This window comes from Panthera leo, chromosome A3, assembly GCF_018350215.1.
Source record: "Panthera leo isolate Ple1 chromosome A3, P.leo_Ple1_pat1.1, whole genome shotgun sequence".
NCBI lineage: Eukaryota > Metazoa > Chordata > Mammalia > Carnivora > Felidae > Panthera > Panthera leo.
This window is the reverse complement of record NC_056681.1, coordinates 28,376,847-28,591,042: the sequence shown is the minus strand read 5'-3', so window position 1 is coordinate 28,591,042 and position 214,196 is coordinate 28,376,847. Positions and strand designations below refer to the sequence as shown.

The following is a 214,196-nucleotide window of genomic DNA, read 5'->3' as shown; positions in this document are numbered from 1 at the left end:
TCCTTTCTCAGTTGGGATCAGTTTCTAACATTCCATCCCTTGCACTTCCAATGCTGTGATATCTTTACAATATTAATGTGAATATATGCTGGTGTCACTCCCTCCGGGACATTCCCTGTCCCTGTCCCCGTCCCCACCCCCAGCCCCACCTCCTCAGGCACGTGGTAAGTTTATCTTCACTCTGCTCCTCTGGGTGCATATCTAGACTCGGGCAACGGTATTCCCGGCAGCATTCCCATGAAGGCCGCCATGGCTTCATGAACCCCTCTCACATTCAGTTTGAACTTGACCTCTAACCTCATCTTTTCTCCTTTCTCCTGTGCACTTTCAGCTTTGTGCCCATTCCCTTTTGCCATTTCTTCACTTTTGTACAATGTCACGCAGGTTTATCGCGGGAAACCAGGAGACTACATAACCACCTGCTTTGCTATTGTGGCAAACACACATCCCAACCCAATGATCTTGGCACCCTGATCTCAGACTTCCAGCCTCCTTAACAGTGAGAAATAAGTTCCTGTTGTTCAAGGCATCTAGTTTACAGTGTTTTCTTCTAGTAGCCCAAGTCAAGTAAAATCTAGAAAAATTATGGACTTCGCTTAATAATAATGTACCAATATTGGTTCATTAAGTTATAACAGATATACCAGATTACTGTAAGACATTAATAAGAGGGGAAACTGTGTGAAGCTGTATATTGAAACTCTGTATGATTGTTCCAAGTTTTTTCTAAATGTAAAACTGTTTCACAAAATTGAGTCCAATAAAAAAAACTTTAACATCTTGTCCTCAGCTCTCTATCTTCCTTTTGCACCCCTTTGGGGGACACTGCAAGGAAATGAGTGGTGGGGGGATTTTGTGTTTATATCCAGGTTTTATCTCCCTTCAGGTCTGAGGTTTCTTCTCCTCCTTCCTCTGTCCTCTGCCACAGCTCACTCCAGAGCCAGGCACTCAGAGATCCCAGAAGGAGCTACTTCTCAGTCCCCCATGACGTTCATCCTAAACTTTTCCAAGTGGTAAAGCCCAGTTCATCCAGGTGTGCTCAGAGACCTCTAGGCCCCTGGATGAGTGGGGTAGTTCTAAGGACCTCAGTGGGGGCAGGGTAGGGGGGTTTATCCATGTGCTGAGGTCAAGGAACAGAGTTGGAAGGGGCTCTGCAGAGCAAGGTGGATGCTGTGACGCACCAGGTCTCAGGAGGTGGCCCTGGGCTGTGACCCTCTTTGAGATGGCCTCAGCTGAGGAGAGCCACCTTGCCCCAGGTCATGCCTGGTAACCTGCCACATCCAGTGGCTCCTCAACATGGGATATAGAGGCCCAGCCCGCTCACCCCAGCTCAGGATAACTCTGAAATCACATCCTAGCACCAGATCACATAGGAGATTGGCTGAATCTTCATTGGGACCTCACGGCAGCTCAACTTCTTTTACACATTCCTACTCCCTTCTCCTCCCTTCCACACGTTCGGTCCTGAAAGTACTCCCTGAAAAGACCCGCCTGTTAATATTCATCTTAGTAACTGTTTCCCGTGTGGAACAAAGAGGTGGTCGTTGATACCAGTAAAGGTGGGAAGACTTTTGACTCTAGGGGCCAAGGCAGTCATGGAAGGATGGACCACATATCATATACCATACACTACAAGGTGTAGTCCATATACCATATACCTCATGCCATATACAATATACCATATGCTATACACCATTACCATTTACAAAATACCAAGCACTCTGACTATACAAGAGCAATGAGAAACCACAAAACTCCTTATGCAGGAAAGGGGTATAATCAGATCTGTGTCGTAGAAGACCACCTTGGATGAAGGAGAAGGCAGAGCTGACACCGGGCAAAACAAGATGGGGGTGGCCATTTAGGAAGTAATAGTTTTCATTCGGGCAAGAGATGATGGTGATGGAGAAACAGATTCCACAGGTGTTTAGGAGGTAAAACCAGCAGGGCCTCGAGCAGGCAGACAAGAGTGGACAAGTGAGGGTGTAGAGCATGGGTCCCTTCTTGGTTTGACCAAATGGGTAGAGGATGTGCCACATACTGAACATGGTGGAAGGGGAGAAGAGAATGTCTGAGAGCAGACTATGAACTCAGTTTGGGATGTTTGAGCCATACAAATGAAAATTTCAAAGTCAAAGGATGTATAGCTCAATCACCAAGAAGTGGATTGAGGATTGGGAGCTTGACTGCATCTGGCTGCAAAGCCAGTGCTCTTGACCATCAAGGCACTAAAAATCCCAGTCTCTGAAGGGTTTAGAGTCTGATGGAAGGTGTGAAGTCTCCTGGACGTGGGGGGAAGGGAGAGATGCTGGCGACTGGGGGAAAGATTCTGTCCAACTCTCAGCAGGGGCATGGATAGCTACACAGCATGGAATTCGTCCTTCCAGAAAAATGTGATACAATGGTGACATCACTGGTGGAGGGGAGTCTTGGCATCTCCTATAGGCAGTTTGGGCCTGCCTGGCATTCGCCTCTTCCTCCACCACCCCTCCTGGCCTTGACATCCTGTATATCCCTAAGAGGAGGCAGGGCTCACAAGGAAGCAGTAGCAAAATAGCCCTAGCCGTCAGTGCATGACTATGGGCTCATGGACATTAAAGGGTCACCAGCTGAGTGTGGACTTAGAAGAGTCCCCAAACACAACCTTGGTGCTTGGGTATAGCTCATTCCAGAGGTGAGAGAGACGGAGGCCAGCATGCTGGTTCCTTTCTCTTTCTGAGAGCATTTCTTGAATCCCTCTACTCCCTTCCTTCCGAGCTGGCCCAGGACCCAGAACAGACAGCAAAGGCAGCCCTCACCTTCCTGGGTGTGTTTCTAGGTATGTTGCTTTCCCTCTTGGAGAGTGTTCCCTGAGCCCCACCTTCTTGCGGTCTCTCCTCTAAAGCACAAACCATTGCCATGTCCAAAACTCTAACCTCTTCCCCACACCTTGTCTCTGAAGCCTCTAAAATTGGCAGGGCTGTGGGTTGGCGAGAACCTCAGATGGGACAAGGCTCAGAATGAGGCCAAGCCTGTGGGTGTCATGATCTTAACTCTGGAAACCCCAAACATTTCCAGTAGCAATTGCTCAGCTTGTAACCACCTTGTCTGCTCAACTGATAATCTCGAAGAAAAAGTGTTACAGTCCCATGGTCTTTCCTCTCATCACAATCCCCTTCCTCTGACATCACAGAAGCAGGGAGTGTCTTCTCTTCTCGAAGCACAGAGTCCCAGGCCTCTCCAGGACAACACTCAGACAGAGAAGGCTCCAAGGTCCACCATGATGTCTGTCCCTTCTTCCCTATGCTGCCCTTCTCTGCCATCCCTGCTGCTGACTCTGCTGCGGGATTCATAGGTGAGTGGGGTCTCAGGTATATTTGGTGGGGGTTCTTCCATGCCTCTTTACTGTTCTCCTTACTTGTTTCCCTAGAATTTCTTGGGGGAGGGTTTTCTCTTTCCCAGCCAGAAATTACAGAACTAAGTTGGAATGGTCCTCAGCTCACAAAATCTCCCAGTGGTCACATCTGTTCCAGACCTTTTTGTTCAGATAATGGACACACCTCCCATGGTTACAGGGCTCAACACAGCACACCTGAGAGCTCTCATCCCTTAACCCCTAGGATACAATACCAAGAGTGAACCATATTGGAAGTGTAAAACCTGAGTTTTACACTTATTACCACTACACAGATGCCACCTCTCAATGGAGAAAAACATGTTGGAAAACATGAAATTATGAAGCAAGGAAAGGATCCACAAATGCTTCACCCGAAGAGAATCACTGTTACAAATTGGCAGAGGTCTGTGTGCTCAGGGAACGTTAGCTGGAAGTGGTCACTAGGTCTCACCAGGTAAGTGACGGGAGCTGAACCCCGCAGGTTCTGAGTAGTTCTCACTGAGAGTTCTGCTAAGTTCTCACTGAGTAGTTCTCACTGAGTAGTTCTGCCTTTGCTTGCTAAGCAAGCATGTGAAGTCTCTTCCCTAAGGCCATTGATCTATCTGGGCAGAGGACTTGAGTTCTGATAGAGCAGATGGCTGCAGGGGGTTAGATCAGATGAAAGAGGAAACCAAGACCATTATCTTAGTAGAAGGAAGGAGGAATAAAGTTTGGATGTTTTAGGAATGAGTAATATATCTGAGACACTCAGGCCCAGTTAGCAAACTTTTAAAAATGAATTAATACCAATTTTATACAGTCGTCTCCAGAAAACAGAGGAGGAAACATTTCCGTACTCATTTGATGAGGCCATTATTATTTCAATAGCAAAACCTCATAGACTGTACATAAAGAAAGAAAACTACCAACCAATATCTCCCATGATTCTAAATGCAAGAATTCTCAACCGAGTGTCGGCAAACAGAATTTCACAAAGTGTAAAGCTATGTATATGTGACTAAGTAGGATTTATCCTGGGCATACAAAGCTGTTCCAACATTTGAAAATCAATCATTCTAACCCATCACAACAACAGGCTGAAGAAGAAAAATTGCATGATGATAACAATTGATGCAGACAAAGTATTTGACAAATCCAACACCCATTAGTGATGAAAACTCTCAGCAAACTAGAAATAGGAGGGAATTTCCTCAACTTGATTAAAAGCATCTGCAAAAAACCCTACAGCCCTCAGAAGTGCCTAGGTGGCTCAGTTGGTTAAATTTTACACTCTTGATCTCAAATCTGGTCTTGACCTCAGGGTTGTGAGTTCAAGCCCTGAACTGGGCTCTGTGCTGGGGATGAAGCCAACATTAAAAACAAAACAAAACAAAACAAAACAAAACAAAACAAAACAAAACACCTCACTCTAAGCAACAAAAAAAGAACTAAATAAGCAAAGACACATGCCATGTTCATGGATAGAAAGACCCATATTGTTAGAATGCAAGTTCTTCACGATTTCATCTATGAATTAACTGTAATCCAGATAAAAATACCAGAAAACTATCTTATGAGTATTGACAAACGTATTCTAAAGTTTATATGGAGGCATTAAAGATCCGGAATAGCCACACAATGCTAGAGAAGAGCAAAGTCAGAAGTCTGACACCACTTGATTACAAGACTTACTAGAAATCTCCAGTTATTGAAACACTGCATTGGTGAGATAATAGTCACACAGATCCATGTAATAGAATGGAAAGCCCAGAAATAACACTCACATAAATACAGCAAAATGATCATTGGGGAAGGAGCAAAAGTAGCCGTTTCAACAGATGTTGCTGGGACAGTTGGACATCTGGACGTCCATATGCAAAAAAACTGAATCTAGACACAGATGTAACAGCCTTTATAAATATAATGGAAAACACAAAATTATAAAATACTTAGAAGCTATCATAGAAGAAAATCTAGATGATCTTTGATATGGAAATGACTTTTACTTATAAATAGATACCATATTTTAAAGCAGTTTTAGGTTCACACCAGAATGGAGCAGAAGGTACAGCTGATTTCTCATACTGCTCCCTGACCCCACACATCACAGCCTCTCCTATTATCAATATCCTTCACCAGAGTGGTACATATATTACAAACAATGAACCTGCACTGATATTTCATTAACATCCAAAGTCCATAGTTTTCAATACGGTTCACTCTTGGTATTGTATAGTCTATAAGTTTGGACTAATGTATAGCGATATCCTCCTTTATATATTATAGAGTATACAGTATTATATCTTGATGCCCTAGAAATCCTCTGTGTTCTATTTCTCTCTTCCCACCCTAACCCCTGACAATCACTGATGTATTTACTTACTGTGTCCATAGTTTTGCCTTTTCCAAAATGTCATATACTTGGCATCACGTAGTGTGCAGGCTTTATCCTTTCAATTAATAATGAGCATTTAAGGTTCTTCCATATCTTTTCAGAGCTTGACAGCTCATTTCTTCTAGCACTGGATAAGATCCCACTGTCTGAATGTACCACAATTTCCTTATCCATTCAACTACTGAAGGTCATCCTGGTTGCTTTCAAGCTTGGCAATTATAAATAAAGTTGCTACAAACTGTATTAAGGACAGTCTGTTCCGGGCCTCTTTCCTAGCCTCTCATAGCCTCAGATGGTCCTCAGACTTGTACATGCCATTCTCCCTGTGACTCACATCAACTTCCCTCTGTGCACGATAGAGCTGTGTCTGAAATCCTGGTTCACACGAACTATGAAAGAGTATGTGTTTTCTTAGATCATTAAGTTTGTGGCCATTTGTTATTCGGCAAGTTCCCTTGTTTATTACAGTGTCTGCCATGCTGCAGCCCATCCTCATATTAGGATGCAGAAGAAAGATACCCACCCCGTTCTGTACACTGGTCCTCTTCCCCTCATCCTGTATGGCAACCCAATTTGTAATTGTCATCCTTCTGTGCCAGTACATGTCGCTAAAAGAGTATGTAATGAGACCCCCACCTTGAGCTAGAACCAGTCCCTCAGAACATCTTGGACCAAGACAAAGAACATGAGAAATGCTGCAAAGTTTCTTTCCAGGAAATTTCAGGTAAAGAGTTCCAGATGAACCAGGCTGAAGAGTTCATTGTCAGTCAGAGCTGGAGACATCGTTACCCTGGCCTGCAACGTGTCTGCTCACTTCCCAGCAGGGCCTGTCTTGTGGTCCAGGGAGAACGGGCCTACAGTTTCAATGGAAGTCACTTCCCCTAGTAAACCAAGTGGAAACACAGAGGTCAACCAAACAGACTATTCCATCTGCATCAGTGATTGTTGCCCAAGAATATGGGCACCTATTACTGTGTGAAGTTGATAAGAGGGCATCCTGATGTGGGGTATACGTCTAGTTCAGGCATCTATGTGTCTGTGAATGGTGAGTACAGTCTGACAACCTCTATCCTTTTGGTTTATAAAACTAAATTTTTCAAAATCTGAAACATGTACCAAATCATCATAACACACTGGATACTGTGCCCCTTCATCCACAAACAACCCTGTAGGCTGGGATTCTATACATGGCTCTTCTGTCAGTCTGGGCCCTGTGCCCACTCTTGAATGAAGCCATGTGACAGACCATGCCCTTTATGATGACCCAACTACCAACATGAACACAGGGCCAGAAAAACTCCAAACTCAAAAGATACTCAAGTAGGTTAAATGCAACTACATGTGTGCACGGAATGATCCAAAAAGTTGTTAAACTGAGCCTACAAGTCTGTCTGGCCTTTCTGAGGTTTAGGGACAAACCTGAACTCAAGAATATGCATTGTATCTATTTTGGCCCGCTTCCTGACTCCAGACATAAGCCATAGACACTCCATATAATCCTCTGGATTTGGATGGAATCTCAACACGGGTAACCTCTCCAAATCCTAGTTCCTTCCTATGTAAAATCTCAGTATCTTGGAGTCATAAAGATGTAGAGTCTGTGAATCTTAAAATGTTAGAATTATCAAGTCATGGAGTGAGTCAACTGACTTGTAGGTTCTTAAATGGCATTTAATGTTCATCTTTGCATCTTTCATGGCCAAAGTGGAAAAAAAAGAGAGAGAGAGAGAGAGAGCGCAAGTTTTGGAGGCTTTCATCAAGCCCATTCATTCTTTCATCCATGCATTCCTCCATCCGACCATGCATCAAGCATGCATTCACTCAAAGCACACTCTCATTCAGCCATGCATTTACCTACGCAGGAATCTGTTCACAAGTACCTGGATCCTCCTCTGGGGCAGACCCTGGGCAGATGACCCATCGTCAAAGAATTCCCAGGCTCCCACAGTGGCCTTCCTATAGTGATTGTCTGCTTTCTCTGGGCTGTGTCAGTTCCCCCTACAGTGACAGTGTCCCAGTCTTCACCCTCCTCGGACTTGGTGGTTGTCACCTGCCTCGTGCAGAGATTCTATCCACAGTGTGCATCTCACCTGGACGGAGAACTGCCATACGATCGAGGGAGCTGAGCAACTCACATCCAAGCAGAATAGCGATGGGACCTACACCCTGGAAAGCTTGCATTTGGTGAACGTGTCAGGGCCGGGGTCCGAGCAGGTGCTCACCTGTAAGGTGCAGCACGAGACCCAACCTCCCATCCAGGCCAGCCTCATACTGTCTGCAGAAGCACACGGCACATACAAGCCCATCGGAAGCTCAGGTAAGCCCACCTCCACTGCTCTGAGCAACTAGGTCACCTTTGTCTCCTGAGTGGAGTGAGGTATTTAAACTCACAGTGTCCCCTTTGCTGTGTCCTTCTGCCCATTGGTACTTAGGTCCCGAGATGCCTGCCTCATCTTTGTGGCATTCCTTCTGGGCTTCAAGGTGCTGCTGGCGATGAGTTTCATAGTCACCTACATCTGCAGGTGGCGGAGCCGGTAACAGGTGAGTTGGGGGCAGGTCTTAGTACATAAGAAGAGAGGTCATGGTCACCATCGTGGGCTGGCAAGAGGAGTCCAGGGTAAGGCCACTGTTTCACACTGTGCCTCCCAGGGGGATCTAGTCTCAAGAAAAGGCTGGAAATACTCTTGTTTTCTCCAAAGGTCTGTTGGAAATTTCAGAGGCTTCCAGCTCTCACCCATCCAGCAGTGCCCTGGGTTTGGAGGCTTTTAAATGAAGTCCCTTGGAATCCTGGGTGAGGGTCTGAGGTGGGGAGTTGGGATTAAAGTCAAAGTTTTGAGCCCCAAACTCCAAAGAGTGCCCCCATATACTATTATATAGGTCAGTTTTCATGGGACTGATTTTTGGAATGAATAAAGAAAGTATTGCTAAAATCTACTAATGGAGCCCATCGAGGGACTGGGAGGCTCTAGCTACTGGCAAAGATGAATGTGGGTGGGGTGGAGTTCAGAACCTCAGACAGAGGAGGTGGAGTGTAAGAGTAGGCACATCTGGTTTCTGATGTGCACCATGGATGTAGGCCTGTAGAGGGCCTGCCTCATAGAAGGTGCTCGATAAGTATTTGGGGAATTAATACAAGAATGAATAAATGAATGAATGAATGAATGAATATTTCCCTACAGTTCCTGCATGAACTGCAATACATTGCCTCCCATCCTGTGCAAGAGGCTCACATAGGGGAGAACCTGCCCCCCACCCCCCGCCTTCCATCCTGGACATGCCCCCTTCCCCACACCCTCCTGATGTTTCTTCTCTCGGAGCGGAGTCCTGATGTTCCGCTCTCTTCAGAGCAGTGTCAAGGATGGACCCTGGTCTCAGGGACCCAGAGACCCTGATGCACTGAGCTTCACACTGGCCCTGCCTCTGCCCCAAAGACAATCAAGAGGGTCAAGAAAAGAAGGTTCCCATTGTGTCTGTGATGAGGAACAGCCCTTCATTTTCAGAGCACATTTTACTTTTCTTTTTTAAATGTTAATTCCAGTATAGTTAACATACAGTGTTATTATAGTTTCAGGTGTACAAAAATAGTATTCAGCAATTCTATACATTACTCAGTGTTCAAAATGTAAGTGAACTCCTAATCCCCTTGGTCTGCTTAACCCATCCCCCCACTTCCCCACTTACCTCCCCTCTGGTAACTATCAGTTTGTTCTCTATAGCTACGAGCCTGTTTTTTGGTTTGACTCTTTTTTTTTTTTTTACTTTTTTTTTGTCTATGCTTCTTTGATTCCACATATGACTGAAAGAAAGCATGTGATGTTTGTCTTTCTCTGACTGACATTTATTTTAGTGATAGACTCCCTAACTCTAGCCGTGCTGTTGCATATGGCAAGATTTCACTCTTTTTAACGGCTGAATAATATTCCATTGTATATATTGACCACCTTTTCTTTATTCGCTCATCTGTTGATGGACATTTGCTCTGCTTCCAATAATTTGGACAAGCACATTTTACTTTTATGCAGCGCTTTCTGCAAGGATGATGTGATTTTAACACCTATATATTTTGAAATCACTACATGGAATAAGCATATTTTGGTTCTGAAATTTATAAGAAATATACAAGAAATCCTTGGTCCTACTACATTATCTTTGCAAAAATTAACATTTCGCTGTTATGGCCTTCTGTTGCTTTTAAAAACACTTACCTGAATTTGGTGTTTATCATTCTCAAATTTACTTTTATAATTTTACAGCATGTTATAAATCCTTAAGTGATATACAATGTAACTTTGCATATTTAAAATTCTATAAAGATGCTGTTGTACTATATACAGCACTCCAGAACTTTTCTTTTTTATGCTCAACACAGTGTGTGAGGTTTCTTCAAGAAGCTCCATTTTAGTAATTTTCCATGGCTCTATGGTTATGTATTATAGTAATATGCTACAACTTATGGATTCTTCTCAGGATTGTATCAAAGCTCTATCTGCTGTTTGGGTAATACAGCTTTGCAACAAGGGATTTTTTGTTTCCTCTATTTCCTTGGGCACACAATGGGAGAGTGCCTCTAGTTCCTCTGTTGTGGTCCACACAGCAGTAGTATTCTTACCATTTGCAAGCTTTAGTAATACAAAATAAAAGCTTTTAATTTTTGGTGAAGTTGTGCTCTTTCCATTTATACCTTTTATCCAACTTTACTTTTCTGAGCAATATGTGTGTGTGTCTGTGTGTGTTATGAATGAATGGTATGGATCTCATATGTTTTTTATTTTTAGGATAAATGATAGAGAACTTAATCAGCACAGCCATTTTGCCACATAACAAACACTCCATAAAGGTGTGATTCTTTTTATGAGGTATTATTGCCATTGGGCTACATGTCTATCTCTACATGTCCCTGCATTACCAACAATAGCCAAGCTATGGAGAAAGCCCAAATGCCCACCAACTGGTGAATGCATAAAGAAGATGTGGTATAAGCTTTCAACAAGTACAAAAAGATCGAGGTCATACCATGTATATTTCCAGAATACAATGCTTTGAAACTTGTAATCAAGTTCAAGAAAAAAATTGGAAAGACCACAAATACATGGAGGTTATACAACATCCTATTAAAGAATGAATGGGTTAACCAAGAAATTAAAGAGGAAGTTGAAAAGTACAAGGAAACCAAAGAAAATGAAAACAAGACAGGTCAAGACCTTTGGGACGTAGCAGAGGTGGTCATAAGAGGAAAGCATATTGCAATCCAGGCCATCCTAAAGAAGGAAGAAATGTCTCAAATACACAACCTAACCTTACACTCAAAAGAGCTGGAAAAAGAACAGCAAATAACATCCAAAAACATCAGAAAAGGGAAATAATAAAGATTAGAGCAGAAATCAATGATACCGAATTTTTTTTAAAAAATGGTAGAACAGATCAACACAATGAGAAGCCGGTTCTTTGAAACAATTAACTAAACTGATAAACTCCTAGCCAGACTTATCAAGAAGGAATAGGAAAGGATCCCAATAAATAAAATCATGAATGAAAGAAGAGATCACCATCAACACCACACAAATATAATTATAATAAAATATTATGAGCAATTATATGTCAACAAATTGGGTGATCTGAAAGAAATGGATAAATTCCTAGTAACATGTAAAATGACCACAACTGAAACAGGAAGAAATAGAAAATTTGAACACACCCATAACCAGTAAAGAAATTGAATCAGTAATCAAAAACCTTTCAACAAACAAGAGAACTGGGACAGATGGTTTCCCAGAGGAATTCTACCAGACATTTAAAAAAGATTTAATATCTATTCTTCTCAAACTGTTGCGAAAAAATAGAAATGGAAGAACTTCCACTCATTCTATGAGGCCAGCATTACCTTGTTTCCACAACCAGACAAAGACCCCACTAAAAAGGAGAATTACATCCAATGTTTCTGATGAAGATGGATGCAAAAATTCTCAACAAGATACCAGCAAATTAAATCCAACAATACATCAAAGAATTATTTCCCTGATCAAGTGGGAATGATTCCTGAAATGCAGGGCTGGTTTAATATCTGCAAATCAATCAACATGGTACACCACATTAATAAAAGAAAGGATAAGAACCACATGATCCTCTCAGTAGATGCAGAAAAAGCATTTGACAAAATACAGCATCCTTTCCTGATTAAAAAAAAAAAAAAAAAACCTCTGGAAAGTAGAGATAGAAGGAACATAACTCAACATCAATACGGCCATATATGAAAGACCTATAGCTAATATCATCCCCAGCTGGGAAAACCTGACAGCTTTCCCCCTAAGGTCAGGAACACGACAGGGATGTCCACTCTCACCACTGTGCTCAACACAATACTGGAAGTCCTAGCCTCACCAATCCGACAACAAAAAGAAATAAAAGGCGATAAACTGGCAAGGAAGAAGTCAAACTTTCACTCTTCACAGATGCCATCATAATCTACATGGAAAACCAAAAACACACCACCCAAAATTTGCTAGAACTGATACATAAATTCAGCAAAGTCACAGGATATAAACTCAACATACAGAAATCAGTTGCATTTCTATACACCAACAATGAAGCAGCAGAAAGAGAAATCAAGGAATCAATCCCGTTTACAATTGCATCAAAAATCATAAGATACCTAAGAAAAAGCTAACCAAAGAGGTAAAGGATCTATATGCCGAAAATTATAGAATACTTATGAAAGAAATTGAAGAAGACATAAAGAAATGGAAAAACATTCCATTCTCATGGATTGGAAAAACAAATATTGTTAAAATGACTATACTCCTCAAAGCAGTCTACACATCCAATATAGTCCCTATCAAATAACACCAGCATTCTTCTCAGAGCTAGACCAAACAATTCTAAAATCTGTATGGAACCACAAAAGACCCCAAATAGACAAAGTAGTGTTGAAAAAGAAAACCAAAGCTGGAGGCAACACAATTCCAGACTTCAAGGTATCACAATGCTGTAGTCATCAAGACAGTATGGTACTGGCCCGAAACAGACACATAGATCAATGGAACAGAATAGACAACCCAGAAATGGACCCACGAATATATAGCCAACTAATCTCTGACAAAGCAGAAAAGAATACTCAGTGGAAAAAAGACAGTCTCTTCAGCAAGTGGTGCTGGGAAAACTGAAAAGCGACATGCAGAAGAATGAACCTGGACCACTTTCTTACACCATGCACAAAAATAAACTCAAAATGGATGAAAGACCTAAGTGTAAGACAGAAAACCATCAAACTCCTATAGGAGAAAACATGCAGCAGTCTCTTTGGACTTGGCCACAGCAACTTCTTACTTGACATGTCTCTGGGGCAAAGAAAACAAAAGCAAAAATGAACTATTGGGACCTTGTCAAGATAAAATGTTTCTGCACAGCAAAAAAAAAAAAAAAAAAAAAAAAAAAAAAAAAAAGTCAACCAAACTAAAAGGCAACTGATGCAATAGGAGTAGATATTTGCAAGTGACATATCAGATAAAGGGTTAGTATTCAAAATCTATAAAGAACTCACCAAACTCCACACCCAAAAAAACAAATAATCCAGTGAAGAAATGGGAAGAAATATGAATAGACACTTTTCCAAAGAACACATCCAGATGACTAACAGACACATGAAAAGATGCTCAACATCGCTCATCATCAGGGAAATACCAATCAAACCACAGTGAGACACCATCTCACATCTGTCAGAATAGCTAAAATTAACCAGTCAGGAAACAACAGATGTTGGCGAGGATGCAGAGAAAGAGGATCTCTTTTGTTTGCATTGTTGGTGGGAATGCAAGCTGGTGCAGCCACTCCAGAAAACAGTATGAAGTTTCCTCAAAAAGTTAAAAATAGAACTACCCTGCGACCCAGAAATTGCACTACTAGGTATTTATCCAAAGGATATAAAAATGCTGATTTGAAGGGGCACATGCACCCCATTGTCTATAGCAGTGCTATCAATAATAGCCAAATTATGGAAATAACCCAAAGGTCCATCAACTTATGCATGGGTAAAGAAGATGTGGTATATATATACGATGGAAAATTACTTGGAAGCCAATAGAAGGAAATCTTGCCATTTGCAACAATGTAGATGGTAGAGTGTATTATGCTAAGCAAAATAAGTCAGTCAGAGAAACATAGGTGGAATTTTAAAAACACAACATAACATGGGGAAGGGAAGGAAAAATAAACTAAGTTGAAAACATAAAGGCAAACCATAAGAGATTCTTAAATATAGAGAACAAACTGAGGCTTGCTGGAGGGGATATGGGTGGGGGGTGGGCTAAATGGGCAATGGGCATTAAGGAGGGCACTCATTGGGATGAGCAATGGGTGTTGCATATAAGTGATGAATCGTTGAATTCTACTCCTGAACCCGATACTGCACTATGTGTTAACTAACTTGAACTTGAGTTAAAACAAAGAAAAATGTTTAAATTTACAGTTTAGTTTAGCTGTTAGTTTCCTAGCTCACCACAAACAGAATCAGTAGATTTATAAATGTTATTCAACATGGTTCTGCACTGTGAGGTTAGGTAACTCTTCAGCGTGGTCAGAGGCCTCCAATTCATAAACTGATTTTTTTTGTTTGCTTTAAATAAGAATAAATACATTCCTACTCAGGTTACCACGTATTCCTATATAGTACAGGTCTAGGGACAATATATGAAAAGTTCCAAACTCAATGATGATAACTTTTCTCACGCTTCTCTGGTTTTAAGGTGCTTATGAAATAGTTGAATTTTTTTACAGAACAGTTTTAAATAAAATGAAACAAATACTAGTCAAACCTACCAGGAGTCAGATATGGAGCTAGTTACTATGATGTAAATAAACTTACGTGGTTCTTAGAGTTGTCTTTCTAGGTGGCTACATAAATTTCAGTGATCATTTAGTCCTGAGGGGCCCACAGATAGGATTGAACAAGATTCTTAATTGTGATATACTGTGATTAAACACAGGGTTTTAATCACGTTACTTAGGGAATAAATACAGAGCAAGGAACTTGCTGTCAGCACAATGATAACTATCTGATTTGAGCCAAACACACGACTGAATCTATTTGTTTAGCTCTCTCAGATGTGTAAGTGCCACTTCTCCAGGGGTAATGTGGTTGCCTGCAACTGTCAAAGAGCCAATAGAGAAATATAGTGGTATAGCTTGGAAATTTCTCATCTGGCTGTGATGCTTTTGGGGAATAGAACTGTTCTTTGATTCATCTCTGTATCTGTTAATCTAGCATACAGTCTAGGTATAGAAGGAGTTCAGTAACTGCTTTTGAGTAATAAACTATTCAAGAATATTTATAATAACTATACAAAATATGAAAAGAATTTCTCCTCTATTCCTTCAACCTCTATTATTTCTGGGATTGCTAAACTGGTAAGGAGCCTGTATTTGTGTTAAATCCTTCAAAATTTTAACAGGAACCCATGGGGGAGGGGAAGGAAAGGAAAAAAAAAAAAAAAAGAAAAGAGGTTAGAGCGGAAGAGAGCCAAAGCATAAGAGACTCTTAAAAACTGAGAACAGGGGCGCCTGGGTGGCTCAGTCAGTTAAGCGGCCGACTTTGGCTCAGGTCACGATCTTGCGGTCCGTGAGTTCGAACCCCACGTCGGGCTCTGTGCTGACAGCTCGGAGCCTGGAGCCTGTTTCGGATTCTGTGTCTCCCTCTCTCTGACCCTCCCCTGTTCATGCTCTGTCTCTCCCTGTCTCAAAAATAAATAAAACATTAAAAAAAAAAAAAAAAAAAACTGAGAACAAACTGAGGGCTGATGGGGGGTGGGAGGGTGGGGAGGGTGGGTGGTGGGTATTGAGGAGGGCACCTGTTGGGATGAGCACTGGGTGTTGTATGGAAACCAATTTGACAATAAATTTCATATATTGAAAAAAAAATAAAATAAATCCTTCAAAATCAATTTCAAAATACTTGATATAATAAATGAAAAATACAAGCATAAAAGATGCAGCATATATATGCCACACATATGTACGTCCATACACAAAGGAATATTACTCAGTCATCAAAAAGGATGAAATCTTGCCATTTACAATGACATGGCTGGAGCTAGGTATATTACGCTAGGCAAAAGAAGTCAGTCGGAGAAAGACAAATATCACATGATTTCACTCATATGTGAAATTTAAAAAACAAAACTGATGAACATATATGGGAGGAGAGAACAAAGAAAAAGAGAGAGGATGAAGCCATGAGAAACTCCTAATGACAGAGAACAAACTCAGGGTTGATGAAGGAAGGTAGGTTGGGGTGAGCTAGATGGGTTTTGGGTATTAAGGAAGACACTTGTTCTGATGAGCACTGGGGGTTAAATGTAATTAATGAATCACTGAATTCTACTCCTGAAACCAATCTTGCACTGTATGTTAACTAACAAAAATTTAAATAAAACTTTGGAAAAAAAAAACTACCCTGCCCTATAAGTCACAGGGATGAACATATAGCACAGGGAAATACAGTCAACAGTATTGGAATAACATTGTATGGTGACAGATGGTGACCACATTTACCATGGTGAGTGTTGCAAGATGCACAGAATTGTCAAATTAATTACTATGTTGTGCACCTAAAACTAATAGAGCACTGTATGTCAGTTTAATAATACTTTGTTTAAATATTAAAAAATAAAATTTTCCCTGGCATGAAAAACAAAAGAATTGGACCCATAAATAATACATTTTTGGCCAAGTGAGTTTTGTCAAAAGTGCCAAAGCAATTCAATGTGGAAAGGATAGTCTTTTCAACAAATGGTGTTGAAACAATATTCATGTTAAAAGAAGAGGAAGGAAAGAAGAGGAAGAAAAAGGAGGAGGAGGAGGAGGAGAAGAAGGAGGGGGAGGAGGAGGGGGAGGAGGACAAGGACAAGGACGAGGATGAGGAGGACGAGGAGGACAAGGAAAAAAAATGAGAAGAAGAAGGAGCAGGAGAAGAAGGGGAAGAACACGGAAGAGGAGGTGGAGAAGGAGAATCAAGACCGTCTCCTTATAACATACACAAAATTTGGTATTATCTAAAAATATATTAACTTATACAAACATTACTGTAGAATATACACAAAAATACTAAGACAAATTAATATGATCGGGTGGATCATAGACATACATTTAAAGCCTAAGACTATAAAAATTCTATAAGAAACTGTAGGAAAAAACCCAAACCTAAATGTTAATGATCTTGGATTAGAACAGGCATTTTAAAGGGCTCCTGGGTGGCTCAGTCAGTTAAACATCCGACTTTGGCTCAGGTCGGGATGTCTGTAGTTCGCGAGTTTGAGCCCCGCGTCGGGCTCCGTGCTGACAGCTCAGAGCCTGAAGCCTGCTTCAGATTCTGTCTCCCTCTCTCGCTGCTCCTCCCCTGCTCCCACTCTCTCTCTCTCAAAAATAAATAAACATTAAAATTTTTTTTTAAAAAAAAGAGGCATTTTGGGGCGCCTGGGTGGCTCAGTCGGTTGAGCGTCCGACTTCAGCTCAGGTCATGATCTCACAGTTTGTGAGTTCGAGCCCCGTGTCGGGCTCTGTGCTGACAGCTCAGAGCCTGGAGCCTGCTTTGGATTCTGTGTCTCCCTCTCTCTCTGCTCCTCCCCCACTTGCGATCTGTCTCTGTCTCAAAAATAAAAACATTAAAAAAATTTTTTTAAAAAGAGGCATTTTAAGATAAGATGTGAAAAGCACAATTTATAAAAGAAAACATTGCTCCATTTGACTTCAGTAATCTTTACACCCAATTTGGGGCCTCAAGATGAGGGGAGGGCCCACTGGAGGGGGGGGGCAGAGGCCCCATGCAGAAGGGAAGCATTATTTCTACTGGGCTTCTCCACTCTCTCTGAAAAAGAGAAGAGGACCCCTCACCAAGTGAGGCCTTTTCTGCCTGACTTCTATTTCACAATCTAGAAGCAGATTGCTGCCTCACAGCCACGTCACCCCATCATAGGCACTTCCTCTTAATCATGGAAGGAGGCAGGGTTTCCTTTCTACAGAACAGAGGCCAATTCTCCCCAGCACACACATTTGCACACTGCAGAGTCCCCAGGCCTCCACAATGCCGGACCCTGCCTCCCGGCCCCACTCTCCTCCTTACCTGCTGCTGGCTCTGCTGTTGGGAGTTACAGGTAAGCATTGCCTTGGGTACAATCCCCTTTCCCTACCCCTTCAACCTCACCCATGTCCCTGGACATGAAGGGCCTCCAGGTAAGCACAGGTGTGCTACCCAGGGCTGCCACAGAAGACCAAGGACTGGGTGTCATCTGAGAGCAGGAAGTCGGGGATCTGAGCATTTCCTCTATGCATCCATCACCTACAGCTTGTTACCAGAGGCATCCAGACAGTGGAGGCTTCAATCTGTCACAAGGACAAGTTTCTAGGTATTAAATGATCTAATTCTCACAACACCCCTGCCTGATAGCTAGGACTGTACTCCCGATTGGCAGATGGAGAAACTCAGGCAGAGAGAGTTAATGGCCCAATGTCAGCTACCTAAGTCAGTACAGCTGCCGGGATTCACGTCCAGGCCATCCCGCTCCACAGTTCATTCTTTTCACCGTGTTATGCTGCTCGGCTTCTCGGTGGAGGCTAACTAAACAAACATCAGAAAATACAGAGAGGGAAACAGAAGAAGAGGCATCACTTAGCACACTCCGAGGTCTCCAGAGTTCCAGTTCTGCTGTGTGTCCTCCCAAACTTTGGTTAACGATGTGTTGGGTGATTCCTATGCGCCAAATCTTTTACTCGGCTTTTAACATGTATGACAATTTCATGGAATCCTCAAAGTGATCTGTATGCTAGCATGCTGGGCCACACTTCATGTATACTTGGGAATGCACTTGTGTGTGTGTGTGTGTACATGTTTGGGCATGAGGAAGGGTGCACACGTGGGTATGGGATATCTGAAAACGCTTTCTTATCGATTTCCTCACGCCACGTCCACTCTACGTGAAATGTACAGTGAACAGATGTTTGGTTCCCTCTCAGCTCCTCACCCACTTTTTCTACTTCTCTAAAGTACTGCTCACCATCCACCAAGCTCTTAAGACAAGCAAACTTCTCTCTGGGTAGAAGGAGTAGAACTTTGTGCATTACTACCTTGGAAGTCATCCATGCTGGACCGGAATGGGGAGGAAAAGAGGGGGTCCAAGATACAGAGGATCCTGCCTGTATGATCTGCACCTGTAATTATATCCTGATCCCAACCATCTAGTGTCAGCTGATGCCTCCAGGCCTCAGGAAATCTCATGAGTAATCACTTTCCAATTTCCTGAGCACTCACCATGTTCCACACACACTTAGAAACGCTTATGTCTGTTATGTCCTGTGAACTTTGCACGCAAGGTAAACGTTTTCGTCCCCCTGGCTTACAGATAAGAAAAAGGAAGCACAGAAAATCCAAGGTCACTCAGTAGTGAATGGTAGGGCTACAATTGTTTTCTTTTTTAATTTTTAAATTTACATCCAAGTTAGTTAGCATATAGTGCAACAATGATTTCAGGAGTAGATTCCTTAATGTCCCCTTACCCATTTAGCCCATCCGCCATCCCACAATCCCTCCAGCACCCTTATGTTTGTTCTCTATTTATGAGTCTCTTATGTTTTGTCCTCCTCCCTGTTTTTATATTGTTTTTGCTTCCCTTCCCTTATGTTCATCCGTTTTGTATCTTAAATTCCTCATGAGTGAAGTCTTTCTCTAACTAGTTTCGCTTAGCATTGTACTCTCTAGTTCTATCCACATAGCTGCATATGGCAAGATTTCATTCTTTTTGATTGCCGAGTAATACTCTATTGTATGTATGTATATGTAATATGATATCTTCTTTATCCATTCATCTGCTGATGGACATTTGGGCTCTTTCCATACTTTGGCTATTGTTGATAGTGCTGTTATAAAATTGGGGTGCATGTATCCCTTCGAAACAGCACACCTGTATCCCGTGGATAAATGCCTAGTAGTGCAATTGCTGGGTCGTAGGGTTGTTCTATTTTTAGTTTTTTGAGGAACCTCCATACTGTTTTCCAGAGTGGCTGCACCAGTTTGCATTCCCACCAGCAGTGCAAAAGAGATCCTCTTTCTCTGCATCCTCGCCAACATCTGTCGTTGCCTGAGTTGTTAATGTTAGCCATTCTGACAGGTGTAAGGTGGTATCTCATTGTGGTTTTGATTTGTATTTCCCTGATGAGGAGTGATGTGGAGGATTTTTTCATGTGTCTGTTTGCCATCTGGATGTCTTCTTTGGAGAAGTGTCTATTCATGTCTTTTGCCCATTTCTTCACTGGATTATTTGGTTTTTTTTTTTTTGGGTGTTGAGTTTGATAAGTTCTTTATAGATTTTGGATACTAACCCTTTACTTGATATGTCATTTGCAAATATCTTCTCCCATTCCGTCGGTTTCCTTTTAGTTTTGCTGATTGTTTCCTTCACTGTGCAGAAACTTTTTATTTTGATGAGGTCCCATAGTTCATTTTTGCTTTTGTTTCCCTTGCCTCTGGAGATGTATTGAGTAAGAAGTTGCTGTGGACGAGGTCAAAGAGGTTTTTGCTTGTTTTCTCCTCTGGGATTTTGAGGGCTTCCTGTCTTACATTCAGGTCTTTCATCCACTTTGAGTTAATTTTTGTGAATGGTTGTAAGAAAGTGGTCCAGGTTCATTTTTCTGCATGTTGCCGTCCAGTTTTCCCAGCACCATTTGCTGAAGTGACTGTATTCCATTGCATATTCTTTCCTGCTTTATCAAAGATTAGCTGGTCATACGTTTGTGGGTCCATTTCTGGGTTCTCTATTCTGTTCCATTGGTCTGTCTGTTTTTGTGCCAGTACCATACTGTCTTGATGATTACAGCTTTGTAATACATCTTGAAATCTGAGGTTGTGATGCCTCCAGCTTTGGTTTTCTTTTTCAGGATTGCTTTGGCTATTTGGGGTCATTCCTGGTTCCATCCAAATTTTAGGATTGTTTGTTCTAGCTCTGTGAAGACTGCTGGTGTTATTTTGATAGGGATTGCGGTAGGGCTATGGTTTGAACTCAGGCAGTCTGATTCTAGATCTCATGGGTCTAACCATTGCTCTTCTCAAACCCTATGGCCCCACATCAATCCCATGAGATTTCTGCAGATCTGCCAGTGGGTGTAGGGAAGGCGGGGCAGGGGGGGCGGGGGGTTGCAGTGTAAGGAAGAGCGTTTGTAGTTTGCTTCTCTCAGGCTCCTCTTCTTACTGGGCATATGCAAGTGACTGTTTCCCCCATGTCATCTTCGTTAGAAACTCAGTTTCTCATAATTTCCTGAGAAATTCTCCACTGAAAATGGACTTCATGTCTCAGACAGGGGTCGCACTGAGAAACTTGCACATTGAACAAATATTTACTAGACAACTACTTACTAGGTGTCAGAAGCTGCTATGAATTTAAGGCATACTGGTTATTAAAAGAAAAGTAGCTGCCCTCGACGCAGTTATATTGTAGCGGAAGAAAGGACAGGAAACAATAGACATACCAAATAAGTAAATAACAGTATATTAGAAAGTGGTGAGTGTGAGGAAAAAAACATGATAGTGCAGCTGGCTAAGATAATGAGAGACTCTTTAGGGTGGGATGTATTTAAAGAGGCAGCCTGGGTGGGCATCACTGAGAAGGGAGATTTGAGCAAGATTATGAGAAGGTGGGGGTATGGGCCATGTGATCTTCTGGAAGAAAAGCCTTCTTGAACAGCATGGGAACAGCATGTGCACATGCCCTGACCCTCCCGCTCTGTTCAAGGATTTGGGCTTTTACTCTGAGTGAAACGGTTGCCATTGCAAAGTTTTGAAGACACAAGTGGCATGATGCGACATGAGTTTTAACTTATTCTAGGATTTGGTTGAGATTAGACTACCACAGGGCATACATAGAAGGAACTAGAGCATTCAAGAGCTTCCTGCATTCGTACAAACAAGGACATATTGTGTGCACCAGGACTGCAGCCAGGACAGAAAGGGGAAAGAAGTCAGATTGTGGGTGCATGCAGAAGGAGAGGCCACAGGATCTCCTGATACACAGGATTTGGGATGGAAAGAGAGGCTCCCGAGGGTTTGGACCTGAGCATCTGGGAGAATAAAGGTGCCTCAGCTGAGATGTACAAGGACGTGTTGGAAACTGAGTTCAGTTTGGGACGAGTTAACTGTGAGAAGTTTACCTCTATCGAAGTAAAGTGGTGAGTGGCTGGTCAGACATACAAATCCAGAGTTCAAGGGCAAGGCCTGGGCCAGACATGGAAATATGAGGATTACACATACACAGATGGCAGAGTTTACACCTCTCCCTGGCTCCTCTTGACCCTCTAATCCCTCTCACCTCCTCCCTCCCCTGTTCCTTCCATTTCCTTCCCCAAGATGCATGCCTATTTCTTCCCATTTGTCTTAGCAGTTCGGCTTCCTGACCCCAACTTTCCTCTCCAGACTTACAGATCAAACCACCTGATGCTCTTGGCACACCCAAGACTTGCCTGTGATAGCATGCACCCTCCTTAGGAGGCATGGTTGGTTTCAAATTGTGCTAAGTGCAGGCTTTTACCAGCTCACACTCTGTACGAGCGAACCACAACTTTTCTCCCTGAGTAGCTAAGAAATAGAAAAGAACACAGGATGTATGTATGTGTGGTTTCCAGTAGCCCTCTCCTCTGATTTATATGCCTGCCTAGTTTTTAGGACACTTCAAAAGGAAGGAAATATTTTGTATTTCTCTATGTCTCGAGAGATTGGCTAGTCACTTAGGCAGTGAAATCCAACTGTAAAGTCTTGCACTTGAAGTGAAATGAATGCCCCCAAAATGACTGTGTCCCTTCAATGTATAACTCAATGTCCCGACATAGGCCACCTCCCACAACTCTTTTCAGAACACGGAAAAATTTGCAGACTACTATTTCTTTTGTTTAGGTGTTCCCATGGTGCTATGTCCTCCTTCAAGGACATGTTTCTCAAATCTACCAGTCCCTGGAACAATTTTCTTTGTCCTCGGGCCATTTAGTCCAACTCAAAGGCTCTACATGGCGCGATCACCTTCTTTGAAGCCATATTTCTAATTATGCTAAACTACACATCACATAAAATCTACCCTCTCACCATTTTTAAGGGTACAAGCCAGCGGCCTCACATACATTCACAAAGTTGGGAAGTCAGCACCACTGTGCGTTTCAGGAACTTTTTCAACAACCGAAGCAGACACTTTGCATCCATTAAACAAGAATTCTCCATTCCGTCTTCCCCCACAGCCACTGGTAACCTCTGTTCTTATACTTATAGATACTTTTTTGTATCTATGAATCTGTCTCTTCTAGGTGCTTCATGTAAGTGGAATCATTTATGTGTCCTTTTGTATGTGGCATATATCACGTAGAATGACATTTAAGTTCATCCATATCATAGTACATATCAGACTATTAAGACTGAATATAATTCCATTGTATATACCTATCAACATTTTGTGTATGCACTCATCTATGGATAGAAATGAGTTCTTTTTCTGGGGCACCAGAGTGGCTCAGTCAGTTAAGTGTCTGACTCTTGGTTTCGGCTCAGGTCATGATCTCATGGTTTTGTAGGTTCGAGGTCCATGACAGGCACTGTGCTGACAGTGTGGATTAGGATTCTGTTTTAGGATTCTGTGTGTGTCTCTCTCTCTGCCCCCCACCCCACTGGTGATTTCTCTGTCTTTCTCAAAATAAATAAACTTAAAAAAAAATGAGTTTTTTCTCCTTCCTTTCAGTTATTATGAATAATGCTATTATGAACATGGATGTACAAATGTCTGATTACATACCTGTAATTTGGTGGGTATTTACCCAAGATTGGAATATTTGGATCATATGGTAATTCTATATTTAAATTTTCATGAAAAAAACCACTGTTTCCACAGTGGCTGCACCATTTTATATTCCTACCAACCATGTACAAGAGTTTCAATTTCTACAGCTTACTCAATCCTTATTTTCTGATTTTTATTTTCTTGTATTTTGGTTTTGCTTTGTTGTGCTTGATAAAAGCCATTCTCAGGGATGAAGGGGTATCTCATTGTGGTTTGGATTTTCATTTTTCTAATGACTAGTGATGTTCAACATCTTTTCATGTGCTTACTCACCATTTGAATATCTTCTTTGAAGAAATGCCTATTCTAGTCCTAAGTCCTTTTTTTAATTGGGCTGTTCATTATTTAGTTGTTGAATTATAGTTCTTTATATATGCTGGCTATTAATCCTTTCTGAGACACATGCTTTGCAAATATTTTCTCCCATTCTGAGTTCTGTTTCACTTTTGATATTGTCCTTTGCTGCACAAAAGTTTTTTTTTTTTTTTAAGTTTAAGTATTTATTTTAAGAGAGAGAGCATAGGAGCAGGGGAGGGACAGAGAGAGAGGGACAGAAAGACAATCTCAAGCAGGCTCCACATAGCCAGCACAGAACCCTATGTGGGGCTTGAATTCATGAATCATGGGATCATTTCCTGAGTTAGAATCAGACACATAACTGATTAGCTACCCAAGAGCCCCCACACAAAAGTTTTTAATTTTGACGAAGTCCAAGTCATATATATTTTTATTTTGTTATGTGCGCTTTTGGTTTCTATCCAAGAAATCATTGTCATATTGCCTACGTGGCTCAGTCGGTTAAGCATCTGACTTCAGCTCAGGTCATGACCTCGTGGTCTGTGAGTTCGAGCCCTGTCAGGTTCTGTGCTGACAGCTCAGAGACTGGAGCCTGCTTCAGATTCTGTGTCTCCCTCGCTCTCTGCCCCTCCCCTGCTCAGGCTCTGGCTCTCTCTCTCTCTTTCTCAAAAATAAATAAACATTAAAAAAATTAAATTAAAAAATTAAAGAAATCATTTCCAAACCCAACATCATAAATTCTGCCTACAGTTTTGTCTCTGAATTTTATTGATTTAGCTCTTATATTTAGGTCCCTTTACCCAATTTGAGCTTGTTTATCTATATAGAGTAAGGTGAGGGTTCAACTCCTTTGTTTGCATGTGGATATCCAGTTTTCCCAGTGTCTCATGTTGGAAAGATTACTCTTTCCCCCATTGAATGGTCTTGGCACTCTTGTTGAAAATCTTTTGACCATATATCTGAGGGTTTATTTCTAGGCTTTCTATTCTATTTCATTGCTCTATCCCTCTATTCTTTTCAGTACTATAGTACTCTAATTAATATACTACGTAGTAGGTTTTCAAATCAAGAAATGTGAGGTTTCCAACTACACTCTTTTCCAGGATTGTTTGGTGATCTTGGGTCCCTTGAGATTGCATATGAGTTCTAGAATGGGCTTTTCCATTTCTGCAAAAAAAAAAAAAAAAAAAAAAAAAACGCCACGGGGGTTTTGATAACAATTGTATTGAATCTGTGGATCGCTTTAGGTAGTATTGACATCTTAACAATATGAAGTCTTCCAATGCACGAACAGAGGAAGTTTTTCCATTTATTTATGTCTTCCTTCATTTCTTTCAGCAAAAACATTTTACACGTTTTGGTGTACAAGTCTTTCATCCCCATGTGAGACTTTACTCCGAAGCATTTTATACTATTTGATGTTAGTGTAAGTGGAATTATTCTCTAATCCCTTTTGAATTGGTCACCACTCGCTTATAGAAATGCACTTGATTTTTTAGTGTTGATGGGTTTTTTTTTCCAAGATTTTCTTTAAATTCAAGTTAGTGAACATCTAGTGCAGTCTTGGCTTCAGGAGGAGAACCCAGGGATTCATCTCTTACATATGACACCCAATGCTCATCCCAAAAAGTTACCTCCTTACTGTCCATCACTCATTGAGCCCATCTCGCCAACCACCTCCCCTACAGCCACCCTCGGTTTGTTCTCTGTATTTAAGAGTGTCTTGTGGTTTGCCTCCCTGTTTTTATCTCATTTTTCCTTTCCTTCCCCTATGTTCATCTGTTGAGTTTCTCAAATTCCACATATGAGTGCGCTCATTTGGTATCTGTCTTTGTCTGACTTATTCAGCTTGGCATTTTATCCTCTAGTTCCATCCACGTTGTTCCAAATGGCAAGATTTCTTGCTTTTTCTGGCTGCATAGTATTCCATTGTATATACATACTACATCTTCTTTATCCATTCCTCAGTTGATGGACATTTGGGCTCTTTCCATAATTTGGCTATTGTTGATAGCGCTGCTATAAACATTGGAGTTCATGTGCCCCTTCAAATCAGCATTTTTGTATCCTTTGGACAAATATATAGTAGTGCAACTGCTGGCTCATAGGGTAGTTCTATGTTTAATTTTTTTTTTATTTTTAATGTTTGTTTTCGAGAGAGAGAGTGAGCTTGAGCCAGGGGAGGGGCAGAGAGAGGGAGACACAGAATCTGAAGCAGGCTCCAGGCTCTGAGCTGTCAGCGCAGAGCCCAACACGGGGCTCGAACTCACGAGCTGTGAGGTCATGACCTGAGCCGAAGTTGGACACTCAACCAACTGAGCTGCCCAGGCGCCTCTCTATGTTTAATTTTTTGAGGAACCTCCATACTGTTTGCCATGACGGCTGCACCAGTTTGCATTCCCACAAACAGTCCAAGTGTTCCTCTGTGTTGTTTTCCTATTTGTATTTTATTTATCTCTACACTAGTGTTTTTTATTTCCTTCATTCTGCTACCTTCAGGTTTATTTTTCCTCTTCTTTTTCTGATTTCTCAAGGTCCATAGTTGTTAACTGAATTGTGATCTTTCCTCTCTTTAAATGTAGGCATTACAGCCATAAATTTCCCTTTAGAGCTGCTTTCACTGCAGTTTGTAGGTTTTGGCAAGTTGTGTTTCCATTTTCATTCATCTCAAGGTGTTCTCTAAATTCCCTTGTGATTCCTTTTTGCTTAATTTTTGCTTTTTTTAAGAATGAGTTCTTTTATTGCTATAAATTTGAGAATATACTATTTCTTGTTCTGTTGTTGATTTCTAGTTTTATTTCACAAACTGTTTCACCAGTTCACTGCTTGAAAACTCCTTCTTCCAGAGTCCAGTAAATTGCCTGCTTTTCAGCCTGTGTAGCAATGGCTCATACAAAAGTTTTTTTACAGTAACTGGTTTCTGTAATAGTCTGGGGATACATATGTGGTAGACAGAACAATGTCCCCCACAAAGAAGCCCGTTTTATAACACCTAGACCTGTGAATAGTTTTATATGCCAAAAAAGATTTTGCAGAAGTGATTAACTGGAGACTATTAAATGGGGAGATTATCCGAGATTATCAAAGTGGCCCAAATATATTCACAAGAGTCCTTATAAGAATGAGGTAGGGAAGTCAAAATTAAAGAAGGACAGGTGACAAGACAGGCAAGAATTTGGAGTGACTGGAAGATGTGAAACCATGAGAAAAGGATTGTGGGCAGCTTCTAGAATTTGGAAAGACAAAAACCCTAACTCCAGAAGAAATGCAGCTCAGCTGACCCTTGATTTTAACTCAGCAACACCAATTCTGGACTTCTGACCTCAAGAATTGTAAGATAATAAACTTCTGTAGGTTTTGCCATTAAGTTTTAAATAATTCGTTATGGAGCACATTGGTGGTTCAGTAGGTTAAACATCCAACTTCGGCTCAGGTCATGATTTCACGGTTTGTGAGTTTGAGCCCCACGTTGGACTCTGTGCTGACAGCTCAGAGCCTGAAGCCTGCTTCAGATTCTGTGTCTCCCTCGCTCTCTGCCCCTCCCCTGCTTTCACTCTGTCTCTCTCTCAAAAATAAACATTAAAAACCTAAAAAAATAATTTGTTGTAATAGCATTCAGAAACTAAAATAATATGATTATGATTCAGCAAAGTCACAGGGTACAAAATCAATGTACAGAAATTGGCTGCATTTTTATACACCAATAATGAAGCAACAGAAAGAGAAATACAGAAACTGATCCCATTTACAATTTCACCAAGAACCATAAAACACCTAGGAATAAACCTAACCAAAGATGTAAAAGATCTGTATGCTGAAAACTGTAGAAATCTTATGAAGGAAATTGAAGAAGACACAAAGTAATGGAAAAGCATTTTGTGCTCATGGATTGGAAGAATAAATATTGTTAAAATGTTAATACTACCCAAAGCAATCTACACATTCAATGCAATCCCAATCAAAATTGCACTGGCATTCTTCTCTAAGCTAGAACAAACAATCCTACAATTTGTATCGAACTGCAAAAGACCCCAAATAGCAAAAGTAATATTGAAGAAGAAAACCAAAGCGGGAGGCAACACACTCCCAGACTTTAGCCTCTACTACAAAGCTGTAATCATCAAGACAGTACGGTATTGGCACAAAAACAGACACATAGACAAATGGAATAGAATAGAGAACCCAGAACTGGACCACAAATGTACGCCCAACTAATCTTTGACAAAGCAGGAAAGAGCATCCAATGAAGAAAGACAGTCTCTTTAACAAATGGTGTTGGGAGAACTGGACAGCAACATGCAGAAGAAGGAAACTAGACCACTTTGTTACACCATGCACAAAAATAAACTCAAAATGGATGAAAGCCCTGAATGTGAGACAGGAAACCATCAAAACCCTAGAGGAGAAAGCAGGCAACAACCTCTTTGACCTCAGCCGCAGCAATTTCTTATTCAACACATCTCCAAAGGCAAGGGAGTTTAAAGCAAAAATGAACTATTGGGACCTCATCAAGATAAAAAGCTTCTGCACTGCAAAGGAAACAATCATAAAACTAAAAGCAACCGACAGAATGGGAGAAGATATTTGCAAATGACATATTAGATAAAGGGCTAGTATCCAAAATGTATAAAGAACTCAACAAACTCCACACCCAAAAAACAAATAATCCAGTGAAGAAATGGGCAGAAGACATGAATAGACACTTTTCCAAAGAAGACATCCAGATGGCCAAAAGATACATAAAAGATGCTCAACGTCACTCATCATCAGGGAAATACAAATCAAAGCCACACTGAGATACCACCCCACACCAGTCAGAGTGGCTAAAATGAACAAATCAGGAAACTACAGATGCTGGCGAGGATGTGAAGAAATGGGAACCCTCTTGCACTGTTGGTGGGAATGCAAACTGGTGCAGCCGCTCTGGAAAACAGTATGAAGTTTCCTCAAAAAATTAAAAATAGAACTACCCTATGACCCAGCATACAGGGATTGTATTTACCCAAGGGATACAGGAGTGCTGATGCATAGGAGCACAGGTACCCCAATGTTTATAGCAGCATTTTCAACAATAGCCAAAGTATGGAAAGAGCCTAAATGTCCATCAACTGATGAATGGATAAAGAAGATGTGGCTTCTACATACAATGTAATACTACTTGGCAATGAGAAAATGAAATCTGGCCATTTGCAGCAACGTGGATAGAATTGGAAGGTATTATGCTGAGTGAAATAAGTCAGTCAGAGAAGGACAGATATCACATATTTTCACTCATATGTGGATCTTGAGAAACTTAACAGAAGACCATGGGGGAAGGGAGGGGGGAAAAATAGTTATAAACAGAGAGGGAGGGAGACAACTCATAAGAGACTCTTAACTACAGAGAACAAATTGAGGGGGGATGGGGGGATGGGGGAGAGGGGAAAGTGGGGGATGGGCATTGAGGAGGGCACTTGTTGGGATGAGCACTGGGTGTTGTATTAAGCCCAACTGGAACAAACTATATTAAAAAAAATAAAATAATATGATTATGATATAAGAAAAAAACCCACAGATTTTTGAAAGAATATTTTACTTCTCATTTAACTTCATGTTTGTGTGTGTTGAAAGCTCTGCCCATCACTGCCACTCAGTTATCCAGGCTGCTAGAACAGACCCCAGCATGTGCACGTGCTAGTGAAGGAGGGAAGTTGATCCATAGAGGTTCCAGAAGTTAAACACACAGCCCAGAAACTACATCCATCACTTCCGCTCACACACAATGGTCTAAAGAAGTCTCATGGCCCCACCTAATGCAAGAGACCAGAAAGCGTAACACTCCAAGGGGCCAGAACACAGACAAGCAGGATCATTTGGCGAAGCACGACGCTTTCAGAGAGGGCTGGGGCCGTCCGCCTGCCGTGTGCCACATCACTGAATCTCTCTGTGTTTTGCTTTCCTCGTCTGTAACAGGGTCTCGTGTGACAGGCTCGTTGCGAGGGCTACATGCCATGTACACGCAGCGGGCTGGGCTCACGGTGTGCACTCAGTGAAAGCTGTTGTGGATAAATACTTGAGCGGACGGACAGGATCACACAAGGATCATAAGTAGCTGTCTTTGAAGAAATCAGGAGACTATAGATGCTGGAGAGGATGTGGAGAAACAGGAACCCTCTTGCACTGTTGGTGGGAATGCAAATTGGTGCAGCCGCTCTGGAAAGCAGTGTGGAGGTTCCTCAGAAAATTAAAAATAGACCTACCCTATGACCCAGCAATAGCACTGCTAGGAATTTATCCAAGGGATACAGGAGTACTGATGCATAGGGGCACCTGTACCCCAATGTTTATAGCGGCACTCTCAACAATAGCCAAATTATGGAAAGAGCCTAAGTGTCCATCAACTGATGAATGGATAAAGAAATTGTGGTTTATATACACAATGGAATACTACGTGGCAATGAGAAAAAATGAAATATGGCCTTTTGTAGCAACATGGATGGAACTGGAGAGTGTGATGCTAAGTGAAATAAGCCATACAGAGAAAGACAGATACCATATGGTTTCACTCTTATGTGGATCCTGAGAAACATAACAGAAACCCATGGGGGAGGGGAAGGGAAAAAAAAAAAAAAAAAAAGAGGTTAGAGTGGGAGAGAGCCAAAGCATAAGAGACTGTTAAAAACTGAGAACAAACTGAGGGTTGATGGGGGGTGGGAGGGAGGGCAGGGTGGGTGATGGGTATTGAGGAGGGAACCTTTTGGGATGAGCACTGGGTGTTGTATGGAAACCAATTTGACAGTAAATTTCATATATTAAAAAAAAAAAAAATAAGTAGCTGTCTTGTTCTCCCTCCAGGTGTGGCACATGAGATGGAACTGCAGGTGATCCAGCCCGAGAAGTCGGTGTCTGTGGCCGCCGGAGAGACAGCCACTCTGAGCTGCACCCTGACCTCCCTGCTCCCCATTGGGAAGGTCGAGTGGTTCAGGGGCACAGGGTCAGGCCGGGAGTTAATCTTCAGTTCTGTTGGATACCGCCACTCCCCCCGAGTAACAACTGTTACAGACATCACAAAGCGAAGCAACCTGGACTTTTCCATCCGCATCAGTAACATCACCCCAGCAGACACGGGAACCTACTACTGTGTGAAGTTCAGGAAACGGGCTCCGGATGTGGAGTTTAGGTCTGGACCAGGCACCCAGGTCATCGTGAGCGGTGAGTATCGCTCCTTCCCCTGGTTGTGACAACAAGTCAATAAGAATGCCCTCCATCGCTTGGGCAACAGATAAGGATCAGGTGCTTTGGCAGGTGCCCCTGAATGAGCCCCTTCCACGGATCAGGGACGTTGAGGCCCGGAGACGTTGTGCTATTTGCTGAAGACACCATGGCTGATAAACGGTGGGAAAATCTGGAACCTCAGTCTGCAGGCTCCCACCTCTTCCCTTTTCCAATCCTGACCAGCCTTCTGGTTCCAGCGATGAGGGACTAAAAGTCTGGGTGACTTTCCCAGTCACAAGGCCTCACTTCACCCCTGCCTCTGGAGAGACCTCCGCTTAATGTGGCCAGAGTTCTCCTTACTCAGCACTTACTGAGCACCTGGTGTGTGCATTCTGGGCTCTGGGTGCTGTGGACGTAGCAGAGAACAGAACAGCCGAGGACTTTTCTCTCATGAAGCTTACGTTCCCCTCCCTTCCAATGCGGGTAAATGCACCGAGGGCAGAGAGGCGGGGAATGTGCTTCGTTATAACCGTTCAGAAATATCACAGGGAGAAGAGGCACAGCAGCACTGTTGACTCTGCTACCCCTGCTTGGAAGAGATGCCCGATGTAGGTCATTCGCTGGGGGTCTTTTCGAAAAATGCTCCCGTGATACAGGGACTGACTCTTAACGGTAGCAACCGAGTCTCCCTATACCCTCAGACATAGGGAGGAAACAGGGCTTTACCCTGATTGTGAGGGTGTCACGAAAGTTCCCAGTGGGTATGTCCCTTGCCTGGTCACCGCAGCCAGTACCAGTGCCTGGGCTCCCAAACAGGTCTGCCGTCCTGGCTCTGGGACCTCTGAAGACTCATCCCCACATTGGGCTCGGTGTCGTCGTGTGTCTATGACAACACAGCCCCACAGCACCGCTGCAGGGACTGAGTGAGCGAATGCATGTAAGTTGCTTACGACAGGACCTGGCACGCGGTGGCTGTCCCATGAATGCTGGGGACATACCACGGACCCCATCACAAGGCAGGCACGGGCCTGAAGGAGCTGAGGGTCAGGGAGTCAGCCTAGCATCAGGGGCCCGAGACACTCTCAATACAACCAATCACAGCGCTTTGTCCCTCTAGGGGGGTCAGGGCTGCTGGTGTTTTCATGACTTGACTTACTCATGTGACACCTCCTACCTATGTCCTCAGAATGTTTGCTGAGTTTTAGAAAGGAAGTTGAACATTCACAAATACACATATCTGCAATATGTGCCCTCTGACGACTGTTCTAGAAGGTGTTTGGTAACAAGGGACAATTTGGAGACCCCCTATAGGACCTTCTGAAATGCCCTCCCTCTCGCGTCACTGATGTGTGTGTTCCCAGGACACAAAAGGGCTTCTGCCTGCTCCATAGACCGGTGTCTCTGTCCTTGAAATTGATTCACGATTGAAAAATTAACCATCTTTGGCTTTCTCAGCACTCCGTGATCTTGGTGTTCAACCCAACACCGACCCAAGAGAAGAACGCAGATTCAGAAAAACAACCCCTCGTTCCCTCCCTCTCAGACTCAGGGATTGGAGATGAGACCCTACGGAATGTTTGTGGAAAGAGTGAAAACTAGAGTAAATTCACAAATACCTGAAGGGAGAGCTCCAGGTGTAAGTTAAGTTTGGGATAAAGACAGATCCGAGTTTGGTCCTGGAGAAGCATTTTCAGTGTTAAATTCAAAGCAAAACTGCCTGTATTTGCCTCACGTGCCCCTCACTCCCACCCGAGTAGGAGAAAGGACTGCAGTCCCCTCTCACCGGGGGCGCTGGGCTTGGCCACATCCAGGACTGCAGGCGGCTGGCCACCTGGTTCCGGCTCTCCTCGGGGGCCCCCTCCACCCCTGCAGGGCTGGAAAATAATCCGTGAGGGTTCTGCACAGTGTCACTTACCTGTCGTTGCTGAGGATGACCAGAGTCATGCTTACTGCTCGTAAATGCTCCTCTTGTAGCCAAACCCTCTCCCCCCGTGGTGTCGGGCCCCACGGCCAGGGCCACACCTGAGCAGACTGTGAGCTTCACCTGCGAGTCCCACGGCTTCTCCCCCAGAAACGTCACCCTGAAATGGTTCAAAAACGGGAATGAGCTGGCAGCCTCCCAGACCACCGTGGACCCAGAGGGAGACAGCGCTTCCTACAGCATCTTCAGCACAACCACGCTGCCGCTGGCCCCGGGGGACGTTCGCTCCCAGGTCATCTGCGAGGTGGCCCACGTGACCCTGCAGGGGGGCCCTCCTCTTCGTGGGGCTGCCAACTTGTCCGAGACCCTCCGAGGTAGATGCCCGTCACCCCCGGCCCAAGCCCAGCTCCGGCCCCCAAGCCTCCCAGCCTGCCCCTCCCCCACTCCGTGCTCCCAGCCTTCCATCCCCTGGAACCTGCCTCCTGACAGACCCTCCCAACCACTGGGCACCCAGGGGTACCGTCACCTCCTCCTGTTTTGACGGCAGTTCCGGGTGAACACCTACCGTGCTAGGTAGTTCGATTTACTTTCCCAGAGCCACTCCAATTATTGAGCACCTACTGTAATCCAGCCACTGTGTGCTCGGTGATTTCATGGATTTTGCTAGTTATTCGATTCCAAATGCATGCTGGGGGCTCGATTTCACTCATCATTACCCTAATAGGAGCTACCAGTAGGTACCTTGAGCACCTACTGTGTACTGGGCACTGTGCTTAGGGATTTCACTCACATGCAAAGACTACCCTCAGTGTTTGAGCACCAGCTGTATGCCTAGCACTGATCTGGGTGATTCCCTTGCTGCGTGGGGGGAGCTAAGTTCTCGAGCCCCTCCCGGTGACGTGTCTGTTCCATGAGGTCAGAGCTTCTGCTCTGTGCTGTTTCAGTTCCACCCACCTTGGAGGTTGCCCAGCAACCCGTGACAGGGGACCAGGTGAAGGTCATTTGCCAAGTGAAGAAGTTCTACCCCCAGCGCCTACAGCTGACCTGGTTGGAGAACGGACACGTGTCCCGAACAGAAACGGCTTCGACGGCCTCAAACCTCATAGAGAACAAGGATGGGACCTTTAACTGGACGAGCTGGCTCCTGGTGAATTTATCCGTCCACAGGGAAGATGTGGTTTTCACCTGCCAGGTGCAGCAAGACGGGCAGCCCGAGGTCACCAAAACCCATACCCTTGTGGTCTCTGCCCACCAGAAGGACCAGGAAGCCCATACGACCCACGGTGAGTCCGAGATGCCAACTGACCTGGCACTTTAAATTCTATCTTTTCTTTTTTTATGTGAAAAGCAGTCATTCATGCCTATTATAGAATAATCTAGAGGTCTACAGACATAAAGTAGAATTTTGATATGAGCTTCCCTCCCCAAAGCTCGTGCTCCAAGAGTGACCACTGTTAAGATTTTGGTACATAGCTTTTTAGATCTTTTGACATAACCATGCATTAGAGAAGGAAACAACAGAGGGAGGGAGATGATCTTGTCGCTAGCATCTTGCCTCCTGCACCTTCACCTGACAGTAATTATGTCACCACGCCAGGCCAGCCACCTCCTCCTTCTGTTCATTCTCACCTGGGCTTCATATCGATCCTTCTTACACCCTTCTAACCCCTTCTCAGCAAAGGTCTGCACTTGCCACTCTGAAATTCTGGACGGGAACCCTGAGGACAGAGTGTTGAGTCTGGACCAGGCTCCCAGGTGACCATGGGTGCTCACAGCACAAACCACCTTTGTCCCCTGCTTTGGGACAACAGGCCAGCAATAATCATGATTACTCACTGCACATTTACTTGATGCCAATTCCAGTTCATCTCTGATCTGCTACAACCACCCTGGGAGCTTGGAAGTTTACAGAACCGACTCAGAGAGCAATGGGGGACAGATGGAGAAGATGTCCTGCCCTTAGTCCAGGTGATGGGCTAAACCAATCAAGAGAAACCTGAGTCCCTGAGGACAGGGACCACCAGCCTATATGACAAATGTGTTAGAGATAACAGCTGGGCATTGTCCCAAGGACCTATAGGTCCCCTTTCTATGACCAAATTATATCTTATCTCGCTCTTATAATATATGGAGGAGTTTGAGCCATGTTTCCAGGAGTCTTTGTTCCAGAAGACCTTTCAAAGGCCCATTTCCTTCTAACATACCCCATGACACTGTCCTCATTGCTGGGTCAACACTGAGTCACCGAGTGTCCATGACCCTCCCAACTAGGAGAGGAGAGATAGGAAGGGGAGAACAACTTCTCTTAACACTAGAGGTCCTGCCTAACTGTGGCCACTAATGACTCAGTCATGGATGCACATCCAGTTGCAAATGGAGTCCATAATTGTGTGGTCATGTGATTAATGACTTTCGTTTTTCAACAAAACCAATACCATTACACACTTTGTAAAATTAACAGTAACTCCCTACAATCAGTTATAATGGAATGGATAGTTCTCAAAATTTCTTCTGAGACTCTATTTTGTGCACCAAACTTGGTTTTATTTCATCTCTAAATGCTTGGGGGAACTTTCTTGTGAACCACATGGGACTCCACAACTCTTTTATATATATATATATATATATATATATATATATATATATATATATATATACATACATATATGAAGAGAATCTGGATAGATAGGGCTACTCAAATTCTTCATTTCATATTGGATGCTTGTGGCACGTTGTGCTTTGAGGAAGCTGGTCCATTTTCTTGAGTTGTCCAATTTCTACCCATAGAGTTCTCATCATATTACCTTGTTATCGTTTTGCTGTCTGTAGGCTCTGTAGTAATATCCTATTTCTTTCCTGATATTGGAAATATTTATTTTTCCCTTTTTTCATTGTCAGAATTACTAAGAAGTATTTCAATTTTACTAATCTTTTCCACAAACTCTCTTTTGTTTTAGTGATTTTCTCTCTTGCGTATTTTCAATTTCATTAATTTTTCTCCTCTTTTTTTCCCTGTTCTGCTTGATTGGGGTTTATTTTGCTCCCCGTTTTTTGAAATGGGAGCTAGGGTTGCTGACACTAGTCTTTGTTTGAATGCCACACCTGGGTCTCCTGTGCTTGGGGATTCAGTAGCATGGAGCCAGGATACCTGGTGCTGTGTTCTTCCAGACTGCCGGCATCTAGACCATCTGCCTTCGTCTTCCACCTTTCAGAGTCCTCCTATTCTTGGACCGTGTGATTTCCAGGGGTCAGTCTTGACCTGACTTTCCTGAACCAGGAAAGCAGGAAGAGACAAATCAACATCACCTCCTCTGGACTGGCTTGGGTTAGACTTTGGTCTTTGGCCTTGCATTGGGGCTCATACCAGGGCTGTTACTTCTGGTGCTTCCAGTGTGCCTGAACTAGCAAGCTTGCTTGTGTGCTAAGACTGGAAATGGGTATTAGGGTTGTCTGGGTTGGAAGGCTGGATGCCTATGTTGCCGACCCTGCTGTACCAAGATGCACAGCCTCAATCCCTTCCCTCAGGAAGGACCCCCGTTAGCCAGAGAAGGGGTGAGCCAGATGAGGTACTTCAACTCTGAATTCTGCCTTGAGCGTCTCACAGGGAGATTCATTAGCTTCAGAGCATTGATGGGTCCAGGTTCCCTCAGATGGAGTAAGTGGAGGCCCCTGGGAGTGGACTCCTGGATCCCTCTCTGATGCTGCCTCCTGTCCCTTCATTTCCAGATCAAGAACTGTCCACTCCACTCCTGGTGGCTCTCTACCTGGGTCCCAAGCTGTTACTGCTGCTTGTCACTGTCTCAGTCATCTATGTCCACAGGATGTAATGGATTGACTGTGAGTTATGGACAAGGAAGACAGGGCAAGGTCAGTCCAAGAAAGAGCCAGATCAGCAAGAGGGGCAGCCCACAGGTCATACAGGGTCACCGCCCACTTGGAGTAAAGAGCAGGTGAAATAACTCCTTCGATACCCTAAGGGGCCTCAGGAATCCCTCTGGGAGGTTCCAAACTCCCAGGAGGACTCTCAGGTCCTGTAGGAGGTGGGTGGGGTCAAAGGCTGGCAAAGGATGTGCACAGAGGCCTAGGGTTTCTGAGAAGTAAGTGGGCTGACTGAGCAACAGCTGGGTGGAAAACCCTGTGGAGACCATCTCTAGATTATTTGGGCACCAGGTGTCCACATTTAGAGGAATGCTGACAGGTGCCCGCTGGCTGCTCTGAGGACGGCTCCCGCTCTGACCCTCCGTGGGACAGACTGGAGAGGATGGGGAAGGGGGATCAGGACCTAGGGAGGAAGGCTGAGGAGGCACAGTCCATGTCAGGGACCGCCTGTCCTCTCACTACAGGTGACCCAGGAGGAAAATAGCACCGAGGACATAGGAGACACGTGGAGAACATTTCTGGAATGATGAGCAGATAATCAAATGTGAACATGGGTCCACGGCTCCTTCCTTCCTCCCCTGCTACGTGCCATCCTCAGTCTCTGCTGCCTCCTTCCTTCCCTGAGGGGCCCAGCCTAAGATAAGGAACAACTAGAAGCTTCCACAACCCTGCCCCAGATGCCTGCTTCCCCAGAGACCCACCTGCCCACAGTTCCTGCTGCTCCTCTCCCAGTCCGTTGATGCCCCAGAGCTGGTCTTCATACCTGGTCCTGAGCAGGGCAATAGAATGTCTCTGGAGACTGACACATGGATATCCTACTAGAATGTGAGAAACAAGTCACATGTACGCATACCAGGCTCTTATCCTTCTCCTGGGGACGATGGTCATGAAGTACACACTCAAGTCCATGTTCTCACAGGTTATTCCTGCCAACCCTCAGACTTCTAAGCCTTGGTGAGTTCTCCAATGTCTCTCGAATACAAATGAATCCCATCCTGGTTGGAAGAAGAGAAGGGATTCTCCTCCCTCTTTGCCTACATGTCCTTCTACTCAAACCCACAGAGGAATATCTCTTCCTCTCCCTGTGATGGGAACACTACCTCCTCTGTCACCTTCATCCTTCCCGACCTCGTTGCTCATGTACACGTGCTGGCAGTCCAGAAACCTGGACCATTCCCTGATTTCCTTCTTCATATCCCGTGTTCAATTCTGCCTTCATAAAGCTATGTGCAGTGGCAAGATGGTAAATGTTCAACAATCCACGTCTCAGGAGGAAAAAGAAGTCCAATTTGTAGTGCCTGTCCACTTCAGTGGTGTCTACACTCCCAACGTGGCCAATTTCAAGCTGCCAACAGTGGAACAAGTAGCTTGCAAAATTCCTGGAAAGCTCTCAGGAGCGAGGGCAAGCCTCCTCCTGCACACCAGGGAGCTCCACTCAGCACCTGCACACTGCTCGCTCCCGGGCTGCCCCCTGGTCCCGGCCACCAGCATCTCTTCCTGGACCATTGTCGCATCCCTAACAGACTCTCTGGGTTCCGCCACAGTGATCCTATGGAAATGGAGGTCAAATTGTCTCCCTTCTGTGCTTCTTCCCCCTACAGATGTGCATGGCTCGGTCTCTCCCCCTTTCAAGCTCTGCTGATATGTCCCTTTATGAAAAGCACCTTCCAAAAACCACCCCATGTAAAATATCAATTCCACTCTCTCACTCTGCATTCCCACAGCTCATACCTGAATTGAACTACTTCCCTAGAACTTAAGATCAGCCAGCTTGATAAATGGAAACAGTGCTCACTTTGCACAGTGATGCAAGACCAAAACAATGACGGTGCAGCTGAAACCATGAAAAGTGATGCCAGTAATCGGTGGGAAAAGTAATGATTTTTCTGTGATCTTTAGAAACTTTTTTCAACATCTCAGAAACCCTCCAACAGTCAGTTATGAATGTATCAGGACATAAAAAAACAGTAAAACTATTATTCACTTGGTATATGGGCTTTTGAAACATTAGAAACGTTGAAAAGGGAAGAGTTTTATTTGTTTGCAAAGACTTATCAAGAGTAGTTTGCAGAGGGCCTGCCTTCCTCTGATGGCACAGTTTACAACAGAGAGCAAGTGTCTGGATTATCTCCCTCCTTTCTCACTTGGGATCAGCTTCCAACACTCCATCCTTGGCACTTCCGATTCTGTGAAATCTTTACAACATTAATGTGAATATTTGCTGGCATCACTTCCTCCGGGACATTGTCACCCCACCCCACCCCCACTGTCCTCAGTGACGTGGTAAGTTTATCCTCACTCTCCTCCTCTGGCTGCATATCTGGATGCTTGGGAACAGTATCCCGGGCCGCATTCCCATGAAGGTCTCTGTGCCTTCATGAACCCCACTCCCATTGAGTTTGAACTTTACCTCCAGCTTCTTCTCTTCTTGTTTCTCCTGTACCTCTCCAGCTTTATGCCCATTCCCTTCTGCCATTTTTTTCACCTTTGTACGTTATGCAGGTTCATCGGGTGGGGGGGGGGGGCAGACCAGGAGACTACACAACCATCTGCTTTGCTATTGTGGGAAATGCATATCACAACCCTAATTATCCTTGCACCCTGATCTCAGATTTTCATGTCCAGAACTGTGAGAAATTAGTTCCTGTTGTACAAGGCATCCAGTTTATGGTGTTTTCTTATAGTAGCCCAAGCCAAGACAAAATCTAAATAAATTATGGACTTTGCTAAATAATAATGTACCAACATGGGTTCATTAAATTATAGTAAATGTACCATACTACTGTAAGACGTCAATAAGATGGGAAACTGTGTGCAGCTGTATATTGGAACTCTGTATGATTGTCCCAAGTTTTTTCTAAGTGTAAAACTGTTACACAAATTAAGGCCATTAAAAAAAGTCAACATCTTGTCCTCAGCTGGATCTCTGCCTCTCACACCCCTTTGGGGGACATTGCAAGGAAGTGAATAGTGGGGAGATTTTGTTTCGTAACCCAGGTTTTATCTCACTCCAGTTCTTAGGTTCCTTCTCCTCCTTCCTCTGTCCTCTGCCAGAGCTCACTCCAGAGCCAGGCACTCAGAGATCCCAGAAGGAGCTGCTTCTCTGTCCCCATGATAGTCATCCTAAACGTTTCCAAGTGGGAAAGCCCAGGTTAGTCCAGGTGTGCTCAGAGACCTCAGGGCCCCTGGGTGAGTGGGGTAGTTCTAAGGACCTCAATGGGGGGGGGGCACAGTTAATCCATGTGCTGAGGTCAAGGAACAGAGTTGGAAGGGGCTCTGCAGAGCAAGGTGGATGCTGTGATGCACCAGGCCTCAGGAGGTGGCCCTGGGCTGTGACCCTCTTTGAGATGGCCTCAGCTGAGAAGAGCCACCTTGCCCCAGGTCATGCCTGGTAACCTGCCACATCCAGTGGCTCCTCAACATGGGGATATAGAGGCCCAGCCCGCTCACCCCAGCTCAGGACAACTCTGAAATAACATCTTAGTATCAGCACGCACAGGAGATCACCTGAGGTTGTCATTGAGACCTCACTGCAGCTTAGCTTCTTCTAAAAATTCCTACTCCCTTCTCCTCCCTTCCACAGGTTTGATCCTAAAAGTACTCCCTGAAAATGACCTGCTTGTTCATATTCATCTCAACACCTCTTTCCCAGGGAACCCAATGTGGAATAAGAGACTGTGGTCAGTACCAGAAAAGGCAGGGATCCTTTTGTCTCTAGGGGCCAAGCCAGTCATGGAAGGGTGGATTGTTTACACTACCACATACCATATACGATATACCACATAGCACACGATATGTCATACACCATATACTATATACCAAACACTCTGGGTTTGTAGGAGCAATGAGAAACCACAAAACTGTTTATGCAAGAAGGCGTATAATCAGATGTGTGTTGTAGAAGACCACCTTGGAAGAAGGAGAAGGTAGAGCTTACGCTGGGCAAAACAAGATGGGGGTAGCCTATTAGGAAGTAATAGTTTTCATTTGGGCAAGAGATGATGGAGATGGAGAAACAGATTCCACAGGTGTTTAGGAGGTAAAACCAACAGGGCCTCTAGCAGGCAGACAAGAGTGGACAAGTGAGGGTGTAGATAATGGGTCCCTTTTTGGTTTGCCCAAATGTTTGGAGGATGTGCCACATACGGAACAGGATAGAAGGGGTAAGAGAATGTCTGAGTGCAGACTATGAACTCAGTTTGAATATTTGAGCTACACAAATGAAAATTTCAAAGTCAAAGTGTATATAGCCCAATCACCAAAAAGTGTATTCAGGATTGGAACCTTGACTGCATCTATTTGCAAATCCAGTGCTCCTGATTATCAAGGCATTACATACCCCAGTCTCTAAACTCTGAAGAGTTTAGAGTCTGATGGAAGGTGTGAAGTCCCCTGAAGGTTGGAGGAAGGGAGAGATGCTGGAAGCTGGAGGAAAGATGCTCAGTAGGGGCCATGGATGGCTTCCCAGCATGGAATTCGTCATTCCAGGACAATGTGAGAGGATGGTGACATCCCTGGGAGAGGGGAGTCTTGTCATCTCCTATGGGCAGTTTGGGCCTGCTCTGCATGCTCCTCTTGCTCAACCACCCCCCTGAACTTAACATCCTGTAGATCCCTAAGAGGAGACAGGGCTCACAAGGAACCAGTTGCAAAATAGCCCTGGCAGTAAGTGCATGGCAATGGACTCGTGGACATTAAGCGTCATCAGTCTTGTGTGGGCTGAGAGTCTCCGGACACAAGCATTGTGCTTGAGTAGAGCCCGTTCCGGTGTGACATAGAAGCCAACATGCTGGTTCCATCACTTTCTGAAAGCATTTCTTGAGTCTCTCCACTCCCTTCCTCCAGAAGCCCATTCCCCCAATTAAACCAAGTGGAAAACACAGAGATCAACCAAACAGACTATTCCATCCACATCAGTAATGTGTCACCCAAGGATGGGGGCACCTATTACTATGTGAAGTTAACAACAGGGCATCCTGATGTGGCGTAGGTATCTGGTTCAAGCCCCTTGTGTCTGTGAACGGTGAGTACAGCCTGACAACCTCCATCCCTTTGGTTTGTAAAACTAAAATTTTCAAAATCTGAAGCATGTACCAAGTCATCACTGCACACTGGATACTGTGCCCCTTCACCCACAAACAACCCTGTAGGCTGGGATTCTACACATGGGTCTTCTTTTAGTCTGGGTCCTGTGCCCACTCTCGAATGAAGCCATGTGACAGACCATGCCCTTCATGATGACCCAACTACCAAAACATGAACACAGGGCCAGAAAAACTCCAAACTCAAAAGATAGTCAACAGGTTAAACACAACTACATGTGTGCACCGAATGGTCCAAAAAGTTGTTAAACTGAGCCTACAAGTCTGTCTGGCCTTCCTGAGGTTTAGGGACAAACCTGAGCTTAAGAATGTGCAGTGTGTCTTTTTTGGCCTACTTCCTGACTCCAAACATAAATCACAGACACGGTAGCTCCATATAATCCTCTGGATTTGGATGGAATCTCAACATGGAGAAAGGTAGCCCCCAAGCTTAGTATCTCCTGAGACAAAACAAAGGGATCCAAAGGCAGGCAGAACCTCTACAAGCCTGCACAATTCCACTCACTCATTTCTAACTGGAATGTCACTGGGGCCTGGTGATAGCTCCCTGAAGGGTCACCACAACACAGTCAAGACATCGATCCCCACACAGGAAATCCACGCGTGGCTGTGGTCTACTCCTATGGCTTCTGGGGAGCCGAGACACCAGCAGGAAGGTTCTTGTGTGTCACCCGCTCCCAGGTCTCATTTGGATTAGTTGTCCCGGAGGGGTTGAGTCTCTCTCCTAGCACTTGATCTTTCCATGGTCTGCCCTGGTCTACCCTCAGCTCTGCTGTTCTCTGATTCTCTGAGGACAACCAGTGTTTCCTGCTGCTCAATTTGCATTAATTTCGTCAAATACAGTGTCATTAGGGTGTCCATCTGTTCTTCTGGGAAAACTAGCTTTCCTCAGTAATGTTCTCTCCAAGTCCAATCACATTCCATGCCATCCACTGGCCATGGAACATTCACATCTTTCCCTCAAGCTGAAACATGTGGCTTCCCTGCCATTCCCCTGCACTGGGCTGTGGTGTCAGTGTAGGGACCACAACCCAGTCTCCCTGCCTTTGGCTTAGTGTTAGCCTATGTCATACTGTGACTTCCTATGAATTCTACTGAAATATATAACATCTTATAGTATTTAACAATTGTGCCGTTTTTCCTCATTGTTTTTCCTCATTCTACTGCACAGCTGAAAACCCAGTTGCAAAGAGTTCTAGAAGTCGTTAGATCATGATTTCAGAAGCCAGGAATCATAAATGCATAGAGCCTGAAAGTTGGGGTGTCCGACTAGCACGACAGTAAAACACGCTGTGTCTGGTGTGACCCCAGCTTTGCCACTTGTGACCTTGGGCAGATTACTGAACCTCTCCAAATCCTAGTTCCTTCCTATGTAAATTTTACTCAGTCTCTTGGAGTCAAAAAGATGTAGAGTCTGTGATTCTTAAAATGTTAGAATTACCAAATCGTAGAGTGAGTCACCTGACCTGTAGGTTTTTAAATGGTATTTAATGTTCATCTTTGCATCTTACATGGCCAAAGTGGAAAAAAAAGAGAGAGCAAGATTTTGAGGCTTTCATCAATCCCATTCATTCTTTTCTTCATGCATTCCTCCTTCCAACCATGCATCAAGCATGTATTCACTCAAAGCACACTCTCATTCAGCCATGCATTTACCTATGCAGGAATCTGTTAACAAGTACCTGAATCCTCCTCTGGGGCAGACCCTGGGCAGATGACCCATTGTCAAGGAATTCCCAGGGATCCACAGTGGACTTCCTATAGTAATTGTCTGCTTTCTCTGGGCCGTGTGAGTTCCCCCTACAGTGACACTGTACCAGTCGTCACCCTCCTCAGATTTGGTGGCTCTTATCTGCCATGTGCAGAGTTTCTATCCACGAATGTGCATGTCACCCAGATAGAGAACTATCATATGACCAAGGAAGTCAAGCAACTCATACCCAAGAAGAGCAATGAGAACTACACAAGAAAGCTTGCATTTGGTGAGTGTGTTGGGGCAGGGGTCTGAGTAGGTGCTTACCTCTAAGGTGCAACATGAGACACAATCTCCCATCCTGGACAATTTCATACTGTCGGCACAGCACACAGCACTTATAAACCCACTGGAAACTCAGGTAAGCCCACCTCTACTCTCTGAGCGTGTGGGTTACCTTTGACTCCAAAGCAACTGAGGTATTTAAACCAAGGGATGAATGAATAAAGATGCTGTAGTATAAGCCCTCAACCGGTACAAAATGATCAAGATCACACCATGCATATTTCCAGACCACAACGCTTTGAAACTTGTTATCTAGCTCAGGAAAAAATTTGGAAAGACTACAAATGCACAGAGGTTAAAGAACATCCCACTAAGAATGAATGGGTTAACCAAGAAATTAAAGAGGAAATAAAAAGTACAAGGAAGCCCACAAAAATGAAAACATGACAGTCCAAAACCTCTGGCATGTACCAAGGTGGTCGTAAGAGGGAAGTATGCAGCATTCCAGGCCTTCTTAAAGAGGGAAGAAATGTCTCAAATACACAACCTGACCTTACACCTAAAGGACATGGAAAAAGGACAGCAAATAAAGCCCAAACGCAGCAGAAAAAGAGAAATAATAAAGACTAGAGCAGAAATCAATGTTATAAAAAAACAACAGAACAGACTCACAAAACTAGAAGCTGTTTCCTTGAAACAATTAACAAATTGATAGCCCTCTAACCAGACTTACCAAAAAGAAATAAAGAAGGTCTCCAGGAAATAAAATCATGAATTAAAGCGGAGAGATCACAAACACCACCACAGAAATACAAACAATTATAAAAGAATATTATGATCAATTATATTTCAATGAATTGGGCAATCCTGAAGAAATGGATAAATTCCTAGAAACATATAAACTACCACAATTGTGACAGAAGAAACTGAAAATTTGAACAGACCCATAACAGTAAAGAAATTCAATCAGTAATCAAAAATCTCCCAACAAACAAGAGAACTGGGACAGACGGCTTCCCAGGCGAATTCTACCAGACATTAAGAAGAGTTAATACATACTCTTGTCAAACTGTTTCAAAAAATAGAAAGGGAAGGAAAAATTCCAAACTCAAGTATGAGGCCAGCATTACCTTCATTCCAAAGCCAGACAGAGACCTGCTAAAAAGGAGAATTACATCCAATTCCCCTGATGAACACGGACACAAAAATTCTCGACAAGATACTAGCATACCGAATCCAAAAGTACATTAAAAGAATTATTCACCAGAATCTAGCAGGATTTATTCCTGAACGGCAGGGCTGGTTCAATATCTGCAAATCAATCACCATGATACACCACGCTAATAACTGGAAGGATAAAACCACATGATCCTCTCAATAGATGCAGAAAAGGCATGTGACAAAATACAGCTTCCTTTCCTGATTAAAAAAACTCTCAAGAAAGTAGAGATAGACAGAACATACCTCAACATCATAAAAGCCATATATGGAAAACCCACAGCTAATATCATCCTCAATGGGGAAAGCCTAAGAGCTTTCCTACTAAGATCAGGAACACAACAGGGTTGTCCACACTCACCACTGTTTTTCAACAGAGTACTGGAATTCCTACCCTCAGCAATCACGCAAAAGAAAGAAATAATAGGCAGAGTAATTGGGAAGGAAGAAGTCAAACTTTAACTCTTCTCAGAGTGACATGATACTCTACCTGGAAACCAAAAACACTACACCAAAAAATTGCTAGAACTGATGCACAAATTCAGTAAAGCCTCAGGATATAAAATCACCATACGGAAGTTGGTTGCATTTCTTATACACCAATCATGAAGCAGCAGAAAGAGATAGCAAGGAATCAATCCCATTTACAATGCACCAAAAGCCTTAAGAAACCTAGAGATAAACTTAACTGTGCGGAATAAGCTTAGGAATTCCCTGAGCTTGCACCCCATGGGTTAACAAGGCATAAAGATATAGAAAGGCATGGGATGTACACACCCAAGTTTGGGTAAACAAGATTAGGTTCATAAGATTAGGTAAATGGGGCAAAGGCCCCCAGTATAGGACAAAGGTGTAGGAATAGGGAAACTCAGGATGAAAACATCCAGGATGGGGTAAACAAGATTAGATATTCAGGGCAGAAATACCCCCCAACTGAGTACAATTGCAGAAAGCTGCTTTCACAGGAAGAAAGGACCAAATGAGGTAAACCGGTAAATAGGGTATAGACCTTTGCAAGGTGAAGTTCCCCAGAGCAGAGGTAATTAGCAAAAGAAAGGTGCCTTTTGACCCTGAGGTAGCATGCTCTGTCTTTCCTGTCCCCTAGATCAGTTCAGGTAAACGGAGGTGATGCCTCACATCTGCCGTAAACAATCTTCCACCGGGCATCAGGATTCTGTTTTATATTAACCTAAACCCCTAACACCACATATCTTCAAAACCCCCTTTCCCTCATGCCCATGAGTTAATGTTCATGATTTCATTGTCTCTGTGCACGTCCATTACCATGTTTGTAAGCCTTCTGATCCTAATAAAAACGGAGCAAGGACCCTTTCTCGGGGCTCTTGTCTCCTCCTGGACATTAGCCTGTCTCACATTTTTAATCCTGCATCCCATTTCTTGCTGGACAAGAGAAAATTCCAGACCCAGAGTCTACGACACTTAACCAAAGAGGTAAAAGATCTGTACACTGAAAACTATGACAATTTTCACTTACGAAAGAACACTTATCAAAGAAATTGAAGACACAAAGAAATGGAAAACCATTCCACGCTCATGGATTGAAAGAACAAAGATTGTTAAAACGTCTATACTACCCCAAGCAATCTACACGTTCAAGACAACCCCTATCAAAATAACACCAGCATTCTTCTCAGAGGTGCAGCAAACAATTATAAAATTTGTATGGAACCAGAAAAGACCCCGAATAGACAAAGTAATGCTGAAAAAGAAAAGCAAAGCTGGAGGCCTCACAATTACAGACTTCAAGCTGTATTACAAAGCTGTAATCATCAAGGCAGTATGGTGCTGCCATAAGACAGACACCTATCATTGGAACAGAGTAGAAAACCAAGAAATGAACCCACAAATGTATGGCAAACTAATCTTCAAGAAATCAGGAAACAGTATCCAATGGAAAAAAGTCTATTTAGCAAATGATGCTAGGAAAACCGGACAACGACATGCAGAAGAATGAAATCGGGCCACTTTATTACAACATACACAAAAATAAATTCAAAATGGATGAAACACCTAAATGTGAGATAGGAAACCCTCAAAATCCTACAGGAGAAAATAGGCAGCAATATCTTTGACCTTGGCCACAGCAACTTGTGACTATACATGTCTCTGCAGTTAAAGGAAACAAAGGCAAAAAACAAACTATTGGGACCTCAACATCAAAACCCGCACAGTAAAGGAAACACTCAACAAAACTTAAAGGCCACTGATGGAATGAGAGAGGATATTTGCAAGTGACATATCAGATAAAGGGAGAGTATCCAAAATCTATAAAGAACTTACCAAACCCCCAAAAACAAGTAATCCGGTGAGGAAGCGGGCAGAAGATATGAATAGACACTTTTCCAAACAAGACATTCAGATGACTAATAGACCCATGGATAGATGCTCAACATCACTCATCATCAGCGAAATACAAATCAAAACCACAACGGGACACCACCTCACACCTGTAAGAATGGCTCAAATGAACAACTCAGGAAGCAACAGGGGATCACTTCTGCACTGTTGGTGGGAATGCAAACTGCTGCATTCACTCTGGAAAACAGTATGGAGGTATCTCCAAAAGTTAAAAATAGAATTATCCTGTGGTCTTGAAATTGCACGACTAGGTCTGTATCCAAAGGATACAAAAACACTGATTCGAAGGGACACATGCCCCCCAATGTTTATAGCAGTGCTATGAACAATAGCCAGATTATGGAAAGAGCCCAAATGCCCATTGACTGATGAACTGATAAAGAATATTTGGTATATATATATATATATATATACATATATATATATTAGACTAAATGGTTGACAGGCATTAAGGAAGGCACTTGAGATGAGCACTGGGTGTTATATGTAAGTGAGGAATTCTACTCCTGATACCAATACTACACTACATAGTAACTAAATGGAATTTAAATTAAAACAAGAAAAATATTTAAATGTATCATTTAATTCAAGCTCTTAATTTCCCAGCTCACCACGAATAGAATCGGTACATTGGGGGCACGAATGTTATTCAACATGACTCTGCACTGTGAGGTTAGGTAACTCTTCAGTGTGGATAGAGGCCTCCAAGTCATGAACTGCTTTTGGGGGGGGGGGTTCTTTAAATAGGAATTCTTACGTTCCACTACATTCATACATCAATTACCATTGATTCCTATATAATACAGGTCTACCAACAATATATGAGAAGCTCTAAACGAAGATAACACTTTCCTCGCACTTTTATGCTTTTAGGGTGCTTCTGAAATATTTAAACTTTTTACAAACAGTTTTAAATAAAGTGAAACAGATACCAGTCAAACCTACCAGGAGTCAAACATGGAGCTAGTTATGAAATAAATAGACTTACATGGTCTTAGAGTTGTGTTTCCAGTGGCTACACAAATTGCAGCGATCATTTATTGCTGAGGGTACCACAGATAGGATTACACACTTGCACAGAATTCTTCACTACTATATACTGTGTTGTCAGCAGGCACAGAGTTTTAATCCCATTACTCAGGGCACAAATACAGAGCAAGGAGTTTGCCATCGGCACGACGAGAACTCTATCTGAATTGAACCAAACATACGACTGAATCCGTCAGACGTGTAAGTGCCACTTCTCCAGGGATAGTGTGGTTGCTTGCAAAACTGTCAAAGAGCCAATGGAGAAAAACAGTGGTGTATCTTAGAAATTTCTCATCAGGCTGTGATTCTTTTGGGGAAGAGAGCTATTATTCGGTTTCTCTCTGTGTATCTGTTAAACTAGTGTATGGTCTAGGTATAGAAGGAGTTCAGTAATTGTTCTTGAGTAATGAACTATTCAAGAATATTTGTAATAACTACACAATATATGAAAAGAACTGCTCCACTATTCCTTCAACCTCTATCATTTCCTGGATTGATAAACTGGCAAGGAGCCTGTATTTGTGTTAAATCCTTCAAAATCAGTTCCTAAATGCTTGATACAATAAATTACAAATAAAAGCAAAAAAGATATATATGTACAGCAGAATATTACTCAGCCATCAAAGAGAATGAAATCTTGCCGTTTGCAATGATGGGGATAGAGCTAGGTATATTGTGCTAAGCAAAAGAAGTCAGAGAAAGACAAATACCACATGATTTCACTCATATATGGAATTTAAGAAACAAAACAGACGAACATGTGGGAAGGGGAAAAAGGAAGAGAGATGGAATCCAACCATGAGAGACTCTTAATGACAGAGAACACACTGACGGTTGATAGAGGCAGGTCAGGGATGGGCTAGAGGGGTCTTGGGTATTAAGGAAGGCACTTGTTATGATGAGTACTGGGGGCTGAATGTAATTGATGAATCACTGAACTCTACTCCTGAAACCAATATTGTACTGTATGTAAACTAATGAGAATTTAAATAAAACTTTGGAAAAAAAAAATCACTCTGCCCTGTGAGTCATGGGGATAAACGTACAGCACAGGGAAATACAGCCAATGGTTTTGGAATAATGTTGTATGGGGACAGACGGTGACTACACTTACTATAGTGAGCGTTGCACAATGCACAGAATTGTCATAGTGCTATGTTGAGCACCTAAAACTAATATAGCACTGTATGTCAAATTTGATAATGACATTTTTTTTTAACTATTTTAAAAATAAATTTTGCGCTGGAGCAAAAGCAAAAATATTGGATCCATACGTAATACATATTTGGGCATGTGATTTTTGACAAAAATGCCAATGCAATTCAATGTGGAAAAGCTAGCCTTTTCAACAAATGGTGTTGAAATAATTAGATATTCATATGTAAAAAGAAGGAGGAGGAGAAGGAGAAGAGGAGGAAGGACAATCTCGACCATTTCCTTCTAACATACACAAAATCTAATATTGTCTTAAAAATATTACCTTATAGAAATATTACTGTACAATATACACAAAAATACTAAGAACAAATTTATATGATCCGATGGGTCACAGACATAAATTTACATCCTAAAACCATAAAACTTCTAGAAGAAACTGGGGGGAAAAAACCAAAACTAAATCCTAATGATCTTGGGTTGGCAGAGACATTTTTACATAAGACGCAAGAAGTGCAATCGATCAAAGAAACCATCGATCAATTTGACTTCATGAAAATGTCAACTTTTTTTTAATGTTTTTTTTTCCAATATATGAAATTTATTGTCAAATTGGTTTCCATACAACACCCAGTGCTCAGAAAATTTCAACTTTTATTCTTCGAAAGATACCGTTAATGAGAAGAAAAAGAAAGTTACCGAGTAGGAGAAAATGTTTGCCAAGAGAATCTGCTCAAGGACTTGTATCTGGGACAGAGGTGGGCAAGTTACGGCCGGCTGTTGGTGCAAGTCAAGTTTTATTATCTGTGGCTTCTTTCAGACTGAAACGTAAGACAGAAGTGATAGTGGTCCGGACCTGACGGCCCACGAGCATAAAGCATTTACTGTCTGGCCAGTTTGCCGACACCAGAGAGAGAGTATTTAAAGGACTCTAACGATAACATGGCAAAAAGACAAAGAATCCCAATTTTTGAACGCACAGATTTGACCAAGCGTTCCATCAAAGAATATCTACTAGCGGCCACAAGGGTTTCGCTTACACAAAATGTATTTTTTTTTTTTTAAACTGCTCTAATTAGGACGGCTTTAGAACGCGTTTCGATACCTCCTTTTGGGCAAACCTTCCCACCTGGTCCTGTCGCTTGGGACGGCTGCGGCTCTCCTTGGCTCACACGCATTTGGGAATCACGCCGTCAACTTTTATCGCAAACCCTTTTACAAATATGGCTTGATTGCACTGTCTTTATATATTCATTTGGGCAAATTGGCATCTTTCCGATACTGAGCTCTGCAACTCACAGACATGAGATACCTCAATTCCCTCGTTAGGGCTGTCTTTACTACTTTCCAGTTTCTAGTATAGCATCTTTAAAAATTATTTATTTTAAACAATTTAAAACTTATTATTACTGTCTACACTGGGTTTGGGAGGTTGTATAGGATTATAAGTGGCTTTTAACGTCGATAGTCTGTCCAGCAAACTAATCAAACTCGTACTAGTGCTCACAGCATGGACATTCTCTTATGTGAGCTCTTATAACGTCTATCAACTCACCCCAGATTAGCTTTTACCTTCATCAAAGTTACAGACGCACACGGCTTACGAGGTAAATGGTTCTATACACGCTACCTGTGACAACTGGAGCCTCCTACCTTCCACGGTTTTCCACCCCAAAGGCAACCATTTTGCGCCCTTTTCTGATTATTTTTAACTGATTTTTCTAGAAGTTACAGGCAGGTCTCTTATAGCATGCTGACACTGTCACTTCTAGACATCTCCCTCTTAGGCATTATTCACTGATGTCCCACCGTGGATGACGAGGATACAATGGTCTGTTTTCTGGACCCTGTGCCACATACCTTAATTTATTTTTATTTTTAGTGTTTTTATTTATATTTGAAGGAGAGAGAGACATGAGTGGGGGAGGAACAGAGAGAGAGGGAAACACAGAATTCAAAGCAGGCTCCAGGCTCTGAGCTGTTCAGCAGAGCCCGACGTGGGGCTCGAACCCACGAACCGTGAGATCATGACGTGAGCCCAAGTCGGATGCTCAACCGACTGAGCCACCCAGGCACCCCCACATTAATTTTGGCTAATGTCATAGTCATTCAGCAGATTATAATGACAAAGGCCTTGTGTTTTATAGCTCAATCTTGTAACATCCCCAGCTTTTGTTTGTGTCTTTCCGCTCATGTGTATTTGGTGTAAACACCACCACATTCAGGGTACAGAACAACTCCGTGGCCGCAAAGGTTCGCCTTGTGCTACCCTTTCATAATGCCCACCTGCCCCACCACACCAAGCCTCTGGCACATGCCCAGCTGTTCTCTACAACTTCGACAATGTTGTGTAAGTGGATTCCCACAGTACGTGACGTTTTGAGATTGATTTTGTTCACTCAACATAATGCCTTCGGAAACTTACAAGTTGTGCACATGTAAATAATTTATTCCTTCTTAGCGCTGAGAAGTGTTTCCTGGTATGAATCCACTAGTTTGTTCAAGCATTCCCTAATTCCTGGACATTTTGGATGTTTCCCTTTACTTCCTATGCCAAAGAAAGATGCTTTAAATATTCACGCGAGGTTTTTGTGAGGCCATGGTCTTCTCTGCTCAGATAAATGCCTGGGAGTGTGATTTATGGGACATATAACACACTTCCTCTTTCTTTGGTTAGAGGAGAGCACATACAAATTCTTTTCTCTTATCAATTTTTCTAAATAATCTCTACACCCAATTTGGGGCCTCAAGATGTGGGCAGGGGAGACCCACTGGATGGGGACAGAGGCCCCATGTAGGAGGGAAGCATCATTTCTCCTGGGCCTCTCTACTCTCTCTGAAAAAGAAAAGAGGACCCTTCACCAAGTGAGGCCTTCTCTGCCTGACTTCTATTTCACAATCTAGAAGCAGATTGCTGCCTCACAGCCATCACCCCACCATAGGTGCTTCCTCTTAATCACGGAAGGAGGCGGGGTTTTTTCACCACAGAACAGAGGCCCATTCTCCCCAGCACACACATTTGCACAGAGAGAGGGTCCTCAGGCCACCATGATGTTGGTCCCTGCCTCCGGGCCCCACCTGCCTCCTTACCTGCTGCTGGCTCTGCTGTTGGGACTCACAGGTAAGCACTGCCTTGGGGTACAATCCCCTCTTCCTGATCCCACAACACCTCCCATGTCCCTGGACATCAAGGGCTTCCAGGTAACCAGAGGTGTCCTACCCAGGGCTGCCACAGAAGACCAAGGACTGGGTGTCATCTGAGAGCAGGAAGTCGGGGATCTGAGCATTTCCTCTATGCATCCATCACCTACAGCTTGTTACCAGAGGCATCCAGACAGTGGAGGCTTCAATCTGGCACAAGGACAAGTTTGTAGGTATTAAATGATCTAATTCTCACAACACCCCTGCCTGATAGCTAGGACTGTACTCCCGATTGGCAGATGGAGAAACTCAGGCAGAGAGTGGAACTGGCCCAGTGTCACCTACCTAAGTCAGTACAGCTGCCGGGATTCACGTCCAGGCCACCCCGCTCCACGGTTCATTCTTTTCACCGTGTTATGCTGCTCGGCTTCTCGGTGGAGGCTAACTAAACAAACATCAGAAAATACAGAGAGGGAAACAGAAGAAGAGGCATCACTTAGCACACTCCGAGGTCTCCAGAGTTCCAGTTCTGCTGTGTGTCCTCCCAAACTTTGGTTAACGATGTGTTGGATGTTTCCTATGTGCCATATATTTTGCTGAGTTTTTAACCTGTATTACAATTTCATTTGATCCTCAAAATGATCTATATACTAGCTGCTAGGCTACACTTAATACATACCTGGGAATGCACTTGTGTGTGTGTGCGTGTGTGTGTCTGTGTGTGTGTGTGTCTGTGTGTACACATAGGAGTACCTGAGAAAGGGTACACACAAGTGAATATGCATACATATGGGATATTTGACAACACTCTCCTTCTTGTTCTCTTCACATCGCATCCACTCTATGTGCAATGCACACTGAGGGGCGCCTGGGTGGCTCAGTCGGTTAAGCATCCGACTTCGGGTCAGGTCACGATCTCGCATTCCGTGAGTTGGAGCCCCGCGTCGGGCTCTGGGCTGACGGCTCGGAGCCTGGAGCCTGCTTCGGATTCTGTGTCTCCCTCTCTCTCTGTCCCTCCCCCGTTCATGCTCTGTCTCTCTGTCTCAAAAATAAATAAACGTAAAAAAAAATTTAAAAAAAAAAGAAATGCACACTGAACAGGTGTTTGGTTCCCTGTCTCTCAGCTACTCACCCCCTTTTTCTACTTCTCTAAACTAACTGCTCACTCACCACCAGGTATTGGGACAAGCAAACTTCCCTCTAGGTAAAATGAGGAGAAATTTGTGCATTACTACCTTGAAGGTCCTCCTCCATGCTGGACCGGGGTGGGGAGGAAAAAAGGGGGTAGAGTATGTGGGGACTCCTGCCTGTATGATCTGCACCTGCAATTCTATTCATATTCACATCCTGATCCCAATCATCTAGTGTCAGCTGACGCCTACATGCCTCAAGAAATCTCATGTGTAAATAACTTTGCAATTTCCTGAGCACTCACCACGTGCAACACCCACTTGGAAATGCACGCGTCTGTTATGTCCTGTGATCTTTGTATCCAAGGTAGACACTACGTCCCCCCTACCTCGCAGACAAAAAAGGAGGCACAGAAAAGTCCAAGGTCACTCGGTGGTGAATGGCAGGGTGGTGATTTGCACTCAGGCAGTCTGATTCTAGATCTCACAGGCTTAACCATGGCTCTTCTCAAACCCTATGGCCCCACTTCCATCCCCATGAGGTTTCTGCAGATCTGCCAACGGGTGGAGGGAAGGGTAGGATGTGGGGAAGACAGAGCATTTGTGGTTTGCTTCTCTCTGGCACTTTCCCCCAAGTCTTCTTCATGGGAAACCCAGATTCTGATATATTTTTCCGAGAAATTCTCCACTGAAAATAGATGGCAGGGTCTCAGAAAGGGGTTATACTGGGCAATTCACACATGACCCAAATATTTACTGGATAATTCCTAGGTGCCAAGAGCTGTCACATGAGCTTAGGGCATACTGGTTATTAAAAGAGGGAAAGCAGGGGCGCCTGGGTGGCTCAGTCGTTGAGCGTCCGACTTCGGCTCAGGTCACGATCTCGCGGTCTGTGAGTTCGAGCCCCGCGTCGGGCTCTGTGCTGACAGCTCAGAGCCTGGAGCGTGTTTCAGATTCTGTGTCTCCCTCTCTCTCTGACCCTCCCCCGTTCATGCTCTGTCTCTCTCTGTCTCAAAGATAAATAAACGTTAAAAAAAAAATTTAAAAGAGGGAAAGCAGTGGCCCTCACGGAAGTTGTATTGTAGTGGAGAAAAGGAAAAGAAACAACAGACATACCAAATAAGTAAATCACATAGTATACTAGAAAGTGATGAGTGTTAAGGAAAAACATGACAGTACAGCTGGAGAAGACAATGAGAGACTCTTCAGGGTGGGATGTATTTAAAGAGGTAGCCTGGGTGGGCATCACTGAACGGGGAGTTTAGAGCAAAGATTACAAGAAGTTGGGGTGTGAGCCATGTGATCTTCTGGGGGAAGAGCCTTCCCGAACAGCACGGGAACAGCAGGAGAGTAGAATCCTCCTGTTCTGTTCAAGGGTTTGGGCTTTCACTCTGAGTACAATGGTTGCCACTGCAAGGTTCTGAAGACAGAAATGACATGATCCACCATGAGTTTTAACTTATGCTAGCATTTGGTTCAGATTAGACACCATAGGGCACAGACAGAAGCGACTAGAGCATTCAAGAGTTCGTCGTGTTCGTGCAAACAAGGAAAAGCATTTTGCACCCAGACAGCAGCCAGGAGAGGAGGGGGAAAGAGGTCAGATTGTGGGTACAGACAGAAGGGGAGACAACAGGATCTCCTGATGCATAGGATTTGGGGTGGAAAGAGAGGTTGGTTCCCAAGGGCTTGGACCTGAGCATCTCGGAGAATAAGGTGCCTCATCTGAGATGTACAAGGATGTGGGGGAAAACCGAGGAGTTCAGTTGGGGACAGTGTTAACAGTGAGAGGTTTGCTTCCATCTAAGAAAGAAGTTGAGTCTTGGCTGGACATACAAATCCAGAGAGAAGGAGCAAGGCCTGGCCCCATGATGGAAATATGAGAATTATAAACACACAGATGGCAGAGTCGACACGTTCCCTTGGCTCCTCTTGACGCTCTGATCCCTCTCACCTCTGCCCTCCCTTGTTTTCTCCATGTCTCCCTCCCATATGCAGTCCTACTTCTTCCCATTTTTGTTTAGCAGTTCAGCTTCATAGCCTCAATCTCCTTCTCCAGACTCACAAACCAAAGTACCCGATCTTCCTGGCACACCCAAGACTTGCCGGTAATAGCATGGTCTCTCCTTAGGAGACACGTTTAGTTGCAAATACCGCTAACTGCCAGGGTTTTCCCAGCTCACACGCTGCAAGAACGAACCACAAATTTTCTCCCCGAGAGGTAGCTGAGAAATAAACAGAACACAGGATGTAAGTGTGGTGTCGCAGCAACCTGCTGCTCTGATTTATATCCTGCCGAAGTTTTTAGGACATCTCAAGTAAGAAGGAACGATTGTGTATTTCTCTAGGTCTCCAGCCACCGGATTGTCACGGAGGTGGTGAAATCCAGCTGCATAATCTGGCCCCTGAAGTTCAGTGTTGGCCCCAAACGTGACTGGTGTCCCTTCAAGGCATAACTCATTGTCCAGACACAGCCGACCGTCCACAACTCTGTTCAGAACATGAGTTTGAAGCCTGCTGTTGCCCTTGCTTTAGCTACTCCCGTGGTTCTATCTCCCCCTTCAAGGGCAATTTTCTCAAATCTACCAGCCCCTAGAACAACACATTTTCTCTTTCCTTGAGTCATTTAGTCCAATTCAAAGGCACTGCATGGGGTGATCCCCTTATTTCAGTACGTATTTCTTATTGTGCTAAAATATACATAACATAAAATCTGTATCACATCAACCGTTTTTAAGGATACAATTCACTGGTATTCACATAGTTGTGAAGCCAGTAGCACTGTACCTTTCAGGAATTTATTCAACATCCTAAGCAGATACTCTGCACCCATTAAGCAAGAATTCCCCACACCTCCTTCCTCCACAGCCACCAGTAACTTCTATCTTACTTCCTTGTGTCTATGAAGCTGTTTCTTCTAGATACTTCACGTAAGCGGAATCAAGTATTTGTCCTCGTCTCTGGCATATTTCACTTAGAATGATATTTTCAAGGTTCATCCAATTAGGGAACATATCAGGTGGCCATTCTTAATAAGGCTGAATAACATTCCATTGTATGTGTCTACATCAACATTTTGTTTATCCATCCATTTATGCATAGATATGAATTCTTTCTGCTACCTTTCGGTTATCATGTATCATGCTGCTATAAACACGGATGTACAAGTATCTCAGTACGTACTTTTAATTCGGGGGTATTTACCTAAGAGTGGAATTGGTTGATCCTGTGGTAAATTCTACATGAACACGAACACTGTTTCCAGAGTGGCTACACCATTATATATTCCTACCCATGACATACAAGAGTTGCAATTTCTCCATAGCTTACTCAATCTTTATTTTCTGAAGTTTAATTTTCTTGTATTCATTTTGGTGTTTCTTTCTTTTGTTTTGTTTTTGATAAAAGCTATTCAAAGGGATTGTGGTTTTGATTTTCATTTTTCTAATGACAAGTGATGTTGAGCATCTTTTCATGGGTTTATTCACTGTTTGAATATCTTCTTTGGAGTAATAGCTCTTCTAGTCCTTGGGTCATTTTTTAATTGAGCTGTTTGTTATTTTGTTGTTGAGTTGTAGGAGTTCTTTACATATGTTGGTTATTAATCCTGTCTCAGACATAGGCTTTGCAAATACTTTCTCTCCTTCTGTAAGTTCTCCTTTCACTTTTGATATCGTCTATTGACTTTTGCTGTGCAAAGTTTTTAATCTTGATAAAGTCCAAATTGTATATTTTTTTATTTGTTACTTGTGTTTTGGGGGTCATACGAGGACATCATTCCCTAATCCAATATCATGAATTTTGTCTACAGGTTTTTTTCTCTGAATTTTATAGTTTTAGTTCTTACATGTATGCTGGATCAACATAGTGCTGGATCCTTCATCCAATTTCAGTTCATTCATCTATATAGAGAAAGGTGAGGGTTCAACCCCATTCTTTGCATGTAGATATCCAGTTTTCCCAGCAACTTGTGTTGAAGAGTCTGTTCTTTCCCCTGTTGCATGATCTTGGCACTTTTGTCGAAAATCATTTGACCACGTATGTGTGGGTTTATTGCTAGGCTTTCTATTCTATTCCATTGCTCTATATCTCTATGATATTTTCAGTACCACAGGAATCTGACTATAACACTTTGTAGTAAGTTTTGAAATCAAGAAGTGTGAGTTCTCAGAGGAACTAACATGGCAGAGAAGTAGGGAGACCCTGGGCTTTCATAGTTCTCCAAGCACAGCTATATTGAGGTCAGAACACTTGGAACACCCAAGAAACTGATCCGTGCAGTGGCAGAAGGATCTCCTCAGTTGCAGGGAGACAGTGTGGCAGGTGTGAGGTATGTGGGCGTGAAGTGGGTGAGAGAAAAATAGTGTTGCCATGGAGAGGAGGGCAACCCTTTCCACGGAGACAGAAAAGGGAAAGAGAGATGGGTTGAGAAAGTGCAGCATCGAATTTGCACAAGAGGAAAAGCTCTCTGGAGCATGGACTGTGGAGAAGGATGTACTGAGTGTCACAGGGATTTTTTGCAAACAGCATTTGGAGCTCAAACTCTGAGGTTTGGGAAGTGCATGACTTTCTCTGGGTGGAGGTGTGGTGTGAGCTCCTGGGGAGAAAGGATTTGGCCTGGGAGCGTAGGGATCTCCAAGGTGCGTTGGAAAAGAACATTCCCCTTCCTGGAGCACTTTTGGAAGAGGGTATATTGCTTCTCCGAGGACCAAAGACCCTGCATGCATCAGTGAAAGGCCTTTCATTATCAATGGACAAAGATACATCCAAGGGGAATGTAACTTTTGCTGCTTTTTGCTGTGCTGCACCATAGATTTCATGCACTGTGCAGGCAGGGGACTATTTTTGAGGGACAAGGGACTCCAGATACAGTCTGGAGAGGCTCTACCCCTGGAGGACAGGACTGGATCAGCATAGTGCTGGGTCCTTTAAGACTTCAGGTTTTGAATCCCAGTCCCACACCAAAGAAAAAAAGGATTTCTATGGTGCAGGGCAATTTGAGTGCCTTCATTATTCTGTGAGGGTTGCCTGAACAGCGGGAAGTGTGAGATCCCCAGTCCTGGGATGAGATTGGGGTGGCGCCATTCCCTCCCCGCTTCTCCCCATGAGAACACGGTGGGACTTCAGAGAGCAGTGCAGCGGCCCCCAGTGGAAGCGGGACCTACTCACACAAAACCCCATCTGTCCCCACCCCGGCTCTGGGTATGACAAATGCTTATTTACTAGGGCAAGACTGACTCTGACCCAGGCAGCCAGCCTCTCCTTCACAAGACCAGCTTAGCCAGCTCCCTCCAGACACGAATTGTACTAAAGATTAAGTGCTTCAAAATGACACCTACAATTTCCAGTAGTTACTGTGAGTTAAGATGGCAGAGAAGTAGGGGGACCCTGGGCTTTCATAGTTGGCTCAAACACAGCTATATTGAGGTCATGATATTGGATTAGGGAATGATTTCTTGGATATGACACCAAGTATTTCCAGTACTTCTGGAAATAGGATAAGGCTTATATTTTTCCCTTTATTTCTTTCTTCCTTTTTTCTTTTGGAGACAGCCTCATGGTTTCTTGCTTTTTTTTTTTTTTTTTCCATTTACTTTTCTAGCTCTTTCGTTTTTAGATAAGCCTTTTTATTTTTTTTCTTTTCTTTTTTCTTTTTTCCCCCTTTCTTTTCCTTTGGAATCAGTCTTAGTTTTTTGATTCTCCTTCCCCCCTTTTTTTTGTTTCTTTATTTTTGTCTTGTTTTCTTACCATCCCTTTTATTTTCGGAGGAGATCAGCCTTTTTGGTTTGTTTTGGTTTGTTTTCAGGATTTTTTCCCCCCTGACTTTTCCAGGCTTACTTCAACACGCAAACCAAAGCATACCTAGTTAAAGGTCTAAAGAATCCCCACTACAAGCAAGGAGGAGCTCTGCAGAAGACTTAACAGTGGGAAAGAGCAGCCAAAACACAATGTCAGAGTGCACACAGCGTATACCAGAGACATTTCATGAAGTTCTAGGCCCTGGACAGTGTATGACATATTTTGAATATAGCAGTACTCTTAGGTGCTGGACACTTTACAAGCTTTTAAAAGATGCAAAAGACAGAAAATTAGCAAAATGACAACACAGAGGAATATTCCCCAAAGAAAGTTCAAGAAGAAATCACACACAAGGACTTGCTGGAAACAGATATAAGCAATTTCTCTGAATCAGAATTTAGAATAACAGTCATAAGACTACCAGCCGGGCTTGGAAAAAGCATAGAAGACACCAAAGAAAGCCTTGCTGCAGAGATCAGAGACCTAAAATCTAATCAGGCTGAAATAAAAAAATGCTATAACTGAGATGCAAAGCCGACCCGATACAGTCACAATGAGGACTGAAGAAGCAGAAGAGATAATAGGTGAAATAGAAGATAATTTATGGAAAATAATGAAACCAAAAAAGAGAGAAAGGAAAGGAAATCAATAAATCATGAGGGGGAGACTTAGTGAACTTAGTAATTCCATAAAGCAAGGCAATATCCCTACTCCCCAGTAGGAGTCCTAGAAGAAGAAGAAAAGAAAAGGGTTTATTTGAACAAATTATAGCTGAAAACTTCCCTAATCTGGGGGAGGAAACAGGCATTCAAGTCCAAGAGGCACAGAAAACTCACATCAAAATCGACAAAAACAGGTCAACACCTGAACAGCTCATAATGAAACTTGGAAAATGCAAAGAGAAAGAGAGAATTCTCAGAGCAGCTAGGGACCGAGGGTCCTTAACCTACAAGGGTAGACACATAAGGGTAGTAGCACACCTGTCCACTGAAACTTGGCAGGCCAGAAGGGAGTGGCAAGAAATATTCAATGTGCTCAATGGGAAAAATATGCAGCCAACAATTCTTTATACAGCAAGGCTGTCTTTCAGAACAGCAGCAGAGATAAAGACTTCCCAAGACAAACAACAACTGAAGGAGTTTGTGACCACTAAACCAGCCCTGCAAGAAATTTTAATGGGGACTCTCTGAGTGAGGAAAAAATAAAAAAGATCAAAGCAACAAAGACGACAAAGGGCCAGAGAACATCACCAGAAACACCAACTCTACAGGTAGCACAATGGCACCAAATTTATATCTTTCAATAATGACTCTGAATGGACTAAATGCTCCAATCAAATGGATTAAAATGGGTTAAAAAAAAAAAAACAAGTTCCATCTATATGCTGCCTAGAAGAGACTCACTGTAGACCAAAACACACCTGCAGATTTTAAGTGAGGAGGTGGAGAACCATCTGGCATGCTAATGGAGATCAAAAGAAAGCCAGAGTAGACATACTAATATCAGGCAAACTAGATTTTTAAACCAAAGACTGTAACAAGAAATGCAGAAGGGCATTGAATCCTAATTAAGGGATCTATCCATCAAAAAAAAAGTTCTAACAATTTTAAATATTTATGCCCCCAAATTGAGAGCACCCAAATAGGTAAATCAATTAATCACAAACATAAAGAAACTCATTGCTAATAATACCTTAATTGTAGGGGCTTTAATACCTCACTTACAGCAATGGACAGATCATCTAAGCAGAAAATCAAGAAGGAAACAGTAGTTTTGAATGAAACACTGGACCAGATGGACTTAACAGATATATTCAGAATATTTCATCCTAAAATCGCAAGATACACATTTTTCTTGAGAGCACGTGGAATGTTCTCCATACACTGGGTCACAAATCAGCCCTCAACAGGTACAACAAGATCATGATCATACCATGAATATTTTCAAATCATAATGCTATGAAACTTGAAATCAACCACAGAAAAAATCTGGAACGCTCTTAAATAAACTGAGATTAAAGAACATCCTACTAAAGAATGAATGGTTTAACCAGGAAATTACAGAAGAAATAAATACATGAAAGCAAATGAAAATGAAAATACAGCAGTCCAAACCATTTGGAATGAGACAATGCACTGCAATGCAGGCCTATCTCAAGAAGAAAGGTCCGAAATACACAATGTAACCTTACACATAAAGGAGACATAAAAGGAGCAGCAAATCAAACCTAACACCAGCAGAAGAAGGGAAGTAATGGAGATTAGAGCAGAAATGAATGATATAAAAGCAAACAAATAAAAAAGTAGAACAGACAGAGGCTTCTGGGTGGCTCAGACAGTTAAGTGTCTGACTTTGGCTCAGGTCATGATCTCACAGTTCGTGGGTTTGAGCCCCGTATTGGGCTCTGTGCTGACAGCTCAGAGCATGGAGCCTGCTTCACATTCTGTGTCTCCCTCTCTCCCTCTGCCTCTCACCGGCTTGCACTCTGTTTCTCAAAAATGAATAAACATTATAAAAAAACAAATATGCAAAAAAGTAGAACTGATCATTGAAACTAAATCATTCTCTGAATGAATAAACAAAATTGGGGGCGCCTGGGTGGCTCAGTCGGTTAAGCGTCCGACTTCGGCTCAGGTCATGATCTCGCGGTCCATGAGTTCGAGCCCCGCATCGGGCTCTGTGCTGACAGCTCAGAACCTGGAGCCTGCTTCTGATTCTGTGTCTCCCTCTCTCTCTGACCCTCCCCCCATTCATGCTCTGTCTCTCTCTGTCTCAAAAATAAAGAAACGTTAAAAAAAAATTAAAAAAAAAGAATAAACAAAATTGATAAATCCTTAGGTAGATTTATTAAAAAGAAAAAAAAGGGAGGCCGAAACAGATAAAATCACGAATGAAAGAAGACAGATCACAACCAAAAGCATAGAAATACAAACAATAAAAAGAGAATACTATGAAAAATTATATGCCAACAAACTGGGTAATCTGGAAAAAGTGGTTAAATTCCTAGAAGCTCAAACGCTACCAAAATAGAAATAGGAAGAAACAGAAAATTTGAACAGATCCATAACCAGCAAAGAAATTGAATCAGTTATCAAAAATCTCCCAACAAACAAGACTCCTGGGCTAGATGACTTCCCAGGGGAATTCTACCAGACATTTAAAGAAGAGTTAACACCCATTCATCTCAAAATGTTCCAAAACATAGAATGGAAGGAAAGCTTCCAAATTCATTCTACAAAGCCAATAGCTCTTATTCCAGAAACAGGCAAGACCGCACTAAAAAGGACAATGACAGGCCAAATAGCCCTGATGAACCTGGATGCAAAATGTCTCAACAAGGTACAAGGAAACTGAATTCAAAAGTATATTAAAAAAATTATTCACCCTGCTCAAGTGGGAATTATTTTTGGGCTGCATGGCTGGTTCAATACTCACAAATCATTCACCATAATATGCCACATTAATAAAAGAAAAGATGAAAAATATATGATCCTCTCAATGGACGCAGAAAAAGCATTTGACAAAACACACATCCTTTCTTGATAAAAACCCTGAAGAAAGTAGAGAAAGAAACATACTTCAACATCATAATGGCCATATACAAGGACCCACAGCTAGTATTATTGTCAGTAGGGAAAAACTGAGAGCTTTCCCCTAAAGTCAGGAATTCGACAGGGGTGTCCACCCTCACCACTGTTATTCAACATAGTACATAATATTCAACTTCGAGCCTCATCAATAAGACAACAAAAAGAAATAAAAGACGTACAAATTGGCAAGGAAGGAGTCACGCTTTCACTCTTCTCAGAGCAACATGATACTCTAGTTGGAAAATCTGAAATATACCACCAAAACTTTGCTAGAACTGATCATGAATTCAGCAAAGCCACAGAATATAAAATCAATGTACAGAAATCGGTTGCATTTCTATACACCAATAACGAAGCGGCAGAAGAGAAATCAAAGAATAAATCCCATTTACAATTGTATTTTAAAAAAAAAAAAAACATAAGGTGCCTAGGACTGAAGCTAACCAAAGAGATAAAATATCTATTTGCTGAAAACTATAGAAAGCTTATGAAAGAAATTGAAGAAGACACAAAGAAATGAAAAAACATTCCATCTTCACGGACTGGAAGAACAAATACTATCAAAATGTCTATATCGCCCAAAGCAATCTACACATTTAATGCAATTCCTATCAACATAACACTAGCATCCTTCTTAGAGCTAGACCAAACAATTCTAAAATTTGTATGATACCAGAAAAGACCCTGAATAGACAAAGTAATGTTGAAAAAGAAAACCAAAGCTGGAGGCATCACAAGTCCAGACTTCCAGCTCTATTACAAACCTGGAATCATCAAGACACTATGGTACTCCCATTAAACCAACACATGGATCAATGGAACAGAATAGAGAACACAGAAATGGACCCACAAATATATAGCTAAATAATCTTCGACAAAGCAGGATAGAATATCCAATGGAAAAAGGCAGTCCCTTCAGCAAATGTTGCTAGGAAAACTGGAAAGCGATGTGCAAAAAAATGAACCTGGACCTCTTTTAGACCATTCACAAAAATAAATTCAAAATAAATGAATAACCTAAGTGCGAGACAGAAAACCATCAAAATCTTAGAGGAGAAAACAGGCAGCAACCACTTTGATTTCAGTCACAGCAACTTCTTACTACACATGTCTCCAGACGCAAGGGAAATAAAAGCAAAAATGAACTATTGGGACGTCATCAAGATAAAAATCTTCTGCACGGTGAAGGAAATAATCAACAAAACTAAAGGGCAACGGACAGAATGTGAGAAGATATTTCCAAGTGACATATCAGATAATCTATAAAGAACTTATCAAACTCAACACCGGAAAAACAAATAGCCCAGTGAAGAAACGGGCAAAAGACATGAATAGATACTTTTCAAAAAAAAAAAAATCCAGATAGCTAACAAACACATGAAAAGATGCTAACGATCACTCATCATCAGAGAAATACAAATCAAAAACCACAACAAGGTACCAACTCACACCTGGGAAAATGGCTCAAATGCACAACACAGGAAACAACAGATGTTGGATGGATGTGGAGAAAGGGGACCATTTTTGTAGCGTTTGTAGGAATGCAAACTGGTGCAGCCATTATAGAAAACAGTATGTAGGTTCCTCAAGAAATTAAAAATAGAACTGCCCTGTGACCCAGCAATTGCACTACTAGGTATTGATACAAAGGATACAAAAATGCTGATTCAAAGGGACACATGCACCCCAATGTTTATAGCAGCGCTATCAACGATAGCCAAATTATGGAAAGAGACAAAATGTCCATCAACTGATGAATGGATAAAGAAGATGTGGTATATATGTACAATAGAATATTACTGGGTGATCAGATAGAATGACATCTTGCCATTTGCAACAGCGTGGATGGAACTAGGTATATTATGCTAAGTAAAATAAGTCGGGCAGTGAAAGACAAATATCATATGATTTACTCATATGTGGAAATTAAGAAATAAATTCCACATTTATTGAACATAGGGAAGGGAAGGAAAAATAGGATAAAAACAGAAAGGGAGGCAACACTCAAGAGACTCTTAAATGCCGAGAACAAACTGATGATTGCTGGAGGGGTGGTGGGTGGGGAGATGGGCTAAATGGGTGAGGGCCAACAAGGAGGGCACTTGTTGGGATGAGCACTGAATGTTATATGTAAGTGATGAATCCCTGGGTTCTACTCCTGAAAACAACACTACACTGTATATTAACTAACTTGAATTTGAATAAATAAATTTTTTAAAAAAGGATGTGAGTTCTCCAACTATGTTCTGTTTAAGGATTGCTTGATGCTTGCACTCCCTTGAGATCGTATATGAATTTTTAAGGGCTTCTGAAATTTTGCAAAAAAAAAAAAAAAAAAAAGGTGACTGTATTGAATCTGGAGAGCGTTTTAGGTAGTATCGATGAACTCTTCCAATCCACAAACGGTATTTGTTTTTCCATTTATTTATATCACATTTCATTTCTTTCCACAATGTTTTGTACTTTTTGGCATACAGGCCTTTGATCTCCGTGCACAAACCATTCCTATATATTTTATACTTTTTGATGTGTGCATAGTGGAATGGTTTGCAAAATTGTTTACGACTGTTCATCAATAGCATATACAAATGCACCTGATTTTTGACTGTTGGTTTTGTATAGCACACATTAGCTGATTTCATTATTATCTCTAACAGTTTGTTTTTACATGTGAAAACTTTAGGGTTGCAACGCATGAAATCATGTCGTGTGCAAAGAGATAGTTTCACTTATTCCTTTGAAATTTGAATGTTATTTCTTTCTCTTGCCTAATTGCATTCTCTAGGATTCCATTGTGTTCAATGGAAGTGCTGAAAGCAGGCATCCTTGCCTTGTTCAGATTTCCACCATCAAAGGTGATGTCAGCTATAGGTTCTTCACATATGACTTTATATTTTGTGTAAGCTTCCATCTACTCCGAGTTTTTTTTTTATTGTTTTTATCATAAAAAGGTTGACTTTCGCCAAATAATTTTCTACATCAAATGATGACTATGTTATTTTTTCATTCTATCAATGTGGCCTATCACACTGTATAATTTTCATATGTTGAATCCTTCTTACATTCCAGAAAGAAATCCCACTTGGTCATTGTGTATAATTCTTTTAATATGCTGTTGAGTTGTAATTGCTAATGTTTTGTCGAGCATTGTCGCATCAATATCCAGACAAGATACTGGTCTGTAGTTTTGTTGTAGTGCCTTTGTTGGCTTTGGTCTCAGGATAACGCTGCCCTGAGAATGAGTCTCACGATGACCCGAAATAACTTAGGAGTCTTCCTACCGCTTTTATTTTTGGGAATACTTTGAAAAGGATTAGTGTTAAGTTTATCTTTCAGTGTTTGGAAGAATTCGCCAGTGAATCTTCATGATCATGGGCTTTTCTTTGTTGGGAAATTGTTGATTGATTCAAACTCCTTACTAGCAATATTCTATTCATTTTTCTAGTCTTCATTATTCAGTCTTGGTAAATGGTATGTGTCTAGAAATTTGTCCATTTACTCTAGGTTTTCCAATTTATCGGTCTACAATTGTTCGATGTACTCTTTTAGAATCCTGTGCATTTATAGAAAAATACTTAATAATGTCTTTCTCTTATATCTGATTTCAGTTCATGAAATCTTCTCAATCTCTCTCTGTTACTCAATCTAGCTAAAGTTTTGTCAACTATGTTGGTTTCTGAAGAGCTACTCTTGGGTTTACTGATTTTCTCTGTTGTTCATGTATTCACAATTTACTTATCTCTACATTAGTCCTTTTTATTTCCTTCATTCTGCTTGCTTTGTGTTAATTCTTCTTCTTTTTCTGATTTATTAAGCTGTATACTTGTTAATGACTTGTGATCTTTCCTCTCTTTAAATGTCGGCATTACAAATATAAATTTCCCTCCATGGTTGCTTTCAGTGCAGAGTGTAGGTTTTGGCATGTTGTATTTCCATTTCCATTCATCTCAAGGTGTTCTCTAATTTCCCTAAGAGTGTGTTCTTGTATTTCAATACATTGGAGAAGATTCAATTTCACTTCTGTTGTTGATTTCTAGTTTTATTTCACAACTCTCACCAGTTCACTGCTTGAAAAGCCCTTCTTCCAGATTGCAGTATGGTGCCTTCTCAGCCTGTATAATTTGGACTCATACAAAGGGTTTGTTTGTTTGTTTGTTTGTTTTGTTTCGTTTCATTTTTTATGGTAACTGGTTTCTGTAACAATCTGGGGAGACATGTGTGGGAGACAGGACAATGGCTTCTCCAAGATGACCATATCTTAATATACATAAAATGTGAATATTTTTCTTTATTCAGCCAAAGAAATTTTGCCAAAATGATTAGGTTAGACTCTTGACATGAGGAGATTATCCCAGATTATCACCGTGGCCCCATTTTATTCACAAGAGTCCTTATAAGAAGGGGGCAGGAAAGTCAAAGTTAGAGAATGACAAGTAACAATACAAGCAAAAATTTGGAATGATAGAAAATTGGGAAGATGAAAAGAATTGTGGGCAGCTTCTAGAATTTGGATGGCAAGGAACAACATCCAGAAGAAATACAGCTCAGCTGCCCTTTGTGTTGAGCCCAACAACACCAATTTTGGACTCTTAATCTCCAGAATAACAAAATCGTACCTTTATGCAGTTTTCAGGCACTACATTTTTAATCATTTGTTTCACTGCGTTAGGAAATATTTTAATATAATATGATTGCTTTCTAGTAAAAAAAACCTAGGTATTTTAAACACTCCTTTACCTTTCATTTAGCTAGCTACATGTTTATTATGTGTTGGCAGGTCTTCCCATCACTGTCTCTCACATATCCAGATTGATGGATAAGACCCCCACCTGTACATGTGCTTGTGGAAGAGAGAAGTTGATCCAGAGAGGTTCCAGAAGCTAAACCCACAGCCCAGAAACTACATCCATCACTTCCGCTCACACACAATGGTCTAAAGAAGTCTCACGGCCCCACTGAATGCAAGGGACCAGAGAGTGTAACACCCCAAGGGGCCAGAACACAGACAAGCAGGATCATTTGGCGAAGCACGACGCTTTCAGAGAGGGCTGGGGCCATCCGCCTGCGTGTGCCACATCACTGAATCTCTCTCTGTTTTGCTTTCCTCGTATGTAACAGGGTCTCGTGTGACAGGCTCGTCGCGAGGGCTACATGCCATGCACGCACAGCGTGCTGACCTCACGGTGTGCACTCAGTGAAGGCTGTTGTGGATAAACACTTGCGCGGACGGACAGGATCGCACAAGGATGCTAAATAGCTGTTTTGTTCTCCCCCCAGGTGTGGCAGGTGAGGCGGAACTGCAGGTGATCCAGCCCGAGAAGTCGGTGTCTGTGGCGGCCGGACAGACAGCCACTCTGCGCTGCATCCTGACCTCCCTGCAGCCCTCTGGGAAGGTCGAGTGGTTCAGGGGCACAGGGCCAGGCCGGGAGTTAATCTTCAGTTCCAGAGGAGACCCTCACTCCCCTCGAGTAACAAATGTTTCAGACGCCACAAGGAGAAACAACATGGACTTTTCCATCCGCATCAGTAACATCACCCCGGAAGACACGGGAACCTACTACTGTGTGAAGTTCCAGAAAGGGAACCCCGATGTGGAGTTTAAGTCTGGACCAGGCACCCAGGTCACCGTGAGCGGTGAGTATCGCTCCGTCCCCTGGTTGTGACAGCAAGTCAGTAAGAATGCCCTCCACTGTCTGAGCAACAGATAAGGATCAGGTGCTTTGGCGGGTGCCCCTGAATCAGCCCCTTCCACGGATCAGGAAAGTTGAGGCCTGGAGAGCTTGTGCTATTTGCTGAAGGCCCCACAGCTGGTAAACGGTGGGGAAATCTGGAACCGCGGTCTGCAGGTTCCCAGCTCTTCCTTTTTTCAATCCTGACCAGCCCTCTGGTTCCCAGGATGAGAGACTGAAAGTCTGGGAGACATGCTAGTCACAAGGCCCATCCTCACATCTGCCTCCAAATAGCACTCATGTCGATGTGTCCAGAATCCTCCACACTCGGCATTTACTAAGCACCTGCTATGCGCAAGCTCTGTTCTGGGTACTGTAGGAGGAGGAGGTGGAGACCGAGAGTGACACCCACCAGAAATATCCTTCCTGTGCCCAGATTGGTGGGAAGTCCCCTGGCAGACAAGACAAGGGGGACTTTGAACTGAGGCTGGAATTGCACGCGGGCCCTGCCCCTGACTCAGTCTCCGACACCGCCCTCCCAACACTATCAGCAGGGCTAAAACATAACCCATGCGAGGGTTCTGCACAGTGTCACATACCTGTCGTTGCTGAGGATGACCAGAGTCATGCTTACTGCTCGTAAATGCTCCTCTTGCAGCCAAACCCTCTCCCCCCGTGGTGTCGGGCCCCACGGCCAGGGCCACACCTGAGCAGACTGTGAGCTTCACCTGCGAGTCCCACGGCTTCTCCCCCAGAAACGTCACCCTGAAATGGTTCAAAAACGGGAATGAGCTGGCAGCCTCCCAGACCACCGTGGACCCAGAGGGAGACAGCGCTTCCTACAGCATCTTCAGCACAGCCAGGCTGCCGCTGGCCCCGGGGGACGTTCGCTCCCAGGTCATCTGCGAGGTGGCCCACGTGACCCTGCAGGGGGGCCCTCCTCTTCGTGGGACTGCCAACTTGTCCGAGACCCTCCGAGGTAGATGCCCGTCACCCCCGGCCCAAGCCCAGCTCCGGCCCCCAAGCCTCCCAGCCTGCCCCTCCCCCACTCCGTGCTCCCAGCCTTCCATCCCCTGGAACCTGCCTCCTGACAGACCCTCCCAACCACCGGGCACCCAGGGGTACCGTCACCTCCTCCTGTTTTGACGGCAGTTCCGGGTGAACACCTACCGTGCTAGGTAGTTCGATTTACTTTCCCAGAGCCACTCCAATTATTGAGCACCTACTGTAATCCAGCCACTGTGTGCTCGGTGATTTCATGGATTTTGCTAGTTATTCGATTCCAAATGCATGCTGGGGGCTCGATTTCACTCATCATTACCCTAATAGGAGCTACCAGTCCTTGAGCACCTACTGTGTACTGGGCACTGTGCTTAGGGATTTCACTCACATGCAAAGACTACCCTCAGTGTTTGAGCACCAGCTGTATGCCTAGCACTGATCTGGGTGATTCCCTTGCTGCGTGGGGGGAGCTAAGTTCTCGAGCCCCTCCCCGGTGACGTGTCTGTTCCATGAGGTCAGAGCTTCTGCTCTGTGCTGTTTCAGTTCCACCCACCTTGGAGGTTGCCCAGCAACCCGTGACAGGGGACCAGGTGAAGGTCATTTGCCAAGTGAAGAAGTTCTACCCCCAGCGCCTCCAGCTGACCTGGTTGGAGAACGGACACGTGTCCCGAACAGAAATGGCCTCAATGGCCTCGAACCTCATAGAGAACAAGGATGGGACCTTTAACTGGACGAGCTGGCTCCTGGTGAATTTATCCGCCCACAGGGAAGATGTGGTTTTCACCTGCCAGGTGCAGCAAGACGGGCAGCCCGTGGTCACCAAAACCCATACCCTTGTGGTCTCTGCCCACCAGAAGGACCAGGAAGCCCATACGACCCACGGTGAGTCCGAGATGCCAACTGACCTGGCACTTTAAATTCTATCTTTTCTTTTTTTATGTGAAAAGCAGTCATTCATGCCTATTATAGAATAATCTAGAGGTCTACAGACATAAAGTAGAATTTTGATATGAGCTTCCCTCCCCAAAGCTCGTGCTCCAAGAGTGACCACTGTTAAGATTTTGGTACATAGCTTTTTAGATCTTTTGACATAACCATGCATTAGAGAAGGAAACAACAGAGGGAGGGAGATGATCTTGTCGCTAGCATCTTGCCTCCTGCACCTTCACCTGACAGTAATTATGTCACCACGCCAGGCCAGCCACATCCTCCTTCTGTTCCTTCTCACCTGGGCTTCATATCGATCCTTCTTACACCCTTCTAACCCCTTCTCAGCAAAGGTCTGAACTTGCCACTCTGAAATTCTGGACGGGAACCCTGAGGACAGAGTGTTGAGTCTGGACCAGGCTCCCAGGTGACCATGGGTGCTCACAGCACAAACCACCTTTGTCCCCTGCTTTGGGACAACAGGCCAGCAATAATCATGATTACTCACTGCACATTTACTTTATGCCAATTCCAGTTCATTTCTGATCTGCTACAACCACCCTGGGAATTTGGAAGTTTACAGGACCAACTCAGGGAGCAATGGGGGACAGATGGAGAAGATGTCCTGCCCTTAGTCCAGGTGATGGGCTAAACCAATCAAGAGAAACGTGAGTCCCCGAGGACAGGGACCACCAGCCTATAAGACAAGCGTGTTAGAGATAACAGCTGGGCATTGTCCCAAAGACCTACAGGTCCCCTTTCTATGACCAAATTGTATCTTATCTCACTCTTATAATATATGGAGGAGTTTGAGCCATGTTACCAGGAGTCTTTGTTCCAGAAGACCTTTCAAAGGCCCATTCCCTTCTAACATACCCCATGACACTGTCCTCATTGCTGGGTCAACACTGGGTCACCGAGTGTCCATGACCCTGCCTGCCAACTAGGAGAGGAGAGATAGGAAGGGGAGAACAACTTCTCTTAACACTAGAGGTACTGCCTAACTGCGTCCACTAATGACTCAGTCATGGATGCACATCCAGTTGCAAATGGAGTCCATAATTGTGTGGTCATGTGATTAATGACTTTTGTTTTTCAACACAGCCAGTACCATTACATACTTTGTAAAATTAACAGTAATTTCCCACTATCAGCTAAAATGGAACCTATATTCGGATTTTCCAAAATTTCTTCTAAGACTTTATTCTGTGTACCAAATTTGGTTTTATTTCATCTTGAAATGCTTGCAAAAACTTTCCTGTGAAACCACATGGGACTCCACAATTCCTTTTTACATATATATATCCATATATATATATATGGATATATATATAAAGAGAGAGAGTATGAATAGCTAGGGCTACTCAAATTCTTCACTTTATATTGGATGCTTGTGGATGCTTGAGGAAGCTGGTCCATTTTCTTGAGTTGTCCAATTTCTACCCACAGAGTTCTCATCATATTACCTTTGTATCCTTTTGATGTCTGTAGGGTCTGTAGTGATATCATATTTCTTTCCTGATATCGGAACTATTTCCCTTTTATTTCATTGTCAGAATTACTACAAGTTTTTCCATTTTATTGATCTTTTCCACAAACTCTTTTGTTTTGGTGATTTCCTCTATGGTGTATTTTCAATTTCATTGTTTTTTCTCCTCTTTTTTTCCCCCATTCTGCTTGACTGGGGTTTATTTTGCTCCTCCTCATTTTTCGAAATGGGAGCTAGGATGATTGATACTAGTCTGTCTTTGTTTGAATGCCACACCTGGACTTCCTTCTGCACTTGGGGAGTCAGGAGTGTGGAGCCAGGATACCTGGGGCTGTGTTCTTCCAGACTGCAGGCATCTAGACTGCCTGACTTCCTCTTCCACCTTTCAGAGTCCTCCTATTCTTGGACCTCATATGATTTCCAGGGGTCAGTCTTATACGGAACCAGGAAGGCAGGAAGAGGCAAATCAACACCACCTCTTCTGGACTGGCCTGGGTTAGGTTTTTAGTCTTTGGCCTTGCACTAGAACTCATACTAGGGCTGTTAACTTCTGGTGCTTCCAGTGTGCCTGAACTAGCAAACTTGCTTGTGTGCTAAGACCGGAAATGGACATTAGGGTTGTCTGGGCTGGAGAGCTGGATGCCTATGTGACCCTGCTGCACCAGGATGCCACAGCCTCCCCTGGGCATCCCAGGGCTCCAGTCACTGCGATAATTGGCCCAACGGGTTGGAATAAGAATGCACATCTTTCGGTTCACGTTTATGGTATTGAGGTATTTTATAACACTTCTAGTTTAAGAAACCTCTGTTCTCTCAGTATAGCATCACCGGGTATGTTAAAGGGGTTGGTTGGCCGGTTTGGGCATTTGGAGGACAGAGGTTCTGAGTCCTCTGATCTTTCTGTTCTTCTTTCAGGATGCCACGTGTGCCTGTCCCATTTTTCCTTCTTCCCTTCACCACTCAACTTTGAAACAGCACCTCTTGAATCTCGTTTGTCTTTCCCCCAAAATTATGCATTTTAAATCATGCCTGCCCCCTTTATGCACATCTATCTTTTTAAATTTCCCTGACTCCCTGCATCAGGTTCCTATTGCTGCTGTAATCATTAGCACACGCTTAGTGGCTTCAAACAACACAATTTTTTTCTTCCACTTCTAGAGGCAGAAAGTCTACAATGAGTTGGCAGGGCTGCATTCCATCTGGGGGAGCAGGGGGACAGTCTGTGTCCTTGCTGTTCCAGCTCCTAGGGTCCCGTTCCGGACTACCCTCTGCTGCGGTCAATATGCCTCCTGCTCCCACTCTCCTGCCTCCCTCCTTCACTTGTAAAGGTCTCTGTGATTCCGTTGGCTCACTCCGATAGTCCAAGATAATGACCCACTCAAGACCATAGCTGGTTACCACACAGTCTACCTTGCCATGTCAGGGACCACAGACTCTGGGGAATCGGGGCCAACCATCTTAAGTCAGGCATACTTTGAAACTATTTTCTGTGATCTGTGTCCTGATGTGCAGGACACATTTCCAATATTTTCTCATTGAAGTTGGATTTAATATTGGCAGCAGGATTTCTAAAAAACTCTCAGGCATCTTGTATAACTGCCCTTGTCTTCTTCACCTGCCCTTTCCTATGGCTGGTGAGGGTGGGAGGGCAGCAGTGTAAGCTATTGTGCCTTCAGATTGTGTGATATTTCCCTTTTGTCTCCCAGACATTTTGGAGTTTGGCCATTGCTCTTCAAGGACTTCTGAAAGCCAGGTTTCCATAGAATTTTCTGTCCTTTTATTGTTTTTTCTTTGGGTTCAGAAGCTGTATTCAGAGATGAGTAGCTAAGCTGCTGCCTTGTCCTCAGCAGACACAAGTGCCCTGAGGGCTTTGAATGCCTTGGCCCCAAAGTCCCTATCCCACATCAGTACTTGTCTCCCGTATTTCCCCATCACGGCCCTGTTCTAGCAGAGCAGTATACTGAAGCTGAGAATTCAATCCTCTTTGTAGCACCAATATTCTTATAATTATGTTGGACCCAATTATGTCCTCAGCTTTTTCTGCTCTCGGGATCTAATAGGTGGGAGTCTACAATGTTGCCCAAAAGTCCTCTTTCACATATGACCTATCATGAGAGATCAACCAGTCTGAGTTCTGCATTGTCTTTCCCTGAAGGGTTGATGCTCAGCAACACTCATCCACCCAAGAGTTCTTATAATTCCCAACCGATTTCCAGATTACCAGGTTACCCCCGACCTCTACTTACTCCATCCCAGGTCACCACTGTGAGCTTTTAGCAGTGACAATAGCAGGGAAAGCTGGGACCTTCCCCTGTTCTTCTGCCCACAAGACAGGGGACCTCTTGGCCAGCCAGCTGATTGAGACCCAGGTCGGTATCTGCACATTAGAGCTGGTTTCCAGACCCCTCCCAGACAAACTCCACAGGTCAACTGTATTGGGAAGCAAACTCTAACATCATATGAGAAGGGAGAAACCTCACTGTGGTGTGGTGCCCATTCACAGCTATGAGTTAGAGAAGGAGGAAAGACTGGCAAAAGGAGATATTGAACACAATGCAGCACAGAAAAGTCATACTTGCACAGAGAACAGACGAACTGGATGCTATTTTTGCCTTATTTTAAATGGTGCAGAGGGGCAAAACCTCTGTACCCGAACTTCCTCCAGTCCTCTGCTGCACGCTGCCCTCTAGAGCAGGTGCAAACATGGGCAATGCAGCTTTTTCAACTGAGAAAAAATTCCAGAGGGCCACCCAGCTGAGACCTGCCGTCCCCCAACACACCAAGGGTAAAAATGGTGGGTCTTTGCTCCTTCCTCTAAGATTATTCCGTATATTTCGAAAACGTATTTGAATTTCTTGATGTAAATCTAAGAGCAAAATCCAGTCACTGTAAAAAGGCAAAGAATCTGAAGTTATGCATGCAGACCCAATGATCTACGTGCAAAAGAACAATGTCATTACCTGATGTTGGTACTGGGGTCCAGGGGCGCGGGATGGTGTTTGAAGCCCCTCCCAGTTTTAGACCCCATTTCCTTTCCTAACCAGGGTGTTCTCCAGCCAGCAGGTCTTGTGAGGTCAGGCCACCCCGAGGGCTCCCTCAGCACAAGAACATGGGGTCGTCGAGGCTCGCGTGTGGAACAAAGAAGGGCAGACTTGCACCTTGCTCACCTTGACACTGTCCTTCCTCTACTTGAGGCCAGGCTGACATTCGTTCCTATGACCCTGAGAGGTTGGACTGTCCTAGTCCAAACACAAGGTCTCAGATTCATCCTAAGGACAGCAGAGTCCCACTCATCTTGTGACCCTCAGTAAATTATGAGCCTGTTCCTTCCTCAGAAGAGAGTGTCAGACCTGCCCCATTGGGTGTGGGGAACAAGTCAGCAAACCTCACTTACATGTTACTGAGTGCTCATGTCTCCAGCCCTTCCCTCAGGAAGGACACCCAGTAGCCTGAGGAGAGGTGAGCAAGATGAGGTACTTCTTATCCTGAATTCTGCCTCGGGGCTCTCACAGGGGAAATTCATGAGCTTCAGAGCATAGATGGATGCAGGTTCCCTCAGATGGAGTAAGTCGAGGCCCCTGGGAGTGGACTCCTGGATCCCTCTCTGATGCTGCCTCCTGTCCCTTCATTTCCAGATCGAGAACTGTCCACTCCACTCCTGGTGGCTCTCTTCCTGGGCCCCAAGCTGCTGCTGCTCGTCTCTGTCTCTGCCATCTATGGCCACAGGAAGCAATGGATTCACTGGTGAGATATGGACAAGGAGGGCAGGGCCAGGTCAGTCCCAGAAGGAGCCAGGTCAGTGGAAGGGGCAGCCCGCAGGTCACACAGGGTCAGCGCCCACCTGGAATAAAGAGCAGGTGACGCACCTCCCTTCATATCCTCTGGAGCCTCAGGGATCCCTCTGGGAGGTTCCCAACTCCCAGGATGACTATTGGGTCCTGTAAGAGGTGGATGGGGTCAAGGGCTATGAAAGGATGTACAGAGAGACCTACAGCTTCTGGGAAGGGAGTGGGCTAAGTGAGCAACACCTGGGTGGGAAACCCCACAGAAACCATCTCTAGATTATTTGGGCGCAAGGTGTCCACATTTAGAGGAATGCTGACAGGTGCCCGCTGGCTGCTCTGAGGACGGCTCCCGCTCTGACCCTCCGTGGGGCAGACTGGAAAGGATGGGGAAGGGGGATCAGGACCTAGGGAGGAAGGCTGAGGAGGCACAGTCCATGTCAGGGACTTTCTGCCCTCTCACTACAGGTGTCCCGGGAGGAAAACAGCACCGAGGACATAGGAGACACGTGGAGAACATTTCTGGAATGATGAGCAGATAATGAAATGTGAACATGGGTCCACGGCTCCTTCCTTCCTCCCCTGCTACATGCCATCCTCGGTCTCTGCTGCCTCCTTCCTTCCCTGAGGGGCCCAGCCTAAGACAAGGAACAACTAGAAGCTTCCACAACCCTGCCCCACATGCCTGCTTCCCCAGAGACCCAGCTGCCCACAGTTCCTGCTGTTCCTCCTCAAAGACCTCGATGCCCCCAGAGCTGGGTCTTCCCACCTATTCCCGAGCAGGGGCCATGGGAACGTCTGTGGAGACTGACACATGGATATCTTACTAGAATGAGACAAGCAAGTCCTGGTACACACACCAGTCTATCTCGCATCCATCTTCTGGGGACGGTGGTCATGAACTACACATTCAAGTCCATGCTCCAACAGGTTACTCCTGCCAACCCCCCGTCTCCCCAGCCTTGGTAAGGTTCTTCAATCCCTCTTAAATAGAAACGAATCCCATCTTGGTTTGAAGGGGAAAAAAGGATCCTCCTTCCTCTTTGCCTACCTGCCCTATTCCTCAATTCCAGAGAGAAGATTCCCTCCTCTCCCTGTGATGGGAACACTAGCTCTTCTGTCACCTTCATCCTTCCCAATCCCCCTGCTCATGTACACACGCTGGCAGTACAGAAGACAGGAGCCTTCCTTGATTTCCTTCTTTATATCCCATTTCAAATCTGCCTTCCTAATGTATGTCCAGCGACCAGACGGTGTTAAACCATCTACATCTGGACAGAAAAAGAAGCCCAATTTGTAGTGCTTGTCCACTTCTGTGGCGTCTACACTCCCAACGTGGCCAATTTCAAGCTGCCAACAGTGGAACAACTAGCTTGCAAAATTCTTGGAAAGCTCTCAGGAGCGAGCTCTCCTCCCGCCCACCAGGGAGTTCCACCCAGCACCTGCACACTGCTCACTCCCGGGCTGCCCCCTGGTCCCGGCCACCAGCATCCCTTCCTGGACCATTGCCACGTCCCTAACAGACTCTCCAGGTTCAGCCACAGTGATCCTACAGAAACGGAAGTCCGATTGTATCCTTCCTCTGTTTCTTCCCCCTACAGATAAGCATGGCTCCGTTTCTCCCTCTTTCAAGCTCTCCAGTCATGTCACTTTATTAAAAACACCTTCCTTAAACCACCCACATAAAATATCAATTCCTGTCTCTCACTCTTTGTTCCCACAGCTCATACCCAAACTGAATTCTTTTCCTAGAACTTAAGACCAGCCAACATGATAAATGGAGACAGTGCTCACTTGCACAGTGATGCAGGACCAAAACAATGACGGGTGCAGCTGAAACCAGGCGACATGATCTCAATAATCAGAGGGAAAAGCAACAATTTTTCTGTGAACTTTAGAAACTTTTTTCAACACATTGGGAACCCCCAACTGCCAGTTATGAATGTACAGAGACATGAAAAGACAGTAAAACTATTACCCATTTGGTAAACACTCATTTGAAACATTAGAAACGTTGAAAGGTGGGGCGCCTGGGTGACTCAGTCAGTTAGGCGTCCACCTCTTTGATTTTGGCTCAGGTCATGATCTCACAGTTCATGGTTTCGAGCCCTTCATTGGGCTCTGGCTGGAGAGCAGAGAGGCTGCTTGGGATTTCTCTCTCCCCCTCCCTCTGCCTCTCCTGACTTGCTCTCTGTGTCTTAAAAAATAAAACAAAAAACATTAAAATTTTTTTTTAATTAAAAAAAAAGAAACCTTGAAAAGGGAAGTGGTTTATTTTTTTTAAAGACTTACCTAGAGTAGTTTGTGGAGAGTGCTTGCCTTCTTGTAACTAACTGCACAGTTTACAAGAAAACAAGCATCTCAATGATCTTACCTGCTTCTCAATTGGGATTAGATTGCAACGTTGCTGCACTTCCAATGCTGTGAACGCCTGACAACATATTCGTGAACATTTTCTGGTGTCACATCTTCTGGGACATCGTCTCCCCACCCCTACCCCTTTCCTCAGTCACGTGGTAAGTTTGCATTCACTCTCCTCCTCTGGCTGCATATCTAGACTCTGGAAACGGTATCCCTGGCAGCATTCCCATGAAGGTCTCTGTGTCTTGATGAACCCCACTCACATTGAGTTTGAACTTCAGCTGCAGCCTCAGCTCTTCTCATTTCTCCTACACACGTTCAGTTTGGTCCCCATCCCCTTTTTTCATTTTTTACTTTCATACAATGTCACCCGGGTTCATCTCGGGGCAGGGGGACCAGGAGACAACATAACCACCTGCTTTGCAATTGTGGTAAACAAACATCACAACCCCAATATCCTGGCACCCTGATCTTAGACTTCCAGGATTCAGAACGGAAGGAATTGGTTCCTGTTGTGCAAGACATCCAGTTTATGGTGTTTTCTTACAGCAGCACAAGCCAAGACAAAATCTAATAAATTATGAACTTTGCTTAATGAGCAGGTACCAATATTGACTCATTAATGATAACAAATGTACCGTACTACTGTAAGACATTAATAAGAGGGGAAACTGTGTGAAGCTGTATATTGCAACTCTGTATGACTGTGGCAGTTTTTTCTAAATGTAAAACCGTTTCACAAAATTAAGTCTATTAAAAAAAAATTGCAACATCTTGTCTTCAGCTGACTCTCTGCCTTTTGAGCTCCCTTGGGGGAAAATTTAAGGAAACAAATGGTGGGGAGATTTCGTGTTAATATTCAGGTTTTATTTCACTTCGGGTTTGAGGTTCCTTCTCCTCCTTCCTCTGTCCTCTGCCAGAGCTCACTCGAGAGCCAGGCACTCCGAGATCTCAGAAGGAGCTGAATCCCAGTCCCCCATGATACTCATTCTAAATGCTTCCGAGTAGTAAAGCCCAGGTTAGTCCAGGTGTGAACAGAGAACTCTGGTCCCCAGGGTAGTTTTAAGACCTGATGTAGGGGGCAGTTAATCCATATCCTGAACCCAAGGAACAGAGTTGGAAGGGGCTCTGCAGAGCAAGGTGGATGCTGTGATATACCAGGTCTCAGGAGGTGGCCCTCACCTGTCACCCTCTTTACGATGGCCTCAGGTGAGGAGAGCTACCGTGCCCAAGGTCATCCCTGGTAACAACCTAACTCCGGAACACACGGGACATCAGCTCAGGTTGTCATTGAGACCTCACTGCAGCTCAGCTTCTTCTAAACATTCTTGCTCCCTTCTTCTCCCCTCCACAGGTTTGTTCTTAAAAGTACTCCCTGAAAATGACCTGCTTGTTAATATCCATCGCAACATCTGTTGCCCAGGGAAGCCAAGGTGAACAAGAGATTGTGACCAGTACCAGAAAAAGATGGGGATCTTTTGTCTCTAGGGGCCAAGCCACTCCTGGAAGAATGGATTGTTTACACTGCCACATCCCATATACATGTAACACATACCACATCCCATACTCCATATACCATACAAAATATACCGTATATCATATACCAAACACTCTGGGTATATAAAAGCAATGAGAAACCACAAAACTGTTTATGCAAGAAGGGGTATAACCAGATGTGTGTTGTAGAAACCATCTTGGATAAAGGAGAAGGTAGAGCTTACACCGGGCAAAACAAGACGGGGGTAGCCTATTAGGAAGTAATAGTTTTCACTGAGGGAAGCGATGATGATGGAGATGGAGAAATACATATTTAGGAGGTAAAATAGATATTTAGGAGGTAAAACTAACAGGGCCTCTAGCAGGCAGATGAGAGTGGACAAGTCAGGATGCAGAACATGGGTTACTTCTTGGTGTGACCAAATGGATAGAGGATGTGCCACATACTGAACGGGGTGGAAAGAGTAGGAGAATGTCTGAGTGCAGACTATGAGCTCAGGGTTGAATATTTGAATATACACATGAAGATCTCAAAGTCAAAGGATATATAGGTCAGTCACCAAGAAGTGGATTCAGGATTAGAACCTTGATTGCATCTGGTTACAAATCCACTGCCCTTGACCATCAAGGCACAAAATATCCCAGTCCCTGAAGAGGTTAGAGCCTGATGGAAGGTGTGAAGTCTCCTGGAGGTTGGAGGAAGGGAGAGATGCTGGAGGCTGGAGGAAAGATGCTCAGTGGGGACCATGGATGGCTTCCCAGCATGGAATTTGTCATTCCAGGACAATGTGAGAGGATGGTGACATCCCTGGGAGAGGGGAGTCTTGTCATCTCCTATGGGCAGTTTGGGCCTGCTCTGCATGCTCCTCTTGCTCAACCACCCCCCTGAACTTAACATCCTGTAGATCCCTAAGAGGAGACAGGGCTCACAAGGAACCAGTTGCAAAATAGCCCTGGCAGTAAGTGCATGGCAATGGACTCGTGGACATGAAGGGTCATCAGTCTTGTGTGGGCTGAGAGTCTCCAGACACAAGCATTGTGCTTGAGTAGAGCCCGTTCCGGTGTGACATAGAAGCCAACATGCTGGTTCCATTACTTTCTGGGAGCATTTCTAGAATCTCTCCACTCCCTTCCTCCAGAAGCCCGTTCCCCCAAGTAAACCAAGTGGAAAACACAGAGGTCAACCAAACAGACTATTCCATCCACATCAGTGATGTGTCACCCAAGGATGGGGGCACCTATTACTATGTGAAGTTAACAACAGAGCATCCTGATGTGGCGTAGATATCTGGTTCAAGCCCCTTGTGTCTGTGAACAGTGAGTACAGCCTGAGAAACTCCATCTCCTAGGTTTATAAAACTAAATTTTTCAAAATCTGAAGCATGTACGAAATCATCACTATGCACTGGATACCGTGGCCCTTCACCCACAAACAACCCTGTAGGCTGGGATTCTATACATGGGTCTTCTTTCAGTCTGGGCCCTGTGCCCACTCTCGAATGAAGCCATGTGACAGACCATGCCCTTTATGATGACCCAACTACCAAAACATGAACACAGGGCCAGAAAAACTCCAAACTCAAAAGATAGTCAACAGGTTAAACACAACTACATGTGTGCACCAAATGGTCCAAAAAGTTGTTAAACTGAGCCTACAAGTCTGTCTGGCCTTCCTGAGGTTTAGGGACAAACCTGAGCTCAAGAATATGCATTGTATCTTTTTTGGCCTACTTCCTGACTCCAAACATAAATCACAGACACTGTAGCCCCATATAATCCTCTGGATTTGGATGGAATCTCAACATGGAGAAAGGTAGCCCCCAAGCTTAGTATCTCCTGAGACAAAACAAAGGGATCCAAAGGCAGGCAGAACCTCTACAAGCCTGCACAATTCCACTCACTCATTTCTAACTGGAATGTCATCGGGGTCTGGTGACAGCTCCCTGAAGGGTCACCACAACACAGTCAAGACATCGATCCCCACACAGGAAATCCACGCGTGGCTGTGGTCTACTCCTATGGCTTCTGGGGAGCCGAGACACCAGCAGGAAGGTTCTTGTGTGTCACCCACTCCCAGGTGTCATTTGGATTAGTTGTCCCAGAGGGGTTGAGTCTCTCTCCTGGCACTTGATCTTTCCATGGTCTGCCCTGGTCTACCCTCAGCTCTGCTGTTCTCTGATTCTCTGAGGACAACCAGTGTTTCCTGCTGCTCAATTTGCATTAATTTCGTCAAATACAGCGTCATTAGGGTGTCCATCTGTTCTTCTGGGAAAACTAGCTTTCCTCAGTAATGTTCTCTCCAAGTCCAATCACATTCCATGCCATCCACTGGCCATGGAACATTCACATCTTTCCCTCAAGCTGAAACATGTGGCTTCCCTGCCAGTCCCCTGCATTGGGCTGTGGTGTCAGTGTAGGGACCACAACCCAGTCTCCCTGCCTTTGGCTTAGTGTTAGCCTATGTCATACTGTGACTTCCTATGAATTCTACTGAAATATATAACATCTTATAGTATTTAACAATCGTGCCATTTTTCCTCATTGTTTTTCCTCATTCTACTGCACAGCTGAAAACCCAGTTGCAAAGAGTTCTAGAAGTCGTTAGATCATGATTTCAGAAGCCAGGAATCATAAATGCATAGAGCCTGAAAGTTGGGGTGTCCGACTAGCACGACAGTAAAACACGCTGTGTCTGGTGTGACCCCAGCTTTGCCACTTGTGACCTTGGGCAGATTACTGAACCTCTCCAAATCCTAGTTCCTTCCTATGTAAAATCTCAGTCTCTTGGAGTCAAAGAGATGTAGAGTCTGTGAATCTTAAAATGTTAGAATTCCCAAATCGTAGAGTGAGTCACCTGACCTGTAGCTTTTTAAATGGTATTTAATGTTCATCTTTGCATCTTACATGGCCAAAGTGGAAAAAAAAAGAGAGAGCAAGATTTTGAGGCTTTCGTCAATCCCATTCATTCTTTTCTGCATGCATTCCTTGATCCGACCATGCATCAAGCATTCATTCACTCGAAGCACACTCTCATTCAGCCATGCATTTACCTATGCAGGAATCTGTTAACAAGTACCTGAATCCTCCTCTGGGACAGACCCTGGGCAGATGACCCATCTCCAGGAATTTCCAGGCTCCCACAGTGGACTTTCTATAGTAATTGCCTGCTTTCTCTGGGCTGTGTCAGTTCCCCTTACAGGGACAATGTTCCAGCTTCACCCTCCTCGGACTTGGTAGCTATACCTGCCATGTGCAGAGATTCTATCCACATTTGAACCAAGCATATGACTGAATCTATTTGTCTCGCTCTGTCAGACGCGTAAGTGCCACTTCTCCAGGGGTGATGTGTTTTCTTGAAAACTGTCAAAAAGCCAATAGAGAAATATAGTGATATATCTTGGAAGTTTGTCATCTGGTGGTGATTCTTTTGGAGAGTAGAACTATTATTCGATTTCTCTCTGTGTATCTATTAATCTAGTATATGGTCTAGGTATAGAAGGACTTCAGTAACTGTTTTCGAGTAAACTATTCAATATTGTAATAACTATGCAATATATACACATATATGAAAAGAATTTCTCCTCTATTCCTTCAACCGTTATCATTTCTGGGATTAATAAACTGGTAAGGAGCCTGTATTTGTGTTAAATCCTTCAATATCAATTTTTAAACACCTGACACAATTAAGTTGCAAATATAAACCAAAAAGATCACACACACACAGGAATATTATTACTCAGCCATCAAAATAAATGAAATCTTGTCATATGCAATGATGTGGATGGAGCTAGATGTATTATGCTAAGCAAAAGAAAGTCAAAGAAAGACAAACACCATATGATTTCACCCATAGGTGGAATTTAAGAAATAATAGCGATGAACATACATGAGTGGAAGGAAAAACAAAGAGAGGGAATAAAAACATGAGAGAGTCTTAATGATAAAGAACAAACTCAAAGTTGATGAAGGAAGGTGGGTTGGGGGTGGGCTAAATGGCTTTGGGGTATTAAGGAAGGCACTTGTTATGATGAGCACTGGGGGTTGAATATAATTGATGAATCACTGAAATCTACCCCTGAAACCAATCTTGCACTGTATGTTAACTAACTACACTTTAAATAAAACTTAAAAAACAAAAAACTACCTTGCCCTATAAACCCCAGGGATAAGTGAACAGCACAGGGAACTACAGTCAACACTATTGGAATAATGTTACATGATGAGAGATAGTGACTATGCATACCATGGTGAGTGTTGCATAATGCATAGAATCGTCGAATTACTGTGTTGTGCACCTAAGACGAACACAGCACTGTATGTCAACCCTAAAAATAAAAATTTTTTAAATATTTCCAAAATAAAATTTGCCCTGGCATGAAAAAAAAAACAACTGGACCCATACATAATACGTATTTGGTCAAGAGATGTTTGAAAAATGTGCCAACGCAACTCAATGTGGAAAGGATAGTCTTTACAACAAATGGTGTTGAAACAATTACATATTCATATGTAGAAAGATGGAGAAGATTCTTGACTGTTTCCTTATAACATAAACGAAACTTAATATTGTCTAAAAAATATTACTTTATCATAATGTGACTATACAGTAAACACAAAAATACTAAGAACAACTTAATATGATCAATGCATCATAGACGTAAATTGAAAGGCTACCTATAAAACTTCTAGAAGAAACTATAGGAAAAAAACAAAACTGAATTTCATGGCCTTGGTTTAGCATAGACATTTTAGATCAGACACAGGAAGCACAATCTATAAAAGAAAACATTGCTCCATTTGACTTCGGTAATCTCTATACCCAACTTGGGGCCTCAAGAGCGGGGAGAGGCCCCGTGCAGGGAGGAAGCATGATCTCTCCCGGGCCTCTCCACTCTCTCTGAAATGTGACAGGATCCCTCACTCAGCAAGGGAGGCCTTCTCTGCCTGACTTCTATTTCACAATCTAGAAGCAGATTGCTAACTCACAGCCACATCACCCCATCATGGGCACTTCCTCTTAATCATGGGAGGAGGCAGGCTTTTCCTCTCTACAGAACAGAGGGCCTATTCTCCCCAGCACACACATTTGCACAGGGCAGGATCCCCAGACCTCTACAATGTCAGCCCCTGCCTCCGGGCCCCATCCTCCTTCGTACCTGCTGCTGCCTCTGCTGTTGGGACTCACAGGTAAGCATCGCCTTGAGGTATAATCCCTGTTCCCTACCTCCTCAACCTCCCCCTATCCCTGGACCTGAAGGGCCTCCACGTAAGGACAGGTGTGCTGTGCAGGGCTGCCACAGAAGGCCAAGGACCGGGTGTCATCTGAGAGCAGGAAATCAGGGATGGGAGCATTGTGTGTATAGATCCATCACCTGAAGCTGGTTACCAGCGATATCCAAACAGCGGGTGCTTTCATCAGCCACAAGGACAAGTGTATGTATTAAATTATTTAATGCTCACAACCCCCCCGCCTGACAGCTAGGACTGTACTCCCGATTGGCAGATGGAGAAACTCAGGCAGAGAGTGGAACTGGCCCAGTGTCACCTACTTAAGTCAGTACAGCTGCCGGGATTCACGTCCAGGCCACCCAGCTCCACGGTTCATTCTTTTCACCGTGTTATGCTTCTTGGCTTCTCGGCGGAGGCTAACTAAACAAACATCAGAAAATACAGAGAGGGAAACAGAAGAAGAGGCATCACTTAGCACACTCCGAGGTCTCCAGAGTTCCAGTTCTGCTGTGTGTCCTCCCAAACTTTGGTTAACGATGTGTTGGGTGATTCCTATGCGCCAAATCTTTTACTGAGCTTTCAACATGTATGACAATTTCATGAAATCCTCAAAGTGATCTGTATGCTAGCATGCTGGGCCACACTTCATGTATACTTGGGGATGCACTTGTGTGTGTACACGTAGGAGTGGGCATGAGGAAGGGTACACACACGGGCGTGTGCACACACACAGGATATTTGAAAGCGCTTTCCTTACTGTTGCCTTCACATCATGTCCACTCTACATGAAATGTACATTGAACACACGTTTGGTTAGCTGCCTCTCAGCTAGTCACCCTCTTTTTCTACTTCTTTAAACTTACTGCTCACTCTCCACCAAGCTCTTAAGGCAAGTAAACTTCTTTCTGGGTGAAACGATGAGAACTTTGTGTATTACTGCCTTGGTGGTCCTCTTCCATGCTGGATCAGAGTGAAGAGGGGAAAGGGGGATACAAGAAGTGGAGATTCCTGCCTATGGGATCTACACCGGTACTTATATCCTGATCCCAATTATCTAGCATCGGCTGATGCCTCCAGGCCTCAGGAAATCTCGTGCATAATCCCTTTCCAATTTCCTGAGCACTCACCCTGTGCCACACACACTTGGAAATGCACGCGTCTGTTATTTCTTAGGATCTTTGTATCCGAGGTAGACATGTTTGTCCCTTAGCTTACAGATAAGAAAAGTAGGCACAGAAAAGTCCAAGGTCACTCAGTGGTGAAGGCAGGGCTATGGTTTGAACTCAGGCAGTCTGAGTCTAGATCTCCCGGATCTAACCATTGCTCTTCTCAAACCCTGTGGCCCCACATCCATCCCTTGAAGTTTGCAGATCTGCCAGTGGGTGTAGGGAAGGCGAGTGTGGGTGAGAGCATGTGTGGTTTGCTTCTCTGGGGCTCTTCTGCTTCCTGGGTATATGCAAATGATTGTTTTCACCAAGACATCTTCATGGGACACTCGGCTTCTCATAATTTCCTGGGAAATTCTCCACCGAAAATAGACTCCAAGTTCTCAGAAAGGGATTGCCCTATGCAAATTCACACGTTGCATAAATATTGACTGGATAACTACAAGGTGCCAAGAACTGTTACATGAGCTTACGGAGTACTGGTTATTAAAAGAGAGAAAGCAGTGGCCCTCGTGGAAGTTATATCATGATGAACAAAAAGACTGGAAACGATAGATATACCAATTAAGCAAATAACACAACATACCAGAAAGCGATGAGTGTTAGAAGAAACACAATAGTACAGCTGGGTAAGAAAATGAGAGACTCTTTAGGGTAGGATGTATTTAAAGAGGCAGCCTGGGGGCACCTGGGTGGCTCAGTCGGTTAAGCGTCGGTTAAGCTCAGATCATGATCTCACACTCCGTGAGTTCGAGCCCCGCGTCAGGCTCTGTGCTGACAGCTCAGAGCCTGGAGCCCGCTTCGGATTCTGTGTCTCCCTCTCTCTCTGCCCCTCCCCCGATCATGCTCTGTCTCTATCTCAAAAATAAATAAAAACATTAAAAAAAAAACTTTTTTTTTTTTAAATAAAGAGGCAGCCTGGGTGGGCATCACTGAGAAGGGAGATTTGAGCAAGATTATGAGAAGGTGGGGGTGTGGGCCATGTGATCTTCTGGAAGAAAAGCCTTCCTGAACAGCATGTGCACATGCCCTGACCCTCCCGCTCTGTTCAAGGATTTGGGCTTTTACTCTGAGTGAAACGGTTGCCATTGCAAAGTTTTGAAGACACAAGTGGCATGATGCGACATGAGTTTTAACTTATTCTAGGATTTGGTTGAGATTAGACTATCACAGGGCATACATAGAAGGAACTAGAGCATTCAAGAGCTTCCCGCATTTGTGCAAACAAGGACATATGGTGTGCACCAAGACAGCAGCCAGGAGAGGAAGGGGAAAGAGGTCAGATTGTGGGTGCATGCAGAAGGGGATCTCCTGATACATAGGGTTTGGGGTGGAAAGAGAGGCTCCCGAGGGTTTGGACCTGAGCGTCTGGGAGACTAAAGGTGCCTCAGCTGAGATGTACAAGGACGTGTTGGAAACTGAGTTCAGTTTGGGATGAGTTAACTGTGAGAAGTTTACCTCTATCAAAGTAAAGTGGTGAATTCACAAAAATAAACTCAAAATGGATAAAGGACTTGAATGTGAGACAGGAAACCATCAAAACCCTAGAGGAGAAGGCAGGAAAAGACCTCTCTGACCTCAGCCGTAGCAATTTCTTACTTGACACATCTCCAAAGGCAAGGGAATTAAAAGCAAAAATGAACTACTGGGACCTTATGAAGATAAAAAGCTTCTGCACAGCAAAGGAAACAACCAACAAAACTAAAAGGCAACCAATGGAATGGGAAAAGATATTTGCAAATGACATATCGGACAAAGGGTTAGTATCCAAAAATCTATAAAGAGCTCACCAAACTCCACACCCGAAAAACAAATAATCCAGTGAAGAAATGGGCAGAAAACATGAATAGACACTTCTCTAAAGAAGACATCCAGATGGCCAACAGGCACATGAAAAGATGCTCAACATCGCTCCTCATCAGGGAAATACAAATCAACACCACACTCAGATATCACCTCATGCCAGTCAGAGTGGCCAAAATGAACCAATCAGGAGACTATAGATGCTGGCAAGGATGTGGAGAAACAGGAACCCTCTTGCACTGTTGGTGGGAATACAAATTGTTGCAGCCGCTCTGGAAAACAGTGTAGAGGTTCCTCAAAAAATTAAAAATAGACCTACCCTATGACCCAGCAATAGCACTGCTAGGAATTTACCCAAGGAATTAGGAGTACTGATGCATAGGGGCACTTGTACCCCAATGTTTATAGCAGCACTCTCAACAATAGCCAAATTATGGAAAGAGCCTAAATGTCCATCAACTGATGAATGGATAAAGAAATTGTGGTTTATATACACAATGGAGTACTACGTGGCAATGAGAAAGAATGAAATATGGCCCTTTGTAGCAACATGGATGGAACTGGAGAGTGTTACGCTAAGTGAATTAAGCCATACAGAGAAAGACAGATACCATATGGTTTCACTCTTATGTGGATCCTGAGAAACTAACAGAAACCCATGGGGGAGGGGAAGGGAAAAAAAAAAGGTTAGAGTGGGAGAGAGCCAAAGCATAAGAGACTGTTAAAAACTGAGAACAAACTGAGGGTTGATGGGGGGTGGGAGGGAAGGGAGGGTGGGTGATGGGTATTGAGGAGGGCACCTTTTGGGATGAGCACTGGGTGTTGCATGGAAACCAATTTGACAATAAACTTCATATATTGAAAAAAAAAAACAAATAAAAGTTGGTGGATTGGTGAACTATAGAGTTCCAGAATTAAAAAAAAAAAAAAAAAAAAAAAAAAAAGAAGTAAAGTGGTGAGTGGCTGGTCAGACATACAAATCCAGAGTTCAAGGGCAAGGCCTGGGCCAGACAAGGAAATATGAGGATTACAGATACACAGATGGCAGAGTTTACACCTCTCCCTGGCTCCTCTTGACCCTCTAATCCCTCTCACCTCCTCCCTCCCCTGTTCCCTCCATTTCCTTCCCCAAGATGCATGCCTATTTCTTCCCATTTGTCTTAGCAGTTCGGCTTCCTGACCCCAACTTTCCTCTCCAGACTTACAGATCAAACCACCTGATGCTCTTGGCACACCCAAGACTTGCCTGTGATAGCATGCACCCTCCTTAGGAGGCATGGTTGGTTTCAAATTGTGCTAAGTGCAGGCTTTTACCAGCTCACACTCTGTACGAGCGAACCACAACTTTTCTCCCTGAGTAGCTAAGAAATAGAAAAGAACACAGGATGTATGTATGTGTGGTTTCCAGTAGCCCTCTCCTCTGATTTATATGCCTGCCTAGTTTTTAGGACACTTCAAAAGGAAGGAAATATTTTGTATTTCTCTATGTCTCGAGAGACTGGCTAGTCACTTAGGCAGTGAAATCCAACTGTAAAGTCTTGGCACTTGCAGTGAAATGAATGCCCCCAAAATGACTGTGTCCCTTCAATGTATAACTCAATGTCCCGACATAGGCCACCTCCCACAACTCTTTTCAGAACACGGAAAAATTTGCAGACTACTATTTCTTTTGTTTAGGTGTTCCCATGGTGCTATGTCCTCCTTCAAGGACATGTTTCTCAAATCTACCAGTCCCTGGAACAATTTTCTTTGTCCTCGGGCCATTTAGTCCAACTCAAAGGCTCTACATGGCGCGATCACCTTCTTTGAAGCCATATTTCTAATTATGCTAAACTACACATCACATAAAATCTACCCTCTCACCACTTTTAAGGGTACAAGCCAGTGGCCTCACATACTTTCACAAAGTTGGGAAGTCAGCACCACTGTGCGTTTCAGGAACTTTTTCAACAACCGAAGCTGACACTTTGCATCCATTAAACAAGAATTCTCCATTCCGTCTTCCCCCACAGCCACTGATAATCTCTATTCTATTTTTTTGTATCTATGAATCTGTCTCTTGTACATACTTCATGTAAGTAGAACCATATGCCTGTCCTTTTGTATTTGGCATATTTCACTTAAAATGATATTTTTTTTTAGGTTGATCCATTGTATAGTACATATCAGACTCTCACTGCTTATTAAGGTTGAATAGAAGTCCAAGTACATCAACACTTTTTATCCACTCATCTATGGATAGATATGAATTTTTTCTGCTACCTTTTGGTTATCATGAAAAATACAGATGCACAAAGATCTGAGTACATACCTGTAATTTGGGGGGTGTTTGCCTAAGAATGGAACATTCTGATCATATGGTAAATTCTATAGTTCAATTTTAGTGAAAACACCAGTTTCCACAGTGACTGCACCATTTTTTATTCCTACCAACGATGTACGATGGTTTCAATTTATCCACAGCTTACCCAATCCTTTTATCCTGATTTTTTATTTTCTTGTATGTATTTTGGTTTTGCTTTATTTTGTTTTTGGTAAAAGCCATTATCAGGGAAAGTGGCATCTCACTGTGGTTTGGATTTTCATTTTTCTAATGACTAGTGATGTCCAACATCTTTTCATGTGCTTACTCACCACTTGAATATCTTATTTGAGGAAATGTCTGTTGGAGTCCTAGGTCCTTTTTCTCAACGGGGCTGTTCATTATTTCGTTGTTGAATTGTACGAGTTCTTTTTATATGCTGGTTATTAATCCTTTCTGAGACATATGCTTTGCAAATATTTCCCCCCATTCTGTGAGTTCTCTTTCACTTTTGATTTTGTCCTCTGCTGCCTGAAAGTTTTGTTTTTTTTTTTTAATTTACTTATTTATTTTAAGAGAGAGAGCACAGAAGTAGGGGAGGGACAGAAAGAGAGAGAGTGACAGACAATGCTAAGCAGGCTCTGCGCCACCAGCACAGAGCCCAATGGAGGGCTTGAATCCATGAACCATGAGATTATTATCTGAGCCTGAGTTAGGCACATACCAGACTGAACCATCCAGGGACCCCTGCAACAATTTTTTTAAATTTTCATTAAGTCCGTTTTAAATATTTCTTAGTTTGTTATGTTTGCTTTTGGTTTCTTATACAATAAATCATTGCCAAATCCAATATCACAATTTTTCCCTACAGTTTTTTCTCTGAAAATTTGTTTGATTTATTGATTTATTGATTTAGCTCTTGTATTTAGGTCCCTTCATCCAATTTGAGCTCATTGTTCTAGATAGAGTACGGTGAGGGTTCAACTTCCTTATTTGGATGTAGATATTCAGTTTTCCCATGTTTCTTTTCATGTTGAAAAGATCACTCTTTCCCCCACTGAGTGGTCTTGGTACTCTTGTTGAAAATCATTTGACCATATATGTGAGGGTTTATTGTTAGGCTCTCCATTCAATTCCATTGCTCTATATCTCTATTCCTTTTCAGTACTGCAGTACTCTAATTATTATACTATGTAGTAGGTTTTTGAATCAAGGAGTATGAGTTTCCCAACTATTTTCTCTTCCAGGATTGTTTGGTGATCTGAGACCCTTGAAACTGCATATGAATTCTAGAATGGGCTTTTCCATTTCTGCAAAAACAAAAACAAAAAACTGCCATGGGAGTTTTGATAACAATTGTATTGAATCTGTAGATCGCTTTAGGTAGTATTGACATCTTAACAATATCAAGTCTTCCAATGCACGAGCAGAGGAAGTTTTTCCATTTATTTATGTCTTCTCTCATTTCTTTCAGCAAAAATGTTTTACACTTTTTGGTGTACAGCCTTTCATCCCCATGAAAACAATTTACTACTAAGTATGATGTTAGTGCAAGTGGAATTGTTTGCTAATTTCCTTTTTGAATTGGTCACCACTCACTTAGAGAAATGCACTTGAGTCTTGACTGTTGATATTGGTTTTGACTGTTGATATTGGTTTTATTTTTCCTCTAGGATTTTATTTAAACTCAAGTTAGTTAACACCCAATGTAGTCTTGGCTTCAGGAGTAAAACCCAGTGATTCATCTCTAACATATGACACCCAGTGCTCATCTCAAAGAGTGATCTCCTTCATGCCCATCACACATTTAACCCATCCCCCCCATCTCTCTCCCCTCCAGCAACCTTCAGTATGTTCTCTGTATTTAAGAGTCTCTTATGGTTTGCCTCCCTCTCTCTTTTTATCTCATTTTTCCTTCCCTTCCCCTATGTTCATCTGTTGAGTTTCTCAAATTCCACGTGTGAGTGAGCTCATTTGGTATCTGTCTTTGTCTGACTTATTTCACTTAGCATAATACCCTCTAGTTCCATCCATGTCGTCACAAATGGCAAGATTTCATTCTTTTTTTATTTAAATATAATTTATTGTCAAATTGGTTTCCATACAACGCCCAGTGTTCATCCAACAAGTGTCCATATTCATATACATTGTATTATAGTATTTACTATGTATATTGTATGTTACTATATAGTATATATATTAGTGTATTATATGTATATAGTATTATATACATTGCATGTATGTATGTATGTGTGTGTGTGTGTGTGTGTATACACATACCACATCTTCTTTATCCATTCATCAGTTGATGGATACTTTGGCTCTTTCTATAATTTGCCTATTGTTGACAGTGCTGCTATAAACATTGGGATTCATAAGCCCCTTTGATTCAGCATTTTTGTATCCTTTGGATAAATACCTAGTAGTGCAATTTCTGGGTCATAAGGTAGTGCTATGATTAATTTTTTTTAGGTACCTCCATATTGTTTTCTAAGGTGGCCACACCAGTCTGGATTCCCACTGACAGTGCAAAAGGGTTCCCCTCTGTTGTTTTTTTTTTTCACATTGTATTTATATATAGCATAGAGATACTACTCCTTTTTATTTCCTTCATTCTGCTACCTTCTGATTTATTTTTCCTCTTCTTTATCTGATTTCTCAAGGTCCGTAGTTGTTAACTGAATTGTGATCTTTCCTCTCTTTAAATGTAGGCATTACAGCCATAAATTTCCCTCTAGAGTTGCTTTCACTGCAGACTGTAGTTTGGGGAAGTTGTGTTTCCATTTTCATTCATCTCAAGGTGTTCTCTAAATTCCCTTGTGATTCCTTTTGGCTTAAGTTTTTATTTTTTAAGAATGAGTTGTTTTATTTCTATAAATTTGAGAATGTCCAGTTTCTGGTTTTGTTTTTGATTTCTCATTTTATTTCACAAACTATTTCACCAGTTCACTGCTTGAAAAGACTTTCTTCCAGATTCCAGTAAGTTGCCTGCCTCTTAGCCTGTATAACAATGGCTGATACAAAGGTTTTTTATAGTAACTGGTTTCTGTAATAGTCTGGGGATACATATGTGGTAAAAAGAACAACATCCTTCAAAGAAGTCCATATTATAATACCCAGAGCCTGTGAATAGTTTTCTCTTACATGGCAAAAGAGATTTTGCAGAAGTGATTAACTCAAGACTATTAAATGGGGAGATTATCCGAGATTATCAAAGTGGTCCAAATATATTCACAAGAGTCCTTATAAGAATGAGGCATGGAAATCAAAGTTAAAGAAGGACAGGTGACAAGAAAGGCAAGAATCTGGAGTGATTGGAAGATGGGAAACCAAGAGAAAAAGATTGTGGGCAGCTTCTAGAATTTGGAAAGACAAAGACAATAACTCCAGAAGAAACGCAGCTCAGTTGACCCTTGATTTTAACCCAGCAACACCAATTTTGGACTTCTGACCTCAAGAATTGTAAGATAATAAACTTCCGTAGGTTTTGGCATTAAGTTTTTAAAAGTGTTGCAATAGCATTCAGAAACTAAAATGATTACGATATGAGGGGGAAAAAACCACATATTTTTGAATGTTTTACTTCTTATGAAACTACATGCTTATGGTGTGTTTAAAGCTCTGCCCATCACTGTCTCTCAAGCATCCAGGCTGCTGGGACAGACCCCAGCATGTGCACGTGCTTGTGAAGGAGGGAAGTTGATCCATAGAGCTTCCAGAAGTTAAACACACAGCCCAGAAACTACATCCATCACTTCCTCTCACACACAATGGTCTAAAGAAGTCTCACGGCCCCACCTAATGCAAGAGACCAGAAAGTGTAACACCCCAAGGGGCCAGAACACAGACAAGCAGGATCATTTGGCAAAGCACGACGCTTTCAGAGAGGGCTGGGGCCGTCCGCCTGCCGTGTGCCACATCACCGAATCTCTCTGTGTTTTGCTTTCCTCGTCTGTAACAGGGTCCCATGTGACAGGCTCATTGCGAGGGCTACATGCCATGTACACACAGCGTGCTGGGCTCAAGGTGTGCACTCAGTGAAAGCTGTTGTGGATAAACACTTGCGCGGACGGACAGGATCGCACAAGGATGCTAAATAGCTGTTTTGTTCTCCCCCCAGGTGTGGCAGGTGAGGCGGAACTGCAGGTGATCCAGCCCGAGAAGTCGGTGTCTGTGGCGGCCGGACGGACGGCCACTCTTCACTGCACCGTGACCTCCCTGCAGCCCGCTGGGAAGGTCGAGTGGTTCAGGGGCACAGGGCCAGGCCGGGAGTTAATCTTCAGTTTCAGAGGAGACCCTCACTCCCCTCGAGTAACAAATGTTTCAGACGCCACAAGGAGAAACAACCTGGACTTTTCCATCCGCATCAGTAACATCACCCCAGAAGACATGGGAACCTACTACTGTGTGAAGTTCCAGAAAGGGAACCCCGATGTGGAGTTTAAGTCTGGACCAGGCACCCAGGTCACCGTGAGCGGTGAGTATCGCTCCGTCCCCTGGTTGTGACAAGTCAATAAGAATGCCCTCCACTGTCTGAGCAGCAGATAAGGATCAGGTGCTGTTATGGGTGCCCCTGAATCAGCCCCTTCCACAGATCACGAAAGTTGAGGCCTGGAGAGGCCTTGCTATTTGCTGAAGACACCACGGCTGATAAACGGTGGGAAAATCTGGAACCGCGGTCTGCAGGTTCCCAGCTCTTCCTTTTTTCAATCCTGACCAGCCCTCTGGTTCCCAGGATGAGAGACTGAAAGTCTGGGAGACATGCTAGTCACAAGGCCCATCCTCACATCTGCCTCCAAATAGCACTCATGTCGATGTGTCCGGAATCCTCCACACTCGGCATTTACTAAGCACCTGCTATGTGCAAGCTCTGTTCTGGGTACTGTAGGAGGAGGAGGTGGAGACCGAGAGTGACACCCACCAGAAATGTCCTTCCTGTGCCCAGATTGGTGGGAAGTCCCCTGGCAGAGAAGACAAGGGGGACTTTGAACTGAGGCTGGAATTGCACGCGGGCCCTGCCCCTGACTCAGTCTCCGACACCGCCCTCCCAACACTATCAGCAGGGCTAAAACATAACCCATGCGAGGGTTCTGCACAGTGTCACATACCTGTCGTTGCTGAGGATGACCAGAGTCATGCTTACTGCTCGTAAATGCTCCTCTTGTAGCCAAACCCTCTCCCCCCGTGGTGTCGGGCCCCACGGCCAGGGCCACACCTGAGCAGACTGTGAGCTTCACCTGCGAGTCCCACGGCTTCTCCCCCAGAAACGTCACCCTGAAATGGTTCAAAAACGGGAATGAGCTGGCAGCCTCCCAGACCACCGTGGACCCAGAGGGAGACAGCGCTTCCTACAGCATCTTCAGCACAGCCAGGCTGCCGCTGGCCCCGGGGGACGTTCGCTCCCAGGTCATCTGCGAGGTGGCCCACGTGACCCTGCAGGGGGGCCCTCCTCTTCGTGGGGCTGCCAACTTGTCCGAGACCCTCCGAGGTAGATGCCCGTCACCCCCGGCCCAAGCCCAGCTCCGGCCCCCAAGCCTCCCAGCCTGCCCCTCCCCCACTCCATGCTCCCAGCCTTCCATCCCCTGGAACCTGCCTCCTGACAGACCCTCCCAACCACCGGGCACCCAGGGGTACCGTCACCTCCTCCTGTTTTAACGGCAGTTCGGGTGAACACCTACCGTGCTAGGTAGTTCGATTTACTTTCCCAGAGCCACTCCAATTATTGAGCACCTACTGTAATCCAGTCACTGTGTGCTTGGTGATTTCATGGATTTTGCTAGTTATTTGATTCCAACTGCACGCTGGGGGCTGCGTATTTCGATTTCACTCATCATTACCCTAATAGGAGCTACCAGTCCTTGAGCACCTACTGTGTACTGGGCACTGTGCTTAGGGATTTCACTCGCATGCAAAGCCTACCCTCAGTGTTTGAGCACCAGCTGTATGCCTAGCACTGATCTGGGTGATTCCCTTGCTACGTGGGGGGAGCTAAGTTCTCGAGCCCCTCCCCGGTGATGTGTCTGTTCCATGAGGTCAGAGCTTCTGCTCTGTGCTGTTTCAGTTCCACCCACCTTGGAGGTTACCCAGCAACCCGTGACAGGGGACCAGGTGATGGTCATTTGCCAAGTGAAGAAGTTCTACCCCCAGCGCCTCCAGCTGACTTGGTTGGAGAACAACATATCCAAAACAGAAACTACCTTTAGCCTCATAGAGAACAAGGATGGGACCTTCAACTGGACGAGCTTGTTCCTGGTGAATTTATCTACCCACACAGAGGATGTGGTGCTCACCTGCCAGGTGCAGCATCATGGGCAGCAGGCAGTCACCAAAAGGCATATACTCAAGACCTCTGGCTACACCAAGGACCAGTGCACAGATGGAAACTCGAGTGAGCCTTGATGTCAACTAATCTGGCATTTAATTTTATATTTTCTTTTTTCATGGTAAAGTAGTTATTCATGCTCATTATAGAATAATCTAGAAGTCTATAGATACGAAGTAGAAATTTGCTGTGAGGTCCGGGACTTCCCCCAAAGCCCACATTCCAAGAATGACCACTGGTAAGAGTCTGGTACAGATCTCTTTAGATCTTTTGACATAACCACGCATTAGAGAAAGAAACAACAGAGGGAGGGAGATGATCTTGTTGCTAGGGTCTGCCTCCTGCTCCTTCACCTGACAGGGATTAAGTCACCATGCCAGGCCAGCCACCCCCTCCTCCCGATCTTTCTTACCCGCCTATTCTATATTCCTTCAGAACATTCTATTGTCACCCCAGCAAATGTCTGCATCCACCACTCTGAAATTCTGGAAGAAAGTCCAGAGGACCTGGAGTTTCCGGTTTTCTGTTTTTATAAAGAAATCTTTTTTAAGTTTATTGATTTATTTTCAGAGAGAGAGAGAGAGAGAGTCCCTGAGGACAGGGACCACCAGCCTGTAGAACAAACACGTATTAGATATAGCAACTGGTCATTGTCCCAAGGACCTACAGAGTCCCCCTTTTATGACCGAAGTATATCTCATTTCTCTCTCATGTAACATCAGGAGCAGGTGGAGCCAGGATTCAAGGAGTCTTTGCTCCAAAAGACCTTTCAAAGGCCCATGTTCCTTCTATATGCACTATGACATCACTGTCACTGCTGGGTCAACAATGGGTCACTGAGTGTCCATGTCTCCCAACTGGGAGAGTATAGATAGGAACAGGAAAACAAATAACTTCTTTCAAAACTAGAGGTATACAGAAGTTGCAGAATTGTGTCCACTAATGACTTAGTCATGGATGCACATCCAGTTGCAAATAGAGTCCATAATTATGTAGTCATGTGACTAATGACATTGGCTTTTCTACAAAACCAATATACCATTAGACACTTCATAAAATAATTTCCTACTATCATCTAAAATGGGGTCTATATTCGGATTTTCAAAAATTTCTTCTGTAACTTTATTTTGTGCACCTAGCTTGGTTTTAATTCATCTGTAAATGCTTGGAAGAACTTTCCTGTGAAACCACCTAGGCCTCCACAATTCTTTTTTTGACTTGAAAATAATTTGAATGGCTACTCAGATTCATCATTTTATATAGGATGCTTGGGGGCCCGCTGTGCTTTTGAGGAGTTTGGTCCATTTTCTCTGAATTATCAAATTTCTTCCCACAGAGTTGCTCATAATATTACCTTGATAGCCTGTTGATGTCTGTAGGGTCTGTAGTGACATGCTGTTTCATTCTTGATATAATGTGTTATTTTTCATATTTTTCACTGTCAAAATTGCTAGAAGATTTTCAATTTTATTGGTCTTTTCAAAGAACCCACTTTTTAAAAAATTTTTTTATTTTTTAAAATTGACATCCAAGTTAGTTAGCATATAGCACAACACTGATTTCAGGAGTAGATTCCTTAGTGCCCCTTACCCATGTAGTCCATGACCCCTCCCACAACCCCTCCAGTAACCCTTAGTTTGTTCTCCATATTTATGAGTCTCTTCTGTTTTGTTCCTCTCACTGTTTTTACATTATTTTTGTTTCCCTTCCCTTATGTTCATCTGTTCTCTCTTAAAGTCCTCATATGAGTGAAGTCATATGATTTTTGTCTTTCTCTGACTAATTTCACTTAGCATAATACCCTCCAGTTCCATCCATGTAGTTGCAAATGGCAAGATTTCATTCTTTTTGATTGCCGAGTAATTCTCCATTGTATAGATATACCACATCTTCTTTATCCATTCATCCATCGATGGACATTTGGGCTCTTTCCATATTTTGGCTATTGTTGATAGTGCTGCTATAAACATGGGGGTGCATGTTGTCCCTTCGAAACAGCACATCTGTATCCCGTGGATAAATGCCTAGTAGTGCAATTGCTGGGTCGTAGGGTAGTTCTATTTTGAGTTTTTTGAGGAACCTCCATACTGTTTTCCAGAATGGCTGTACCAGTTTGCATTCCCACCAGCAGTGCAAAAGAGATCCTTTTTCTCTGCATCCTCGCCAACATCTGTTGTTGCTTGTGTTGTTAATGTTAGCCATTCTGACAGGTGTGAGGTGGTATCTCATTGTGGTTTTGATTTTATTTCCCTGATGAGGAGTGATGTGGAGGATTTTTTCATGTGTCGGTCAAAGAACCCACTTTTGTTTCAGTGATTTTCTCAATTGTTTCTGTTTGCAATTTCATTGCTTTTTCTCCTCTTTTTTTTTCCTTCACTTTCTTTGAGTTGATTTTGTTCCTCCTCATTTTTTGAAATTTGAACTGAGATTTTTTTTGTCTAATTTAAATTCCAGTTAGTTAACATACAGTGTAATACTGGTTTCAGGAGTAAAATTCAGTGATTCATCACTTACATATAATACCGAGTGCTCAACACTGGTACCCTCCTTGATACACATCACTCTTCCAGCACATTCCCCACCTCCCTCCATCGACCCTTGGGTTATTCTCTACCATTAGGAGTCTCTTGTGGTTTGTTCCCTCTCTCTCTTTTCCCCTCTTCCCGTATGTGCATTTGTTTTGGTTCTTAAATTCCATGCGTGAGTGAAATCATATGGCCTTTGTCCTTCTCTGACTGACTTCTTTCCCTTAGCATAATACACTCCAGCTCCATCCATGTTGTTGCAAATGGCAAGATTTCTTTCTTTTTGATTGCTGAGTACTTTTCCACTGTGTATACATATGTATATATATACACACACACACACATATGTGTATATTTATATACATATATATATACATATATATACATATACATACATATACACATATATACATATATATACATATACATACATATACATATATATATATATATATATATATATATATATATATATATTCCACGACTTTACTCATTCACCAGTCAATGGACATTTGGGCTCTTACCATTGTTTGGCTATTGTTGATAATGTTGCTATAAACATTGGGGTGCATGTATCCCTTTGAATCTGTATCTTAGGGTCCTCTGGGTAAGTACCTAGTAGTGCAATTGCTGGGTCATAGTATAGTTCTATTTTTAACTTTTTGAGGAACCTCCATACTGTTCTCCAGGGTGGCTGCACCAGTCTGCATTCCCACCAACAGTGCAAGAGCGTTCCCCGTTCTCCGAATCCCCGCCAACAACTGTTGTCACTTGTGTTAGCAATTCTGACAGAGTGAGGTAGCTTCTCGTTGGAGTTTTGATTTGTATTTCTCTGATGATGAGTGACGTTGAGCATCTTTTCATGTGTCTGTTAGTCATCTGGATGTCTTGTTTGGAAAAGTGTCTATTAGTGCCTTCTGCCCATTGTTGGTTTGTTTTTAATTCAAGTTAGTTAACATACAATGTAGTCTTGGCTTCAGGAGTAGAACCCAGTGATTCATCTCTTACAGATGACACCCAGTGCTTATCCCCAAAAGTTCTCTCCTTAATGCCCATTACCACTAGCTCATCCCCCCACCCACCTCCCCAACAGCAACCCTCAGTTTGTTCTATGTATTTAAAAGTCTCATTTGGTTCCCCCATTTCTTCACTGGATTGCTTCTTTGGAAACTGAGATTGATGCTAGACTTTTGAGTGTCACACCTTGGCCTGCTTCTGTTTCCAGGGATTCAGGCACGTGAAGCCAGGGTACCTAAGCTGTGTTCTTCCTCCAATCTGCTGACATTTAACTGCCTGCCTTCCTCCTCCACCTTTCAGAGTCCTCCTATGCTTGGACCTCATGCCATTTCCAGGGGTCAGGCATGCACTCAACCAGGAGACAAGTCCACAGCATCTCATCTTGACAAGCCTGGGTTTGGTTTTTAGACTTCTGTCTTACACTGGGGCACACACGAGGGCTGTTACTTCTGGTATTTCTAGCGTGCCTTAACTGGCAAGCTTGTTAGTGTGCTAAGGCTGCAAATAGGATTTTAAGGTTGGCTAAGCTGGCAGGCCAGAGCCAAGTGTAAGATGTTTCTGTGACCCTACGCACCAGGATGCCACTCCATGGACGTCCCAGGGCTCTGGCCACTGCCTTTCCGGGTCCAGTGCGTCTGATGTAAAGATACACATCTTTTGGTCAATGGTATTGAGGTGTTTTATGATAGTCCTAGCTTAATGGACCTCCTTTCTCTCAATATAGCATGACCACGTGTGTTGCTGAGGCCTGGGGTTGGCTGGCTCTGTTTGGACAGAGATTCTGAGTCCTCTGATCTTTCTGGGTCTTCTTCAGGATGCCAAGTTTGCCTGCCCCATTTTTCCATCTTCCTTCACCGCTCAATTATGACACAGCACCTCTTCCTTCTTGTTTGCCTTTCCCTCCTTGAAGTATCCATTTTAAATCATGCCTCTCCCTTTTACTCCCATCTGCCCTTTTGAATGTCCCTGTCTCCTGGGGCGCCTGGGTGGCTCAGTCGGTTAAGCGTCCGACTCTTCATTTCAGCTCAGGTTCATAATCTCACGGCTCATGGGTTCAAGCCCATATCGGCCTCAACGCTGGCAGTGCAGAGCTGGCTTGGGATTCTCTGTCTCCCTACTCTCTGCCCCTCCTCTGCTCGCTCTCTCTCTCTCTGTCTCTCAAAATGAATAAATATTTAAAAATAAATAAAATAAAACGCCCCTGCCTCCTGATCTTAGGTTCCTACTGCTGTTGTGATAACTGGCACATGCTTAGTGACTTAAAACAACCCACATTCATTATCTTCCATTTCTAGTGTGGAATGTCTAAAATGGGTGGCTGGGCTGCGTTCCTTCTGGGGGCTCTCAGGGAGAGTCTGTGTCCTTGCTGTTCTAGCTCCTAGTGGCAGCTCCACTCCTTGGCCAAGGGCCCCGCATCCTCTGACCTCTGCTGTGGTCCTCACATGTCCTGCTCCCAATCTCTGCGTGCCTCCTACGCTTGTAAGGGTTTCGGTAATTAAGTTGGCTCCACTCCAATAGTCCCAGATAATGACCCACTCAAGACGTTAGCTAATTACCACACAGTCGTTCTTGCCACGTAAGGTACCACATATTCACAGACTCTGGAGGTTCAGGGCCAACCCTTTTAAGTCAAGCACACTTTGAAACCCATTCCTAAGATCTGTGTCCTGATGGGCAGGACACATTAAAATATTTTCTGATTTCAGGGCGCCTGGGTGGCTCAGTCGGTTAAGCATCTGACTTCGGCTCAGGTCATGATCTCACCGGCTTGTGGGTTCGAGCCCCACATCGGGCTCTGTGCTGGCAGCTCAGAGCCTGGAGCCTGCTTTGGGTTCTGGGTCTCCCTCTCTCTCTCTCTCCGCCCCTCCCCTGCTCACACTCTGTCTCTCTCAAAAATAAATAAACATTAAAAAAATTTCTAATTTCAGCTGGATTTAATATTGGCTGTGGTATTTCCATAACTCTCAGGCTCCTTGACTCGCTGCCCCTTGCTTCACCTGCCCTTTTCCTGTGGCTGGTGAGGGTAGGAGGACAGCGGTGTAAGTGACTGAGCTTTTGGATTTGGTGAATTTTCTCTTTTCTCTCCCAGAGATTTTGAAGGTTGGGCATTGTCTTCAAGGGCTATTGAGAACCAGATTTCCATAGAATTTACTGTCCTTTTATTCTTTTTCCTTTGGGTTTAGAAGTTCTATTTGGAGATGAGTAACTAAGGTGCTGCCTTGTCCTCAGCAGACACAAGTGCCCTGAGGGCTTTGAATGCCCTGTCTCCAAAGTCCCTATCCCACATCTCAGTATCTGTCTCCCATCGTTCCCCATCACGGCCCTGTTCTGGCAAAGCAGGTGCACTGAAGCTGAGAATCCAATCTTCTCTAGTGCAGATGCTCTTGTGGTGATGGTGGACCCAATTACGTCCTTAGCTTTTTTCTTCCCTCCGGCTCTAGGAGATGTGAGTCTACAATGTTGCCCGGATGTCCTCTTTCACACTTGACCTTTCAGGTGTGATTCACTGGTCTTAGTTTGCATCGTCTTTCTCTGAAAGGCATCAGCCCAGCAACACCCATCCAATCCCATAGTTCCTGTAATTCCCAACTCATTTCCAGATTGCCAGGGTACTCCCATCCTCTGCTCACATCATCCCAGGTCACCACTGTGAGGTTTTAGCAGTGACAATATCAGGGACAGCTGGGCCCTACCCCTGCCCCGCCACCCACCAGGCTGAGGACCTCTTGGCCAGTCAGCTGACTGAGACCCGGGTCTGTCTCTGCACCTTAGAGCTGGGTTTCCAGAACCTTCCCAGACAAACTCCGCAGGTCACCTGCCTTGGGAAGCAGCCTCTAAGATATACGAGAAGGGGGATAGCTCACTGTGGAGCGCTGCCCGATTCACATGCATGTGAGACAGGGAAGGAGGCAAGACTGGCAAAAGGAGATAGTGAACACAAGGCAGCACAGAAGAGTCATACTTGGACGAGCCGGATGCTATTTTTGACTTTTTAAAATGGAGCGGAGGGGCGAAACCTCTGTACCTGCTCTTCCTCCAGGCCTCTGCTGCAGGCTGCCCTCTAGAAGCAGGTGCAAACATGGGCAATGCACCTCTTTCAACTGAGTATAAGTGCAGAAGGCCACCCAGCTGGGACCTGCCATCCCCCAACACACCAAGGGTAAAAATGATGGGTCACCGCTCCTACCTCTAAGATTATTCCATATATTTCAAAAACTCATTTGAATTTTTTTTATTCTTTAATGTTTATTTATTGTTGAGAGAGAGACAGAGACAGAGAGAGAGAAAGAGAGAGCATGCACAAGTGAGGGAGAGGCAGAGAGAGAGGGAGACACAGAATCCGAAGCAGGCTCCAGGCTCTGAGCTGTCAGCACAGAGCCCGACGCAGGGATCAAACCCACAAACCATGAGATCATAACCTGAGCAGAAGTCACATGCTTAACCAACTGAGCTACCCTGGCTCCCCTTAACTTGAATTTCTTGATGCAAATCTAAGAGCAAAACCAGTCATTATAAAAAGGCAAAGAATCTGCAGCTATGCATCCAGATACAATGATCTATGTCCAACAGAAAGATATCCTACCTGATGCTGGCACTGGGGTCCAGGTGGGCTGGATGGTGTTTGAAAGCCCTCCTGAGAGTCTCCTTGCCTCCCTCAGGTGTTGTCCAGCCAGCAGGTCTCGTGAGGTCAGGGCACTCTGAGAGCTCCCTCAGCACGTGAGAACATCGAGGCCTGAGTGTGGAACAAGCTGGGCAGACTTGCACCTCGGTCACCACGACACTGTCCTCACTGTACTCGAGGCTGGGCTGATATTCGTTTCTATGACCCTGAAAGGTTGAACGCGTCCTGGTCCAAAGACAAGGTCGCAGATCCATCCTACGGGACAGCAGTGAATGATTTCCCACTCATCCGATGACCCTCCGTAAACTATGAGCCTGTTCCCTTCTCAGAAAGAGAGCGTCAGACATGCCCCATTGGGTGTGGGGACAAGTCAGTAAAGCCCACTTGCGTGTTGTGGAGTTCTCTTTGTCTCCACCCCTTCCCTCAGGAAGGACACCCGGTAGCCTGAGAGGGGGTGAGCGAGATGAGGTACTTCTTATTCTGAATTCTGCCTCGAGCTTCTCCCAGGGGAAATTCATGAGCTTCAGAGCATTGATGGGACCAGGTCTCCTCAGATGGAGTAAGTGGAGGCCCCTGGGAGTGGACTCCTGGATCCCTCTCTGATGCTGCCTCCTGTCCCTTCATTTCCAGATCGAGAACTGTCCACTCCACTCCTGGTGGCTCTCTTCCTGGGCCCCAAGCTGCTGCTGCTCGTCTCTGTCTCTGCCATCTATGGCCACAGGAAGCAATGGATTCACTGGTGAGATATGGACAAGGAGGGCAGGGCCAGGTCAGTCCCAGAAGGAGCCAGGTCAGTGGAAGGGGCAGCCCACAGGTCACACAGGGTCAGCGCCCACCTGGGATAAAGAGCAGATGATACACCTTTCTCAAAACCCTCAGGAACTTCGGGGATCCCTCTGGGAGGTTCCCAACTCCCAGAAAGTGTGTGGGGTCCTGCAGGAAGTGGGGGAGGGGGTTCAAGGGTTGTCAAAAGATATGCACAGAGTCTTAGGGCTTCTGGTAAGGAAGTGGGCAGAGAGGCTGAATGAGGGCCACCTGGGTGGGATGATCCCTTGGAGAGCATCTCTCGAGTATTTGGGCACTAGGAGTCCACAGGAATGCTGTGGAATGCTGACGGGTGCCCTCTGGCCGCTCTGAGGACAGCTCCCGCTCTGACCCTCCGTGGGACAGACTGGAGAGGATGGGAAAGGGGGATCAGGACCTAGGGAGGAAGGCTGAGGAGGCACAGTCCATGTCAGGGACCGCCTGTCCTCTCACTACAGGTGACCCAGGAGGAAAATAGCACCGAGGACATAGGAGACACGTGGAGAACATTTCTGGAATGATGAGCAGATAATGAAATGTGAACATGGGTCCACGGCTCCTTCCTTCCTCCCCTGCTACATGCCATCCTCAGTCTCTGCTGCCTCCTTCCTTCCCTGAGGGGCCCAGCCTAAGACAAGGAACAACTAGAAGCTTCCACAACCCTGCCCCAGATGCCTGCTTCCCCAGAGACCCACCTGCCCACAGTTCCTGCTGCTCCTCTCCCAGTCCTTGATGCCCCCAGAGCTGGTCTTCATACCTGGTCCTGAGCAGGGACCATGGGAACGTGCTCTGGAAACTGACAGACGGGTATCTTCCTAGAATGTGAGAAACAAGTCACGTGTACGTGTACCAGGCTATCTCTCATCCATTTCCTGGGGACCGTGGCCATTAAGTACACACTCAAGGCCGTGCTCTCATGGGCCATTCCTGCCAACCCCCAGACTCGCCAGCCTCAGTGAGGTTCTCCAATGCCTCCTGAATGCAAACGAATCCCATCCTGGGTGGAAAAGAGAAATGATTCTCCTTCCCCTTTGCCTACATGTCCTTCTACTCAAAGTAGAGAGAAGTTTCCTTCCTCTCCCTGTCACGGGGACACCAGCTCCCCACTCAGCTTCATCTTTCCTGATCGTGTATAGGTGCTGGCAGTCCAGAAACCTGGACCCTTCCCTGGTTTCCTTCTTTATACCCCGTGTTCAATTCTGCCTTCATAATGCTATGTCCAGTGGTGACATGGTAAATGTTCAACAATCCATGCTCAGAAAGAAAAAGAAGCCTGATTTGTAGTGCTTGTCCACTTCTGCGGTGACTACAGTCCCAATGCGGCCAATTTCAAGCTGCCAACAGTGGAACAACTAGCTTGCAAAATTCTTGGAAAGCTCTCAGGAGCGAGGGCAAGCCTCCTCCCGTCCACCAGGGAGCTCCACCCAGCACCTGCACACTGCTCGCTCCCGGGCTGCCCCCTGGTCCCGGCCACCAGCATCCCTTCCTGGACCATTGCCACCTCCCTAACAGACTCTCCGGGTTCCGCCACAGTGATCCTATGGAAATGGAGGTCAAATTGTCTCCCTTCTGTGCACGGCTCAGTCTCTCCCCCTTTCAAGCTCTGCTGATATGTCCCTTTACGAGAAGCACCTTCCAAAAGCCACCCCATGTAAAATACCAATTCCACTCTCACTCTGTGTTTTCACAGCTCATACCCAAACTGAGCTGTTTCCCTAAAACTTACGATCAGCTGACACGATAAACAAGGCAGTGCTCGCTCTGCACGGTGATGCAGGACCCAAGCAATGACGGCACAGCAGAAACCACGCGAAGCGATCTCAATAATCACTGGGAAGCATAACAATTTTCTGTGCCCTTGAAAAACTTTTTTCAACACATCGGAAGCCCACCAACTGTCAGTTAGGAATGTATCGGGACATAAAAAAACAGTGAAACTATTATTCACTTGGTATACGGGCTTTTGAAATATTAGAAATGTTGAAAAGGGAAGAGTTTTATTTGTTTGCAAAGACTTATCAAGAGTAGTTTGCAGAGGGCCTGCCTTCCTCTGACGGCACAGTTTCCCATATAGAGCAAGCGTCTGGATTATCTCCCTTCTTTCTCACTTGGGATCAGCTTCCAACACTCCACCCTTGGCACTTCCGATGCTGTGAAATCTTTACAACATTAATGTGAATATTTGCTGGCATCACTTCGTCCGGGACATTGTCACCCTACCTTCCTCCCCCACTTTCCTCAGCGACGTGGTAAGTTTATCCTCACTCTCCTCCTCTGGCTGCATATCTGGATGCTTGGGAACAGTATCCCGGGCCGCATTCCCATGAGGGTCTCTGTGCCTTCATGAACCCCACTCCCATTGGGTTTGAACTTCCCCTCCAACCCTCTCGTTTCTCCACTGCACTGTCTGCCTTGGGCCCATTCCCTTTTTGCCATCACTCACTTTTGCACAATGTCACCCAGGTTCATCGCCGGGAGACCAGGAGACAACACGACCACCTGCTCTGCTGCTGTGGTAAACCGAGTGACAGAGTCACAGTGATCAACCCCTGTGGGCTTTGAAAGACGTGATGCTGACTTACCGTAATGTGCATCTGTTAGTTACGTAGGGACCTGCGGCTAAAGAAGACCCGGCGAGAAGGTTTATACTTCATGCAATTGTCCGTGGTAAATTCCCTGGGGTAAATAAAACTGGAAGCGTGTGTCGAAGGACTGGCTGACATTTGTGCACATCGACACCATACGAAGCGAGAACTGCCTCCGTGTGTTCGTCTCTTCCGCAAGGAGGACGTCGACTCTGACAGAGAAGGGCCTCTGTGTCCTCAGTTCCCAGAACAACGACCGCCACGTCTTAAGCCATCGCATTACAAAATAAATAAATTAGTGACTACTTCACGGAGGACCTCACTTTCTACTAGATGTCAGATTTTAAAATGAAATTGTTCTTTATTGAATCAGCTGGTGCACGTATCCAAAACCATTCTGTTAAACGCTGCTCTGTCTTCTTTGTGTTTTAATATTATATCATAACATCCTCCAGGAGGCAAGCGAGCGGATTTTCAGGAAACAAAACAGTAAAGCACAGGAACCACCGGGAAGAGCCCCCAGGGGCCAAAGCTGCAAGAGTCTGAGCAAAAAATAAGTAAAGTCGTACCTGGTTCCGGTGTGGCCTGAATGTTGGTGTCCCCATAAAATTCGCGTGTTAGAATCCCTCTGGTCCACATGATGGTGTTAGAAGGGGGGGGGGGGGGGGGGGGGGGGGGGCTCTTGAAAGTGAGTAGGTCATGAGTGTTCCACCCTCATGAATGGGATCAGTCTTATAAAAGAGACCCCCCCCGCCCCGCCCCAGAGCTCCCGAGACCCTTCTTCCCTGTGAGGCCACAATGAGAAATTCTATAGCGGTCCCTCTCCCAATCATGCTGATCTCAGACTCCAGCCTCCACAAGCGTGAGCGAGATGTTTCTTTTGTTCAGCAGCCACCCAGGCTGGGATGTTTTGCTATAGCTGCCTCAATAGACTATGACTGATAAGGCCAATGTAAAATAAATATCAATGAGTCCATATTGATATAAACAAATAACCGCACACACTAATAAATGGAGGGAAAGAAAACATATCCTGGGCAGAAAAGTCCCAGATAATTTACAAAGATACTTCACTCTAGGGTGAGAAAGCCTAACTCCCCATTCCTGAAGTGTGGGCTGTTTGTGGTGACTCCCTTCCAAAGAGGACAGAATGGAAGGAGGAAAAAGGAGTAACTACAGTGGAGACAGTTGACAAAGTTCAGTCAGGTGATCACGATCTCCCCAACAGTCATACACCATTGGTGACACTGTGCACCCTGGATGTAATGTGATGAAAATGGCATTTTTCTTCTGTGACCTTCCTCCCCAAACCCATCACCCCCAGCTGATTATGAGAAAAGTATCGGACAAACGGCAAAGAGGGACATTCCCGAGCGGCGCTCCTAAAAACTGTCAGACCATCATGAACAAGCAAAGTCTAAGAGGCGGTCCCAGCTAAGAGGAGCCTAAAAAGACATGACAAGACAGTGTAATGTGGGATGCTGCATGGATACATGGTTAAAAACTAAGGAAATCTCCTCTGGACTGAATGTCTGTGTGTCTCCAAAGTTCACGTGTTGACATTTAATCCCCAGTGCGATTGGATACGGAGGTGGGTCTTTGAAAAGTTAATTGGGTCCTGAGTGTAGAGTCCTCATGAATGAGATCGGTGCCCTTATGAAAAATACCAGATGGACAGCTCCCCCGGTGCACCCTGTGAGAATACAAGTAGTGGGCACTCTACAAACGGAAAGAGTGTTCTACAAACGTAAAGAGTGTTCTAATCACAGCATAATATCCTAGCACCCTGATCTCAACTTCCAGCCTCCAGAATTGTGAGAAATAATTTCCTGTTATTCAAGGCATCCAGTTTATGGCGTTTTCTTATAGTGGCCCAAGCTAAGGCAAAATCTAAATAAACTATGGACTTTCTTTAATAATAACGTACCAATATTGGGGTTCATTAATTTTAACGTATCCACCACACTACTGTGAGAAGTGAATAAGGGGGAAACGGTGGGCAGCTGTGCCTGGAAACGCTGTATGATTGTCACAAGTTTCTCCAAATTTCAAAACTGAAGTCCATTAAAAAAAAAAATCCCAAGGGGCACCTGGGTGGCTCAGTCGGCTGGGTGTCCGACTTCGGCTCAGGTCACCATCTCACGGTGCGTGAGTTCGAGCCCCACCTGTGCTGACACCTCAGAGCCTGGAGCCTGCTTCGGATTCTGTGTCTCCCTCTGTCTCTGCACCTGGGCCCCCTTGTGCTCTGTCTCTGTCTCTGTCTCTCTCTCTTAAAAATAAATAAACATTTAAAAAAAACATCTCAACATCTTGTCTTCAACTTGATCTCTGCCTCTTGCAGGCCCTTGGGGGACACTGGAAAGATGTAAGGGGTGGGGAGATTTTTCATTCAGGCAAGAGATGATGATGGACATGGAGAAATAGATTCAACAGGTATTTCGGAGGTAAAACAGGGCCTGTAGCAGGCAGACAAGAGTGGACAAGTGAGGGTGTAGAACATGGGTCCCTTTTTGGTTTGACCAAATGGGTAGAGGATGTGCCACGTACCGAACAGGATGGAAGGGGATAAGAGAACACCCGAGTTGGGACTACGAACTCAGTTTTGAATCCTTGAGCTCTACAAATGAAAATTTCAACGTCAAAGGATGTATAGGTTGAGCCACCAAGAAGTGGATTCAGGATTGGGAGCTTGACTGCATCTGGTTGCAAATCCAGGGCTCTTGACCTTCAAGGCACTAAAAATCCCCGTCTCTGAAGAGTTTAGAGTCTGCTGTAAAGTATGAAGTCCACCAGAGGTGAACAAAAGGGTAAGAGGCTGGAGACTGAAGGAAAGATCCCGTTAATCCCTCAGCAGGAACCGTGGATGGCCTCCCAGCATGGAATTCATCTTTCCAGAACAAGGTGACACAATGGTGACATCACAAAGGGAGGGGGAGTCTTGTCATCTCGTACAGGACGTTCAGCCCGCTCTGCATTCTCCTCTTGTTCTAACACCTCTCTTGGCCTTAACATCCTGTTGATCCCGAAGAGGAGGTGGGGCTCCCAAGGAAGCAGTAGTGAAATAGCGCTAGCCGTCAGCATGTGACTACGGATTCCTGGACATTAAAGGGTCAACGGCGGAGCGTGGGCTGAGAGTTCCTGGAGACAACCTGTGTGCTTGGGTAGAGCGCAATCCAGTGGTGAGAGAGAAGGAAGCAAACGTGCTGGGTCCTCTCTTTCTGAGAGTGTTTCTTATGTCCCTCCACTCCTTTCTTCCAGAACCGGCCCAAGACCCAACACAGACAGCAGGACAGCCCTCCGCTGCCCAGGTATGCGTCTAGGTGTGTTGCTTTCCCTCTTGCAGAGTATCGCCCCAGCCCATCTCCCCTGTGACTCCCTCCATCTTCTAAAGCACACATCTTCACAATCTCCAAAACTCTAACCTCTTTCCCACACTGTATCTCTGGGATCTGTAAACTGGCAGGTGGGCAGGTTGGCGAGAACCTCAGATGGGACGAGGCTCAGGAATGAGCACAAGCCTGTGGGTGTCAGGCCCTTAACTCTGGGAACCCCAAGCATTTCCAGCAGCAACTTCTCAGCTTACAGCCACCTTGTCTGTTCAGCTGATCATCTAAAAAGTGTTACAGTCCCATGGTCTTTCCTCTCATCACAATCCCCTTCCTCTGACATCATGGAAGCAGGGAGTGTCTTCTCTCCTCAGAGCACAGAGTCCCGGACCTCTCCAGGACAATACTCAAGACAGAGAAGGCTCCAGGGGCCACGACGATGCCTGTCCTTTCCTCCCTACACTGCCCAACTCTGCCATCCCTGCTGCTGACTCTGCTTCTGGGATTCACAGGTGAGTGGGGCCTCGGGTGTGTTTTGTGGGGGGCTCCCCTATGCCTGTTTACTGTGTTCTCCTCACCTATTACCCTAGAATTTCTTGGGGGAGGGTTTTTCTGTCCCAGCCAGAATTTATAGAACTAGACTGGAATGGCTCCCAGCTCACAACATCTCCCAGTGGTCATGTCTGTTCCACACCCTTTTGTTCAGGTAATGGATACACCCCCCACGGTCACAGGGCTCAGCACAGCACACCTGAGAGTTCTCATCCCTTAGCCCCTAGGATCAGAGAACCTGAGTTTTACACTTATCACCCCTACACAGATGCTACCTCTCAATGGAAAAAAAAAAAAAAAAAAACGTGTTGGAAAACATGAAATTATAAAGCAAGGAAAGAAAGCACGGTGCTTCCATCCAAAGATAATCACCTTTAAAATTTTGCAGAGGTGTGCGTGCTCATAGAATTTAGCCAGAAGTGGTCACTAGAGGTCTGTCTGGGTCACTGATGGAAGCTGAACGTTGCAGCGTCAACAACAGGACTGGCAGGTCTCCTCTGCTTGCTGAAAAAGCCAAGCAAGCATGTGGAGTCTCTTCCCCAAGGCCATTGGTTCATCTTAGCAGAGGTTTCAGTCCCAGTGCCAGAGCACATGGCTTTAGAGGTGCACATCAGATGAAAGAGGAAGCCAAAACCATTATCTGAGTCTAAGGAAGAGGAAGAAAGCTTGGATAGGAAAGAGTAATGTATAGGAGACACCCGGGCCCACTGGAGAATGTCAGCAAACATCTCAAGAGAAATTAACACCAATTTTGTACAACGTCTTCCAGAAAAAAGAAGAGGAGGAAACACTTCCCTACTCATTTGATGAGGTTATTATTATCTTGATAGCAAAACCGGATAGACTTTACATAAAATAGAAAACTACAGACCAATATCCCTCACGAATCTAAAGGCAAGAATCCTCAACAAAGTGTCGGCATATAGAATTTCACAATGTGCAAAGTTATATGCCATGCGTAAGTAGGATTTATTCGAGGCATGCAAAGCTGCTTCAACTTTTGAAAATCAGTCATTGTAATCCATCAGATCAAAGGGTTAAGGGAGAAAAACTGCATAACGGTATCACTTGATGCAGAGGAAGCATTTGACAAATCCAAAATCCGTTCATGATGAAACCTCTCGGCAAGCCATAAATAGCAGGGAACTTCCTCTATGTGATAAAGAACATCTACAAAAAGTCTCACAGTTATCATTATACTTAATGGTGAAAGACACTCTATGTATTTCCTAAGACAAGGACTGAGGCAAGGGTGTCCATTCTCACAACTCTTGTTCAAAATAGTCCTGGAAGCTGTAGCAGAAAGAGGGACAGGAAGAAAGGAAGGGAAGAGAAGGAAGGGAAAGGAAAAGAGTGTAAATTGAAAAGGAAAGAATAAAACCTCCTTGTTTACAGATGACATGATTGTCTACATAGAAAATCCCAAAAGGATCTCCTAAAAAAAAATAAATAAAACAGCAAAAAACTCAGGATAATAAGCAAGTTCAACAAGGAAACGAGATCAACGCACAAAAGTCAGTGTATTTCCATAGACTAAAAACACACGTGACCATTTATATTAGCACCCAAAAAAAGAGAAATACTTAGGTATAAATCTCATATAATATATACAAGATCTAGGGGCGTCTGGGTGACTCAGTCGGTTGGGCATCTGACTTCGGCTCAGGTCATGATCTCACAGCTTATGAGTCCGGGCCCCACCTCAGGCTCTGTGCTGACAGCCCACAGCCTGGAGCCTGCTTCAGACTCTGTGTCTCCCTCTCTCTCTGCCCCTCCCCCGCTCATGCTCTGTCTCTCTCTCCTTCAAAACTAAACACTAAAAAAATTAAAATATATATATATACACACACAAGATCTATATAAAGAAAGCTAGAGAACTGAACAAAGCAATCAAGAAAAAACAGAGATACATTCCATGTTCATGGATAGGAAGACTCAATATTGCCAAGATGTCAGTTCTTCCCAATTTGATCTATGGATAAATGCAATTCCAATCAAAATACCAGCAAAGTACAGATATTGACAAACTGACTCTGAAGTGTATATGGAGAGGTTAAAGATCCAGAATAGCCAACTCAACGTTGGAGAACAAGTCAGAGGACTGACACCATTTGACTACAAGACGTACTAGAAAGTTCCAGTAATAGAAACAGTGGCATTGGTGAGAGAATAGACACACAAATCAATGCAATAGAATAGGAAGTCCAGAAATAAACTCACATAAATACAGCCAACTGATCTTTTGGAAAGGAGCAAAGATAATCTTTTCAACAAATGTTGCTATAACAATTGGAGATCTGCACATCCACGTGCAAAAAAAAAAAAATTCTAGACACAGACCTAACAGGCTTCATAAAAATAATGTAAAACACAAAACTATAAAATTCCTAGAAGATATCCTAGAAGAAAATCTAGATGATCTTTGATATGGAAATGACTTTCATTTATAAACAGAGTTCGTATTTTAAAGCAGTTTTAAGTTCACACCAAAATGGAGAAGAAGGGGCAGAGATTTCCCTTACTATTCCCTGCCCCCACACATCACAGCCTCCCCCATTATCAATATCCTCCACCAGAGTGGTGCGTATATTACAAACAATGAACCTACACTGATGTCATTAACACCCAAAGACCATAGCACACATTATGGTTCACTCTTAGTATTGTATAGTCTATGGGTTTGGACAAATGTATAGTGAGATCCGCCTTTGTAGTATTTTACGGAATAGTTTCGCTACCCTAAAAACCCTCTGTGCTCTGCCTATTTACCTCTTTCCACCCTAACCCCTGACAATCACTGATGTATTTACAGTCTCTATAGTTCGGCCTTTTCCAGAATGTCATACAGATGGAATCGTGTAGTATGCAGGATTTTCCTGCATTAATGATAAGCTTTTAAGGTCCTTTCACATCTTTTCAGGGCTTGCTTGAAAGCTCATTTCTTTTTAGCACTGGATGATATTCCACTGTCTGGATGTACCACAATTTCCTTATCCATTCAACTACCGAAGGTCATCCTGGTTGCTTTCAAGCTTGGCAATTATAAATAAAGCTGCTATAAACTATGAGATGGAATCTGTTCCCGGCCTCACTCCTAACCTCTGGTAGCCTCAGATGGTCCTCAGAGGGTACATGGCATTCTCCCTGTGACTTCACACCATCTTCCCTCTGGGCATGACAGATAAGCTAAGCTGCACTTCAACTCCTGGATCACATAAGCTATGAAACCGTATGTATGTTCTTAAACAGCTAAGTTTGGGTCATTTGCTTTTCAGCAGGTTCCCTTGTTTATTAGAGCCTACTATGCTCCAGCCCATCCTCATATCGTGATGCAGAAAAGAAGGTATCTGCCCCCTTTCTGTGCATTGGTCCCCTTTCCCTCATCCCATATGGCAACCCAATTTGTAATTGTCATACTTTGGTGCCAGCTGAAAGAGTGTGTAATGAGACTCCACCTTGACCTAGAACCAGACACTCAGAACATCTTGGGCCAAGACAAAGAACACGAGAAATGATGCAAAGTTTCTTTCCAGGAACTGCAGGTGAAGAGTTCCAGGTGAACCAGCCTGAGGGTTCAGTGTCAGTCAGAGCTGGAGACATCGTTACACTGGCCTGCAACGTGTCTGCTCACTCCCCAGCAGGGCCTGTCTTGTGGTTCAGGAAGAATGGGCCCGAACAACAATTAATCTACAGTTTCAATGGCAGCCACTTCCCCCGAGTAAACCAAGTGGAAAACACAGAGATCAATCAAACAGACTATTCCATCCGCATCAGTGATGTGTCACCCAAGGACACGGGCACCTATTACTGTGTGAAGTTAACAATAGGGCATCCTGACATGGCGTACGTATCTGGTTCAGGCACCTACGTGTCTGTGAATGGTGAGTACAGGTCTGACGATTTCCATCCCCTTGGTTTGTAAAACTAAATTCTCCAAAATCTGAAACATGTACCAAATCATCACGACACACTGGATACTGTGTCCCTTCATCCACAAACAACCCTGCAGGCCGGGATTCTATACATGGCTCTTCTGTCAGTCTGGGACCCTGAGCCCACTATTGAATCAAGCCTTGTTACAGACCAGGTCCTTCTCTGATGACCCAACCACTAAAACCCGAACACAGAGATACTCCAAAATAAAAAGATGTTCAGTAGGTAAAATGCAACTACATGTGTGTACCTCATGGTCCAAAAACTTGGTAAAATGGGCCTAGAAGTCTGAGTGCCCTTTCTGAGGTTTAGGGACAAACTTGAGCTCAAGAATATGCATTGTGTCTCTTGTGGCCTATATCCTGACTCTAAGCATCAGTCCCAGACAGTTGCAGCCACATATTAGCTTCCGGATTTGGGTGGAATCTCAACCCAGTTGAAGTTTGCCCCAAGCCTAATATCTCCTGAGCCAAAACAAAGGTTCTGCCACAGCCAGGCAGAACCTCTACAAGCCTGCACAATTCCACTTGCCCATTTCTAACTGGAATGTCACTGGGGCCTGGTGGAAGGTTCCTGAGCAACCACCACAATGCAGTCAGGGACTTCATTCCCCATACAGGAAGTCCATGAGTGAGTGTGGTCTCTTACTGTGGCTTCTGGGGAACCTAGGGACCAATAGGAGTGTCCTTGTGTTGTCACCCACTCCCAGGTCTTGTTTGGAAAAGCTGTCCTGGAGGGGTTGACTCACTCTCCTCACACTTGATCCTTCCCTGGTCTGCCCTGGGCTACCCTCAGCTCTGCTGTTCTCTGATTCTCTGAGGACAACCAGTATTTCCTGCTTCTTCCTACGCTCTGAGTTACTTCCATTAAATACAGTGAGATTAGGGTATCCATCTGTTCTGCTGGGAAAACCAGTCTTCCCCAGTCATGTTCTCCTCAAGTCCACCCACGTTCTAGGCCATCCAACTGGCCATGGAACATTTACACATTTCCCTCAAGCTAGAAAATGTGAGTGTAGGCAGCCTACCTGCCATTCTCTCCCAGCCTCCCCAGCCAGGAGTTCCCTTGTCTCTCTAACCTGCACCTCACCCCATCAGTGACGTTGATGGTTTGCCAACCTGAAAGGAGAGATATTACCAGGACCTGACACAGCACGTGGTAGGGATGTTGGTGGCAGTGGGTGTCGGGGGTCAGTCGTGGACCCTTCAAAATTGACAAGGTCCCTTGAGGCTCTACTCTCTTTTGTTGGGAAGAGGAAACTGTCTCTCTTTCCTATCTTGAGAGATAAACAGAGGAACCACACCCTGCCTGCATGCACATATAGTAATCCTAAATGCCCCCCCCCAATTCTTTAGGTTTACTCTCTCTCGACTTCCCCTTTCTCCATACCTGTCAGCACTAATAGCTCCACAAATTCTGTGGCTGCTCACCCTTCAGAAAAGAGATGAAGGTCAATCCCAAACTCACTGTAAGTATGAGGTGGGCAGAGAGTACTTGGACCCATCTCCAAATGTACTGAGTGATCTTTGGCATTTAGATGGGGGAGGGACTAGTCTCTCTCCATGAACCCTAACAATTCATAATCCCAGCCCTCTTCCTCCCTGTCTTCTTACCTTGGTTAGGGGCTGAGACGTGGAACTGGGGAGGTGACACATCTGATCCCCTGCACTGACCCCCCCCCCCTCAGTCGGTGAGGTCAGGAGCTTCCACCACTTGCAGAGGCCCCTCTAAACTCAGCGTGTGCGTGCTCCCATGTGGCATTAAAAGAACTAAGTAATGAATTGAGGTCCGACCATGATCTGGATGCAAGTTCTCTCCCATCCTCTCTAGGTCAGAGCATGGGAAGTAAGAAATGATTTTGAGTTTCTTTGCAGGAGCCTCACATGAGCTATTCCAGGTGCAACAAGCTGAGATGACACAGACTGTATCGACCGGAGACACAGTCACCTTGAGTTGCAGGGTACCAGATTCGTTCCCCAAAGGACCTGTCTTATGGTTCAAGGGAACTGGGCCACACCGGGAATTAATCTACAATTTCAAAGGAGGCATCTTTCCCAGAGTAAAAGAAATCGGACGCACCACCAAAGCTGGCAACACAGACTTTTCCATCCACATCCGTGAAATCTCTCTTGCAGACGCCGGCACCTACTACTGCGTGAAGTTCAAGGAGGGGCAACCTGACCTGGAGTTCCAGTCAGGTCCAGGCACTGAGGTGTTTGTGACTAGTAAGTTTGTCTCTTCCTTCCCCTGTTATGGGCTGCTATCTCAGTTAACCGAGTCCTCTACTCATTGAACAACTAGATTATGCTAAATATTATTGAGCATGACTCCCTACCAGTGATTAACTCAAATATGAGACTGTCTTAAGCCAGTTTGTGTCCCTAAAAGAAAAGAACAGGCTTGCAGAGAAATCTGGGAAACTAATGCAATTCTCTCCCCTGTTGGCTAGGAACAAGCAGTCATATTGCCCCAGGTGCTCCTGAGAGACATCTTATGACCATGAGGGGAACCAAGTTGAGGAAAAATCTGCTCTAGAGAAGTGCAAAGATACAAAGAATGTGGGTTGACGACATTGCACCGCCATATTGTTCCTGGTTCCAACCCCACTTCTGGACCTCCAGTTATGGGAGAGAAAACATCTCTTTGTTAAGCCAGTTTGCTGAAAGTTACCACTGTCCTAAGGGATGCCAGGTGATAAAGTTCCCACATCCACGGAGCACTAAAGTACGATTTCAAATCATGGTTTTTTTCTGTTCCTAAAGCCTTTTTAATTTTATTTTTCTATTTTGTGATAATCTCTGAACTCTGAGTAATACCCAGCCTGAGAAATGATTATATTGGTGATACTACAATACTACTATTTTGGGGGCATCTACTATATACCAAGGATCTACCTTTCCCATACTACTGTCTTCACCTACATAGCAACTTGAGTAGAAGAGGGATTGTCCTTTTTGTACTAATGTGAAAACTGGGGCTCAAGAGGAATCAGGGTACAGAGAGTAGGAGAAAGAGGTGAGGTTGGTCTGGGCTCTCTCTCTTCACTTTACCTATTAGTGAAGAGCCTTTCATTACAAGAAATAAGAACCCAAAATATTGGTTTAAAGTGATCCAGTAGCTGAGAAGGATTCTAGGTTCCTCCCGGCATCCAAGGCAGAGCTTTAGGACTAAGGACTCAGGGCCACCAAGACTCTTATTCTTTTAAATTCTCTCATCTCTATTCATCTCTGCCTGGCTTTGTCTCTCCTGATGTACACAGGCCTTATCTGTATAATGGAAGGGATAAGGGATAAGTATCTGTATAACGGAAGGGATAAGGGATAAATGTTGACATTCATTACATCATCTCAGTGGCCAGGATGGGAAGAGAGCTTCTTCTTCCCAGCTTCCACAAATGAATCCCAGAGAATCATTTGAACTTGCCTTTCCTGTGCCCTTCACTTACCCATTATTACAAAGGAAAGAAGGTGCTAGGTAGGGAATCCATCAACCCAACCCAATGAAATGAATGTCCAACAGACGACATGTGTCCCCACCAAGGTCCAAACCCGTCGTGTAACATATTAAGAAGTTGAGACCCAGAGATTGGGCTTGCCTAAAGTCACAACGGTTAACAGAACTCTGATCTCTTAGTCCCATAATCCTTGGGTTTATGACTTTATCTTCTTCCTAATAAGAAGACTCGAGTTAGAGTGGGGATGTGGATGTGCATAAAGATAATTTACCAAAAAAATACTGTGAATGAGTTCAATCTCCCTGTTAAAAGCCAGAGAGTCAGAAATGTATTAATTTATACCATTTCTACATAATAAATAAAAAGCATATATACATACAGTTTTGAAATACTGAGCTGAGTATAAGTTTGCTGTAGTTGTTATAACTAATTGTCACAAACTTCGGGGTTTAATACAGAAATAGTCCTATGTGAGTGGTATGACAGTGTGAGGAGCTCTGTGCCTCTACTCCCAGAAAAAAAATTTTGGTGAAAAGAAATTGTTTTTAATCATTTAAAGTAGTGACATCAGCAAGATGAGCAGACTAGGAAGTCCCCAAGCCTTCCTCTCCCAAGGAGACAACCAAACAACAACCCTCTATGGACCAGAATACCTTTGTAAGAATGTTAGAAATCAGCTGAGAAGCAGCAGCCCCCAGACCAATGGAAAACCAGGAAGGGATTCCAATGAAAGCTGTAGTAAAGCTTGCGATGTTTTGGATACTCATACCCCACTCCCAACCTGGTATAGGGCACAGTTAAGGAGGAAACCTCCCATACATGTTTCACCCTCAGGATGGAAACAGAACAGATCATACATCAAACACTCTGGATTGTCTGGGGGCTGCCTGAGGGGATGGTTTCTGTCTCATCTGATTCAGTGCACTAAAAGGAACAGCAGTGCAGGTTAGAAGTGCTAGAGACCATCAAAATGGCTTATTAGAGCTACACACGTTATCCAGCTCCACAAGAAGACACCAGGGAGAATAAGAGACTGTGATCTCTCAGGAAGAAAAGGCAAGCTGCTTAGAGAATTTCAGGCAGCTAAAAAACCATACACAAGCCCAGAGAAGTTACATCCCCAGAAAACATTTGAAAGGTCCCAGAACTTCTTGCCAGGCTGACTGAGGAAGTAAGCCAGTCCATAAAACGGTGGTTATCTTAGTCCATTCAGGCTGCTGTAACAAAATACTAGACTGGGTAGCTTATAAATAATAGAAATTTGTTCCCTACAGTTCTGGAGGCTGGAAATCCAAGATTATGGCACTAGCATGGTCAGGTGAGACTCATTGTGGCTTAACATGGTAAAAGGGGCTAGGGACCTCTGTGGGGTCTCTTTTATAAGGCACTAATCTCATTCATAAAGCATCCACTCTCATGACCTAAGCACCTCCTGAAAGCTCCACCTACTAATACCATCACCTTTGGGGAGTAGAATTTCAACATATGAATTTGGGGGAGGATGCAAACATGGTTTTTTCAAATGCCCAAATCCCAAAAAAAGAGCAAAAAGCCACACAAAGAACCAGGAAAACATGGCCCAATGAAATGAAAAACATAAAACTCCAGAAGCCAACCCCTTTAAGAAACTCAGATGGCTGGACTTCCTGCCAAATAACTCAAAACAACTATGTTAAAGGTACTCAATATACTAAAAGAGAACATGGATACCAATGAAATGAAATCAAGAAAACAACATATGAAAAAAAGAAAACAACATATGAACAAAATGAGAATATCAACAACAACAACAACAACAACAACAACAACAACAACAACAAAAACTGTAATAAAGAACCTAACAAATTCTGGACCTGAAAAATACAATAGTGAATTGAATATTTACCAGAGGGGTTAAACAGCAGACTTGATGAGGTAGGAGAAAGAACCAGAGAACCTGAACACAATTCACTTGAAATCACTGAGTCACAGAAGACAAAAGAGTTAAGAAAGTGAAGACAACCTAAAACATTTATGTTACCATCAAACAGACCAATATACACCTTATAGGAATCCCGAGAGAGAGAAAGAAGCAGACAACTTATTTGGGGGGAAAAAATGGCCCCAAAACTTTCTGAATCTGAAGAAATAAATTGACATATAAATTCAATAAATCCAACCAGGATAAATCCAAAAATACCCACAAGGAGAAACATTATAATCAAACAATTGAAAGTCAAAGACAGAGTAACTTGAAAGCATCAAGAGAAAAGCAGCTCATTACATAAAAAGGAGCTTCTGTAAGATCATTAGTGAATTTCTTGGATGAATCCATGCAGCCCAGAAGGCAATGGAATGATATATTCAGATTGCTGAAAGAACAAATCTGTCAACCAAGAATACTATATCTAACAAAACTGTCCCTCAAAAATGAAAGCGATATTAAGACTTCCCCAATTAAACAAATGTAGAAAGCGTTCATTACCTCTAGAGCTTCCCTATAAGAATGCTAAAGGGAACCCTTCAAGTTTAAGTAAAAAGATAATGGACAGCAGGGGCGCCTGGGTGGATCAGTCAGTTGAGCGTCCAACTTCGGCTCCGGTCATGATCTCGTGGTTCATGAGTTTGAGCCCCGCGTCAGGCTCTGTGCTGACAGCTCAGAGCCTGGAGCCTGCTTCAGATACTGTCTCTCCTTCTCTCTCTCTGCCTTTCCCCCACTCATTCTGTCTCTCTGTCTCTCAAAAATAAATAAACATTAAAAATTTTTTTTAAAAAAAGGAAAGCTACTGGACAGCAAAATGAAGCTATACAAAACTATAAAGTTCTCCAGTAAAGGAAAATACATGTACAAACACATTAATCTGTATTATTGTAATTTTGGTGCATAAGTTCACTCTTAATTCTTGTATAGAATTTAAGTGAGAAAAACAAAAAGCTATAAATCTATATTGAGTATACAATATATAAACATGTAATTTGTGATATCAGTAACAAAGCTGGGGTGGTGGAGATGTAAGTGGTGGCATTTCTGTATGCAATTGAAGTTAAGTTGCCATCAGTTTAAAATAGATTGTTGTAGGGGTGCCTGGGTGACTCAGTTGGTTAAGCATCTGACTTCAGTTCAGGTCATGATCTCGCAGTTCATGAGTTCGAGCACTGTGTTGGGCTCTGCTGACAGCTCAGAGCCTGGAGCCCGTTTCGGATTCTGTGTCTCCTTCTCTCTGCTCCTCCTCATCTCACTCTCTCTCTCCTCTCTGTCTCTGTCTCTGTCTCTCTCTCTCTCTCTCTCAAAAATAAATAAACATTAAAAAAAATAAAATAAAATAGATTGTCATAACGTTAAGGTATTTTTGCAATGGTAACCACAAAGAAAAGATCTATAAATACAGACAAAACAAAATGAAAAAGAAATCAAAGGATGCCACTGCAAAATCAATGAAAAACAAAAGAAGGCAGTAAGAGAGGAAAGAAAGGGCAAAAAAGGTACAAGACACGCAGGAAACAATGAACAAAATGACTATAGTTCAGTCCTTCCCTACTAGTAATTACTTTGAATTTAAATGGACTAAACTCCCTGATAAAAAGATATAAATTGGCTAACTGATTTTTTTTTAAATGTGGATCCAGCTATATGCTATCTATAAGAGACTCCCTTTACATCTAAGAACATACAGAGGCTGAAAATGAAAGAAGGGAAAAAGATGTTCCATGCAAATGATAACCAAAAGAGAGCATATGTGGCTATTCTGATACCAGATAAAATAGACTTTAAATAAAACTCTGATACAACAAACAAAAAGGACATTACATAATAATCAAAGGGCTGACTCAACCGAAAGTATATAAAAATATTTATTCACTACACATCAGATCTCTAAATTTTGGTAGCAAATATTGACAGAATTGAAGGGAGAAATACACACAATAAGAAGGAGATTTCAAGACCCCACTTTCAATAATGGATGAATAACCAGAAGGTTAATGAGGAAACAGAAGAGCAGAATAACACTACAGACCAACTAGACTTAACAGACATATACAGAACTTTCCATCCAACAACAGCAGAATATACATTTTCCTCAAAGTACACATGGAACATTCTCCAAGACAGAACATATGTTAGGTCACAGAACAGTCTTAACAAATTTTAACAGGTGGAAAGTATCTTTTCTCATTACAATAGAATGTAATTAGAAATCAAGGAGAAAAACAGGAAAAATTTTAAAATACACAGAAATTAAACAACACAATCTTAAACAACGAAGCGTCAAAAAAGAAATCACAAAGTTAGTTAGAAAATATCTTCTGACAAATAAAAACACAACATACCAAAACTTAAGGGATTCAGTAAAAACAGTTCTAAGAGGGAGTTTATGGTGATAGATGCATACATTAGAAAAAGGTTGATAGGAATATAAACTGGCGAAGCCACTTTGGAAAACAATGTGGAGGTTCCTCAAAAAAATTACAAATAGAATTATCTTAGAACCCAGCAATTGCATTCTTAGGTATTTATCCAAAGAATACAAAAATGCTGATTTGAAGAGGTACATGCACCCCAGTGTTTATACCAGTGTTACCAACAATAGCCAAATTATGGAAAGAGTCCAAATGCCCATCGACTGATGAATGGATAAAGAAAGATTTGGTATATACCAAATGGAATATTACTCGGCAATCAAAAAGAATGAAATCTTGCCATTTGCAACAACATGGATGGAAGCAGAGTGTATGATGCTAAGCAAAGTAAGTCAGGCAGAGAAAGACAAATATCATAGGATTTCACTCATATGTGGAATTTAAGAAACACAACAAATGAACACAGGAGAAGGAAAGGAAAAATAAGCTAAAAACAGACAGGGAAACCAAACTTAAGAGACTCTTACATGCCAAGAACAAACTGATGGTTGTTGAAGAGGAGGTGGGTGGGAGGGTGGGTTAAATGGGTGATAGGCATTAAGGAGGGCAGTTGTTGGGATGAACGCTGGGTGTTATATGTAGGTGATGAATCACTGGGTTCTACTCCTGAAACCAATACTACACTGTATGTTAAGTAACTTGAATTTAAATAAAATTTTTAAAGAGGAACCAGAAAAAAAGAAAAGAAAAGAAGAAAGATCTCAAAGCAAAAGCCTAACTTTTCAACTCAAAAACTAAACACAAAGCAAGCAGGAGGAAGAAAATACAAAGATTAAAGCACAGGTAAACAAAATAGACAATTTTAAAAATTCAACGAAACTAAGAGCTGGTTTTTTTAAAAGACCAATTGACAAACCTTTTGCTAGATTAAAAAAAGAAGACTCAACTAAAATTAGAAATGAAAGAGGGGACAATACAATTGAAGCCACAGAAATAAGAAGGATTATAAGAGAATGCTATGAACAACTATACCTCAATAAATTGGATAACCTAGAATAAATAAAAACCTAGAATAAATTACCAGAAACACACAACTTAACAATATTGAGTCATGAAAAAATAGAAAATCTGAACAGACCAATAACTAGTAAGGAGATTAAATCAGTTATCATAAACTATCCAACAAATAGACCAGAACTAGATAATTTCACTTGAGAAATCTACCAAACATTTGAAGAAGATTGAACATAAATCCTCAAACTCTTTCAAAGAATTGAATGAGAAGAAACACTTCCAAACTTGTTTTATGAGGCCAGCATTACTCTGATACCAAAGCCAAAGACACTACAAGAAAACTACAGACTAGGGGAGCCTGGGTAGCTCAGTCATTTAAGTGCCCGGCTCCTGGTTTGAGCTCAGATCGTGATCTCACGGTTCCTGAGTTCGAGCCCCACAACGGACTCTGCACTGTCAGCCCACCTGGGATCCTCTCACGTGTGCTCTCCCTCACTCTCTGTCCCTCCCCTGCTCACTCGCTCTCTCTCAAAAATTAAAAAAAAAGAAAAAAACTTTTAAAAAAGAAAAAAATTTTAAGAAAACTACAGACCATATATATGGTAAATATTGATCAAAAAATCTTCAATAAAATACTATCAAACCAAATTTAAGATATATTAAAAGGATTATACCCCATGACCTACTGGGATTTATTCCCAGAATGCAAGGATGGTTCAATATATGAAAATCAATCAATGTAATATACCACATTAACAGAATGAAGACCAAAAACACATAATCCTCTCAACTGAGACATAAAAAGCATTTGACAGAAGTCAATATCATTTTATCAGTAAAAAACAGGAATAGAAGCAAACTACCTCAATATAATAAATAGCTTATGTGGAAAGCTCACAGCTACCATCATACTAAATGGTGAAAGGCTAAAAGCTTTTCCTCTAAGATTAGGAACAGACATCACTCTATTCAACATAGTATTGGAAGTCCTAGTCAGGGGGGCGCCTGGGTGGCAGTTGGTTAAGCTTCCAACTTCAGCTCAGGTCATGATCTCATGGTGCATGAGTTTGAGCCCCACTTTGGGCTCTGTGCTGACAGCTTGGAGCCTGGAGCTGCTTCAGACTCTATGTCTCCCTTTCTCTCTCTGCCACTCCCCTGCTCACACTCTGTCTCTCTCTCTCAAAAATAAATAATAAAAATTTAAAAATAAAAAAAAAGAAGTCCTAGTCAGAGAAATTAGGCAAGAGAAGGAAATAAAAGTCATTCACATTGGAAAGGAAGAAGTAAAAGTATCTCTATTCATAGTTGATTTTATATGTAGAAAACACTAAAGATTATGCACACACACACACACACACACACACACACACAAACTGTTATAACTAATAAAATAATTCAGAAAAGTTGCAGGATACAAAATCAGTTTGTTTCCATGGAATGAATAATTTAAAAGGAAATTTTTTTTAATTCCATTTACAATGGCATCAAAAAGAATAAAAAACTTAGGAATAAATCTAACCAAGATGGCGAAAGATGTGTATACGAAGAACTACAAATCAATGCTAAAAGAAATTAAAGAAAACACAAATAAATGGCATGACATCCTATGGTCATGGATTGTAATACTCAATATTGTTAATATGGCAGTACTACCCAAAGCAATCTAGAGATACAATGCAATCTCCATCAATATCCCAATGACAATTTCTTCTGAAATAGAAAAATCCGTCCTAATAGTCATAGCAAATCTCAAGGAACCCCAAAATTTACTGCAAAGAAACAGTAATCAAACAATGCAGTACCAGCATAAAGACAGACGTATGGGCCAATAAAACAAAACAGAGAGCCAGAAATAAACCCTCATGTATTGGCTGAATGATCTTCAACAAGGATGCCAAAAGCACTCAACTGGGAAAGGACAATCTCTTCAAAAAACAGTGTTGGGTCAACTGGATATCCACCTGCAAAAGAATGATATTGAACCTTTATCTTACACCAACCGTATGTAAAATTTAACCAAAACGGGTTAACTAAGCTAAATGTAAGACCCAAAACTGCAAGACTCCTACAAGAAAACATGAGGGAAAATCTTCAAGATGTTGGATATGGAAGTAATTTCTTGGATGACACCAAAAGCAGACAATAAAAGCAAAAATACACAAATAGACCTCTATCAAACTTAAACATTTTCTGTGCACCCAAGGACACAATGAACAGAATAAAAAGGCCACCTGTGGAATGGAAGAAAATATTTGTAAATCGTGTGTCTGATAAGGGTTAATATCTAGAAAATATAAATAATTCCTACAAACCGACAGCAACAAAATAACCTAATTAAAAAGTGGGCAAAGGAATTGAAAAGATGTTTCTCCAAAGATGATAAAGTGACTGGCCAACTATCACATGAAAAAGATGCTCAACTTCACGAATGATCAGAGAAAAGCAATCAACACCACAATGAGTTATCACTTCACATCTATTAGAATTTGTTACTATTAAAAATAATAATAATAAGTGTTGATGAGGATACGGAGAAACTGAAACCCTTGTGCATGTAGGTAGGATTATATAATAGTGCCAGGCTCTATGGACAAGACACTCATCCATATGGTAGTATGGTATGGTATGATATATTCCTTGGTAGGTATTTCCTTGACAGATTAAAAACAGAACTACCATATGTTCCAGCGATCCCACTTTGGGGTATATATCCAAAAGAATTGAAATCCAGGTCTCAAAGAGATAGCTTCACACCCTGTTCATAGCAGCGCAATAGCCAAGAAATGGAAGCAACCCAAATACCCATCAATAGATGAATGATAAACAAAATGTGGCGTATACATACAATGGAATATTATTCAGCCCTAAAAAGGAAGGAAGTCCTACCACGTGCTAAAATGTTGGGTGAATGTTGAGAATATCATACTACATGAAATAAGCCAGTCACAAAACGGCAAATTCTGTACGATTCCACTTATATGAGATATCTACCTACAATAGTAAAACTCATAGAAACAAAGTAGAAAGCTTACCATAGCCTGGAAGAACAGGGAGAAAGAGAGCTATTCTGCGGGTACAGAGTTTCCGTTTTGCAAGATGAGAGTTCTGAATATCTGTTGTATAATTGTGTGAATAACAACACTACCCTGTACACTTGAAACTGGTTAAGATGGTGAATTTTATGTTTTTTGCCACAATAAAAATAAAATAAAATATATTTTTTAAATGCAGAAGATTTTGCAAGCTAGTAGAATTGGTGATGGACTGACAATAAGTTGTCTGGGTTTTTCAAAGAACTCATTTATTCTACAAGTATTAACTTTTACAAAAATATGCATATATAGAATATAGACATAAAAATTACGACCTAGGGGCACCTGGGTGTCTCAGTCATTAAGCGTCCGACTTCAGCTCAGATCATGATCTCACAGTTCGTGAGTTTGAGCCCTAAGTGGGGCTCTGTGCTGACAGCACAAAGCCTGCTTGGGATTCCCTCCCTCTCTCTCTCTCCTTCTCTCTCTCCCTCCCCCTCCCTCTCTCCCTCTGCCCCGCCCCCATTTGTGCACTCCCTTGCTCTCTCAAAATAAATAAACTTAAAAAAAAAGAATTACTACATAAAAAATACAGCAGACACCTTAATATAAGACTTAGTTAAGATATCTTAGCATGGATAATCTGTCAATTCAGAGAAATTTATTTAAAAAGTTGGTTTTCTTTACCCCTGTTTTTTTCATTGGTCAAAAATATCTCGAACAAGCCTAATAATCAGTAGATGCTCAACAACTATCTGCTATTAACAATGACAGAAAAAGCGAAGAAAATACCGTCACATGCTACAACGTGGATGAACCTTGAGGACATTATGCTAAGTGAATGTGCTAATCACATAAAAACAAATTCTGTATGATTATACTGATAGGAGATATCAAGAGTAGTCAAACTCACCAAGACCGAAAACAGAATCATGGTTAATAAGAGCTGGAGGGAGAGGGAAATGGGGGTTGTTGATGGCTACAGAGTTTCAGTTTCGTAAGAAGAAAAAGTTCTGGAGATCTATTTCCAATAATTCCAATGATGGACTGTACTGAACTGTACTCTTAAAAATGGTTAAGATGATTTTAAAAACACACAGTGGAAAAGGACACAGAGGTTCAACTTCATTGAGTCGGCAAAACTGGCTATATGACTGTTTTTATATCTAGTGAGTAATGTTTGTGCGAGTGACATAATTCAGATTATATCTCTCTCTCACTGTAATATGTGACTTGGTAGCAACGTTTTGGGGGAAGAAATCTAGAGGCTTTTCCTATCCCAACTAACCGAGGCTATCATGACCGATCTAAAAGAACCCAATAATTACGCATGACCAAATTGGCCTAGGTTAGTTTGAAACAGTATAGATTTTTTTTTCTGGCAACTTGAAATGTTATTAATCACAGACCAAACAGAAGCAACTATCATCTATCATTATCCTTTCATAACATGACATGTGATGTCATGTAATGACAGTGATAGTAGTGATCAAAAGCTTTAATGCCAAAGACATGTAATAAAGAGCAATCCTTTAAGTGAAATAGGTTTAGGGTTTTTTGCTCGGTTTTACCGAGATATAGTCGACATACAACATCATTTTTATGTGAGGGGTACAATGTAATGATTTGATATATGTATATATTGCAAAATGATTACAGTAAAGTTGAGTGAACATCTGTCACTTCACATAGTCACAAACTTTTTGTCCCCAGAACTTAGTTAACTCATAACTGGAAGTTTGTATCTTTTGACCACCCTCACCTCTTTCCCCCACCCCCAAGGCCTCACCTCTGGCAACCACCTATCTGTTTTCTATATCTGTGAGTTTGTTTTTTTTAGATTCCACATACAAGTGAGATCACAGTATTTGTCTTTGTCTTTGACTTATCTCAGCATAATGACCTCCAGGTCTACCCATGTTGTTGCAAATAGCAGGCTTTCCTTCTTTTTAATGGCTAATTAATATCCCATTATACATTGTGATATCTGTTAACATTTTTGTTATCCATTCATCCATTGATGGACACTTAGGTTGTTTTCTGGTCTTGGCTATTGTAAATAATTCTGCAATGAACATGGGAGTGCAGACACCTCTTCAAGATACTGGTTTCACTTTCTTTGGATATAGGCCCAGAAGTGGAATTGCTGGATTATATGGTAGTATAATATGTGATATATGATAAGATATATATGGTGCTGGACTATATGATAGTCATATTTTTAATTTGTTGAGGACACTCCATACTCTTTTCCACGGTGGCTGCACCAATTTACATTCCCAAAAATGATGGACAAGAAATCTCTTTTCTCCACAACCTCACCAGCACCTGTTAGCTCTTGTCTTCTGACAGCCATTCTAAGATGTGTGAAGTGATATCATTGTGATTCTGATTTGCATTTCCCTGGTTATCAGTGATGTTGAATACCTTTTTATGCACCTGTGGGCCATTTGTATGTCTTCTTTGGAAAAAACAAAAAAAAAGTCCGTTCAGTTCCTCTGCCAATTTTTAAATTGTACTATTGGGTTTTGTTGTTGTTGCTTGGGGCTTTTTTGCTATTTAGTTGTATGAGTTCCTTTTATATTTTGGATATTAACTCTTACCAGATTTGCAAATATTTTCTCCCATTGATAGCTTACCTTTTCATTTTGTTGATGGTTTCCTTTGTTGTACAGAAGCTTTTCCATTTGATTCAGTCCTACTAGTCTATTTTTACTTATGTTGCCATTGCTTTAGTATCAAATCCAACAAAACTTTGCTAAGACTCGTGTCAAGGAGTTTCTTTCCTATGTTTTTGTTCTAGTTTTATGGCTTTAGGTCTTATGTTCAAGCCTTTAATTAATTTTGAGTTGATTTTTGTACACGGTGTAAGAGAATAACTCAGCTTTATTCTTTTGCATGTGGCCATCTATTTTTCTGAACACCATTTAGTGATGAGACTATTCTTTCCCCGCTGTATATTGTCATCTTTGTCAAAACATAATTGACCACATATGCATAAGTTTATGGATGGGCTCTCTATTCCATTCCATTGTCCTAGGTGTCTATTGTTATGCCAGTACCATACTGTTTTGATGACTGTAGCTTTCTAAGACAGTTTGAAATCAGGAAGCATGATGCCTCAAACTTTGTTCTTCTTTTTCAAGCTTGCTTTGGCTATTTGAGGTCTTTTGTGGTTCTATACAAATTTTGGGACTGTTTGCCCTATTCATGAAAAACGCCATTGGAAAATTGACAGGGATAACCTTGAATCTGTGGATTGACTTGGGTAGTATAGGTACCTTAATTATATTAATTCTTCCAATCCATGAGCATGGACTATCTTTATATATGTCTTCTTCCATTTCTTTCATCAATACCTTACAGACTTCAGTATATAGATCTTTCACCTCTTTGGTTAAGTTTATTCCTAGGTATCTTATTATTCTTTATACAATTATAAATGGGATTGTTTTCTTAATTTCTCTGATAGTTGGTTATGCTTACATAAGATATTTTTGCAAATTGATTTAGTACCCGCGACTTTACAAAACTCATTTATTCGCTCTAATACTTTTTTGGTAAAGTCTTTAGGATTTTCTGTATACAATATCGTGTCATCTGTAAATAGTGACAATTTTACATTTTCCTTTCCGATTTGGATGCCTTTTATATCTTTCTTACTCAATTGCTCTCGCTCAGATTTCCAATACTATGTTGAATAAAAGTGATGAGAGTGGACATCCTTGTCTTGTTCCTAATCTTACAGCTTCACTGTTGAGTATGATGTTAGCTGTGGGCTTGTCATCTATGGGCTTCATTATGCTTAGGTACTTTCCCTCTATACCAAATTTATTGAGAGTAAATGATAAATCCTTCTTGTCCAGCATGTGGTTTAGATCCAAAGCTCTTTATAGATTTTTTTCTCAGGATGATAGATCTATTGTTGAAAGTGGCATAATAAACTTCCCCACCATTACTGTATTGCTATCTACTTCTCCCATTAGGTCTGTTAATTTTTGCTTTAAATATTTGAGTACTCCTGTGTTGGGTGCATATTTACAAATGACATATCAGTTCTTGTTGGGTTGACCCTTTATCATTAGATAATGACCTTTGTCTCTTACTAGAGTCAATCTCTGGCTTAAAGTCTATTTTATCTGACATGAGTATAGCTACCCCTGTTTTTTGTTGTTGTTGTTCCATTTACATGGAATTTTTTTTTGTCCTTTCATTTTCAGTCTCTGTGTGTCCTTAAAACTGGAGCAAGTCTCTTGTAGGAAGTATTGAGTTGGTTTTGTTTTATACCCATTCATCCACTCTATGTCTTTTGATTAGAGAATTTAGTGTCTTGAGGTCCCTCAGATCCTCATAAACTGTAAGCTTTTTCACAACCTTTCAACATACAGTTGGGAAAACACATGGATTTAGGAGTATTCTTTTTTTGTTAATTTCCTTCCCAAAAAATACCAATAAGGTGAACTTTTAAATAAGGTGAACTTTTAAAATATTGCCAAATTGGGGCGCCTGGGTGGCGCAGTCGGTTAAGCATCCGACTTCAGCCAGGTCACGATCTCGCGGTCCGTGAGTTCGAGCCCCACGTCAGGCTCTGGGCTGATGGGTCGGAGCCTGGAGCCTGTTTCCGATTCTGTGTCTCCCTCTCTCTCTCTGCCCCTCCCCCGTTCATGCTCTGTCTCTCTCTGTCCCCAAAATAAATAAAAAACGTTGAAAAAAAAAATTAAAAAAAAATATATTGCCAAATTAAGAAATACCCTTTGGCACAAAGGTAAACCTAAAATATTTTTATTTTGTACTAACTCTAGGAAAAAAGGGGGTAAGTCTGAAAGAAGAGTAGTTGAGTAAGTTTAAATATATATATTATATATAAATACTCTCTATATACAGCCATATGTATAATAGAGAGATACTTCCTTAAAATTAGTACAAATAGATCTTGAGTATATCATTCATTGGAGAAATATCACTTCACATGGCAATATGTTTTTATGGGTCATTTCATAGATTGCTCAAATTCACATATTGCTGACTTTTCACTTTGGACTTTTTCTATCTTCACTTTGGGGACAGGGACTGGGAATGGCTCCTTGAAAGGGGAATCGGCTAATAGCCCAAATATTAATAAATATCTTTTCTCATTTATAGGCTGAATTAATATTTTATACATAAATGGTAGAACTTTTGTTTTAAGCTCATCTACTGGTTTTGGAATAACCAATCCCTTAATTTGAAGACATCCATTCAAATACTTTTCATCCCAAATAAGAAATAAAGAAGGAAAATGAACTTCTCAGCTACAATTTCCAAGGAATCACTTCCTTCACACTAAGGAAGTTCATCACCCCTGCCCTAGAAATCCCTCCATGGAGGCTCTCTGACTCAAGCAATGTGAGGGACGAGGGTGTCTAGTGTGTCTGTCATGCCTAAAGTCCGCTTCCATTTGCTGCCTCTGACAGCCAAAATCTTAGCTTCTGGCTGATCCAGAAAAGAGTCTCAGCAGTGATGAGGTTTGTCCCCAGATGCCCTTTATCTCTTCAATGGAAAGGAGGTCATTCTACTGTCTGGAGCCCCAAGCAAAATGAGTCTCTCCAGGCCTACACATACCTCCCATCATGGACTAGAGTGTGACTGGGCTTGCCAACAGGGACCTGAGTGGCCACACAAACCAGTCTGGGACCATATTCCCCACACTGGACGTCAATGAGTGGTTGTGGTCTCCTGTCAGAGCCTTAAGCTGTATTCGGGGGATGCCAGAGCTAAAGGAGAGGTCCTGTTTATCACCCTCCCTTAGATCTTGCTTCTTGGAACCCAGGCAAAGGGAGCTGAGTTCCACGTACAATAACTCCACATTCCCCAGTATTTGGGGAGGTCTGAACTGAGACCACCAAGCCCCACAATGCAGTTCTCTTTGTTCTCTCAGCAAACCTCCCTCGTACCCTCCTTTTCAAATTCACATCAGGAAATCCTGTGAGAATTCAGAAAGCTGAGCTTCCCAAGCATTGTTTCACACCCAGTCACCTTCCTGGCTGTCTACTCCCCCAGGGATATAATTCATGAATCCCGTTAGGGCCAAACAAAAGCAGGCAGGCTGATCATACCACCCTGATTTCAGTTTGGTCAGCTCCCTGCTGCCCCTTTCTTCATGTCTTAATGCCATTTAGCTGTCTGCCAGTTCACAGTTCACCCACTAAGTGTTTATTTAGTGCCTACCATGTTCCAGTTCATCCTCATACCCTGATGCAGAAGGAAAGTGCTATCCTCCTCTCTGAATGCTGGTTTCCTTCCCTTCATCCCATATGGCAACGAGATCTGTAATTTTCATACAGTCGGTGCCAGTACATGTTGCTGAAAGAGTATGTGATGAGACCCCACCTTGACGTAGTACAAGAACCTAAGGCTGCCTTGGGCTAAAATAGGATATGTGGTTCCAAATTTCTTTCCAGGAACTTCAGGTGAAGAGCTCCAGGTGAACCAGACTGAAAAGTTAATGTTGGTCAACACAGGAGATGCTGTCATTCTTGGCTGCAACATGTCTACTCTATCCCCAGCAGGGAATATCTTGTGCTTCAGGGAGAATGGGCAGGAATGACAGTTAATCTATAGTTTCAATGGAAACCACCTCCCCAGACTAACCCAAGTGGAAAACACAATGGTCAACCAAACAGACTACTCCATCTGCATCAGTGATGTGTTGCCTGGATATTCTGGCACCTACTACTGTGTCACATTAAGAAACGGGCATCCTGATGAGCATGTGACGGGTTCAGACACCTATGTGTATTTAAATGGTGATACAGACTGATACACTTCCGGGTTTGTAAATATCAACTTTTAAAAATATACATGCACCAAATCATTGTTCTACACTGGATGCAGTGCCCCTTCATCTACAAACAACCCCATAGGCTAGTAGTATTCTACAGATGGCCCTACTGATCAACCATTCTACAGTCCTGTGCCCAATATTGAATCAAGTCATGTGGACAGGTCCCTGACAACCAACTCCAAAAAAAAAAAAAAAAAAAAAAAACCTGGTGACATTTGGCAAGGGAAACTCCCACGTAGGAAGACATCCGGTAGGCAAAATGCAACTACTGTGTGCACTGCAAGATCCAAAAGTGAGAAAACCAAGAGCTTGATGGATGACTGGCTTTCCTAAGTTTAGGAGATAATCCTGGGAAGACAGCTATCCACTGAGTCTCTTTTAACCTATGCCCCGAGACCCAATTTCCATTCACTGACCCTTGTAGCCACATCTTATCTTCCAGACCCAGGACAAAATCTCAACATAGCAGAGTCTGCGCCCTAAACCCAAAATCACCTGAGTCAAAACGAAGGGATCCACAGGGAGGCAACCTCTACAAGCCTGCACAATTCCACTCTCCCGTTTCTAACTGGAATGTCATTGGGGCCTGGTGGCAGGTCCCTGAAGGATCACCTCAATGCAGTCAAGACATATCCTCCACACAGGAAGTGAGTGAATGAGTGTGGTCTCCTACTATGGCTTCTGGGGAACCATGAGACCAACAGGAAGGTCCTTGTGTGTCACCCACTCCCAGGTCTTGTTTGGAAAAGCTGTCCTGGAGGGGTTGACTCACTCTCCTCACACTTGATCCTTCCCTGGTCTCCTCTCTGCTGTTCTCTGATTCTCTGAGAACAACCAGTGTTTCCTGCTTCTTCCTACTCTCTGAGTTAATTCCATTAAATACAGTGAGATTAGGGTATCCATCTGTTCTGCTGGGAAAACCAGTCTTCCCCAGTCATGTTCTCCTCAAGTCCACCCACGTTCTAGGCCATCCAACTGGCCATGGAACATTTACACATTTCCCTCAAGCTAGAAAATGTGAATGTAGGCAGCCTACCTGCCATTCTCTCCCAGCCTCCCCAGCCACGAGTTCCCTTGTCTCTCTAACCTGCACCTCACCCCATCAGTGACGTTGATGGTTTGCCAACCTGAAAGGAGAGATATTACCAGGACCTGACACAGCATGTGGTAGGGATGTTGGTGGCAGTGGGTGTCGGGGGTCAGTCGTGGACCCTTCAAAATTGACAAGGTCCCTTGAGGCTCTACTCTCTTTTGTTGGGAAGAGGAAACTATCTCTCTTTTCTATCTTGAGAGATAAGCAGAGGAACCATACCCTGCCTTCAAGCACATATAGTAATCCTAAATGCCCCCTGATTTTTTAGGTTTGTTATCTCTTGACTTCGTCTTTCTCCATACCTGTCAGCACTAATATCTCCACAAATTCAGTGGCTTCTCACCCTTCAGAAAAGAGATGTCCTCCTCAATATCTCTCATAAGTCTTCTATAGGTTTTAGAGTACAGATTTTTCACCTCTTTAGTTAGGTTTATTCCTAGGTACCTTATTGTTTTTGGTGCAATTGTAAATGGGATCACTTCCCTGATTTCTTTTTCTGCTGCACTGTTATTGGTGTATAGAAATGCAACAGATTTCTTCACATTGATTTTATATCCTGTAACTTCACTGAATTCATGTATTAGTTCTAGCAAATTTTGGTGGAGTCTCTCCAGTTTCCTATAGAGTATCATGTCTGCAAATAGTGAAAGTTTGACTTCTTCCTTGCTGATTTGTATGGCCTTTATATGTTTTTTGTTGTCTGATTGCTGAGGCTAAGGCTTTCAGTGTTTTGTTAAATAATAATGATGAGAGTGGGCATCCTTGTCTCCTTCCTGACCATAGGGGAAGAGCGCTCAGTTTTTCACCATTGAGGATGATATTAGCTGTACGTCTTCTGTATATGGCCTTTATGATGTTGAGGTATGTTCCATCTATCCCCAATTTGTTGAGGTTTTTATCAAGAATGAATGCTGTATTTTGTCAAATGCTTTTTCTGCATCTATTGACAAGATCATATGGTTCTTATCCTTTCTTTTATTAATATGATGTATCACGTTGATTGATTTGCAAATATTGAACCAGCCCTGCAGCCCAGGAATAAATCCCACTTGATCATGGTGAATAATTCTTTTAACGTATTATTGAATTCGATTTGCTAGTATCTTGTTGGGAATTTTAGCATCCAGGTTCATCAGGGATAAAGGCCTGTAATTTTTTTTAGTGGGGATTTTGTCTAGTTTGGAATCAAGGTAATGCTGGATTCACAGAATGAGTTTGGAAGCTTTCCTTCCATTTGCAACAATTTGAGAAGAATAGGTATTAACTCTTCTTTAAATGTCTGGTAGAATTCCCCTGGTAAGCCATCTGGCCCAGGACTTGTAGTTGGGGGATTTTTGATAACTGATTTAATTTCTTTGCTGGTTACGGTCCTGTTCAAATTTTCTATTTCTTCCTGTTTCAGTTTTGGTAGTTTGTGAGTTTCTAGAAATTTGTCCATTTCTTCCCAATTGTCCAGTTTGTTGGTATACAATTTTTCATAGTATTCTCTTGTAATTGTTTTTATTTTTGTGGTATTGGTTGTGATCTCTCCTCTTTTATTCATGGTTTTATCTATTTGGGAACTATCTCTTTTTGATAAGTCTGGCTAGGGATTTATCAATTTTGTTTATTCTTTCAAAGAACCATCTCTTAGTTTCATTGATCTATTGTACTGGGTTTTTTTGTTTCCATATCATTTATTTCTGCTCTAATCTTTATTATTTCCCTTCTGCTGGCATTAGGCTTTATTTGCTGTTCTATTCCTAGCTCCTTTAGGTGTAAGGTTAGATTATGTATTTGGGATCTTTCTTGCTTCTTGAAATAAACCTGAATTGCAATATACTCTCCTCTTAGGACTCCCTTTGCCGCATCCTAAAAGGTCTGTACTGTCATGTTTTCATTTTCATTGGCTTCTATGTTTTTTTGTTTCTTCTTTAATTTCCTAGTTAACCCTTTCATTCTTTAGTGGGATGTTCTTTAGCCTCCATGTATTTGGGAGCTTCCCAAATGTTTTCTTGTGGTTGACTTCAAAGCATTGAAAGATATTGAAAAGGACACAAAGAAATGGGAAAACATTCCATGCTCATGGATTGGAAGAACTCACACTGTTAAAATGTCTATACTACCCAAAGCAATCTACACATTAATGTAATCCTTATCAAAATACCACCAGCACTCTTCACAGAGCTAGATCAAAAATCCTAAAATTTGTATGGAACCATAAAAGACCCTGAATAGCCAAAGTAATCCTGAAAAAGAAAAACAAAAGTGGAGGTATCACAATTCTGGATTTCAAGCTATATCACAAAGCTGTAGTCAACAAGACAGTATGGTACAGGCACAAAAACAGACACATGGATCAATGGAACAGAATAGAAAACCCAGAAATGGGCCCATAACTATGTGGTCAACTCATCTTCAACAAAGCAGGAAAGAACACCCAATGGAAAAAAGACAATCTCTTCAACAAATGGTGTTGGGAAAACTGGATGGCGACATGCAGAAGAATGAACCTGGACCACTTTCTCACACCATACACAAACAAATTCAAAATGGATGAAAGACCTAAATGTGTGTCAGGAAACCATCAAAATCCTAGAACAGAACATAAGCACCTACCTCTTTGACCTCAGCCAGAGCCACTTTTTACCAGACATGTCACCAAAGGCAAGGGAAACAAAAGGAAACATAAATTATTGGGATTTCATCAAGATAAAAATCTGCAGAGAAAGAAACAATCAACAAAATGAAAAGGCAGCCCATGGAATAGAAGATATTTGCAAATAACATACCTGGGAAAGGGTTAGTATCCAAGACCTATAAAGAACTTATCAAACTCAACACTCAAAAAACAAACAACCCAGTTAAGAAACAGGCAGAAGAGTTGAATAAACACTTTTCCGATCCTGGGAAGATGGCGGCGTAGGAGGACGCTGGGCTCACCGCGCATCTTGCTGATCACTTAGATTCCACCTACACCTGCCTAAATAACCAAAAAAACCGCCAGAAGACTAGCAGAACGGAGTCTCCGGAGCCAAGTGCAGACGAGAGGCCCACGGAAGAGGGTAGGAAGGGCGGAGAGGCGGTGGGCGCTCCACGAACTGGCGGGAGGGAGCCGGGGCGGAGGGGCAGCCCGCCGGCCAAGCAGAGCCCCCGAGTCTGGCTTGCAAAAGTGGAGGGGCCAGACGAAGTATGTTCCGACAGCAAGCGGGACTTGACATCTGGAAGGTTATAAGCTAACAGCTCTGCTCGGAGAACGGGAGGGCTGGAGGACAACGGGAGGGAGAGGTGTTGAGCCCCGAACGACAGAGCTCAGCTTGGCGGGAAACAAAGGCGCTTGCCAGCGCCATCTCCCTCGCCCATCCCCCAGCCAAAATCCCAAAGGGATCCAGTTCCTACCAGGGAACTTGCTTGCACCGCGCAAACACCCAACGCTGTGCTTCTGCGGATCCATCCCTCAGGCGGATCTGACTCCCTCCCGGTGCCGCAGGGCCCCTCCCGAAGCGGATCTCCGAAGGAGAAGGAAAAGCGAGCTGAGCCTGCCCCTCCCGCCCCTGTGCACCTTGCCGATCCACCCCAGCCAATACGCCAGATCCCCAGCACCACAAGCCTGGCAGTGTGCAAGTAGCCCAGATGGGCCACGCCACCCCACAGTGAATCCCACCCCTAGGAGAGGGGAAGAGAAGGCACACACCAGTCTGACTGTGGCCCAAGTGATGGGCTGGGGGCAGACATCAGGTCTGACTGCGGCCCCGCCCACCAAGGCAAGTTATTCAAGACAGCACAGGGGAAGTGGCCCGCAGTCCCGCACCACTCCAGGGACTATCCAAAATGACGAAACGGAAGAATTCCCCTCAGAAAAACATCCAGGAAATAACAACAGCTAACGAACTGATCAAAAACGATTTAAACAATATAACAGAAAGTGAATTTAGAATAATAGTCATAAAATTAATCGCTGGGCTTGAAAACAGTATAAAGGACAGCAGAGAATCTCTTGCTACAGAGATCAAGGGACTTAGGAACAGCCAGGAGGAGCTAAAAAATGCTATCAATGAACTGCAAAATAAAATGGAGACAACTACGGCTCGGATTGAAGAGGCAGAGGAGAGAATAGGTGAACTAGAAGATAAAATTATGGAAAAAGAAGAAGCTGAGAAAAAGAGAGATAAAAAAATCCAGGAGTATGAGGGGAAAATTAGAGAACTAAGTGATGCACTAAAGAGAAATAATAGACGCATAATTGGTATTCCAGAGGAGGAAGAGAGAGGGAAAGGTGCCGAAGGTGTACCTGAAGAAATAATAGCTGAGAACTTCCCGGATCTGCAGAAAGAAAAAGGCATTGAAATCCAAGAGTCACAGAGAACTCCCTTCAGACGTAACTTGAATCAATCTTCTGCACGACATATCATAGTGAAACTGGCAAAATACAAGGATAAAGAGAAAATTCTGAAAGCAGCTAGAGATAAACGTGCTCTAACATATAAAGGGAGACCTATAAGACTCGTGACTGATCTCTCTACTGAAACTTGGCAGGCCAGAAAGGAATGGCAGGAGATCTTCAATGTGATGAACAGAAAAATATGCAGCCAAGAATCCTTTATCCAGCAAGTCTGTCATTTAGAAGGAGATATAAAGGTCTTCCCAAACAAACAAAAACTGAAGGAATTTGTCACCACTAAACCAGCCCTACAAGAGATCCTAAGGGGGATCCTGTGAGACAAAGTACCAGAGACATTGCTACAAGCATGAAACCTATGGACATCACAATGACTCTAAACCCATATCTTTCTATAATAACACTGAATGTAAATGGACTAAATGCGCCAACCAAAAGACATAGGGTATCAGAATGGATAAAGAAACAAGACCCATCTATTTGCTGTCTACAAGAGACTCATTTTAGACGTGAGGACACCTTCAGATTGAGGGTGAGGGGATGGAGAACTATTTATCATGCCACTGGAAGTCAAAAGAAAGCTGGAGTAGCCATACTTATATCAGACAAACTAGACTTTAAATTAAAGGCTGTAACAAGAGATGAAGAAGGGCATTATATAATAATCACAGGGTCTATCCATCAGGAAGAGCTAACAATTATAAATGTCTATGAGCCGAATACAGGAGCCCCCAAATACATAAAACAATTACTCACAAACATAAGCAACCTTATTGATAAGAATGTGGTAATTGCAGGGGACTTTAACACTCCACTTACAGAAATGGATAGATCATCTAGACGCCTGGTCAATAAAGAAACTAGGGCCCTGAATGATACATTGGATCAGATGGACTTGACATATTTAGAACTCTGCATCCCAAAGCAACAGAATATACTTTCTTCTCGAGTGCACATGGAACATTCTCCAAGATAGATCACATACTGGGTCACAAAACAGCCCTTCATAAGTATACAAGAATTGAGATCATACCATGCATACTTTCAGACCACAATGCTATGAAGCTTGAAATCAACCACAAGAAGAAGTCTGGAAAACCTCCAAAAGCATGGAGGTTAAAGAACACCCTACTAAAGAATGAGTGGGTCAACCAGGCAATTAGAGAAGAAATTAAAAAATATATGGAAACAAACGAAATGAAAATACAACAATCCAAATGCGTTGCGATGCAGCGAAGGCAGTCCTGAGAGGAAAATACATTGCAATCCAGGCCTATCTCAAGAAACAAGAAAAATCCCAAATACAAAATCTAACAGCACACCTAAAGGAAATAGAAGCAGAACAACAAAGGCAGCCTAAACCCAGCAGAAGAAGAGAAATAATAAAGATCAGAGCAGAAATAAACAATATAGAATCTAAAAAAACTGTAGAGCAGAGCAACAAAACCAAGAGTTGGTTTTTTGAAAAAATAAACAAAATTGATAAACCTCTAGCCAGGCTTCTCAAAAAGAAAAGGGAAATGACCCAAATAGATAAAATCACGAATGAAAATGAAATTATTACAACCAATCCCTCAGAGATACAAGCAATTATCAGGGAATACTATGAAAAATTATATGCCAACTAACTGGACAACCTGGAAGAAATGGACAAATTCCTAAACACCCACATGCTTCCAAAACTCAATCAGGAGGAAATAGAAAGCTTGAACAGACCCATAACCAGCGAAGAAATTGAATCAGTCATCAAAAATCTCCCAATAAATAAGAGTCCAGGACCAGATGGCTTCCCAGGGGAGTTCTACCAGATGTTTAAAGCAGAGATAATACCTATCCTTCTCAAGCTATTCCAAAAAATTGAAAGGGAAGGAAAACTTCCAGACTCATTCTATGAAGCCAGTATTACTTTGATTCCTAAACCAGACAGAGACCCAGTAAAAAAAGAGAACTACAGGTCAATATCCCTGATGAATATGGAGGCCAAAATTCTCAATAAGATACTAGCAAATCGAATTCAACAGCATATAAAAAGAATTATTCACCATGATCAAGTGGGATTCATTCCTGGGATGCAGGGCTGGTTCAACATTCGCAAATCAATCAATGTGATACATCACATTAATAAAAGAAAAGATAAGAACCATATGATCCTGTCAATCGATGCAGAAAAGGCCTTTGACAAAATCCAGCACCCTTTCTTAATAAAAACCCTTGAGAAAGTCGGGATAGAAGGAACATACTTAAAGATCATAAAAGCCATTTATGAAAAGCCCACAGCTAACATCATCCTCAATGGGGAAAAACTGAGAGCTTTTTCCCTGAGATCAGGAACATGACAGGGATGCCCACTCTCACCGCTGTTGTTTAACATAGTGTTGGAATTTCTAGCATCAGCAATCAGACAACAAAAGGAAATCAAAGGCATCAGAATTGGCAAAGATGAAGTCAAGCTTTCGCTTTTTGCAGATGACATGATATTATACATGGAAAATCCGAAAGACTCCACCAAAAGTCTGCTAGAACTGATACATGAATTCAGCAAAGTTGCAGGATACAGAATCAATGTACAGAAATCAGTTGCATTTATACACTAACAATGAAGCAACAGAAAGACAAATAAAGAAACTGATCCCATTCACAATTGCACCAAGAAGCATAAAATACCTAGGAATAAATCTAACCAAAGATGTAAAAGATCTGTATGCTGAAAACTATAGAAAGCTTATGAAGGAAATTGAAGAAAATATAAAGAAATGGAAAGACATTCCCTGCTCATGGATTGGAAGAATAAATATTGTCAAAATGACAATACTACCCAAAGCTATCTACACATTCAATGCAATCCCAATCAAAATTGCACCAGCATTCTTCTCGAAACTAGAACAAGCAATCCTAAAATTCATATGGAACCACAAAAGGCCCCGAATAGCCAAAGTAATTTTGAAGAAGAAGACCAAAGCAGGAGGCATCACAATCCCAGACTTTAGCCTCTACTACAAAGCTGTAATCATCAAGACAGCATGGTATTGGCACAAAAACAGACACATAGACCAATGGAATAGAATAGAAACCCCAGAACTAGACCCACAAACGTATGGCCAACTCATCTTTGACAAAGCAGGGAAGAACATCCAATGGAAAAAAGACAGTCTCTTTAACAAATGGTGCTGGGAGAACTGCACAGCAACATGCAGAAGGTTGAAACTAGACCACTTTCTCACACCATTCACAAAAATAAACTCAAAATGGATAAAGGACTTGAATGTGAGACAGGAAACCATCAAAACCCTAGAGGAGAAAGCAGGAAAAGACCTCTCTGACCTCAGCCGTAGCAATCTCTTACTCGACACATCCCCAAAGGCAAGGGAATTAAAAGCAAAAATGAACTACTGGGACCTTATGAAGATAAAAACTTCTGCACAGCAAAGGAAACAACCAACAAAACTAAAAGGCAACCAATGGAATGGGAAAAGATATTTGCAAATGACATATCGGACAAAGGGTTAGTATCCAAAATCTATAAAGAGCTCACCAAACTCCACACCCGAAAAACAAATAACCCAGTGAAGAAATGGGCAGAAAACATGAATAGACACTTCTCTAAAGAAGACATCCGGATGGCCAACAGGCACATGAAAAGATGCTCAACGTCGCTCCTTATCAGGGAAATACAAATCAACACCACACTCAGATATCACCTCACACCAGTCAGAGTGGCCAAAATGAACAAATCAGGAGACTATAGATGCTGGCAAGGATGTGGAGAAACAGGAACCCTTTTGCACTGTTGGTGGGAATGCAAATTGGTGCAGCCACTCTGGAAAGCAGTGTGGAGGTTCCTCAGAAAATTAAAAATAGACCTACCCTATGACCCAGCAATAGCACTGCTAGGAATTTACCCAAGGGATACAGGAGTACTGATTAATAGGGGCACTTGTACCCCAATGTTTATAGCAGCACTCTCAACAATAGCCAAATTATGGAAAGAGCCTAAATGTCCATCAACTGATGAATGGATAAAGAAATTGTGGTTTATATACACAATGGAGTACTACATGGCAATGAGAAAGAATGAAATATGGCCCTTTGTAGCAACATGGATGGAACTGGAGAGTGTGATGCTAAGTGAAATAAGCCATACAGAGAAAGACAGATACCATATGTTTTCACTCTTATGTGGATCCTGAGAAACTTAACAGAAACCCATGGAGGAGGGGAAGGGGAAAAAAAAAAAAAAAAAAGAGGTTAGAGTGGGAGAGGGCCAAAGCATAAGAGACTCTTAAAAACTGAGAACAAACTGAGGGTTGATGGGGGGTGGGAGGGAGGGGAGGGTGGGTGATGGGTATTGAGGAGGGCACCTTTTGGGATGAGCACTGGGTGTTGTATGGAAACCAATTTGACAATAAATTTCATATATTGAAAAAAAAAAAAAAGATCGGGAAACTGAGGCTCAGAGAGGCGAGGCGATTCCCTCAACCCAAGGTACAGGCTTGGTCCCGGAGTCTGGGGTGAGGCTGAGCCTGTCCAGGGGTTGAGCGGTGGGAGCAGGAAGCCTGGTTCATCCTGGTATCTTTCCATCACCAGATGCCAGAACATTCAGCTCCCTCTTCGGAACCCTCATTCCGCTTGGCTGGAAGTTGTTTCCCCCGACTGTACTTTGCATCTTCTGTGTCCTCAAGAGGAGATTCCCTTCCAAGTAAGAGGGAACCTCAGACAGAGAAATGGCTTCCAGGGGGCGGGAAGATTCCAGGGCAACAGGGGGCGCTGAGAGCAGAAGCCACGCCGCACTCCTGCTGCACATCTAGCTTGAAAGCATGTTGAATCCAGACCGTCCCTAAGAGTCACACCCCAGTCCCGTCAACCGTCCCCTCTGCCCCTCACAGCTCCAGTCTAAAGATGCACAAAGACGCAGGCTCCCCTGGTCCGGGCAGGGGGAACACTTAAGGAGGGAGAGTTAGTCTGGAGACAACACTCTCAAGGTGGTGTCCAAGGCGAAGTCTGAGAACAAGGGCTTTGCCCCAGCTCCCCACTTCCTCCGCAGGTCACGGGCACAAGGCCCTCCTCAGTGACGTAGGATCCTCGGTGCCCTCCTGTTTTATTTAGGAGTGCTGACCCAGGAGAGGCACTTGCCATGACGTCTGCAGCCACTGCCAAAGCTTCTCCTGCCTCAGCAGCCTTCTGAGACCTGTCTGGTGCTGGCTGTCCCTCCCTGTCTCCTACAGTTCCCGGTGGAGGTGAGAGCCTGGACCGGGAAAGTCAGTAGTGAGAGGTAGACTCTCACATCCAATGAAGGAAAGAAGCTTCTCTGGAAATTCTGGGCATGAAGTTCATGGCCCTGAGCAAGAAACCCAGCAGAGGCAAAACAAGCTCCTACCCAGGGAGAAACACATTACCTGCAGTTCGGAAGGCCCCTCCCTGACTCCTCCAGGAAAGCCCATTGCGGGCACCCAAGCTGCCATGAAACTTTTACAGCTCCATCATTAAAACGGTATTTTTTATAAAGTCTATTTATTTATTTTGAGAGAGAGAGAGTGCATGCACGAGTGGGGGAAGGGCGGAGAGAGAGGGAGGGAGAGAACCCCCAGCAGGCTCTGAGCTGTCAGCACAGAGCCCAGCGCAGGACTCGATCCCATGAATCGTGAGCTGAAATCAAGCGTTGGAAGCTTCATGGGACGTCTGGGTGGCTCAGTCAGTTAAGCCTCTGACTCCGGCCCAGGTCATGCTCTGGCACTGCATGAGTTCGAGCCCCGCGTCAGGCTCCGTGCTGAAAACTAAGAGCCTGGAGCCTGCTTCAGATTCTGTGTCTCCCTCTCTCTCTGCCCCTCCCCCACTCACACGGTATCTCTGTCTCTCAAAAACAAACATTAAAAAAAAAAAAAGAGTTGGAAGCTTAACCGACTGAGTCACCCAGGTGCCCCATCATCATTAAAATAGTATTAAAGGAAACATTTACGGCCAATACACTTATGAAGAGATGTCCAATCTCATTAGTGATCGGGAAAGGCCAAAGCAAAATCACACCGAGATGCCATTTTTCCCTATTCAAATAGAAAAAGTAAAGAAGCAACTGGATCTTTCCCACGTTGCTGATGGGTATGTAAATCAGCAGAGCTACTTCGGAAAACAGCTTGAAAAATTTGAACTTGAACATTCACATACCCCATAACCTGCCATTTACACCCTTGAGTTATACATACCCAAAGAAACCCTTGCACATGTGCTCCAGGAGATATATTCAAATACATACAGGGTAGCACGGTTTAAAATTAGAAAAACCTGAGGGACGCCTGGGTGGCTCAGTTAGGCGTCCAACTTCGACTCAGGTCATGATCTCACAGCTCGTGAGTTCGAGCCCCACGTCGGTCTCTGTGCCGACAGCTCTGAGCCTGAAGCCTGCTTCGGATTCTGTGTCTCCCTCTCTCTCTGCCCCTCCTCTGCTTGCGGTCTGTCTCCCTCTGTCTCTCAAAAATGAATAAGAGTAAAAAAACAAAAAAATTTTAAATTAGAAAAACCTGAGAACAATCCAAATGCACATCTACCGAATGATGAGCAAGTAATTTAGCACAATCCCAGAATGGAATATTATACAGCAATAAAAGTGAATGAACTACAACTACACATAATAAATAGATAAATTTTAGCAAAAAAAAAAAGGAGAAGTAAGCCCCAAAAGATTTCATACAGCATGACATTATTTTTAAAAGCTGAAAACAGCTACCAAATGTTTTTTAGGGAAACATATAAATATGATAAGCATGTGTTTTTTCAAAAAAGAACAATGAGCTCAAGATTTTAAATAGTCACACGGAACTAGAGGGTATTATGCTAAGCACAATAAGTCAGGCAGAGAAAGACAAATATATAATTTCACTCCAATGTGGAATTTGAGAAACACAACAGACGAACATAGGGGAAGGGAAGGAAAATTAAGATAAAAACAGAGAGGGGTGCCTGGGTGGCTCAGTCGGTTGAGCATCCGACTTCAGCTCAGGTCATGATCTCGCAGTTTGTGAGCTCAAGCCCCACGTCGGGCTCTGTGCTGACAGCTCAGACCCTGGAGCCTGCTTCGGATTCTGTGTTTCCTTCTCTTCTGCCCCTCCCCCACTTGTGCTCTGTCTCTCTCTATCAAAAATAAATAAAATATTTTCAAAAATTAAAAAAAAAACAGAGAGGGAGGCAAATCCTAAGACTCTTAAATACAGAGAACAAATTGAGGGTGGCTGGAGGCGAGGTGGGTGGAGGGAGGGGCTGAATGGGTGATGGGCCAATAAAGAGGGCATTTTGGGGGAATGAGCACTGGGTGTCATCTGTAAGACATGAATCACTGGGTTCTACTCCTGAAGCCAAGACTATACTGTATGTTAACTAACCTGAATTTAAATTTAAAAAAAACAAAACAAAACAAAACAAAGCTGGGAGAAGGCCAGCTCTCAGACAAAGGATGGTGGGTCCTATGATTCATAAGCTTACTAGAATCTTTTTAGCACTTATGGCTAGGGTTTATTTACAACCTTACATTACTACTCTGGTGTCATGTAATATTTGAACCTATGTCAAAACAAAAGTCCTTGAGAACATGGATCATAATTTCTACTCCTCTATATGTAGCCTGTGCCTTATATACAGCGTCCTAGCTCAGGGGAACAATAACAAAAAAATACAATAAAATAAAATACAATAAAATAAAATACAATAAAATACAATACAATACAATACAATACAATACAATACAATACAATACAATAAAATACAATAAAATAAAATACAATAAAATAAAATACAATAAAATAAAATAAAATAAAAATAAGGGACTTGTTTTGGTCTGAGTGTAGCCTGAAATTCTGCAATTATTGTCACTGAAACAAGAATTTGCTCTTGAATTAGAAAGAACAGGAAAGTCCTATTTAAAGGAGGACTGTGGATTTTGTGGATAATGTGACTGGTATAATTTGCGATGTTCATGGAATTTTAAAATAAAGATCTTTCCCCTAAATTTCTCAGCAAAACAAAACAAAACTAAGAAAAGATTTTAAGTAGTAGTCGCCTAGAATGGGGGAAGGGAAAAGGATGAGAAAGGTGGGTACATAGAGGTAGATGGAAGTTAATATCAGGAATCTAGCTTCCATGCTGGATGTTGGCTTCATGAATAGTCATATCATCATAAACAAAAAATAGAATAACAATATAAGGTTGATAAATAAATATTTAAATGCATAGGTACACAGATGGGCTGATTATTGGAAGGAAAGGAGGGAGGGAGAGAAGATGGATAGATGGATGGATGGATGGATGGATGGATGGATGGATGGATGGACAGATGGATGGACAGATGGATGGACAGACGGATGGGTGGATGGATGGATGGATGGATGGACAGATGGATGGATGGATGGATGGATGGATGGATGGATGGATGGACAGATGGATGGACAGATGGATGGACAGACGGATGGGTGGATGGATGGATGGATGGATGGATGGATGGATGGATGGATGGGAGATGGATGGATGGATGGATGGATGGATGGATGGATGGATGGATAGATGGATGGATGGATGGACAGATGGATGGACAGACGGATGGGTGGATGGATGGATGGATGGATGGATGGATGGATGGATGGATGGACGGATGGACAGATGGATGGATAGATGGATGGATGGATGGATGGATGGATGGATGGATGGATGGGTATGTAAGTAGATTAATAAAAGAGGGTCATGCATGAATCAGTGAGGGAGTCGTAAAGCAAAAATTATGACAGGTGCCCTTCTACACACTTCCTTTAGATTCAAAAGAAAAAAAACAGAAGAACAATGCCTAAAGAGCCCCCAAGCTCCCTTCCTGTTATGACATTTACAAGTCCACATTAGGAAGAAAGCACAGCTAATGGGTGTCACCATGGGTCTAGCACTTCACATGCAGTATATTATTTCATCCTCATACCAATCCCACAAGGTAGACACCATTCTCCATTTTACAAGTGAGGAACCTGAAGGAAGCCACTCAGTGTTACTCAGGTAAGAAGTGGTGGAACCAAAACCCCTGGATTCAGACACAGCTCTGCTCAGTGCTTTCTAGGGAGCCACACCGCCTACTGTCTATGGACAGATGGGGAGACCTTGACTCACCCTCATTTTATTGCTTCCCAATCTCTCAGGCCTGCTGTTCTATGTTAAAGCCCACCCCATGTCCTCAATGGGAGCAGAAGGGGAGAACACATGCACTTTTCCAGCCCTGGAGTAGATCTAGGGTCAGTAGATCGATCCATCCATCCATCCATCCATCCATCTTCTCTCCCTCCCTCCTTTCCTTCCAATAATCAGCCCACCTGTGTACCTGAGCCCCAAAATGGCCCTGGTGAAGATCTGGGGGAGGTAGGGTAAGCCAAGTTCTGGAGAAAGGCTCTCTGTAGGACAAATATGCCCAGGGGAAACAGGTATCCTACAGTGAGTTTGTTCAACTGTGGCCTTGAACCTTTGTAGTCACAGGGACGGAGGGCTGAGCCCAACCCCCATTACCCCTCAGGCATGAATCTGCTCTTCAACATTTTCTACTCACAGTAGAGCAGCTTCCGCTTCAGCTTCCCCATCCCCAGCCTCCGACACTGGGAGCCTTGGGATGTTCTGGCCTTTCTCCCTCACCTCCCCCTCCAAAAATGGGGCCAGGACAAGGATGAGGCCAGCAAAGGGCCTAGGGAACAAAATTTAGGGAGACACTTTCTCTGGGTTGAGCGAGGACAGCAGAGACTTGCCACCTCGTATTTTGTGTCCTAGACGCCACAGGTGTCCAAGTGTCACGACTTCTGCTCCCTCCCATTCGTCTTCCTGGTTGCTCAGACCCCGATCGGCATGTACCTCCAGCACGCCAATTGCCTCCTCACGACCCTCACTCTGGAGTCGCCAATCCATACACTACACAGACGTGACAGTGGCCTTTTTTAAACATTTGCTCAAGAATTTTAGGCATCAACTATACTTCAATTAAAAAATACACATAAAAAAAACTTTAGGTAGTTCCTCACTCCCTAAGTCATACCTCAAGAAGATGACAGTGATTATCCCAGGTGTCCCGTATCTTGACACCAGAGGGAAAATGAAGCAGTCAGAAGAGTCCTAACTCGGACCTGAAGGTTCCTCATCCCTTCAGGAGACAGCTCACGTCCTGAGCAAGCCCATAGCTTCCACCCAAATAATTGCTCATGGCGAAGAAGGTAAGGTCTTCATTTATTCCACAAATATTACCGAGTTTGTACTATGTAACAGGCACTGTTTAGACACAGAGGACTGGTGTCTAAACACTGGTGAACGATGGCAGGGATGGTCCCTTTTCTTGTGGGGTTTACCGTCTGATGAGGACAGATACTAAAGAAAGGAGGGAAAATAGCAGGGAGGGAGGGGGAAGATAGGAAGAAAAGAAAGAAGAATGTGATATGTGTTCTGGAGAAAATAAAGAGCACGCAAGATGTGCACAAGGTACTTCCGATGGCAATGACAGAGAGCTCCACAGGAATCAGGAATTAAGTGGCAGCTATCTAGAGAGGATAGCAGAGAAAGCCTTTCTGAAAAGGGAATATTTGAGCTGATATCTGAAAGTTGCAAGAGCCTGGGGAGATACACCCCTGTTACAGGAACCCACTGTGTCAAGACCTAAGGTATGAAGGAATTTGGAACCTTCAAGGAAGAGGAAGGGGGTGCCGTAGGGCTGGAACTAGAGAGTAGTGGGACAGGGAACAATGCTGACGAAATGGGCAGGAGACAATCACACAGGGCTCTTGGCCATGGTGGGGAGTTTGGATTTCACTCAAAGAAGAATGGAAAGACATTAGAGAGCTTTAATACACAGAGCAAATGACAAGATCAGATACACATTTTGAAGAAATCACCATGACTCCTGCCTGGGGGGTAAGTAGAGGAAAGCTGGTAGCCAGAAAATTCAGATGTGAGGTTACTGCAGCAAACCAGGGGCAGCGAGGGTGGCTGGAGCTATGGCGGTGCCAGTGGAGATGAAGAGAATGCGACTAATGTGAGGGGTACTTGAAGACAGAAATGATGTGACACGTTTGAAGACTGAATGTGGAATGTGATGGAGAGGAAGTCATTGGTGATGGCTTCCTGGCAAGGCTGAGCAACGGATGAGATGGGGCAGACAGGTAGACTAGGCTTGGTGGTGAGAATTAAGGGTTGAGCTTTGAACACGTTCAATGTAACATTTATTCATCATCCTCGTGCCGATGTTGAATAGGCAGATGAACATATGCGTCTGGAGTTCAGGGTCAGAGCTGGAGAGAAATTTTTAAAGTCATCGGGTCTGTAAAACTGGTTGCTAGGACAGCTTTTCCTTTTCCATCTTTCTTGCCTCCCAGAAGCCCTAGGATGCAATGCAGACTCCAGGCTCTGGTACGAAAGGGGTACTTCTGGAGGCATGGATTGGAAAGGGAAGCGGGACAGAATGTTTCCATTTATCATGATGGCACAATTGTACCTATTTTTTCTTTTGCATGTTCATGTGATCTCTACAGGGGCTAAGAATGTCTCCCTTCTCCCCGGCCACCCTATGCTATATCGGTGATTCTCATTGTCTTACTGGACACGGGGGCAAAGGATTGCAAAGAGAGTGACATATAAGAAAAATATTCACAAGTGGGCAGTGAAACCCCTGAGAGGCACTGAAACTTTCGCATCCTGGTCAAGCTGAGCTGAAAAGGCTCTTGATATGCCTAGTCCGACCCTTCTTCTCCAACCCCTGTTGACAAATAGGGAAGCTGTGTCTTGGGGACATTAGCTGACATGACTAACCTAACGCAACCAAACTTTGATGCAATTCTCAAGCTACCATTCCAAGTGTGCAAAAAGTACCACATCTTTGAACTTTTCCATGATTTACCATAATTTCTATTTTAAGTTTCCAGGGACTTAACCGTGACATTCAAGTTTTCCTCAGTCAACTCAGGGCTCTCCCAATCTCTCCATCCCCAGTAGTGTCTAAGTTGACTCTGTGACATCAGTCTACGTAAGCATCTGCTGACATATCCAAAACCCCGTGCTGCCTTTAACTACAGATCCCCACAAGTGGCCCTAGAATTAACTTCTTCCTGATCTCGGGGCTTCCCTACACCCCCTCGCTTTCAGCTCTGTGCACACTGGAAAATCTGGCTACTCTGGAACCCCAGGAAGCTCTGCAGGGTGGTCTCGGGTCCTCTCCACCCAGGCAGAGCACACACCCAGTTCTGTTCTATTGCCAGGCCGGACTGGGGGCAGGAACGCCACAGGTCATGTCACCAAGAAGGAAGACGTGAGTCCTGACTCTCAATCCCTCCAAATTGGACCCGAGGTTTGCAAAGAGGAACAAGTTGCAGGACCCTTCTTGTAGGGAAACAGGCTCAAGAATTCCTTATACTTACATAAATGGTTTAAAAAGCTTAGGGTGGAAAGCTGCCACCACAGGGAGAAAGATATTATAAGCCAGAAATTATAATGGGATCACGAGTAACTTGTTGTATCACCTGCAGGAAACTACTTTCCATCTGGCACCAATATACTCTCGTGCTCTGATCACAACTTCAAACACCACTTGACCCCCAGACCCTTTGCTTCTTACACACCCAAGTTAATGATTACTATCTGATTGTTTTCTTCGAGTTTACCACCTGCATAAGATCTTGAGCGCTCAATAAATACAGAGAGGAAGCCCCTGTTCAGGGCTCTTGTCTCCTCCCAGACATTAGCCTCTCTCGTAATCAATTCTCCATCTGCTCTCTTGCTGGACAAGCGAGAACTCCAGACTTACAGTCCGCAACACCTTCTTGGGGACCCCCAGCGTCGGTTCCCTCCAGTTTCCCTCCTCTCTGCCACAGATGGGGCAATGCTGCTTAGTTTCAGAGGTGTGCGGAAGGGGATGGAAGGGGATGGAAGGGGATGGGAGGGGATGGGAAGGGATAGGGTGGGAGGGACTGCCTCTACAGGAGACTGTTTTTCCACACTTTCGCATCTTTCATCTGGATCTCAGCTTTTGAAACTCGAAGGTGCATTTATACTCTATTTCTGCAATGACAATCTCTCTTGAGACAGATGTGTTACATTTATCTGCTGCCTAACTTGGCCACAAAAAAGCCCCCAGAAAAACTGGACTGCAGAGCTCTGCAGTGACACCAACAGCCATGTTTTATAACTACATGTCAAAAGTCTACACTTTGTAAAATTTAATGCATCTCAACTCTGAGTATACTCAAAACCATTGAATTTTACACTTTAAATGGGTGAATTTTATGCTAGGTGAGTTATATCTCAATAAATCTATTTTAAAAAGGTGAAAAGGTTACAACAATGTGGGGATATTGTACAAAGTTACTCTTTCCTTTTCCTTTTTCAACATCAATTTTACTTTGAGGGAAAAACATCTAATGCATCCGACCACATGAAACACCAATTCTCTCAACCCCACAAGCACCAACTTTCTATGTGCTTTATGCCTACAAGTTTCCAACACTTCCTCCAAATGTGGGAAGAGAGAAAATAATGAGTTTCATAAAAACGATTTGGAAACCTCATTTTTTTTCCCAGATTCCCGGGTGGAATTGATTTCCAGACTTGGCAGAAAGAAGCAAAAAAGTCATGTAGAGGGCAAATTCCAACAGGGGGATATATTAACTGGTTCTCAGAACCTAAAACTCTTTATCTCCTGCTGACAGTACCTAGGATGCTTAAATAATAATTAGTATTAGACTTGTCTGTGTAGGTTTCTTACTAAACCTGCTGTGCAGAGGCAGCTAGCGAATTCCACTCCCCCTCCCCGCCCTCCCAGAAGCCTCCCATGGATTTCCCTTCACATCCGATCGGTCAAAATCTTGATGTCTGTCCCAGCTTCGACCAATTACTCAACCAATCACTAGCCAGGAGGTGGAGCTCCATAACTGATGCGGCCCAATGAAGATCCAGATCCTGAGGCTGGGGCAGGGCCTAGCTAGGTACCGCGAAACCCAATGCTGGACAGACTGGGTTCTCTTAGCGAGGCAGAAGGGGGATGTGGCTGTGGAGAGGCCCAAACAAGGGGCTCTTCCAATGAGTAGGTGGTGAATCCAATGAGCTGTGGAAAAATGCACCCCGCTAGGAGACAACGCCCTGGAGGTGTCCAGACCTGGGGGCAGGGAACCAGGTGCGCACCGGATAAGATCTGGTTCCAAGAACCAAAGCCTTTATGCAGGAAAATAGCTACTGTTAACTCTCTCCACCCTTGCTGGGGGCAAGGACTTAGACTGGCTTACAACATACTTACTAATGACGGGAGTGAGGTGGGGGGCGCTTTACAGTAAAAATGCATGGCCAACATCATCTAAACCAAAGAATCAAAGCAAACATCACCAGCAATGAGACAAATTGAAAGAATGTGCTTCCTGATTGGATGCAACGAGAACTCAGCATCGTTTTTGGATATTTCTGCCAAAGATGCAAAACCTGACTCTAATAATGGAAAGTACCAGAAACATCCAAAATGAGGGGCATTTTACTTTCTATGCCTTTCAAAAGTACCAGGGTCATAAAGGAAAGCGGAATTGTTCTATATTAAAGGAAACTAGAGAGGCATGGCAAGTGACTGAAACTGGATCTTTTTTCTATAAAAGACAAATTTTCTTGGGCAATTGGCAAAACTTGTTGGGGGCCTGAAGATAATAGGAACGTGTCAGTGTGAACTTCCTGATTCGAATGGTATTGTGGCCATGCAGAAGCATGTCCTTATTTGTAGGAAATACAAATATTTGGGTGTGATAAATCGACATGTCAGCAATTTATTCACAGAGGTTTCGGAAAAAAAAAATTCTTTGCCCCATATTTGCAGATTTTCTTTAAAATTAAAATCATTTTCAAAGTTTAAAAAAAACTGGTGGCACTCTGGCGTCAGGAAGAAATTCATATCTGTTGCAAAAACATGGGGCACCTGGCTGGCTCAGTCAGTTAAGCATCCAACTTCGGCTCAGGTTATGATCTCGCGGTTTGTGGGTTCCAGCCCCGCGTCCAGCTCTGTGCTGACAATGCAGAGCCTGGAGCCTGCTTCGGATTCAGTGTTTCCCTCTCTCTCTCTGCCCCTCTCCCGCTTGCTCTCTCTCTCAAAAATAAATAAAAGCATTAAAAATTTAAAAAAAAAGAATAACCAGTAACACATACTGAGTTTACTATGTGCCAGACTCTGTTTTGAGCACTTTACATGTATGAACTCACAACCACCATGTGAGATATAGGTTGCAATTATTCTCTTTCACAAATGAGGAAATCTGGGCACAGAAAGGTTAGGTAACTTGCCCAAGGTCACACAGCTGGTAAGCGGCTGGCTGAGATTTGAACCCAGTCATTCCGGTTCAAGCTCCCTTGCTTTTAACCACCATATAGTCTCCTCGATGCTCTTTTTCAGTCCAGTAACCTTAATTAACACTGTCAGCCCAACAACTCCTAAATATTTTTCTCCAACTGGGAACTCTCCCTTAGATATTGTATCTAACTGCTTACTCAGTAGCTTCACTTGGGCGCATAATAATATCTCAAACTCAGCATTTCAAAAACTTACCTACTCGCCCCCCACCCCCACCCCAAACCTGCTCCAGCCACAGCCTTCCCCATTTCAGTTCATGGCAACTTCATTCCTCCAGGGGTTTGAGCCAAAAATCTGGGAGGCATCCCTGACTCCTCTCTTCGCTCATCTCACAACGTTTCTATCAGGAAACTGTGTTAACGCTACCTAAAAATGAATCCAGAAACCGAGCCTGTCTCTCCGTCTCTACTACCTAAGTTCGCCCACCATCCTCTTTCCTGAATGGCTGCAATTAGCTCCTCACTGGCCTCCCTGCTTCTGCCCTTGCCTCGCTCATCCATGCTCGATACAGTCAGCAGCGGAGCCTTTCTTTTTTATCTTATTTATTTTGAGAGAGAGAGAGGCTCCGGAGGTCAGGCTGCAAGTTCTTACAAAGATCCCACTGTGTCCTCATGGGAGCCCCTTCCTGTCTGTCTCACTTTCCCGCGTGTAAACCCGAAATGCTGCTTACCTCGCCGCCACCGGGTGCTGCGTTTGGTCCCTGCGTTTGGTCCCTGCGGTTGGTCTCTGCGTTTGGTAGGAGGACGGCCGCAGGGCGCACTCAGAAGTGCCCCAGGGTCACGTGTTCTCAACTGAAGGGCTGGAAGGGGTCTTTACAGGTGTAGGAATAAGGGGGCGGGAACTAGGGTGGGGGCGGGAACTAGGATGGGGGCGGGAACTAGGGTGGGGGCGGGAACTAGGGTCGGGGGCGGGGATAATCCTGGCAAAAATCTCCAAATGCCCTTCTGTTTAGGGGTGTGGCTTTCTCAGCGTCCTTTTCTTCTGCGAACGTTTCCTCCCACGTCCTCCTGTGTTGCAGCAGCGGTTTCATGACGAGTTTGTGGAACAAATCGTTGAGTACATTCGCACGCATGTACCACGGTGCTCTGAGGATAATGTTCGAATTTATGGAAAAAGGGTTAAACATTTCTGGTTTCTGAAAAGGAAAAAAAAAATATTTTGAGAGAGAGAGAGAGCAGTGGGCTTGAACCCATGAACTGTGAAATCACCACCCAAGGAGAAATCAAGAGTCAGCGGCTTAACCAACCGAGCCCCCCAGGCACCCAGCAGAAGATCCTTTTATTTTTTTTTAACATGAAATTTATTGTCAAATTGGTTTCCATACAACAACCAGTGCTCATCCCAACAGGTGCCCTCCTTAGTGCCCATCACCCACCCCCCTCCCACCCCCCCCATCAACCCTCAGTTTATTCTCAGTTTTTAAGAGTCTCTTATGCTTTGGCTCTCTCCCTCTCTAACTTTTTTTCCTTCCCCTCCCCCATGGTCTTCTGTTAAGTTTCTCAGGATCTACATAAGAGTGAAAACATATGGTATCTGGTTTTCTCTGTATGACTTATTCCATTTAGCATAACACTCTCCAGTTCTATCCACGTTGCTACAAAAGGCCATATTTCATTCTTTCTCATTGCCAAGCAGTATTCCATTGTGTATATGAACCACAATTTCTTTATCCATTCATCAGTTGATGGACATTTAGGCTCTTTCCATAATTTGGCTATTGTTGAAAGTGCTGCTATACACATTGGGGTACAAGTACCAAAAAATTAAAAATAGATCTTCCCTATGACCCAGCAATAGCACTGCTAGGAATTTACCCAGGGGATACAGGAGTGCTGATGCATAGGGGCAGAGGATCCTTTTAAAACAATAGTTAGATCTTGTCCTTCCTCTGCCCAAAACCTTGCAATAGCTGCTCTTGTCACTGAGAATCAACACCAAGGTCCTTCCCTTGGTCCCCGTGGCTTCTCACCATCCACTCACCTCATCCCCCTTTTGTCATTCCATATTTTTTCCCCTAAGACTGATCACTTTCTGACATACTGCACAATTTATTGCATATTGCCTGTCTCCCCACACGCATACCCTTGAACTATATGCTGTCTACAAGAGCCTCATTTGAATTCTAAGGACATATGTAGGTTAAAAGTGAAAGGGTGGAGGGTTGCCTGGGTGGCTCAGTCGGTTAAGCCTCCAACTCTTGGTTTCTGATCAGGTCATGATCTCACGGTTCATGGGATTCTCTCTTCCTCTCTCTGTGCCTCCCCTGCTCACTTGCTCGCTCTCAAACTACATAAACATTAAAAAATAATAAAAAGAAAAAGAAAAGAAAAGAAAAGAATGGAAAAAGTTATTCCATGCAAATGGGAACCTAAAGAGAGTAGGGTAGCCATACTTATATCAGATAAAATAGACTTTCAGAAAAAAAAAAAGTTACAAGAGACAAAGAAAGTCATTATATGATGAGAAAAGAACCAATCCATCAGGAAGATATGACAATTAAAAATACACATGCACCTAACATTTGAGGTCTTAAATATATGACACATTGAGGAACCTCACTATCCCACTTTCATTTATGGATAGAACACCAAGACAGAATATCAGAGGACTTGAACAACACTATAGACCAAATGGACCTTACAGACGTACACAGAACACCGTACCCAATGACAACAGAACACACAATCTTCTCAAGCACGTGTGGAACATTCTCCAGGTTAGACCACATACTAAGCCACAAACCCAGTCTTAACAAACTTATGATTAAGTCATGCAAAGTATCTTTGCTGACCACGACAAAATGAAATTAGAAATCGACAGCAGAGAGAAAACCGGAAAATCCACCAATCTGCAGAAATTAAACACCTCATCCTTAAACAACCAAGAATCAAAGAAGAAACCACAAAGGATGTGAAAATGTCTGGAGACAAATGAAAACAAAACCACAACATACCAAAATTCATGGGATACAGTGAAAACAGTACTAAAAATTAAGTTTATAGTGGTAGATGTACTTACATTAGAAAAGAAGAAAGATCTCAAATCAACCACCTAACTTTATATCTCACAGAATTAGAAGAGAACAAAATCAATCCAAAATTAATAAAAGGAAGAAAATAATAAAGTGTGCAGCAGAGATAAATGCAATAGAAAAAGAAAAAAAAAAACAACAGGAAAAGAAATCAATGAGACCAAGAATTAATTTTTTGAAAAGATCAACAAAATCGACATACCTTTTGATGGACAAAGAAAGATAAAAGTCTCAACTAAAATTAGAAAATAAAGAGAGGACGTTACAACTGATGTCACTGAATCAAAAAGATTATGAGAGACTACTATGAACAATTATATGCCAACAAATTGGATAAACTGGAAGAAATGGGTAAGTTTTTCACAAACATAAAACCTACCAATCCTGAATTACACTGAACTAAAAATCTGAACAGAGTAATAACTCTGTAAAAAGAACAAAACAATGAGAATGAAGCAATAATCAAAAACCTCCCAACAAAGAAAAAGCCCAGAACCAGATGACATCACTGGAGAATCCTTTCAAACATTTAAACAACATGAATCCTTCTCAAACTCTTTAAAGAAAAAATTGAAGAGGAAAGAACACTTCCAAATTCATGATATGAGGTCAGCATTACTGATACCAAAACCAGATGAAGATACAACAAAAAACTACAAAGCAATATCTCTGATGAATATTGGTACGAAAATCCTCAACAAAATACTAGCAAAGCAAACCGAACAGTATATTGAAAGCATTATACACTATGACCAAGTGATATTTGTACCTGGAATACAAAGATGGTTCAACATATGAAATGTTATAAATGTTACATTAACAAAATGAAGGACAAATACCACATGATCTTCTCCATCAAGGCAGAAAGAACACTTAACAAAATCAACACCCTTTCATGATAAAAACACTCAACAAACTAAGAACAGAAGGAAACCCTCAACATAATAAAAGCCTAACATCACATTCAGTGGTAAAAGAGTGAAAGATTTTCCTCTAAGGTCAAGAACAAGGATGCCCTTCTAACTGGAAGATCAATTAGATAAGAAAAAGAAATAATAAAAGGCATCTAAATTGGAAAAAAAAGAGAAAGGAAAATTATTTCTATTCTCAAATGACATGATTTTACTTACAAAAAGCCATAAAGATTACACACACACACACCCCTTACTTACAACTAAGAAATGAGTTCAACAAAGTTACAAGGTACAAAATCAACATACAGTAACCATCTGCATTTCTATAAACTAATAATGACCAATCAAAAATTAAAAAAGGAATTTTAGAAAACAATTACTTGTACTATTGCATCAAAAAAGATAAAATACTTATGAATAAGCTTAACCAAGGAGGTGAAAGAAAGTCCAAAACAGTGAAAACTTCAAAATGTGCTAAAAGAAATGAAAGATACAATTAAATGGAAAGACATTCCATGCTCCTGGATTAAAAGACTTAATATTGTTAAAATGGCCATACTCACCAAAGCACTTTACAGATTCAGTGAAATTCCTATTAAAATCCCAATGGCATTTTTTTTCAGAAATAGAAAAAAACATTTTATTTTTTTTTTAATTTTTTTAACTTTTTTTTTTATTATTTATTTTTGAGACAGGGAGAGACAGAGCATGAACAGGGGAGGGTCAGAGAGAGGGAGACACAGAATCCGAAACAAGCTCCAGGCTCTGAGCTGTCAGCACAGAGCCCAACGTGGGGCTCGAACTCACAGACCGCGAGATCATGGCCTGAGCCGAAGTCGGCCGCTCAACCGACTGAGCCACCCAGGCGCCCAGAAAAAAACATTTTAAACATTCATATGGAATCTCGAGGGCCCTGAATAACGAAAACTATGTTGAAAATGAAGGACAAAGGTGATGACCTCACACTTCCTGATTTCGAAACATACCACAAAGCAACAGTATTCACAACAGTGCGGTAGTGGTGTAAAGACAGATATATTGACCAAACACAATAGAATAGAGACCCCAGAAATAAACCCTCCCATATACAGCCAAGTGATTTTTGACGAGGTTGCCAAGACCACTCAATGGGGGAAGGATAGGTTCTTCAACAAATGATGGTGGGGAAAGTGGATTCCCACATGCAAAAGAATGAACCTGGATGCTTATCTTACACTGTGAACAAAAATTAACCAAAAAAAAAAAAAAAAAAAAAAAAAAAGAGAGAGATTTAAGACCTAACTATAGGACCTAAAACTATAAACTTCTAGAGAAAAACATGGGGGAAAGCTTCATGAGGTTTGACAATGATCTTTTGGGTGACACCAAAGCCGAGACAACAGAAGCAAAACTGGCCAACGGAACTACATCGAACCTGGAAACTTCTGTGCATCAGGGTGCCTGACTGACTCAGTCAGTGGAGCATGCAACTCTTGATCTCAGGTTGTGAGTTCAAGCCCCATGTTGGGCAGAGAGATTACGTTAAAAAAAAAATTTTATGACATACGTGGTGTTTTAATGATTCCAAGAAACCTGTTTGTAATGTAAGAGCCTGTATTATCAGCTTTGAGCTTTTTCTGGAAGGTAGAGCACTGAGGAATATAGTGTGTGGTGATGAGTAGCATGTACTCAATAAATGTGTTGGAAAAGTAATTGAAATCATGGGAGATCCAGTCAATCCTGGTCCCAGTCCTAACTCTTCCACCAGCTGTGTGAGCACAGGCAGGTCACTGAACCTCTCAACCCTGCTTTTAAAAATGAGGGTAACCACTTGAGGACTTGTTGTGTGGATTCAATGTTATTGCGTTTAAACACTTAGCTCTGTGTAGGGCATGCACCAGAGACTCAATCACAGGCCCTTGTCTGGGTTCAAAGGAGCCTGGGTGGGTGGGTCTGCTGCTGTCAGTCTCTGTGCTGGGAGGGGTCTCAGATGCTGGGCAGTCAGAAGGAATGTCAACCCTCCACTCCATCATCTGATGCTTCCATCAACCCTGCAGGCAGGACATGTTTTCCCATCTCACAGATGAAGCATCAAGGGCATTCAGGACTTTGAGTGTCCCCCCAGGCAGGAGATGACAGAGTTTGATGTGAATCAGGCTTGACTCTAGAGCCACCAAAACTTGCCCTCTGCCTGTGTGGCATAGAGAATACTCATCACCATGGCTTTGGAAATCAGACCTCGGGTCCTCAGGCAGCCCCTGTCCACGTGTGTGAATCCTGGCGTCTGGTCAGATGGGTTAAATGATAGCAGGGTCTGGTCTCTTATATCTGAGCTTATCTACACTTCCTGATTGATAGCCATTTCACAAAATCATGGCAGCTCTCACTCATGCATGGGCCATGAATATGATATCCCAAATGAAGCTTCAAGTTGTAGAAGGAAAAATATACTCCTTTGGCGTACAGAGTATTTATTGCTTTTTGTGAGCAGGACCTTGACTTACATCTGTTATATTCTCTATCCCCTAAGAGCCACTCTATGGATTTGAGGTGTTGGAAGAGGTCATCAAAACGACGTGACCACTGGCTGACCCGCGAGCTAGACCCAGGCAATTGGAGGCTCCTCACTCCCTCCCCAGTCGTGGAAATGTGTGTTCCACCTGCCTTCTCCACTCCCAGAAGCTGTCCCAGGGGTACAGCCTTGAGACAAAAATATGCCTAATATTTGGGACCTTTGCAGAGAGCTGTTACTGATTTCTAATTCAGTCTCTTGTGGTCAAAAGACAGATTCTGTAATTTCTCTCCTGTTCAATTAATTCATCTTGTTGTATGGACCAAACATGGTCTATCTCCATGAATGGTCCATATGGACTTGAACAAAACTTGGGTTTGCTGGCGTGGGGTGAAGTGCTGTAGAAATGACACTTTGGTCAAGTTGGGCGGTGATGGTCAAATCTTTCCATTCCTGCTTTTTTTTTCTCTGTTCCCTTGATTAGTGATGGACGAGTATTGAAATCTCAAATGTAAATTGTCAATTTTTGTATTTCTCTCTTTGGTTCTATCAATTTTCACTTTATCTATGCTCGAACATATTGATTAGGTGAAAACAGAGTTAGGATTATGATGTCCTCTTGACGAATTGGCCCTTTATTTGTGTATGAAACATTCATTATCCTGAAGTCTAATTTCATAAAAATATGGACATTGCTTTTTTTTATGCTAAGTGTTGCATGGTCTATTTTAGTCCAATTATTTCTTTGTAACTTACTTGCGTCCGTTTTTTTTAAACTTTTTTTTTATTTTATTTTTTATTTTTTTAAATTTACATCCAAATTAGTCAGCATAGAGTGCCACAGTGATTTCAGGAGTAGATTCCCCAGTGCCCCTTACCCATTTAGCCCATCCCCCTCCTCCCACTACCCCTCCCATAACCCTCAGTTTGTTCTCCAGATTTATGAGTCTCTTCTGTTTTGTCCCCCTCCCGGTTTTTATCATATTTTTGTTTCCCTCTCTTACCCTAACAAAGAAAAAAGAAGACATCTACACACACTAAGCTTTGAGAGGAGTCAAAGCAGCCAGACATCGCCAGGCACTGAATGATTATATATACAGAATTCAAGAACCAACAAAACCAATCTACGGCCATAGAAATCAGATTGCTGGTTGCCTATGAGGCCACAGTGCTGTGTGCCCGTCCCGGCCTATTAATAACCAAATGTTGTGGTAGGACTCACCCTTGTGGCTCTTCTTACGATTGCAAGATGCACTTTAGCGACAACCATCGGGACACTTTGAAAACATACAAAGGTTTATTACTTAGGACACCTGGGGCCACACAGCAAGGTCACAGGAAGAAAGCGAGTGCTGCGCAGGGGCCGGGAGTTCTGTTTTTCTTGGGGACAGGGGTAGGGGGGGCTAGGCTTGGAGGGCTCACTCTTTTTTGGTGAATTTAAAACAGGAATTTCGGGGCGCCTGGGTGGCTTGGTCGGTTAAGCATCTGACTTTGGCTCAGGTCATGATCTCACGGTCCATGAGTTCGAGCCCCACTTCGAGCTCTGTGCTGACAGCTCAGAGCCTGGAGCCTGTTTCAGATTCTGTGTCTCCCTCTCTCTCTGCCCCTCCCCTGCTCATGCTCTGTCTCTGTCTCAAAAACAAATAAACATTGAAACAGGAATTTCAAGGGGGAAAGTGAATAGGCAAGAGGACCTGAGGGTCAGTTACGGAAATTGACCAAAGTCTCTAAAACAAAGGAGGCCGTGGAGGGAGGTGGCCTGGCTCTTTACCCAGCCCTGGGGCTGGCATTGTGTTTATTTGAGATGTGGATGCCTCTTTGAAACGGATGCCTTCGCAATCAAAGCCTAAGTCGGGCAGTTGCATTACAAAAGAGAAAAAAAAGCAACAATTGTCAGTTCACAACCCTCTGGGGAACGCCCTGGGTGTAATCTGAAACTGGCCCCCAAATGCACCGAGGGCTCGGAGAGGCTGAAGAGACTGGCAGGCCACCCCAGCCTGGCCGGTTTAATGAGCAAAAGGGACTTACTTACCAGGCTTGTCTTGGGCAGCAGCAGGACAAAGAGATTCCCCGCATTCCACTGCCAACACTTAAAAGTTTCTATAGCGATCTCGTCACTATCTCATCGCTTGGAGCAGCCTCTGGGAGCGGGGAAAGGCAAGTGGAACCCATATTCCAAGGACAGGAGGAGGTATGGAGTTTCCCAGTGCCCAGGTCCAGCTCAGGGGTCAATGGGTGGTCACATCCTTCCGATGACCTTCCCCGACTTCCTGAAAACACACACCTGCTGTTGGCTTGGGTGGCTCACACTCCCACTGCACTTGCCAGTTGCCGCGGACAGAATGTGTACCCCGCCCCCCAGATTCTTATGCTGAAGTCTACTCCCCAGTGTGATGGTGGTAGGAGGTGGGGTCTTTGGGGGGTGACTGAAAGGGCGGGCCTACGCCGGCCGACTCCATCTTGTTCTGTGTCCTTCACCTTGACCACACCTCCTCCCCTTGAGTAACCCCTAACAGGACTCGGACCCTTCCCCAGCCAATCGGTTGAGGCCATAGCCATTACCTCACCAACTGCCCCTAGGCCCCAATAAAACCTTTGTCCTTTTGAAATTCGCTCTCTCTCCCTGGTATCTCACCGCTGCGTCGGTGCAGGTAGGGGATTGAGCTCGAGCTAGCTCGAATAAAGGCTCTTTTGCTTTTACATTGGACTCGGCTCCCTGGTGGTATTTGGGGATCACGAATTCTGGGCATAACATTTGGGGGCTTGTCCGGGATCCCCAAGACCCCCGAGGGACCCCCGACCCGGAGAGCCTGACTGGCCACGGTTAGTGTCTGTTTGTTCTGTCTTTTCTGTGTGAGCTCATTTCTGGAATTCTGGTAGTGCCCGATGCGGTCTAAGTGGACGCACTGGAGGACCATGGGCCGGGAGTTTCGGAAGACATTCCGATCCTCCCTTCTGGAGGGACGTGGAATCCCCTCAAAGGTCTGAGACGAGGCGGGTCGCTCCCGCTGGTTGGCGTGAGGCCGTCGTCTTTGGAGGGACGTGGAATCCCCTCATCGGTTTTGGAGGGACGTGGAATCCCCTCAAAGGTCTGAGACGAGGCGGGTCGCTCCCGCTGGTCGGCGTGAGGCTGTCGTCTTTGGAGGGACGTGGAATCCCCTCAAAGGTCTAAGCTAGCTTTCAGTTTTGCTTCCATGGAGTTGGAAGACTTTCTAGGGGCCCTCTGTTTGTCTGTTTTTGTGTTTCTCTGTTTTGTTCTGTGGACTTACTGGACGGACGTTATGGGACAGACTCAGACTACTCCTCTAAGTATTATGACTGATCACTTTAAGGATGTGAGGGGAAGAGCTAACAACCTCAGTGTGGAAGTCCGAAAGGGTCGGTGGCAGTTTTTTTGTTCTAGCGAGTGGCCAACTTTCAATGTCAGATGGCCACCAGAGGGGACCTTCGACCTCCCTACCATCCACCGAGTCAGGAGTGTCATCTCTCAGCCTAAGATGGGCCATCTTGATCAGCTCCCTTACATTATCACTTGGCAGGACCTTGTAGAAGACCCACCCTCTTGGCTTAAGCCCTTCCTAGCCCCGCTCCCCCCCGGAGCCAAAACCCATTCGTGCTTTGCAGGGGACAAAGAAGAAGAAAAGTCTCACCCAGCCTTCAGCACCGCTCTACCCTGTCCTACAAGGGGGGACTGAAGAAGAATTAATTTTTCCTCCCCCGTATAACCCCTCTAGGATGCCGGAAGAACACCATCCTCCCCCTTCGGGGGAGGCAGACGCTGTTCCGAGAGCGGGAGGCAGAAATGCTCCAGTGGGAAGCCCGCCCTTTACCAGACAAAGGGCTCAGAGGGAGCAATCCGCCTCCGCCTCCGCCGCCGACTCCACTATTCCGCCCCTGCGAGCCACCGGACCCCCAGACGCGGAGGGGAATCAGCCCCATCACTATTGGCCTTTCGCCACTAGTGACCTGTACAATTGGAAAGCTCAGAATCCTAAGTTTTCCGAGAAACCGGCAGGGCTTATTGATTTATTAGACTCTGTTCTTTTTACCCATCAGCCCACGTGGGACGATTGCCAGCAGCTTTTGCAGGTCCTGTTCATGACTGAAGAAAGAGAAAGAATCCTCAATGGGGCCCGAAAACTAGTTCCGGGCGCAGACGGGAATCCCACCACCAACCAGGCTCAGATAGATGCCTCCTTCCCCTTAACTCAGCCCCAGTGGGATTTCAACATGGCAGAAGGTAAGGAGAGGCTCCGGGTCTACCGCCAGACTCTAATGGGGGGTCTCCGAATGGCTGCTAGAAAGCCAACCAATTTGGCCAAGGTAGGAAATGTACAACAGGGAAAAGATGAATCTCTGGCTGCCTTTTTAGAACAGATCATGGAGGCATTCTGTACCTACACCCCCATGGATCCAGAGGCTCCAGAAAGCAAGGCAGCTGATATCATGGCCTTTGTAAACCAATCGGCCAAAGACATTAGGAGAAAATTACAGAAAATAGATAGACTAGGAGAAAAAAGTCTGCAGGACTTACTGGTGGTAGCCGAAAAGGTATATAATAACCGGGAGCCTCCTGAGGACAAGCAGGCTCGTGCCATGGCGGCTGCCAGCAGTAAGCAGACTCGAGACCTGGCCAGAATACTACTAGCTACCACTGCTGACTCCCCCGAGGAACGAGACCGCCGTCTCCGGCAGCTGGCAGACGACGCAAGAAAAGGTAAAGGAACCACCAAGGGAGGGAAGCAGAGGCTGCAGAAGGATCAGTGCGCATACTGCAAGGAGACAGGGCATTGGGCCCGAGATTGTCCGAAAAGGGCCGGCGGGAAGGGAAGCAAGACTGATCGAGTAAAAGTCCTAGAGCTAGATGAACTAAGTGATTAGGGGAGTCGGGGTTCGGACCCTCTCCCCGAACCCAGGGTAACTCTTAAAGTGGAGGGGACCCCTGTTGACTTCCTTGTCGACACCGGACCACAACATTTGGTCCTCTGCACCCCACAAGGAAAACTAGCCAGCAAGAAGTCCTGGGTACAAGGGGCAACTGGTATGAGCCAGTATTCATGGACTACCCGAAGAACAGTAGATTTGGGAACGGGCCGGGTATCCCACTCCTTTATGGTAATACCAGAATGCCCCTACCCGCTGTTAGGACGGGACTTACTGACGACCAAGATTGGAGCTCAGATAACTTTCAGACAAGGGGAGCCTCAGGTCACCGATGGCAAGGGCCACCCCATCCAGGTCCTGACCATGAAACTGGAGGATGAATACGTCCTCCACCAGGAGGCGCTCCCGAGAGAGGATAATATAGACAGATGGCTACAAGAATTCCCCTCGGTTTGGGCAGAGACGGGGGGGATGGGACTCGCCGCTCATAGGACCCCAGTCCTGGTAGAGCTCAAGCCAGGAGAGAGTCCGGTAAGGATCAAACAATACCCCATGTCTCAGGAGGCCTGGAAGGGGATCCAGCCACACATCCGGAGACTACGAAGCCTAGGGGTACTAGTTCCTTGCCAGTCTGCCTGGAACACCCCCTTACTGCCGGTCAAAAAGCCTCACACAAATGACTACCGACCGGTACAAGACCTCCGGGAAGTAAATAAGAGGGTCGCGGGTATACACCCAACTGTTCCCAACCCATATACTCTCTTGAGCTCCTTGGCGCCCTCCAGGGTCTGGTATACTGTACTAGATTTAAAGGACGCCTTCTTCAGTCTGCCGCTGGCACCCCAGAGCCAACCCCTGTTCGCCTTCGAGTGGCATGATCCGGAGGAGGGCTACAGTGGGCACCTCACCTGGACACGGCTACCTCAGGGATTCAAAAATTCACCCACCATCTTCGACGAGGCACTACACGAGGACCTGGTATTTACAGACACCTTCTCTGGCTGGGTGGAGGCATACCCAACCAAGCATGAAACGGCTCAGACGGTGGCTAAGAAGCTACGAGAAGACATCTTACCCAGGTATGGTTTTCCTGCCATGGTAGGATCAGACAATGAACCAGCTTTTATCTCGCAGGTAACACAGGCAGTAGCCAAGGCGGTGGGGGCAAACTGGAAATTACATTGTGCTTATAGGCCCCAGAGCTCAGGACAGGTAGAAAGAATGAATAGAACCCTAAAAGAGACCCTTACCAAATTAACCATGGAGACTGGCGGGGACTGGGTGACTCTCCTACCGTACGCCCTTTACCGGGTTAGAAACACTCCTTACACTCTGGGTTTTACTCCCTACGAGATCATGTTTGGCAGGCCACCCCCTGTTATTCCCAGCCTTCGAGCTGAACTTATTGCTGAGTTTAAAGATCAAGAACTTTTTCTTTCCTTGAGCAGGCTCCAGAGGGCGCACAAGGACATTTGGCTGTGCCTCCGTGCTATCTATGAGGCTGGCCCGACCCCAACACCTCATCAGTACAGGCCGGGAGACTGGGTCTATGTCAAGAGGCACCACCGAGAGACCCTCGAGCCGCGCTGGAAGGGACCCTACATCATGGTGTTGACAACCCCCACCGCTCTCAAAGTAGACGGCATCGCGACCTGGGTCCATCACACCCACGTTCGGCCAGCGGACCCCTCCTTGATCCGGAAGGACTTCGTCACATGATGGGCCATCAGTTGAGACCAACACAACCCGCTCAAGCTCAAGCTACAGCGCATTCGACCCACCTAATGTTGGTAACTCTGTTAACTCTGCTTGTCATTGCTCATGCTGCCGGGAGTCCCCACGCCCCCCAAAACATCACCTGGCAGATCATAGACACCAGCTCGGGGACAATACTTAATCAGACCTCCCAGAGCCACCCCAGGGACACTTGCTTCCCAGAACTTTGCGTAAACCTCTAAACTCTGTTCCCCTTGTCACCATAAATGCAGCCGGTCCCATGATTGGGTCCCTAAGCTACATGACAAGGGAGGAATGAAAGGGCGGGCCTATGCCGGCCGACTCCATCTTGTTCTGTGTCCTTCACCTTGACCACACCTCCTCCCCTTGAGTAACCCCCCCCCTCACCTGTCTAACAGGACTCGGACCCTTCCCCAGCCAATCGGCTGAGGCCACAGCCGTTACCTCACCAACTGCCCCTGGGCCCCAATAAAACCTTTGTCCTTTTGAAACTCTCTCTCTCTCCCCGGTATCTCACCGCTGCGTCGGTGCAGGTAGGGGATTGAGCTCGAGCTAGCTCGAATAAAGGCTCTTTTGCTTTTACATCGGACTCGGCTCCCTGGCGGTCTTTGGGGATCACGAATTCTGGGCATAACAGTGACTAGGTGCTGAATGAGGGAGTCCTCAAGAATGGAATTAGTGCCACTGTGAGAAGAGACAGGAGACAGTTTGCTCCCCCTACAAAACTGTCAGGGCTTTACACAGAGATTGAATGGGAAGGATCAAGAAGGAACCTTGTATGTCTCATGGTGGTGACTACACGGGTGCACATAGACATAAAAATCTAAAAATTCAGTGAGCTGCGTGTAATATTTGTGCAGTTGCATACAGCACAACGTATGTCGTACGTCAATAAAACCTTCAAACAACACCGACAAGCATGTCATGGGATCTGACGTGAAACAGGAAAAGGAAACAAGAAAGGCAAACGACGCTGTAGAACAGGACAAGTTGCAAATAGCAGAAAGTCAGGTTCAGGGACCCCAGAGGCTTCATTATTTTTTTTTTAATTTTTTTTTTAACATTTTATTTATTTTTGAGACAGGGAGAGACAGAGCATGGACAGGGGAGGGTCAGAGAGAGGGAGACACAGAATCTGAATCAGGCTCCAGGCTCTGAGCTGTCAGCACAGAGCCCGATGCGGGGCTCAAACTCACGGACCGCGAGATCGTGACCTGAGCCGAAGTCGGCCGCTTAACCGACGGAGCCACCCAGGCGCCCCGAGGCTTCATTATTAAAGAGACATCAAATCCTTCCTCCTAAATGAAGAGAATGGCAAAAATGATGCGAGGTGACTTCCAAGGTTAGGCCATAAAAAGCCATGCATTCCTGATGTCTTCCCCAGGTAATTGTGGGATTTGGTGCTTACTTAGAGACTACTGGAAATCCTCACTGCCTTAGCGCCCGAGTTCACTGCTAGCTCCTAGAGAATCAGGAATCTGCAAAACACACAGGAACTGCCACCAGTGATGACAGCTGCTTGTGGTTTACAGGTGGTTTATGGAGGAGAGTCTGAGGACCTCTGCAAACTTCACGTTCGCATCTGCTCCTGCCCCCGCTCTGCCTCTCTCCATTTCTAGAGAAGGAAGCCAGCCAGGCCTCTCCTCTTCCACCTTCCAATTCTAATGCACGCACCTCTCCTCGGCAGAACCCAATCCAAAACAAGGAGTTCTAGAAAATGCGGTTCCCAGGCTTCCAGTCCTCTGGTAAGGAGGAGAACAGAGAAAGGAATGGAGATGAAGACTGACTGCAAAAACACCAGTATTCCTGGGGTGCCTGGGTGGCCCAGTCGGTTGAGCATCCGACTTCGGCTCGGGTCATGACCTCGCAGTTGGCGAGTTGGACAGGACTAATATTATTGAAGAACTTGCTTGTGCATTTTTCTCTGTCCCTATAGTCTCATCCCTTCCAAGCAGCTCTGTCCCTTATCAAAACTGGACCTTGAGACTTGTTGTCTCAGGGAAGGGGCGGGAGTGAATCCAGCTAGAACAAAGAAGATCACGAGTTCAGAAGAGGGCCGAAGTTAGGAAAGTCCCTACAGAAGAAAACAGGGGACTGCCTCCCCTCATGACTTCAGTGCAGGGTGACAAGAGAAAGAGGGAAAAGGGCAGGAGTTGAGGTGCTAGGGGCCCGGCACCGCCAGTCCCTGGGGTCAGAACTCTGGGCTGGGGCGGGAAGGGAATATAGAACCCCCAGGTATGTTTAGAGATTCCTAGAGCAGAAAGGACCATGGCCCGGCTCCCACGGTGTCCAGGGGGCCACAGGGGCCGTCTCCAACCTGGCTTCCGAGAAGCAGATAGGCAACAGTGCCAGAATTGAATGTGTCCAAAAGTGGTGACTATGGTCAACCCTCAGGAAAGTGGTATCTGGGAGCCCTACAGAGGAGACTTTGAATCCTGTGAATTCTGCACCCTGTGGATGCCGTGGTAGATAAATTACCAGTAGGTCCACAATTCTTCACCCCCTCCCCACATCCACACCCTCGGCAATATAACTTTACAGCTCCTCCTATCAAGAGGTGGAGTCTATTTTCCATCCCTTGAATCTGGTCCAGTCTATGACTTGCTCTGGCCAAAAGCCGGACCACAGAAGCGACATTACACCTTGCAACTCCTGCGGCCTCTCAACGCCACCCCTCTCGTGTGAACAAGCCAGACTAGCCTCCTGGAGAATGAGAGACCACATGGAGGACAGCTGAGGTGGTCCAGGCGACAGTCAGCCAATGCCAGCAGAAAAGAGTTCCTAGCCAGCCTGCTGCTGACCTCAAATGCTGAGTCAAAATCAGCTGAGATGAGAAGAACCATGGAGCTGAGCCCAGATAAAATTGTCAATCCACAGAATCACAAATCAAATAAATGGGTATTGTTTTAAGCCACTGCATTTTGGGGGGGGTGGTTTGTTATGCAGCAATAGCTAACTGTTACAGCACCTTACCTAGTCACACAAATAAAATGAATTCTGAGAAACTCTTGAGAAGGAAAGGAATAGCTGCAAAGGAGCCCAGGCAGATGAGAAGGTGATTTAGAAGCTCTGCTGGGAGGATGATATGGAGGCGCTGAGGGTCTGGTGGAATTTTCTAGGCCTGTGGTCAGTTCAAAGAGACTCCAATATATGGGTCCCCTCAACAGGAGAACAAGTGGAAGAAGCAATGGGATTGAGAAGACAGGACCAGCCACACCTCAGCAGACCCAGAGCAAAGTGCTCAGGGACTAGGCCAGACCAACCTCCCCATGGCAGATACCAGGCCCCGAGACAAGACTCAGACCCAAGGCCCACCATCCTGCCCAGAAAGAAACTTCAGCCTCCTCTGCACCCAGGACCACTCAGGAGGGAGGGAAGGGTAGAAAGCTTGAGCTATTTTTTTTTCTAGAAAAAACAAAACAAAACTGAGTTAACCTAAAAGAGTACGATGGCAACATGTACAATATTCACTTCACCTCATAGGTTTTTTTCAGTTCATTTATTTATTTTGAGACAAAGAGAGAGAGTGTGAGCAGGGGAGGGACGGGGGGGCGGTGGGGGAGAAGGAGAGTCCCAAGCAGGCCCCGCACTTTCAGTGTGGAGCCCAATGCGGGGCTCGAACTCACGAACTGTGAGACCATGACCTGAGCTGAAATCAAGAGTCAGACGCTCAACCAAGCGGGCCACCCAGGTGCCCCGCGACCCTATTCCTATTACTGTTTTACAGATCATATGATAGGGACTCCTGAAGAAGTTACAGAAAATTATGATGCCACAAAAGCAAATTTTTATATGATCCAGGTGTGTTACCGTTGGACCCCAGGAAATGGAGGTTTCAAGAGTTGCCCCCAGTTATGCGTTTAGGAACGGGATCTGTGCCCACCCCTCACTGCCAAAAGGAGGCCTCCATGGGGCTTGCTTTATAACAAATCCTTCTTCCTAAGCGAACGCCACCTCCTCTGTTTCCTGCACATCGTGAACAATGATGGTTGGTACGTTCAGCATTTACATTGTGCTGAGCCTTCGCCCACGTATCTTGTAATCCCTGCAATACCTTTCTGAGGAGGGCACTGCTACCGTCCCCATTTTGCAGATGAAGAAACAAAGGCTCCGAGGTGGCAGGTGTGCGTCACGCAGCCAGGAAGGGCAGCCAGGAAGAGGCAGACCCAGGACTTGACCCCACGTCTGGCTGACTCGGGACACACTAGGCATGCTCATCTTCCTGCCAGGGTGCCCAGGACAGGGCCTGTGGCAAAAGGGGTCATGAAGGTTTTGACAGAGTGATTACAGGAACACTCGCTGCCCAGACACGGAACCCGGAAACCCCTCCAAACAGCTCCTTCCTCTTGCACCAGCAGCCTCGTCTTGCCATATGAAAACACTTCCCCAAGTAGCCTTGGCCCCAAGGAACACCCCGTTTCAGGCTCAGACACCCACCGGATTGCAGAACGACAGCCAGTCTTGGGAGCCACAGGAGGCACATGCGCCCCTCGCGATGACCACCCCGACCCAGCCGGCCTACTCGCCTCCTTGCTCCTGGCTGCTGATGCTGTCCCTTGTCCTCTTGGGTGAGTGGGACCCCAGACATGATAGGACCCACCCCTGGCTGGTCCCAGAGAGGAGCCCCAGGTGCTCTGGCAGGCCTGGAGGGGCTCAAGCCCACCAAGAGGGAATGGGAGCGGGTAGCCGAGAACTTTCTTGATCCCAGTGTCCCAAGAAGCAGAACTTTTTCGGGAGGCAGCACAGTGAAGTTAAGCCCCCAGGCTCTGGGATCTTGCAAGCTGGGCTCTGCTCAGATACCCGCGTGCTCGTGTCACAGGCCACTTCACTCTCCTCTTGAGGGAACAGGGCTGCTAACGGGGTGCTGTGCGTATTAAATACAAAAAATGGTGAGGCTCACAGCCCAGGATCAGGGGCATAATCTGTGGGGCCTATGTCGTGCAAAACGTAAACACGGTTTCAGAAAGTGATAAGAACTTTAAGACAGCAACAGCAGACCATTATCGCAAGCACGGGGCCCTTCTAAGCACAGGGCCCTGTGTGACCATACAAATCAACCACCCACGAGCCGGCGCCGGCTCAGCCTGAGAAAACTGGGCTCAAACCTCACCACTGACTTCTCTCTGAGCTTCCATTTCCCCCTCGGTAAAATGGGGCTAATCGTGGGGACCCACCTCATGACTTTTGTTTGGAAGATTCGACAAGACAACACCTGTTGGTACCTAGCACGGTGTAAAGATTTACATAAAGATTTTCTTACCCATGTCTATTGTAAGTCAGGATCAGGCCGATTTAACTCCTGAGTCTTGGGGCTCCTGGGTCCAGCTTAGCCTCTGAGCCCAGAACCCTCTGACCCAGCAGGCAAGAGACTCGGCTTTCACCTCCTGTCCATCTGGACCCCTGCCCAGCCCCTGCTAAGACCCAGCCCCTGCTTGGGTCCTCCAAGATGGTCACTCCTGGAGAGGCCCTGGTGGGAACCAGATCTGAGACCAGACTCGGCTGCTCCTTTGCTCCCCAGCTGTGATTTGGGGCACCACTTCCCTTCTCTGAGCTGGTTTCCCTGATCGTAAAATGTGAACTCTAGCTCCTAGTTGCTCACTCCACAAATAATTCTGAGTGCCCACTACGTGTTAGGCACTAGGCTAGGAGGTCATATGTCTAAACTACTCAGGATCAAATAGGTTTTGAAAAATGGGGGTTTTGTACCAGGCCTCCAAAGGAGAACCCACCATCAGGGATCGTGAAAGGTAGGGCCTACAGGTGGAAGACAGGGGGGAAGGGATCCCAGAGCTGTGGCCAAGGGGTGCCCAGCTCCGCAGACAAGGTACCCAGGACATTTTCCAGAGAGGGGGAAGGGGTGAGGGGCACAGGGCTTTCATTCATTGAGGTTTGATGGACGTACAACAAATTGTACATATCTAACATGTACACTTCGGTAAGTTTTGGGGGCATTGGATATGCTTCACTCTTGTGAATTCATCACCAAAATCAATATAATGAACATATCCAACACTTTGAAAAGTTTTCTTGTGATTCATCCTTTCCATTCCTCCTCCTCCCGTGGCAACGCCTTATCCGCTTTCCATCGCTATAGATTCATTTGCATTTTCTGAAACTTTATACAAGATCATGCAGTAGGTACCCCTTTTATTCCGGCTTCTTTTCCTCAGCATAATTATTTTGAGCTTCATTCATGTGGTTGCACATATCAATAGCTCACATATGTCTTTTTATTTCTGTCCCCTGTGTGGATAAAGTACAGTTTGTTTCTCCATTCACTTGTTGGCAGACATTTTCTGCTTTGCAATTTGCGGCTGTCACAGATAGAGCATCTATAGACGTTCGTGTGCAAGTCTTTGTGTGGACTTACGCTTTCGTTGCTCTTGGGAAAATACTTGAGAATAATATGACCGTATCATATGATAGGTGTGTGTTTAACTTTTAAGACACTGCCATACTGTTTTCCAAGGAGGTTGTACCATTTTGCATTTTCATCACCAGTGTACGAAGATGACATTGCCCTTTACATCCTCGCCAACACTTGGTATGATCAACCTGTCTCATTTTAGTCATTCTCACAGGTGCGTAGGAACATGTCATTGTGGTTTTAATGTTCACGTCCCTAATGTGTAATGGTGCTAAACATTTTTCACGTGCATCCTGTATCCTGTCTGGTAAAGTGTCTGTTCAACTCCCATTTTTCGATTGGTTTTCTTATTATTGAGTTTTGAGAGCTCTTTATATATTCTGGTTGCAAACTTTTTACCAGATAGATACTTCACAAAGATTTCCTCCTACTCTGTGGCTTTTTCATTCTTTCGCAAGTGCCTTTTGAACAGCAAGAGTTCTTAGTTTTCATAAAGTCTAATTTATTAATTTGTTCTCTTATGGATCATGATTTTGGTGTTGTATCTACATGTGTGGCACAATTCACTAACAAAACCATCTGGGCTTGGAGTTTTCTTTGCGGGAAAGTCTTTAATACAAATCAAACGTTTGCAATAGATAGTAGGGCTATTTAGGTAATTTATTTCCTCTTGAGGTAGTCTTGGTAGTTGGTGGTTTTTAAGGAATTTGTCCCTTTGTCAAATACATGCAGCCATGACCTTTCCATAGCATCCCCTTATTGTCCTTTAATATCTGTAAACTCTGTACTTGTGTCACCTCCCTAGTTTTTGATTTTAGTAATTTGAGTCTCTCTCTCTTTCTCTCTTACTCTTCCATATGGCTACAGGTTTATCAATTATAATGATCTTCTCAAAGATTTCACTCATACTGATTTTTCTCTCCTGGTTTTTGTTTTTTACTTTATTGATTTCACTCAGGTCTTTGTGGTTTCCTCTCTCCTACTTCCTTTGGGCTTAATTTGCTCTTTTTTTCCCCTTGTTTCTTAAGGTAGAAACTAAGGTCATTCATTTATGTCCTTCCTTCTTTCCTAATCTAATTCAATAAATATTCCCCTCTGCTTTAGCAGAATCCTACAGATTTTAATATTGTGTTTTTATTTTCATTCAGATCAAATTGCTTTCTAATTTCCCTTTTGTTTTGTCTTTTAACTCGTGTGTTATCGCAAAGTGTGTTATTCGGCTTGTGAATATCTGGGAGTTTCCTAGGCCTCTGTCTGTTATTGATTCTAATTTAATTCCATTCTGTCAAAGAAGATGCTTGAATTCTTTTAAACTTGTTGAGACTATTTTATGACTCAGAATATGCTCTCTCTTGGTAACAGTTCTCCGTGCACTGGAAAAGAACTATATATCCTCCTATTTGGGGGGCAGAGTGTTCTATAAATATCAATTAGGCTGTTAGTTGTTAGTGCTGTATTCTTTTTGATTTTCTGCCTACGTGTTCTATTAATCATGAAAAGGAGGATATTGAAATCTCAGAGCATAACTGTGGATTTGTCTGTTTCTCCTTGCCATTCTATTGGGTTTTGCTTCATACACTTTTAAGTTCTGTTATCTGGTGCACATATTTGGGTTTTGTATGTCTTGATTTTTTTGAAGCTTATTCATTTTTTTTTTTAATTTTTTTTTCAACGTTTTTTTTATTTGTTTGTGGGACAGAGAGAGACAGAGCATGAACGGGGGAGGGACAGAGAGAGAGGGAGACACAGAATCGGAAACAGGCTCCAGGCTCTGAGCCATCAGCCCAGAGCCTGACGCGGGGCTCGAACTCACGGACCGTGAGATCGTGACCTGGCTGAAGTCGGACGCTTAACCGACTGCGCCACCCAGGCGCCCCATGAAGCTTATTCATTTTGAGAGAGAGAGAGAGAGAGAGCGAGCACACACGAGCAGGGGAGGGACAGAGAGAGAGGGAGACAGAGGACCCCGAGCAGGCAGCCCCCCTCCACCCCTACTGTCAGAGCAGAGCCCAGTCCAGGGCCCAATCCCATGAATCAAACTGAACCATGACTTGAGCCGAGATTGGATGCTTAACCAACTGATCCACCTAGGTGCCCCTATCTTCTTGATTAATTTGCTCCTTTACCATTATGAAGTGGCATTCTTTATTCCTGGACATATTCTTTGCTCTGAAATCTACTTTATCTGATATTAACATAGCCACTCCAGCTTCCGTTTGATTAGTGTTATATGCTCTACCTTTTTCTATCATTTTTCCTTTTAACATATGCACAGCTTTAATATTTAAAGTGCATTTCTTGTAGGCAACAGATAGCCTACAAGATCTTACTTTTTATCCAAGCCGACAATCTCTAATTTTTACATCGGGTATTTAGACCTTTTACCTTCAAGGTGACTTTTTAGAGGATTAGGTGTAGGTCTTATCACCTTCCTATTTGTCCTGTCGGTTCTTTGTTCCCTTTTTTCTCTTTTTCTGTCTCGTTTCAGTTGTTGAATATTTTTATAACGCTATCTTATCTCCTTTATTGGCTTATTAGCTATTACTCTTTATTTTGTCATTTAGTGGTTGCTTTAAGGTTTAGAAGTTTCAAATTTTCCAAGATGAAAAAAAGGGGGGCCATGGGCTCTCCCACCCCAATACTTTCTCTCTTCTATTTGATCCTCATTGGTTCATAAGAATAATAGAATTTCCCTGTGTTCCTAGGATCCCACTGGGAGTATATTTTTATTTTGAGAAAGAAATGGGTATCAGTTTACAAGCTCTATAGTTTCCTGTGAATATTGAAGAGTCCACTGGACCTTCCCCCTTTCTTAAGTGTGCAATTTGCACCATCCACCTTTCAGTGACAGCATACCATTTCCCAGACCGTATAAGAGACTTACAAAGTATACTAGGGTTTCCCTCCTCCCAGCCTTTGTTGTGTTGCTGTCAGAACTTTACTCAGACATGTGTCAAAGTTACTTGAATGTTACTTGTTTTTATCATTTCCGGGCCTGGCTTTTCGGAATCGCTAGGTGGGACCACAACACTTCTCTCTGAGTACCGTCCTCTCTCCTGTCTGTTCTACCCATTGCTCTGTCAAACATGAGGTTTTCCGGTTTGGCGGGTGGGGAAAGGCAATATTTCAGCCCTGTGCTGAGCGGATGGGCACCGTTCAGTGCCTGCGCGAGAGGAAACCACCTGAGAGGCCAGGGAACGAACCACCAGAAAGGATTAGAGAGAACAGATCTGACTGCCTCCCCTCATGGTGTTTGAAGGTGGGTGTTGCTCAACATTTTGGAGCTAAGGACACCGAGGGTAAAAGCAATCCCTAGGATTGAACATGAGGTATCCCTTGGTGATCAACTGTGAAGGAGTTCTTATAGAGGCTATTATTAGCACATGCCTAGCTGAGGACACACAGGAAAGGAATTTAGAATTCCACACCCCCTCCCCAGATCCTCTTAGAAGGAAACGTCTGCCTCACCTCCCTACTCCCTCGCCTCACTGACCACTGAGAAACACCATGCTATCCTGCAAACTTACATCTTGGAGCAAGACTGAGTCATTCACCAGGCCTGACGGTCACACACACCCAGGGAAACTTGGGACACAAAACTGATGACCCGTCTGGAGCAGAACCTCAAGTCACCTGATCTGAGTCCAAATCCTGGCCATGACACTGACTGTTTCTTCCCCTCTCTGACCATCAGATTTCTCAAAAATGGAGATGATAATAACACCTACCTCAGGGAGTTCTTCAGGGGAGCACCTGTTCATAACCCAGGTGCAAAAGAACTTGCATGGGAGGTCTCGGCCCTCTCTCTCCGTGCCCACTCCGAGGCCAAACTCAGCAGCTAGACCCCCGAAATAGATCCACTTCCCAAAGCACCAACAAGCATTGCAGCCTGGTAAAGAATTCACAAGAGACACCTGAAACTAATATAATATTATATACCAACTCCACTTGAAGTTTAAAAATGTTTTCAAAGCGATAGAACTGCATATAGGACATAAAATTGCTGGTATTTACTGTGTGTAAATAATATCTCAATAAAGTAGTTTTTTAAAAAAAGAATTCGCAGGGGGGCACCTGGCTGGCTCAGTCCGTAAAGCATGTGACTCTTGGTCTCAGGGTTGTAAGTTTGAGCCCCACATTGGGTATAGAGATTACTTTAAAAAATAACTAAAAGTCAAAAAGAATTCAGGGGGTGCCTGGGTGGCTCAGTCCGTTAAGCGTCTGACTTCAGCTCAGGTCATGATGTCACTGCTCGTGAGTTCGAGGCCCACATCGGGCTCTGTGCTGACAGCTGGGAACCTGGAGCCTGCTTCGGATTCTGTCTCCATTTATCTGCCCTTCCCCTGCTCTCTCCCCCCACCTCTCTCTCTCTCTAAAATATAAGACATTAAAAAAAAAAAAAAAGAATTCACAGGATGCCAGATGATGTTTACTTTGTGCGATACATTTGAGGGCTGAGAGCGGGGGCTCCAGAAACAGGTTGTCACATTCGTATTGGATGGCATATTAGTTTCGGGGGCCATGACAAAGTGCCACAGACTGGTAGTTTAAACAACAGAAAAGCATTATCTCACGCTTCTGGAGGCTAGAAGCCTAGGCAAAGGTGTCAGCCAGGTTGATGACGTCTCCTGAGACCTTTCTCCTTGGCTGTCTTCTCTCCGTGCCTTTAATTTCTTCTTATAAGGATGCCAGTCATATTGAATTAGGGTCCACCCTCATGACCGCATGTTAACTTTTTAAAAAATTAAAAAAAATTTTTTTAATATTTATTTACTTTTGAAAGAGAGAGAGAGAGTGGGAGAGGGGTAGTGAGAGAAGGAGACACAGAATCCGAAGCAGGCTCCAGGCTCTGAGCTGTCAGCACAGAGCCCGACGCGGGGCTCGAACTCACAAGCTGCGAGGTGGTGACCTGAGCCGAAGTCTGATGCCCAACCAACTGAGCCTGGGCCACCCAGGCGCCCCTCATGTTCACTTAATTGCCTCTTTAGAGACCTTGTCTCCGGATGCAGCCACATTCAGAGGTACTGGGGGTTAGGACTCTGACATATGAATGTAGCCAGGAAGACACCAGTCAGCCCATAAACTGTGATCCGGGGAAACTTACCTGGTCATCGGGGCTCTCAGCACTTCTGTGAAGACGGGAAGAATGCGGTCACCTATTATTTGCAAGTTCTCCATTATTTGTAAGTTCTGCTCTCCCTTTCCAGACAACCTCCTCATCTCTCACGCTTCCCTCCCCAACAACATCCGTCCGGCGTCCTGAGCAATTGTTGCTGGCCAGCTAATGACTAGGTTGTGGTAAGCTCACCTCTGAGGGCTCCAGGTCCTTCCAGCTCAGCACAAAGCCAGTCTTCCTCTGTTGCAGGAGCCTCTGGGCAGAGCGATGGGAGTGAGCGGCAGGTGTTGCAGCCCGAGGGCCCCCTGCTGGTGGCGGAAGGAAACACGCTGCTGCTGCGGTGTACCGTGGCAGGTTCCTGCACTGACGACAGGATTAAATGGGTCAAGGTGAGCGATCGGGACCAGCAGGAGATTTATAACTTCAAACACGGCTTCTTCCCGGGGGTGACGCCGGTGATCCAGCGGACCCTGGAGCCCCTTCATTGTGACTTTTCCATCTATATCCACAATGTCACCAGCAAGCATGCTGGAACCTACCACTGTGTGGGGCTTGATGACTTGAGTGAGAACCCAGAAAAGAAGCTGCAGGAGGGCACCTCAGTGTTTGTGAAGGGTGAGTATCAGGCTCTGTGGGTCTTAGGCGCTCAGCTCGGACCGGTCTCCCTGCGTCAGCTGCCTTCATCCATCCACACCCATACCGTCCACAGAAAATCCCAGTTGGCGCACAACGCGAGGGTGTCTCACCCACACATGCACGGGCATCTGGAGTGGTTCTGCTCCACGTGTCTTGTTCCAGGGCCGCGTCTTCTTGCAGCTGCGAAGAGTACAGCTGGGTCGTGGAGATGGTAGAAGCAAAGAGGACAAGCCCCAGTGCCCCCAAGCGCTTTTCAAGTTTCTAATCACGTAACATCTGCTAACAGCCCATTGGCTAAAGCAAGTCATGCGGCTCAACGCAAAGTCAAGAGACCGGGATGCGTACCCACCCACCACGAGGCAAGAGTAGGGATGCACCACCCTAGGGGAGTCCAGAACTAGGGCTGATAATTTAATCTACCACACTCCCCACGTAATCAGTCATGCTATCTGTAAGCCCAGCAGTGGCGACCTGGGCACTCACATCCTGGGTCTGTCATTCAATAGGAGTGTGTTCTTTTTTTTTTTTTTTCAATGTATTATTTATTTTCGAGAGAGAGAAAGAGAAAACGAGCAGGGATGGGGCAGAGAGAGAGAGAGAGGGACACAGAATCCTAAGCAGGCTCCAGGCTCTGAGCTGTCAGCACAGCCCCCGACGTGGGGCTTGAACTCACAAACCTCGGGACCATGACCTGGGCTGAAGTCCGACGCTTAACCTGCTGAGCCACCCAGGAGCCCCGCCCTGCAAACTGTTAACAGAGAGAATATCTGTGTGTGGCAGTTGGAGGTGAGGGGAAGGGTTCATTTTAACTTGATGCAAGCATTTCGGGAAGGTTTCTCCGATTCCTCCCACGCTGTGACAGGCGCCCCCTCTTGGCCCTACAGTCCTCTGGCTTTCCAACCTCAAGGGGATTTTCTGGACCATCTCCACCACCGGACTGAAAACTTCTCCCCAGCCGGACATTTGCATGTCTCGCTGAGCTCCATTTCCCCCAGTCGTAACCTCAGCACATAGCAGGTCCTGAGAACTTCTTTACTGAGTGAACCGACTTGAGCATAATGTGGGGATCCAGAGGGAGTAGCTGAGTAGGGAAATCAGGGCAGTGGGGAGGGAGGGAAGATATCAGGGAGGAAATAAGTGGACAATGGAGGAAGACACAAAATGCAACAAGGACCCTCTCTTTGGCTTCAGGAGCCGGGGCCCCAGAGCCAAACCTCTGGATCCTGCAGCCCCAGGAGGTGGTGTTGGCAACCCCCGGAGACACTGTGTTCCTGAACTGCACAGTGCTTGGACAGGGTCCCCCGGGACCCATCAGGTGGTTTCGGGGGGCTGGTCTGAGCCGCGAGGCCATTTACAACTTTGAAGGCCTCTCCCACCCCAACGTGACAGCCGTCCGGGCCTCCAACAGCGATTTCAGCATCCTCCTGCAAGGCGTGTCCCCTGAGTACACAGGCACCTACTACTGTGTTAAGTTTTACAGGAAACCCAACAGACAATACCTGTCCGGACAGGGCACCAGGCTGCGAGTAAAAGGTGAGACAGGTGGTCTAGAAGGCACTGGGGGAGAGGGGCAGGGGGTCCACAAGGAAATTCCCAAATAGGCCAGCTCTTCTCAGCCTCCAGCTGTTACATAAGCCGTTCCCTCTGCCTGGAATGCTTTCTCCTTCTCCCTGGCGAATTCCTACTCATCCTTCAAGGCCCAGCACAAATAGCCCCTCCTCTGTGAAACCTTCTGCTTCTCCCGGGCAGAGTTCATTTCTCCCCATTCTGGGCTCCTCAAAACTTTGGATAGACCATTAATGGTTTAACAGTATCTGTTGAGTGCCTGTTTACTGCTCTGCACTCTACTGGGTGCTGTAGATACTGCAGTGAATCAGACATTGTCCCCACCCCAGGGATGTTCAGACAGGTCTAACTAGTCCCTCAGAGTCACAGGGTTTGACTTCTAGCCCCCATTCCAGACACACTCCTCTCGATGACCCTAAGTCCTAGCACAGGGGCTCAGGAAGGGGCAAGACAGAAAGAAAAGGGGAATGTGAGACTGTCTCTCTTTCTTACAGCAAAGCCCATCACCTCTCCCCAAGAGAAAGAACTCACCAATGAACATATAGGCAGGACATATCCCTCAGGTGAGTGTACCTAGTCTTGGGAAGGTAACCAGTCCCCACAGGCAAGGCTTGGCCATGGGAAGGGAGCAGTCCTTGCCTTCTAGGGCTATGCGCCACCCAGAAAGTCCCCAGAACTTCATCTCAACATCAGAACCAGGAACTCAGAGAACCACGTTAAAGCTCAACCAAAGATGGGCGCCTGGGTTGGCTCAGTCGGTTGAGCGTCTGACTTCGGCTCAGGCCATGATCTCACGGTTTGTGAGTTCGAGCCCCCCGTCGGGCTCTGTGCTGACAGCTCAGACCCCAGAGCCTGCTTCGGATTCGGTGTCTCCTCCTCTCTCTGCCCCTCCCCTGCTCGTGCTCTGTCTCTCAATGATAAATAAACGTTAAAAAAATTAAAAAAAAAAAAAAAGCTCGACCAAAGGAAGAACAGCTGACTGTTCAGTGGTCAGCCTTGCTTGGCAGGTAGTAAGCTCCCCATGATTCAGTGCAAGGAGACACTGTGAAACTGTACATAACAGTGCTGAAGATCATGGCTTTGTAGCCAGGCCTCCTGGATTGAGTCCCTTTCTACCTGTGTGACTGCAGGAAGCTTGCCTCACTCCCCGAATTTCTGTCATCCTGCACTGGGGACTAGGGGCGGAGAGGGGATAAGAGTCGGAGAGCGTACCCCATGAGGCTGGTGCGTAGACCCCATGAGATCACACGTGCCAAGCGCCCAGAACTGTGCATATCATACCACCTGTTAACGCTCAGGGTCACTTGGCAACAGGGTGGGGTTGAGGGTGAGACTTGGGGTAGCGCCACCAGATGCTCCCTGTCACTGAGCCCTGTTCCTGCCATTTGTAGGAGCCAGACCACCTGGTCCCGTCACTTCTCTAACGTATGTGCCCCTGAGCAAATCATTTCCCGACTCTGACTCTGCCTTTTCATCGGTACCAATGGCATTATTATCCTGCCTTGCGGCATACGTTTAAGGATTAAATTAGGCAGTTAGGAAGTGCTTAGCCCAAGGTCTGGGGCAGAGGAGCTGAGCAGCCAGTAAATGAACAGTTTTCTATTATGATGGGAGGTCAGGGATGCTGTGAGGATGACTAAACACAGGGGTAGGATATTGGGCAAAGCCTCTTTGGGCCCCGGACAAAGGGAGGGGAGGTCTTCGTGTAGAAAGAATGTGGCCCCAGAGGTTTACAGCAGCTGGGCCAGGCCTCCCCGTGGGGACACTGAGGACTGGACTGTTGGGGGATCGCCCAGGGTCCTTCCTGAGCTCTCCTCTGTGTCCTCCAGGCCTCCTGTCTGTGCTCACACTTGTGGTCCTGGGGCTGAAGGCCATGACCTTGGCTGCGCTCCTGCTGGCCTGGGCTGCCTGCCGGAGAAGGCAAGAAGACACCAAGACCCCAGACTCAGCAGAACTGTAATCTGTACGGGGCATGCAGCACGGGGCATGGGGCGTTGGGGGGGGGGGGGGGGTCGACCTCAAAGTAGGTCCTCTGAGTCGAAGAGAGGTCAAGGCTCCCCAACCACTTCATCGCCTCCAACCCCAACCTCCAGATGCTCCCCAGGCTTTGTGCCGAACTCCAGGATCCCTACACCTGGCTTCCGTTCACCTGGCGAAGTACCCCACTTGGCACTGACTGGGCTCCCTTCTGATGTGCTGTCCTCTCTCTTGACAGCCAGCTCAAGCCCTCCTTGTCCTTCAAGGCTTTGCCGGGCTCTCTTCTCAAGGCCCTTGTTCCTGCGGTAGTGCCCGCCCCCTTCCACCCCCTCTCCTCGTTTTCTTATCCTTCAAGATCCAACTCAGAGTCCTTTCCGGAAGATTTTCCTAAGCATCTCTAAGCTCACAGAGCCAGACTGCTCAGGCCTCTCCATTTACACCCTTCTCTCCTCATTTCCTGCCTTTTTTCCCTTCCTTCCTTCCTTCCTTCCTCCCTTCCTTTCCTTCCTTTCCTTCCTTCCTTTCCTTCCTTCCCTTCCTTCCCTTCTTTTCTTTTCTTTTCTTTTCTTTTCTTTTCTTTTCTTTTCCTTTCTTTCCTTGCCTTCTTTCCTTCCCTACTATGGCTGCTTGGGTGGCTGCAATAGTTAAATGCAGGCTCAGCAACTGTAACAAAACTCTTAAATAACAGTGGCTTAAGCCAGAAGAGAATCGGTTTCGCTAGTAATAACTGAGCACAAGCAGGCCAGGCAATAGGGGGACTCCCTTGTAGTGAGACCCAGGATTCCTCGATCTCTTTGCTACCAGGTCCATATCTCAGGCAGCAAGACTACGGAGGAAGGCAGCAAAGGGGCGTATTACCCTCCCCTTCAAAGGCACAGCTAGAAATTTGCCCACATCACCTCCAATTGGCTGGAATGTGGTCACATGGTCACACCTAGCCGCAAGGAAGGCTGGGAAATGTAGTCTTCATTCTGGCAGCAAGGTGCCCAGCCATCAATTTCTCACTAAAGGAACCAGAGGCTAAATGCCAATAGATAACCAGGGGCATAGAGGCAGCCTCAGGGGCATAGAGGCAGCCTCTTCCTTGCTCTGCGTAACACGTGAGTTCAACTCCCAGCTGAAACAGCACCCCTCTGTAACACCACCACCACTAGGATAGTATAATGGAGGGCAGTGGTCCTCAAGAAGAGGAGGGTTCCCCCCCACCACCAGGGTACATTTGGCAATGTGTAAAGACACTTTTGGTTGTCACAACTCGGGGGTTGTCACAACTTGAGGGGTGTCACAACTGGCTATCACCCTCTAGTGAGTAGAGGTCAGGAATGCTGCTGAATGCCCACGGCATCCCCCACAACATAGAGTTGTGTGGCCCAAAGCATCGGGAGTGCTGGGGCTGAGAAGCCCAATGTGGGGGAAAGTGCGACACGCCTGGCTTCCCAGCCCGAACCTCCACTCCCTCCCTGTGTGCCCTTAGTGACTAATCAAGTAGTCGCTTCACCCCTTGGACCCTCGTGGATAAGAACGTGGACAAGGATGGCAACGTGGACTTCTCTGCATTGTACGAAAACTAATTCGGTTCATTCACTAAGGGCTTCACATGTGCTGTGTGCACTGTGTCCGTTCAGTATCTGTGAACCCCATTTTTGCTTTCCACGCGAATATCTCCTAGCACCTACTCTGTGGGGCGGTGGATTCGTCTGGCCGTTTTTCATTATAACCACAGAAAAAGAGCTTGAAAAACCTAAGCCAAAGGGGACATTAGTTTAGTCTGAGGACGGAATAAATCACTGAATCACCAGTCATCAGAATAATAACCCCCTACCAAAAGATAACCACGTCCTAATCTCTGGAACCCGGAACCTAAGCTCTGGACCTCACATGGCAAAAAAGGACTTTGCCTCTGGAGTTAAAGATCTTGAGGTGGGGGTTTATTCTGGATTATCCAGGGGGGCTCTAAAGGCAATCACAAGTGCCCTGATGAGGGAGAGACAGGGGGAGATTTGACACAGAGAAGGAGACAGCAACGTGACCACAGAGGCAGAGATGGGAGTGATGTGGCCGCAAGAAGGCCGGCAGCCACCAGAAGCTGGAAGAAGCCAGAATCACTTCTCCCCAGAGTCTCCAGAGGGAGCGGGCCCACTGACACCTTGATTCCTGCCCCATGTTACTGATCTCAGACTTCTGGCCTCCAGAACGATGAGAGGGTAAATTTCCATTATTGTAAAACCCCAGGTTTGTGGGACGCCTGGGTGACTCCGTCTGTTAAGCGTCTAACTCTTGGTTTCGGCTCAGGTCGTGATCTCACAGTTTGGGGGATCAATGGTGCTGACAGCACAGAGCCTGCTTGGGATTCTCTGTCTCTGTCTCTGTCTCTGTCTCTCTCTCTGTCTCTGCCTCTTCCCCCCTTGCACACACTCTCTCTCTCAAAATAAATAAATATTTAAAAATCTAATATAAATAAATTAATAAATAGATAAATAAAGCACCAGGTTTGTGGTCATTTGTGGTCTGCAGGCACAGAGCATCTGAAAGAACCACTCGGCCTCCCAAACCTCCTCGCCCCCCGGGGCCCTGCAGGATCTGGTCCCTGCAAACCACCCCCCTCCCCAATCATCTCCCACCACCACCCCTTAAACTGACTCCGCCCTGGCACCCACCCGGGGCCTTGGCCACACATTCCCTAACTCATCCAAGGCTCCCCTTCGCAAGGGCTCCCGGACTGCTCCGTCCACCGCGATGTCTCCATCCCTCTGGTGGCCCTCACGCCCCTCCCTGTTCTTTGCAGCGCTACCGTGGCCTGAAATAAACGCGTGTGCGTTTCCTTCATGACCGCCAGTTGTCTCCTCTGGAACTCGAGCGTGCCGAGGACGGGAACCTAACTTTTCACCCTATGTCGCCCCTTCCATCCAGTCATAAAAAGTGGGTGAAGGCCAAGGCACTAATCAGTGTGCTGAGGATTAAAGAGTAAAGTCTGCTCTCTCAGGGCGCACCTGCTACTGGGGGAAGACGGACAACGAGCAAGTAAATGTAATAAGTAACGTGTCACATGGTGGTGAATGCCAAAGGAATAAGAAGGCAGGAGGGCGGGGGGAGGTGCCAGAGCGAGGGAGAGGAGATGTATTTTATTTAGGGTGCTCAGAAGAGTCCTCACAGATAAAGTGACGTTTGAGCAGAGACCTGGAAGGAGTGAGTACAGAGACTCGTAGATGTCTGAGGAGAGGAGCAAGTGCAAAGGCCCTGAGGCAGGAGTGTGCTTGACATGGCACCGGAAGCATAAGCCCCAAGCAGATTCTTGGCACGTGTTAGACCCCTGCAATCCCCCCATCTGAGGGGGGAATAGAGGGTAGAGGTAAAGTTCACAGCCTTGGGAAGCTGCTCAGATTCAAATTCCAGTTCTCCTACTCATCTCTTGGGTAAGTTGGTTTCTCTTAGAGTGTCCCGGCTTCCTTATCCATCTGCCGGTAATGACATTAGCGTCTCCCTTCTTAGGCGGTTTTGAGAATAAAACACATGGGTGCATGTCGGGCATTAACTGTGCCACGCCCAGCGGATGTGGGGAGGGGGGAACAGTCCCCAAAAGAAGTGCAGGGGTGCTGGCAGGTGAAACAAATCATGGATAAAAGCGAAGAAGGGGTGACACCTGGGTTCGAGGACTCGTCCACCAGCCAGAGAACTGGAGCTTGGGGAGCTGGTCACCCACAGATCTCTCATGCTGGCAGCCGAGTGCAAGCATGACGCCCGCGAGTCTCCAGGCCCCTGGGCTTCCTGGGAAATTGCAGGGCATTTCAGGTGGACACAACAATGGAAGGGGAGGGTCCACGACCAGGGCTGGTGCCTGGTGTCCCTGCAGCAGAAAGGGGAGTCTGCGCCACAAGGAAAGGTCCCTCTTCCCACATGTCCTTCCGGGACCTCGAGCAGCTGAAAAGCTGTGCTTTTTTTAAAAAATTATTATTATTAACGTTTTTATTTATTTATTTATTTTGAGAGAGAAAGAAGGCACGCATGCGTGCACACATGGGTGGGGGGGTGGGGGAAGGGCAGAGAGAGAGGGAGAGAAAATTCCAAGCAGGCTCATCGATCCCCTGCACCATGAGATCATGACCTGAGCTGAAATCAAGAGCCGGATGCCCAACCAACTGAGCCACCTAGGCGCCCCTGAAAACCTGCTTTTAATAACATGAACTTGGGGCACCTGGGTGGCTCAGTCGGTTAAGCATCTGACTTCGGCTCAGGTCATGATCTCTCGGTCTGTGAGTTCGAGCCCTGCGTCGGGCTCTGTGCCGACAGTATGCACCCTGCTTGGGATTCTCTCCCTCTCTTCCCCTGCTCAGGCTCTGTCTCTCTCAAAATAAATAAATAAACATTTTTCAAAAATAACTTCATTTTCGCCCACTTACTTTGTAAGCAACACACTTATAATATTTTAAGTACACATAAAACAGCCCTGTACGTGGAGTCAAGCACCTAACTGATTCATTTATACCTGAGAATTGAAATACAGATCATTTTATTCCAAATTACTTCCTCTTTATCTCACCAGTTAGGGCATGATGTTGATTTTTTCAATATGTATAGGTCAGTTTTATGATCTATGAATTCCACTGAAGGTATAAAGGGGCGATAGGAAATATTTTTTATGAAAAAGGGGTAGGGCGCCTGGGTGGCTTGGTCAGTCGAGCATCCGACTTCAGCTCAGGTCACGATTTCATGGTCCATGAGTTCGAGCCCCACAGCGGGCTCTGTGCTGACAGCTCAGAGCCTGGAGCCTGCTTCGGATTCTGTATCTCTCTCTCTCTCTCTGGCCCTCCCCCACTTATGCTCTGTCTGTCTCTCTCTCCCTCTCTCAAAATAAATAAACAAATAAAATTTTTAAAAGGGGGCGAGGTGGGCCAGAGAAGGCTTTGAATGCCAGGCTGCCCCAGCTCCCATACCCCCTCTTTAAAAGTCGGCCCTGAAGCCCAGAGAGGGCAGAGGCCTGGCCTGGCCACCCAGCTTGTCTGGGAGAGCCTAGTCGCAATCATGATGAATACTGACGACAATGTCTTTGCGGCCGCTACCTTGGGGAAGGCACGTTTATGGGTCCGAGGGCTCAGGCCGTTTCTCCCCACCGTGAAAGCATCTGCGTTATGGAAAAGGAAGAGTTTTATTTACTGGAATTGGATCACATACCACAGTCAGCTCAACACTCATCAGGGGTCCAGGTACCTGCCTGCCTCCTTGACCTTGAATTTGTACTCCTTGACCTTGACCATGCACTCCTTCATTAATTCAGCAAAGGATCATTAAGTGGCTATTTAGTGCCAGCAACTGCAGGTCCCAGGAGATAAAATGACAGCTAAGCAGAGGGCTTAGAAAGTGTCAAGCATTACTCTGAGCAGTGCACCCTGGATCCTCACACATCCCTCTGAAGGACGGTAAGGAGCTTCACTTACTGCAAGGAGCTTCATTTATCAAGACACGGAAGCTTGGAAACGTAATATACCCAAGATCATGCAAGCAGGAATATCTGGGCTTCAACCCCAGGCTCAGTCCAGAGTGCATGCTGATAAGCCATATCATGCTGGAGACAGCCAGAGCCTCTGCTGTCACAGGGATGGTGGCCTTTGGGGAAGGCTGGCATTTGACACGGCCTCACAGGGCATGCACAAGGATGTCTGATGGAGCCCAGGGCTGTCGAAAGGCCTCCTTGAAGAGGGAATACCTAAACTAAGAGGAGGGGGTGTGCAGAGGCTGACAAAAGGGAAGGAAAAGAGAAGAGAATCCCAGGCCCGGGGCCAAGAGGCAAGAGGGCAAAGGAGCTGCGGGCCCAAAACACGAGATTGTGTCTCAGAAGGTGTCCTCAGCGCAGAAGCCTGAAGAAAGTGGGAGAGCACCTTGCACACCAGCAAAGGAAAAGCGTTCCAGGAAAAGGGAGTCGCGGATGGCAAGGCTCTGATGAAAATGCACACCTGGCACACCGAGAAAGCAGCGAGAAGGGAGTGTGCCTGAAACAGAGGAATTTAGTGGAAAGCCTGGGCGATGAGACGGAGAGGCTGGCACGTTTCACATGGGTCTTGCAGGCCATGAGATTGTGTCTGGAGGCGGAGTGAGATGGGGTGGCACGAAGCGTTGGGAGCAGGGGATAACCTGTTGCTCCAGATCTATTTCCCTAGAATGTGGACCACAGGGCAGGGACTTTGTTTTGCTCCTGCCTATCCCCAACCCTGGAAGAGCACCAGGGTACTCGGTAAATACGGAAACAAGTAAGTGAATGAACGAATCTATAAGTGAATAAAATGAAGGGATGAGCCAATGAATAATTGTGAATCGGAGTCCTTGGGAGATCTCATGTTCCACGAAGGCATGGAGACCCGCCCCGCGGCTCATCCTCCGCCGGGCTTCCAACCCCGTCCTTGGGCTGCAAGTCCGCGCCGCGGCCGCCAGAGGGCGCGGAGCCGGGGAGTTTCCCGCACGGAGGACTTTGCGTGAGGCACCGCATGGGGCGGGGCCTGCGGGCGGGCGCCGCAAGGCTGGGCCGGGTCGACCGGTAGGCGGAACGCGGCTGCGGGGCTGAGGCTGTGCGGCGGCGGGCGGAGCGCTTCGGGCGGCGCACAGAGCGAAGATGGCGGCGGAGCGGCAGGACGCGCTGAGGGAGTTCGTGGCGGTGACTGGGGCCGAGGAGGACCGGGCCCGCTTCTTCCTCGAATCGGCCGGCTGGGACCTGCAGGTAGCGGCGCGGGGCCGGGTGCGTTGGGCCGGCGGGGGGGCTGCGGGACGCGGGCGTCTGGCACACCAAGCCGGCGGTGGCCGAAGCGCACAGTCATCCCGCCGGGCTGCGGCCCGACCCAGGCCTCGGGGTCCGGGGGCCGCTTGCCACGCGTCGCCGGCTCGGCCTGGGCGTGGGAAAAGGCGGGCCAGCCCCGGCCCTGCTCTGCGGGCCCTCGGCACCCCCCTCTGCCTCGCCCGCTGGCGGGGTCAGCGAGACTTGGGGCGCTGCCGCGACCCGCGTGGAGAAGGGAGCTGGGGGCGTGGCGGCCGCGCCGAGGCTCGGCTGAGGGCCTGGCCGGTGGGAAGGACCGGGTCCTGGGGGGAGCTGCGGTGAGGCCGAGGGGGTCGTTCATCTCCATTTCCGCCGCCCCGGCAGCCGGTGGAGGGAGAAGCGCAGCCCCGCGGTTGGCCCACGCCCCCTCCTACCTAATTGCTGGGAGAAACTGCCTCCGAGGTGGTGGCGCCAGCTTGGGGCCTGTGTCAGTGTCTGTCTTAGCTCATCTGTACAGTGGGAGTCTCGAGGAGTTTATCGTCTAGTTCGCTGGCACGTATTAAGTATTCATTAAATGTTTGTTAGCTAAGTCATGAAGATGAGCTACACGAGGGAGGGTTTTTTGCAAACTGTTGAATCCCCAGGGCCGAGCACAGGTCCTCGCTCATCGTAGACGCTCGGCAATTAATTACAGAAAGAATGGCGTAAATGGCATTGGCCAGCCTGCGTCTTAGGTAGGTGATGATGATTAGTGATTTCTTGAATCCTTACGGTGGAGCCGGGTGCTTTTCTAACTGCTTTCCGTGCCGGAAGTTATTTAATCTTTGCATTTTGCAGCTGAGGATTAGGGAGGTTAAGTGACTTGCGTGAGGCCTCGCTAGTTACCAGGTGGGAACAATAGCATTAGAACTCAGTTCAGTCCGATTCCAGAGCCCAAGCTCTGAACCACCAAGGGCCAGGCACTTTACATGTGATGATGTGTTTAATCCTAGCAACATTGAGGTAAAGAAGACTAACCAGCTCCGTTGTATAGATGAGGAATGGGAGGCTCAGAGGGCAAGTGACATGCCCGAGGTCCACAGCCAGTAAGTAGTGAGGTTGGGATCTGAATTGGGGCTGACTTCACCCATTTAAATTGCTTCCCCAAAGTAAAAGAGTTAGGTACAGCATCGCGCCTGTATGCGCGCATGTGGACGCGCGTGCGCACACACACACACACAGTGTGAAGTTCCTGTGCAGGGTAGCGTGGAAAGCCTAGACTAACGTCACACACTTGTCGGGTCATTCAGTGTGTCTCCTCACACTACAGGTAGGGAATATGAGGCTCCCACGTGCGACATGACTTGCCTGGCAGGGCCAGGACTTGAATGTAGGCCCCCCTCTACCCCCCCCCCCCCATACCAGTTCAGTGCGTGTCCTATGACAGCATACTGCCTCCTATAAGGCTGGTGATCTTGAGGACAGGAACCACGCCTCTTTCATCTGCATAGACCTAGGTGCTCGTATTTTTGTACAGAGTGATTAAATACTTCACCATTGAGTCAGCGAGAGAAACACTCGCAAATGGCCAAAAGACTCCCGTAGACCTTCTGTATGTATAGAGCTAAGACGTGCCTGTGCATAAACGCTAATGGGTCCTCTCATTCATCGTGCAGGGTTGGTGGGCCAGGCGTCCCTGTTGGATAGATGAGGAAACTGGGCCTCAGTGGGAAAGCAATAATAGCCATCTGGACTGACCTCACCGTTCCTGACTCCTGGTTGTCCCGTAAAAGCTGAGAGTAGGGGCCTGAGCAGACTGCCTGGCTTGGAACCTGGCTCCACTCCTTACACACTGTTTAACTTTGGGCAATATTTTTCTCAGTGTCTCCGTATCCACTATAAAATGAGACAATGATAATAATTACATAGAGTTCTTTGAGGATTAAATAAGTTAACACATGTAGAGTTAATGCTCAGAACGATGTGGCACATAAATAAATGCTCAATAAATGTACGCTGCTTTCACTGGACCACCTTTCCTGGTAATGTGAGAATGAGGAGTGTCTCCATCCCGGCCTTCCTTCTTGCCTTCTATTCCCCTTAGGATATGGAATTTGTTTCAGGTGATATGAGGAGAAATAGTTGGGCTGCTACTTTTTTTTTTTTTTTAATGTTCATTTATTTTTGAGAGGGCACAAGCTGGGGAGGGGCAGAGAGAGAGAGGGGACAGAGGATCTGAAGCTGGCTCTGCACTGACAGCAGTGAGCCCTATGTGGAGTTTGAATTCACGACAGCAAGATCACGACCTGAGCTGAAGTGAGCCGCCCAGGTGCCCCGGGCTGCTACCTTTTGATCTCATTTTCCATGGTCCCCAGATACAGACCATCTCGTAAGTGTGGGCCATACCTTCGTGACTTTGCTTTTTTGCACTCAAAGGAAATATGTCAGACGAAGGCCTGTTTAAGAACCCAGGTTACTACCTCTCTGTTTCAGATCGCCCTAGCAAGCTTTTATGAGGATGGAGGGGACGAAGACATTGTGACCATTTCGCAGGCAACCCCCAGTTCAGTGTCCAGAGGCACAGCCCCCAGGTAAGGGCCAACTTCAATTACTGCTACACGGGTGTGCTTCCAACAGTGAGGAGCAATTTCCTGGCTTGATGGAAGGTTCAGGCCTGGAGATATGAGCCAATAGATTGCAGTGAGAAAGTTAGACTAACTGGTGGGAATTAGTACCTCATAAGATTTGCTCCTTTCCTGTAGAGAGGTGGACAACACACTTAGGTGGAGTGTGGTTTATGGTCCAGGCCTGGGGGAATCCATGGAACCTACTCTGAAGATGTTTGAGAGTCTTGTATTTATGAATGTGAGGAGTGACTCTCCATCTCTGGAAGTTTTTTTAAATGCTTATTTCTTTTTGAGAGAGCGAGGGAGAGTGAGTGGGGGAGGGGACAGAAAGAGAGGGAGACACACAATCTAAGGCAGGCTGCCTGAGCTGTCAGCACAGAGCCCAACGTGAGGCTCGAACCCACAAGTGGGGAGATCGTGACCTGAGCCAAAGTCGGACACTTAACCGACTGAGCCACCCAGGCACCCCCTCTGAAAGTTTTTAAGTAGAAAGCAAAGGACTTCCTCTCTGGGGTGCTGTAGATGGAAAAGATTAGATAACTTTAGAAGGGCTCTTTTGATATTTTTGGTAGGTAATTTTCATTACCCTATTAAGAAGTCTTAGAGAAAATAAACCTGTGTTGCCCACTCTTCCCCAGATTGATGAGGGAGACCTTATTCGGTGAACCAGAGTTGACCTTCATGATCCCGTTTGCATCCCCTATCCCAGACACCTGGCTGCAGGGTTCCCATGGCGGACCACTGCTATGATCTGCAGAGTAAGACAGTGCTGATCCTCCAGGAGACAGGCAGGGCCTCTTACTACAAAGGTGTCTGAACCACAGCTCCCCTCTCTGCTCTAGCCTGATTTGTCTTTACTCTCTGGTATATGTTTTCACCAGGAAAATTTGTGTGTTTTTTTTTTTTAAATCAGCCCCAGAATACAGATGGAGTGTTTCTTTGACAGTGAAATGGTAAATTTTGTTTCTCTCTAAAGGCATCCAAGCTTTAAACTACATTTCTTCCCTCTGAAGAAGGAACTCTAATCCCAGACCAGATTTTGTGCTTCCTTAACTTGTTTCCTCCCTCCCACGTCCAGAGAAAAGAGGTAGTAGTAGGCAGTTGATCTTTTAATTATTCACAGGGGCTGACCTGTAAGGTATGGGTGATGGCTCATCTGGACGTTACTGCCTGGAACGTGGTTTTAGGAAGATGGCTGATTTCCTGGGTATGAGTCTTTTACAGGCCCCCCAGGTTACTGGTGGGACATCAGCGTGTCAGACATACAGAGGGGGGCCTCTGGTGAGATGTTCACATCTCTCTCCTCTAGTAGCCCCAAAGTCCTGTCAAGACCGTGGTTCATCAGAGCATAGGCCTGTGAGCCTGACTGCCTGCATTCCAGTCCCAGCTCTGCTACCTGGGAGCTTTGAGACCTTGAACGGTTTACTGAGCATCTCAATCCCTCGCTTTTCCTCACCTATCAAATGGGAACAATAGCAGTGTCTACCACGTGGGAGATTAAATGAATTCATAACTTACGAAGCACTTCGAACATAATACATATTAGCTGCTGCTGTTGTCATGTTTTTATTATCAGCATCCATTTTTGTCTTCCTCATTCTTTTTTGTGTGTTCCCTGGCTCTTTCCACAACAAATTCGTAGACTGAAAAGTAGACCTACTAGTAAAACAATCGAGGAAATAGAGTTTAATGTTAAGACCGAGGCACGTGCGGGCCTGGATGCCTTGCTTTGTTGCTTCGGGGAAGCCAAGAAAAAGAGAGAGGAAGGGCATGGTTTGATGTCATTGTCCTTGTCTGGAAGGAAAGCACTGAGTGCACTCTCAGGAGAAGCCATGCTTTACAATAGTGCCTCAGAGGAGTTCTGTGTGGACCTGCCTCTGCCCCCACCCCAACTGACCTGTTGCAGGACACTTAGCCTGCCCCCGGCTCACCCCACTCCACCCCACCCCCCACCGTCCTCCTCAAGTACTCTTTCGTGTCCTCACCATTCCTTGGAGCCACACTCAATTAGGTCCTGCTCTGATTCTAGAAGGGGGTTCTTCATGTGGAGGCCCTGAACCCCCAGGATAAGTCTGCAATGGATGTGAGAAGGTTTATAAATTACCTGAAACCACCGGCTAAATTGTGTGTGTGTCTTTTCTGGCAAGGATATCCGTAGCTTTTAACAGATTTTCCAAGGTCTATGGGACATAAGAGGTTAACACTGCTGCAAGATAGTCTAAACTCCTCGATAGTAACAGCTGTCATTTATTGAGCACTTGCCAGGTGCCGTGCCCTGGGTTAAGCCTTTACATGTACATCTCTTTAGTCCTCACTACAACCCTGTGTGTGGGTATTGTCCCTGTAGCCATTTTACAGATGAAAATACTAAAGCTGGGCATCTTCCCAAGATGCACAGCGAGTGAAACAAGGATTTAAATGAAGGTCTGTTTCTGTTTCCAGCGTTCCCTTCGTGGACATGCAGCGTCCTCCCGAGCGAGCCCTGAGCCTACCTTCCTAGACTTACCCTCGTTTCTCACATCCTTATTCCAACCAAACCGATCTCTTTGGTGTCTTAATTTGACCTCCTTTTTGGTTCTCCTGCTTCTGTTTGAGCCTCTCACCTGACTGGATGTACCTGCTGTCTTGCATTCTACCTGTCCAAACCCCGTGGGTCTTTCTAGGCTTAGCTCTGTGCCTGCCTTCTCTGTCGAGAGCATCATCTCCAGCCCGTGGGCAACGTGCCATAGTCCCGTCCCGTTCCTCAGGAATCCAGGCCACCTATGATTTGTTCACTTTGACCCATATCCACATACTACTCGGTGACATCACTCGTGGGCTGTCTTGAACTCTTCTCCTGATATTTAACTTTTTGTCCCTCAGTAAATTATAAGTTCCTGGAAGTGGGAGAACTGGGATTTCAGGAGCACCCACCGTCCGCCTGGCTCTGCCAGATACTCTTACCTACGTTGTCATGCCTCAACAACTTTAGAAGTAGGTAGGTGCTTGTCAGTTCACAGGTCAGGGTGCTGGGTCTTACAAAGATTGAGTAACTCCCAGCTGCTGGTATGGCAGATCCAAGGCCAAGTCTGTGTAAATCCGGAGCTGCTTCTGCCACACGCTACTCCCTGTCCAGCTCCTCCCACCCCTGTACCTAGCGCAGCAAGAGGTAGCGGTGAGCTTCTTCCTTTTCTTCTTCTTTTCTCCAACTAAACTATGCTTTCTGAGGATGTCTGGGGCTGCCATTTTCTGATTCTCTAAAACTACTATCCAGTGTGGAAGCCAATAGCCTCATGTGGCTTTTTAGATTATTTAAAATTAAATAAAACGAACATTCAGTTATTTATGCTAATCACATTTCAAATATTCCATAGGTCACATGTGACTGTGACTTCCATACTAGACAGCACAGGTACAGCATTTCCATCACTGTGGAAAACGGATCTGACAAAGGACTTTTGTGGCACTTCAGGGTGCCAGGGTACCTGGGAGATAGAGTCTGGGTGCTGAAATTTCTGAGACATTTTGCCACTTTGTGGAGGACACAGAACAAAGTGTTCTAAAATTGCTGGTGTCCCCTTGACGTTCATGCTATAAGGCAATTCTCCGAGCGCTACTCCAGAGCGGCTCTCAGATCTGAGCGTGTGCGGCAGAATTGGAGAGCGCTTCAGACGCAGGGTGCCAGACACTCTTCCCCGAGTTTCTGACTCAGGAGCTCTAAGGCAGGCCTGGGGATTGGCATTTCTAACAGTCTCTCCAGTAATGCTCGTGCGCTCGGTCTAAGGACCGGCACTGGGAGAACCGCTGCTCGAGCACAGCACTTGAAATGTGCTGCACCGTGGGGTCGGTGCTGTGATTGTCCCCATTTTCACTTGGGAATGAAAACTTAGAGCGCTTCGCTAGCATGCCCAGGATCCCAGGGTGGGAGGCTCAGTTGGGATCAAAACCGGGTATGTGGACACCAGAGTCTGTGTCAGAGTCCGGATGTAAGAACTTTTGGAGAAAAACCTGTAGGCAGAGCAAGTGGTTTGCTCAAGCATGTGTGCGTGTGTGTATTTGAAGGTGTTAACAATGGGGGGGGGGGGGCTTTTTTCCCACGGATACTAGGCCGAGCATCTGTGGAAGACTCCCCCTGGGAAGGTTAATGAGTGGAATTAGCCTTTTGGGGCACTGGCGCACATCTGTCACTTGGATCCTTTTGAACCATGTCGTAGAGAGCATCCAGGAATGCCCAGGAGATTGCCTCAGCTAACTCAAGCAGGGAGTGTATTTGCTACATTAATTGGTCTTTGTTCTCTCATTTCTAGTCGATGCAACTTCAAAGCCTTGTTCTGTCCTCTGATTATCTCTTTGGTATAAATCTGCAAGACTGATCTGCAGCTTTTCTCTAGAAAATAACTCCTCGAGGCTTCTCGGTCTAGCCTCACTAGACCTGTATTCCCCTTCTTCTTATAGAGACGTTACCTTCTTACTCTAAGAAATACCAGAAGTGTTTTTATCAAATGCCTCCTCCTTGAAAAACTAAGTTCCTTGAGGACAGTCTAAGCTAGGAAAAAAGTGGCAGTGTAAAACAATGTCAGAAGAGGAAGGTGACCCTTCTCACGCCCGTTTTTAGTGTACCCTCTCCAGCCCCACACACAGCCCTGCTTTTTTCCTAAACACCAATAAAGACTCTTTCTTGACTAGCCTACAGCAGAAGCAGAGGCCTCCACCCACATATTCATTTCCTTTTCATTTGTTGATAGCTCACCCTTCCTCGAATGTGTTACTCTGTGTGTGTGCATATACCTCTTTCTTGCAGTGCGCTGCTGCCCCCCTTCTCCCACCAGCCCCTGCCTTTTATCCACCTGACAGTCCTCATTCTTCAGCACTCAGTCCAAATGTCCATTTTGCTGGGAAACTTGTCTTGATGTTCCCCCATCCCCACCCCATGAGGGATAGGACGTTCTGTACCCACGCATCCCATGTGCCCCAGCCCCCATTTAGCAGAGGGTTTCCTGGCCCAGGGGCCACAATGAGCCTATAAGCAACTCAAAAATAAGAACTTTTGGGGCGCCTGGGTGGCTCAGTGGTTGAGCGTTTGACTGTTCATTTCGGCTCAGGTCATGACCTCACAGTTCAGGAGTTTGAGACCCACATCAGGCTGTGCACTGACAGCACAGAGCCTGCTTGGGATTCTCTCTCCCCCTCTCTGTCCCTCCCTGGGGTGTATATACACTCTCTCTCAAAATAAAGAAATAAAGTTAAAAAAAAAAAAAAGAACTAGGTCTGATCATCTTTATAGACCTAGTATCCAGTTCAGTGCCTAACACATAAGCATCCCTCAGTATTTAAAAATTAAATAATGAGGGCTGCCTGGCTGGCTCAGTTGGTGGAGCCTGTGACTCTTGATCTCAGGATTGTAGGTTCAAGACCCTCATTGGGTATGAGATTACTTTTAAAAAAATAAAAATCTGGGGCGCCTGGGTGGCTTGGTCAGTTAAGTGCCCGACTTCGGCTCAGGTCATGATCTCATGCTCCGTGGGTTCAAGCCCCGCATCGGGCTCTGTGCTGACAGCTCAGAGCCTGGAGCCTGTTTCGGATTCTGTGTCTCCCTCTCTCTCTGCCCCTCCCCTGTTCATGCTCTCTTTCTGTCTCAAATAAACGTTAAAAAAATAAATTGAAAAAAATAAAATAAAAATCTGTAAAATAAATAAAAATTAAATGATGAAAATTGTAAGTTTTTAAATTAGGACACACCCCAAACTGTTGCCCTCTCCTCCCCCTAGGAGAGCTTAAATTGGGACTCCATTTTATTTCATGATAGCCCTTTTTAATTTATTAGTAGTCCTGTGGACTTTGAAGAAGTAAACGCCACGTTATTTTGCATTTAGACTTAGAAAGGCTAACCCTCTTTCACATAGATCCTCTTCTGCCCCACCAAAAATATCTAATCCCTATGTTTTCAACTCCTTAGCAGCTGATAACGGGAGTTACTTTTAGTTCTCCCTGAGGTCATTTTGCTCCTTTCTGTGTCTCCAGCGATAATAGGGTGACATCCTTCAGAGACCTCATTCATGACCAAGACGAAGAGGAGGAGGAAGAGGAGGGCCAGAGGTGAGTCTTTGTTAGGGGGCACAGTCCACAGGAAAGTTCATGATAATGTGTAAATCATCTAGAAGGACCCAAAAGGATAATGTGCTCAGTTCTCATTAGCCATTACTACTGTGGGCTAGTCTAGGTGGGTTATATCCTAGAAACAGTCTCCCACTCCCTGTAGCTTAGAAGTGATCCCTTTCCCCTGTCACTATTTTTTTTTCTTTTGGGATGTTTGGGTTTGTTTTTCTATTTTTAATTATTAATACATATTTGTTGAGTATTAAGGGAAGGGAAACAAACTGATAAAGAGGAAAAAAGTTGTTCTTTATACTGCAACCTAGTGCTAACCAGGTATCAGCATTTTGGGTGTATATTTTTCTAGCTTTTTCTTGATTAAAAAGGCAGTATATCGCATAATGAGCAGAGTAAAAGCTTATCAACGTGTTTTTTCTCCAACACACACACACACACACACACACACACACACACACTGTCTGTTTTTAACCATTATGAATGTTATAGTAAAAATAGTGCCCATTGTAGAAGAAACAGAATAGTGTACTGAAAAAAATATAACACTCATCCACCTTTTGGTAATTGGAGTTAACATTTTGGCATAGGTCTGTTCAGTGTTCTGTATATAACTGTGCTTTGTTTTGTATTTTACATGGTGTCGGTCAGGTAATTTTGTGTCTTGGTTTTATTGGATTAAGGCTATATATTCAGTACTTCTCTGTGCCATTAAGATTCTTCGTTAGTGTTTTCAGCAACTATAGTAACTCATCAAATGGGTTGTCCAATATTTAAGTTGTTTACAGTTTTTTTACCACTAAACATTAGTGCTTTGAACATCTCTGTGTATTAATCTTTGACTGCATTTCAGATTATTTTTCTTAGTGGAGTTTCTAGACATGAAAGGGACAAGGGAGTGAATATTTTTAAGCACTTGATTACACGCTCTCAGTTCACAAGCCAAGGCTTTGAGATTCTATGATAAAGACCACCGAGCAGAACTTCATCTGCAGCCTCATTTCACAGGTTTTAGTTCCCCATGGGCCCTGCCTCGGTCTGTCAGACATTCCTAAGGAACATTACAGTAACCATTATAGAAATGTAATTATCTCATCATGGTCACTCTTTGGGAAGTGGGCTGAGAAATTACATGTGTTCTATTCTCTGTTTCATCCATATAGTGACCTTTACACTGCCTCACAGCCTTCTTTTTAGATACATTCAAGGTTCAGAGTTTTACACTCCTTGAGTGAAAGGCAATGCCATCAAGTATGTGAATGCCCAACTCCTAAATGGCCGCTGCCTCCTTTTCCTGTCCTGTCACATCCTCCAGGTGATGACCTTCCTTTATTTCACATCCTGATTACCTCCTCGGCCCCTCAGCATTTCAGACCTGATGACATTGGTGCTGTCATCCTTGTCAAGGCCTGTGGCTTGCCTTGCATTCAGTGGGGAATGTCAGGAAATAGAAGGCTGAGACTAATTTTGTAGGTTCTCAATGTCCCCACTTAGCGACATGCTGTTGACCTGGCAGTGAATAGGAGTGATGAGCCAGGCTACGTGAGTACTGGTTTTCAGAACCGGCGTAAAAACTGCTAACTCCTTCTCAAGCTGTGCTTGGCCCATTGCAGAGCCTGGTGTGGGTATCTTGGGGCTGGCATTTAGCTTTCCCTGACCTTCTTCAGTGCCCTCTTCTCATTGCCCCCGGTGTACGTCACAAGAATAGCGAGGTGAGGCGAGGCTCGGGTGAGCTCTCGGTGCTGTATCACACCACCTTACATGTGTGCATTACTCTGCTTATTCTTTTGCATACATCCGCTGATTTGAACCTCATGGCCCTGACTTAAGGAGCAGGTAGGTAGGGCATGTGGTCCTTCCCTCCTATTTCAAAGATACGGAAAATGACATGCAGGGCCATGCACTGGCTTGCCCTGGGTCACTCAGCAGCAGGGCCGACACTGGAGCCTGGCTGCTTGTACTAACGACGCCACTGCCACTATTAACCCAGAGCTGTTAGTGGTAGCTGCTTCTGACTGTGACCACAGTTGCTATCTCCTAGAAAGGTGCCGGCCCCTGGACGAATAATTCCCAGCTGGGGCTCTTTCTGGAGCTGGCATGCTGTCGTGCATGCCTGGAATGCCCTTCCCTGGTTTCTTCACCTGATAAACTTGTCCTCGTCCTCATCCTCAAGATTCAGCCCAGAAGACATTCTTCTAGGAAGCCTTGATTGTCCTCCATAGCTCAGTGCTCCAGAGCATCCCTTACTGACCTCCATTGCTGTTCACACTGCATTATGCCTGCCTGCCTGCTTACATGTTTCCCCAACTAGACGGTAAATTCCTTGAAGATGGGCGTTGCACCCATTATTGCCTCAGTGTGCCTAGCACCCAGCCCGGAGCCTGGCATGTGCTCTATTCATGTTTTCCAAGTGCGTTTAGTGTTAGACATGTATTTTCTGCACAGGTTTTATGCTGGGGGCTCAGAAAGAAGTGGACAGCAGATTGTTGGCCCTCCCAGGAAGAAAAGTCCCAACGAGCTGGTGGATGATCTCTTTAAAGGTGCCAAGGAGCATGGAGCTGTGGCTGTGGAACGAGTGACCAAGAGTCCCGGAGAAACCAGTAAACCGAGAGTGAGCACAGGGGATCATTGTCTGTGTCCACAGGACTCTGGTTCTGGAGACTGGGAGGAGCCCTTCCTCACCCCAGTAGTGACTGAATTTGTTTTTGTTTCGTCTTTTTTTTTTATTGCTCATTTGCTCTGGTGTCCAGAAGAGCGGTGCACTTTCTCTCATCTTGTAACATGAGATCAAGATTTGGGGCAACTTTCAAGCCTGTGGCCTGTGGGCTGGAACAGGTCCTGCAGACATGTTTTATTTGGCCTAAACCAACTTGACTTATTTAGTATTTTGCTTTATTTTGTTTTAATTGAATTAGTATTGAATTGAATTGATGTGTTACATAAATTCTAGATTTCTGTCTTTGGGAACATCAGAAGGTCTTTGCTATTATCTTGCACCCAGATTCCTACCTGGCCATGATTAAGTAGAGCTTAGTAGCAGCTGTTGCCTTTAGCCAAGCAGCCCCTCCCCCTCCCTTCCAGTTCTCACCATTCCTGGCCACTTAATTCATCTACCATACTGCTTGGCCCTGTAGCTGTGAGTTCAGTACCAGAGAAGGTGCACCTAGTAGGTAAGATCATTGTATCTGAGGGCCCCACACCTCAAGTGTTTATGAACGTGTCTTTTACAGCCTTTTGCAGGGGGTGGCTACCGCCTTGGGGCAGCACCAGAGGAAGAGTCTGCCTATGTGGCGGGAGAAAGGAGGCGGCATTCCGGCCAGGATGTGAGTGCGCATCTACCTTCCTTAGGGGAGCTCAAAGCCTGTTCTGCCAGTTTTCAGAAGGGATTGGTCACATGTTATGTGTGAACCAGCAGCCTCTGGAAAGGAAGAGGCAGTGCCATCACTGTGGGCTAGGAGTGGAGAGGCTTACTTGACAACAAAAGTCAGCTCTCATCTGGCTGTGCAGGGGCACCCGAGAGAAGGAGTGAGCAGAGGGGATGGGCAAACGAAGGAGTTTTCTGAGCATTCCATGAATGTTGGGCGGAGGGATCATGATTCTGAGGTTTTCTGGTGGTGCGGACATGGCTAAAGAACTTAGTCTTCAGGGGCGCCTGGGTGGCTCTGTCGGTTGAGCGTCTGACTTCGGCTCAGGTCATGATCTCGTTGTTTGTGAGTTCGAGCCCCACGTCGGGCTCTGTGCTGACAGCTCGGAGCCTGGAGCCTGCTTCGGATTCTGTGTCTCCCTTTTTCTCTGCCTCTCCCCTGCTCATGCTCTGTCTCTCTCTCTCTCCCAAAAATAAATGAACATTAAAAAAAAAATGTTCTTAATATACAAAAAAAAAAGAGCTTCAGTCCACCCAAAGCACAACTTTGAAAAAATTTACTATTGTCCAACCCTTTTTTTCCTGTGCATAGGGTCCCTCTCCAATCAGTGTCTCAGACTATATAGATAATTGTGAGGTTTTTAAATTTAATATTATGCCATAAATAGATGTTTGGCCTTGGGACCATTGGTTTTTATAATATATTTGTTTTTAATCATTTTGGGTTTATTCCAAAATGAAGTCAAGAAAATTAAAATTGTATCCACCTGAGGCAGCTGCTAATATTTTGGTTTGTAACCTAGACCGTTTTCTGTGAAAATGTCTAGGGAGTTAACACAAATTGTAGATAATCATTTTAATGACTGCAAAGTAATCCCATGAGTAAATTTGCCATGGCAGTTTAGTTGAGCACGAGCTACATGCCAGGCACACTGGCAACCCTACAGATAAGCCACAGATTTGATTTAGTCACTTGCTCAGAGCCACTTAGGTAGTGAGTGCAAAATCAAGATACACACCCAGGTCTGCTTAAATCAGAACCCATGCTCTTAACCTGTTGCCATATCACCTTCTTACTTTAAGTTAATACTTGGTTGTTGATTGATTTCCTTGTGCATGCGCGCACGCGTGTGTGTGTATGTGCGTGTGTGTGTGTGTGTGTGTGTGTGATGTTGTCTTTCTGTGTTTGGATAATGACACAGTAAAATGGTAAAAACCTGCTAACACAGATCGGTGTTACTACTGTACACACTGATGTGCTTGCCAGCTTCCTGATAATGTATGGACTGCTTACCTCCTATTGTCACAGGTTCACGTAGTGTTGAAGCTCTGGAAGAGTGGGTTCAGCCTGGACAATGGTGAACTCAGAAGCTACCAAGACCCATCCAATGCCCAGTTTCTGGAGTCTATCCGCAGAGGGTGAGCAGAAGAGCCCTCCTCTGGGTTCCATGTTAGTGAGTAGAATGGCAGATAAGAATGAAGAGGCTGATTTAAGAAGTAAATTTGGGGGACACCTGGGTGGTTCAGTTGGTTGGGCGTCTGACTTCGGTTCAGGTCATGATATCACAGTTCGTGAGTTCGAGCCCTGCATCCGGCTCTGCATTGACGGCTCAGAACCTGGAGCCTGCTTTGGATTCTGCGTCTCCCTCTCTCTCTGCCCCTCTGCCACTTGTGCTCTGTCTCTATCAAAAATAAAAACCTAAAAAAAAATTTTTTTTATAAAGAAGTAAATTTGGGGGTGACTGGTTGGATCAGTCAGTTAAGCATCCATCTTTGGCTCAGGTCATGATCTTATGGTTCGTAAGTTCGAGTCCCACATCAGGCTCGCTTCTGTCAGCGCAGAGCCTACTTTGGATCCTCTTTCCTCCTCTCTCTCTGCCCCTCCTCTGCTCATGCTCTCGCTCGCTCTCTCTCTCTCTCTCTCTCTCTCTCTCTCAAAAATACACAGACATTTAAGAAATTTAAAAAATTTTTAAAAAGTAAAAATTTTAAGTGAATTTAACAGATTCACAGATCTAAAACCTTGTGTGTCTGTTATTCCCTTTTGGGCCTGGGGCAGGACCAAGTGACCAGATAAGATAGAGGTCTCAGCCATGACTTTGAGCAGGTGAGAAACCAGCAGGAGGCAGACCATCGCCACTAAAGTAGCCGCGCCCTGGGGAGACCCAGTGATTTTCACATTTGGAACTACAACATTTCTCCTCCCCTCGCACCCATCACTGCTGTTCCCGTGCCGCTCCGTGTGGACCCAGCGTTGCCTTTTCTCTTGCAGGGAGGTGCCAGCAGAGCTGCGGAGGTTAGCTCATGGCGGGCAGGTGAATTTGGACATGGAGGACCATCGGGATGAGGACTTTGTGAAGCCCAAGGGAGCCTTCAAAGCCTTCACTGGCGAGGGTCAGAAACTGGGCAGGTAAGAGCAGCACAGGTGGAAGTGGCACGTGCCGGTCACTGCGCCAGGCCCCCCAGACCCTGGGTACCATCACCGTGCACGTAGCTCTTTGCCGTTTCCGAGCACTGCGGATTTTATCTTTAGGGGCGGAAAAGTGTGGAGAACGTGGATTTTGGCGTTAAACGACCTGAGTTTAAAATCTTTTCATTTTCTAGCCATATGACCTTGGACTACATAGCCTCAGTTTGCTCAAGCGTAAAATGGAACTGAGGGTCCTTACTCCTTAATCGTTGTGAGGAGCGCAGAGCACTGCCCCACAGTGCACAGTCAGTGTGAGCACAAAGGGTAACACGTTGCTGTTTTGACTCCGTAATCTAGCACGTTCACGGCAGCAGTGATCTCCTTCGTAGCTTAAGGCCAGGACAGACACGTGTGTTCTCAGGAATCACCTGAAATGGGGATGCGGAGGGACAAGAAATCTCTGACTCTTCTGCCCAGCCAGTCTTGGAGCCTTGCGGCAGCATTGTTCAGGATCCAGGGAAGCTCAGGGACATCGTTGCCCTGTGCCGGCTGCTCTCCACCATTACTGCAGCTCTTATCTCTACTACTTTGGCCCTGCATGACACTCACTGTCACCTCCTGTGCCTTTTTCTGCCCTGTGTCCTCTGCCACTGTCTCCATCTTCCATTTAGACTCCTGATGGGATCTGATCGGTTGAAGTCACTGTTGCCTCTAATAGGCAGAGTTCTCCCACCAGACCTTGGCCCACGCAGAAGCAGGCTTCCTTCTCTCAGAAGCCCACTCGTCTCTGTGTGATGGGTCACTTGGTCAGTATTCTCCAGAGAGAACTGTGTGCAGAAGACGCATGCAGGGAATAGTGACCCTCCCTGCAAGTACATTCGTTACTTTACAGAAGGAAAGCTGAGGTTCTTGGACCCTAAGGGTTATCCTTGGGTATATAGCTGGTATGTGGTGGAGCCAGGACTGGAACCGAGGCCTTGTGATTGGCATTCCTTCCCACACCTGCACAGCAAGCACCCTCTCTGAGCCCCATCTGGCAGCTCTTGAGCTAGGCACTGCCCGTCTCCCCTCATCCCTGTCGGCAGAGATCAGAGTGTGGTCTGCCGGTAGCTCTGCCCTTTGAGCTTTGGGTGGGGACTCTAGGAGACTCCCCGTCGGCCATTCGTGCCTTATCAAGAGCAAAGATAATGGCTCAGGACATTAGAGTGGTCTCTAGTAGACTGATTTACCATAACCAGGATAGTAAGTTCACCCTGTTCTCATTTCATCCCCCACATTGGGCCAGTCGGTTAGTGCGGGACAGCTGTTCTCAGATTGGCCCTGTCTGGCTTCCCTGCCATCTGTGCTCAACTTTGTAGAGCAATAGGTAATTTCTTTTTTCTTTTTTCTTTCTTTCTTTTTTTTTTTGTTATTAAAACAAAATGTGTTTGTTTGTTTGGTTTTTTTTAAATAATAGAAAGTACAGATCAAGAAAAAACCTAAACCTAATACCCAGACATATCCGGTTAGTATCCTTCTAGTCTTATAAACATGCTGTTTTATCATTTGCTGTTTTGCCTAATGAAAGTAGCATGGCTGTCATTCTATGTCAGTAATTGTATTTCTGCAATATTATTTGTCATACTCACATAATTTCCTACCTTATGTATGTGCTATAGTTTTTTTTGTTTTTTTTTTTTAATGTTTGTTTATTTTTGAGACAGAGACAGAGCATGAACGGGGGAGGGTCAGAGAGAGAGGGAGACACAGAATCTGAAGCAGGCTCCAGGCTCTGAGCTGTCAGCACAGAGCCCAATGCGGGGCTCGAACTCACGGACTGTGAGATCATGACCTGAGCCGAAGTCAGACGCTTAACCGACTGAGCCACCCAGGTGCCCCTATGTGCTATAGTTTAATTAGTCCCTGCTTTAACCATTTAGACAGCTGCCAGTTTTAACAACACTGCAGTGAGTGTCTCTAATTAAATCTTTGTATACCCCTTAATTTGGGGCTAGAAGTAATATTGCTGTCTTGAAAGGTCTTCATATTTTTAAGATGGTGTCAAATTGCTCTCCTGGCTCAGAACTCAGAATACCGTGTAGCTTGGGCTTGGTTGGTTTTCATGATACTAATGGGAAATGCTACTCCTGGGAAGTCTATAGGATTTGTGCAAGACTCCACATCTCAAAAAATTAAAATATATTTAAGGAGGTCTATTTTAGCAGGATGGGAAATAAATAACTTTATTAGTGTGGAGGATGCACCCAACAAGTTGAAACAGATCTTGATAATCAGGGTTGACACAGTTTGGTTTTGTCAGCTAAATAAATATTCTTTGCCAGTTCCATTTTCATTTTATTTCAGTGCTGGCTTTCTATGAAAAGTGAGCAAAAGACAAGTTTCATATAGCTAAGTGAGATGAGGTTTTAGCTTTTCAATCTAAACCAGATGGATAGCTTTTTTAGTTTTTCCCATAAATTTTGCAACGTTTTCCACTGTCATCTTGTCAACTAAAACGATCAAGAGCCAGAAGTTTAAGAAAATGTTCTCAGGTTTGCCTCAAGAATTAGTCAGTCCTGGGTTTTTTTCCTCTAATTAGCTGAATGTATAAATTGTTCTCAGTTCAAAAATTTGAGAAAACTCTTACAGTTGTATTAAACTTTGTTGTTTTAGGTTTTACAGTTGTTTGTCTGGATGGGACCTAATCTGAAGGTCCAGAAAGGCTGCGTTTATTCAGTTATGAGTAGCAGACGCCCAGAGTGCCCCGGGGGTGTGCGGTTGCTGCTACCCATGTTGAGTCTCGGCTACTCACCGTGCTTTCTGCAGTGGTCATTTTTGTAAAGAGATGACAAAGTGTCAGCACGTAATGGTGACAACAAAGTACCTTCGTGCCCAGTTAATTCCCAGCCACAAAGGAAATGAGCAGTCGGTGATCCAGGCTCTCCATCTGGGGGAGGCTGTTTCCCTGTGAGTTGTATGGTGTCTGCAGGGAGACAGTAAAGAAACTTCCTGTAGATGTCTGATCGGACCGTTCCGTCCCCGGGGGAGGTGCCTTCACTGCTGCTGATGGCGTGGCCGCCCCTGGAAAGGAGTGGTTCGAGTGTGAGCAGTGCTCAGGAAGCGCCAGACCCAGGGCTGAGCTCCTTTGGGCAACTGCACGTGGCTGTCCTACGTGAGGAGAGCAATTTGGACCTACTGCTGTCCGAGTGTGAGAGCCGTAAGATCCGGTGTTGCGGTTCCTCCTGCTCCAGTCCTTGAGGGCAGCGTAGGTTGGGAGGGGCCTGTAGGGGATTTCCAGTTACAGCCCTTGGACAGGCACTAGCATCGGGTCCAGAATTTAGACAAATAGAAGTAGGGCAGGACCTTGAAAAATGATAGGAAACAGTAGTTACAGAGTGTTTTTTCTGCTGTTAGCTAAGCACTGTAGTAAGCATTTCATGTGTGTTATCACCTTTAATCCTGTTTTCACCCCCAAATAAGGGGAGGAAATAAGGACTCTGAGCCTTGAAGAGGTCAGATCACATCCAGGTCACACTACTGGTCAGTGCAGAGATGGTTCCCTCCAGTCTCTGCTCTTCCCTACCGCGCTGCATTGCATCCTGGATGTTCTTACATAGCCACGTAGGCATTTGTGCCTCTAGTACCTGCTGGGTACGGTGCATTATTTTTAGCTGTTATCCCAACCAAGGGAAATTTCATTTAACTCCCTTTTTATTGACGTGCAAACTGTGTCTTGGGACAGTGTTCCTGAAATCCAGGTCTAGGTCTACCTGACTCCAAGGCCTGGAGGGAAAGTATGACAAGAGCCAGGCAGCTTGGATTGTATCCTGGCTTCGCGTCAAATCAACACCGGGATCTTGGGCACGTAGCTTAATTCCATTATGCCTCAGTTCCCTCATCCATAAAGCGGGGATGATGAATCCCTTCCTCACCCGCCATTGTGAGAATTAAATGAACTACTACATGTGAAATACTCAGCACAGGGCCCAGCTCGGTGATGAGTGCATCATAAACATACAGCGTGTCCCTCACACTTCCCCAGCTCACCGGATTCACAGGGTGTGCAAGAGAAACAGAAGCAACACGGCCAAGTGTGCACATCGGGCTTTCCTTGACCCTCAGGTGATGAGCACCAGCTCCGTGTGAGAGGCTGTGCTGGGAAAAGAGCCAAAACCTCAGTTGCCTCCTTGTGTGGGGGACTTGCTGAGTGTCTGGTCTGTGTCCAGCCTGCACACGGTATGTCAGCTAACCCCCACGGCAGAACAGTTCCTCGTGTAGCACGTGCACACAGTGAAGCCCTGGGAAGTTGAGTAACTTGGCCACAGCCGCCTCTGTTGTTTAGTTCAGTGCTAGAGCTGGGACCCGATGGCTCCAGGAGCACAGTGACTCTCCTTAGTAGTGCTGGCTGCCATTTAGTGGACTGCCTGCCCTAAAAGGTGCGGAGGTGTAGGGATAGTATTGCCTGTTACAGAAAAGGAAATTGAGAAGCCCGGATGTTCACTAACTTGCTGAGCATCAGGCAACTTGTAGGAGAGGGGGGTATCAGACTCTCTGGGAGCCGGGGAGGAGTTTGAGAAGGCAGTTTTAATATATTAGTTTCCTAAAATAAACCCTAGAGTTTGACACTTGACAAAGTCCTGGCTGGAGGAACACACAACGTACAGGGAAAAAGCTCGTTCATTACATGAATTTTTAACAATTGAAAAACTGCTCTACAGCATGTGCTTCTGTTTTCCTGTCTATAGGATGGAAACAGCACCCATCTCAAAGGACAGTTGTGACGAGTCCAGGGGGCTGTGGACATCAATTCCCCTTCCCCCTCCCCTCCCCTAGACATCGTGTGAGCAGTCAACGTCATTCCTGGTTCCCTTCCGCCCCCACCCTAGGTGAAACTGGTTCTCTGGGCCATCTCGCTTCTTTCTCATTGCAAGCCTGACTGACGATGTGAGAGTTCCCTTTCTGGCAGGCAGTAGCTTCACGGAGTACCTGTTCCGTCCTTGGAATTGTTACTTGAACAGTTGAGAGACAGGCTGTCTATAGTCTAATTAGAGAGTTGACCTCATGCCCATAAAACTAATGAACAGAGTCAGTCTTAGGCATTTACGGGTGTAGTATTGAGCCCTCCACTGTCTCTGAACATCTCTTGAAGTCTGTGATGGTGTGATGTCTGCATGCGTTGGCCCACATTTGGGTCCCACCTACTGAGAGGCTGATGCGTAGAAAGAAACTCCTCTCATAGCTGGGTTCTCCCCTGAGCTCTGCTTTGTGATTCTCTGAGCCCTCATTTTTTAACAGTCACAGAAAACAGTTCACTTTTCCGTTCTTCTTTGCTAGTTATATGCTCTAGGGCAGTGTTTCACAAACTGAGTTCTAGGACATACTCTATATGCAGGAGGTTTAACAAGCGTAGCTTGAAAAAAGGACAAGGTGGTCAAATGAGTTTGCCTTAACCGCACAGCCTCTCAAGACCTGTGATATGCAAGTGGCCTCTGGTGCTGCCGGTTTGATGTGTGGCATTTCCACAGCCTTCCTGGGGATCTCTCAGGGGATTAGGGTCTCAGGAAACACACTTGGGAAAGCACTTTCCGATGGCTTTATTAGGAGTACCATTTTTAGCTTGTAAAGATCCAGGGGAGAGGGAGAGGTGTAGGAACTGATGTAATCCGAAGCTTGGGGGAAACAGGCAAGCTGCCACCTCCTGGCCTCTCTTCTCTGCAGGGGTCTAGGTGAGGGCGGCTGCTCAGGGAAAGGCTGGGAGGGGGACTCACAGGTGTTTACAGGAGAGGGGCGAAGCCTCCAGAAGTTGTCGAGAATCGGGAGTTCTGTGTACATTTTGTGTGTCAGCGCTGTGTGTATTTCTCTCCTTCATCCCTCACAAAAGCTGAGCAAGGCAGGTCAGGTAGCCTTAACCTTTGTTAAAGAGCTTCATTACTACCCTTGTTGAAACTAAGGGAGCTCGAGTAACTTGCCCAGCGCCACCTGACTAGTGGGAGCATTCAGACGCCGGTCCGCTTGATCGAAGATCGGTAGCAGACGCCGTGTCCTGTTGATACTGTGCAAATAATCCCTGTGGTGCGGGGTGCTTGAGTTGACCTGTGGGAAATCTCTGTCCCCTTCTGGTAGTTGACACAGGAGGATGAATGTGCACACGAATAAGGCTGCACTGGGGGGTACAGGCCTGACAATTCCGTGACCGGGAAGGAGTCTGGACTGGTCCCTGCATCCCGGCAGTCACCTGCCCGGCTGTCAGGCCTGCCTCCGCTACAGACCTGGAGTACCCTTGGCCTCTCTCGTTGAGGCTAAAACCCATCCTGATCTGGTCCCGCCACAGGCTGTCATGCATACTGCTTTCGTCCCTTTGGGCCTTTGTCCGGGTGAGGGCACCGAAGCAGAAGGGGTGAGTCACTTGCCCCGGGTTACTCAGGAGTTTGGAAGCTAGCCGCAGCTTGGGGCCTGAGTGCCTTCTGCCGGGCCTGTAGGTTCCGCGAAGGCAGGGCTTGTCTGAGTCACTCCTTGTAGCCACAGCAGCGAGCAGAGTCCCGGACACAGCGCGTGCTCAGGCTGACTCCAAGGCGGGATTGCCCTCCTGCAGGGGCCTTGTTGCTATGTGCGGCCTGACAGGCTTCTCTCTCCTCAGCACGGCCCCCCAGGTGCTGAATACCAGCTCTCCAGCCCAACAGGCAGAGAATGAAGCCAAAGCCAGCTCTTCCGTCTCAATCGACGAGTCCCAGCCCACCACAAACATCCAGATACGGCTCGCTGACGGCGGGAGGCTGGTGCAGAAGTTTAACCACAGCCACAGGTGCTTTGCGCCGTCTGGCCTCGCTTGCTTGGGGAGGGCCCCCTAAACGCCAGCGGGCGCTCCGTGCGGTCCCCGAAGGGGGCAGCGGGACGGGAAGGTCTGAAGCCTGTGGTTCTAGTCCCCACTCTTCTGTTAAGTGCGGCCAGCAACTGCTCACTTCCTGCCTATAAAGTTAGGGGACTGGACTTCTCAGGGTCTTTTTAGCCCCCACAGTGTGTGTTCACAGGAAATTTCATGGCAGAGCCCGAGTGCAGAACAATAAAATCTGAACTGCTGTGGTTAATGGAGAGGAGGAGGGGACACAGCACCAGCCTCTCCTCCAATTGGGTGTCCCTCCCCACAGGGGATCTCTGAAAACCACTGGGCTGTGTAAGTCTCTTCTAGATCTGCCCTTCGAAAATTCTAGAATACCTGCTCTACTATTTCAGATCATCTGGGCTGGATCAAAGCAAACTGCCAACCCCATTTGAAAGATGGGGAAACTGAGGCATGCAGAGATTAGCAGGGGAGGACTGTTAAACCAGTATTCTAGGTATTTGGCAAATGCCTTTTTCTAGGATAGCAGTATCCATATTTCATTAGGCATAGGCCAACTAAACCAGAAGCACGTGTGGGGCCCAGGGAACGGCTTGACAATCCTTGAGTGCTGACAAGGGGGTCACGTGGGCTAAGTTCTGAAAAGGTTTGATTAGGATTACAGGACAGGAATCAGGCAGAGGAGCCCCGAGGGACCCCAACGTTGGCAGGAAGCACAGCATGAGGAAAATCTAGAAGGCGGGACATAGCAAGGGGAAGGAGCATGGGGGTCAAATTAGGTAGGGCTTGGGATCACAGTAAGGAGGTGGTGTTTATCCCACGGAAACTGGGAGCAGTCGTGAAGGGTTTTAGGCGAGGGAGTGCCGTGATCTGACGTGCTTCCAAGTGAGTGCTTTGGCTGCCCTGTGGAGAAGGAAGCCCGGGGGCTATGGACGGCAGAGGCCGGCCCTGCTCACCCCCCTCCCCACTCACCCCCCCTGCTCTACCAGGATCAGCGACATCCGACTCTTCATCGTGGACGCCCGACCGGCCATGGCTGCCACCAGCTTTGTCCTCATGACTACCTTCCCGAACAAAGAGCTGGCTGACGAGAGCCAGACCCTGAAGGAAGCCAACCTGCTCAACGCCGTCATCGTGCAGCGGTTAACATAACCGCCCGCCTGGCCGGCAGCCTCCTCTCCCTCCTGCGTCCCCCTTGGCCGGCCGCCCCACGGGGACCGCCCCTCCCGCCCCCTCCCGCACACCCAGCAGGCCAGTGCCACGTCTCCTCCGTAGCTCTGGGTTCTTAGATCTCGGTTGGACATTTGTTTTCTCCTTAGTTGCATTTCCTGGGTTTTTGTGACGATCAATGGACTTTAAAGAAAAAAATAAAAATGACCAAAAAAACGGAAGGATATCACCAGCACGTTGTATGGAACGTCTCCCACAGAAGCCGGCTTTCATTGCTTTAAAATCACACTACTCTCCAGGGCGTGCGGGGAGGAGCCTGCCTTCCACCGTCTCTGCTTAAACATTGCTTGTGGCACACGACACCCATCCGCTGGCATCCACCCGCCAGCCCTGAGAGGACCGGTGGGCTTCCCCCGTTACTGGGAAGGGGGCCGAGCGCTTGTAGAGAGAGGCTCTGCAGCCTCTTGCTCCCACAAGAACAGGCCTCTTGCCCAGATACAACTGGGCAGCAGCAGGGGTGCCTGAGTGTGAGGTCAGGTCTGGATGCACAGAGCCCTTCAGGTGAAAATACTTCCCTGCACTCCTTTCACTCAGACGCTGGGAGATTCCAGCTCCCCGGGCCTTGGCTGGTTGAGATTCTAGCGATGCCTCTCTGTCCCAGCCCTTCTCCCTCGTCTGGACTGTCGCCCTGATGTTCTCGGCTGCACTGCCATTGCCTTGGTCGCTCCACGTGCAGAGATCTGTACCTGGGAGATCGGGTGTTCTCTCACTGGGAAACGGCTCACACCGGCCCACACGAGTGCAGGGTTAGGGCATCTTGGCACAGAAGAGGAACAATCAAAATGTCACCGAGCCATCTATCCACTAGTGGTGAAGGGGCAAATCAGATGGTGAAGAAAGGGCGAGTTGCCCGTGCTACAAGCCCCTTTTACGGTGTTAGCCTTTGTAGGAGGCTCCCGCTGAGTCCGTTTTGAGGGGGAGAGCAGTGTCCGTGGCCTTGGTGTGCAGGTCCCGTCCACAGTTCTCTGCCCTGCTGGCTTCCGACGGGCAGCAACTCAGGGAGTAGTTCCCCCGTGAAGACCCCCTCCCGTAAGCGTGCTTCCTGTGTGAAGCTGGGAGAGGAGGTCGCCGGGGTCTTTAGATGGAAGTCCTTCCACCTCCCTATCAGAGGAACCACAGACAGGATCGCCACTGTCTCAAAGTCCCCCGGTCTTGAAACCTAATGTGCCTCAGCCCTCTTCCCAGGCACTCATCACCACACACTTTTCTCTTCCCGCTTTACGCCTGCGGCGAGCAAAGAACACGACACCCAGCCGGGGCTAGCGAAGGGCTTGGCGTTCCACGCCGTGCCCATCCCGGGAAAGGGACGTGGCTTGGTGTTCCCCATCCCACACTGGCGGAGGGGGGCCTGCCGGGACAGCAACATCCATAGCGTGTCCGGCAGACGGAGGTGACCGTGGAAAC

At 44.9% G+C, this 214,196-nt stretch overlaps 6 protein-coding genes and 1 long non-coding RNA gene across 19 annotated transcripts; 6 read left to right on the top strand and 1 right to left on the bottom strand.

The window, feature by feature from the left end:
* The first annotated feature begins 17,751 nt into the window (after positions 1-17,751).
* Positions 17,752-77,498, top strand: LOC122215720 (signal-regulatory protein beta-1-like). Of its 9 annotated transcripts, none has more exons than XM_042931404.1 (7): positions 17,935-18,134; positions 47,819-47,822; positions 68,689-69,045; positions 69,739-70,059; positions 70,626-70,964; positions 76,134-76,242; positions 76,749-77,498. In XM_042931404.1, the coding sequence occupies exons 1-7, from the start codon at positions 18,063-18,065 to the stop codon at positions 76,780-76,782; spliced, it is 1,236 nt and encodes a 411-aa protein (XP_042787338.1). In that variant the 5' UTR covers positions 17,935-18,062; the 3' UTR covers positions 76,783-77,498. The 9 variants fall into 9 exon arrangements, with proteins under 9 accessions (XP_042787341.1, XP_042787342.1, XP_042787343.1 ...); XM_042931403.1 differs by lacking the exons at positions 17,935-18,134; positions 47,819-47,822 and adding exons at positions 52,781-52,872; positions 52,976-53,121; XM_042931402.1 differs by lacking the exons at positions 17,935-18,134; positions 47,819-47,822 and adding exons at positions 52,786-52,872; positions 68,189-68,518.
* Positions 77,499-81,747: 4,249 nt separating this feature from the next.
* Positions 81,748-107,595, bottom strand: LOC122215724. The gene is made up of 4 exons (XR_006200508.1): positions 107,511-107,595; positions 105,624-105,743; positions 104,086-104,960; positions 81,748-83,498 (listed from the first exon to the last, which is right to left on the bottom strand). It is a non-coding gene; the product is annotated as an uncharacterized LOC122215724 (long non-coding RNA).
* Positions 85,184-105,641, top strand: LOC122215722 (signal-regulatory protein beta-1-like). The gene is made up of 6 exons (XM_042931411.1): positions 85,184-85,325; positions 94,759-95,115; positions 95,806-96,126; positions 96,700-97,026; positions 104,755-104,863; positions 105,387-105,641. The coding sequence occupies exons 1-6, from the start codon at positions 85,256-85,258 to the stop codon at positions 105,388-105,390; spliced, it is 1,188 nt and encodes a 395-aa protein (XP_042787345.1). The 5' UTR covers positions 85,184-85,255; the 3' UTR covers positions 105,391-105,641.
* A 2,746-nt stretch (positions 107,596-110,341) lies between the features above and the next one.
* LOC122215723 (signal-regulatory protein beta-1-like) lies at positions 110,342-118,066 on the top strand. 4 transcript variants are annotated; one of them, XM_042931413.1, is made up of 6 exons: positions 110,342-110,414; positions 110,772-110,821; positions 111,214-111,351; positions 114,925-115,272; positions 117,199-117,549; positions 117,774-118,066. In XM_042931413.1, the coding sequence occupies exons 1-6, from the start codon at positions 110,377-110,379 to the stop codon at positions 117,857-117,859; spliced, it is 1,011 nt and encodes a 336-aa protein (XP_042787347.1). In that variant the 5' UTR covers positions 110,342-110,376; the 3' UTR covers positions 117,860-118,066. The 4 variants fall into 4 exon arrangements, with proteins under 4 accessions (XP_042787347.1, XP_042787350.1, XP_042787346.1 ...); XM_042931416.1 differs by having other exon boundaries at positions 110,772-110,833; positions 117,460-117,549; XM_042931412.1 differs by having other exon boundaries at positions 110,772-110,833.
* Positions 118,067-165,204: 47,138 nt separating this feature from the next.
* Positions 165,205-166,527, top strand: LOC122214944 (the record flags this gene model as incomplete). The annotated part of the gene is given in 1 exon segment (XM_042930153.1): positions 165,205-166,527. A coding segment is annotated over 1 exon segment (1,323 nt), but the record flags the coding sequence as incomplete, so codon positions are not given.
* A 5,561-nt stretch (positions 166,528-172,088) lies between these two features.
* Positions 172,089-183,563, top strand: SIRPB2 (signal regulatory protein beta 2). Its single transcript, XM_042931401.1, has 5 exons — positions 172,089-172,445; positions 179,610-179,975; positions 181,188-181,529; positions 182,057-182,125; positions 183,392-183,563. The coding sequence occupies exons 1-5, from the start codon at positions 172,250-172,252 to the stop codon at positions 183,520-183,522; spliced, it is 1,104 nt and encodes a 367-aa protein (XP_042787335.1). The 5' UTR covers positions 172,089-172,249; the 3' UTR covers positions 183,523-183,563.
* A 6,540-nt stretch (positions 183,564-190,103) lies between these two features.
* Positions 190,104-212,971, top strand: NSFL1C (NSFL1 cofactor). Of its 2 annotated transcripts, XM_042931398.1 has the most exons (10): positions 190,104-190,245; positions 192,751-192,848; positions 198,885-198,959; positions 200,802-200,807; positions 201,417-201,582; positions 202,202-202,294; positions 203,645-203,754; positions 204,608-204,745; positions 211,362-211,526; positions 212,552-212,971. In XM_042931398.1, the coding sequence occupies exons 1-10, from the start codon at positions 190,141-190,143 to the stop codon at positions 212,712-212,714; spliced, it is 1,119 nt and encodes a 372-aa protein (XP_042787332.1). In that variant the 5' UTR covers positions 190,104-190,140; the 3' UTR covers positions 212,715-212,971. The 2 variants fall into 2 exon arrangements, with proteins under 2 accessions (XP_042787332.1, XP_042787333.1); XM_042931399.1 differs by lacking the exon at positions 200,802-200,807 and having other exon boundaries at positions 212,552-212,970.
* The last annotated feature ends 1,225 nt before the right edge of the window (positions 212,972-214,196 follow it).

Bases quoted from the DNA above. Each gene is read 5' to 3' on its own strand.
- LOC122215720 (XM_042931402.1), top strand. From the start codon at position 68,371: ATGCAAGGGACCAGAGAGTGTAACACCCCAAGGGGCCAGAACACAGAC. The intron at 70,060-70,625 runs GTAGATGCCCGT...GTGCTGTTTCAG, and splicing joins CTTGTCCGAGACCCTCCGAG to TTCCACCCACCTTGGAGGTT. The intron at 70,965-76,133 runs GTGAGTCCGAGA...CTTCATTTCCAG, and splicing joins GGAAGCCCATACGACCCACG to ATCGAGAACTGTCCACTCCA.
- LOC122215722 (XM_042931411.1), top strand. From the start codon at position 85,256: ATGTCAGCCCCTGCCTCCGGGCCCCATCCTCCTTCGTACCTGCTGCTG. The intron at 96,127-96,699 runs GTAGATGCCCGT...GTGCTGTTTCAG, and splicing joins CTTGTCCGAGACCCTCCGAG to TTCCACCCACCTTGGAGGTT. The intron at 97,027-104,754 runs GTGAGCCTTGAT...CTTCATTTCCAG, and splicing joins GTGCACAGATGGAAACTCGA to ATCGAGAACTGTCCACTCCA.
- LOC122215723 (XM_042931412.1), top strand. From the start codon at position 110,377: ATGGCCTCCCAGCATGGAATTCATCTTTCCAGAACAAG. The intron at 110,415-110,771 runs GTGACACAATGG...CCTTTCTTCCAG, and splicing joins ATTCATCTTTCCAGAACAAG to AACCGGCCCAAGACCCAACA. The intron at 110,834-111,213 runs GTGTGTTGCTTT...TTCTCTCCTCAG, and splicing joins CTGCCCAGGTATGCGTCTAG to AGCACAGAGTCCCGGACCTC.
- SIRPB2 (XM_042931401.1), top strand. From the start codon at position 172,250: ATGAAAACACTTCCCCAAGTAGCCTTGGCCCCAAGGAACACCCCGTTT. The intron at 172,446-179,609 runs GTGAGTGGGACC...CCTCTGTTGCAG, and splicing joins GCTGTCCCTTGTCCTCTTGG to GAGCCTCTGGGCAGAGCGAT. The intron at 179,976-181,187 runs GTGAGTATCAGG...CTTTGGCTTCAG, and splicing joins CACCTCAGTGTTTGTGAAGG to GAGCCGGGGCCCCAGAGCCA.
- NSFL1C (XM_042931398.1), top strand. From the start codon at position 190,141: ATGGCGGCGGAGCGGCAGGACGCGCTGAGGGAGTTCGTGGCGGTGACT. The intron at 204,746-211,361 runs GTAAGAGCAGCA...CTCTCTCCTCAG, and splicing joins GAGGGTCAGAAACTGGGCAG to CACGGCCCCCCAGGTGCTGA. The intron at 211,527-212,551 runs GTGCTTTGCGCC...CTGCTCTACCAG, and splicing joins AAGTTTAACCACAGCCACAG to GATCAGCGACATCCGACTCT.